We start from the raw sequence: 288,358 nt of genomic DNA on the forward strand, positions 1-288,358 counted from the left end.
GAATTTGGTGTGAAGACCAAGCAAGCTATCCTGCATTTAACCAGTAGCACAAGCAGTGTAACCTGCTTACAGTTGTACGCATGTAAAGATGGGGGAAGAGAATGTGACTAAACAGAAAAGAATCGTAATAGAAACAATTTGGGGTCACTGAGAGAACTACAGTAGTCGACAGGGTACTCGCGGCGGTATTATTGTCTGACTACGTCACCCGGAAAACTGAACACGCCGGAAAGCTAAAACCGTTCGAACAACGTGCTGAATTGTCCGGCTACGTCACCCGGAAAACTGAACACGCCGGAAAATCTGAAACCGCCACACCGGGATTGGGATGGCGAGAACGGTTGCTGGGATGCACGCATGCTGGTGGGGTTAGAAACTCCCAGGATTTTCACGGGAGTTTGTTTCCAGGGAAATTGCTCTGTAGTGTTGAAGAGGGCTATAGTTATATAGTCTGGTTGATTCAATGGTGCGAAACTTCTCACTTGTTCATGCGTTACTTTTATTGACTGTATTGTGGGTGGAAGCCCATAAAAAAACCCGTTTATTTCACAATTGAAGTTCTTTACAAAAGTTGCTGGTTCGTGGAAGTTCACAAAGCATTGAACGTTGTCTCATAAAAATACCAAAGCGTAAACAAATAAATTGTACATGTATTTGTTCAATGGTATTCAAACAAATTGGCCTTCAATTTATTCCTTTTTGAAATTTTAAGACCGTTTAGTTATTCAAAATCCAATTACGTCATGTTTAAAATGTCACTCTGAAAAGGTCAGCAATGAACCAAAACAGAGTCAGCACAATAGTGATCAGACTCATTTTTTTCAGAATGTTGTCATCGGATGTTGTGGATGCAGACACACTTACTCCTACTTCCGGAAGGGTATTTGAATATACAATAAAAAAAAGCTTTTTTTAGGTACGGCGGACATGACTATAGGAGTGTATTACTGTCTGGTTTGGTTGTATACACACACACACATTGTGTCCTTTAAACCTCAAAAAGGCTTATGACAATTTACACCACTTGATTGCGAGGTTTACAGACTTGTAATAACTCACATTATAGCTATATCAAAATGTCAAAACGTTATAGAAGCACCAACTTGTTATAACAGATTTTTTTGACAGAGGACTGTCAATCTGTGAGTGGATTATCAGCCGTTATAGACCTGTATCACGCTGTCACCATCTTGATCGTGTTCCCTGTTTCCATATAAGTAATTAATGCAAACATTCATCGCACAAACATGACACCAGACTATTATTTTGTCTAGCCTCAGTTTGGTTACAATGAGTTGGAATGGCGTCAAATCAAGATGGCCACACCTTGATAAAGGTATATATAGTGACCTGTGTATCCGTAATAACCGATTGTCAAACCCAAACAGACTGCTAATCCGTTACAGACTGCTAATCCGTTACAGTGGATTGCAACCCGTTACAACGGCTTGTGATTCATGTAACTAGAAGGGGGGGGGGGGAAATGGACTCGATATAATTTTTCGTTTGCATTAATGGGCCCTTGTATTATATAACTGTACTGATTCAAGGTAAATTTCCGAATGGTGACCCCTGACCCCTTGCACATGACATCACACAAAGCGCCCGGATGTCAACAATAACCTACGACCGGTATGGGCATGTCAACGCATTCAAACCGAGGACGTGGAGAGGGTTTTAACAAAAGGGATCCGAGAAAAAGTCATACCGAGGACGTCCTCGATTCGATTTCGTGTACAAAACCCAAGGGGACGTCTAAAAAATAAAACTATGTCCAAACAATGGGAGAACAAAGACAAGTGCTGATCGGTTGACACCAAAAACATAGCCGTGTGTGTTGGCGGGTGGGGTTTTGGGGGCAGGGACCGTTCCCTTTTGTAAGGGACACATAGATCGTACCTAGGTTTCTGTATTATGAAAATATTGTGGCGGGAAATTATTGTGGAGGTTATTCTGGATGGTGTGTTTCTTGAGAACGAGAAAACCTAATGATTGCATAGGTCGTGGGATCGAATCCCACCCGAGTAAATATGCCTGTGATACTTGATTCAAATGACTCGGGAAAGTACTGAGTATATGCAGTGCTAACGCACCAGTGTATGGGTAAAAACCAAAATTAATACAATGAACACACTTTCAATATGGAAAGGTTTGCGGTAACACCATGTTAATTACTATCTCTAATTGAGTTGGGGTGGTTCTGAACAGAACCGTTGGTTTAAACTCGACGTTTCGACCAGTATGCTCTGATCGTCTTCTTCTCGTTATATAGGTCCATCATAATACACTGACTGATACAACCAAGGACAGCCTGTACTTTTTATAGATTAACCACAATCCACGGCATTGACCACAACATGAAGGCTGGCTGGCCTACTATAAAATAGATTTAAAAAACCCTGTTTCAATGACTTAAAATACCAGATTATGCGGGCTCGCCAAGGGCGACCCGTTACCCATCTCTGTGACCAAAGACGGAGAGGCGGAGTAAAGCCCCTAAGAGTTTCCGGTGAAGATAGAGAGAGTAGTCCGAACCTCAAATTAAAGCAGCTTTTGTTTCTTGTCACGGAGACCCTTGTTGTCCTGTATGGATAAGGGAACGCACGTGATGTTCTGTCCGTGAGTTTTGATTGCCGAAAGTTTTAACCTTGGAAAGTGATTTAAATTTTGAAAGGATATTTGGCTGAGATTATCAGATTTGTGGGTTTGTGAGACAAGAAGTTGACGAGGGATTTCGAACGAGCTTACAAAATCTCACATGCAACTATATGGATCACAAAAGTAGCAACAAACTAAACAACCAACCCCAAACCCTTGATGCACAAATATGTGTGTTTTCAGATGCATAATAAAATGCCTCAGGTCTGAAGTCTTGTCTCAGATTCAAACATTTTTAGTAAAAAAATGTCCTCTATCTCAAAAAACTTCGTTTCTTCAGAGGGAGCTGCTTCTCACAATGTTTGACACCATTAATAACAGTCTCCAATGTTCGTTACAAAGTAAGTTTTTTATGCTAATAACTGTTGTGAGTAATTAGTTCCCAAAAGTGTCCAGTGTGTGTTATCTGAAAACCTGCTTCTTCTAATATTTTACGCTACTTCAAAATATTTTCTTAGAATTGTTTTGCTCTGAAGATATTATAGTATGGTAGTTCCCGTTAACGCATTACCACGCAAAGCGTCACCTCACATTGCATAAAAATGTGTGTAATTGATTGGTTTGAATATCCCGTTAGCACGCTCACCACTAATCGTTTCTGCCGAGAGCAACACACTCTTGTCAACTTTGAACCCCACCGGCCAGATGAACAAACCAAATTCTACACAAACAGCACTACATCACACTGAAGCTTCCCGAGGGTCCAAACCAGTAGAGTTTGTATAATAAAATCGTTGAACATGAACAACTACTTCGACCCATTGAAATGTGTTGAGGATCGTTGAACACACAAGTAAAATTTTTTGAAGTGACAGCAAAAAGTACTACACTGCGTGACGCAGCTGACATTTCGTTCAAGTTCAGTGAAGGTTTTTTATACTATTTCATATCATAAATAGATTTTTTGTTATGAAAGTCAAATTTGTGTGGGAACTGTGTGTGACTTTCCAGCAGCTGGCTACATCGCTAATGCAAATATTAAAAGCAAACATTGTGTCAATGTTGACTGAATCAATTCTGTGGAATCGATGAGCCAAATCGTTTCTCTAAGCCTCCTGCAAATTGACACCAATTTGTAAAAGTGAGCAGTTCAAACTTGTCTGACAAGTTGACTGTTGACTGTTTTATACTTGACTGTTGTCATGGCTAACGTGTTATGTACACTCTAATCTACCATACTCATTCTATACGAAGATTTGATTGATCTTGCGGGTTGATCAAGTCTAAGAACGGATAGAAAAGGAACTCGAAAGACCTTTTCAAGTGGGGAAACAAAATCAAATAATACAAATTAACCAAATAAAAAAATGGAACATACTGATTTACCACTTACAAATTTTAAACGACACTGGACACTATTGGTAATTGTCAAAGACAAGTCTTCTCACTTGTTGTATCTCAACATATATGCATAAAATAACAAACCTGTGAAAATTTAAGCTCAATTGTCGTCGAAGTTGCGAGATAATAATGAAAGAAAAAAATCACCCTTGTCACACGAAGTTGTGTGCGTTTAGATGGTTGATTTCGAGACCTCAAATTCTAAATCTGAGGCCTCAAAATCATATTCGTGGAAAATTAATTCTTTCTCGAAAACTAAATCACTTCAGAGGGAGCCGTTTCTCACAATGTTTTATACCATCAACCTCTCCCCATTACTCCTCACCAAGTAAGGTTTTATGCTAATAATTATTTTGACACAATAGTGTCCACTGCCTTTAAAGGTGCAGAATCAAAGACAATAATTTTAAGGTAGCTGTTAAGAAAACAATAATAAATTAGGCCTATACATCATGTTATAAACCGCCATGGGAACTGACTGAGTAAGTTTGAATTGAATTGGGTTTGAAGAAAGACAAAACTGCTGGAGCGGGACTTAAACCAACGACATCCGAGTACCAAGAGCGCCGGTAAGTTAAAGGAAACGTTGCCTTGGATCGGACGAGTTGGTCAAAACAAAAGCGTTTGTAACCGTTTTGTATATAATGCATATGGTTGGAAAGATGTTTAAAAAGTAGAATACAATGATCCACACAAGTTTGCCTCGAAATTGCGTGGTTTTCCTTCTACTGTGAGAACTAACACGGTCGGCCATTTATGGGAGTCAAAATTTTGACCCCCATAAATGGCCGACGTGTTAGTCGACAGGGTAAAAGGAAAACCACGCAATTTCGAGGCATGTTTGTGTATGGCGTGTCAAACGTTGCATTATTCGATAATGTACAATATATGTGCGATGTTTCTCATATATATGCGATAATTGTCACATATGTGCGATATTCATTTGATGTATGCAATAAATGTAATATATATGCAATAAATGTAATATATATGCAATAAATGTAATATATATGCAATAAATATAATATATATGCAATAAATTGTAATATATGTGCGATAAATTGTAATATATGTGCGATAAATTGTAATATATGTGCGATAAATTGTAATATATGTGCGATAAATTGTAATATATGTGCGATAAATTGTAATATATGTGCGATAAATTGTAATATATGTGCGATAAATTGTAATATATGTGCGATAAATTGTAATATATGTGCGATAAATTGTAATATATGTGCAATAATTTGCAATATATGTGCGATAATTTGCAATAGATATGTGATATTTTTTAATATCTGTTTGATAATTTTGTAGTATATTATATGCGATCATTTGTATGCGATGTTTTGTGACGGTATACATATGCGATAATTTAATATACATGTGCGATGTTCGTTCTTATATATGTGCGAAAACGGAATTGTGGGTTATAGTATGGCTTCCTGTCCACTTGATCCCCGTATCCGTAATGTTTTAGATCGGGCCAGACTATACTCTGGACGGTATAGTATGGTTCCTATGGTTCAATGAGATTGGCGTAGGGTTTATAGTGATGGTCAGGGTACGAGACTCGAGCAGCGTATTTCCGAAACAGCCAGCCAGCCGCGTATTCGGATAATATAACACATACAGTACAGGGAGGTGACAAAATGTTGCATTTTGCTCAAATCTGAAGGTGAAGATCTGTTTTACTCGAACGAATTCTGCAATATTAGCATAATTTAGAATTTTTAATTGATAATATGTCAATTTCATAGCTTCACATGATTAAAAAATAATTTATAAAAAGTGAAAAACATTAACAAAACGTCAAAAAATGACCCGCAAGCGAAAAGGCAAACATTTTTATTTTGTATTTTTTGCATTTTTTAATATGTCAAAAAAACATCACTGTGAAATACAAAACCATAACTTGAAAAGAATTTATACCCTTCGTTAAAACAAAACATTTAATTTGTAATCCAGAACTTTCAAGACTAATATAGTGGGCGTATCAAATTTTGGAGCTGGGTAAATTTGGTTCACTATCTAGTGGTTAATTAACCACAGTTATTCTGACGCCATTGTCAATGTAACATTCCGCCCAATTACATAGACGGTGCACTTAAACACAATTTGAAAAGAATTTGAACCCTTCGTTAAGACAAAAAGTTGCTTTCTTGTTCCAGAACCTTGAAGGAAGATAGACTGGACGTATCAAATTTTGAGCTGGCTAAATTGGTCAACTATTATTGATTCTGCAATAAAAAGAAAATGTTTAAAGAAATTGTTTGTCTTATCGAAGGGTGTCACCACCTTTTGCTCGCGGCTGACATAACTATAAATGTGGTGACTAAGATTCAAAAAATTTGAAAAATGATTTTGCAAACAAGACACAGTTGAATTTTTATAGCACAAGAACTTTTAAATTTTATTGACAACAATTAAAAATAATCAATCATGAGTGTTTCAGATATAGCTCGGTAATTTACTAACTTTAACTGTTCTATGATTTAAAGTCACCTGGAAATAGAAGTGTTTTTCTTTCAAACATAAGAGTATATGCTTACGAACAATAAAACAATTTATTTAGTAATTGATAAGACAAACATTTAGTGGTTGACAATGATCGCTGATTGAACCTGCCCCAGGCTAAATAGTCTAAATGGGTATAGTTGGTTAACTATTCTAACTAACCATTTTGGTCGACTTCTAAAATATCAATTTACTTGGTTTATAGTTGATGAAATGATCGGCTATAAACCTGCACTTTTGATACAAAAATTTACTTTTTACATTACCTGCAGTCGATTTCACAAAAATCTTCATAACTTACAATGAAACTCAGGACTTAGGACGAGTTAAGTTCTGTATCTATGGACGTTGGACGCATTGAACCCATCCTAAGTTAGGACGGGTTACTCGTCCTAACTCGTGATAGGATTAGTTCTAGCGTTTCGTGAAATTGGTTGCAAGAAGTGTATAATCAAAATAATAACAACAGTTTTGAAGCATGGATAATGATTGTTTAAACATCACCTTTTAGTTGATGTAATGATCGGCTATGAACCTGCACTTTCGATACAATATTAATTTGGGTTTTTACCAATACACCGATGAGTGTTAGCAATGTTTACTGAGTTAATAGTTTAGATACCTAACGGTTTACATCCCACGACTTAAAATCTGGTTGGTTGGTTGGTTATAGCTGCTCCTAGATATTGCCTGTGTAGCTGACTTATTGAATTGCTATTTCGACGGACTGTTGGTTGTTAGTTTGAATTTAAACAGATCAATTCACTTCTAATCCTCGCCTCAAAAGCTTTCTTTGGCAATCCCCTCAGCTGGCTATAATCAAAATGTGATTTTGAGCGCTGCAGCTCTCTCTGTGAATGTGACATTTTCCAGTCGAAACAGAAACTCGATTTGCAAAATAATATTATCTTTTCATGACTACCGTGGAACGTGCGTGACAAAGGCCAGCTGCTAGGGGAGAATGTTGCAAACATAAACGCCGTGATTGCCCCCTTCTATACTCATCGGGGAGTTAACATGGGTACCTCAGCTCGAGTAGAAGGGAGTGTCGTGGGGGTCGTCGAGGTACGCTCATCTTCCTTTTACCGGGAGCCAGTCGAGCGAGTCCATGGGTATATTGATCTTGGTCGCTAGGGGGGCATGCTCTATTACTGAGCCATTGATCTAGGGGACATGCCTTAAGCAGGCAGGTGTGGTTGCTTCAATCCAACACAAAGGCGCCGTCACACCAGGCCGGCTACGGCAATGGAAGGCGGAAATCACCTCCAGAATAACGGCAGCTGCTTTTTGTTCCGCGTATCATGGATGTGAATGTTTCAACAGAAAGGGCGCTAATAAATTGTCAAAAATAGCACAAACCCCTTGAAGAGAGGGGGAACAAAACCCGTCGAAAACAGAAAAGGGCTAAATTGAGAAACAACATGTAAAAGCAGAGTATCGCGTGCAAAGTGGATATAAAGCAAATGCACCATCATTGTTTCTTGTTATTTTGTGAACGACAACATTTATTTAACGCAGTTTATACACTCCACATCACAGAGCGGACTAAAAATGGGAAACCGATTTCCCCTCCATTTTCAGCGAGTTTTTACGTGCACTTTCGTCTACTTCAGGTCAAGATACTCCACGAGTCACTGTTTAAACGGCGAGAAAGTGTGCTGACATTTTGATGTATCATTCATCAGTCACTTGACAGACGAACTAAAAAAAAAACCTTTGATAAGGCGAGTGGCACATGTATAACTATATCCTTTTTTAAAACCATTTGAGATTAATGTTCGGTTTGAAGTGCATCTCTGAAAGCACACAACTAATTATATCGAAACTTCGAAGACCAATTCAGTTCCAATGTTCACAGTTTTGTTATTTTATTCCTTTGTTGAGATACACCAAGTAAGACATCTGGTTTTTGACAATTATCAAAGTTGTCAAGTGTGTTTAAAATGAAATGTTCACAGGTATGTTTTATTGTATATCTACGTTTGTATGTGATTAAACCAATCGAACGGATCCAAAATAAAAAAGTGAACAAACAAAACGAGTGTTGGGTTAAACAAACACAGGAAGTAACTTCTGCATTGTCTCAAAAATTTGACGTGTACATCTTTTTAATGTCTACGTAAATTAATATCCGTTAAATGACGAGTACCATCTCTCTAATACTCAATAGTAAAATAAATCCATTGCAACTCAATAAATCAACTGGTATGGAATGACTTAAATGTACACAATGATATAAAGCACTGGAACATAAATTATCATCGCAGTTTTCTGCATTCTTTCAAACAGTATCTTTGATCAAGGGCCATGTGTGATATTCATGGCATCATGATTTATGCTTTACGTCTTGTCAATGGAGTGGAATTTTGTATCCATTCAAGCTCCGGTGCTAAGTCACCAGAGTGTGAGTTCGAATCCCGGTGTCGTGACACTTGTGTCCTTGAGCAAGATACTTTACTTAATTGCTTCTCTACACCCAGGGGTATAAATGGTTACCTGCGAGGGTAGAGGTTGATATTGTGAATGAAAAGGGCTTTGGAGCAATATAAACGGTTGTCCAGGTTGTATACTCCCAAGGGAGCTGAGAAACATTTAAAGTCACCTGGAAATATAATTTTTGTTCTTTCTTTCAAACATAAGAGTATATGCTTACGAACAATAAACAATTTTTTTAGTAATTGTTTGTCACGATTTATATGTTTAAAACATATATAAAATTGTTTTGGGGCTGACTCCGCCTACCCCTTTTGTGACGTCAATCGAGGCAGAATTTGCCTGCAATGCGTATAGTAAATACATGTGCAAAGTACATGTACGTCCAAGTCGTGAGTTGGTACATTTCAAAAAGTGTTTTTCTGCATTCAGCAGCAATACACCTGGTCGGCATTGCCGAAAAAAACACAATTTTTGTTGTTGTTGAAACGTACAAACTCACGACTTGGTCCGTACATGTACTTTGCAAGTGTGTTTACTCTACGCATTACAGGCAAAGTCTGCCTCGATTGACGTCACGAACAGCGCCCTCTCGGGTCGGGGTCTACTCTTAAATTTGTAAATAACATAAGAACTGATTTTTTTAAAACCTTAGTTAACTGTTTATTCACATTCCACTCATCAAAACACATATATTAGTGACAAAAGCTTTATTTTGAAAAAATACCACTTCCAGGTGACTTTAAAGGGATGTTATTGGCCCTATGACCAGGGCCCAATTTCATAGAGCTGCTTAAGCACTATATTTTGCTTAAGCCAAAAAATCCTTGCCTAGTAAAATCAGATTACCGGCCAAGACTCCACTCAATTGTTATGGTAAGTAAACAACAGCTAAATACCAGTCACAAGCAATGAATATGGCATGAAATTTTTGCCAGTAACATGTGTAAAATCAGCAAGCTATTTTCATGCTTAAGCAAATTTTGTGCTTAAGCAGCTCTATGAAATTGGCCCCAGGGCACTAATGTAAAGCGCATTGATACGGTTATTGTGAAATGCGCTATATAATAATTTTTTATTTTTATTTTGTGTCCATGAAAGCTTGTGCGGACGGATCCAAAAGTCAGAGTTAAAAACTTAGCAGCACTTGAGATGAAAAACAAGGTGGGAACATATTTTACGATTTCAATGGCTTCCGATTAACGAGTCTGTCAAAGTCTCCGTTGTTAAACTGGGAGACTCGTTTACATTCACTTACTGTATTGATTAAAACAAAAACAAAAACACTGTTATATATCTCAAAAAATTAATTGCAAACATAGTTTTCAAAGTCCGTTAAAAACGCTCCACGAGCCCATATATTGCAAAGAATTGACTTTTGATTATCTCGAATGCTCGTTATAGCGAGACAAAAAATGTCTTCATCATCTCTAATTCTCAGAATTTTTGTTAAAGATTGTCGCAAAAACAACAAAAAACTCACAAAAGTATATCTTACAAAATTGCAATTTCCTAATCTTCCATCTTTTTCAAAGATCCTCCAAAGAAACGGAGTGAGACAGTCGCGTCCGCCAGGACCTAGTCTCGCAGAAGAACAGTCGCCTAGTATTGTATCTCAGTCTTACTACCCTGGCTAAAGACGGGTTCAAACACTCGCAAGACGTGCTCATGAGCAAAGTCTCCCTCCCCAGCCCCCCTGGTGCACGCAATCGGTGACCAACGCCAAGCAATCGTTATTCGACTCCCCCATCACGCACTAATGTAACTCTGTCCCAACCGATCAACAGAATGTAATGGGCCAATCAAATTGACTCAGGCTGAGATGGCGCTATTTTGTTGGGCATCAACCAAGCACGACCAACCTGACTACACGGTAAACAGACTACCCATGTGCAGTCCTGCACACGGGAGGTATAACATTGCCAGTTGTATAAAAGTGATCTAATGCAATATTTCTTTTTCAAAGTATCGTGTGTGTTCATCCACAAAGCAGTGTATTTTACAAATTTGTGAATGTTCATCTATGGTTGACCTCACCCAGAGCGAGTTATACGTTTTACAGCAAACGAACCTATTTGAGCTGCTGCTGACTTAATGTGTTTGAAGCGACTTAACTGTGCAAAGCTTGACTTTATTAGTCTTGTCTTCAAAACATGTTTATAATGAACTCATGGACCTCTGGATGGTAACGCTACTGGCATATATACGATTGTTTTGAAGAGACTTCTGTTTGCTCAGCACTGCTCGAAACAACTCTAGTGTATTTTCTCGGGAAGACCCTTTTTTGGCCGAATGGATATTTCCGTCTGATACCGCTGGGGTTCTTGGCTTCACAAAGGCGTTCTCTATTCTTGGATAGCAGCGACTGAGCTAACCACTTGGGTAAGTCATTCAACTGACACAAACTGACAGATTGAATCTGCCACAACATGACAAACATGTTTTGTATATACCCTAAAAATCAAATTAAAGTGCTCTGGACACTATTGGTAATTTTACTAAAAAACAATTTGCTTACATACAAGCTTACTTGGACACGAGTAATGTAGAAAAACCTCTGAGGTAACATAGTTTTCGAGAAGAGGGAATTTCTCACTCAAATAATCAAATACTTCAGGCCCGAAGCCTCTTATTAAGCATCTGAAAGAACACAAAATTGTGCAACAAGGGTGTTGTTCTGTCATTAGTCTCTTGCAATTCGATGGTTTTCACAGATCTGTTGTTTTATGCATGTTGGCATACACCAAGTGGGAAGACTGTTATGTGACAATTATTACCAAAGTGTCCAGTGCCGTTAAGTAAAGGAACACGTTGCGTTGGATCGGTCGAGTTGGTCTTTGAAAAGCGTTTGTTATGATATGCATATGGGTAGAAAGATGCTGTAAAAGTAGAATACAATGATCCACACAAACATGCCTCGAAATTGCACGGTTTTCCTTTTACCTCATCGGCTAACACGGTCGGCCATTTATGGGAGTCAAATTTTTGACTCCCATAAATGGCCGACCGTGTTAGTTCGCACAGTAAAAGGAAAACCACGCAATTTCGAGGCAAAGTTGTGTGGATCATTGTATTCTACTTTTAAATTATTTTTCCAACCATATGCATTTTATAACAAACGGTTACAAACGCTTTTTTTAGACCAACTCGTCCGATCCAAGGCAACGTGTTCCTTTAAGTAAAACCACAACGAAATCGTGTGAGTTTAACACAACCAGAGCATTGACTATGATCGTTTTTTTATTTGAGAGAGAAACTTATGATCTACGTCTAGACATCAATTTAGAGAATATTTGTTTTATAGACATTAATGTTGAACATTAACTTGCTCATATTATGGTTTGTTCGTAAATGTCTATCTTTGCTCTTTGAGTATGGACAATGTACATTCATTAGAGGTTTGTACTGCGAATGTGAGTTCTAATTGTAATATCCAATATCGGAAAAAGTGGACATTCACTGTACAAACCCCTGCAAATCCGCACTGTCGAAATAGCAAAAAAAGACATTCACTGTACAAACATATGTGAATGTTCAATGTCCAATATTGAAAAAAATATAAGCAGAAATTCACCGTGCAAACCAACGTGAATGTCCAACTAACTTTATACTGTCATTATTTAGACCTCTTTAAATAATACCAAATAGAACACAAACTTGCAGGTTTAAAAAAAAAAAAAAAAAAAATCGTGGCCCCCATAGCAAAAAGTTGAAAACTTACTTTTGTGCTTAAATGTTCGTTTAAAAGGAACTCTATGTAAGCCTTGCTTTTGCATCTCTCCTACACCAGAAGTGTCCTTTTAAAGACAGACATGGTGCATTGTAAACGATCACCAATATTCATTAAAGTTTAAATTGAAGTTTAAGTGCGAACGTCACTCAGTTTTGCGTGTAATAGAACAAACAAGTTAAGCTCAATTCTCCCCCGGGCTAAACGTTGAGTACCTTCACATGTCTGAAAAATTACCCAAATCAAGTAAGGACTTAGTAGTAGTTATGCCAATACATTTTTTTGACATTTATTTAATAATGTCAGTTGGCAAAAATAAAATGTTGCCATGGCGACATTTAGCAATAATTGGATCATGGTTTCTCAAGATTTCTCCTACCTCTTTAGACAGTTGTTATAGTCACTTGTGACGTTCCATTTTTTGTCCAATCTAGTGTTAAAACCTTTACCCGTGCCGCGGGGAAAAATATGGTACGATGGTAAAGTAATTTTCACAAGCAATTGGAATCTAGACATCAATTAGTATGGGGGAGTTTGGCTTGTCAGTCAACATGAGTTTTGAACAACATGCATCACCCGCAACGCTATCATAATACATGGATTAAAGAACGTCAAGGTATGGTTATGAAGGACGACGCACAATATTGCGGGGGAAAAACCGTTATCAGGATATTTGTTTTTGGTATGAGAGAAAATGTACGTCGGCGCCTACCACGCACGAAGGTGGAGCAATTAGAATACCAACAATTGAAAATAAAATAAAATAATAAAAACAATTGCCCAATTCAAGCCAGATGGTTAAGTTGTGCGTTTTTTGTTATTATAATTTTTTAACTTTTTTTTATTGAGCAAATATGCTGACACTTTTGGTGGACTTCAAAACGGCTGCTTCAGGCATGCTTATACATTCTTTGCATCAACGTAAGGTATATTATTTGGTTGTGTTACAAAACGTGTTTGACTAATAGTATCACAGTACTCAAGACAGGATTCAAGGGTGGGTTCTGGCAAAATTAGTTGTTTGCAGAACGCTATTAATGGGTATATTATGTGCTTTAATAATTGCATAAAGACAAAGTACAGCAAAATAGGAAGATGGTGTAGAACTGTTCCTGGTAGAATCGCGTAATTTCTTTGATTCGAGATAATCATAGGGCATATTTGTTTTGGTTTTACCCCACTCCGAAGTGTGTTAGCAGGCATACTAGTCGGGTGGGATTCGAACCCACGACATTTGCAATGCCAGAGCAGTGTCTGACCAACTAGACCATCGAGAGTACCCGGTAGCTAGTGGGAGCTCTAATCCTTTACATAAGGCATGATGGCAAATTTGTCGTGACCCTTAAGGTGGTATCCTTTTCTTTTTAGAATACGCAAATACCCAATTCCTCGAGAAAAAAAAATTGAGGTAATTCCTGACCCTTTATTTCAACAGAGGATAAAACCTGATAAAACTGTTTGCGAAAAATGTTTGAAAAAACTTAAACAATTCATAACTGGGGAAAAGAGTTGAAAATAGTATTAAGTTAAAGGCCCAATTCCAGCAACTTTGTCAAATTTGAGGGTTGAATTTGTTTACGAAAGTCGACAAAGATAAACACTAACGCTCAATTCTTCGAATATTGGGAGGCATCTCTTCTGATTTCCAATGGTGGTTTAAACCTGATGTAAATATTTCTAAAAAAGAGCTTTAAAAGTACCTTTGAAAATCCATTACTTTGCATCAAATTCATCAAATATCCCTTGAAGTATTGGCCCAGCATAGCGTTAAGCTGTCCACCAAGTGGTAATAGAAAATCCCTAGGCTGCCATATCAAAACCCGCAGAGAATTCCTACTTGTAATTGCACGCTAAGTTTCCAGAGTTCGTGAGTTACAGCAATTACGCCCCGTCCTGACCCGATGGTTTTCAAGTTATCCAAACTCGCTATTATAATTATCCATTACTTTACATTAAATAAAAGTAATACTAATAATAATAAATACGAGGCGCCAAAATCCACCCAATAACGGTGATCAAGGCGCACGAGAGTGAATCCTCACACAGTAAAGAAAGAGAGAAAAAAACAGACAAAGAACAATTGTAGATATAAAAGCCGTACCAAACAAGTTTCATCAGAGATGTTAATTTTGCATCAGGGATAACGAATATTAATTTTGGTTTTACCCATACACCGATGTGTGTTAGCACTGTATACTCAGTACTTTCCCCGAGTCCTGTAAAACGAGCTCTTGCAAGGGTCGTGGGTTCGAATCCCACCCGAGTAACATGCCTGTGATATTTGTTCACATGACTCGGGGGAAAGTACTACAGTGCCAACACACATCGGTGTATGGGTAAAAACCAAAATTAACAAACATGTACAGGTTATAGTTAAAGTTTCAAAATCCTCCAAAACGGCCTAGCTTGTATCTTGTACATTATTTGTTCAACATTACAAGCTAACTGATATTATCTTATGCGATATAGTCTCCAGTTAAAACACTGACACCTAATTTATCATCACCGTTTTCTGCAATTTTTTCATCGGTTTTATTATATTTGTTCACGGGGCGTGTTACATATTGGCGAAATAACCATTCAAGTATATCTTTCATTTCCTGTGAAGCACTTAGTATTACTAATCCCATTGTCACTTCTCTTTGTGCGGTGCTAACAAATAACACTGGTCCATTAGGCAAAAAAGGCTTCAAATTTTTCACTTTTATCGCACTAATTTGTTGTTCTACTGAATGAATAGACACACTTGAGGTGCGCACCATTCGTGGGTAAGAATGGCGCGTTCACCGAGGGCATTATGCGACGTAACCCACGCCTTGGACGTCATGCTATTGTTAAAATCGCTCCATTATTTTGCACGAATGGCGCGTTATTGTTTAATTTTTTAGTCAATTGTTTGTATGTTTTACGTAAGCTCATTTTCACTCCAGTGAACACTACCGGTGGTGCGTGAACATGGTACATGGAAGAAGACCAACATTTAGGAAATACGTTCGTTCCTTCGACAGTACGTGTATCATGGATCGGGAGCGAAAGTGGTAAATTTAGTCAAGTGATAGAAAGTGACTATGAAATGGATGATATAAAGCCGACTTGCTCAGTCTACAAAAAACCCAAAAGGTGAAGATAAAAGAAGTGACCTACGGCGTACAAGCCTGTAGTTTAAGATGTTTTGACATGTTTTTGATGGTATTAGTAAGAGAAGTATCTTTGCAAACTTAATTTTGAGGGAGTTTACTCACTTACCATGTTTGTGTAAGATAAAAAAGAAAAAAAAATAAAACAAAAAATAAAAGTTTATAGGCTGCTCTGCATATATACCAATGTAGTGGCATTTTAAATTGATTTGTATTAATAACTAATACAAAAACAAAAATCAAGTTAGTTTTTTTTAATTAAAATAAGCAAGATGAAGTAACACGCGATGTTCGCCAGGTGAAATGAACAGCTGAGAAAACATTTTCACGTGTTCGTGGTGAAAGATTAACAGAAACATTCAGAAGCTGAAACCTTACCTGCGGGTAGTTGAATATGATATTCTTTCATAATCGCATTTTTTTTTATTAGGTTTTTGGTTATTTTGTGTATCCGTTCATATTCTCAGAAGGCATTGCCTTTAAAGAAATGAAACAAGTTGAGTAGGATTAAAACGTATTATAAGGACATGGAAGTACGCACACAGCTTTAGGGCTGGACCCTATACGTAGTGGATCTTTTGTACAGCTTACAATCCATTGTCTAAAAAACACCTTGCAAAGTTGTGACATTTTCGTCCTCACTTATCGCGCCTTCGGGTTTCTCCTAATTTCAAAAATATTTTTTTGTACGTTGTATTTAATTTTACCTGGAAATGTTTTGTTCTGTTATTTATCCCACCCCCAGGCTTATCTTCATTTTGACGGACAAAATTGTGATAATTAAGTATACATGTTAAATATATATATACAATTGACTCCTGAAGACAAGCAGAGAATACCGTTCGAAACGCTGGGATAACAGTCTCTTTACAGAGCCAGCACTCATCAAAAACATAGATTTACACTTTCAGAGTTGTACCCGAAAATTTACTTTATAGTTACCATTACTTCTTACAGTTTGACTTTGTTCCAAATCTGAATGCTCAATGTTGAAGTTCAGATCAGAACAGACAACGTATCGTTTTAAATTATGGTCAAGTCGGAGAAAAAAAGCAAAAAAAAACAAAAAAAAAAACACACAAACGAGATCGTGCTTTCTCGGTCATAGCTGATATACTTTGGAACAAGCTACCCAATCACATCCATGCGGCACTTCCATTGGACACTTTTCAATCATTACTTAAACTCAATCTGTTTTGACATTCTCGTCTGGTTATAGCGCTAAGAAACATACATAGGCGCTCTTTAAAGGATGTGGGTACTTTTTCAAAATGTCCATAGATTTACATTAAACTTACAGGGTTTGAAGATAATGATAGTGGAAAGCTTCCCTTCAAATACTACTTACATGAGAAATGAGTAAAACAATGTCATGAAGATACGTTTGCAAATGCTTAAAATAATTTTGGTCTCATGAGACCAAAATTATTTTCATGACATTGTTTTACTCATGTACCAACAATTACATCACCTCAGCACGTAATAACTTTAGGGAAGCTTTCTGCTATCATTATCTTCAAACTGTGTAAGTTAAGTGTAAATCTCTGGACAGTGTTTTTTTTTTGTCCTACCAAAAGTACATACACATGATGTAACTAGTATGAGTTTTAACCATAGAACTCGAAACTGTCAAGTAAACTTGGTCGTTGTTTTAATTCAAACTTTAAAACCTCATTTCGATGCAGTTTTTTACCTGTTGGTTTGAGGGGTGGACTAAAATATTTGACGGGAAAAAAAGATGAAAAAAAAATAAATTCTCCCTAATTGGATTCAGCACTGTTATCAATCAATACATTATATATACAAAAGATCCACGAATGTGATACGAAATGATTCCATATTCTATTGTAGCCTTCATAATGTGGTTTTCCGTTTGAAGCGGAGACACCGAGACAGCCTAGGGACTAGACAGCCTGTCAGTCCACAGTAGCACGCAATATCACAGATAAAGTTTCTCCCATCAACTGCTGCTCCCCAAACATTGGAAAATGTTTCCAGTTTATTTAAAAAAAAAAGGTCCCTATAAAGGAGTACATTGGCCGGTTATTAAATCACATGGAATTACAGATACAGGTTCCAAAGTTTCTTGGATATTACAGATACAGGTTCCAAAGTTTCTTGGATTATCAAACAAAGTGTAGACTTTTGATCGCTGTGTGGAACATTAAGACGCCTGCTCACTTTCACCCTCTTTCTTTGTGTGTGTACACATTTGCCCTGAGTTTGAATGAAATAAGATTCAAGACTTTGCGTGGTATATGTCTGAGTTTAGAGTGGAAGATTTGCGGTCACACCGTGTACATTAGACTTTTGAGGAGTAGCGTGGGTGCTGAGACAGCCGCTGGGATTTTTTTTTGGGGTTTAAATAATATTAACTTATGACAAAGTTTGCAATAACGACATCAGAAAACCTTAAATTATTTTAAGTTGTTAAAGGCAGTGGACACTATTGGTAATTGTCAAAATCTAGCCTTCAAAGACCAGTGTATCTCAACATATGCATAAAATAACTAACTTGTGAAAATTTGAGCTCAATCCGTCATTACAGTTGCGAGATAATAATGAACAAAGAAGAAAATACCCTTGTCACACGAAGTTGTGTGAGTTTAGATGGTTGATTTCGAGACCTTAAGTTCTAAATCTCAGGTTTCGAATTTAAATTCGTGGAAAATTACTTCTTTCTCGAAAACTATGGCACGACGGTTTCTCACAATGTTTTATACCATCAACCTCTCCCACTTACTCGTATACCAAGAAAGGTTTTATGCTAATGTTTTGAGTAATTACCAATAGTGTCCACTGCCTTTAAACATTTCTCTCAATTATACTTCGGCATTGACATTTGCCAGAAATATGTTTTTCATGTACACGCTTTACAAGAAAGCGGGTTAGAACTAACTCGGATTCCGGGTCAAATGGCGGTTTGATCGGATTATGTGTCAGTTTTCACTGTTTAAAATCCGTTTGGACCAGATTCCGGGTCGTACTGACCCAGAATGGGTCAGGCCTCCCTGATATAGACAACTGCCAGGAGTATGCTTTTTATGTACACTTTTAGAATACCAGGTTCAGAATTGGCCCGGATTCCGGGTCCATTGTGACCTGATCCATTTCTAGTTTAAGCCGACCCGGAACATGTTATACAAAATGAAGTGTGAATTGGATTACGTGACAGTTTGACACGGTTCAGGGTCAGTTTAAAATTGATTCTGAGTCAAAGTAACCCAAAATAGATCAGACCCGGAATCGAGTCAATTCTTAACTGTGAGTTTCCAGAGTGAAAACGCAAGACAAGTTACTTGCTAACGTGTGACAGGAATAGACTATATAGATGACTGGAGCGAGTCAGCCTTTCATAAGACAAACACCAAGTATTATAGAAAAATAAAAATGAAGACAACGATGAGCTTGTTCTGCCTGAAATTTCTTAAATTTTGCAGTAAAACTATAATCTTTCCAGATTCGGAAATTGCACTTTTTTAATGACCCTCGCGTATAGGACTGGTCTCTATAGCGTGCCACTTGATACGCTTACATTAAAGGAGATATACCACGGCTGGTAAATAACTCTTATGCGTAATCCACTAGGGTACTCTTTACCCTATATCCTTAATGTATAAAAAGAAAGTACAGTGCACAATTACGGCCATGTGTGACAGTCGTTCTGTCCCCATCACATGGGACCACACCCTGTACTTTAAACAACAAAATCTTCCTGAAACATGTTGTCATCAACGTAACATGAACTCTCATTATTTAACGGTATCAAACATTGTTTTCCCCTTGCAGGATCATGAACTCATTTTCTTTCCCTAACAAAACAAAAAATAGCTCATTAGCCAATCTGTCAATTTTTAATCAGATGAGGTGACCCCATTTGAAAGCAACCATCGGAAACACGAGATATGCTTCACGAATTTTGCGGATTATTATAATAATAATAATTTAAAATCATAAATTACAGTTATACAAATTATAAAGGGAAAATAGTTGCAGATCGACTCTGCCCCAAGGCGAAGGATATAAACAATTGAATTAAAGGAACACGTTGCCTTGGATCGGACGAGTTGGTCAAAACAAAAGCGTTTGTAACCGTTTTTTATAAAATGCATATGGTTGGAAAGATGTTTTAAAAGTAGAATACAATGATCCACACAAGTTTGCCTCGAAATTGCGTGGTTTTCCTTCTACTGTGCGAACTAACATGGTCGGCCATTTATGGGAGTCAAAATGTTGACCCCCATAAATGGCCGACGTGTTAGTCGACAAGGTAAAAGGAAAACCACGCAATTTCGAGGCATGTTTGTGTGGATCATTGTATTCTACTTTTACAACATCTTTCTACCCATGTGCATTTTATAAAAAACGGTTACAAACGCTTTTCAAAGACCAACTCGACCGATCCAAGGCAACGTGTTCCTTTAAGCTAAATTAAAATGCATCAATAATTTATATAAAGTATAAATATTACAAACATAACGTCTAAAACCAGCCATCAGTGAGCTTAAAAATGCACGAGCTAAGTCAGTTAAAAACAAATGTTATGATTACGGAGGTCTAAATCGAACAAAAGCATTATTGGAATTGTTTTGGTCTTGAAATGCTGTTTTCTGCTCGTCGGCAAATTAATCCAGATGGCAGAATTACTCTGGAGGATTGGTATATAGAGTATGAGCTTTTCTAATCAGACTGATTGCAATTAGTCGTTTTCCCTCAGATATAACTTCTACAAAACATGCACTTCGTTATTATAGGCCTGTCTTTTGACTATTCAGAAAGAAGATAAACTTGAACCCATGGGAGACTCGGCTATTCGAGATAAGTTAATCATGTCTTTGTTTGGTGTTTCTTTGTCCTTTTAATTTCTATGGCAGATTCGATCTGTTTATTAAAAATCGAGTATAAATATAGTTCTGACTTAAAGGGAAATCGGGTTGTATTTTTTTTTCCACACGGTGATAGCTAACGACAGAAGACAATCAAAGACGAGTAAAACACAAACCTGTGAACTGCTCAATGGAAACGATCTTACATCCAAATCATTATGAGAGGTATTTATTCGCCATCTGGCCAAAGGTTTCCGTCATTTCTGAAAAATTGATTGCGCGTTATGTCCTCTCTCGTTGGCGAAGACTTGTTCAAGTTTCAACTACGAAACGTGCACACATCAGCCTATAAATGCAACTATAATTGGTTTTACCTGTACACTAATGGGCGTATAAGCAAATTATACTTACTTTCCTAAATTACATAAAAATATCACGGGCATTTTACTTGGGTGGGATTCGAACCCACAACCTTTGCCTTTCTAGAGGAGATGTCTAACCAACTCGAATATAAATATAAGCTTACTAAAAGAAGCAACAAAACAAAGACTAGGCTTTTGAGAGCAAATAAATAAACAACTATACTGATAATGTTAACAAACTAAAGTTAGGTTAAAACCCGCGCCCATGAAAGAGGGGAAAATTCGGAACGTAGACGTAGACGTCACCATAGGGACTATCAAAATGGACTACGACTAATATGTGGTAAAATATAAACAATAACAATCACATACAAATAGTAATATGTTGTATTAATATCAGACCAATTTTATATAGGAACTTTTTAAATTTGGTAATACACAAAGTTGATGGGCCATTAGTTTTTTTATTTGTTAATTCACACTTAAAACAAAATTTCAATACACAGGACCTTTAAAGGAGTATTTTAGATGGGAAATTGGTCATGCGCCTAATGTCATTAGTATATTTTTTTGTCCCGAACGACAAACACAGATTGAGTAAATTAGTAAATGGTTTCTTTGTTGCTCTTACTCGTCGTTACGAGTCCGGGAGTTTTCTTGTTATACTCTAATTTCCTACTGAGTGGATAAATGTTGTTTGTTTCTATATTCTCAGAACCGGGCTATATACCAATCCCATAGGTAGCATTACAAAATACCAACAATAGATCTTTCAAGAGATTCGAATGATTTTAAATGGAGCGTGTAATTTTGCGAATTTGTAAGGGTTGCTTATTTTGTGTGCCTTCTCCGTGACACATCTATTGACTGCCAAAAGTACATGAACTGTCTTTGGCTACGGATGGTGGTTTTTGTAGTGTGCAGCGCATGTTAGCCTGCGTGTGGCTATCGATATGGCTTCATGAATGTTGTTAACGAATTATGAAGTGGGTTGGACCAGAGATATGTAATGAGAAAGTTGTGACAACTTATTACCAGCCATTTTCGGTCAAATCAAAATGCCCATGTGCGCATTTAGGGTGCCAGACTAGATTACAGATTGGGTTGTTCTCACCTTCGTTCCCAGGGGTGATCGATCTCCCCCACCCCCCCCCCCCCCCTCACACTATGCCTTGCTATTCGAGAGGTATCTAGAGGTATTAATTGTTCTTCAAAAGACACCCTGACGCATGTTGTACTTGTATACTAAAATGTGCATCTGTGGTTTTAATCTTACACACTTTTGTAACATAGCCTTTGTACCACGAATGGAATGACAAATAAATTACCATGTGATGTGCGATCGAATATCTGGATACCGGCTACATGAATGCTGAACTGTTATTTATAATGTTGGCTGTACATCACCTGTCTGTTGAATTACTTATTCATTCGTAAATTGAAGCGAATGTAGTTGATATCATGTGCGGTAAACAACATTGCAGTCAACCTCCTAAAGCAATGTTTGACAGTAGTGACAATTAATTCGTACTATAAACATGTAAAGGCAGACATGGACTATAACCAGCTCCTCAAAGCATTAACATGGTTTCTTGGTATATTGATACCGGTTATTATGAATGCTGCTCCTCAAAGCATTAACATGGTTTCCTGGTATATTGATACCGGTTATTATGAATGCTGAACTGTTATCTATAATGTTGGCTGTACATAACCTGTCTGTTGAATTACTTATTCATTCGTAGTTGATGTCATGTGCGGTAAACAACATTGCAGCCAACCTCCTAGTTTTATATTCAAAAATATGTACGTTTTATCCACCAAAGCACCAAAGTGCCCACGTGGTTGAGAGTAATGTTTGACAGTAGTGACAACGTACTATAAACATGTAAAGGCAGACATGGACTATAACAAGCTCCTCAAAGCATTAACATGGTTTCCTGGTATATTGATACCGGTTATTATGAATGTTGAACTGCTATTTACAATGTTGGGTTTACCACTCTGTGGAATTACTCATTCAATCGTAGCTTGAAGTGAACGTTGTTGATTTAATTATTGCAGCCACAAGTAGTTTTTTTTTTAAACAGGGTGTGTTACGGCGGTTAGTATACACATAATGAATGTTTATGAGTGCAATGGTGCGAATGTTCATGAGTTGAAAGATGGAATGTTCTATTCAACGAGGCGGAGCCGAGTTGAATGGAACATTCCAGCTTTCAACGAATGAACATATTCGCACCATTGCACGAATGAAAAACATTCATTATTTGTTTTATATAATATCCAAGTAGATCTTTGTCATTTTGATTGAAAGATACAACTTTCAAAACAAACAATTTCAACTGTGTAGAAGCCGAATGCTAGTAATTTTACTATGCCTTCTTGCAGAACACCTGCTGCGTTACCAAAGCCACGCGAACGCAGTGATGTTTTTACTCAGCTTTTTCGTTTCATCCGAAAAGTACCATTGCACGCTGCCAGCGTGCAATGGTAACTTTTCGGATGGAACGAAAAAGCACGGTGAGTGACTCAGCGTGCAATGGTACTTTTATTTGCTATCACGTAACATACAATCCTCCAATCAAATGGCAAGGATCTGCTTGGGTGTTATATAATGAGCAATGTTTGATAAACAATGAAAACGGCCTATACAATTCAAGTATATCATGACGGAGAGCACATAACCAGCTCCTCATAACATTATCATGTTTTACTGGACATCTTGATACCGGCTATTATGAATGTTGAACTGTTGTTTACAATAATGGCTGTACATAGTCTGTGGAATTACTTATTCATTCATAGGATGAAGCCAACGTCATGTTCAGTCAAAACAAAAAAGTGCAACTATACAGGCTTATTAGTTTTGTTTTCTAAAATCAGGGTACGTTTTTACGATTTGACAGCACAATAGAACAACATGGGTATACAATTAGTGATACAGGCCAATGTAGATACAGTCAAAGTTTGATGGAGAGTAAGCCTACCTGGTTATCTTCTATCAAACATCACCATGCTTTTCTGATATAATGGTGTATCCATAAGCATTGGCAATAACGAGGAAAGCACTTCTCCAATCGACCTCAGGAATATCAACCTTTCATTTCTGAAAGTGCATGAACTAGTCACATTTTATGTTTCCTGGTTTACTTTAACCTACACATACTGGTCCCCTTGTGGTGCACCCCAACACCACTCCCCAGTCGATCCCCCAGACTTAAAAAGGTAACATGAACTTTGGTAAAATGTTGAGTTTTGACTCCACTTTGGTCTTTATTCGGATTTGATCTCGATCACTGGGGATATTATTTCTCTGGCTTTTAAAGGAACACGTTCCTTGGATCGGGCGAGTTAGACCATAAAAAGGATTTGGAACTGTTTGAAATGAAATGCATGTCCTATACAATGCTCTTATACTACTGTGGAGACAATGACTCACTTCCTGCTTGACAATTCAACATTGAAGTTCAATACAAAGCCCCTCCTCCCACTACTCTACATGCAGCTAGTCGTAGTAGTAAAAAAACACAGCCAGAACACCAAGTCAACCTCCAACCTTTCTCTATGCTCCAACTCACTCCACCATCGTATATTAAAAAGTAGAATATAATGATCCACAAAACATCTTTCTAACCATTATACATTTCATAACAAACGGTTTCAAACGCTTTTTTTAGGGACCAACTCGACCGATTTAAGGCACTGTGATCATTTAAATGGAAAACAAAGGTCTACGTGACCTTTACGTTATAATTAACTCTACATGTTTTTTTATGAAGGGATCTGAATCTAATTTAAATGTTGATTGATTTTTCATGGAAGGAACAAAACGGAGCATATCAATTATAATAAAGGCAGGCTACACTTTTGGTATTATCAGTTACCATTCGAGTGTAAAACATTTTGAGAAACGACTCCCTCTAAATTAGCAGTTTTTGACTAAGAGATAATCTCTCATTAAAATAATTGAATTGAATCTGAACAAATTGCCGGCCTGGAGCCTTTCTCGGGCATCTAAAAGCACATAAATATGTGCAACAGTATTGTTTTTCCCCCAATATTTTCTTGCAACTTCGATGACCAATTGAGACCAAATGTTAACTGGTTTGTTAATGTATGCATGTGTTTTGATACACCAAATGAGAATACTGTCTTTGACAACAACCAAAGGTGTACAGTGGCTTTAAGAAACACAAAACTAGGGTTGGTTCTTTAGTCTACAAGTATTGAGGAATGTTTTGGATTGAAGCTTCATCTCTACTTTATCCGATGAGAATATATCAGTAGTTTAAATTTACTTAGGCTTCATCAATGCTGCTTAACAGAGTTCGAATATTCATCAATTATACCACCAAAAGCCATGCACGCTTTACGATATTCATTCGTGCAGTAATCAGTATAAAATAAGCAAAATCAAGCTATGCATATTATTTACAAGTAATTCCACGTACAAGTGATAATACAACCTAAGTCAAGAGAGAATTATATCATCATTTGAATGTCAAACAGAATCGCCCTAGGGTGACAGTAGAAAGTTACACAAATTAGATACAGTACGGTCTTAACGGAAACTCTCACGCACAGTCAAATACACACTTACCATATAGACTAGCTATTAGCTAATCAATATGATAATTTTGTATTGGTATTGTGATATGTTATACTGTAGGTTAACTACTGACATATTCTTCATCATTTATGGGTTCGTTCGTTTAGCTTCCCTGGGTCGACCCCGGTGTGTGGCGGGGTTTTTTTCAGGACGAACGTGGGTAATTATCTGCACACGTTCGTCCTAGAGAAAAAAAAAACACGCACCGGGGTCGACCCGGGGAAGCTAAACGAACGCAAAAAGGTTTCAAGGTAATCGGTATTTAAAGAGGTATAGTTCTACTATATTGTTATTGCTCATTGAGGTAATTTTCATTTTTCATAAAACTGCTAAATACTGCTTAAAATAAAGTCTGCTCAGTAGAAATGAGCAGGATACCAGTCACAAAATGTACTTCTGCAAGAGAGTTTGGCTTGTAACTTAATTTTTTTTTGCTTATAGCTTTACTTGTTGTGCGTATTGACAGTGTATACTTTAATTTGCTAATTAAAACTCAACAAGTTAATGACATTAGTTTTGTTTTTTACCCATACACCGATATGTGTTGGCACTGTATTTTCTTTCGTTATTTTCGTGCAGCTTCGATTTACAATTTAAGCAGGTTCGTTATGTTATAAATATGTATAAGTGGGAATACTGGTCTTTGACGATTACCAAATGTGTCAAGTGCTATATGAAAGTTGGCCCTGGAATTTCGCCGGGGTGTTAGTTTTATCCTTCGCTGTTCCCAGGTTCTCAAAAGTGCATTATGCTATTGTGATTGGATATAAAGAGCCGTAAAACATTATGGGACCGGGCCGTAAAGTCTATTTACGTGTATAAATACTTCATTGTCCATAAAATAACTGGATAGAACAAGATTTTATTTCAATTTGATGGAATGATGCTGGTAGTACAGCGTTCTAAAGTCACAATTTTTTTTTTTTTACGAGGAAACAATTGCTTCGGTTATTGTAGTAATGCTGGTAGGTTGTTTGTAAATGATTAAAATAAGAACACCTTGTTATTTTTGCGCAAGGCAACGAAACTAAAAGGCAGTGGACACTATTGGTAAGTGTCAACGACTAGCCTTCACAGTTGGTATATCTCAACATATGCATAAAATAACAAACCTGTGAAATTTTGAGCTCAATCGGTCATCAAAGTTGCGAGATAAAATGAAAGAAGAAAACACCCTTGTCACACGAAGTTGTGTGCGTTTAGATGGTTGATTTCGAGACCTCAAGTTCTAAACATGAGGTCTCGAAATCAAATTCGTGGAAAATTACTTCTTTCTCCAAAACTATGGCACTTCAGAGGGAGCTGTTTCTCACAATGTTTTATACCACCAACCTCTCCCCATTACTTGTCACCAAGAAAGGTTTTATGCTAATAATTATTTTGAGTAATTACCAATAGTGTCCACTGCCTTCAACCAGATAAAACAACCCAAGGCGAATAATTTGCTAAAAGGGTAGTGCATTCATTGGTTGTTGAACAAGCAAATAAATTAGTTTTCCTTTAATTTTCTATAGAAATAAAACAAACAAAAAAACCAAACCTTTAAACATGTCATGGAGTTGGTGGTCACGTAACAGTACTTTATCTTGAAGGGAGAATGTACGTTTGGTGATCCCTCTTCAAATTAATGGCAACACTTTGTTCATGAGTATGTCTTTAGTCATCACCAAAATATTGAGGGCATTAGTTAGGTTGAGGGAATAGTTTGTCTTGCGGTAAAATTTTGCTGGGTAGATTATGTTCTTTTGAAAACTTGTCTTGTTCTACATTCTACTACCGCAGAGTACATTTTCGGAATTTGTGATAAAGCTCTCCATTGGTTTGATCGAGTTTAAATATATTTCCACCCTTTTTTCTTTCTCAAGGACGACCTTTTGTGAATTTTGCTATCGAAATAAATGTGTGGTGGTTTATGCCCGCATAGTACGCAGTTAGATAGTGGCGGTTGTATATTGACACATATAGTGATAGTGTATAAAAATCGGTCACGCCAATTGCAGAGTTAAATTAATTCTTTTTCAAAATGTCCACAGATTTACATTTTAACTTTACAGGGTTTGAAGGTAATGATAGTTGAAGGCTTCCCTTTAAATAATATTTACTTAGGTTCTGTAGTTTTTGAGAAATGAGCCAAACAAGTCACTGAAGAATGTTCGTTTCACATGAGACGAACATTGATTTTAGCATGCAAAATCCCATTAACCAGTTATGGTATCATACCATAATCATAGCGTAACTGGTTAATACGTTCTTACATGCTAAAACTGAGACGAAAATCATTTGTTTTACTCTCAAAAACTGCAGCACATTATTCCCTTTAAAGTATATTTCATTCTGGCCTGTATCGTAGAAAGAAAAAAAATAAGCTAAAACTTGTAGCTTAGTACTTCAATTGTTTTTAAATAACAAACATTAACAAAAACATTGACGGTGGAAAGTACTAGAAGGAACTGAAAGCTAGCAAAACAAATATTGAAAAGTGGAACATTTAATTTTGAAATGATGAAATGGCATTTTAACTTTTGACAATAAAGTATAAATTGATAATCACACCAAGTAAAGATAGTTTTATCTCCCTGATGATAGAAACACTTCCGACCTCAACACCAAAATAATAAAACGAATTATAATAACCGCATGCCTGCACGAACAACAAATTAAATTATTCAACTATTTAACCGATGCGTAAAGATGCATCTACAAACCGGCATTCTGCTCGCGAGAAAACCTTGAAACCTAGCTCATATGTCTATTTAAAATAATTATTAAACTATTTCACTGATATTATGGCATAAAGATACATCTATATACGGCATGTGAGAAAACTTTGAAACCTACTCTCTTAATTCAAAAGAGTGAAAAGGCACTCTTTGAAGAGCCATATGAGGGACAACTCTTGCTCGATGGAAGTTTGCATTTGTCCTGGAGTGAAACCCTTCTAAAAGAGTGAAATAACCACCACTCTTTTTAAAGAGCCATATGAGGGACAACTCGAAATATAAAGAGTGGTGTTTTTCACTCTTTTACATTTAGAGAGTAGCCCATGATCTATTCAAAAACAGCTCGGTGTAGAAAAGGGCAGTGCCCTTGATACTGTGGAGCTATTTACCCTTTGGATTTGATTATCTCCGAATAGTGTGCAAGTGTTTTCTGGACTTGATTATATCATCAACTCCTAACCTTCGCTGTTGCTGTAAGCCTGGGCAAAGACCTTGATTGACAGTCATCAATGCCGAAACAGAGAGAGAGAGAGAGAGAGAGAGAGAGAGAAAGAGAGAAAGAAATTACTTATTATAAAAAGTTACACCGTGTTTAATTACTACTGTCGTGTGGGACCAATTTACTGTCCTGGGTAATTATTGCTTGACAGTGCTGTAAACGCAGCTGTTCACATTTACTTTTTTGTGTGAAATGCTGATAGAATTATAGCACGGGGTAAAGAGTTTCCTCGGCAATAATTAACACATTGGGTTACAATTGGCGCTAAAGCTGGGGGCTGAGAAAATCTGATATGGCCATTGTGTTAAATAAATTATCATCCTAATTGTATGTTATTTGTTAGATACACAGCTGCACAGTTAGTAGACTGGTTGCTTATTGTCAGAGTAGTATAACACATTATGAGAAACGGCTCTCTATGTAATTTTTCACTTACATATTAGTTTGAGTTGAATTCGAGACCTCAGCCGAGGTCTCAAATTCTAGGAATCTGAGAGCAAACAATCTGAGCGACCGAGGTGTTTTTCCTTCCATTATTCTGTCGTATCTTCGACGCCAATTAGAGTCAAAATTTTACAGGTTTGTTATTTGATGCATGTTATGTTGAGATACACTCTACCTACATGGATACCAAGCGACAAAATCTGGTCTTTTCACAATTACCATTACAGACAGGGTAATGATAAGGACAGGTGTTGTCTGTAAACATGTACGTCGAATTTAACTGCGAACCTCCATAATCATGAGAGCCATCTGAAATGGTGCGAGGTCAAAGGTGGTTATGTACCTGTTCTCAACAGCAGATCTTTGGAGTAGTACACGAGCCCCGAAGTGTGAAGACAGAAATTGAGGCTCTACATTAGCACCAATGACAGAATGAAGATGAAACGAGCAGAATCGCTAAGCTTTTAGATGTCGGAGAAAAAATATGTAGGGAAAACAACACAAAACTGCAAAACCCAGTCCGCATTCAAGGCCCTTGTCTGAGGTGGGATTCAAACCGGGGTCCGCAGAAGTGAATTGCAGGCAAAGAAATCATCTATAAGCCAACCTCATCTAAGAAGCCAATAACATTGTGGAACTTTGATTTCCCTGACGGCGCGCACCGGGCAAGCACAAATTTTGTGAATGGAAAACATGCTTCTGAGTTTCGTTTTTTTAAAGTGTGTTTGTTTCTGTTGAAATCATCAAGGTTAACGCCGCTTTACAGTCATTGAAATGAAAAAAAGAGGAAAAAAGAATAGACGATGATACACGCTCAATCCGTTGACGTTTAAAACTGGTTTGATTGAAAGGAACCTAGGCAATTCTGTTGTAACTGTACAAATAAACATGACAACAACAATCATGTTGTTGACCTCCTGATATAAACTATAGGCTGTATATTTAATAGTAACAGTTCTAGAAATAATACCCGATACATTGTTTCTGCCAATTAAAACTTTAAGTATAAGAGAGTGTGGTAGTCGCACGTAATTCTCAAAACCGAGCTATGTCTTTCTGCACTAGCGTGCCGACAAAAAACCTTCGCTGTGGACATCCATTTAACTACAGACTGTTATCATGCTGCCTCCATCTTGTCACGTACCTCGTATCGAATAACAATAATGAACTTTATAACACCCCTTACCAATATTCTGCCTTTTCATTGGTTTAGAGCGCGTCACATGATATGTCTTAGTTTTACTAGACGACGGCCGTGTGATAGTGCATCGGTTTGCCATGCGCTAGTCCGAAGACTATCACACGGCGTGCAGTACCCAGACGTCTGTTGCGTGTACCAGGAAGATAAATTAATAGTCTGGAACGATTTCGGATTACATGACACTACATGCAGCACAGTAAAAGTTTTCGCAATCTGTATTCGCGTCGTCCTTGGATTGTTGCATTCAGGTCTGTAACTTAATAGTACAGTATTTAGAAATGTTTGGGGTGTTATAAAAAACAAATAATGACTGCTTTTACTCGTGCAATGGTTAAAACTATGACTACCTCGGTGATCCCCGGAGCGTTCTATTTTCCCTCGGCTTCGCCTCGGGAAAATATAACGCTCCGGGGATCACCTCGAGAGTCGTATGTTTTAACCATTATTTGTATAATATGACCATTTTGCCAATATGAACCAGACTATTTTTCCCCTCCCGCCTCGGTAAGGTAACATTGATATCAATGGGAGAAATTCAAGATGGCTGCACCATGATAACGGTCTATATAGTGTCAAAAGTACGGCAGGTTATCTGAGGCGATGGAAGGTAATAATTGGCACTCTGGAAATCGACTTAACATCTATGGATTCAAGTGCTCAATCCTGCTGACTTTTTGTCTCCCGCAATGTTCCACAATGTTATTCTTCGTGTGGGAGGGAGGGAGGAAGAGGGGGTATATGATATTACCTCCAGTTGATTCGGGGAAATATTGACACTCTACGGTCGCGGGGTAAAACCAGGAGTTCAGTCAACTTCAACACACCACAGGGCAGTAATATCATACAGTCGAGCTCTAAATAACATTTGGTTGATACCAGTGTACAAACACTTGGTGCTTTTGAGTTGGCATCCACGCGTGGGCGGATGTGCTACTCTCCTTATAGTCTAAAACAACGTACTTGAAGACAACATTAGCCGCTGGTTTTGTTGACAGAAGCAAACTACGTGTACTTACACGATCAGTTCGAATCAAGATCAACATTTTACGGCCCATCTGAGAATGTCTCACTTTAGTTTATTAGAAACAGCCTGAAATGATTTGCCTGATGTTGTTCATGGCGTTTAATATTATCATCTTTTAACACGTCTTGGCCCTTGTGCAGCCTTGTCTCCACAACACAACACAAAGTCTGCTCTTCATCAGACTGTTTATTTCCAAAGGCAGAGACGGCAAGTTAATCTACAGGAGAATGAGTCTTAGTGTTGAGCTGTCTTCCCCCATCCCCTCAGTTGCGAAAGATGCACTTTCAAATCAACGCTAAAAACTCTCATTTGTTTTGCCATTGAATGATGTGGACTAATATTAAAGGGTTTGCTGAAATGTTGATACCGGACACTTCGGCAGCTGGCAAACCCGGCACCCTGCAAACTCGTCACCCTGCAAACTCGACACCTTGTAAACTCGGAACCATGATTGTCGGCATCATACAAACTCGGCCTATTTTTGACTAACAAACTCAGCACAAGCAAGCAACGCTTATTCAAGAGTGAAGTTGCCCAATAAAGCGCACGTATTCGTGCACAATAAAAACCGGGAACCTTTTTGGTTGTAAACGCTGTTAATGGCAACAATCACTATTAGTTCTTTAAAACTATTAATTTGTTTAAGCATTGAGCAGTTTCGGGTCTACCAAGCTCCATGAGATCACGATCAAGAATGTTTTAACCTCGCCAATTAAACTAAACTGACACTCAAAAGTTGACATGCCGGCATAAAATTAAAAATTCAGGACAAGTTACTGAAACTACGAAGGCGAAAACATTTTTTAGTTATGTTTCGTGCACCGAGTCAAAATCATTTCGTGCTCGTTACATCAAATTTGCGGTACACCATACATTTGTTTACTATCTACTGTGTATATCCTTTTTGGGGAACTTGTCTTAAATGTACAGCCGTGGACAAGGTTTCGGAATTCGGGAGACTATTATGATAGGAATAGTGGGTAAAGTAACCAGAATGTCAAGGGTCTATGGTGAGTGACTGATTGCCAAAACGTAGCCGTATTATGCCGATGAGATCCATCTAACAATACCCAGGCCCATGTTGAAGGTACTGGACACTATTGGTAATTACTCAAAATAATTATTACCATAAAACCTAACTTGGTAACGAGTAATGGGGAGAGGTTGACAGTAAACAAAACATTGTGAGAAGCGGCTCCCTCTGAAGTAACGGTTTTCGGGAAAGAAGACATTTTCCACGAGTTTGATTTCAAAACCTTAGATTAATTAGAATTTAAGGTCTCGAAATCAAGCACTTGAATGCACACAACTTCGGTTGACAAGGGTGTTTTCTTCTTTCATTATTATCTCGCAACTTCGACGACCAATTGAGTAAAAACTTTCACAAATTTGTTTCGTTATGCATAATGTAGGGATACACCAAGTGTGAGTGTACTGGGCTTTGAAAATAACCAAAGTTGGTCCAATGCCTTTAAAGTGAAGAAGTTCAATATTCACGTATAGTAGACGAAGCTATAATCCAGTCAAAATGTTGCCCGGAGTTTCACCCCTTGGAGGCGTGAGAGGGTTTGCTACAACGTCAGCGGTATAATTAATGCGTTACGCACCACGTAACGCAACAAAGTGGCGAGACGGCGGGTTTACATTCTAGCATTGAGTTGTTGACCTCGATCTACACAAGTATATTTGTGCACGTCATGTTGTGTATATCAGCCTTCAAAACACGACCTAGTTCAGGAAGAGCGCAGTATTTTGTCTGGAAAACTGTCGGTTAAACAAACCCAGTTATAAAAACAAGTAAACGCTGTTCTCTCCGATATACTATCACATTCAAAAATTGAATCTCTCAATTGAATCTCTCTGATTTAAACTGTCATGACTTTTTGCAAACATTGTATCAAATTCTTGAATAGATCCAAAGTTACTAAATAAAGACAAGACTGGTGCTTATGACCGGAGCCTATAGGGCCTATGGAGAGGACTGGGACAGGTGCCCATCGGACTGGAGCCTATTGGGCTTAGGGATGACTGGTGCAAATGGTCGGAACATATTATATCATAGAGAAGACTGGTGCCGATAGGGCCGTAACCTAAAGGACATTTATAGGGGACGGGTTACTAGGGCCGGATCCCCAAGCAAGATACTTCATCATTGCTTCGTCCTTCGGATGGGACGTAAAGCCGTTGGTCCCATGTGTTGTGTAACGCATGTAAATTAACCCAGTGCACTTTATTGAACAGAGAAGGGGTTCGCCCCGATGTTCCTGGCTGTGGCTGCTGTATGCGCCCTAGAACCCTGTAAACCCATTCTACGGTGCTACATCATTGGGTCTCAGAATTCATCACTGCAATAACCCATCTTTCTGAAAGTTTGTGTATCTCAGCGCCTTCGCCTTGTTTGGTAGATACGTGCGCTATATTAGACTTCAATGTTTATTTATATTATTATAGGGCCTAGAGAAGACTGTTGACTAGGGGTGGATACTATTGGATATAGATAAGACTGGCCTAAAGAGGTCTGGTGCTTGGGCCGGAATCTATGGGATATAGAGAAAATGGCACACACATAACAAGTTCCAAGTGCCTACGGGAAACCCTAGGGCCTATACAGCAAACAACTTAATCTAAAGTTTGAATATATAGTTTCTTGGTTTACAAATATTAAATAGAATTTGATAATTAAGACTAGTTCCTTGATACTCCTATATACTATAATGCATGCCTTTTCTGTCTTTCATGCCGTCATAATCAACACTATGAGTTGAGGATTTCCCTCACCATCAGTGTTTCGCATATTGGCTTTAGTCGTATAACTCTGTCGGCCAAAAGCTTTTAGTATCACTCTGAGACAAGTGCTCTCTGAAAACAAACTCAAGTGTTTTTGTTAAAGCTTATCGAGAATCCCGCCAGTCATAGGCGTTAATGCACCCACCCTTTAAACGATTGCAATATTATATTGAAAGGGATCACCGGGTAGAGTACATCCGAAATATGAAACCGAGAAAGGGAAAAACAATCACGACAAAACACAGACATGAAATTATTGTTGACGTTTTTTTAACTGAGACGTTGAGTCAGACTCAGAGCCAAATATTTGCTTTTACAAAATGAGTCGCAGTCCCATTGATCCTTTCCGGACATAAAAATATCTGCTATCCCGAAATTAGAACCGTCTCTGTATACATAATCTATTCCTTACATTATTTTGTTCTCAATAAAACAAAAAGATAGCAAAAGAACACCCAACCGAGTAGCTGGTCTCAAGGGGGGTTTGATATAATACATTCGTACTTCTTGCCATTATCTGAACTTTTTTTCGAAACTTGGTATTCTCTGGCCCGACTATTCGATTGACTTGAAAGTAAATGCCAACAGTTAAGTAAGCAAAACATACAACTCAGAGTACATTTTTCGATTATCTTTTAAACAATGCTGATGTTGCAGTCGTCGCAACTCATGTAGATTTATTCAAATACTTTTGTAAACCGTACGACTGTAATGTTTTAGTTTGGCATATTTGACACCGTTTTTTGTTGCCTTTGTCAGCGTAGGCCACTGTTTACAAGGCACTGGGCACGTTTAGGTACCTGTCAAAGACCAGTATTATCACTAATTACCCAACACATACATAACATAAGATAAAAACTGTGAAAAACTGGGCTAAAGTGGTCATCGGGGTTGCATGTTAGTAAACATTACAAGAAAAATACCCTTTCACAACCTTGTTTGCTTTCAGAAGCTTAGAAAGGCTGCAAGTTTGAAGTCCTTTTCAGATTCAAATATTTTTGTAAGAAATTACCTATTTCTATATTTCTATTAAGTTACTTCAGATGGAGCTGTTTCTCTCAATGTGTATTCCATCAACAGCTCTCCGTTGATCGCTACCACTTAAGGTTTTTACAGTTTGAGCAAATACGAACCTGCCCAAAACAGGGGTCGATTTCACAAAGAGTTAGAGACTATAGTCTAATCTCGAGTTAGGACGAGTTACTCGTCCTAACTTATAGGACAAACGGCGGCCTTAAGTTTGAAATATCTCACAGGGCTTGTCCTAAGTTAGGACTAGTCCTTACTCTTTGTAAAATCGACCCCAGATCCTCTAAACACCACATCTCCACTTGTATTTGTGTCCGCTTCCCCTCTGCACGTATAGCCTTTCCACTAAGTAGTGATCAACTCAACAGTAACTCAACAGTTAATTTATAAAATTGCATCAACATTACTCATAATGTTGCTATGTGCTTGTGGCTAAACATTTCCGACAGCAGCAAAGCACTCGCTGTTTCCATCTATACCAGACGATACTGTGCGTTTAAGCACTTAAAAATCGTCAAGGCGAAACGTTTAATTGGAATAACTGTTTTTAATTGCTACCTCTGAGCCTGGCAATAACCAAAGGCAATTGCACCTTTTGGTACAGAGTATCCATCTGCCGTCGATTTAAAGTGGAAATACTAACTTAAATAATTATTAAAAACCAACAATGGATGCATTGACGTTGTTATGTTCTATACAGATGTCTTTATTCTTCTTTTCATTTTTTTTATTTTAAGTTTCTACACCTTTTGTATATCAAGTTTTAGACATCACATAACTCCCTACTCACTGTGAATGAAATTGTAGAATTTCCTGTAGAAGTTTGAGTTTCATTCGTCGTCAAGTTTTTGAGAACAAAAAACCAAGTGGAAATCACAGAGCAATGTTTTGAGGAAATTTGTTGGTCTCAAATACCGAGTCCGTAGTTCCCTTGTTTAAATAACCACCGCTGGAATTTATTCAGAGTTGAACTCTTACTATCTGTTACGAACTGTTTAATCTGCCAAAGAAAAAGGGGGCCGTGGTTTTAATATTATTTTATTAAGAGAAGCATTTTGTTCTCGTTAACTCCCCCATCCTTCTGTATTTCCCGTTCTTGTTCAATTCCAGTAAAAATACCACTTAATGAACAGTATTACATGAAATTATGTGATGTTTATTTATGAGTTCATTCAATTATTAATGCTCTTGCTCCCATGGGTTTCTCAAAATCCACTCGGCCAATCTGTGTCAATGCAAACATTTGGCACCTTGTCCTGCCTAAGTGTGATTCCCGCTGGTTAATGAATTTAGTTTTGCGCATTGCGTGAAAAAATCGCCAGAGGCCTCGTCATGTATAAAGCAAGACTACACCTAACATGGGAACACGTAAATTATTATGATGAAAGTCTATACAACATAAGTGGATTGGATTAACCCATATACCTTGTGGTTATAGTTTCCTGTGATGACATTGGAATCCAACATTTGTTTACTTGTTATGTTTCTCTAAGTCACTTGTCCTAAGTACAGGAGCGCCACAAGGATGTATTTTATCTCCAATGCTGTACTCATTGTTTACGCATGATTGTGAAGTAAACTCTGTTAATAATTTTATGGTAAAATATGCTGACGACACTACATTACACTATTGTGCGCATACTGTTTATTTGTTCGTTATTGTATGCCTATGTGGTTTTAGGGTTTTCTGTATTTTTTGTAATTTTTGATTGTTAATATTTTAAGACTCGCAAGCCGAAGTGAATTTCATTGTATATGTATTTATATGTGTGACAATAAACAATTGAATTGAATTGAATTGAATGTATACCCTTTTTTAACCGTTCGATTGGTCTAACATTCATACATACATACTAAATATTTATAAAGCGCCTTTTAGGAACTAAGTGAGTTTTGAGAGATTCTTTTAACAAAGGCAAAATGTTACGATTCCTGATGCGTACTGGGAGGTTGTTCCATATTCGCGGAGCAATAAAGGAGAAAGTCCGGTTGTGGGCAGATGAGAGTGTTCTGATGGTCGGGTGTTCGGTTAAGCGTGTGTTGTCAGAAGCTGATCGCAAGCTTGAGCGTGGCGGTTGGTAGAGGGCAAGGCAAGATGATAAGTAGCCTGGTGCTATTTCATAGGAGACATTTAAACACAGTAACTAAAACTTTGAAAGTTACTCTCTCTTTGACCGGATGTAACTGCTGAAGGCAGGGTGTCTAATCATTTAAATGTAATAATTTTGTTTGTTTACACATACACCGATGTGTGTAAGCACTGCATACTCGGTGCTTGTTGAGTCCTGTGAACAGGCATATTACTTGGGTGGGATTCCAACCCACCACCCTTGTTATCCTAGAGCAGTGTCTTACCAAGACTACCGAGGTTGCCCGGTAGCTAGAGGTAGTTCGAATCCTATGTTTTTGCAGCGGGTACCGCAACGATATAAGAGATGTAAAATTTGCATTGGGGATAGAGAATAACTTTGGTTTTTACCCATACACCGATGTGTGTAAGCACTATATACTCAGTACTTTCCCTGTCTTACCAACTAGACAACCGAACTAGACTACATTTAAATGTAGTTGTGTTCAATTAAGTTAACCTGTGGAAATTACATTTCAATGTGCAGAAGTGTTTGCTTTGTTATTAAATTATTTGTTTTCTTCACCTCTTGCAGGCAATATGGAGGAAAATGTAAACCAAACGACAGATATATGGGAGGAGATAGAGTGTTCGTCTGAAAACTTCATGGCATCTTTAAACGCATCATTAGTGGAGTTAGTCTGCAGTCAGAACACTTACGATAAACTGTATTCTCCCATGAACATATTCGTGTACATCGTAGTTCTAATAGGCGTGGTAGGCAATGTGGCGCTACTGGGAGTCATCCTGAAAAACCGCCCCCTCAGAACGACCCCCAACATTTTGGTGATCAACGTCACCGTGGGGGATTTGATGTATCTTATTGTGGCGGTTCCAAGTCATCTCGAAGGAGAAGTCAACGTGTGTTTCACTCAAGGCGAGGCTGCCTGCAAGCTGATCAACGCCTGGAACATAGTTGCACAGGGTGTGTGTATTTACTCAATCGTAGCGGTGAGCGCGGAGCGCTACGGGGCAATCACGCAGCACCTCGGCCGGAGCCTGTTCCGAGGTTCCGCTAAGAAAACCCTATTTATCGTATGTATCATATGGCTATTATCCTTACTCCTGGCAAGTCCTGTGTATTTCACAGCAAAAGTACACCACGGTTACCTGTGTACCTATTTGTCACACGCCTCACAGGTTGCTAAGGCCTACGTCATGATGCAACTATGGTGTCATTACATTATACCCCTTTTGATCATCACTGTTCTGTACTCGAGAATGGCCCACACGCTTATACGGAGCGCTGACAGTTTCCGTGGCGAGAATCAGCCTGGTGCAAAGCAGTTTAGAGCCCGTAGGCGCCTGGCTATCATAGTCCTCTTCATAGCTGTATTCTTCGGAGTATTCTGGTTGCCATACTATGCGTACAATGTGTACTACCACTATGTGTTCAGTGTATGCGCTAAAGATATACCGGATATTAGCACCTGGAGGACCTTTCACTATTTCATGTCTCTCATTAACTCGTGTTTTAACCCCTGGATTGTGTTCATCATGAGTACCACACATCAAAGGATGCTTCGCCATTGCATCTTATGCAAGAAGCCTTCCTTGGGACATGGGAAACCACACAAAACCACGAACACAATGCGTTCAAACAGCTTTATGAACAGTTCCAAGGGGAACTACACTGAAATCACATCTACCATGTAATATTAGTACCCGACTAAAACAGAACTGGCACTTCGGGAACGCAAGGCGCCCAGACAAGCAAACAGAATTAGTATCGTGTGATTACGCTCATGTTGTTGTGAGGTAAAACTGCTACCACTTACTGTCCCCGAATGTATCATAGTGACCCAGGTCACCTGACGTCATCAACCAAGACTAGATCCTTGCATACCGTCGCTAAGGTCAAACGATGGAAACATGCTCGAGCGTTAAACGCGCCATGCACAACCTTCCAACCAATGGCAGGTCAACCCTAAGGCTGAACTACTGACGTCAAACTTCCAGAAACGTCAATTACGCCAGAGATTAGTCTTGTACCTTATCCCTTATCACCTTTGACCTCGCATCCATTTACATAGCCTTCATGGTCTAGTAGATTCGCAGTGTACTAGTTAAACCAAAACCTGTCTTGCGGATAAAAACAGGGGACCAGCCTAATAAACTCTTCGACCTGAGTGAGGGCGCAATTTGAGCTTGTGACGTCATATGTAAAGGCAGACCACTGGGGCACATGTAATCTAATTAGATGACGTTAGTAAAAAGGGGGTATTTGCATAACATTGGTGTGTTAGGTCATTGATTTATTTAAGCAGGTAAAATAACGCTGTTTTACGTATTTTTGTTCACGTGCTCTAGTGCGATTCTCGTCAGCAAAGTGCAACGGTCGTTATAGTACAATGAACCGTTTGTATAAAAGTTATTATCTTCATTTTGTTTAGTGGTTTTTTATTCGACGAAACCCCCGTGGTAAAAACATATTATTAGTGTCTGAGGAAAGAATGATCAAAACCCAACCTAAAGTATTGATTAGAAACAATTAGATTTGTGTGGCTTCAAAACAACGCAGATTTTAACTCCGTGTAAAGTCATGTGTCAATGTTACATCTTTGAAGACACAACTCAATAGTTCCTTAAAGGCGCTGGTAGTATGAAACATTGTGATGTCGGTTTGTTTGTACACCATCGCTAACAATCACAATATGATTCTTGGAATCAATATTTAACGTGAAATATGAACATTATAATGATATCAGTCACACTAGTTATTTAACAATTTGTTGAGGCTGATTTCGTGTGTCTGCTAAGCAAGTTCTGTAGTTCTGTGCTAAGCAATCGTTTGTACTGACCAGCTTCATGAAATAATGAGCCATGGACGCCATTTTAGATTAATTTCTAGTGGAGATGCACGTATAACGTGTATTACTGAAATGTACTGCAACATAGATTATGGGAATTCCCCCCTGAGCAGTCTGGGTCTGGTACTTGACTCTGCTAATCTGGCTCACGCTATATAATGTGTCTGAATTTTAAACAGCACGAGGCTTGACACCTTAAGCCTCAGAAACCACGCCCCAACTTTAATTTCATCTCTCGCGAGCAGGCAATTCTTTCTCGCGAGGCTTGCAACCGTGAAGCTAAGGGCCTAGTCACACGAGGCAACTTTATTAGGAAACTTAGAGGTAAACAACTGCCATGCATGCTGCAGGACCACTCTGGCAGCACAAGAGAAATTATTCACACAACGTCTTATGATCCCTGAGGACAAATATGTGGGCATTCAAATGTGAATGCCTTTTCTTCTTGGAGATTGTCTAGAACTGGTTGCCTGCAAATTACCTGGAGTGACCTGGGCATAGTTAACTGATTCGACCGTACAGACACAGTGCTTACAACTGAGACCTAGTGTCCGTGAAAATATGGCAATGATGGGCTGCTTTCATCGGCAATGTATTGTGTTATTAGGTTATGACCCCAATAGGCGCACTAAGTGCTTTACTGATATCGTTTAACTTGATATGTGCACCGGGAAATAATGCTCTCTGACGCCAAACCATAAACAAAAAATGCTCCTGAAAAAAATATCAAAATACAATAAGGCTGGTTTTGTTTCCAAATCACATACAATGAAAACGCTAGACAACTTTTCCTTGCCTATTTTCGGTTTGTACAAAGATCTGGGACCCAATTCATTAAGCTTGTGAGTGAATTTGTTTAGTTAGCACAAATAACACAATGCTTAGCTGGAAACGATTACCAGCCGGTGTCCCAGTAAAAACAATAAAGTAAGCGAATTTGTTTAATGATTTTCGGTCCGTTTTTAATAGAACTGCTTACCGGAATAAGGTGACCAGCAACACTACTATCACGTGTGCAATTAGTGACCGGTATCATGCTCATTATACTAAGCAAATCTTTGTTATGCATTTGTTATATGTTCGATCAGCTCTATAATATGAAACTGGGTTCTGAATAATTAAAAGGATCCTTCAAGCTTCTCATTGTAAGTGAGAAAAGACTATGACTATGAAGCTTTGCTTACCAGTATAAGGTTACCAATCAAACTAATGTGTCACCTTTACAATTTTGGACTGGTGTCCTGCTCATTTCTGCTCAGCAGAAACCTGTTTATAGACAATTTTTCTGATTAAGCAGCTCTGTGAAACTGGGTTCTGGTTAAGATCCGTCTGTGCGGCACCATAATGTAGCCCGAGTCCTAAATGTAGCCTGACCTAAATGTAGCCCTTGGGGCTACATTTAGGTTCGGGCTACATTTAGGTACATGTTTGGGGCTACATTTAGGTCAGGCTACATTTAGGGCTCGGGCTACGTTATGGTGCCGCACATCCGTCAAAACCTTGGAGGCGATACATCATTTCAACTGATAAGCACCAATGTGAACAGTCACGTAGTGGTGGCATTGATGCCTGTGGTGTTTTCCAATGTAACTGTGACCAGAACCTTTCACACAAATAATGGCTTCTGTTTTTGACTGAAACTTCGGCTGTGGCTCATGTCCGAGTTGCTGATAAGGGGCTTTGAAACCTTTTGTAGATCAAGTTTTGTGCCCACGACATGTAAATGAAGATGTAGTCTTACCTGCAGAAGTTTCAGCCTCATTAGTCGTCACGTTTTTGAGAAAAAGGGAAAATCACAGAGCAATGTTCCAAGAGAGCAATTGTAAACCTATTTCTCTAAAACTACAACACCTCACTCAGAAAGTAATATTTTAAAAAGGTTTTTGCTATCGTGATTTTAAACCATGTAAGTTAAATGAAAATCTGTGTTTGTGTCGTACCCAAAACCACACGAAATTTTGGGACGGAAATAACATGGCTTTACAGGTAATATGTCTGTCTAGATGCAATCTAAAAACGAGACAAAATGATAATGGTTAATACCCTTCATCTGTGGTGTGCATTACATATTTTGAGAGTTCGATAGTTTGTTACAGCTCGAGCCGTTGTCACAGATTTCCAAAATCATTTCTCAGATCATGTTTCATAATGGACAAAAGTGGCAGCTGAGAGCCAATATGTGTTTCAAATAGAACACCACTCTCCGCCGTAAATATTTGCGATTGTCCCGGTATTCTGAAACAGCGTGTCTCATGTTACAAACTAAACGGGACTCATTATTATAAGTTAAGAAGAACTCTCATGACTGGTTGTCGGAATACCTGAAGAATACATTATTTTGATCAACTTGATACAATAAACAGCGTGTCTCATTTTACAAAATTAATGGGAACAAAATAATTAAAATTAGAACGACGATAACCGATCGGGAACCCCTAAAGAAGCGATTATGGTCGCCCTGGTATTTAAAACAGCATGTCTCGTGTTACAAAATAAAGGGTGACCATATACAGTAAGAAACTCTCATGACTGGTTTTCGGAACACCCGAATGACTCGATCGAAAGTCACTCATTGACTATGCGATGACAAGTCAATTCGTCAACTATGACTAGAGGCGATAAGGGAATAGTATTGGAACGCTTCGGGGGTATAGTCCGGCACTCAGCGCCCCGAACACCGCGGACGTCCCAGGCCCGCAGGGGCCCAAAGTCTGACATCATTCTTCACGAGTGGAAATGCTACCCTAGATACACAACGAAACCTGCTTTCATTGGCAGCTCATGTCCGGCTACTTCTCTTCCTTTTTTGTTGGGTTTTGTTGTGACAGATTCTGGAAAGAGGCGTATATCGTTTAGAGTGAGAAGAAACCGTTTTGTAATCGACAAAATCCATCGGGTGTCTTTTGTGTGAGAAATGGGGAGGAAAACTTGTCTCACTTCGTGGTGTTGCTTTCACATGGACTTTCATGACTTTGGCCAAGACGGGTTGTTATGGGTGAGGAAATAAACTACTTGCTGTGCGTGAAGTCATTGATAGAAGACTAGTCCAATTGTGGCAAAAAGAATGAACACTTTTTTTTTTTATACATGAGATGAGACGGATAACCAATAATATACCACAATATGTGGTAGCTTTTTTTTAGTGCTTTTTATGTCCACGCAGGGTATTTGGCATTCACAATTCTTACAAAAGTATCTAACAGTAACGTTTCTCATATTCAATTATTTGGGGGTCGAATATAATCTTTAACCAAAATCACATTTTTTCAAAGTGAGTGTCTCTTAAAATGTTCTTTACTTATATCAAAAGTTGCTGTACCTCCAACCAAGTAATATTATAATTGCCATTAATTTCAAGATAGATTACCAAACGTATATGTTCCCTTAAACAATACGACAACATTGTGGAGTTATACCGATTGTCGCGCCGAAATCCAAAAACAACAATACAAAACATGCAGTACTTAACCGCAACTTCTGCATATCAAAACATATTTATTAACCGCGGGCAATGACATAGCCATAATTAGTTTTAGTTAACAGAAGAAATTTGTTGGGAGAAAAGATCGCTACTAAGACCGCCCTTAAGGTAGCAACTTAATGTGTAGGCTCAATCGAAGTCGTATTAAAAAGTCAACAAGTAGAATTAAAACAAATGTTCATAACCAACCTTTTTTTCTCATATCGATCTAGTTTTCTTTATTCATAAGAAAACAATCCACATATATGTAGAGACTCTATAATGGTCAACAAATCTATACTTACGCAACACGCAAGTTATCTCAGATTGTGTATCTTATAGGCTTTTATTTAACGCCTGAGGTGTGTGCGGTGTTGTAACAATACTGATAAAAACATGTTTTAGTCCTTTATAAAAACAGTGGTTTAAACAAGCTTCGTCATGGTTTGTTTTCATTACATGTTCATTTCCTTAAGTTGTCACATCAGCTATATTCCCGGACGGACTTTTAATTTGACAAAAGCAGTCGTCAAAATATTTACGTCAACCAATAATATTTTATGGCCGATTCAGAAAGGAGGAACGAGTTTGAGAATTTTGTCTTATACCTCAGGATTGTTGTTATGAGGAAAATAGGGTAACCATTGCCGCCAGAATTGCTGGTAAAAGTCGGTTAGAACACTTGTCTCCTTACGCTTGAGCGCAGTATATTTCTGGCACTTACACCCAAAGTGAAGTCCCTTCTTGTTGAATTTGACGGGAGCATCGAAAGCTTCCTGCGCAAGCCGCAAGCTGCGAACGTTTTGAAGATTGTCTTTTGACGCTGCAGGGGGACTTTAAAGAGGATAACAATGTCTCAAAAAGTGTGTCAATAATGTTAAACCCAGATATCTATAGTATAGTAGTAGGCTACTGCTTTAAATAACTATACAGCAATTATTTATATAAAGAGTGTCTGTGCATACTGGCAGAAACTTCTACCTGAAGTTGTATTAGTTGAAAAAAAACCCCAAAACCCAGAGGAATCTCCCGAAATCCGAATAAACATATACTCCTCGCTTGTTAAATGGATAGCAAGACAGTTCTTAAAAGAACTAAACCTACGTTGCAATTAAAAACAAACACGGTTACCGCAAGTGTGTCAATAATGTTAAACCCAGATATCTATAGTATAGTAGTAGGCTACTGCTTTAAATAACTATACAGCAATTATTTATATTAAGAGTGTCTTTGCATACTGGCAGAAACTTCTACCTGAAGTTGTATTAGTTGAAAAAACCCACAAAAACAGAGGAATCTCCCGAAATCCGAATAAACATATACTCCTCGCTTGTTAAATGGATAGCAAGACAGTTCTTAAAAGAACTAAACCTACGTTGCAATTAAAAACAAACACGGTTACCGCAAACCAGTTATTACCGCAACATGCAAAATCCCATAAAAAGGCAACACATATAATCCCCTGTTAGTTCTTGAGTTTCTCCTCAAGTTGGGGGTCCTAACTGCTCCTTCTATACTACACACTCTTTCCTGTTTTGACATTATTTCCGCTACACCATTTAAACATCCAGGTGTTTTTTAGCGGGTATTCGGTAAAAAGTGTCAACTTTCATCTTTTACCAGATGCGCTGTTTTTATCGAGGGAAATGGGACATAATCGCAAGGAAAAAAACACGCTGTTATAAAATCGTTATTTGGTGTGGTGTGAAGTACATGACGGTTCGGTTAAAGGCCAGTTGTATTCTTTATTTTAAATTATTTTTTGAACGCAAGGTTTGTTTTACAAGGGAACATTCTCTTTCCCCTGAATTTATATTTATTTGCAGGAAATCAAAATCAAGAGAGTGGTGCAATCTATGGACAAGTCTGTATGGCCCACATTAATAATTTTGTAAAATTTGCGATCTGGTTTTGGTAATACAGCACTCTTATTGCATGCAACTGGTAGATTGCATGCAACCTTGGTAACTGGATACCATGTATTTCAACATGAGTGTGCGTTCTATTAATTATCAGGGGATTTGCAGCTTATTTTCAAATGTTTGTTTTGAAATATATTTGGTATGTAATGGTAGTATTTGTTTTTATGAATGACAGTCAACGTACAATACATTGATGTATTTTTGCACAGTCTAAAAGCTCCCGGGTCAGATTTGACCCGAATTCTGACTCCAAGGGGACTTCACTCAAATCTGGGAAAGGTTGATACGGAAACTGGTTAAACAGGGAAGGCATTGACTAGGAATTTGCATCAGTTTAACCCCGCTCTGGGTATTGTTTGACAAAAATTCGGGGTCACATTAACCCAAAGTGGGTCAGGCCTCACAATTATACAAGTTGGGATCTGCGAGGTAAATTGTCGTCGTTACAATCGTGCAGTGTGTTTAACTATATGTGAACATGTCGAGTGGTGTGTTAGAGTGTGGTTCTGTGCCTTACCGTGGAGAACTGTGGCGTAAATGTGTTGATGGAGCGTGATATTAATCGGTGCGTGCATTATTGTGTACAAAGTGGTGATACTGTGGCGTGGTGTGGTAAGAAGTATGAGTTATAAACTTGATCTAACCTGATGTTGGGTTGTGTTCGTGGTTTGGTGCGAAGGGTTAGATAATGAATAGATACAAGATAAATTGACAGTATTACCAAAGTGATTTGTATTGTAATATCACATTTTACTAAGTAAATGCGATTGATTCGCCGTTATACCAAATACTTATCCAAATTCAAGATGCAAATACTTGTACCACAAAGAAAACACAGTAATATCACTCCTAAACTTTGCAAATACTTGTACCACAAAGCAAACACAGTAATATCACTCCTAAACTTTGCAAATACTTGTACCACAAAGCAAACACAGTAATATCACTCCTAAACTTCGCAAATACTTGTACCACAAAGCAAACACAGTAATATCACTCCTAAACTTTGCAAATACTTGTACCACAAAGCAAACACAGTAATATCACTCCTAAACTTTGCAAATACTTGTACCACAAAGCAAACACAGTAATATCACCCCTAAACTTTGCAAATACTTGTACCACAAAGAAAACACAGTAATATCACACCTAAACTTTGCAAGTACATGCTACTTTCAATTTGTATTCAACTACATTCTCGTTGTATCAATAGTCCTACGAGAATTTGTCCCCAAAACTTCAATATTCACGGGCAACAAAAACATGAGATAGACCAAAATTGTAACCTAAACATAACAGGGATTAAGGGAATAACAACAAACACTAAGTGAACAAACAAACGAGTAACCCCGACGGAAATTGAGATAGAATATCAACTACACGTAATTTAAAGTGAAATTCGAATAATGTAGGCATCCGTTGGGTTTCGTTATTTACATCCGGTTCAGGAAGGAAGTCAAGATTACTGTCCCAAGACAAATATTTTTTTTTATTTGCTCAAGTCTACTGGTTTTCGTTATTCTGTTATGATACGATGCCTATACACAATTATGGTGACACGTTTATTGTGGAAGCAAACACGAAACTGGCATGATGTTAGACAGGTCGGTGTAAGAAATGTGTGAGACATTTTGTGAGAATGATTTATGAATGAGTTGGAAGTACGCGGAGGGAATGTAAAAGGCACTAGGCACCAGTATTCTCACTTGGTGTATTCCAACATTATGCATAAAATAGCAAATCTGTAAAAAGTTTGACTCAGTTGGTAATCGAAATTGCAAGAAAATAATGATGATAGAAAAACACTCTTGTTGCACAAATCTGTGTGCTTTTATATTCCAAATAGGATGCATCGGGTCTGAAGTATTTTAATATTCGAGTGAGAAATTACTTCTTTGCACTAGTTTACTTCAGAGGGAACCGTCTCCCACAATGTTTAATACTATAAACAGCTCATCATTGCTCAGTCACAAGTCAGTTTTTATACTAACAGTTATTTTGAGTAATTACCAATAGTGTCCAGTGCCTTTAAAGGGTTGACAGAATGAAATGGATGACGAAAAGTGTTAAGTGGAACAGCGATAGAGAAACAGAAACAGAGAGATGGGGAGAGAGGAGATTTAGCACGGCAGAAGCATCGGGGAGAGATTGAGTGAAAATCGGTTGGAATGCTTCATCAACTCCCAGGTGTAAATTGATGCAGATTTTAAGGTGACAGTCTAAAGCCTGCAACTCCGTTTCTCGTTCAGTTCGACTCAAAATCTAGAAAAACTTGAATCGATGTCAACCTCGGATGCAGTTGAAGTTAAGTCAATATCAACAATTCAAACACGACTCGGTTTAAAGGCTCTGGACACGTTTGGTTATAGCATAAATACTTCATTGGAAATACGCAACGGAGAGGTCACCCTGTTTCAGTGTGATAAAAGGACTTTCTCTGAAGTAACGAAGAAAGAGTTAATTCTTCACAACATTATTTGAATCTGAGACAGACTTCTGCATCTGAAAAGCACGCAAATTCGATGACCAAATGAATCTTTCCACAGATTGTTATTTTTATGCATACGTTTGGTGTACACAAAGTGAGAGTATTAGCCTTTGACAATAGTTATTACCAAACGTGTCCAGTGCCTTCAAAAGACTTTACTTTTGACACTGCTTTCGGTCAGATAGATCCGGGTCTAATGAGAACCAGTATATTTAGAGGGGTGTGTCCAAAACAGTTCTGCATATTATTCGTCTTGCGTTTCAAATGGGGTTTTTCTGACAAATGGAGTTTATCAGAAAAAACAGAAAATGATCTATGATTTCCGAGGTGTATGCCAAAGTTGTTGGAGTGGTTGTATTTATTTCATGCCGTCTTTTTTTAATCACAGTTGTCCATGGTTTGTGAAAGTGACATTTCTTATCGGGCGGTCTTTTTGGACACTTTGTGTTTTCTAAATATTTAAAACCCCAATAGGTATCATGTAGTTAGTCTGTCTAATAGGGTACAAAGCCAAGACTTCACCCAGTCCTAAGTTTTGCCATTTTTATAACTGTCACTATTAGAACCAGGAAACATCAATTATGTCTTGTATCATACTGTTAGGGCTTTTACGAAATAAATATTATTTGATTTGAATTGAATTGAATATAGCGTCAAGATTGGGATGATTGTGTTTAATGTAACCTTTGCACCTGAAAACTTGTATACTATTGTAAATATGTTGTGCAAATTATAATGTTTTAGAGATTTATGTAGGGGAGTGCATGTTGACGGGCTGTGTGGCAAAATATATAATAATAATAATAATAATAATAATAATAATAATAATAATAATAATAATAATAATAATAATAATAATAATTTAAGATAATATTTATCTTATGTAAAAAATAATCCAGTAGTGGTGAAAATGAATATAATATTGTACATTTGTTTACTGTCCATTAAAAATATTTAAATTGATGTTATGAACATTCGGTGTGATATGCAATTATAGAAAACTAATTTAATTTTATTGACTCGTTGAAAATATTTACTCAATAGTTTATTTCAAGACTTATATATCAAGATATACAATTATTTTTTAAATAAATTGTATATTATTTAAGTTGATTGATCCTATCCCGTGTGACTTGTATAATACCAGAAAATCTTGACTTCGTAATGGTGTACCGTGTTAGTTCACAAAGATAAATAAAACCAACTGTTCGATAGCTAGTTGTTTATTATAGTTGTGTTTTTTTAGCCCAAAAGCTGCCAATCCAAAGCCATTGTGTCCATTGGAATGAAGCTTTCCATTTTGCATTACTGGGGCCGATTACATAAAGTCGACCAGTACAGATATCGCGAACATTATGCTTAGCAAACTAAAAGAAACCAGCCAGAGTTTCATTTTGTCAGGTAACCCTTTGTGGAGGGTCAAGCTTTGTATCTATGATAAGCAAATGTTTGTGTCCCCCATAGGATCTGTAGAATGGGAGACTCTTGAACTCTAGGTGGCAGCAGACTTACCAGGTATACTTCCATTGTTTACGTAGTTCTGAGCGTGCGCACATGACCGAGAACAATGGATTTTATTTACCTGGTAAGTCTGCTGCCACCAAGCGTCCCAAAAGTATCCCATTGGTCCCAAATTTACTTGGAACTCTCAAGAAAAGATACTGTATTTGTGAAAGCATTGTATGTTTACCCTACTGTGGAGAAGGGTGTGTAAACAAAGTAGTTTATTTTCTAATGATTTAATTTAACACCGGATGTTAATTTTTGATATTCCGTTTATCATGATTTTCACATAATGTTAATAAATTAACCACACTGTAATAGTCGACGAAGTTGAAGTTGTCAGTTTTTTTTCTTCTTGATGAATTGTGACCAAATGATTATTTGATTATAAAAATCATTTTCACATACAGTAAGCTGAATTACATCATTTCTACAAGTTTACGAAACATTCAAATGCATTTTCAAACACCGCTTGACAATTTAAGTGAAACAAGCATCTCCAAAAGCAAAAGCACATAAATTCACATTGATTCTTCTAACATAGGCCTACATCTATACTTGTTTGTTAAACAGACGGGAAATTTTGCATGAAAACTGCAGCTAATATTGTAAAAACCACGTCCACCTAATTGCGATTTTTTTACTTCAGAAACTGTTTTTAACACGCTTGGGTGTGCGTATAGTGTTATCATTCCTTGCCTTCCATGTCTAGCACCCCGGTTCGGATCACGCCGAGGGTACCATTTGGACTGGGTTTTCGGTCCCAACCTGACTGCGTGGGTTTTCCATGGAAACATTCTCTGTGCAGGGGTTTTAGATCCACATGTAAAGACTGATACTTCCTGGGCCCAATTTCATAGAGCTGATAAGCACAAAAATTTGCTTAGCATGAAACTTTTTCCTTGATAAAAACAGGATTACCAACCGAATTTTCATTTGTTGCATATTGCTTGTTACTGGTATTCAGCGGTTGTTTGCTCTAAACCTGAAAATCATGTGGAATTTGGTTGGTTATCTTGTTTTTATCAAGGAAGAAATGTTCTGCTAAGCGAGTTTTTGTGCTTAGCAGCTCTATGAAATTGGGCCCAGGTCATCTCTCCACTCGCCTTCTATAGATATGGTAGACACTATAGGAGTGCACTGTTTGGTTTGGCTGAAACCAGACAAGTTTATTCAAACCTGACAGTGCCATAGTATTGTGTCCACCACACCTAAAAATAGCTTCTTGGGGTTTTGGCTAGTACAGTGGATGATCAAGTTTTTTTCTCTCTCTTTTTCTAAGAAAAACCAGAATAAATAAAAAGAAAATAAATAAATTAAATGAAACACAGATACATCATAATAATTTCTGTTCCGGACGACAGGGATTCTGAAAAGAATATCCAGGGATCGTGCCAAACATTGATTTGAAAATTTGTTTCCATTAAAGTGGATGTTCACACTTGATTCATCCGTTCTCTCGTGTTTCCAATCTGAAAGTGTACTGCGTGAGATCGAATGAGCAACAAGCCCCACAGCATTCATCGTACAGTACTTGTCTCGCACTATTATTCCTCTACAAGCCCGAGGTGCAACTTAGGAGTGGCGAGGTTCAGCACCCTGTATAATTGGTGAGTGGTACCCCCTGGAGGGGCGTATCAGTAAACACGAAACAACTTGGTAGACACGTTCTTCTGTGTGCTTTTCACCATGTTTTAAACGCTCATTATTTGATCGCGGAACTGACCTAAATTGCGTTAAAAATGCATTTCCACACGAAGTGGGTGGGATCGAGGTGAAAGCGCTACTGGGCTTTGTACTTTCAATGTTATCCTGAACCTTCTATGACGTCACCATTACGTCAGTGTGGACACCTAATCAGATTATTTTGCGCTTTGGGAGAGGAAGGTGTGGGTAGTTTTTATTTTGTGTGGGTGTTTTTCCTTTAGTTCTTTTCAAATCATATATACATCAATTTCAATTCAAAATGTGGTAGCTGTTTTGTGATATTGCCGAAAATGTCAAGCAAGAAGAATAATCCCGTATTTGGAATACACAATCCGAGAAACGTTCCTGACGCTTCTCAGATTTTCTTCATAAAAAACTATTATCTTTTTGACAAGACGTCAAAATGGTTTACACTGTCGAAAGCTGCTATACATTCAACCAAGTTTGTATTAGCATTGTTTTTTGAAGTGAAAACATTCCTTAAAATGTATGAGAGCCCCATCTGATTTTGTGAACACCACATGATAATACTGGTTATATTAGTTCATTAGTCGCAAAAAGAAAAACGAGGAAAACAAAAACCCAACACATTATCTAGTTACAAAACGTCGTCACTCGGTTAAAATTTCGGTTATATTCGGGAAATATAGTAATTCAACATGCAGTATAGACTGGTTCCCTTTAAAGACACTGGACACTATTGGTAATTGTCAAAGGCCAGTCTTCTCACTTGGTGTATCTCAACATATGCATAAAAAACAACCTGTGAAAATTTCAGCTCAATCGGTCGTCGAAGTTGCGAGATAACTATGGAAGAAAAAAGCACCCTTGTCACACGAAGTTGTGTGCTTTCAGATGCTTGATTTCGAGACCTCAAGCTCTAAATCTGAGGTCTCGAAATCAAATTCGTGGAAAATTACTTCTTTCTCAAAAACCAAGTCACTTCAGAGGGAGCCGTTTCTCACAATGTTTTATACTATCAACCTCTCCCAGTAATACTCTTTACCAAGTAAGGTTTTATGCTAATAATTATTTTGAGAAATTACCATTAGTGTCCACTGCCTTTAACATTCGGTTAATATAGTAATTCAACATGAAGTATAGACTGGTTCCCTTTAAGTGTGACGTCAGACGATCAGGCTACGAATGCCACACGGATCACGTTTGATCCAGCAGATTTACGGGTCTGTCAAAGAACCCTTCTGATTGTCTTCTTCTCATATATAAAAGAAAGCTCAGCTAAATAATAATAAATGACTTTTCTTAATATTTATGATTTCAGCGATGTATGTCAAAATATTGGCAGAGCGATTGGAATTCTTCCCTGCTGTGTATTGAACGACACCCGGTCAAGAATTATGAACACGACCTGGTCTTTCACACAAAAGCCCTTAAAGTCACCTGGAAGTGGTATTTTTTCAAAATAAAGTTTTTGTCACTAATTTATGTGTTTTGATGAGTGGAATGTGAATAAACAGTTAACTAAGGTTTTAAAAAATCAGTTCTTATGTTATTTACAAATTTAAGAGTAGACCCCGACCCGAGAGGGCGCTGTTCGTGACGTAAATCGAGGCAGACTTTGCCTGTATGCGTAGAGTAAACACAATTGCAAAGTACATGTACGGACCAAGTCGTGAGTTTGTACGTTTAAAAACAAAAAAAAATGTTTTTTTTCCGACAATGCCGACCAGGTGTATTGCTGCTGAATGCAGAAAAACACTTTTTGAAATGTACCAACTCACGACTTGGACGTACATGTACTTTGCATATGTGTTTACTATACGCATTGCAGGCAAAGTCTGCCTCGATTGACGTCACAAAAGGGGTAGGCGGAGTCAGCCCCCCAAACAACTTTATGTTTTTTAAACATATAAATCGTGACAAACAATTACTAAAAAAATTGTTTTATTGTTCGTAAGCATATACTCTTATGTTTGAAAGAAAAAAAATCTATTTCCAGGTGACTTTAAGTTCTAGAGTGTGGGCTCACACGAAAGGCCTTCACCATAAAGTAATGACAATAATGAAAGTTTGCAAATTCAATTTTCGCAGTAGAAACGTCCACAAAGTCATATATAATTTGTTTGAAGTAATAAAAAAAGAGAGAGCTGTGGCCATTGACTCGTTCAAATGTAATGTTCAAGTTTGTCAACTTGGTTCCTCATACAGAATTTACTATGTTAGAACCCTTATTAGCCAATTTTATGCGGACAGTAAATTTGTAATGCATGAACACAACGTTAAATACTTTCACTTACAAACAAACATCTCCTAAGTCAGAATTGACCCGTATTCCGGTTCCGAGGGGGCCTGACACGATCCTGGGTCAGGCTGACCCGTAAAGTGGTTTCTAAATGGGGTTTTAATTTGAATTCTGCGCCAGTTTGACCCATTTCATGTGCCATTTGGACACAGATTTCGAGTCATACTGACACCAAAGTTAATTTAAGTGTAAAGCGCACTCGATACAATTGGTATAGTAGAGTGTGTCATGACCAAGTCTTCTGTAGGTCACCAAACTTGAGCTCTGGGGTGTGGGTTCGATACCCGGCCATGACACTTGTGCCCTTGAGCAAGGCACTTAATTATAGTTGCTTCGTAAAAATTAGGGAAGGTAGCGAATTCTGCTCTACCAGCCAGGCTCTTAGTGCCTAAACATTCCTACGGATTGTTAAATTGGTCCCTGTTTCAGCACAAGGAGTAGGTGGCAACTTGCACCTAGTGAAAGTTTATTAAGTCGATAGCCCGAATCAGTTAAGTGACTAGGAGTGGCCGTCCGGCCTTGTGTTAATATAGGCGATCTCTTATAACAACATTAAAAAAATATACATACAACTTGAAGCCAACAGGATTTTTTAGCATATGAAATAATAACGATTATTTTCAGGAGCGTGTCCACATCAGGCCTTTAAAGTGGTTTAACGTTTTGTAAGCTCAGGACCGCATGTGTGTGACCTCTAATACCCCTGCGTTAAAGGGAAGGTACACGTTTGGTAATTACTCAAAACAAATATTAACTTAAAACTGACTAGGTAACAAGCATTGGAGAGCTGTTGATAGTATAAAACATTGTGAGAGATGGCTCCCTGTGAAGTAGCATAGATTTTTGAGAAAAAGGTTATTTCTCACTAGTATAAAAGACTTCTAGCCAGAAGTTCTTTATTCCTATCTGAAAGCACACTAATTCATCCAACAAGGGTGTTTTTTTCTCTCATCGTTTTCTCGCAACTCCGATGACCAATTGACCGCAAATTTTCACAGGCTTGTTATTTCATCCTTATGTTGGGAGACACCAAGTGAAAAGACTTGTCTTCGACAATTACCAAAGGTTGACCTTCCCTTTAATTGACAAAAGCTTTTAGAAGAGATACTGTCTACATATACTTTGCCTCAGCTGCCTCCTCGACGTGGAACAGTCTTTCATTACCACACACCTCAAAATCACTGCCTATTTTCTAGAAAGCACTACAGAAAAACTGCTTCAATTTTCTTTTCTCATTTGAATTGCTTGTTGTTCGTTTGTTGCATTTTGCATTGATGGTGTCTGTCTGCTATTATGCACTACAAAGTTTGTTTAGGAAGAGTGCCTATACATTTCGTATCATTAAGTTGCGCCCGTCAATGTGGAACAAACTTCCTACCACCACACAATAATCAAATTCGCTGCATATTTTCAAGAAAACACTAAAAAAAAATAACCTTTTCCATAGTTGCTTTTCTTTTAAATTTCTTGTTGTCCGTTTGTTGTATTTATCTATAGAACGCCTTTGTCTGTTTGCTAGTGTGCTATATGATTTAGTGCTGGAAGAGAGACTTGAGTGGAAACAAACCCTTTGCTTGATAGCTGCCTCAGTGACTGTGGAACAACCTTCCAATCATCACGCACCTCAAATGTACTGACTTTGTTCAAGAAAGCACCCTTTCCATAGTTGTTTTCTTTTTAAATTGCGTTGTGGTCGCTTGTTATATTATTTGCAATGGAAGTATTGTCTGTTTGCTAATGTCGTGTGGTCCGCATGGATTGGCGATAATAAAATGTGACCCACTCTGTGAAAATGAGTCACATGTCGCCCAATGCAATATTAAGTTATGGACAGTTTAATGTGGAAAATGTAAAAAAATAAAATTATAAAAAAATACTCTTTTTATTCTTTTTAAGATCTTTAGTTGCATGGTTAACCTTTAGAACACTTACTTTTAGGCAATAAAGCTATGAATGCAACAATTTTGTGATCATACTTATGTCTAACTTGCATCCTTTTGCACGCAATGGTAGTTTAAATTACCATTTTACTTATAATTCGTTTTTCAAAAAAACATTGTGTAGTGGCTTATTTCAAACGGGAGTAACTCAGCAACGCGATACACCCAAAGGTTAGACACATTTCAAATTACTGCTGCTGATATGTTCTTTCCAGCCATGTATATAACTCAGTTCCTGAAATTGCCTACATCTGACTCATTTTCACAGAGCGGGTCACAAACAAAACACAAAAAACAGGGTGTGTTAGTATGTATAAATGGTGAATTCATAAACAGAATTAAGAGACATCAACCTTCAGAAAATACACACGCGTGCAAAGTCCAAAGTTTGACAAATTGTCTTCATCAACCTCCGGATTTATAAATAAAAATAACCATCCATGGCCGCAGGGATTTTATGCTAGCTAAGAATTGTGTCCAAATAAAGATAGTTGGTTTGAGATCACAGACTGATAATTCGTTTTAATTGTCGTTATTCTAACACGCTGTGCGCGCTTTTTTTTTTTTTTTTTTATACTTCCCTCCACTTTCTTGACTGAGAAGACCTGGTGAGTTTCCTGAGCAATTTTGGTCCTGAAAACTCCGGGTGAGGTTTGTAAACATATTTATCTGGAGAGAACTAAATTATAGGGGATACAAGAGTAACCTAGCAACGTCAGGAAGCAAAAACCTCGGCTTGCACGTAATCACAGACGGTGGGAGAGAGGGGAAGGGGAAACCAACTGGATAGCTCATTTTCACGATGATAATAGAAACTCTAGGACTAAAATCATTAAAAAGAGAAATAGAGAGGTGGACAGATTTCAATTCGGCACCCGCATGGAATGGCAGCGATATTGCAACTGAATCCTAACGCGGAATTAATTGGGGCTTATTTTCAGAGGAAGTTTCCTACAGCCCCTTTTAACGAATAATACTGTCTATTGAAATGACTTTGTATTATGCACACTAAAAAGAAAAAGAGAACTTCGGAAAAGTCACAGTTAATTTAAATCTAATTGGATAGTCTTACTGGCTGACATTTCGGTATTATTTCTTTTTACTGAGTACGATTTATCAGTGTCTAGCAAATAGGTCTATGTGCTCAAACACAACATTGCTCCTTTCAAACTCTCATTTTGTGTATGATTCAATAACTGGTCCTATTTCTTTCATTATTTCTTAGGCATTATCTGTATAATTAGCCAAATTACTGGACATTTTTGCATTCTCTCCCGTCCGTTGTTCATCTTTTTGTTACTTTTCCATTGACTATTTTACTAGCTTTATTTGTTTTTTCGTCTAGGGTTGTTCCCCACAAGCGCTGGCTTATTTGAACAGCGGCCTTGTTCACAACTTATATTATTACATTTTTTTCTTAAGTATCATTATCATTTGTCATGTTCACTCTTTGCTTGCATTGTACTACTTTATTTGTGTTCAAATTAATGATTCTGTATTTTCTTTAAAGTGAGAATGGAAATAAATATTACATTGGATATAATTGAAACATACGATTAAAGATTGGTATAGGGATTGAGAAAATAAATCATAAACTTATGGTGAGTAAATCATGAGCTTCCTATTTTAAATATGATACCAGGACGACTTGACTAAATGTTCGGAGAAAAACATATATCATATGCGAAAATAATCGTGCCTATAAGTATGCGGTGGTTATAATTCGATTGGCGGGTTCAAAGCACACAAGTATGTTAATGAACTTGTGTCTGCGTGCACGAATAAGCAAACAAAATGGTTAACAGTTTAGGGGCGTCTTTCTAAACAAACGTTAACACCCGCAGTGACGGAGTTTACACAGTTGCTTGCACGCTATTATATGCGTTTTATTTAAAGATGGTAATATAGGGCCATCGTTTGTTTTTTTACAGCGTTAGTTTAATTAAAGTATAAAGCATGCAGCCGATTTCACGAATCGCTGGATTAATACTATCTCGATTTAGAACGAGTAACCCGTCCTAAAACTTAGAATGGGTTCAATGCGTACAACGTCTTCTGGCGTGTCATGGCCGAGCGGTTAAGAGCACCGGATTCAAGCTCTGCTGTTTGATCAGCAGAGTGTGGATTCGAATCCCGTTCGTGACACTTGCTACGTAAAATTGGGGAGGTAGTGCTTTCTGCTCTACCGGCCAGGCTTCGGACTGATGATACCCAAGCCTACATCCGTATGGACTGTAAAAGGGGTAACCCTGTTTCAGCCCTAGGAGTTGGTTGGAAAGGCCTCTGGACAAAAATAATTGTAGCCCACACCTTGAAGTGGCCTTCAGTCCTTGTGTGTCTGGCGACTTGCATTAAAAAAAAAAAAAAAAAAAAAAAATACGGAATCTGAACTCGTCAAGATTTATCCCAAAATATGAAGAGTTTGGTGAAATCGACGGCTGGCCAACTCTCCGCGAACATTCGCATACACATTTTTACTCTGTTGTTCACTAGATATTGAGGGGCATTTGTATGTTTAATAGGAGCTGTACTTGTTTTGTGTTTTGACATTGAGGGGGTACATTCCACAATGGTACTACCATGACAGATTAAAGAAAACGAATCAAAGACAACACTTTGGGAAAGCCTAGCCCTGGCAGCCTTACACTTTCGTATCATACTACATAGTAGCACAGAGGAAGAGTCCTAGAAAGCGCACGGGGAAAACCCACAATGTCGTCTACAAACAAAGTTTGGCTTGTATGTGTTTGTGATCAAATTTCAAAGAAAGATACAATTATGTCATCATCAATTTCAGTGTCTACTTGTTGAAAAAAAATAAAAAAAAAAAAAATAAAAAAAACAATAAAAGTACACTGTATCTATATCAAAGTTTTTATTAGAGGTGAGCTACTATCTCTTGCCATGTTGAGAGCAGCATTCAAACCGTCACCACGGAAACAGCCAAAGATCAACTGTAGGATATTTAAATTTCTCAACAAAATAATAATTGTAATCAATGAGTGCGCTTCTGACGCAATAGTTTTACGAGCTGGCTTTCGAATAAAAAAAGACATAAATTATTTTTGGGGTCATTACGAAAGCATGGCCCTTCAGTTATTTTCGCTGTATACAAAGGAAAAATGTATTATTCGCCAGCACGTTAATTCTGAGGTCATTGGTTAAAATCCCGCTTCAGTCAATGTTTCCCATTCAACACCAAACCGTTCAAAATTTACCAGTCAGTTAACATTTCCCTTGTGGTAAATAATTTGATAATTTTAAAGAAAGTTTAGTAAAATAGAAATCAACAAAGAGAATTTGTTTACCTTCTCTGACAGTTTGCAAAAAGTCTAAAGAGTGTATCAAAACACTCGTATAAATTCCACGCACTTAAAAAAATAAAATTCAAACCACACCTCGGATTATCCTCTCGCAGCTTCGATCACAAGGATGGACACCGAGATCGTCTACAAAGCAAACTCTCGCCCCCGTGCCGCTGAATAAATTAACGGCCGACGCACGGGAGATCGAACGTAATAGCAAGGGGCGTGAAGCGACTGAACAAAATTAACCTGTGTGCGAAGAGGTGTGTAAATACAGATGGAGCCCTCATCAGACAAACCAACCATACGATCACCTTTCCAAAATCACCGCATATTTTGAGGTGGGTTTTTGAAAATATTTTCACCATGCTACAAACTATAGAAAAGATTGCATTGCTTTACAACATTCGTGCCAGAAAGGCAAACACAACCAGAAACGAACAAACCGCTGTGCAAACAAGGGGCGGAATTTTGAAGCAGACAAACAAACAAACAAACGACCGGGTGTTATCGAACGGGGAAAGATCAATGGAAAGTTTGGACAAAATACGCATAAAAATTACCGTTTCTTTGGGTGCTGATATCGGTGCCTGGGAGGGCAAATCAAGGTGAACCAGTATTTACAGAGCAGAGTAACATCCGAGCTCGAACGACCCGGTACTTCTATGCTAAATTCATTTTGAAAAAATCGTAAAGTTAGCCTATACAATTTTCTTTTTTTAATATAAATACCGAAAATGGAAATGTGGCTGTTCTTGAAAACTGCTGTAAGTTTAATTTTGGTTGTTAACCCATACACCGATGTGTGTTAGCACTGTATACCAAAAACTAAAAAAATATTACAGGCCTGCTACTCGGGTGGGATTCGAACCCATGACCCTTGCAATTCTAGAGCAGTGTCTTACTAACTAGACTACCGAGGTTGCCCGGCAGCTAGAGGCAGTTCGACTGTAAGTTCGTTTTTTGTAAGTTTGGTGAAATTGTCCTTGTGCTTGAAGGCAGTGGACACTATTGGTAATTACTCAAAATAATTATTAGCATAAAACCTTTTTTGGGTAACGAGTAATGGGGAGCTGTTGATAGTATAATACACTGTGAGAAATGGCTCTCTTTGCTGCAAGTAGTTTTCGAGAAAGAAGTATTTTTCCACGAATTTGATTTCGAGACCTCAGATTTAGAATTTGAGGTCTTGAAATCAAGCATCTAAACGCACACAACTTCGTGTGACAAGGTTTTTTTTCTTTCATTATTATCTCGGAACTTCGACGACCGATTGAGCTTAAATTTTCACAGGTTTGTTATTTTATGCATATGTTGAGTTACACCAAGTGGGAAGAGTAGTCTTTGACAATTACCAATAGTGTCCAGTGTCTTAACAATGTAATTGCAAAACTTGGGGACAATGTTGATATCATGTGTAAAACCACTGATGTGCCAAAATGTACGACATTCTCCCGCATACACACTTATTTACTTGTTCAACAAATTTAGAATCATTGCAGTGCTGTATAAAAACATTTGGATTATGCCTTTAGGGAATATACACCGATCAAACATTAATTATATCTTTCATCAAGGTAGCTGTATTTATTTCACTCCCCTTTCGTCCAAAATACCTCCATCATAAAATGAAAATAATACATAAAATATTAGATCCTTTTTTCGAGCACTAAATGGACAACATCATTTTATCGCTTCTGCGATGATCCTATACTTGTTTTTATCTGACACTTAAAAGAGAGCGATGAGGGGTTTTCTAAATTCTGCAAGGGAGCCCGCATGTTTCACGGAGTAATTCGCGAATTATGTGCACGCTATTCAGGGGATTGTTGCGTGGTTACACATTAAAGCCATTGGTTCCTTTCGGTACAGACAAATATATAAGTTCACAGATTTACAAATAATTTACAGGGTTTACAGAAGGTAATGGTGAAAGACCTCTCTTGAAATATTAGTCCATGAAATGCTTTACTTTTTGAGAAAACAGTAAAACAATATAAATTCTCATTAGCGAGAATAACGGATTCATTTTAAACATATGTCATGACACGGCAAAACGCGCGGAAACAAGGGTGGGGTTTCCCGTTTTTTTCTCCCGACTCCGATGACCGATTGAGCCTAAGTTTCCACAGGTTCGTTGTTTTATATATCAGTTGTGATACACGAAGTGTGGGACTTGGACAATACTGTTTACCGAAGGTGTATAATGGCTTTAAGGCGGAGGCTTGTAGTTAAAGGCAAGGACGCTATTTGTAAACACTCAAAATAATAATTAGCCCCCAAAACTTGTTGGGAAATACTTGGCAATGAGCACCGGAGAGCTGTTGATAGTATACAACATTGTGGAGAGAAGGCTCCCTCTGAAGTATCGTAGTTTTGGGGGAAAGGGGTAACTTTTCACTTCGATAACCATTTTACGCCCCAATTTCAAAAGATATTGTATTTTATGCATACTGGATAACAAGAGAGTGGTAATAACATGCTGGTCTTTGACATTTACCAAAGGTGTCGTCCAGTGCCTTTAAGAAAAGGCAATAAATGCACAAACTCCCACCATGCACCTGCTCTCATCCTTAATGGGGTGCTTTCATTTTTATGAAATATTAAATTATTATGTTTTAATTGGGGGGAAGGGGGGGCCTCCTTACTTTTCAAACGAGATGAAATAAAAGAGTGTGTGTTTAAACGTTTCCGCACTTGACTGGATGCCTTGATCATAAATGAGCAGGCCAATCATCATTAGGTGATCGATGAGGCTCGGTGTAGCTATAGTGTATTATTAATAGCTAACCATTGTCATTAGTGGGACTACATTGTATGATTTCAAGGCATTGGACAGTGGAATCCTTTGGTAATTGTCATTGACCAGTATTCTCACTTGATGTATCCCAACAAAAGCATGGAATAACAAACCGGTGGAAACTTTTACTACATTGGTCAAAAAAGTTGCAAGAGAATAATGAAAAAAAAAAAAAAAAACCTTGTTATTGCACATAATTTGTGTGCTTTAAGATGCCTATAGAACGGCTTCAGCGCTGAAGTCTCTAAGTAATTGAGTGACAAATTCGCTTCTTCTTCGCAAAAATTTGTGTTTTTTTTCCAACGTTTTTCACAATGACACAATGATTTAACTAGCAACAGCTCTGCATTGCTTGCTACCAAGTAAGGGTTTTTTGCTTACAACTATTTTGAGTAGCATCAATAGTGTCCAGTTCCTTTAATGCTCTTCTCCCAAGCCCAAGGTCACCGAAACCAGGCCGTCAAACAAAGGTATACATGCATCAGTATCACCAGACATTTTAATGGGTGCGTTCGTTTAGCTTCCCTGGGATGACTGTGGGTATTTATCTGCACACGTTTGTCCTGGGAAAAAAACGCCACACACCGGGATCGACCCGGGGAAGCTAAACGAACGCACCCGATATAAGGGACAAGAGGGGGCAAGTTTAAACTTAAGGAGAGCCAACACTACTTATCAAAGTAACTTTTGTACTGCTGAATAAGCGCTGGCTTTACCATAATGTTGTCGGCCTTCATACACCAGCGTTATTCTCGAGCTGGAGTGCAATATTGGTTCGGGATCGAATTCAATTTCGGCCATCGGGAAAAATAAGGCAGGTAGGGGGCTAAGGCAAAGTAAGTAACTGGACACCCCCTCTCCCCTACACTGAAAGCAGCAGGTGTGGACCATTTATATAAAGGACAAACGTAGGAGAGTAATTTATCAGGGGCGAGTTTAAATACAAAATTACAAGTAAACTTCCATAGCCCAGAGAGTTGTTTCTAAGTGCCATCAATTTCGGAAAACCCTCAACAACAAAAATATAACATGCCATATCTTCGTGTTGATGACGTTCCCAGGGAGTGAATACAAAACACTTGCATTTCGATCATTTCAAAATGATTTCATACTTGATTTCAGTACTTTAGATTGTGACTAATACGAGATGGGGGTAAATTGATCGTGAGGGACGATGCAGGAATGAATGGAAGTTGCATTGCCATGGTCCGCAGACAAGGATAACAGTTTACTGTAGATGAAAGGAACTCCTCGCGGAAGAACCTTTTTATTGAACAAATTCCAGTCTGTAATATTTCTCTCGGTATAAAAGACAATAAAATTATTAAATATTGATATGATGCTTGGTACAATATTTTGTAGAGTGTCCAGTATGAGTATGAGTACAAACCTTAATTCTTCCAACAAAATTGTGATAATTGAAAAACTATGTTATCTTGAATGGGAGACCTTTGGGACGCTTGGTGGCAGCAGACTTACCAGGTAAAATCCGTTGTTATCGTTCATGTGCGCACGCTCAGAACTACGTAAACACTGTAAATTTACCTGGTTAGTCTGCTACCACCTAGCGTCCCAAAGTCTCCCATTGTTTTAATTATTCTATGAGAGATCGCTGAAATCACAAAACCAGACGGCCACTTCAATGCGAAATGACTGATTTGGGCTATCGACCTAAAACAACTGACACGAAGGACACGTTGCCTTGGGCTGAAACAGGGTTACTCCCTTTACAGTCCGTATAAGGATGTAGGCATGTGTATCAGCTGGGAGCCTGGTTGGTAGTGCAGAATGCAAAACAATTCAAACTGTAGTCGAAATATACTATTCAATAAGAAGTATATTAGCTTCTTAGCTTGGCTTGAGTATAGTTAGTTATAATTGTTGCAACTGGATGCTTTTGAACTAAAATATTGCAAAGCTTCTGTTCAGAAACGTATTTCTTTTTATAGTTGACTGCATTATAGGGTGTTGCCTATGTTTCCATGATAGAGTCTGCGATATATTCGGGTGACAATGTTCAGACAAAATCCTTAGATATTCATTAATGAGGTTATGATCGATAAGTCATTGAATCTTGATTTCTGTTTCCACTGACTGACCCACTTTTTATTGAAATCACTCAAATAAAAACCCAAATTACAGGTTTCCGTTGCAAGAGCTGAGTTCGCTCGAGGGGTTTAGGGGGGAAGACTGTCCTTATAATGGTGTGTTCCAAATAAGACAATTAGAGGGTACCACGAGTGGCTAGGCGTCTGGTCGCGAAGCCTCCGGTAGTTGTAGGCCTATTCCACGGGGAACTATTTAAAACTGCCGCGCTACTGCTAAAGACTCTCGGACTCTCGTATGGATTGGTGCTTTGGGAAATAAACGGGTTCTAATTGCTTGGGGTCGCCTATTTAATAATTAGCATACTCACTGCGCTAGATGGTCTGAAGAGATGATCGAATTTATAGATTTTCATTTCATCTTTGAACATTAAACATTCAGGAGGAAATGTTTTACAACAACGACGGTGGTTTAAGTGGTACTTGCTGGCTTCTTTATACCGGTTTACCTTCGCTGTCTTCCGGATGATTTTTGTGAAAAATTATGCAAAGTACTTTTTATAGGATTTCTAATCATAATGCGTAGACGTCTGGGGAACCAGCTTTTTCATTGCGCCCTGATTTTTTGAAAGAACTGAGACGCCTACAAGTCTACAAATATAACGGTGACCAAATTTCAGACGAAAAGCAGTGCCCGTAAGTCAAAAGTTCCTGAACGAATTCGAACTTTCCCGAAACATCCAACATTTGAATTTGATTTTTCGGCATCTGGAAGCACACAACCTGCAAGCACACAACCTGCAACAAGGGTACCGTTTCTTCTTTCATTAATTTCTTGCAGCTTCGATGACCAACATTGAGCCAGAATTTGCACATGTTTGTTATTCATTTATTTTGTTTAATTGTGCTTAATTGTGTTTAATTGTAAGGATACTGGTCTATGACATTAACAAAAGTATACCTTGCCCTTAAAGCCATTATACACTTTCGGCACAGAAAAAAAAAAAAAAAAAAGTTCACAGATTTACAAATCACTTACAGGGTTTACAGAAGGTACTGGTGAAAGACTTCTATTTAAATATTATTTCATGAAATGCTTTACTTTTTGAGTAAACATTATTATCAATTCTCGATAGCGAGAATTACGAATTCGTTTAAAACACATGTCATAACACGGCGAAACGTGCGGAAACAGCAAGGATGTGTTTTTCCCGTTATTTTCTCTCGACTCCGATGACCGGTTGAGCCTTAAATTTTCACAGGTTTGTTATTTGATATAGAAGTTGTGATACAAGAAGTGTGGGCCTTTGGACACTACCTGTTTACCGAAAGGACCAATATTGTCGTCAACCCGAACTGTATTGCACAGTGTGTACCACTGCCACGTTTTCACAGTGAATGTTCATAGGCTGTAACAGTATCAAGTCATTAGCAATGTGGTTCATATACGTGCCTCTGTACGCTAAACCCACTGATACGAGATAGTGCGTCCCCCTTCCAGGCGAAGACATTGCGTGACTTAGCGGCAGGTGTGTACGCTGTCCAACATTAATGAAAAAGGTGCTTTCTTCAATTACTTTTTGTCAAGAACGCTAGGAGGTATATATATGTCAATGGTAAAGTGGCCGTCTAGGGTCTGGAGCACATAGCACACCTCAAGGTAGTGGGAACTCGGCCAAAAGTAGCCATGGGGTGTGTGGGGGGGGGGGGGGGGGAGAGTAAGCACCAGTTTGGGTCCACGATCTGCACTAGACCAGGAACTATCCGCTCTGAGTGTGCGATGTGTTGTACGGACCCTTGGGTGAGCAAACAGCTCGAGTATAAATGGAGCGAAATGGGGTGTAAAATAGTGGGCACTTTTATCAACCAAACAACTTCTATAATATCGAGTTTAATCGTTAGAAGAGTCTATGACCAGCACAGTCATGATACACTAGACCAAGAACTACATGATTTGCTCCGAGTGCGCGTTGTGTTGTACAAACAAACAGATCATGAGGCTTCTTATAATTGGAGGGAAATGGGGTGTAAAATAGCAGGCACTTTTTGTCAACCAAACAATTCATATAATATCGAGTTATATAGTACCGTTGGAAGAGTCTATGACCAGCACAGTCATGATACACTAGACCAAGAACTACATGAGTTTGCTCCGAGTGCGCGTTGTGTTTGAGGAACCTTAGGGTGAACAAACAGCTCAAGCGGCTTCTTACAAAATAATGAGCGAAATGGGGTGTAAAATAATATTGCAGGCACTTTTGTCAACCAAACAAATCACTTTACGTCAAGTTATAGTATAGGTGGAATGTGTCTATCGCCCAGCACAGTCATGTGTCCACGATGCGCTAGCCCAAGAACTACATTGGTTTGCTCTGAGTGTGCGTTGCGTTGGACGGACCCTTGGGTGAACAAACAGCTCAGGCGGCTTGTTATAAATGGAGCAAAATGGGGTGTAAATTTGTTGGCACTTTTGTCAACCAAACAATACACATTACGTCGAGTTAGTAATGTGGGTGGGAAGTTTGTTCTGCCACATAGGGTGCGTTCGTTTAGCTCCCCTGGGTCGACCCCGGTGCGTGGCGGTTTTTTTTTACCACGACGAACGTGGGTAATTATCTGCACACACTTGTCCTGGGAAAAAAAAACGCCACACACCGGGGTCGACCCAGGGAAGCTAAACGAACGCACCCTTCGTGTACCATAGTCCGTGGGTATAGCATAGAGGCGGTAGTGATATCATGTCACGCCGAATAACATGTATAACACAGTAACTCGTAATAGGGATACGAAGCCAGTCCAGGAGACCGATCGGGGCAATAATCGAAAGTATGGGTTACAGTTAGGTGGCATTTTGAACATGCTTTGCCGCACAGCTTGTGCTGTCCGCATTTACACCCAGCCATCGTCGAATCCTAGAGAGAATACGGGTACGACCGACAGCCAGACAGATAGACTGGGTCCCTGTCTTTATGCACAAGGATAAGGACAGGTACCTGCTACTCAGTTTCAGTGATTCTCTATTGGATACAATGATATCATTGGATAAACGACATGAGCTTCCCAATGCCCAAATATTACACTCCTATCACGTCCGCCGCATAGAATTTGATTGCGTATCTCTACGGGAAATGAATGTAGATCAAAGGTGAAAGTACAGGCCGGCTGGACGGCCGATCGCTGACGTTATTCACGAGCTTCGAAGTGTCAGATGTTCAGGCTACCAGACTGACAGACAGATGTTGTCGTTCACCGCGAGTGACATAATCGGAGAGTTTTGACGGTAGGTGGCAGCAGACTTACCAATATAGACCTAAAATCTATAATAGCAAGACAGGTTAACATAAGTGTTTAATCTACCCAGCGTGGATATACACATGGTGTTATACCGCAAGCCAAATATACATATATACCTGACATGCAACGCCTCTAATCCAATTTAGCTATAAAACAATATGTATTGTAACTCTCTTTTTTTGGAAAATATCAAGTAATGCAAAAGAAATAATAAAAGGCTGGTCCTTATCCCACTTATTTACGCTTACTTTATAACCCCAAAACGATTTGTATTTTTTTTTGTTTTTTGTTTTTTGTATTTTTTTAAATAAAATTATCAAAAAGCATCGGTAAACATGCCTCTTTAAAGTTGCATCACAACCCAACGAGAGCATTTACTGTGAAGCCGTGAAAACTAAAATAGCCGAGGGGCCCAAAGCGTCTTCGACTCCAGTATCCTCTTACGATAAGTGGCTCTCTTGGGATGGTCTCCGTGAAACACAATCGGGCTGGGCACACCGCATTATTAAAGTCAAGTATTCGCTAACATCATCATTCAAAATAATAATCACATAACGAAACGGTAAACTCTGCCAAGTCACTGATAAAAAAAAAAATTGAAAACAAAGAGAGAGATATTTCTGACAGTGTTGTGTAAACATTCAAACAAAACCACGATATGAGATCCACTACCCGCTGGGCGTTTCGTCCGGGAGGAAGCCTTTTGATCAATTGAAAAACACGTAATCTTTTGGGGAGATACATAATAATTATACACCACACTGCGAGGACATAAAAATAACTGCTGAATAAATCACGGCAGAGTAAAAGGTGCGCCATTGCTTTGAGGAAGAAGGACTAGTTCCCGACCCGTATGCGTTTCCATAAAAACACACACGCATCAAGACCAACGTGTCAAATTTGACATAGTTAATGATGTTGTCACGTTTTCACAAAATTTGTAAAATTGATCCGAGTTGAAGTCCAATTTATGAAGTTGATTTCAAGGTCAGCCTGACCGAGAAATTGCTCAGCCCCCCCCCCCCTGGATCCGAGTCAGTGGTAAGCCCCCCCCCCCCCCCCGCACAATCCGTATCAGTTCTGAGTTTGAAAAGAGATTTACACATGGTGCTACTGCACACCTCACCTGTTAGCCTAGAAAAGTCCCGACAACGCATAGATTTTTCTTGGAAAGTTATGATTAAGAAATTAAAAGACACTTCAGGTACAGGTATCATCTTTGTGTTGGTGTATGTCTTTCTTAAAACATCCACGGGCAGGTGTGATATTCGGTCATCATCTAAGCAAAGTCCTTGCACTAAGGGCCGAATCAGTTACACCATGGGAGTGGTACTCAAAGACTAAAAGATGGATTGAAATGCTTTTGTAAGTGACCGACCCACATTAACAACTACACAGCTACCTCGCATTGACCCAATTAAAGTCAATTGAACTAACCCGAGGTGGGCGGGAACAATTTAGTCAGGCCACACGGATTTTTTGTTGGTATGTTTGCTTGTTGTTGTTTTTTTAGACGATTTTCCCGTCAATGGAACTCTGCAAACTCCCAAAAGAGGATAAAAATTCACGCCAAGCTGGCAACAGAGCTGTTTCTCCCACAAACAATGGTTTAACGTATATGATATGAACTGCAAAGGTCATCAAGAAAGTGTTATTCAGTAATAGACGACGTGAATTACGTGGTTATAGTTCGAACCCAAAACCTTGCAAGTCATACAGTCTAATCACTAGACAACGGTGTAAATTAATAACATGACAATAGGCCTACATTTGTAAATATCAACAAAGAAAAATGACAAGCAGACTGAGCGGCACCAGGTAAGGAAGTCCAGTTCACAACCACCCCTTTAAGTCCCCCAAACCCTCCCATTTCAGCCTGATGAAGGTAGTACATACTGACAGGGGTCATCCGAAAATGGTTCATTTTGCCTATCGTTACGGATGCACATTCTTAAATCGATACATTCCCACCGGCAATCTATTGATCCATCACAAACTACCATTGGAGAGTATTACTTTTATAAACAAATTGATAACTGATGGCTTCAAATTTAATGAAATATGATACTTCATGAAATAAAAATGAGTTTGGAACTTTAGGCCCCCATCGGTTAAAAAAATATCCGTCTTCTAGCAAATTGGCTAGATCAATAATACAAGTTTGAGAAGTATTCTGTTTTAGCTCTTTGGTGCTTCTGGAAAAAAGGGGGCGGTTGTAAAAAATAAAAGATGGGTAAAACGAGAAGGTAGAGCAATCTTTTTGGCACGGCAGATGTCCCGATTGTGTCTAGGTTCCTAAGGCATGCTTCTGCCGAGAAGTTCCATGTACTTGGTGAAAAAAAACCTGCTCGACTTGGAATAACTGGTTACATCAGGTTAAACAGTCCTTTCAGAGTTTAAGTCTTCACAATCTGGACGATTTCTTATTTCAATTTGGAACGGAACATAATGCCTCGGGGAAAGTACTTTTAAGCATGTTTGGTGTATTTGGGTTTCGGAAACCCCCGGGGATGTGCACCGTGTGAATCCCGGAAACAAACCTACTTCGCTTGATAATAGGCTGGTTCTATTACGCCGTGATCCACTTCGTTGTGATTCGGGATATATCAGCTTCAGGGCATACGACCACGATTGCTTTTACACGGCCTATTGAAAATCCCGAGCTGTTCAGGTTTACTTTTATCAGTGAGGCCGCTGTAATACTAGGTTGTGTTTGTTGGGAAAATACATTAACCAAAGGTCGACCGCAAAATAAAATAATTCTGAGAATGTAGTGAATAGGCCTTGCAACCATAGATGATAGATGAGATTGCATCAGGTGTCCTTAAGGGGGCCCAAACTATAATACGACACTGTAGCTTCGTACACACAACTCAAATGAGCTTCACGGTTGTTGAAACGTCAACACTTTTTACAGATAAACAAATTGGTATCTTTTGGCGGCGATTTCGAATTTTTAAGTGGGTTATTATTCTATTAAGAAAATAATGACGGCCATCTTAGAACCGGCAGCCGTATTTGATGTTTTCCTTCAAGGAAAAAGATGCAGCCATCTTGGAATTGGCGGCCATATTGGATGTTTGATGGCTAATGGGTGTTTTCTCATTTACTGACGCCATCAGAAGAGCATCCATTGAATTATTGTGTAACAAAGTGAACAATTGCACTTCTGCCTATACTTGCGGCCATGTTAGTATACCAAAATACTTCTAATGTAAACTTAACCGCATAGGTACAGAGGAGTGCGTCTCAATAACCATACATTAATTCTCAGCATAATAGAGAACTTCTTTTCAAGAATTAAGAAACCGTATAATTGTTTATGACCATATTAAAAGAGTGACGTCAAGCACGAATGACCTGGCTTAAACCTATAGCCATATCTTATTTTCAAGTTGTAACACTGGCCTTACAAATTTGATCAATCACCACACATTCTCGAATGAAAAACTCTTACTAAACTATAAATGTCACATTTGCACGCGAGAACAAAATAATGTATTCGCAGATTGACAAATGATAACATAAGGCCAGGTGTAATACAAACAAACACCACAGCGGTTGACACATTCTGGCCACGGGCTATATAACTCTCAAAATTATCATTGGGGAAATAGCTGATAATTGCCCCGGTGACGTGGGGGTTATACGTGCCGGGTACAATGCCCGCGGTGACTCGCCCCCACCCACCGGGCAGGACACCATGGTGAAGATTTCAAGGTACCAGGGTCTGATTAGTAATTATAGTGCTAACAACTTCAATTAAGGTATACATCAAAGGCACTGGACACCAAATTGGAAATTGCTCAAAAAAAGGCACGACATTTTATTTGGTAATGAGCAATGGAGAGCTGTTGAACTTTGTGAGAAACGGCTCCCTCTGAAGTAACACAGTTTTTGAGAAAGAGGTTTTTCACTCAAATATAAAATACTTCAGCTGCAGCCTTTAGGGATTATTCTCCGTGCAAATTTGATGGCCAATTGAGCACAATTAATTTTCACAGGTTTGTTATTTTATGCATATAATGTTGGGATACGCCATGAGAATACTGATCTTTGGAAATTACCAAACATATCCAGTGCCTTTAAATGAATGTTAAGCCGGCCACAGCGTCGGAGAAGTATTCATTTTCTCTCCTTTTTCTGAAGAGTTCGAAATTTGTTCGTCACTTTAGATCGCCTTGGGGACAGCACATAGCCGCGTAGTTTAACACCGCTACGGAGCAGCGCCGTAATGATGATATATTGAGGTGACAACAACATCAGGATTTCTCATCATGTGTGAATTAAAGAGAAGGAACTTTTTGCAATCAAGTTTCAGAGATACATATTGGGCTAAGAGTCACCTCTGACCAAAAGTTATTTAACTGATGGGATCCAGATTTTAGGAGGAATAATTGAAATAATAAGTATTGTTTGAAGCTTTGCATGGTGTGGAGAAATAAGAAAATAAAGTGAACTTGCGGCTACAACCATGTGTAAATCTCCGAGGGTGAGTGTTGGCTCCCCAAAGAGCCGGCTTGGTCTCGACGTTTCGAACAGTATACTCTGCTCGTCTGCAGGAGAGGAGCAGAGTATACTGTTCGAAACGTCGAGACAAACACCGGCTCTTTTCAGAGCCAACACCGGCTCTTTCCAGAGCCAACACTCACGTCCTAAGAGATTTGCACATGGTTGTACACACAAGTATACAATTAATTTATTGTTTCTTCTTATTGAAATAATATATTAGCATTTCCACGTGTTGATAACCCTTAACCCATGGTGGTTTTCACAAAGAGAAGAGACTGATCTTATCTCGAATTAGGACGAATTACTCGTCCTAACCTAGTACTAGCTTAAAGGTTTAATCTCCTAAAGAGTCATGTAGTTAGCACTTCTTTTTGAAGTCAACCCCTTGAGTGGTAGATTACAAGAAGCTTTTTTGATAGTTTAAGTAGACCATTTTATGAAGATAATTATTTTGTTGTCAGGTAAAAAAAATTAAAGTGTAAATTCAGAAATACTTCTCGTCCCTGAATACAAAAAACTCGCCGCTGAACTTAGATGTGGAATGAAATCATCGGGTGTGCGCATATAAGAATTCCAGTTCCATGACAAAGGCTAGTTGAAAATAAAAAAAATAAAAAAATCAAATCACACCGATTACTTTTGTCTCCTTTTTTAAAGAGTTCAAAATTGTTCGTCACTTCAGATTGCCTTGGGACAGCACATATACCCGCTTGGTTCAACACCGCTTCGGAACAGCATCGTATCGCATAATGATGTTATACGAAGGTGTGTTCTCATCATTGGCGAGTTAAAGACAAGGGACATTGCCAATACAGTTACTCTTTATTTTCACAGAAAGGGAGAGAATCACTGCTGACAACAAAAGTTTGAAACTGGAATCCAGATCTTTGGAGGTACACAGAAGTGATGGCATATCGAGCTTTGGCAAGCCATTATGATTTCACAAAGAGTTAAAAAGGTTGCCGTATGTTCGTTAAGAAGATCTTCCAGTCAAGGAAACTCCCACAAGGGGATATACAAAACACCCAAACTTGCAACAGCCAATCTCTCTCATATACAAACATTGGTTAAACTTCTATGATTATGAATTGCACAAATTAAGAAACTGTGATTCACTAACTATTTATTGTACAGAGGACAATTACGTCATTGTGAAATCAGCGGTTAGCTTTGGGATTCGAACCAAAGTAACTTAAAGTCCTGCAGTCTAACCACTGGACCGCTATGAGCAAGTTCGAGTTTGTGCCATGGTTAACTTTGACCAATTGACTCGAACCCAGGCTGGTCGACCATTGGTTGACCTTGGTCGACCCTTTTGAACCACCCTCTTTCCGTCTTCACTGGTCCCAACCGCATGTTTCATTCGAACATTATTGTGTAAAGCGCATAGAGGGGAACCAGTGGCACTATAGCCAAAACGCGGAAGGTTGACTAGACTTCCAAACGGACGTTCGAGTGAGTGCATGCGTCACTGCGCATGAATGTTGAACTTGCTCTATGTTGTAGAGTTCAACGAAGTTCGCCACAAACAAAACCATTCTTTGTATGGAGTTCGATGAAGAAATTAACATTTGTTAATATAAACAATTTCTTAGTGGAGCCCAAGGTATGAATTGATATTCCTCTTAAAACAGTCCAGATTGTAAGAACAGAGGAGTTCCAAAATAAAATGCAGTAGGCCTTTGTGAAATAAAGCTGTTGGAATGAATCCTTGTTCTAGATATACACATCTCAGTCAGCAAATCAAGAGTATAAAACCGGTTTCACGCTCAAACATTGACAGGAGGAACTACGTCGGACACACTGGCGGCACAATTACAATGTAAAACAGAGAGAGAGACTGGCTAGACATACATACCGTGGGAAAGAGTTCGTAACACTCTTCACAAACAGGGAAAGTGCAATTAAAAAGAACACACAAATTGCCCCTAGTCCGAGTCCTAGTCCGATAATGTTATTAAAAGATTTAGGGCGTCAAATATTCTTACATTTCCTATACAAGAACAAAAAGGGGAAATGAAAAAATGGGGGAGGGGTAAGATAACAAATCAACCATCGTGAACAATTATCAAAGTTTAATTTCCCAAACGTTCGGTTGTACCTTGTAGGTCAAATTTTATTAAATTTGTTTGAACTATAAATAACACAACCATTTAAATATATGAACAGTAAAAAACACTGCAATGTTTTCACAGAAAACGCTGGTATATACACCTTTCTCACATAAAAATAAATAAATTATTGAATAAATAGGTCTATAGAATTGGAAATTAATTCTATAAGAAACAACGCAGATGATGTTTAACAGAGAAAAATACTACATAAATATCACACACAAGTTCCAAATTGCACTCGAGAGAGTTTTCTTTTTCTTTTCAAAAACTATATTTCAACATATAAAGTGAATAGACTGCTTTAGCAATGGTATATACAGTGCAGGCCAAGAATTTCATCGTCAGGAGATCGAGGGCAAGGTCATTTTCATTTTGCATAAGACACTTCCAGTGGTAAATCTGAAAGGCTATAATGGGGATATTTTAAGGGTAACCAAGGATAAGGGATACTTAGGCCATGGCCTCTCGGTGTATTCCATGCATGCAGTGACATACAGAACCTATGCCCTACCGCCTAAATGAGACCAAAATCAAATGCACATTATGGTTAATGGTTCACTACCGACCCCCCCCCCCACCCCCAATTTTGTCCTTTGCCCCGGCTTCTATCACCACAGCCCCCCCCCCCCCCCCTCCCCGAATGAAAACGTCCAGTTACGCTACAGGATTGATATCTAACGAAAACAAGATATTTCCATTGACACGTTTACCGGTTACAAAATACCACACGACACTGATTTCCTAGGGGAATTACCTGCCTCTGGAATACCATTAGTGAACAAAACATACTCAATGTCGTTTCTTGAATCACTGTTGCTCGTTCCGATCGCAGGCAACAGTCTGTATATTATGAACAAATTCACTGACAATAGACCGACATAAAAGAAAAAAAAACGCAAATCCGTCGTTTTCAGAATTTGACGAACTAACAAGGGGATGGAATTAACATACTCGACTTGAAAACATCTACGATTAAAGATGCTATGTCGGATTTTTGGCCTCAAACATTAAAAAATATACTTTTTTGGAGTGAATGGTATTTCAAAGAGTATCACCCGCTCTAACGAAAAAAAGTTTAACTTTTACTTTTAATGGTCAGGGACCATGACAACAATTTAAATCGTTTCTTATAAAACACTTACGAATTGGTCACGTGATATATTGTCGGGATTCCGACAAAAACTAATTTTAAGCACTTTATTTCACTGCTACTATAAATACTTGGCGGACTTTTTCGAGCAATAGCTCAAATGAAAGCTTGTAACTTTCTCGACCCCCATCGAAATACCCATTGAATTTTAAATCAAAATGTTTGGGTCAAATCGGCCTAAAATCGGACATAGCATCTTAAATTGTCATTTTGAGGACAGTATCTCTAGATCCGGCCGTCCATATGCCATTCTCAGATGGATGACAGTGCTACAATTCCAAGGGTCCAACTGTCTTGCCACAGTAAGAGACATGTTGCTAGTATGTACATTTACAAATATAATGCAGAATACCCCCCCATTCAATCCAACAGTTGAAGCAGCAGACATTACTCTGTGCATTACACGGTGGCCTCATGCCGAAAAGAACATTGCTTGAACAAAGACAAATTGACACAGAGTGGGATTTGAACCAACGTCATCCGGATTCATGTACCGGTGCTCTATCAAGTCAGCTTTTGTTTCCGGTGTGTCAGTATAATGAAGCCATACAATACCCGTTAACTGTCGTGTAGCCAGGGATCACACCCAAGTTCATGACACAGCCTGGGAAGCAGAACCCAGGGGATTACCTTAAGTGGATGCAAAAAATTCTGCTTAACAATTTAGCAAATTAAACGTGACCTATGTAGTACGGTATCTAGCTTGCAACTTTAATCTAGTTAGCATAATTTTGTTATCCCCAGAAGTGCGAATACTCGCGTAACTTGTCGCCTTACATGAACAGTTTGTGCATTGTATTTCTGATACAGGATACAATACTCCCTTCCTACTTCGATTTGTGTTTGTAACTCCCACCCACTCCATCAAACAACCACAACCTTAAAATCGAACATAAACCATTGCGCTGTTCATGAGATTCACGAGCCAGCGTTGGGTTGGTTCAATCACGGATGGTGAAGTGTTACTCCATGGTCTAAATATGGGTTCAATCATTTAACTATTTGAGGAACACGCGCAAAGAGCTGACGGTGATCAGAAGATGGAGTATATACGTACATGTATACAGAAACCTATTGTTGACATCCATTAACCAGCTATCACTGCACACTTCAGCATCAGACACGCTCCAGACGAACCAAATCTATATCCATTAGACTTCAAGTCTACAGACTATGCAACATTACTGCCGTATCCATCACCCACAGACCGCCCCGTGGTCCCCGACCCATACCCGCAAGGAAAAGGGCAGGTATACGTTTATATGTATACATATGTACGTCGGTTTTAACTTCGGAGCTCCAAAACCATGTATTGTGTGAAACTATTCCGAGGTCAAAGGGAAATTATGGACGTGGACTCAACGGCAGATCTCGATCTCATGTGTAATTCATGAACCGCAAAGTGTGACGTCAGATTTTCAGGCTTCACCTAAAGTTGCTTTAAAGAACACAAATGACAGTTCCCGACCTTTTTCAAAACAACTGACCGTGAATGACTTTTATCACGTGTGATTCTTTGATCAAATCCACAGCCGAAGCTTGAGTATTTAGACGGTGTGACCTGTGTTAACATTCAAACCGCCCTCTGCTGAATAAACACTGTACAAAAAGACAAGTAGACATGGTAAGATTGCATACACTTTCTAGCTGGCTGCCAAAACACAAAGGTTTTGCCCGGCGGTATGCGCGCGAATCATGTTATGGTTTTCGTGTGACGTCAGAGGTCACATCGTCTATAGGGCCTACATTTGACTTCAGGGACCGTTAGAGAATTGTAATTTCATTGTATACAGTAAAACTAACATTGTGAATTTTTCTTTTTTAAAAGGTGGAAGCGTTTTCGACACACTGCCGAAAAACTGGAGATGTTATGTCTAAGCAAAAAGAATAGACTACAATTGGAATGCACAATCTATGAAACGTTTCATAACGAAACGTTTCGAAACGTTTCTCGGATTGAAATGTTGTTGAATTACTCTCTATGCCTAAAATCAAATTACAAGGGGAAATGCTTCTCAAAATTGTATAATTAACAACAGCTACAAAGTAAGTTTCGTGGGAAATCATTTTTTGGAGTAATTGCCAAAGGGTCAAAAGAAATTATTTGATGCGCCGAACTATTCAAAAAGTGTGATGTGATCACCTTCACAAATGTACACTTGAAGATCTGTATTCAAGTCTAGCTTACCAATCCGCATCCTAGGATGTTTTTAAAGCAATTATGTGATTGTCAAACATGTTCAATTAATAAGCAACACGTATTGTGCGTGTCCCTGTGTAAAACAGTCCCCGTCATATTTAATTTACTATTGTATATATCTATACTATTAAAAGCGTAACCTGCGCCATCTTGGATTGAAAATTAGAAGGTCCAGTGGTATGGCATCCTTGTGGAATCCAACACGGTTGTTTGTGTGGAATTCAATACGTTTGTGTGGTTTCAGACGTCGGGTTGCAAGTCTGCAAAACCCGGATCCAAACTCGCACTTACAAGTCATGTGATTGGAGGAAGTTTGGGCGGCGACCGTGCGTCAACCACTGGTCGATGTTGTTACCAGACTTCCTAGAAATCTTTCTGACAGGTGACTCATTGGACAGTGTTTCGCAGATGGTGCTCCGGATTGGTTCATTCATTGCCCCTTGACCGCCCACCCGCCATTCGATCCGCCCTTTTTGGTCAGGTTACTTTCGTGTTGTACTAAGCATGGTTCTCCGGATTGGTTCATTCATTGTCGCGCAGGGTCGAAAGGGTCGAAGAGGCTGGGTGCCAGGACAAACCCGAAACAATCTCACGAATTTGACCGAATTTGCATTGAATGGATGAAGTACCGTAGATTGATGTTTCGCAGGCGACCATGTGTCAACCACTGGTCGACGTTGTTATCAGACTTCCTAGAAATCCTTCTGCGGGTGACTCATTTGTTGAAAAGATTAAATGGATAATATTTATAAAAAAGCATTCACTTCCAAACGGCGTGAGAATTATCATGATGAACAAGGTTGGGATCAAACGGAAGCTTAATAATTTGGAAACATTGGGTAGGGCCGGCTATAGGTTGGAAGGTGTCTAAGGGAACTTTACAATTAATAACATTTTGGGGTTGGAGGGGGGGGGCCTTACACAAAGAGCCATTCTGGTCAGTGTATTGTGAGTGGTGTGTTGTCTGGTTTGAGACAGGCCACCTGTTGCTTGGTGAAGAAGGTCGCCGTGGGACCACTTTAGGTTGACAGTGGGTGGCGACCTTGGACCTTTTGCCAGTAAACTCAAATGGGTACATGAATTACGTTTTAGAATACGGTCTGTTCATGGAGGTATAATGTTGCAGTTTCAGAGTTTAACCATGGAGGTAGAATTGTGAAACCATTCCTTACTCTATGGTGAAACTTATACACGTACGTCAAAGGCATGTTTTGAAGCTGTAAAAAAAGAACTTTGCTTTGCATTTGGTCAAAGTTGTTAAGCAAAACGACATTAAGTTTCCTTTTGAATAAGTCCATTCACAAAATTGGTTAGAGCAGTGTGTCGGTCAGGTCTCAGAATGTACATTTTGCCAAATCCATTTTGAAGCCTAATTTAGCCATCGGCCCGTCGGGTTGGTTACTCATGGAGATAATATTAACAAAAGAGACCTCGTGCGGCTGAATGGGGTACATTTTTAGGAGTTTGTCTATTGACCCAAACTGGACGTAACAAACCTTAAACATGACTTGACATGCTTTCTGAAAGTGAAATAAGTTAGAGAAAATGGAGTGGGGACGAGTTTATCGTTTTTATTTAGTTTGTACGATATAGGGTTCCAGAGATATGGGATGTATGGAGGTTTGTTCCTAGAGCAGCGTGAACATGAACGCGGTCAGAAATTGTGTCGTTTGTCGTTCAAATTTCGCGAGATGCAATAAGCCCAAAGTGACAATAAAAAAATAGAAAAAAACCAGACCTCCCAAGTCTCACGCATTAGGAGTGAGACTCACGCATTTGGGCTCTGTCTCACGCTCACACGCACATCAACCATTATTGGGGCGAGATCGGGGAAAAAAAATTAACGACATTTTTTGTACAAAATTTGTACAAACAGAGCGCAAATATGCAGATTGCGCATGCTTTTGCTCATCCAGTAGGTTCAGCTCAAATTCGGCAGAGCGCAAAACGCTTATTGCGCACAAGTTTGTTCCGATTCTTTTAGCAAATTCGTTGAAATGCGCTCCACTAGCGAAGACACAACAGGCAGAAGAAGTGAGCGATTGATTTTGGACATCATTTTTAGTCTATTTTTTTCAAGTTTGGAAGGATATAATCTGACACAATCGAACCTCCACATTAACCATCAACATCTCCTGTGTACCTCAAGTGAGTTTTAATTATTCTGAGGAGGTTTTTGATGCATTTTGAAACACCTTTTGTCCACATTCACATCGTTTTATTTATTGATAAAAAAAAAAAGTTGGGCGGCGATTTAAAAAGGCCTCCTTAAACTGGCAATTTTTTTTCCGGGGGGATGGGGGTTGAGCTTTGAAAAATCTCACACATAGCTGGCCTCTGGACTTGGCATCTCTGCCTGCAAAACACTTTTTTGACGTTCACGTTAAGTGCTCCCGTTATACATGCAGCCTATTGACCAGAAAGTTTACAAGACCAATTCAGTTGAGAATAAACTAAAAAGAGGCCTACGCTCTTACCGCCCCCGCCCCCCCCCCCCGAAAAAAAAAGAAAAAAAAACAGTAGATAAATTAGATTTGTGGCACACAGCATGTTCCAAAAACTCGCTTTACTTATAGTGCTGTAGCAACGCTATGTATCGTGGGACGTAAAAATGTCATTTTTGACGAAATATTTAAAAAGGAAATCAAGCATTATGAATGTATATTGAGTGTGTGGAGAAAGTTTGGTAGTGTAGTACAAAAGAAACTTTAGTTATTGCTGGCTAACGGTCAGTTTCACCTATCAACGCTGATTTGAAAAACGTCTAACGTTAGGGAGGCCCAACTTATTAGACCCCTATAAGGCTCACGGGGAGCCTTATAGTTTCTAGATGCATAAGGTACGTGACACGAGGTGGGTACAGCCACTGCAAGTAGTGGTGGACGTGCGAAATAGCTTCATTTTGGGTTAGAATTATGACGCCATGCATAAATATTGAGAGAGGCGTATAACACCCTCACCCACATTTCGAAATATTTGTGTAAAGGATTTTTATATCCTAGCGGGGTGCCGCGCGAAGCGCGGCATCCCGCTAGTAAATATTAAGGCAGCATAAACCTTGGGGAAACACCCAACACACACATATTGAAGGCACACATTCTCAAATATGCATCCATGTGGGGAAATTTTTTTTTTTCACCGTCCCTACACTGAAGATTTTCCCATACACTTTGCACACAAAACTACTTGTGGAGCACCCCGGTGTGGCGGTTTCAACTTTCCGCCGTGTTCAGTTTTCCGAATGACCAAATACGGTAACATTACGTCATGGGACGCCTGCGCACAGCCAGCGAAAGAAGTCAATTGTTATATGCTTTACCGAGTCCCGGAAAACTGAACATGGCGGAAGACTGAAACCGCCACACCGGTCTTTAGAATTTCCTATGGAGTCCTTTTATTTTCCCTTGTGTGTTTTTTCTTGTTCTCCAGAAGGTACCACAATACATGTATGAGAGCACGATGTGCAAAATACAGCAATTGAATAATTTAGAAGAGATTTCCTCACAGGTTATGCGTTGACTTTTATAAATGAATTCATGTCAGATTAGTTCTGATGTGTACATGATTGAAAGACCCCAAAGCCAACCACTGCAACAAGTACAGTAATACTTTGGCGTTTGTTAACACCTTGAGAAAAGGGAGTTAGCCAGCAGTACATGACGAACCATCACGTCAGTACCTGACAAACCCCCACTCGGAAATTCATGATGTATCAAATTTAATGAAAGACTCAAGTGAGGGTTCTTGGAATAATCAGCGAAGCTTAAGTCATGGGGAGAGAAAATAAAGCAGGTCGGTAGATCTTGATTAATCAAGATTTCCCTGCTTTATATCAAAGCTACTCTATGATGTTTTTTCCAAAGATATATATTTTCATTTTGTCTGTGGGTCTGAGCGTAACATGATCCCTCCAACAGACACAAAAAGCACTACTGGCTTTTTAGTAGTGTGAAGTCTACCTGGGTGGACTTTTCATATCAATTTACTTTAATGAAATCCAACGATCTATCTCTATCTGGGGAAGGCAATATTTTTCTATCAATAGGTGATGATATTGTAGTAGCCTGGATAACTGAAAACATAAGGGCAAGGTAGCACCTTTACCAACAATTTTTACATTGTATTTATTGTTTTTTTATGCAAGTTCGCCAAAAACAAAATGTATTGGTATGGGGCTACAAGAAGAACAATAGATTAATTTGGAAAAACTCGGGGGAGGGGGGGGGGGGGGGCTGAAGGTAGGAATTGATATTCCTCTTAAAACTTGTAGGATGGAGGGAAACATGCACCAGGCAAGGAGTTCCAAAGAAATGCAGTACAGGGAAAAAAACCTGTTGGAATGGCTTATTGTTCTACATCTCAGCAAATCAACATTTGTTTTTATCAAGATTATCAACGAATTAACAAGGGGTTTATAATATTTTTCCAGAAATAAACAAAATCCTTGGGAAAGTATCACAAAATGAACGGTAGAACTGACCTCATACACAGCAAAATAAGCTGACAAAGTAAAACTCCACTTGTCTATAAAACTGTACATCAACCATTGTGACAAGCCAATCAAAACAAGGCAATACAAACCACTGGTATTTAATACAATCCGAGGTTCTTTCCTGAACCTCCTTTTGCTGTATACACAAAAAGATCAAAACACAAGGACTCAACTCAATTAGAGTCGGATCGACTCAGCCTTTCAAAAGGTCACTCACATCCCTCAGAAACGCAAGACTTATTTGATGATCCATATGACACAATACACATCAAGATATTCTTACTTGAGGAACAATGCACACATGGTCAAGGTTTCACTCATCTCCTTAGAAGAGTGAAAGCTAAATGCAACCAGGGCATGGACATCCTATGGCACTCCAATCTTCCCGATATCCGCTATGCAGGAAACCAACTCTGTCCAGGTCTCTGCACCAGCATCTCACCTGAAAATACCGACATAGCTCATGTTCTGTCGACCCCTCTCAGCCTCTGCCACTGAATTGGGTTCCTACCGCACCAGTCGGTTTGCCGCTCTGGATGGTATGGTGAAGTAAAGGCAAGGTTGTTTGCATTGTCCCCCAGGGTCTGTGCACCAGTATCACACCCGAGGACACCGAAATAGCTCATCATCTGCCTACCTCTTAGCATCAGCCCATTGTTACCCATACCATCAGTCGGTTCGCCCACTGGATGGTATGGTGAAGTAAGGGCAAGATGGTTTGCCTTGTCCCCCAGGAGCTCCCCACCAGCATCACACCATGGACATTGGAATAGCTCATCCTCTGCCTACCTCCCAGCCTTAGCCCATTGGTACCCACACCATCAGTCGGTTTGCCGCTCTGGATGGTATGGTGAGGTAAGGACTAGATGGTTTGCTTTGTCCCCCAGGGTCTCTGCTCCAGCATCACACCCAAGGCCATTGGAATAGCTCTTCTTCTGCCTACCTCCCAGCCTTAGCCCATTGGTACCCACACCATCAGTCGGTTTGCCGCTCTGGATGGTATGGTGAGGTAAGGACTAGATGGTTTGCTTTGTCCCCCAGGGTCTCTGCTCTAGCATCACACCCGAGGACATTTGAATAGCTCTTCTTCTGCCTACCTCTTAGCCTCAGCCCATTTTTACCCACACCATCAGTCGGTTTGCCGGCAGCTCTATATGGTATGGTGAAGTAAGGGCAGAATGGTTTGCATTGTTCCCCAGGGTCTCCGCACCAGCATCACACCCGAGGACACCGAAATAGCTCTTCTTCTAGATCTGCCTACCTCTCAGCCTCAGCCCATTGTACCCACACCACCTGTCAGTTTGCTGGCAGCTCTAGATGGTATGATGGGGTAAGAGCAAGATGGTTTGTCTTGTCCCTGTCTACCAGATTCTTCCATCAGCGTAGGCAGGGTTGGCTTTAGCATACTCATGTCTTTCCTGTGAGGCTTGATAGCTGGATTCAAGCAGAGCTCGGTGCTTTGCATCCTCCTTGGCCGTTTCCTGGGCTCTAGCTGCCAAATCTCGGCTGTAAAGATTCCAATGACAAAATCCAGTTATAATCAATCAATACCTACCCAAACCATTTCACTATAATAGCAGCCATTTTAAAGAGTGCTCTTACACAGGGTACCACAACGAATTTGACGCGGGAGATGGTTCCAAAAGCATGGGGCAAATGGATTAAATGCACCAGCAGCAGACTGCACCGTCAGAACTGACAAGAGTGTACTCTCTGAACCAGAGCGAACTCCAGGTCTTCCGGGTTGGTAAACCTTGATGAGATAAGCAGGAGCGGCATTGTGAAGACATTTGTGTACAATGGTGAGGATTTAAAGATAGGTAAATGGAAAAGAAAAACTTTAATGTCAATCTATTATATGTTTAGTGGATGTTAACGTATTACCACTACCAACCAGTGTTGGAGGTCTTGAGACCTGTCTCAGTCTCAGTGAGGAGCCTTCAGGTCTTGTGTCATTCTCGGACTACTCGGTCTCAACCACATGTAAAACACTGCTACCAACCCAACCATCCACTAAATTGTTTCAATTTCAAACTTTCTTTGCATTTATTAATTCTGGTAGCAAAAGTTAATCACTGTACAAGCCAAGAACCCAATGGAGAAAAGACAAAAAAAAAAGGGAGTTTCAGTTTTAGATGTGGCAGGAAAACTCAGAAAATTGTTCCAGGGAAAACCCACCCAATCAATAGGGGCTGAAACCCACCCAATCAATTAGGGGCTGAAAACCCAATCCAAATACATATTGTGCACTGGTGGGATTTAAACATAGTTACCAATGCTTGCATCTTGCAATCACAATGATTTGACTACAATCAAAGACACTATTTAGAATTACAAACAAAATAATAGGTTACAAATTTCCAAAGTCGGTGAAAGTTTCACATTAATTTTGTTCATTAGAAAATAGAAAGTTTACAACTATATTCAGGGAACTGTCTGTACAAATTAAGGAGATTTGACAGCTCTGAGTGAAAAAAAATACAGGGTGGGAATCTCACACCACCAAGGTTCCAAAGTCAGTAAAAATTTCACATTAATTTTGTTAATTAACAAATAGAAAGTATACAACTTTTTTCCAGGGAACTGTCTGTACAAATTAAGGAGATTTGACAGCTCTGAGTGGAGAAAAAGCACAGGGTGGCAATCTCACACCACCAAGGTTCTTTGACAGGTATCGACTTGTCATAAAGATAATAACTAGTCATCATCTGGCACATTAATTAGTCTCAGATGATTTGAGTCATAAGTGAAGTGTACTTATAGGGGTTTGTCATTAAGAGACAGGCGCCTTATAGACTGGATGTGTATTCTTACAGGGGGTCTTTTGAGTACATCAATCACTCCATCTGGGTCTTATTTTTTGCATCTAATGTTTAAATTTTACATTGTTCTCATTCTGGTAAAATAGGGTGTCATTTGAAGCAATTTACGAGGTTATCAACATTGATTATGGAAAAAATTTGTTAGCCCCCTCAAATAGTGATTGAAAAACATTTATTTTAAAGTAATAAATATTATGCCCAGAGATCCATGGCAATCATTGCTGATTGTTTGCATTTTCTAGAAAAATTGTGAAATATCAACTTAAAATGGCGTGGTTTTTGTTTTAGATATGAACCAAGTCTCACCCATAGAGCTATACATATTGACTAGAGCACTAACTTGCTCTGCATTTTGAAGCCACCCTGGGTGCAGACATGCTTGATGTGTTGCAGCAGTTCGGAACGATTTTAATTTTAAGAGAACACAAATTTTTTTACATTCAGAGTGTGCGCTTGCGTACGCGACTGTCCACTTTCGTACGTCCGTGCTACAAAAAACTTTGACTTGATTGAAGTACTTTAAAAAAAGTATACGCGCCTTTTAACATGACGCACATGACGCTCGCAGTTTGAATGCTGATCAGCAGATTGTGCGTTCATATTTGCTGCATTTTTTGCTTTGATGACACATAAAAAAGAACAAACGCACTATCATGCAAATAGCCGTACAGTTGGCGTACAAAATTTAAAACTTTTGTATTGGTTTATACATAAACATGGATGCGCCCACACGGTTTCAAAACCTTAGTGCGTGTATAACAGGGTGTTAGCGCTCTAGTCAATATTCATAGCTCTATGGTCTAACCAGATATATTTTCTATTTTAATTGGGGAGAGGGGGGGGGGCAAAGACATCATTTTATGGGAGCTACTTTATGTATGGAATAGAACCATTGGTTTCTGCTTTTGTTTTATGTCCCCCCCCCCCTCCCTGTTATGCAACTGAATACTATACATGTAGGTTTTCTCGGTCAAATTCGGCAGATGAGCAGCCAATTTAATTTTAATGCATTTTAATAAAAGCTGTTTTGCCTCTCCAGTTGTTACTGCGTTTCAAATTCAGAAATCGGCCATGACACACACGCCTCAAGAAGCGTCTGCAAACTTGAATGCTGCTTTGATGAATTTTGAAATTGAATGATGATTTTGTTAAATCGAATGATGCAACATTACATTTGACTAATCATAAAATGAAATTTAATGACCCTTTTTAGTAGCATTAGATTTCGCGCGAAATAGAATAGCTTGGTGGTTAAATTGGCTGCTCATTTACCGAAATTGACAGAGAAAACCTATATTACCATGGGAAAATGTCAATACGGGACCTGACCTACGCTTTGACAATTCCGGTAGAGTGAGTGGATGTAAGTCAAACATTGTAGCTGCTTTTAGCCCTCAAAATCTCTAAAATCCCATTAAAAAGTATGAAGAGTTACTCATTGTCTGGACAACCTGACCCCCTAGTACGATGATAATTTTACCAGGTTTGCCATACACATTGAACATACCCGTCTGAACTCTAAGCCCATGTTGTTGTATACATCATAAATTTGTTGTTGACATTTTCTTCATCTGGTTTGTCATTGATGGATGGATAGTATGAAATAGATGAAATAATGTTCAGACTGTCGGATAATTCTCTGGGGAATAATCATGTCGTGCAAGAGGCAAGAACAATTTCAGTCAAGATCTTTCAAGGGTTCACATTGAATTCTGCCTCCACCTGCCTATTGACTGACAGGAGTAGATGGATGATGTCACTGATAAGCAAAGTCATCTGTGACAAATTGACAGAGAAGGTTTGAGATAAAATCCCCTTGGAGATCTGTGTTTTATGACCGCTCAGGAACTTAGTGTTAATGAAATCACAGAGTTGACTGATTTATTGGGAGATTTAAATCATAATTCGGGAGAGCTAATAATTCTTAATTGAAGAGCTGAATTGTGAAGGATGTGGCTACAGGCAGGCAATGCAAGGGTACCTTAGGCCTATATGTCACACCTGGAAGTTTACAGACAGGCAACCAGTTCCAGGCAATCTCCAATAAGAAAAGGCATCCATATTTGTCTGAACTTGTTCACCATTGTTCTCCTACTCGGACTTTACCATCATCTCAACAGTCATTGCTCATTGCAGTTAACAATAACCTTTTAAATTTTTAATGGTAAAAAATAATTCCCCATGTACTCCATTTCTTTGGATAGTCTTCCTGTTCATATTTGCCAGGGTAGTGTTTTACACTGATTCAAGTCCCTAAAAAAATTACTTGTACATATGAAGCTGCTTCTTTGTAATCTGCTTTAATATTGTAATCTATCTTTCAATCAATTTATATTTCATTATATTTCATTGTTCTCTTTGTGCGGTTAGTATAGAAGCTTTTGCATTAGGCGCTTTAAAGGATTTGGGTACCTTTTCAAAATGTCCATAGATTTTCATTAAACTTACAGGGTTTGAAGATAATGATAGTGGAAAGCTTCCCTTCAAATATTACTTATTGAGGTGCTGTAGTTTTTGAGAAATGAGTAAAACAATGTCATGCAAAAATGTTTGTAAATGCTTAAAATTATTTTTCGTCTCATTGTTTTTATGACATTGTTTTACTCATTTCCCAAAAACTACAGCACCTCAGCAAGTAATATTTTCAGGGAAGCTTTCTACTATCATTATCTTCAAACTGTGTAAGTTTAGTGTAAATCTGTGGACAATGTGTTTTTTTGTCAACCAAAAGTTACATACACCCTTTAAAATGTCTTTTTCATTATTATTATGTTTATTATTTGAATGTTCACATATTTTTCTTGGGGATCAAAAGACATTCTTCAAATAATGACCTAAGATGTACCAAAGTGGTCCGGTGGCATGCACTGTAGGCTCTTTGGCAACCACTCACATCAAACCATGACCTCATAGCACAGAGATAAAAAGTCATTGATTTTCCGGGAGGAAAACCAGACAACCTGGAGAAAAACAATTGCGGCACAACACTACTCACATACATGTATGACCCTAGCAAGAAATCGAAACCAGGACCACTTTGGTGGGAGGCAAACACCCTCTGCATGCCACTCCAGATGCCGGTCCAAAACACCAGGGAGCCCCGAGACTTTATCACCAGGTATCCCTGTGACTTTATAACCGCGATGAGGTGAAACTGAATGACACACAAGATCTGACACTGGATCACCCAGGAGATCTGAAAACTGATCCCCGCGGAAATTTGAGACCAAATATCCCGGTGAAACCAACTTGCAATCTACGGAGAGATCAAATGGTAAATCACGGAGATAACCTTAAAGCTTATTTTTTACCCACCTTGCTTTATTCTCATCTTCCAGAGTTGAGTCCTTGGCAGTGACTGACAGCTTGATACAAGATATCATGTAGGGTTGACTGAACATCAAAGCCTGCATAAAGCATAATAAAAGGAATGGTCACAGAAATTTGTAGGCCTGGAAAAAATTGTAAGTAAAAAAATTTAAAAAACACTTCCTAAGAGAAAACAACTTTGACTATTCACAAACTAAATTTCTCATCTAAATGTTAATCTGGTTGATTTATCCAACCTTAATATTATGCTAACTCCTTATTTTTTTATTGACAGTTGTATCGTTTTTGTATGTCATTTTAATTTATCAATACAACCCACAAGGGAAACTAACTGGGTAAATTTTGTAATGATTTTTGGGGTTGAACAAAGAATTAACTAGAGTGGGATTCGAACCAAGACCTCCGGATTAACGTGCCGGCGCTCTACCAACTGAGCTATCTGGCCCTATGTTGGCGGTATCCCTATTTTTGTCAATATCTTTGTTCGGGGGTGCCAGTCAGAAGCCATTTTTAATTTAATCGTACTCATTGTAAGTATTAGTGTATTCATTCTATACGTACATGTGTACATGTAGTTTTGACTTTTTATGTAATTAAAGCAAATGTAAGCCATGTAGTACAAACCAGAATACCTAAGTTTGAATTTGTAGGGTGTGCCATTTCTCTTGTTAAAGTTGAATTAAGAATTGGAGATTACAAATTAAATGAAAATTATGTCAAAATGGACATTCAACTTTTCAGGTCAATAAGATGATTCAGTAGTACAATCTGTTTATTAACATTTAGAGTAATTTGTATTGGGTTTTTTTCTGAGCTGAGTGTAATCAAAGGCAGTGGACACTATTGGTAACTACTCTAAATAAGCATAAAATATGTATTAGCATAAAACCTTCCTTGGTATTGAGTAATGGGGAGCTGTTGATAATACAAGACATTGTGAGAAACAGCTCCCTCTGAAGTAACGTAGTTTTCGAGAAAGAAGTAATTTTCCACAAATTCTATTTTGAGATCTCAGAATTAGGTTTTGAGGTCTTGAAATCAACCATCTGAAAGCACAAAACTTTTTTTGTGACAAGGGTGTTTTTTCTTTCGTTATTATCTAGCAACTTTGACAAACAATTATCTCAAATTTTCACAGGTTCATTATTTTAGGCATATGTTGAGAAACACCAAGTGAGAAGACTGGTCTTTGATAATTACGAATTGTGTCCAGTGCCTTTAAAACAAATGAACGGTTCCAAAATCCAAAGGTATACCTTGGTATCATGTACTTTGACTTTAAAAAATCCAGCAAAAAAATACAAGCGACCAACCAAGTTTAACATTTTCTCACTGAAAAAAAAAAGAACAAAAATACCAAAAACCTCCTGAATTTGCTCCAAATGTTAACATACCTTGCCTTCATAGAAGTACTTCAAAGCCTTTTGTACAGATTCATCATCAGCGAGTAACGCCCAAGCTATGCCATTGGGTTTCCGTTGAATGAAATCCTGAAAGGTAAAAGGGTATTTGCAAATTTAGATGTGACAGGTCTAAATTTCAATTCAATTCACATACCCATACGATATTCAAGGTAATAATGAACAAAATAGGCTGAGTTATTATAGGCTGGAGAAAAAAAAGACAGTATAGAGGCTGATTTGACAAGCTGACGCTTGTACCAGTCTAGTAATCAGCCTGTTGACAGACACAGACAAGACAGACAGATAACAATAGGAAGTACTGAAAAGAACAAAATAAATTTCCAACAACAACGCTTAAAGACATTGGACACTTTTGGTAATTGTCAAAGACCAGTCTTCTCACTTGGTGTATCTCAACATATGCAAAAAATAACAAACCTGTGAAAATTTGAACTCAATTGGTTGTCGAAATTGCGAGATAATAAAGGAAGAAAAAACACCCTTGTCACACGAAGTTGTGTGCTTTCAGATGCTTGATTTTAGGCCCTCAAAATCTAATTCTGAGGTCTCGAAATTAAATTCAAATATTTTATTGGAGAATTACTTCTCGAAAATTACGTTACTTCAGAGGGAGCCGTTTCTCACAATGTTTTATACTATCAACAGCTCTCCATCCCTTGTTACCAAGTAAGTTTTTATGCTAAAAATTATTTTGAGTCATAACCATTAGTGTCCAATGCATTTTGAAAAGAAAAAAAAATCATATTTTAATAAACAAACAATCAATCATGATGTACCAATCAAAGAAGTCATGGGAAAAAAAGTATATAATTTAGGGCTGAGGAACAGAGAAAACTGACTAGAGAGGGACTTGAACTGACGACCTCTGGATTAAAGTGCCAGCACTGTACCAAATGAGCTATCTAGCACTACATGTACGTATGTTGGCAGTCTCCACATTTTGTCAACATCTTTGTTCGGGGGTTTCCAATCAGAAGACATTCGACTGTTAACTGCTGTGTAGCCAGGGATCTCGCTGCCTATTAAACTTAGTTATGATCTGACCTAATAAGAAATACTGCCTATTGACTTCTTGAAATACATGACCAAACTAGTGCTCGTCCAACAGTGGTTCGCTGGCCCAAAAAATTCCATTAAAGACACTTGATGACCAGGGCCCAATTTCACAGAGCTGCTTAAGCATAAAAAGCAGCTACATGTTGTAAGCACTAAAGAATCATGCTTACCAGAATAAGGTTACCAGCCAAACTGCCATGTATTGTGTACAAGTTGTCACTGGTATCCCGCTCAATTCTACTAAACATGACATTTGTATGCAATATTTTCTGCTTAAGCAGCTCTATGAAATTGGGCCCAGTCAAAATTCATAGAGCTGGCATGTTCAGGTTGAAGTGAAAAAGCTTAAAGGGCAATTTTATAAAGCTGTTAAGCAAGAAAATACTACTTAGCAAATTTCTTTGCTAAACAAAATACGAGTTGGGCACAAGCTGGAACATAATAGAATATGCCATTTTTTTTTTTACTGGTGACCAAGTTTCTCCTTAACTCTCAACATGATTTTTCTGTGCTTAGCAATTTTTTATGCTTACAAGCTTTATGAAATTGGGCTCAGATGACAACTCTATGCTTACAAGCTTTATGAAATTGGGCTCAGATGACAACTATATGCCTACCTTCATTACGCAGACTTCCTTAACGAGGCAGTCAGCTTCGGATTCCAAGTCCCCTTCCAGCTTACCAGCTGAAACACTAGCTGGTAACCCAGTCAGGTAAATGGCACGGGAGCGAAGGGCAGACACCTGTGAGATTAATTAAAAAAAACAAAAAAAATCCAGGAACTTTCCCACAAACTTGCCTAATACAAGAGTCAAATTGAAAGACAAAGTCCTAATGTTTGTTCAGGTTCGTATATTATAGACCTGTTATAAAAATACAAAGAAATTTGGCATAGCAAAACATTTGCATAGCAAAGAATTCTACTTTAAAGGCAGTGGACACTATTGGTAATTGTCAAAGACTAGCTGTCACAGTTGGTGTATCTCAACATATGCATAAAATAACTAACCTATGAAAATTTGAGCTCAATCTGTCATCAAAATTGCGAGATAATAATGAAAGAAGAAAACACCCTAGTCACACGAAGTTGTGTGCGTTTAGATGATTGATTTCGAGACCTCAAGTTCTAAATCTGAGGTCTCGAAATCAAATTCGTTGAAAATGACTTCTTTCTCGAAAACTATGGCACTTCAGAGGGAGCCGTTTCTCACAATGTTTTATACTATCAACCTCTCCCCATTACTCGTCACCAAGAAAGGTTTTATGCTAATAATTATTTAGAGTAACTACAAATAGTGTCCACTGCCTTTAAGGCCTCACAGGGAACACTTCAAATTACTTCCCTTAGCACACATCTATCCCAGAAATGTTGACATTACCCCTGTAAGCATGACAAGATTCCCAAAAGCCCACAAGTTTGCGGAAAAGCAACACCATGAAAGTTTTTTATTGACCCAACTCACCTGACGTCTACATCAGAACAATCTTGGATGCGCCATTTTGGTGGTCAATGCCACCGTCAGTGAACCGCGCATTTTATGTTAAGCGCCATTTACACGTAAACCTATTGACCACCAAAATGGCGAGCGTGCCACAGTCGCTGCAAGTGACGTGCGTGCAAGGGGTCAATAGCATTATTTCTCATCATGATCACACACATGTCAGGCTGCTTGGGTGTAATTTTGAGGCACTTCTATGAGTGGGGCTCATAATGGGTCAATTGATTACATGTAGGTTGAGGGGTGTACAATAAAGATATTGTTCGCTTGATTTTGAACTTATTTTTATATCTTGTTGTTTTTGCTGATTATCTAAATTTTTTAATGTTTCTCTGTATTAGCGCCATGGAGCATTGTTTTCGATGGATATGGCGCTATATAAATTTTTACTACTATTATTATTATTATTACCTGTAGCCAGGATGGAACGGAAGAAGGGTCCTTAGCAAGACCAATAACATGAGACCACTCCTCTGCTGCCATGCTGCAATCCTCTGTATCTCCTGCAACCAACAAGGTCATAATGTGTTAGAATACTAGTCACTTTAACCATGCTGCAGCCATCTACGTTTTCCTTCCATTTAAAGTCAACAAACCAAAATGAGAATGGTTCCTTTTGCACTTATACTAATCATACAAAACTGCGATCAGGAAATGATGATGACTATGGCTACAGCATGTTAACAGTTTCACCGTTGCTAAACTTGACACTTACTAAATCATAACTAGGCCTTCAAACTAAAACTTTCCTAAATCAATTAAAATCCTACAAAATAAGGCATTTTCTTCCATTAAAGTCAATTTTAACAGCACTCGTAATTAAAATTGCAATCAGAGATTATGAAGATATGGCTGCAACATATTACACAACCTCATCATTGCTAAACTTGACACTAACGAAATCTTAACTAGGCCTTCATACTAGAAACCTTCACAAATCACGTGAAGTCCTACAGTATTAGCAAGAATACAATTTCACAGTTGATGACTATGTACATGTAGGCCTGGTATAAATAAAGTCAAGCATGAGTGGCTTGGTTACATGGAAAACTATATTCAAATTTGGGGAAGGACATAAAACTATGTTTGTTTATTATGAAGGGGTAAATTTGTCTTGACTTACAGGGATAAACTATATTACTACAAAGTCCTTAAAGCTCAAGGAAATCCCAGGCTTCGAAATATAACAAAACAACAATTGTCTGCTGAGCAAACATTTAATCTTAACATCAACTAAAAACTTGATTTAAAACAGTGTAGGAATTCAGAAGTGGGATAGAAAACCTGTAAAAGGAAAGTTGGGATAAAAAAAGAAAATGTCAAATACACAAAGTTAAACAGAATGATAATGATAATTTTGCAGCACAAATTCCATAAAAAAATATTAATGAGCAATGCAAATATTTCAACAAGCACAAAAAGCAATTTCAACACATCAAAACATTCACAAATGCAATTGAAACCGCACAAGAAAAAGTAGCACTTGTCAACAACAAGTACACAAGCAATACAAAATAGGGTATAACTTAAAGGTAGGATCAACATTTAGTTTTTGACAACGAAATGCAATAAAAGTCATACAATGTATGAAAGGTTCAGTGAATGCAGTGCCTTCTTCATGAGACAACAGTAAACAAATGTCACAGTAATATATGTCAAACCCTCACATTTTGTATCAAATGCATTTAAAACCACACAAGAAAGACAGTAATGGCTAGAAACAATTTCAAGCAAGTAATAAAAACACAGTTTGCAAGTATCATATATATAGTCATACAGTCATAAAAGTAGTCATTTGAACATATCAAAATATTCACATTTCATAGCAAGCACAACAAAAATTACACAAGGAAAAAAAACACATATCAACAACAATAACAAGCAATACAAGAATTAGTTTATCAGACACACTTTAAAATGTCACAAATAATAATATTATATCACTTGTATGGTAAAACTCAAATCAATCAAATTGTTATTTTGTTCAGTAGCATTTCACACAATCATGCAATCAGTTCTTACAGGCCTGGAATTTCATCTTGTTAAAAATGCCTTATTTTAAAAAGGGCACTTCCATTGGAAAATCTTAAAGTCAACCAAAAACTGTTGAAAGGGCACCAAGGCCATGACCAGGGGCACTGGAGGCCAATGCCTATGTGGCCTGGGGTGGATTTCACAAAGAGTTAGGACTAGTCCTAACTTAGGACTAGTCCTAGGAGATATACAAATTGCATGGATAGTCCTAAGTTAGGACGAGTAACTGGTTCTAACTCGAGATAAGACTAGTCCTAACTCTTTGTGAAATCCACCCCTGAGAGTATTTCCAGACCTGTTTTTATAGACCCCATGCGCCTATCATGTCCCTCATCTTGAGGGTCAAAATTGTGCTCAAACATATCAAAGGAATCGACTCCTAAAATGATGGAAATGATAGACCTGCATTGTTGGGAGGTGCGTTCTGCAATGCAAAGGGTCTACACTGACATTTTCCTACAAACCAGCCAACCAATTAGAGCGATCCTTACCTGATGTTAGTGAGCCTTTCAGCCAATCAGCAATCTCTAACACATGTTGGAGAGACAGCGATGGTGATTGGCTACGAGTGTAGTCCGTCCTCACTGTCACACTGTCAAGGTACTGTCCGTTGTCGGGAGATCCACCAAGGCCGGCTAGCCGTATCGTCAGCCCATGGGGATGGGAGGGAAGAGGGCTTCCTCCAAGCACTGTCATGCCATCATCACCCTCTTCCATCTTGTAACCTTATGAAAGAATATCAATGTTCAATTGAAAAAAATTACATTGAAAAGCAAATCTTTATGAATCTCCTATAGTGGATGATACCCATGCCTACTTCCTTGGGGACTTTGAAGGGGGTAACCCTGTTTCAGCCCCAGCCGTCGATTTCACAAAGAGTTAGGACTCCTCTTATCTCGAGTTAGGACGAGACTCGTCCTAACTTAGGATTAATCATAAGGTCTGCATGCCACAATGCAGGGTTGGGACATCGTCCTAAGTCCTTAGATTAGTCTTAAGTTAGGAAGAGTTTTGTGAAATCGACGGCAGGAGTGGGTAGCAGCCTGTTCCTGGTGGCAGTTGGTTTGGATTGATAGCCCAAATGAGTTAAGTGTAGCCTTCACCTTGAAGTGGCCGTCCGGCCTTGTGAGTTAGGCAACATCTCACAAAAAAAAACTTGGTTGAACCCCTTTTCTTTACGATAAGTCCACTAGGTACTTTTACGTACTTTACACAACAACATACATGGCTTTATACCCATCCAAAGGACTCAACAATAATGGTCAAGTGTCAAGACCGGGACTCGAACCCCTACTTTGCTAATCAGAAACACCAGAGCTTGAGTCCGATGTTCTTATCTACTCGGCCATTCAATTCAATTTGATTCAATTCATTTCAATTTTTATTGGTCCTACCATGGAGGAAATGACATGACCCACCTCTTTCAATTAACATTGCCTTTTCCTATTTTTTGGAAAACAAATAAACTGTAACCTTCAAATATAATCAACAACAAATGAAAGAAAAAGAAACAATAGACATTTAGTTGAAAATGAAAAAAACAAATTGTAAATAAAATTGCTCACCTAGTTTGACAGCCACTAAGCGGAGTAAATCAATCAAGTCAGTCTCATCCAGATGGGAGTCCTGACTTGAGACATCGAGTATCCTCAGGCTGGATGATTCTGAAGGATTCAGGGCAGTCATGATAGTGGTTAGACCCTCCCCACCGATGGAATTGTGCCCCAGGAGCAGAGAGCGAAGCCGTGGTGTTGAGACAAGCATCTTGGCAGCTGTGTCCGCACTCTCATCTGTGAGCTGAATGTCGATACAAGAAAGTAAGAGTATATGAATGAAGTCTTGAGTATTAATGTTCACATTAAATTGATGTTATAAGGATGCGCCATAGAACTGCCAAGCGAAGTAATACGGCATAAAAATCTGAGTTAGATTTTAATAACGTCTGGTATTGTTTATTATTCAGGTCATGCTGTCGCAGGATGTTCTGCTTTCCCTTCTGGAGATTTGAAGACTAGCATAAGACAGGATAGAATGGGAAAAGCTTGTGTCTGCCTGCTGTGCAACCAACTGATGATGATGATAATAGTGGCTTCTTATAGCGCACATATCAACCACTCAGTGATGCTCCAGGCGCTTCAACATTCAGTGTTTTCCTGCAAGGTATTGTGGAGCTACGTTTCTTTAAAGTATGAGACCTATAACTGCACTATAGAATGGTTTACAAGCAGCTGTGCCACAATATGCAGCCAATCAAACCAGGAACACTGGGGTAAACCCATTCTTAGGCACGGTCCAACAAGATTACACTCTTGAGAACAGGGTTGTAATGTACTTACTCTGTTATTGGACAGGTTCAATTCCACCAATGAGCAACCATCACCTCTTGATAGAAAAGACTGCATCAGACTAACTGCTCCTTTATCTGTAATTCTATTGGCCGATAACTTGAGGGAGTGAATGGCCAGCCCTTCACTAACAGCTGTTGTGATTGGTTGAAGATCAGAGTCTTGCAGGGCACAACTGGCCAATGACAGGGACTGTAAGCTACAAGTTGATCCTGCCTTGCAAAATATGCACCACATACATGTATTGAAATTAAATAATAGACCAGAAGTGAAATTTACTTGGTAACAATTTTAAATGATTTGGGGCTGACCAAAGAAAATGTTTACTAAGATATAAATTTACATGATATATGTCAACAAATATATAAATCAACAACATGCCAAAACAAATAAGTAAATAAGGTTACAAATGAGATTCGTGGGTGTGTCATCACTAGATAAACAAATATGAAAAACAAGACGAGAGTCGGAGGAAATCAGCTGATAACAAAAAAAGCTGCATACCTGAAAAATAAGAAACAAAGTTTACCAATAAACGCACACAAATAGAAAACAAAGACATATATGTTTGATAGAAAAAACACTTCGACATACACATACTACACTTGCTACAAATCATACAATGCACGTAATTAAGATATCTCTAAAATGCAAATAAATACACACATAAATGAAAAGATCATTCTTGAAAATCAATACATGTAAGAGAACTTCCCTACAACCATGCAAGATTCAACATAAAAAAATAAAAACAATTCAGCATTTTAAAATTTATATGACACTGGCTTGATAATGAACACCACTCCACTACTCAACATGTGCGCATGCTCTAAGGCGGTTGTTGCTGCTAATAAGCAAGGCAACCATAACCGATACTACATTGACTACACCGATTGGGCACAAGGCATAGTAATAATGAATGCATGTATCACCTTAAAACACAATGTAAAGAACTCAACCATGTCAACCAGGAAACAAAACCTGTCAAAAAGACCAAGTCAGTAAAGAACAAGAATGCAGTCAATCTCCTGACGATGACTAGAGAAACGTTGAGACCAATTCAGAACTGACTTCGTGGCAGTCCAGTTAATTATGATCCTAGATAAGCTAAAGTAGTAAGCCAGTTTATTTGCTATACCATCCGCCCTGGTAATAGTTAAAAAGCAGGACAGTTCGTTTCAGAGCTGAGAAGTCTCCCGAACCTCCAATTATCTACTCCGCGGCAGTAGAATAAAGCAAGACAGTTCTCCAAGAACAGACTCTACCTGGCAAGTAGATACACACATGGTGTTACCGCAAACCAAATAGTACAAGAATGCAGTTATCAAAGTACGCAGTATAGTAAAAAAGAACAAACATGAAATAAAAATTTCATTTAAAAACAGAGGAAATAGTGAACCACAAAAACTGTGTACAACGATTTTCAGCTTTCCATGGCACTAATACATTTTTAAACATTGTTTTACAAGTTTCCCCCCAGTCCTACATTGTATCGCAAAATTGGGTGTGATCCAGCATCACTTGTTAGTACATATCAGGTTGTTTTTTTCTTTATGCTTTTCAGTATTACACACTCACCTGCAGAAGCCAGCAAACCTTTCAAACCATCAGAACCGGATATTTTTAATCCCTCTAGGCACAGGTCCATCAACGCACATGGCTTCTGACACAGCGACCTGAGCCCACCGACCTCAGATGGGGTGATCTTTGACCTTTTAAGGTCAAGAGTGTGAAGCATGGCCCAGGTGCTGGAGCCTTGTAGAATGCTAGACAGACCCTTGATGCTGAGGGACCCCAGATGGAGATGTTTTAGGTTGCTGGGTTGGCTGTCTGTTGAAATAAGAAAACCTTAGTAATCATCATCATGTCACGTGTCGTGGCCGGGCGGTCTTGTTTATCGGACCCAAACTCTGGTGTTGTTAGCACCTGAGTGGGGGGTTTGAACCCTGATGATGACACTTGTGTCCTTGTTGAGCAAGGCAACTAACCATAATTTCTTTGTAAAAAAAGATAAGAAGGGTGCATCCTGCTCTACCAGCCAGGCTGCTGTCCTAGTGGTTGATACCATGCACAGATCCTTACAGACTGTGGCATTCCTCTCAAAACACTGAGATTTTAGAATTGAGGAAAACATGCACCAGATAAAATTCTGCAGTACGTGTAACAGAGCTGTTGGAACAGCTCTATCTACCTCTCACCAAAGCTATACATGTAGTGTATGGGTTATAGAACAAGCAAAAAGCATGGTTTCCTACTCAAACACCCAGAACCCAGTAGAGTGCCACACGGTTTCACATTCCAACATCCAAACTTTACCGCCAGAACTAACAGTGGCTCACATAACTAAAGCTTAAAATACAACTCTCCATTTTGATTTGCTTACCTGTGTTTAACAGAGTTGAAAGAGCTCCCAAAGCAAGCGCAGTAATTGCCGTATTTCCAGTTAGATCCAGTTCAGACAGGTTAGGCAGAGATCCAGGCACGTTATTGGCCAATGATGTTATAATGTCATCAGTTAGCGAACATTTCGCAACATTGAGTGATGTCAGCAGACTTTGTGTGTCTGTGCTACCTCCAAATAGATTGCCTGTCAAGTCATGAATAGAAGCAATTACACACAGGATATCTGAATTAATTCTTGTTTGAATAAACCAATGTAAAAAATTGCAAAAGTCCTACCCGTTACCTACATGTACACAGAAACGGCTTTGATGTCTTATACTGCTAAAGACAGTGGACACTAGTGGTAATTGTCAAAGACAAGTCTTCTCACTTGCTGTATCTCAACGTATGCATAAAACAACAAACCTGTGAAAATTTGACTTCAATCTGTATAAATCGAAGTTGCGAGATAATAATGGAAGAAAAAACACCCTTGTGACTCGAAGTTGTGTGCTTTTCAAATGCTTAATTTCAAGCAAGACCTCACTTCTAAATCTGAGGTCTCAAAATCAAATCCATGGAAAATTACTTCTTCCTCGAAAAATTACGTTTCTTAGAATATTTTATTCTATCAACCGCTCCCCATTTCTCGTTACCAAGTAAGGTTTTATGCTAATAATTATTTTGAGTAATTACCAATAGTGTCCACTGCCTTTAACCATGTTAACTGCCGAGAACGCCGGGTGGCTACAGGCAGTTTGAACCCCATGTGGGTTTTAATTATCTTATTAATGTAGATGTTAAATTTTCATTAGAAGACTATTCGGTTTTACCATTACACTGAGATTGCCTGGTAGCTGGTCTAGTTGATGTTAGAAACTGCTCGAGATTAAATCCCATCCAGTTAATATGCCTGCGATTTGTTTTTCACGCAAAACTCCGGAGAGTATACAGTGCTTACACTCATCGGTTAAAGCGAATATTATTATAAAACAAAATTGCAAGAAAGGATTGTCTGAATAAGCTTACATGTAGTTGAAGAGGTTTGTTCAGGATGTTGTGGATGTCAATAAATTAAATTGGAGTAATCATTGCTTAGCGCTTATCACAAAGGGCAGTCGGATCATAAATTGTTTGCGTAAATTTAATTATTTTCAAAGGAAATTATGATTCTGTTTTACTCATCTGTTATTGAGAGTGCTACATTACGTGGGGTTTGGTACAATGGAGCAAGAAAACAAGATACTGGTAAAATGAAACGGGTTGTGAAACAAGCATCAAAAATCCTAGGGATAGACATCGATCTTGATGAAACTTGCAAAGATAAGGTTCGATCTAAAATAGAGGCAGTCGAATGTAACACCAACCATCCATTAAACAAATTCTTCATCAAAAGAGGAAGTGGTAGGAGATGGACTTCACTTTGAAGCAAAACAAACAGGTACAGGTGTATACCGTATATGTACCTCAACTCCTTCATACCATACTCTGTCCGTCTCCTCAATGAATGCTCAGCCTCAGCCGTTTAATCACTTTGTTTACTTTCTGCTTAGATGTTGTTCAGTGGATTTCAGTATGATGCCATTGTGGAGAGGTATCTAATTAATTAATCTTATTTATTTCCAGTAGTTTATTTATGATTGTGTGTTATGAAAAATAAAATTGTCCTGTATTGCATGTATACATAATGACTTTCCTACATATAATAGTAGGACCAATAGCATAGCATTGAATTGAATTGAATTAAATGTGTCCGAACCTACCATTAATCACAAGGGTTGGTTCTTGTGCTGAGACCGTGGTGTCACTGATGTTACAGACTGTCATGGCGGGGTGCTTGATGCAAGATGCAATGAGGCTGGTCAGCTCAGATAGGTTGGCCACCTGAATTGAAATCACATGGAAAAGCAACACATAAAACAATCATCTTAAAGGTAGTGGACATTATTGGTAATTGTCAAAGACTAGCCTTCACAGTTGGTGTATCTCAACTTATGCACAAAATAACAAACCTGTGAAACTTTTAGATCAATCAGTCATCGAACTTGCGAGATAATAATGAAAGAAAAAAACGCCCTTGTCACACTAAGTTTTGGCGTTTAGATGGTTAATTTCGAGACCCCAAGTTCTAAATCTGAGGTCTCGAAATCATATTCATGGAAAATTACTTTTTTCTCGAAAACTATGGCACTTCAGAGGGAGCTGTTTCTCACAATGTGTTATACCATCAACATCTGCCCATTACTTGTCACCAGAAAAGGTGTTACATTATTTTGAGTAGTTACCAATAGTGTCCATTGCCTTTAAACAAGCAGCCACTTGGATGTTATGACTTATTCGACCACACCATCAAGAAAAAGTAGGAGCATCTGAATTGGTCACTGTAAGGGCTTTTTAGTGTAAATGAAAGAGAAGTAACGCTGAACAGAACATTACACATCAAACTCCTCTACAGGCCTGTAACTTCATCTTTGAGGGTGCAAGACCATTTTGTCACTTTGCAAAGGACACTTCCAGATCTTGAGTATATTCCAATATTAGCGAGGTTTAGCTGCACGTTATGTCAGCAAAAACGTGAACGTGAACGTCAGGTTGTGAAGAAGTCATATTTTTAGCATTCTTGAAGTTACCATTTCTCACGACAGGTACGTACGTGCAAACATCATACATGAAATAAGCCCAAAGTGCTGGCGTCACCTAAAAACGACACAATTTTCTGATGTTTAAGTTTTCGTTTTTTGCTCGCGTAACGTGCAGATAAACCTCTCTATTATTGGAAAGTTTTAAAAGGGGCACCACGCCAAGCAAAGACCAAGGGCAATAAGAGTTCACAGCCTCCCATCACAGCCGCGGTGTACTTCCAGACATGCCTCAAGGATTATTATGTCTCAAGGCATGGACCATCAGTGTATCCTTACCGTATTTCCTCCAGCATGGAGCTTTTCCAGTGATGTATTTAGACACAAAGCCTCCATCAGTAATCTCATGCCCTCATTCACAATGCCGCAATTCCTCAACTGCAGAGTCTTCAGAGAGCAGCTTGGAGACTGCAAGTTAATACACAAATAATGAATTTATTTTATTTGCCTACCAATGCAATGGAAAAATATTAAATGTCACAAGAATACAGACATTTATGTTGAATGCAATCAATAAATTTACCAATCAACAATGACAATAAAAACAAAGTGAAATACAGTATTGAAACCTGCAAAAGAGTAAAACAGATCTCAAAAATAAATTAGCCAATAATAAAAAATATAAAAAATGATATTTGTTAAGAACAACAACTTAGATAAGTTCAATACCAAATGGGAGCCTTTTGTATTGCTATGTACCAACTAAATGCCTTGCATAATCATCAAACTTCCTGTTTTTTCAATTTGCCATTTCTCTTTTAGCATCATTCTATAAGTAGTTGGTTTTACCAGTAGTTTGTGTAGCTTTGTACATTAAAGAAACTTTCCCCCTGCAGGAAAAAAGAAAAGAAAAAAAAAGGCCTATTTTGAAAAAAAAGTGGCTCGGACACAGAGCTGTGAAATTTTGGTTGATCTACGAAGACATCTGCTCAACAACCTGAATGGAGGGATAAGTTCGATCTGAATTAGACGATCCCTCTGCAAACCCATGGAGGATGGGAAAAGAGGAACACTAACCTGCAATACTTTCTTGAGTCTCTGGGCAAAGTCTTGACTGTCCGTCATGTGATTATGACTAATGTCTAGCTCCTGTAGAGTGGAGTTATGGAGGAGATTCTCCAGCAAGACGTTCAAGTTGGATATCCCACAGCTTGATGCACTATTAAAGAAATAAAAACAACATCTCAAAAATTATGCAACCGACAATAATAATAATAATAATAATAATGGAAATTTATATAGCGCCTATCCATGTAAACATGCTCCTAGGCGCTGACCAATTAAAGGAACTAGTTGCGTTGGATCGGTCGAGTTGGTCTTTGAAAAGCGTTCTGTAACCGTTTGTTAAAAAATGCAGACCTGCATGTTTCATTGATGTCGTGGAGGCAAAAAGCCATTTGGAATTTAGATCTGAATAATAAATGGTACAATGACTTACTTGGTGACAAGTTACCGCTAAAATATTGTTTCCTAAGACTAGAAAAACTTGCTACGCCACTTGTCTCGGGGCAAGCTTTTAAGTAGTTTAAGAGACATCACGCCATTATCGTACAAGCAACGTAGTATAATTGTGGTGAGATCTCTGTGATCGTAATAAAAACACAGCCCCTTGGTATTACTTTTTCAATGTTAGAAACAACAGCTTGGTCGGAATTGGTCCAGGTGTAATTGTAGTGGCCGCGAGTCAGTGAGGATTTTGACGTAGAAGCAGTACAGTTGTGATGTAGTCTTTATTTTATTTGCCAAATCGCTGGATTTTGACAGTGTCCCAGCTTGATAATTTTTTTTAAATCTGGGAGATCGGCATGGTCTTTGGGGGTATACTTTTTAAGCAAGTTCATTGTACCAGATATTCAAATGTACCTCAATGTCTTGAGGGTTTTGTTAGTTCCAAGAGCAGGTCCAACACAACGGGAGAAGAAGTCTTTTCCAAGCTGGTTGCTAGACACATTTAGGTTGATCAAAGAGGAGTTCATTGACAGCATCTTCCCAAGACATTCCTGTTGAGAAATCATAAGAATAGGCCAAAACTTAGAATCTGACAGCAGTACGTTTCTTAGTTTCAATCACTGCCATTATGAGCATACATTTTTGTAGTGAGTTAAATGCAACACATAGAAGAGTACTCATTGCCTGACTGGCATACACTTAGGGAATAACAGTGTGAGGTGCCAGTCTTCACTACAGGGTAGGTCTTGTTTGTGGCTGGCCGCTGTATAGACAGAGCTGAAAGCAAGGTCTATTAAAGGAACACGTTCCCTTGGATCAATCGAGTTGGTCTTTGAAATGCGTTTGAAGCCGTTTATAATTAAATGCAAAGGTTAGATAGATAATTTAAGAGTAGAATGATCCACACACACACGCTTCCAAATTGCACGGTTTTCCTCTTACATTTAGGTCGCGAAGAAACCTGGTCGGCCATTGGGTGGAGTCAAAACTTTGACTCCATGAAACAGTCGACCGTGTTAGTTCGCGACGTATAAGGAACACCGTGCAATTTTGAGTGATACTTGTGTGGATCATTATATTCTACTTTTAAAATATCTTTCTAACCATAAAAAAAATGCATTTCATAACAACTGGTTTCAAACGCTTTTCAAAGGCCAACTCGTCCGATCCAAGACAATGTGTTCCTTTAACATGGGCCAGCTACCAACCAAGGTGACGAGTGTCATTTCTAAACAATTAGTGGATTTGACTCAAGTACTGGTGTTGTTAGAGAGTGAGTTAGGTTCCTGGTCATGACTATTGTGTCCTTGATGAGTAAGAACACAAACCAATTGCTTACAAGTTCTTTGGATTGGATGTAAAGCAGTTCATGTAGGTCTTGTTGGCTGAGTAATGCAATCAATTAAATCCAGTATACTAATATCATCAGGATTTTACCCAATGGTAATTATTATTGAGAGACTAAAATCAGCAAACAGATTACAATCAAACAGGACTACGGTATAATTAAATGCAAGAAATAGTTAATGGCCAGACCCCAGCCATGTCCTTCTCAAAGGCTAAACAAAGAGAAAGACTCTGCTAGGGTCGAAACGGTGGGCCAGGATTAATAATAATAATATTAACAAATTCTTATAATCGCATATCACAGTAACCATATCAATGCGCTTTACATAAGTTCCCTGGTCATAGGGTCAATAACATCCCTTTTAATGTTTCTTGGCTCCCTTGCGAGTACTTAGCCCTGAGCTGCCTGTAAAGTGCTTGTGGCTTTTCATACACAATATCAACCTCTACCCTCCCAGGTAAATTTAATACCCCTGGGTGAAGAGAAGCAATTATAGTAAAGTATCTTGCTCAAGGACACAAGTGTCACGACCAGGATTCAAACCCACACTCCGATGACTGCACCAGAACTTGAATTTGATGCTCTTAATCACTCAGCCATGACACTCTATTAACTATTTTTGGGGGAGATATTATAATTAACATCTACAAGTTATTAAACAGACTTACTGAGCTATCCGTATCTGAAAAATTATTGGAGATATCCAAAGACTGGATGGTGTTGTTGTGACTCACTGCCATGGCAATCACTCTGAATGCCTGAGGGCCGAGTTGATTCCCCGACAAATTCAGTTCCTGGGACAGAACAAGAAAAAGAAAAAAAATGAATTAAAGAATGCAATTCGAAGCTGATCTCACAAACATGTTTTTACGCACAAAGAACAGCTAATAATATTCTCAAATCAATTGCCGCTTTTTGACCTCAGTGAGGTGTGTTTTCATTTTGTGACCTCACACGCAAGGGATCTAGATGCAGTTGTAGGCCCACTCCTTTCGAAAAGGCACCTCTCTTAAAGGAACACGTTGCCTTGGATTGGTCTAATTATATGCATTTTATAACAAGTGGTTACAAACGCTTTTCAAAGACCAGCTCGACCTATCCAAGGCAACTTGTTCCTTTAAAGGGTTTGGGTACTTTTAGTAACAAATTTAATGTCCACAAATTTACATTAAACACACTAATTTCTCATAAACTACAGCAACTCAGCAAGAAGGCCCCTAGCTTTTTACCACCAATTATCTTCAAACCGGGTTAGTTTAATGTAAATCTGTGAACGTTGTGTTTTGTGTCTTACAAGTTGACAAAAACTACCCAAACCCAAACCCCCAAAAAACTAAATAAAAGAGGTGCAATGACTAGAGAGGTGTGATGACTAGAGGCATAGAGGTAATGTACAAGTATCTCTAATGCATCCATATCTGTAGCCATCTGTAGCAGACCTGTTCAACTGTAAAAGTCAAATTGTGCAAAAGAAAAATGCAGAACTGAAGATTTTCTTACCGTAATTCCTGTGAGTTTCAGCAGGAACTTTTTGAAAGGAAAGTCCTGACCAGCAGGGGCTCTCTCTAGAGTCAGGGTACCGACATGAGGGTCTGCAAGTCCAAGCAACTCCTCGGATTCCACAAGCCTACAGAAGCTTCTTAAGCCTTGGTGAAAACGCTCTTGGTGGCAGACTGAATCGGGGCGTCCATTTTCCTGTTGTGCTGGGCTTTCTGATTGGCTAACACAAGGGTTATCTTGTGTCTCCTGTTCTAACAAGCTTTTTGATTGGCCTACATGTAAATTAGGATTGTTTAATCTTGCAATCTCTTCTATGGGGCTTTTTGATTGGTCAACATCTGACTGGTTGGCAGACTGGTGGCAGACTGGATCAGGGTGTCCACCTTCCTGTTGTGCTGGGCTTTTTGATTGGTTAGCACAAGGATTGTCCCGTGTCTCCTGTTCTAACAAGCTTTGTGATTGGCCTGTGTGAGGATTGTTTCTTGCCTCCTCTTCTATGGGGCTTATTGATTGGTTAACATCTGAGTGGTTGGCAGACTGGATGCAGACTGAATCGGGGTGTCTAACGTCCTGTTGTGCTGGGCTTTCCGATCGAGGTAAACAAGGCTTATCTTGTGTCTCCTGTTTTAACAAGCTTTTTGATTGGCCTGCATGAGGATTGTTTCTGGTATTCTCTTCTACATGTACAAGGCTTTTTGATTGGTCAACATCTGACCGGTTCAGCTCCTCCTGTTCTACCACACCTTGTAATTGGTTGACATTGCCAACACTGTTTGAATCTTGAACTGGCGGAGGTACCTTACTTGATGGTCTCTGATCTGTTTCACTGTGTTCCATTTCTACTTCATAAGACAACTCCACTGGCAGAACTTCAGGAACAACCTCACAAGATTTCTCCAAATCACTTTGCTGGTCAATGCTGTGTGGAATCCGTTCAAGGGTTTGAGTACCTACAATTTCCGGATGTTCTTTATTTGGCGACTCTTCACCAATGTTATAACCGCTGGAATTTTCGGAGCCAACCTTTTCGACTACATCGCTTTGACTTGACTTCTGATTTGTGGGCTCCAAGGTTAATCCACCTGGCATGTCCATCAAATGTTGTTGTGTGGGATTTGAACTCTGCTCAACTGCCTTAATGCTGTCAGCCGACATCTCCACAACTTCATTTTCGATAGCATCTTTCTTCTCTTTAGTTGAAAGTGATGATGATTTTTTATCATTGAGAGTAGAAGAAAAATTCTTACTTCCATCGGAAACGGATGCTGAACCCAACTGCTCCTCTTCCGCCAAATCAGATTTCGTGGTGCCATGTTGTTCACTGCAACCTATTTTATGCACAGGAACGGTTTTACTATTCCCATTGTTGGGATTTTCTGCATCTGTAACTGAAGGAGGTGAATTGAGTCTCGATGCGGGAGTACGTTCTTTGGTATCACCGAGGAGTTCACTTGAATGATGAACATTGTTTTTGTTTTGGGTCTCTGTATTGTCTGCAGCCTCTTTTGGTGGATCATCAACTTGTGGATCAGCTTGTTTATGTAGTGCTGATGTTGTGGATGTGTTGCAACCCATCACGTTGACTCTCTTTCACTGGTTATTCAACAGTGTTCATTTGAAAAAATGCATCTGAGGACATAAACATCAAACAAAATAAATTACATAAAATCGATTTAGTTGAAAATATTGTAAAGGCAGGGTACTTTGAGTTGAACTGTTATGGCATGCACTACACGCCACACACTCCAAATACCCCTGGAGGTCAGAAAGTTGGTCACCACAGTCACATTGAACAGTACAAGCCTTCTTACAACAGCAATGAAGAGAAAACTCCTGAAGGTGGTTTTATCACATCACCGGAGCCAAGTGAACGCTGGCAAATTTTGTCCTCCAAGGGTCTGTGGAGGGTGCTCGAAAGCGAGGACGCCCAAGGCGAATCTTGATTAATGACATCAAGGACTGGATGGCAAAAAAGACCAGGGGCTGATTTCACAAAGAGCTTAGATTGCTAAGTTGCTAAGTAAATTGTGAGGTCACAGTACAAATCATTATGGTAATACAGACATTTTGTCTTGGGTGATGAAGTTTATTGCTTTGTGAAATCAGCCCCCGAGACTCGTCAGACTGGCTGAACACTGCGAAGAGTGGAGCCAAATCTTCAAGAGTGCAGAGTGGGAGATGATGATGATACATATTGGCAATTGTCAAAGACCAGTATCCTCGTCATAGCATGCCTTAAAAACAAACCTGTACAAATTTGGGCTAAATTTTTATCAAATTTGCAAGAAAATGATGAAGAAAAAGCAAAACCCTTGTTGAATAGAATTGCTGTTTTTTTCAGTTACTTTTACATTACTTGAGCTCGGACTACAATTTGTGGATGAAAAATTATCCGAGCTTTCTCTCAAGTCAAACTGGATTATACTCTAGGAGTCTACATGTAGTCTAGTCTACACTAAAAGTGATCTATCGACTATGTACACCGTATGTAGTATCGTAGCGTCATATGTTATCGACCCTCATACGTGTACTTGTATGTTTTCAAACCCCAACTTTGATTCCTGTTTAACCGCGAGACTATGCAAGCTCCACCGGTGACAGAAGCTCTGCAGTTTACTCACTGTCTGTATTTTCATCAGGCTTAAAAGATCATGCTGAGAATAAAGTTTCCTGTCGTAGGTTAAGCTCAAACATTTATAAAAATGATTAATTTTTGGCATAAATCACTAATGCAATATTATGCCAACAACCAAATGAGAAACATCATCCAACCTCTAAATTTCAAAACAAATTATTATCTGCTCGATTGAGTTTCATTCTCCTTTAGTCACTAGATCGATCATGTGATGTGGTTGCTATTTGGGACAAAAAATTTATTTTTTAAATGAATTTTTATTTTTTTTATTAACGGCAGACTGTAAAAATTCTGATAAACGGTATAAATAATATGTCTACATTAGAGAGAAAATAATAACAGATTGGTTTCTTACTCAGGTACCCAAACATTGCTGGTCTGAAATGGGGGAAAACAATTGTTTTGAAGTGTTTGTGCTTCAAGGGGGTTGGGGTGTTTTACTGTCATGCCTAATTGTGATATCTCCGGGTTCTAGTAGCCATATGTCTTGGGACAAAAATGTAACTAAATTTGTTTTTAATAGTAAATGAATGAGATTTTTGATTTATTTTGCATGCCATACTAGCTTCTGAATATTCAATAAAATACCAACCAATGAAAGGTTTGAAAACATATAACGTCGCTCCAATGTCGTACATATGGATTAGCAACGTAAATAGTGGATCATCTCTCGCAATAGAAAAACAAAACTTTTAAGATTTCAACACACGATGAAGTGTAAGTGTCATTGTAAAAAGGTTGGATCTTCCTTGCTCTATGGTTGGATAGATGATTTAAAAAAAATGTTTTTCTGTTATCCTACTGAAAACACATACACCAGATACATGATAGCTACTCCTAACCTAGCCCTGGCAGCCTTACATTTTCGTATTGTACTACAGTGACATCCTGGATATCAGGGCCCATTTCTGGGGCGGAAAATTTTCAAAGCTTCATAACTCAAATCTTACCTGCGAGAAAGCACCAAGTTCAACAGATTCACATTCCATGGCAGCATATATTTTTCTTCGGCTGGGTTTTGATCGTCAGTTATTCTTCACAAATCCGTCATTTTCATGAAATAACGCAGCTCCCAACGTTAAGGAATTCACATTTTTGGTCGTACTCTCACAGTCTGCCCTGTGTACGCAAGACGCGCAAATATTGCGTTGCGTTTGCGTGGTAACGCTGTGCAGTCAAGATACGGTGACCAAGAATTAATGCGTCTTGCATCATGCGTCTCCCTTGCGAATGTACACGCATACGCACACACGCATATGAGGCCCAAAACCCACCACAGAAATATTTATGCTGTCATGGAATGTAAATCTGTTGAAATAAGTGGCTTGTTGCAGGTAAGATTTGAGTTATGAAGCTTTGAACTGGGCTATAAACGTGGTATAAAAGTTCTAGCACTAGCAGTAATCTAATTCTACCTCCATGACCATGGTACAACGTACATGTAAAACTATCTCCATGAATACTTACTTACTTACATACTTACGATTTATGGTAGTTGCGATAACGTAACCCTCCTACCTGCCGACGTTATCGCAACTAGATTGATGGGAGAAATTGTATGCAAGTAAGTTTTTATGGTCATTAACTTGTGGACAACTTTACCAAGTTGTACACCCTGCCTTCAATTCAAGTTCAATTCAACAATAACTCACCATCTCTCAGTCTCACATCACATAATAATAATAGTCATAATCGTCATAGTCATGATCATGATCATCATACATTCTTCTATTCTTTAATTTTTTTTTTTTTTTTATAAATTGTTTTGAATTATTCCTTTATTATTCCTTATTTATATATGCATATTATTATAAGTTACAATGGCACTGGACACAATTGCATTGGTTATTACTCAAATAGTTATTATCATTACATTATGGTGTTACCTTAAAACCTTTCTATGTTATAATTAATATTAGCATACAAACTTACTTGGTAACGAGCATGAGAGCTGTCAGTGATGGTATTAACATTGTGAGAAACGGCTACCTCGGTCTGCCCTCGTGTTTGACTTTGAGAAAGAGAAAAGAGGGTACCGTAACTAACGGGCGTAAGTTCTCACTCAAATATTAAAAGACTTCGGCCTGAAGCTTTAATTTAGGCATTAGCTGCCTCGCCGTCGGGAGGAGGGTTACGTTGTCGCAACTATTTAGGCATCTAAAATTTGTGCAACAAGAGTGTTATCAGCCAGTCATGGAATGAAACTCAACTAACTTTTAGTGTGCGACTGACTCGGCATGACAGCAGCCATCACAACACTAAACAATAACAACCAAGAGAGGGCGCTATACCGAATATAGACTACCGACTTTTGCAAACCACTAGCACTGTTATTCTTTATCATTACTCTCTTGCAACTTTGATGACCAATTAATTACGAGTCAAAATTTTCACAGATTTGTTATTTTATGCATATGTTGGGATGCAGCAAGTGAGAATACTGGTCTTTAACAACATTACCAAATGCTGATTGTAGGCCTACCCAAAAGAAGAAGACAAGATAAAAAAAGACTGAGACATTGTTAAATCAAAATCCTTTTTTGTCCATATAGTTTGCCCTGTAGGCCTATACCAAGTATTCTGATTATGTCCAGTGTCGATCACTTTCCTTGAGTACCGAAAGCTTTTTCTAATATAAAACACAATGTCCACAGATTTACATTATAAACTTACACAATTTAAAGATAACGAATAGAAGAAAGCTTAAAGTAGTTGCTGAGATGCTGTACTTTTTGAGAAATGAGTAAAAAAATGTCATGAAAATATATTTTTTACATGCTAAAATAATGGTCAACTCATGATCACCGAGACAAAAATTATTTTCATGACATTATTTTACTCATTTCTCAAAAACTACAGCACCTCAGCAAATAATATTTTCAGGTTTATATACCATCATTATCTTCAGGACTGTGTAAGTTTAATGTAAGTCCGTGTTAAACATGAATATAATTCACACAATCGAAGTGTGGCAAGCAACTCAGATCACAAGTGATATGATCATTAAGCATAACTAGTCGTTTGTCGACCCATATCGAAAAAAGAAAAAAAAAATACATTTGAAAAGAACACGTTTTAATGCTGTAAAACCCCAAGTTGATACCAATTCTTTTGTCTGAAGTTTTGAAAGTAGAAACACCAAGAGAGTACGAGATAACAAAACTGAGAAATATGAGGAAGTGTAAAGTTGAGTTGTTTATTGAACATTGCCACCTGTACATAAACTTGATATAACAAAAATATTGGAATATAATATATATAATGGAAATATAATGTCTTTATTTTTTATAAATTTCCTCTAGAATACATGCACAATGCTTATGTTATTGCTTAATGCTATTATGTTTACAACGAAGAACAGAAGAAAACCTACATTTCATAAAAAATAACATAAAAAGCACTCCATAAAATGAACCAAAAAACGCAAGTAAACTTGACAATATCCTATTGCCCAATTACACTTAATGCTAAACAAAACAGGGTCTACAGCTACAGGTAGTGACCACCAAAACATAAGATACTGCATGTAAAAGCAATAAGCAGAAAATAACAAACAGATTGTAAAACTCTGGTAATAATAAAAGATTAAAAGAGGTTTACAGTAAAATCAATGAACAAATGACCCTTAATTTCAATACAGCTCATAAAAACACTAGACACTATTGGTAATTACTCAAAATAACTGTTAGCATAAAAACTTACTTGGTAACAGGCAATGGAGAGCCGTTGATAGTATAAAACATTGAGAGAAACGGCTCCCTCTAAAGTAACGACAACATTGTTTTTGAGAAAGAAGAAATTTCTCACTAAACTAATTGAACATAAAACCTCACATAAAACCTCAGCTGAGGTCTCGAATTCAAGGGATCTGAAAGCACACAACTTGTGCGACAAGGTTTTTTTTTTCTTCCTTTATTCTCTCGCAACTTCGATGACCAATTGAGTTCAAATTTTCACAAGTTTATTTTTTATGCATATTTTGATGAGATACACCAAGAGAGAAGACTTGTCTTTTGACAATTACCAAAGGTGTCTTCTTTAAACAGAACAAAACAAAGAAAACAGGTCAAGTTAATTGGCATTCACGATTCTCAGAATTCTGCTGGCAAGTTTTTCAGGACCTCTCTCCGCGACTCACTGCATAGGATTGATGGCAGGGAGAACTTTTCCTGTGCAGGTTCCGAAGCCAACTCTATAACCATCACCCTGGCAGTAACCTGAGAGAAACAAAATATACAAATACTTAATAAAAGTAAAAACTTGGTTCTTACATATAGCGCTATATCAAACCTGATGGGCATAGTATTAAATTGCTCAGTAATTTTTTTCCTACAAAAATCTATGGAGCTAAGTTTTGAAGTATGAGGCTTATTCCTGGTAGCACCCTGTAATGGTTTACAAGGTGATGTGGCGCAATATGCAATATCGACCAGCCAGGAACACCGGGGCGAGCCCCTTCTCTTTACAATAAGTGCACTGGGTTCTTTTGTGTGCATTACACAACACAAGGGATCCACGGCTTTATGCCCCATCTGAAGGACGCAGCAACAATGGTTAATGTCTTAAACCCACACTCTACTGAACAGAAACACCAAAGCTTGAGTATGGTGCTCTTATCTGCTCGGCCAAAACACGTCACGTGATGGAACTTTCAATTCAGTTATGAGGCTGATTCCTGCCTCTTTCAAAAGTTGAAGATTTCATCCAGATTGGTTCTGGTTTCTTCCCTGCCTTTCACCCCTGTGGACCCTGGTTTAGATACCAGGGCCCAATTTCATAGAGCTGCTAAGCACAAAAGTTTGCTAAGCATGAAATTTATTCGTTGATAAAAACAGGATTACCAACCAAATTTCTATTTGTTGCATATTGCTTGTTGCTGGTATTCATGTGGAAAGTTGATTGGTAATCCTGTTTTTATCAAGGAAGAAATTTTATGCTTAGCAAATTTGTGTGCTTAGCAGCTCTATGAAATTGGGCCCAGGACCACAGCCTTGCACTGGGCATGCTCGGTGAGATTCCCTTTTTAAGGTTTTCCTCCCACATCTAAAACTTAATTTCCATTTTGGTAGGTCTCTTAGGGTTTATCACCAGAAAGCAGCGTTGTTTTAACAGAGGCTTTTTTTCTGAAGACAAGGCAAGTCGCAAGTCATCTTTGCCCAAGTCAAGTCACATCACCAGTCATTTTTGCTCAAGTCACAATGATATTTTCACAAGTCAAGTCAAGTCACAAGAACAATTTTTGCAAGTCAAGTCACAAGACAAGTCAAATCAAAAGTCAAATTTTGTAAGTCAAGCCACAAGTCACACAATGTCCAGAAATAAGCTCAATTTCTCCCAAAGTCAGGTCAAGCCACAAGTCGATGAAGATGGCGACTCAAGCCCAAGTCATTGACTCAAGTAAACACACACTGCTAGAAAGGTACATGGTTTTATTATACTAAGATTTTTTAATAATAATTTAATGAAAAGGAAATGGTGACTTCACTCCTTTATCTTACCAGTCAGTATAACTTCATCCTTGTCCTCAAGGAACTTGCGTGTAATTCCGTTACCTAGAGCCACTTCCCTGGTACCCTTCCAGCAGAGCTCAACCATTGAGCCAAGGGAGTCATCCGTCTGATGAGGAGAAACAAAAATGGCAAACACATTTAAAGGCAGTGGACACTATTGGTAATTACTCAAAATATTGATTAGCACAAAACCTTACTTGGTACTGAGTAAGTGGGAGAGGTTGATGGTATAAAACATTGTGAGAAACGACTCCCTCTGAAGTGACGGAGTTTTTGAGAAATAAGTAATTTTCCACGAATTTGATTTCGAGACCTCAGAATTAGATTTTGAGGTCTCGAAATCAAGCATCTGAAAGAGCAAAGCACACAACTTCGTGTGACAAGGGAGTTTTTTCGTTTTTTCGTTAATATCTCGCAATTTCGACGACCAATTGAGCTCAAATTACCACAGGTTTGTTATTTTATGCATATGTTGAGATACACCAAGTGAGAAGACTGGTCTTTGACAATTACCAACAATGTCCAGGTCTTTAAGCTGTGTTCCAATAGGACTTTTTCTTCCGCTGTCACGCGGAAAGTTACCGTGACTGGCTTTGGTCAATGGTATAATTCTACCGTGGGTTTTGCACATCCTTGGGGGAAAATGACAATCCAATTCAGTGTGCAACAATAGTGCACGATTGCTCCTCCATAATAAATGTGTGTGATACTTACTGGGCCACTGATGGTTCCTGACGCAAGAAGGTCCCCTGGCCTCATGTTGCATCCTGTGATAGAATGATGGGCTAATTGTTGCTTCATGGACCAGTACATGTCCTAAATAACGCAAAAGGGAAAACAAAGTTGAGGATGTTTTTATCAAGAACATACACGTTTAGCAGAGTTGACGCAGGTACCTACTGCACCTCCTGTTGCAGCATTCACAAACAAACACAATTGAAACTTGAATCTCTAAAACTCGCTGATTTCTTAACAGCGAGGGGCATTTCAGATAAAATAATTTTTGCAGGATGCATTACCAAAACAAAGCTTTCAGATAAAAAAAAAAACAAAATTATTGGTCATTCAAAAAGTATGACACTCCTTTTAAAGGCACTCCATTGCTCATTACCAAGTAAGTTTTATGCTAACAATTTTGAGTAATTACCGAGTGTCCACTGTCTAGTTCCTTTATGTGTTATAACTACACAAAACTTGGGGTCATTACAAAAGTACCTTAAAGACAAAGGACACTATTAGTTATTGTCAAAGACCAGTCTTCTCACTTGGTGTATCACTACATATACATAAAATAACCAACCTGTGAAAATTCGAGCTCAATTGGTCGTCGAAGTTGCGAGATAATAATGAAAGAAAAACACTCTTGTCACACGAAGTTGTCTCGAAATCAAATTCATGGAAAATTACTTATTTCTCGAAAACTACGTCACTTCAGAGGTCGATGTTTCTCACAATGTTTACCATCAACCTCTCCCTATTACTTGTTACCAAGTAAGGTTTACGCTAACAAATATTTTGAGTAATTACATGTACCAATAGTGTCCACTGCCTTTAAAGACAAAGTGAGAAGTTGGTTAGGAATTTACCTTGAAGTTTGTTTGGCAGATCGTCACAGGTCCATTGGTTCCATCTGCAGAGATGGCAGCTGCAAGGTTGATGTCAAAGTTGAAGTTGTCTTTGTGTTGTAGATACGGAAGAGGCTTAACGTCCTGTGCCAAAAGAATAACAAAACTAGTTATAGTTGGTTTTTATACCGCGCTTTTCACACCCCAAGGGCATCTTAAAGCGCTCCAACACATTACCCCGGGCAACTGGACCATTTCATTTACTACTTAAACCCTCTCAGCTCCCTGAGGAGTATACAGCCTGTGCTACAAATATGCGCTACTCAGCTAAAACAATCACAAGAACCCATCTCGCCCTCACAGGTACCCATTTACCCCTGGGTGGAGAGAAACAATTACAGTTAAGTGTCTTGCTCAAGAAAACAAGTGTTCACGACTGTCGAACCCACATTCTGCTGAACAGAATCACCAGAGCTTGAGTTCCGTGCTCTTATCCGCTCTGCCAGTCCACAATAATATTGCATTCTTACATAGCGCTTTATTCACGGTAGCGAGGCTGGGGTTGAGTTTAACATATTATGTTGAAACAATGGCATTTTGAGAAAAAAGCCCATCAAGCTTTAATCATGGGTGGGTCCCAATCATTACACGACAAGATGACCTTACTTGGTTGACATTTGGGACTGCGAATGAAGCAAGAGCCTCCATGGTGACGACCCAGGGTGCTATTGTGGTTCCAAGATTCTTGGCCAGGAAGGGTCCAAGAGGAACGTATTCCCACTTCTGGATGTCACGAGCTACAACAGAAAAAAAATAATGATTACACTTATTTTATACAAATATTGACTGCTTCGAGTGCTATGGTTAAAACTATGACTCCCGAGGTGATCCCCGTAGCGTTCTGTTTTCCCGAGGCGAAGCCGAGGCAAAATAGAACGCTCCGGGGATCACCGAGGGAGTCATAGTTTTTAACCATTGCACGAGTAAAAGCAGTTAATATTTGTTTTATAACACCCCAAACATTTCTAAATACTGTACTATTATTATTAAGTTACAGACCTGAATGCTACATGTACAATCCACGGACGACGCGAATACATTGCAAACACTTTTGCTGAGTGTGTTGCATGTCGTGTCGTGCAATCCGAAATGGTTACAGACTATTAATTTATCATACTCGTACACGCAACGGACGTCTGGGTACTGCAAGCCGTGTGCTAGTCTGTCGGACTAGCGCACGGCGCCATGTGCTAGTCTTCGGACTAGCGCATGGCAAACCGACGGCCGTCGTGTAGCAAAACTAAGACATGTCATGTGATGCGCTCTAAACCAATGAGCAGGCAGAATCTTTGCAAGGGGTGTTATAAAGCGCTTTATCACACCACTCATTTTTTCAAATCACTCATTATTGGTTTTTAACAGGTTGATCAGAGCTAGGATTTGACTTTTGAGAGACCCTTTTATGCAGACCTTCTAATGGTTAACATGGTGCAGCAGCACATTCAGTAGCCACTACAAGGAACTCTGGGGCAAAGTTCTTCTATTTACTTTGCGGGTAACTGGGTTCTTTAAAGTCACCTGGAAGTGGTATTTTTTCAAAATAAAGCTTTTGTCACTAATATATGTGTTTTGATGAGTGGAATGTGAATAAGTAGTTAACTAAGGTTTTAAACAATCAGTTTTTATGTTATTTACAAATTTAAGAGTAGACCCCGACCCGAGAGGGCGCTGTTTGTGACGTCAATCGAGGCAGACTTTGCCTGTAATGCGTAGAGTAAACACAATTGCAAAGTACATGTACGGACCAAGTCGTGAGTTTGTACGTTTCCAAAAAAATAAAAAATATTTTTTCTGGCAATGCCGACCAGGTGTATTGCTGCTGAATGCAGAAAAACACTTTTTGAAATGCACCAACTCACAACTTGGACGTACATGTACTTTGCACGTGTGTTAACTATATGCATTGCAGGCAAAGTCTGCCTCGATTGACGTCACAAAAGGGGTAGGTGGAGTCAGCCCCCAAACAACTTTATATATTTTTTAAACATATAAATCGTGACAAACAATTACTAAAAAAACTGTTTTATATATACTCTTATGTTTGAAAGAAAACAAATTCTATTTCCAGGTGACTTTAAAGCCATTGGACACTTTCGGTAAACAGTGTTGTCCAAAGGCCCACACTTCGTGTATCACAACTTATATATAAAATAACAAACCTGTGAAAATTTAGGCTCAATCGGTCATCGGAGTCGGGGGAGAAAATAATGGGGAAAACCCACCCTTGTTTCCGCACGTGTCGCCGTGTCATGACATGTGTTTAAAATAAATCCGTAATTGTCGACAGCGAGAATTGATAATTGTTTTAATGTTTTCATGGAACAATATTTCAAGAGAAGTCTTTCACCATGACCTTCTGTAAACTCTGTAAGTTATTTGTAAATCTGTGAATTTTAATTTTTTTTCTGTTCCGAAAGTGTCCAATGGCTTTAAAGGCAGTGGACACTATTGGTATTTACTCAAAATACTTATTAGCATAAAACCTTACTTGGTAACGAGTAATGGGGAGAGGTTGATAGTATAAAACATTGTGAGAAACGGCTCCCTCTGAAGTAATGTGGTTTTCGAAAAAGAAGTAATTTTCTTTAAGCAAGACACTTAATCATTGTTGCTTCGTTCCTTCGGATGGGACAGGAAGCCACAGGTCCTATGTGTTGTATAAAGCATGTTTAAAGACACTGGACACTATTGGTAATTGTCAAACACTAGCCTTCTTACTTGCTGTATCTCAACATATGCATAAAAAACACCTGTGAAAATTTGAGCTCAATCGGTCATCGTAGTTGCGAGGTAATAATGAAAGTAAAAACACCATTGTCGAACGAAGATGTGCGTTTCAAATCCTTGATTTTGAGACCTCAAATTCTAAATCTGAGGCCTCGAAATCACATTCATTGAAAATTACTTCTTTCTCGAAAACTATGTTACTTCAGAGGGAGCTGTTTCTCACAATGTTTTATACCATCAACAGCTCCCCATTACTCGTTACCAAGAAAGGTTTTATGCTAATAATTATTCTGAGTAATTACCAATAGTGTCCACTGCCTTTAACAGAAGAAAAGAAAACACCTAATCTTATATTTGCATCCCTGTGGAGATGTTTTTGGAGACGTATCAGGCCCATGGGGTTATCTGTAAACATTACTCACCACTCCAGTCATTCATGAGAGTCATTCCGAAGATGTGATCCTGGGCTTTAGTGACCGGTATAGGTTCTCCCAAGTCGTTACCAGGTCCAACAAAGAAAGCCTGTCCAATAATCAAAAGGTTTAAATTTGGTAATCACTCTTCAAATAAATGGCACCAAAAAGAGTCAAGCGATCATTTAAACCTACTGTAATCCAAACTTATAATTGATTTAAAGGGAAGGTACAAGTTTGGTAAATACTCAAAACAGATATTAACTTAAAAAAAACTGACTTTGGTAACAAGCAATGGGGAGCTGTTGATAGTATAAAACATTGTGATAAATGGCTCCCTCTGAAGTAGCATAGGTTTTGAAATAGAGGTAATTTCTCACTAAAATAATAAAAGACTTCTAGGTAGAAGTCTTTTATTCCTATCTGAAAGCACACAAATTCGTCCAACAAGGGTGTTTTTTCTTTCATAATTTTCTCCCAACTCCGATGACCAATTGAGCTCAAATTTTCACAGGTTTGTTATTTTATGCATATGTTGAGATACACCAAGTGAGAACACTGGTCTTTGACAATTCCCAATAGTGTACCTTCCCTTTAACTTATAAATGTATATATCCTTACTTAGTTTTCTCTGCTGATTTCATCCGTCTTTGGATCTGTTTTGTTTGTATGTCTACTGTTTTATAGTTTAATATCTGTATTAATGTAACACAAGAACACCCCCAGCAGTTCGGGCTTAACGAGTGTACCTGTTTTATGTGTTTGGGGCTCACATTTACAAGCTTTGCTTCTTAGTGAGCTCCCCATATCATAAGTGTATTTATTTCTACCTGGTTTAAAGGCAGTGGACACTATTGGTAATTACTCAAGATAATTATCAGCATAAAACCTCACTTGGTAAAGAGTAATGGGGAGAGGTTGATAATATAAAACATTGTGAGAAACGGCTCCCTCTGAAGTGGCGTAGTTTTTGAGACAGAATTAATTTTCCACGAATTTGATTTCAAGACCTCAAGTTTAGAATTTGAGGTCGTGAAATCAAGCATCTGAAAGCACACAACTTTGTGTGACAAGGGTGTTTTTTATTTCATTCATATCTCGCAACTTCAACGACCAATTGAGCTCAAATTTTCACAGGTTTATTATTTTATGCATGAGATGTTGAGATACACCAAGTGAGAAGACTGGTTTTTGACAATTACCAACTGTATTATTTGGACATGTACATATTATTGCCTGTATTACATTTTGTTACTGTGGAAACAATAAACCTTGAACATTGAACGGTAGTTTTTCCAAGTACATGAAGCATAAAGCATTTTGAGAACACTGATACCACCAAACATGTGGGTTAAGGTTTTGTGACAGTGATGTAATGACTGGGTATAGTATTCTATTTTTAGTCCTGATCCCATCCTAGAAAGTGCGTTGACATCTGTTTCATGGGCGGATTGAAATCGGTAGAAATTGTGAAAATAACTCCTTTTATATTATACATTACCATTTCCAATTCAAAGTCCATCAGTCTACAAGGGCCAAATGTTGGAGACTTGCCTAAATAGAGAGAATAAACAAAAGTAATTAAGTTTTCTTCGTACTTAACTTTTTTATTACTTCTTAACACCATTGTTTAAAGGTTTTGGGTACTTTTTGTAGGACCACAAAACACGAATGTCCATAGGTTTAAACTAAACTTACACGGTTTAACGATAATTATAGAAAGCTTCCCTTAAAATGTTACTTGCTAAGTTGCTGTAGTTTTTGAAAATGTAAAACAATTTCACAAAAATTATTTTAGCATAATAATTTGAGTACAACGGATCTACGCGACTCTCCTGAAAACATTGCTCTGTAAGTTTTGCCTTTTTCTCAAACACCTGGGGACTAATGAAGCTGTAACTTCTGCAGATAAATTAATTACATACATCTTTATACACAGTGAGTAGAGATTCAGTTCATGGCCAAAAACTTGATGTACATGTACAAAAGGTAGCAAAACCATTATAAGGATGCTTTAACAGACCTAAAGCTCATAAATCATACCACTCAAAACAGTGAATCAATACATACGAGCTAACCTTTAACCAAACCCCCCTATACTTTGAGAATACCAAGAGTACTTACTTTCATCAAAGCATGTCTGACCGTAGGGACGTCTGATTGGTGTGCCCGAGACGACCACTGATGAGGCGCGTCCATGGTAACCAGCTGGAAGATGCTTCCTACAAAACAGAGACACAGTTTTTCCTCAAAAGAAAGTTGAGAAGAAGAGGAGAGAAACTCGGCTGTTCAAAAAGTGAATCGGGAAGGGACGTGTCTGATTTACAACTAAGGATCAAGTTCATTTAGTTGCTAAGCCGACAAGCTTGGCTAAGCACAAACGGCTTAGAACCCAAACTGTTGTGATTGTCTGTAAATGATATCCTATTTTTGTAGGAAATAGAGACACCCCTTCCCCATCCCTTAAAAATAAATTTGCAAATACATCTGAAGTTTTAAAGGGAGTGCTTACCTTTGGTGATTACTCTTAAAACTGACGACCATGAACCATAGAGTTATATATATAAGAACTAGAGGGCGCACTGGCCTATATACGTGGCCCGGCATGCGCGAATGCGGTCATTTTTCCAAGTTGACAAAACAGCATTGCACACTGTGTGTTAGTGCGGCCATTTTGTAAGTTGACAAAACAGCATCCCGTAGCGTTCAATAAACACAAACTCTAACAAGTACTTCACATTCAACACGCGTACACAATGGCGCGCGTGTCTCCTTGTGGTCCCGTCGCGTTTGTGCAAGCAGCATCACCAGTGCGCCCTCTAGTTCTAAATATAACTCTATGCCATGAACATTTCACAGTAACCATCCCAAGGCGTTTTACATTAGTACCCAGGGGTGGTTTTCACAAAAGAGTTAAGACTAGTCTTATCTCGAGTTAGGATGAGTTCTCAAAAACTGCATTACTTCAGAGGGAGCCGTTTTCACAATGTTTTTAACAATCAACAGCTCTCCACTGCTCATAATAGTTACCAAGTAAATTTTTATGCTGCTAACAATTTTGAGTAATTATCAACAGTGTCCAGTGCCTTTAAAGACCTTGCCGAGTAACTTACCAGTTTGGCGCAAGTTCATTACCCTTTTCCATGAACATTTTGCCAACATTTACAGAATGATGAAGGGAAGAAGTGAAGTCAGTATAGTCTCCGATCTTAGCTGGGAGGTGCATGACAGCTTGACTCTGAGGCACAAAGGCTCTGAAATAAACAGACATACAAGCAAAATAAAAGAATCAAGAATGGTGTGTTGACAAACACAAATGCCCCACTAAGATTAATCTCATTATTTAGTTATTGCTTGGACAACTTTTCTTTTGTTTAAGCCAGGCAGGGCCAAATTTCATCTTCCGATGCTTACACGCTTACACCTTAGACATTTTTTCTGCTACAGTAAGCACGAAACTTTGGTTACCCTTAAGCAGCAAGTATGAACTGGGCTTATAGGGAAAATACACGTTTGGTAATTACTCAAAACGCATATTAACTGAAAAACTGACTTGGTAATGAGCATTGGGGAGCTGTTGATAGTGTAAAACATTGTGTGAAACGGCTCCCTCTGAAGTAGCATAGATTTTGAGAAAGAGGTAATTTCTCACTAAATAATAAAAGACTTCTAGCCAGATGTCTTTTATTCCTATGTGAAAGCACACAAGTTCGTCCAACAAGGGTGTTGTTTCTCTCAACATTTTCTCGCAACTTCGATGACCAATTTACATGTAGCTCAAATTTTCACAGGATTGTTATTTTACGCTTATGTTGGGATACACCAAGTAAGAAGACTGGTCTTTGACAATTACCAAACGTGTACCTTCCCTTTAAAGGCATTGGATACTATTGGTAATTGTCAAAGACTAGCCTTCACAGTATCTCAACACATGCATAAAATAACTAACCTGTGAAAATTTGAGCTCAATCGGTCATCAAAGTTGGGAGATAATAATGAAAAAAGAAAACACCCTGGTCACACGAAGTTGTGTCCGTTTAGATGGTTGATTTCGAGACCTCAAGTTCTAAATCTTAGGTCTCTAAATCAAATTCGTGGAAAATAACTTCTTTCTTGAAAACTATGGCACTTCAGAGGGAGCCGTTTCTCACAACGTTTTATACCATCAACCTCTCCCCATTACTCGTCGCCAAGAAAGGTTTTAAGCTAATAATTTTTTTGAGCAATTACCAGTGTCCACTGCCTTTAAGTCTACTGGCCTCACACTAAGACCACTGGCCTCGGGCCTGCAGTCCAGTGCAAACTTCAAGTGCTGTATTGTCTTTACCTTCCTCTAAGCTCAGCATTGTCTCTAAGAGTAGGATCATCAGCAGACAGAATCTTCTGCAAGGTCTGACGAGCTTCCTTCCAGACAGGTGGGCCGAGACCCATCAGGTCGTTAAGGACAGGCTAAAAGTCACATAAACATCAACATTCTGATGGTTACCAAACAAGGTTATTAAGAAAGAATTGGCAAGGAACACAATGTAGATACACAAAAAGAGCTGTCCTATGACAAGAACAGCTTTAAAGGGACTGGACAGCTTTGGTAATTGTCAAAGGCCAGTAATTCTCACTTCAAGTTGGTGTATCCCAACAAAGATACGTACATGTATGCATTAAACATAATAAATCTGTGAAAAACTGGACGCAATTGGTCATCGAAGTTGCAAGAAAACATTGAGAGATAAAACACCCTTATTGCAAATTTGTGTGCAAGGGGCATTTAATTGAAGAAGTTGTAAGTTTGTTATGGAATCTTGCAGAGGGCACCCATCAGCAAAAGCACAGGGCACCACTGCAGTGGATGTGGGTGCTGTGTGTGGATTATTTCAAGGCCTGCCATTCACCTGTGTATCACACTTCAACCACATTGAGTTTGCCACTACAGCGACGTTAGTAATGATACCTTGTCAAAGACATCTCTGCATTCAGACAGGTGGGGTCCATCGAAGAGCTCATTAACAACAGATAGATCCAACACCTGATCCCCGATGGCAACACCAATTCGATGTTGTGCCTATTTTTACATCAAGAGAAAGCAGTTATAATGACAACCATGATTTAAATGACACATTTACATGCTCTCTTTAAAAATCTATTCTTCATAAAGTCTCAAATCTTGTGGTCTGTTTGGTGGTGTACAGGATTAGCGATGGTTGTTTGACATGTCTCATGAAGATGGAAACATTTCTCTATCCTGCCACCACGTTTTCATTGGTTATTTAATAATTCACGAGTATCAATTTTATACTCAGATAAAATAATATTCTTTTTGAAAAAAAAAAAAGAGTGAATAAACGGTGGCAGGATACAGAAACTTTAAAACATCACACTATCTTTACTGAAAAAAATCGTAGTACTTCACGCATAGTTTTGTGGAAAAAACACAATTCAAATCAACTGCTATTGAAAGTGGTGGGGAATGGGATGAAAGATAGATCTTTATCTACACTGGTAGGCCTACTCAGCAAAGGTCCATTTTCTTGTAAAAGCTGAGGTGAAGACTATGTGTGCGTGAAACGTGGAAAGTTGTGCTTAGTAAATAAGTGCAAGTAAAAACAACACTAGTTGGAACTAATGTGTGACCTGAAGATGATCACTGATGGAGCGGTGATCATGACGTCTGCAGGGAGTGCATTCCAAAGTCTGATTGTATTGTGTAATTGTTGCAGTAGTCAGTTTCATTCACTGTCTTTAGTTTCAGTCAGGGTATTGTATTCTCTTTTGTTTCCACTTACGTTCTCGGCAGTTGAGAAGACTCCGTAAGGAAGATTCTGAATTGGGAAGTCACAGGTTTGATCGTATTTGATAAAAGACATTTTTGGTCATGAATCCTGAAGACAATGTCACAAAAAAATATAAAAAAATAAATACCAGCAAGAATTATTCACTGAACTGCTCGATTTACTAATTGACTTCTGATTTTTTTTTTACTACACGTTGATATGTCGTGACCAAGCAGTTAAGACTCGGAGCACCGAACTCTTCATTGTTTAATCAGCAGAGTGTGGGGTTCGATGTCCGCTACAGTCGTGACACTTGTGTCCTTAAAAGGCACTATGGGGTCGATTTCTCAAAGCACTAGTCCTAGGAGATAGTAACAATGATATATGGCTAGTCCTAAGTTAGGACGAGTAACTCGTCTGTTGTTACTTGAGATATAAGACCAGTCTTAAACTCTTTGCGAAATCCACCCCTGGACAACTTTGGAATAATAAAGACGTGTTCTAACTTGGTCACCCCAACATGTAGACCTAGTTTTACTTGGGCTCTGTCACGTCTGTACTCCTTTTTTCGAAACTTGTCAATATATCGGTCATACTGACAAATTTCGTAGGTACCCAAACATGAATAAAATAATTAAATCTGTGAACATTGTTACTCAAAAAAGTGGTCCAATGGAAGTTGCAAGAGAAAAGTGAAAAAAGAAAAAAAAAAACTTTTCTTGCACAAAAATATGTGTTCTTTCAGACGCTTAAACAAATATTAAAAGATTCACTGAAGTCTTCAGGCCTGAAGCCTTTTATTTATTTGAGTAAATTAAGAATTTACCTCTTTCTCAAAAACTATATAATTTGAATATTATCTTATTGTTACTTCAGTTAGTCCTGGACTTCTTTTCTAACTAGATTCCTAAAAGATATAATAAGAATTATTATATTTATAATAATTACTAACACTAACAGTAACACTAAACAACAACAACAACAACAACAACAACAAAGAGGGCTGTTTCTCAATTTGATTGAGCAATCATGAAGAAATGAAGAAAGAAACTAGAAAGGTATTACGCCAAGAATTATGGTAGATGCTTGTTCTCAAATACTGCAAAGGACTGGAACTAGCTCAACACTGTTATTGGTACTGGTAGGTAGGACCATGCAGGACCATGGATGGTTGGTAGGACGTCGATCGTCAGAGTCGGCCACTGTCGCAACGGAAAAGTCCAACCTGGGTGCGGCGTACACTCAATAGCGCATGTGTAGTGCCCATGTGTAACCTCCATGGTGTAACTATTAATAGAGCTCCTCGACCTGACCTCATATTGAGCGCCCAAAAGGAGCTGTTCCTACCTCCATTTATGATTTATGTCATGTCAAGATCAAGATCAAAGGCTCAAACTTTTGGAGCTCATTGCTATCTGAAGTTGTTTGTGTGTGCCGCGCCATGCCACCCCACTGCCACTAAACTGGCAGCATCAGTCCTCCGCCATCCCATCACATCATATCACACAACAAACAGTTTATTTACCACTGAGGGGGGAGTAGGGCGCCCTCGGCTGGATGGCAAAATAATGTTGTTTATCATTAAATTTTTTGCCTGATCCGCTATGCTGAGCACTTATGGGGTATGTGCATTTTGATTGTTCATTGCAATGCCACATGAGACAATTTGCAGGCAACCAATTCCATGCAATGTCCATAAAGGAAAGGCAGTCATTCATATAATTTTATCTTGGGGATTGTAATAATATTAAGTCATATCGTTTGAATTTGTTTTACTCCGGGTGCTTCCAAAGTGTTGATTTTGTTGCTGCTGCAGTTGGTTGCCTCCAAGTCCCACAAAAGTTGCCTCGTGCGACACGGGCCCCCTGGCAACGTCAATGCATGACGTACATACTCAATGCAAGAAAACCATCCCTGAGGCAACTGTCTGTTCTCCATGGAAGTCAACATCTTTTAGTCGCTTCAACTATAGAAGAATTCCTAAAGCACCGGAAATGCCCAGTATTGATTGTGTGACTGTTTACTTGGCACAAGGAGTTACACAGGCTTACCCGTTACAGTCAATTTACAGACTTTAGTGTAGGAGGCTTTGAAATGACACTGTGTGCTTACCTGCGGTGACTTGAACCAGAGATTGAAATAAGATTGTTTGATGCAAATGTTTGCTTTTAAGGGTGCCGTTTATTGGGTTTACCTTGAGTAGGCTATTTCATCATTGGCATCGAAAGGTCACCAGGTGAGCAGCATCAGACAAAGTGGAAGGTCACCGGGGCAAAACTTGTTCGGGAGTTTTAAATTGACATCTCTACAATTTTTATTTTAGCATGGAAAACTCAGCTGATCAGAAACACCAGAGTTTGAATCCAGTGCTCTTTATACCACGACATGCCACATCTTTCATTAAACTAACGAAAAAGAGGTTTCTCATGCTGGATGTACATCAATTCGTATTATTTCGGTGAGGGAAATACCAGCCCTGTTTATTGGGGAGGCGTTCTGATGCGCATTGGATGTTATGTTAAAAACATGTCTTTTATACAATATTGAACAAAACTCCATTTAGTAGGTCGATTGTGAACAAGAAGGGAATGAAACTTTATTATGCGGAAAAGGGACGTATAGGTCTAATAGAGTGTCAATTAGTGTTGTAGTCAAGACCGGTACACCAGAGACCAAGAAAGACCAAGACCAGCAAATCCAAGCCCTTGCCTCAGAACAGTTTTAACAACCCGCACTCCTTTTTTTTGGGGGGGGGGGTGGGGGCAACTCAGGTTGTTTTCGACTACTACTGGTTTAGAAATCGATAAATCAAGGATTTCATGCTCTTTTCTTGGTATTTTAGAAAGACCCTGGTTAACTAGTCATTGATTAATGGCCAAAGTGAAGGGTCAACAAGGAAAAACCCTCACCCCACAAACCAACAGTAATCTGTGTGTTAATCGATATAGTGTTCCCCTATTGGCGGGTATATTGCCCAATCTTCCAGGGATGATTTGCGGGTTTATTATAACATGGAAAGGTTTGCGGTAACCTTAAAGGCAGTGGACACTATTGGTAATTGTCAAAGACTAGCCTTCACAGTTGGTGTATCTCAACATATGCATAAAATAACAAGCCTGTGAAAATTTGAGCTCAATCGGTCATCGAACTTGCGAGATAATAATGAAAGAAAAAATACACTTGTCACACGAAGTTGTGCGCGTTTAGATTCTAAACTTGAGGTCTCGAAATCAAATTCGTGGAAAATTACTTCTTTCTCGAAAACTATGGCACTTCAGAGGAAGCCATTTCTCACAATGTTTTATACCATCAACCTCTCCCCATTACTCGTCACCAAAAAAGGTTCTACGCTAATAATTATTTTGAGTAATTACCAATAGTGTCCACTGCCTTTAACACATGACTATCTCTAATGAGTTGGAGTGGTTCTGAAAAGAACCGATGGTTTCAACTCGACGTTTCGATCAGTATGCTCTGATCGTCTTCTGGAGAAAGGTTTATTATAGCTCACTTTCCGAGAATGTTCAAAATTGGCGGTTTAACAATTTATATTATAGATACATGTGATTATACTTGCTGGGCCGGTAGAAAATGGTCTTTTGAGAACTTGTCTAGCTTTATTATTCTAGTAAACGCGGAGTAGATTTTTCGGGAAATCGGGAGGATTCTCAGTAAAAGAGCTTTAAACTACCATGCAACTGACTTAGCGTTGGGCATGGGCCAAGTCACACGAGGTAAATTTTGCTGGCGACCCGAGGCAACCAAACGCAATTGCAATGCATGCTATAAAGGACACTTAATAGTAGCACACGTGTTACTTTTCATACAATGTCTAACGATCCCAAATGTGTGAATAGTCAAAATGTGAATGACTTCTCTTCTTAAAGATTCTCTAGAATTGGTTGCCTGTATTAACTTGCCTCATGTGACATGACCCTTATATAGAGGTGAGACTTTTTTTCTCCGTTGCAAGAGTTTGTTTTGAGTGGTTAAAGCCGTGGTTGTGATGCAACACTCCCAAACCAGTTTGCATTACTGTTGCATTGGCAAATAAATATTGGTCTCTGTTCATTTAGAAGATGAAACAATGCCCATTGCATGACCACTATGGCATCGATAACTGAAGCCTCTTTATTTAAAAATTCATTCATTTAATGTGTATCTTAAAGACACTGGACACCTTTGGTAACAGTCATAGACCTGTCTTCTCACTCATGGTGTATTTCAACATATGCACAAAATAACAAACCTGTGACAATTTGAACTCAATTGGTCTTCGAAGTTGCGAGATAATAATGGAAGAAAAAACACCATTGTCACACGAAGTTGTGTGCTTTCAGATGCTTGATATTTGTTTTCCCTTGTTTCTCGAAAGCTACGTTACTTCAGAGAGACCCGTTTCTCACAATGTTTTATATTATCAACAGCTCCACATTGATAGTTAACAAGTTAATTTTTATGCTAACAGTTGTTTTTAGTAATTACCAATAATTATAAAGTACCCAATGCCTATAACAATTATTGAAATAATTTATGCTAACTGTTGCTAGGTCTCACTTCGTGGAATCGTCTCGGTGACTGCAGTGACTGCAACCTTGCGTTTTGTACAGTTTCATTATTGTCTCTCGGGGAGGAACAAACTCTCCCAGACAGCAGACCTCGTTAAGTACAAAACTTCACCCCTTCTCAATGTCATGCCGATAAAAGCAACTGTTCCGACAAGGCAACACAATTAAAAAGCCCGTGCAACTAATAGTTTTAGAGATGGGACTAATTATCTCGAAGCGGTTGAATCAGTTGCAAAACAACAACCGCCAAAACAGTATGCACTGACAAGTTGCTCTCTGTTAATATTAAGAACGGGAAACAATGCCCGTTGTATCATATGACATCGATAACTGAAGCCTCTACTTCTAAAAACTCCATACATGAAGGCCAGCAGTTGCAAGGTTCCACTTCTTGGAATCTTCCAGGGGACTGCAACCTTGTATTTTGTACAGTTTCATTCTTGTCTCTCGGAAGGAACAAACTCTCCCAACAGACAGCAGCACTCCTTAAGAATTACCACTTTATTTTTGGCAAACAGAATTATTGTTAATCAATAGTCTTTTTAACGAGGTAGCAAAGATGGTTTGAATTTACCTGGAAATGAGCCTTTACATCACCCTGTCTTCTTTGTCGTACCACCAGACTGCATTATCAATAATTAATGCCGATTCTCGGGGTGCGAGACTTGTGTTCCATTGGTCCACGTTTCTTGTCTGCATAATAATCAATATATTTAGATATCAACTTAAGTTTGATATTTTGTGATAAATTTGGAACAGACTGCTTTATTCTCAATGTGTATGTAGGCAGACAGCATGCCTTACAGACAACAGACACCAAACCTCCTCAAGAAATATTTCTTTATTTTGCAGCAATGGGCAAACAGAATTATTGTTAATCAATGGTCTTTTTAACGAGGTATCAAAGATGGTTTGGTGACAATATTTTACCTGGAAATGAGCCTTACATCACACTGTCTTGTTTGTCGTACCATCAGACTGCATTACCAATAATTAATGCCGATTCTCGAGGTTCGTTGTCCAATGGTCCTCGTTTCTTGTCTGCATAATAATCAATATTATTCAGATACCAACTTAAGTTTGACATTTTTTGATAAATTTTGAACAGACTGCTTTATTCTCAATGTGTATATAGGCAGACAGCATGCCTTACAGACAACAGACAACAAACCTCCTCAAGAAATATTTCTTTATTTTGCAGCAATGGACAAACAGAATTATTGTTAATCAATGGTCTTTTTAACGAGGTAGCAAAGATGGTTTGGTGACAATATTTTACCTGGAAATGAGCCTTTACATCACACTGTCTTGTTTGTCGTACCACCAGACTGCATATCACGAGTTATTTATTCATGAATGGGAATCAAAGTGTGTTGAATCGGTTTTCAACAAGTGGTTTAAACCCGCCGAGGCCTGGTTCTTGATATTAATTTAAAATTATCGAGAACCAGGCCTCGGCGGGTTTAAACCACTAGTTAAAACCTCTTCACCACACATTGATTCCCTAAATAAACCACAAGGGATATACTGACTCGGATAAACTAACAAGTCAGTTTCCTTTGTGGTTTATTGTTTGATATCTAAAATCAAAAGTTGCACCCCTAAAAGGCACTGGACACTATTGTAATTACTCAAAATAATTGTTAATGGAAAGCGGTTGATAATTAAACACATTTTGAGAAACGGCTCCCTCTGAAGAAACGTAATTTTTGAGAAAGAAAGTCATTTTCAACTAAAATATTTGAATTTGATTTTGCGACAATCAGAATTAGATTTTGAGGTCCCGAAATCAAGCATCGACTATGAAAGCACACAACTTCGTGTGACAAGGGTGTTTTTTGTCTTCCATTATTATCTCGCAACTTCGACGAATAATTGAGTTCAAATATTCACAGGTTTGTTATCTTATACATTATGTTGAGATAAACCAAGTGAGAAGACTGGTCTTTGACAATTACCAAAGGTGTCCAGTGTCTTTAAATAACGTGAGACCATGGGAGCCGCTTCCCTGTGGCTACATGGCAGTATTGGTTGTATGGCTTCTCACTGGCTGTTCCGAACAAAGATTTTAGCAAAATAAGGAGACCGCCTTGGCCGAGTGCGGCCACGTTGAGTCGAGATCGTAGGTTCAAACTTCGCTCCAGTGACTTTGTCTTTGTTTTATCCTAAATAACTGTTGTTGATAGTGTGGTTGTTGGGTCGTGGGACATACCATAAAATTATTTCGCCCAACTTTCAAATGAGATAGCTCGATACTGCGTCCTTGCCCTACATTGCGCACTCTGCTTTGCCATTACGTGGTATTAGAGGTTATAACAGGTCTTCATTTGACCACTTTTGAGTCGTTAAATGATAATGTATATTAAAATACAATCTCATTCAAGTTGATAAGATTTCAAATCGGTATATCAACATAATCAATCCAGCAACGCAAACTGTTTGGAAGATTGTGCTGCTGTTGACCGTGTTGTGGCTTTTAAAAATAATGTCATAAACATTCTTCGGATTTTTGTTTTTGTTGTATGAGGTGCGAACAAACTTTAAGCTTGCAGGGTCACTCATCTTCATTTCATGGCAGCTTTCATTAAATACAATTTATTTTCATATTTAAAGGATACACGTTTGGCAATTGCAAAGACCAGTCTTCTCATTGGTGTATCCCACCATAAGCATAACATAACAAGCCTGTGAAAGTTTGAGCTTATATAACTGGTCATCGAAGCTGCGAGAAAATGATGAGAGAAAAAACACCCTTGTAAGACGAATAAGTGTGCTTTCAGAAAGGAACACAATAACCTCTTTCTCAAAATCTATGCTACTTCAGAGGGAGCCGTTTCTCACAATGTTTTATACTATCAACAGCTTTCCAATGCAGTTGTCGAGAAAGAAGTAATTTTCCACGAATTTGATTTCGTGACCTCAAGTTTAGAATTTGAGCTCTCGAAATCAAGCATCTGAAAGCACACAACTTCGTGTGACAAGAGTGTTTTTTCTTTTATTATTATCTCGCAACTTCGATGACCGATTGAGCTCAAATTTTCACAGGTTTGTTATTTTACGCATATGTTGAGATACACGAACTGTGAAGACTAGTCTTTCACAATTACCAATTGTGTCCACTGTCTTTAAAGAATTCCATTGACACTTTTCGAAAGTTTACGAACGCCCGAGTATAGGCTTGTGTACCCTTTCTCTATGGTCAACAAATCTTAATCAAAGCAATGATTCACCCTATCCGATATTGCAAAGGAGCACATTTCCCACTTTACATTACTCAGTCATGGTCATATTTGTTTATATAATGTTAAATATAGCTGGCTAGTGCCTATAATACACAAAAGAAGAAGTCCTAAAATCCATCCAATGTGAGCCCGTGGCCAACGCGATGTTATTTCATAGAGCAGCAATTGTCACTATTTGAACTGCAAACAGTAACCGAATCATAGCCGCTGATGAGCCACTTTGTGTTCATTGTAAAAGGAACAAATAGCTGTTTATTAAAGTCAATAAATACAGTGTTATCCTTCTTCATGGCACTGCTCTTTTTTTGCTTAAATCGATAGAGAGACCTTTTTATGGTACCTTTTCGACAAAGCCATTGTGACGGATAGCATGCATGAGTGGGAAGTTATCAGCATCAGACGCATGAACAATTTCTCTTCGATTTAAACGAATGTGTGTATGAGAGAATGGGACAAGCAGGAGGTATGACAAACATGTATGGGTGGTACATGTATCCCTACACTAATAGAACCTTTATGTGGTGGATCCAAGTTCGAATTCTACCACGGGAGCCCCTGGGGAAAAAATATTATGTTCTAGTCTTATTTATTTATTTCCTTCATTTTTTTAATACCCCAGGTATAAGCCAAATCGGTAACCTGACATGAAGCATAAGTTGGTTATTGTTGGTGTCGTTTCCTCTGGGCTTTCACTTTTTATGTCTAGTTATACCAAACAGAGCAAGGATTTACTGGAATATCTAACCGATGGGATTCGATTCACGCCCGGTGGCTGGCACAAGGCCAATTTGAATATCATTATTTGAATTGAAGGGAAGCCGAAGGATATATAGCTGCCACGTGTATGATGAAGGACCCTGTTCCAACTAATTAATTCGTGTGTCTCATAAAAAAAAATCGCAAACTATTATATAGCTGATGTCAATTTTATAAATTTTGTTTAATTTGTTTCACCCTTGGTACACACACATCGTAAAGAGTATAATTATCTTGCTGACGACGCGTCGTGTTCTACTTTCTATGTTATGACGACGCGTCGTGTTCTACTTTCTATGTTATCCCAACTAATGACTGTTATGCATTCTATCACACATCTATAATTTAATCAGTATTTTACCTTCGCTCGTGTTTCTTATCCATTATTTCCAAAATTCCTTTCATCCCTTAACCTACGTGGTTTATTCGCCATGGTATTGTCTCTGTACAGCAACCCCTATAGCAATAAGCGCTCAGTACAACCATGCAAACATACATAGATAAACTTCCTGCAAGCAGAAGACAACGCCCTGAAATTTGAAAGAAGGAATGAATCATGTTGTCTGTAGGTGAAAGTTCAACTATGCAAGCCTGACAATTTCATAGGCAACCTTGTGTTTCTTGGGAGATTTCCGAAACGGAGAAGTATGGCAGGCATGCCGCAGCTAAATGACGAACACCTTCACAGTAACACCATGAACTTTAGAACTTTCGGCAATTCAAATAAGCGGCGGTAATTTTGGGGTATCAATAAGAGCCGTGTGGCCGGCAGAAGGTCTGAGGGCTGGATTTCCGGCCGGGCACTCAAAGTGCAACTTTTTGCTGAATTGAAAAATCCACAGCAATAAAATGGCTCATTTGAAAAAGAAAATAAGAACGTCTTCAACGCCTCCAAAATACCGCTGCCCGCATTGTGACACTGTCTGAGAAATCCTGTTCCATCACCCCCATTCTGAAACAACTATACACTGGCTCCCTATCTCTCAACGAAGCAACTTCAAGCTGATGCTCATTGTCCACAAAACACTTAAATGGCAAGGCTCCCCACTATATTTCTGAACTTATTCAAGTTTACACTCCATCAAGAAATCTTCGATCAAATTCCATGCTTCTTCTCATGTAACCCAAGTCTCGCTACTCATGGGGAGACAGGTCTTTTTCTTCAGCTGCGCCACACATCTGGAACTCTCTACCACTTAATCTTTGTACCACAACATTCAAATCTCTTCTCAAAACTTAACTTATGTCACAGGTTTTTAAAGGACTAATTTTGTCGTGTCTGTTTTCTTTGTTTTGTTTGGTTGTTGTTGGATCATTATTATTAGATCATTTTTATTCAAGTTATACAGAAATACTTCCAAGACATGTTTTTATATTCCCATGTGTTATTTAACTTTCCTGTAACGGCCTACGTGCAGGGCAGAAAATGACTCAAGTTTCACTCTTACTTTTCTTGACACGCAACACAATTTGGGACAGCCCTTGCAATTGTAATCATTTTGCTGAGCACATTTTCGTACATGGAACCTTCTTGCAGGCACACGACGAAAGGCTAAGTTTCTCATTTTGACAGTCAGATGGGAGATATGAAGATTTCACAAAGGTAGTCCTAACTTAGGACTAGTCCAAAGCAATGCTAAGAGATAGGACTGGTCCTAAGTTAGGACCAGTAACTCATCCTAACTTAGGACTGGTCCTATCTCTTAGCATTGCCTAGGACTAGTCCTAAGTTAGGACTACCTTTGTGAAATCCACCCCTGGACGGGTACTGTTAGGACCTTATAATCGATGAGATTGTATGCACACATTTTGTTTAGTCGATGCCAACCAACTTCTGTCTTCAAAGAAAGCCTCAAGACGCTGGTCTTGACCCATAAAATCATAAGAACGGACCCATAAGTTGTGTCTCATTCTGTAAGTCTTTTCTCTAGACGTAAGCAGCAATTTTTTGCTGCAGTTTAACACGTTGGCAATTATTTCACGTTACAAAAATTCGCAATATTGAACAAATCAATGGGCTGAATCCGATGTGCCGCGTCAGTGATTACCGCTGTCACATTATAATCCCAAAAATACACATCCCTTGACGTCACTGGGTTGCAAAGACAAACTTGGCCAGGAGCCAGATTCCCAACATCTTGTGGCAAATAAATACCCAGAACATTAGTGTTGTTTGCATGCCATAATGACGGGCAATTACCAAAGATAGTATTCTTCGAAATGCTGAAGCAAATAGTCAATATCTTGTCATTGAGTGATCCATTAACAATTAATGACCAGGCTCTAAAATAACCTGACCATTCGACACTCGCGTGTGACCCGGTAAGAGCTCTTTTAAACTACACTTTACACAAACCAGTTTGAACAAATAAAGAAATAATCTGTAAATTAAGCCATAGCTTCCGACTCTTACACAACGGGACAATATTGCAAATATGAAATAAACAATTGAGGTTTAAAATAAGATTTAAGATGGGCCATATTATTAAAAGAGCCTTCAAGGTTTCAAGTTGCTATTCAATGGGTGTTCCTCACACTAGACTCTTAGAGATGGTTGCAAACAGTAACAACTAAAACGAATTGTTAATAAAAAAATAATAATAATAACAACACCTTACCAACCAAACATACAAACAAACAAACAAACAAACAAACAAACAAACAAACAAACAAACAAACAAACAAACAAACAAACAAACAAACAAACAAACAAACAAACAAACAAACAAACAAACAAACAAACAAACAAACAAACAAACACCCCAACAGCCTAACAAACAAAGAAACAAAACATACAGACAAACCCAACAAAAACGATTATGAAATTTAATTCAATTTAGTAAACATATAATTTTAAACGAAACAATTTCTTCGATAATGTTGCAAGCACTTTACGCTTAACGATTTTGCAAAGAAATAGTTTTAAATGTGACCAAACGTCTTTGACAAAGTACAAAGATTGGGAAAAATAGTTTAAGTCAGAGAATTGCATGACTCTGAAGTGTAGATTCGTGAATGCAGTGCTCGCCTTCTATCAACGAATCTTTACTTTCTCGTCCATTTTCCTTAACATCATGCAATTTCCACCGAATCTTACAAAACAAAACATGGAAATCAAGTATTCGTTTCAGTTCCTTTTGGGGGATCTGTTTCAAGAAATATCACCCTTCCGCTAAGATGTAGCTTAATGAATATTCACACCGCACCGGGTCGATGAACGTACAATATCGATTGTGTTTTCCGCGTAGTTGGTACCGCTATGTCACGAGAACGGTTTTAAGTCCATGAGCAAACAGTGCTGGTTATTTCATCAGATGACTCTGTCAACTTATAGTCAGTGTTTGCGGAGCAGTGGAGCAAGTCGGTCTATATAAACCTCACTTGGTATTATCACGGTATTATCACTTGACACTGTCAGACCACGGACACATTTTATGAGAAGACATCTTGTGAAGACGTTCTCCTTATTTCTATGATTGTCGTTTTGATCGCCTGATAAAGAAACCCGTAAGTACACGAACAGTGACACTATTATTATGAGTAGTATTTTAAAGTAAAATTTTAACACCTCGAAAACCAAACTAAACTCTAAAAACTGAGTTTTAGATGGTTTTCACCCTTATATCCCTTTTACTGGAAACAAAAGTTTATTTTCGTTTCTTAAAATGAAATGTAGCATGTTTTTTTTTTTTTTTTTTTTTATCTGTTACTGAACTTGTTATTGTACAACCATCGAAATGTTTACACTCAAGCTGTGATTGTCTAACGATTTTACATAATCAATTGCTTTTTATAATATGATCAGATTCAATTATGATGTTTTATTATGCAGTTTAATATCATTTCTTATATAGTGGTGTGTTCCACCCTCTTCAAACCTGAATATCTTTATGTTGATTGAGTGTAGCACAGTACTCGTAGCATTTTTTTTTAAATTTTAGATAACAAGTTTTTTGCTTCATGGTTCGACCCTGTTTAAAAGATTTTCGCGGATAAACCTAATGGCACATCACAGCATTCTGACAATAAATAGACCCGTGACCATTTCATTGCCACAAGGCCATAATCTTTGTGCAATAAAGAGCCACAAAATAACGAGTCAATATTTAGTGTACGTCGCTAACATAAACAAAAGACACACCCTGGCACGGAATACCAACGGGTGAGCTGGGACCTTGCTCTGCCCTGTGGCTGGAGGAAAGAAAGAGCGGAGGCTGAGCCGTATACGTAGTTGTTCTTGATCTTTGTTGTCCGAATCCATTAACGGCATTACCTTCATTCATTTGGTGTTCAATAAGTGGCACGGTGTACCACCTTCCCTGTGTGTCTTCATTGTGGCCTGGGAACCTAAGAGTTTTATGAGGATTTCAGAAGCCTACATTATTTATCTTATTTTAAAGGAACACGTTGCCTTGGATCGATCGAGTTGGTCTTTAAAAAGCGTTTGAAACCGTTTTTTCTTTTTTAAATGCATATGGGTACAGATGTTGTAAAAGTGATGCACACAAACATGCTTCGAAATTGCACGGTTTTCCTTTTACCTCGTCGACTAACACGGTCGGCCAATTATGGGAGTCAAATTTTTGACTCCCATGGCCATTTATGGGAGTCAAATTTTTGACTCCCATAAATGGCCGACCGTGTTAGTTCGCACATTAAAAGGAAAACCACGCAATTGCGAGGCAAACTTGTGTGGATCATTGTATTCTACTTTAAAAACATCTCTCCAACCATATGCATTTTATAAAAACCGGTTATCAAACGCTTTTTTATAGACCAACTCGTCCGATCCGAGGCAACGTGTTTCTTTAAAATGCCAAGTAGTGCTCAAAATGCTATGTGCGAGCGCATGCGACCTGATCAGCTGACTTTGTTATTATACAATTTGTTGAGGCCATTCTTGATTCTCGGAAAACTTCGGACATCGGCTTCCACCTTGCTAACCTACATAACGGTCTTTTGAAACTTCGTCATCCACAGACAGTCAAAACAGCTTGGTCCCTTTGAATATAAGAGTATTAATCGATCGAGAACAGGCTATTTTCAGAAACATATTGATCCCAGATTCTACCGCAGCATTATCAATAAACCATGCATTATTAACTCTATTGTGGCCATACAGAATGGGTAATCATCAGTTTCATGACAAACAAGTCTGTGATTCATAGCGAACCGCTATTTGCCCCTACTTTGCAGGGGTATAGACCAACCTGTGTTTAACAAAAGGGTGACATTCATTCCATCGCCTTTCTGGCAGGCAAGATACTACACTGGCCATAATAGGAGACTTTTAAATTTGATGTCGTAATTTTCACGTAAATTCAACAGTTATGAAAGTGCCGAAGAAGATTTCAGATGTTCTTTTTCGTTCTGATATTCAATAGTTATGAAAGTGCCGAAGAAGATTTCAGATGTTCTTTTTCATTCTGATAAAAAACCAGAAAGTACCATTAGACGATTTCTTCCATCGAGATGTGTATGTACCAATCGTGCAGTCCACGCCCTGTGGCTCTATTGTCAACAATGTGATGTCATCCATGTAGATAGGAAGTTTGAAACATAAATATTGAGAAGTATAAAACAGTCATAATATGGCCTTATAGCGACAATGATGCAATGGTCACTGATATTTCTTATCTAAATTGTTCTTTCAGAACCAATGGAACGATGAATCACCACGGGACGCCGGTTGTATAAGCCAACACAAAAAACTCCATTGTGTTTCAGTAACAACCAAACAACTGAAGATAAAGCAAGATTTGTCACAGTGGTTTGCGTAACCTAAACAAAATAACCTATAAAATAAACTTATTGTGGAGACTATTAAAAACAGTTTTGCTGAGTGGAAAACGAGAGTTTTCTGTCTGTTAACCGTTAAATAACATGCCCAGCGTAATAGTGCCAAAACCAACGTCTATAATACATGTTCTGAGCGGTAAGAACAACCGTGACGTCATGATGGACCCCACAAAGAACTTACTGAGCGCAATGAGGTCCAACAGTTTCTCGCGAATCAAGTCAGCACTGACGGTTCCGGGGATAAACTTTGACGTCCGAGATCCAGAGAGTGAGTTCTACAGTCTCCTAATGAGAGTTTGCCTCTTAGATATGGCGCCAAAGAACCGGCGCGAACTGGCCAAGATACTTCTTGGTAAGAAAGACATGAACGTAAACGCCAAGGACCGGGATGGCAGGACGGCCCTGTCACACGCCTGCCTCCTGGGGGATGTTGGAATGGTGAAGGCACTGGCCGAAGACTCAGACATTGATCCAAATCTTGGGGATCGGGAAGGGGACACGCCGCTGATGCACGCCTGCAGGGGAGGCCAGTTTGATGTCGTCACGGCACTTCTGTCTAATTTCAGGAGGGTGGGACTTCTGGTGAACGAACCGAACAATCAAGGTATGTTTACGCCATTTTGTAAGAATACAAAAACAAAATGAAGTGGAAATCTTTGTCTACTTCCAGAAGGCACACAGCCAAGAGTCATGCATGTTCTCCAAAAAACGCATACATTTCGGATGTGCGGATATGGTTATGACTCAATTTTTACCACCTACAAATTTCTTATTCAATCGTTTCGGGTACAACTATATCTAATCCTCCTCAAAAACACCAGTTATTATGGTCAAATTGAGTTTGGTAAAAAAAAACTGGCATTTTGCACTGTTGTGCCGTGGTATGACTATCCTGAAATTTACGCTATTATTGAAAATTTAAAACCTCTAAGAGTTTACCATGAATGTGAATTACAAAATGATCAACTGATTTCCTTTTTTTCATCCAGGTATTACCCCACTGATTGAAGCAGCAAGAGGTGGCCATGCCGACATCTGCCGAAGCCTAGTGACGATAGGTAACGCTGACGTTAATGCCCGGGACACGAAGTCTTTCAACACCGCCCAAGACTACGCCATCGCCAGCCGTCGTCTCTCTACCCCAGACATCCTCCTACTCTCCCCAATAGCACAGAAGAAACTACAGGCACGGAAAAAGCGGGAGGCCATGGGTCGCAGCTCTCTGTCTGAGCTGATGAAACGAGCTGCCTTCTACCCGACCTCATCCTGGCAGCATAAGGAATCCGGCACCGCCATCTGCCTTGAGCACTGCGACGGTAAAGTGAAGCAAACGAACAGTACACCACATACCAAATACAACCCTCTGCAACGGGAACATCTACAACAGCTGAACAGTGCCGTCTTCCAGGTCGCCAAGTACGGACTCATTCGAGTAGCAGAGCAAACCCAAGAGGAGGAAATCGAAGATATCGAGATCCCTAAGAGACTACGGGAGCGTAGGCTCTCCCTCTCTCTACCCGACCTCCGCGATGAGGACTCGGAGGGAGACGCAAAGTCAAACAGCCGATCCTTAAGCCCTTACAGACCAGCCAACCCACCAGACAATCTCCTCAGTGTATCCCGTCGACCATCACCACGTTCATCACCACGTCCATCACCATGCTCAAGCCCCCAACCAAGGCGTAAAAGCTTAACACCAAGTGACAATCACCTCAAGACCACACCCAAACCCCAACACAAACCACACCCACCACCTCGTTTGAAACTGCCCCCAGTGGTAGATTCCTTGAACCTTAGTCCTGCAGCCGGGAGGCGCAGGGGTAGCTTCCCTAATAAGGCATTCTCAGGTGTACGACCGATACCAGTTGTAAAGACAACCAGACCGGGTATGAAACTGTCTGGCAGCCCACCAAATAACTGGGCCCCATCTGTACCAAAGCCCAGCACCAAAAGCCACAGTACGGTGCCTGTTGTACACGTCATAACAGCAAATAAGAACGTTGATACAAAGGCAAGAGTGTCATGGGAAGGAAAGCCGTCCAATTCAGTTCCCTCATACCTCTTCAGATGATAAAGTTATACTCAATGAATACTAAGAGTGGTTGGCGATATGACCGTGTGAAAATTCTTTTGAGATTGTTATGAAAAGAACCGTTCAACTCGACGTTTCGATCTGTATGTTCTGGTCGTCTTCAGGAGAATACAGAACCGACACTACTCAAATGAGATTTCACTTGGTGTTACCGCAAACCTGTCTTAGTTGACTTCCACCACGCAAAGTTTTAAAATCCTGCGCTATGATTAAATACTGCGGGTCAAAATTGGTGCACAGATTTAACAGAGAAGAGAGTTGATGTCCATTAACTTTCCTTTAAAAATGTACTCTAGATCGGATCTTTTTGGATGAAGGTTGCCGAAAAATGACAGGTCCGCATAATGTATGTACATTAAGCAGTCAACTCGACTCAAACCTTTATTTATTTGTTTAAGACAAATTGGGATTTTCATCATGCTCAATTCCAATGCAATTTATGTCCTAAAAGATTTCTTGTAAAAATAAAAACAGTGAAATATAGTTGATGGCAGTACATATTTTAATATGTAAACTGAAAGCACTGTTTATAAAACTTGTTTTGAAAACATAATTTATCTTATCACAGCAATGTGTTTATTTTTGTGTGAAAATGGCGAAAGTCTGGCCTGTAATTTGAGAGGGCTTGGTGGTCAGTTTCAATTTACAAAAGGGCAATTACACACATCAAAGGCACATACATAATACGTTTGAAAGCACACCGAGGCAAAGAACAGTGCAGTGAGGCCATGGGATTCTTGTATTTCCAACCAAAATTTAATGTTCAAAATAATATCATGTGTAAAATAAGTTGGATTTAATATTTACCTTTATCTTTAGTTTTTGCAAAATAAAGATAGCAATCCTGCATCAAAATGTATATAAATTTATTTATTGTGTATTGAGAAATAAAACTACTGCTATGAAAAGCAATGGTAATGAAGTTTGTATTTCGCATGATTCATTTAAGCCCGACCCATTATTGTATTTTAAAGTGAAATTTGAATCAGCGTGAGAATCACGAGAAAAAAAAAATGAATAGGGTGTGACCAGTCTCTCAGGGCCCAGTTGCATAGAGCTGCCTAATAAACAAAACTCATTGCTTAAAGGCAGTGGACACTATTGGTAATTACTCAAAATAATTATTAGCATCACTTTACTTGGTAATGATCAGTGGGAAGAGGTTGATAGTATAAAACATTGTGAGAAACGGCTCCCTCTGAAGTGACGTAGTTTCGAGAAAGAAGTAATTTTCCACGAATTTGATTTCGAGACCTCAGATTAGAACTTGAGGTCTTGAAATGAAGTGTCTGAAAGCACACAACTTCGTGTGACAAGGGTGTTTTTTCTTTCATTATTATCTCGCAACTTCGACGACCAATTGAGCTCACATTTTCACAGGTTTGTTATTTTTATGCACAAAAATTATGTTGAGATACACCTAGTGAGAAGACTTGTCTTTGACAATTACCAATAGTGTCCACTGCCTTTAACAAAGTTCTGATCAGCAGAAATGAGCAGGATACCAGTCGAAAATTGTACATGCGGTAACCTTACTCTTTCTGGTAAGCATAATTATTTTGTTGTGCTTAGGTGCTCAAAGCAGATCTATGAAGTTGGGCCCAAAATACTCAATATTAAAAAAGTTACTCCACAAAAGAATTATGTTAAAGTCGCTCAGCCTCCTGAAAACCAATCAGATACATTTCCGAACAGCTAAACATCAGATTTCTTTTACACTTTTGGCAGGTCAGCCATTAGGAATTCCTGACAATTACCCCAATACTGCCCCCCCCCCCAAAAAAAAGGGTTGGTTTTTCCCCCAACCGATTTGCTGCCAGTTTTCGTGACGGAATTAACCACTCCCCCAACCAAGTAGGACCAACTTTAGCATAAATTTATCAGGTCTCCTCAAAAGTTGAAACACGGAACCCAAGGTTACGGTATCTTGTCATAAAGGAAGATTTTTGGTGACAGTAGATGGCAGCAAACTTACGTCAGGTAAACCGTTTTTCTTTCAAAATATTGTGTGTGCTGGGATGGGGATGGGGGAGGGGGGGGGGGGGGAGACAACCATTCATCGGCATGGTGTACAGGAAAAAATGCAGTTTTAACCTGAGTGACGGCTACAGAGAGTCGTGTAATCGACCCGCTGTTGGAATATCTAACACTATGCCTCATTAAAGGAACACGTTGCCTTGGATCGGTCGAGTTGGTCTATAAAAAGCGTTTTGTAACCATTTGTTATAAAATGCATATGGTTGGAAAGATGTTTTAAAAGTAGAATACAATGATCCACACATATTTGCCTCGAAATTGCGTGGTTTTCCTTTAACTTTGTAAACAAACACGGTCGGCCATTTATGGGAGTCAAAAATTTGACTCCCATAAATGGCCGACCGTGTTTGTCGACGAGGTAAGAGGAAAACCACACAATTTCGAGTGATACTTGTGTGGATCATTGTATTCTACTTTTAAAATATCTTTCTAATCGTATGCATTTTATAACAAACGGTTACAACCGCTTTTCAAAGACCAACTCGACCGATCCAAGGCAACGTGTTCCTTTAAAAGGACCATTCGGAAACTGAAAACATCTAGGACAAAAGAGCTATTCTTCTTACGATCCATGTTCCAAACACCGACTGACACAAAGTTACTGAATTAGAAATCACACAAAAGTCTTCATTATGTTTAACCAGTTTCTTATGTAAGATCAATCTCAACACAAGAGGGCGCAAGTTAACTGTTACTGAAAAGGTAAGCACTATACATAATTTTCAAGCTACACAATTTTTCCCCAGATCATAATATTTGACAACAGTTTACATTATAAAATTCCTATAATATGAATATCTTGGTAGGTTTTAATATACATTGCATAGTTCATTTAATGTTTTAAATCTTAAGTACAAAAACTTAAAGACTTTATTTAATGATTTATCGCAAAAGGCCAGAGGGCCAAATTGGTAATCAGTTCCCACCTACTCCTGGGGTTGAAACAAGGCTCCCTCCTTTTGAGTCCTAGGCATGCATGGGTATCATCCACTAGGAGTCTGTCTGGTAAAGCAGAATGCACTACTACCCACAGTTTTATACAAAGCAAATATAGTTAAGTGCCTTACTCAAGTGTCACGACCGGGATTCGAACCCACTCTCTGCTGCTGACAACCACAGAGCTTGGGTCATATGAACACTCAGCCACAAGACACCACGATACATACTGCCCTCTGTTGGTGAAATTGTTCTCACTAATTTTCCACTTGAATTGGCAGACAAGGAGAGAGCAGGTTGCTGATGCCATGCCTTTAGTTAATAGTTTCGCAACTATGCATTATTTCAATGAAATCTTCTTCAAGTTAAATCATGTATGCACATTAGTCTTGAAATTATTTCAGGTGCTTTTCAAAGCGTCACTCTAATGATTGATGTTCTGGTAAATCTCAAATGTAAACTCTATGTCATTTTCTTTTTGTCTTTCACCGTTGACTGAAGGATCACTGAAAAAAAAAAAGACAGAAAAAAAGTGTATTGGCTTAATTTGTTACCTATTAATAAGGGCTCTACATTTAGTCTGGTCCCATTTCTTTGTATGCACATGTTAAGAGCTGTCATTGGCTGTGAAGTGAGAGTCCTGTGCAGGGAGTACAGCGCATACACGTGCCAATGTTTCCATTTTGTCATCGAAGATCCATCGGCTAATGCAAGGGTCTATTTGCAACCTCTCCCTGCGCAAATTTATTTAACTAGCATGGCGTGCTCACTTATACCCCTTGGAATTGGTTCATTAAAAAGTGCTAGAATCTGGCACATTATAATAATGGCCGATCCACATTAAGAGCCCTTTCAAGTATGGTAACGTTCAAAAGAGGCATCAAGTCAAAGACGATCTGGTCCCCTTGCATTCTTCTTTGATCTTGTGTTATGTTCCTTATACAGTTAAGGGTGCCCACATAAAAATTGGTTATTGTCAAAGACTATTCTTGTCACTTAGTGTATCTAAACAAATGCTTAAAATAACAAAGAGAAAATTTGAGCTCAATCGGTCGTCGAAGTTGCAAATAACAATGAAAGAAAAAAAAAAACCTGTCAACTGAAATTGTGCGCTTTCAGATTTCGCTTGATTTCGTGACCTTAAGTTCTAAATCGATCAGGTCTCAAAATCAAATTCGTGGAAAATTACTTCTTTCTAAAAAAACTACATTACTTCAGAGCGAGCCGTTTCTTACAATGTTTTATACTACCAACCTCTCCCCATTACTTGTACCAAGAAAGGTTTTATGCAAATTTTTTTTTTGGAGTAATAACCAATAGTGTCCACTGCCTTTAAGCATCCTACAAGCACTCAAAAAGATATTGACAAGCGTGTACGCAAAGTAGTCACCCTTAGGAGCAAATGAGCGATGCTTGTCAGTATATCCCTACCAGAGGTTAGTGACGATCAGTGACCTTTCTCCCAACTGCCATTAGGGAATCTAATACTCTATCTGCTTTTCATAAAGTCCTCAAACCTCATCTTTTTCCACGTTAACTTATTTCTACTGCGCTATGATCTTGATGGAATAGCACGTTATAAATTTTATTTGTTATTTTATGTTATGTTATCGATACGGTGCGCTGCTCATTTCACACACAGAGACTATGCACCCAACAAGCGCTTGAAAGTTTTTTACAGCAGTAAAATTTTGTTAGCCAATCAGCGTTGATTATAAGTGTTTCCCTTCCAGGGGTAAGTGACAAGAGGTATCAAAATGACGCACTGCTCATGGTGGCGAGGCTGTCACCCTTTAGAATGATGCTTGGTAAAGGTCTATTAAGAAATATTAATGATCAATGTTATCAGTTGAAATAAAAAGAAGACAAGACATACCTGACCAATTGAAACCTTGAAAGGTCGATCTCCGGGATGAATGTATCGCAGTCAAATGAAGAATGGATTCTTGTCAGATAAATCTTGTGACAAAGGGATGACTTCATTGCCTCCTGTTACAAACAGTCATTAATATTATTATTATTATTATTATTATTTATTCATTCAGCCATTTCAACAATACATAACCATACAAAAATACTTCCAGATGGGCTAGGACTCACTAGGAGAAACAAAAGCAAAACTAATGATGGTCCATAGACCTGCCTCCCCACATCTGATCACATGACACATAATAATTTAATCATAAGTGTTTCCGCAAGACGGCTTCCTTCTAAAGAACACCATGCTCCTCAACATCCCTTGATCTGAACACATTTTGGGAGACTGTTCTTTTCCCAGGCTTGACCGACAGGACCATGTCTTTTGAATGCTCAGACCTTAGAACCTCATACTAGTAGACACTCTCTCCAGCTTACACAAATGCACTGAGAAAATAGCCACGCCTGTTTGTAAGAGGATGCTCATAGACGACACGACTATATCTTTAGAATGCTCAGACCTTAGAACCTCATACTAGTAGACACTCTCTCCTGCCAACACAAAGGCACTGAGAAAATAGTCACACCTTTTTGTAAGAGGATGCTCATAGACGACATGACTATATCTTTAGAATGCTCAGACCTTAGAACCTCATACTAGTAGACACTCTCTCCAGCTTACACAAACGCACTGAGAAGATAGCCACGCCTGTTTGTAAGAGGATGCTCATAGACGACACGACTATATCTTTAGAATGCTCAGACCTTAGAACCTCATACTAGTAGACACTCTCTCCAGCTTACACAAATACACTGAGAAAATAGTCATGAATTGCTTTCATTGCTTTCAAATGCTGCATATTTTATACATTTGTGGAGGTTAGCATTGACAGCAATCTTTCCATTTTGGTATTCCAATGCCAGTTAAAACACCTGAGGAGAGGACCAGTCGAAATTCACTTAATTTTGACTTAATTGGTTATTGAAGTTGCAAGAGAATAATGAAATAAAAAAAAAAAATTGCTGTCCAGACTTGTGTGCTTTAGATGCCTTATTAGGGCTTCAGGCCCGAAGTTTTTACTTATTTGAGTGAAAAATTACCTCTTTTTCAATAACTATGTTTAAAGACACTGGACACTAACTGTATTGTTAAAGACCAGTCTTCTCACTTGGTGTATCTCAACGTATAATGCATATGAAAATTTGAGCTCAAACAATCGTCGAAGTTGCAAAATAATAATGAAAGAAAAAACACCCTTGTCACATGAAGTTGTTTGCTTTCAGATGCTTGATTTTGAGACCTCAAATTCTAAATCTGAGGTCTCGAAATCAAATTCGTGGAAAATTACTTCTTTCTCGAAAACTATGTTATTTCAGAGAGAGCCGTTTCTCACAATGTTTTATACTCAACAGCTCCCCATTACTCATTACCAAGTAAGGTTTTATGCTAATAATTATTTTGAGTAATTACCAATAGTGTCCACTACCTTTAATGTTTCAGAAGGAGCCATTTATCACAATGTTTTATAGTATAGCACCAGCCTCCATTGCAAGTAAGTTTTAAAGCTCACAGTTATTTTGAGTAATTACCACTGATAGCGTCCATGGCTTTAAAGCCATTGGGCACTTTCAGTCAACAGTATTGTCCAAAGGCCCACACTTCGTGTATCACAACTGATATAAAAAATAACAAACCTGTGAAAATTTAGGCTCAATCGGTCATCAAAGTCGGGAGAAAATAACGGGGAAAACCCACCCTTGTTTCCGCACGATTTGCTGTGTCATGACATGTGTTTAAAAAAAATCCATAATTCTCGACAACGAGAATTGATAATTGTTTTAATGTTTTCTCGAAAAGTAAAGCATTTCATGGAATAATATTTCAAGAGAAGTCTTTCACCCTTACCTTCTGTAAACCCTGTAAGTTATTTGTAAATCTGTGAACTTTAATTTTTGTTTCTGTTCCGAAAGTGTATAATGGCTTTAATATGAATTATGCAAAAGTTGACACACCAGTGAAACAGCAAGCTAACTGGGCCTGCTGGATTAATGTCAATGAAAAAGTTTAGGGCAAACTCTACATTGATCACCAAAGCAAAAAGAACCAAAACACAAAACAGAGCAAAAACAAAAATCCTACATTTGACTGACCTTGTATGCAGCACTGCCTCCGATTATCCACACAGCATCTATGGCGTCTTCAATGGGTCCTTCAGATAAGACGGTCATTGCATTGTCGAGACTGTCACACAAATGGTCCACTCCTTCAGGGCACTTGCTGTTAAAAGTAAAAAACAACTTTGAATCTTTAGTTTCACCTACGTTTCAAATAATGGCACCCCAAAGCAAAGGTGTACATGTACCATGTGTACTGACAAAATAGGGAGACTGCCTGACTTTTAAAGTGGCTTCTTGTATAGTTCTTGTATAGCGCACTTATCCGTCACTCAGTAGCGCTCAAGGAGCTTTTACATTCAGTACTTTCTTCAAGTATGCGGGACTACTTTTATATTACGATACTCCTTTTACGTACACCAACTGTAGTACCATGTACAAATGAAATGTTTAATAAGGTTCTGTGGTGCAATATATGCAGCCAATCAAACCAGGAACACCGGGGTGAACCCCTTCCCATTACGGTAAATACGCTGTTACGTGCATTACACAAAACATGGGACCAACGGCTGTAAGTACAATCTGAAGGACAAAGCATCATGGTTAAGTGTTTTGCTGAAACGGACACCGGTGTCACGAGTCACGACTTGGACTCGAACCCACTGTTAAGAAAAATTAGAGTTTGAACCATGTGTTCTTAACCACTAGGCCACGACATGCCACAGTACTAGATCTAGGGTTAGATAGCTCAATTGGTAGGGCACCGACCGGACATGTTAATCCAGAGGGTGTTGGTTCAAAATCCTGCTTTAGTCACTTTTTGTTTGTTCAACCCAAAATCATTTTTAACAATGATTCCAAGCCCAAATAGATGACCTAGAAATTGAACCTGGCTCTCAGGCCCAAGATGTGTTTTAAAGCCATTATACACTTTCGGTAAACAGTATTGTCCAAGTCCCACACTTCGTGTATCACAACTTATATATAAAACAACAAACCTGTGAAAATTTAGGCTCAATCGGTTATCGGAGTCGGGAGAAAATAACGGGAAAACCCACTCTTGTTTCTGCACGTTTCGCCGTGTCATGACATGACATGTGTTTAAAACAAATCCGAAATTCTCGCTAATGAGAATTTATATTGTTTTACCGTTTTCTCAAAAAGTATAGCATTTCATGGACTAATATTTCAAGAGAAGTCTTTCACCATTACCTTCTGTAAACCCTGTAAATTATTTGTAAATCTGTGAACTTTTTTTGTTTTTTCTGTACCGAAAGGGTCCAATGGCTTTAAAAAGCCGGTAAAATAATAACTGTACACGTCAGTCTTATGTTTTTCAATTGAACACCTAGAAGTGTAGCCTAGACCCTGTAACTTACTGGGGCACTGTACTCCTTTTTTTCGCAATGTTGTCATTATTGGTTATACTAGCTCGACTAATATTGAAAACATTTTGAAAAAAGGAGACTTACTAGCTAGTACAACCAATAACGACAACATTTCGAAAAAAGGGGTACAGCGCCCCAGTAACTGGGTCTAAGTTAGTTTAGCATACTCAGATCATCAGATGTGTATAATATGTAATATAGAACCAGCAAGAGGTATGTTATGATTTGAACTAAAAAAATGAAAACATAGTTTTATAAATTTGTCAAAAAAAATTACCTTAATGTTTTACTGAGCACAACATTCACTCTGTTTGGGAGAGGACGGAATTTTTTAGGGATTGACAACCAAGTTTTGCGTCCCATGATAACAGCATTCTTCCTGTTTTCCTTTGTAGTTGTTGACGTCTGGCCACTGAAGAACTTCATATCTGTCCTACATACATGATCAAGAGAACATGTTTTGTTAAAAACATTGAAAAAACTTATCACCAAAATCATAATTTCTTTCCATAATGAACAATAAACAACAAAGTAAAGCTTGATTGATGCTATGAAAAAGTAAACTGTTTTATACTTCTACTGGTTTTTTTTGCAGATATTTTACTTAGGTTGTTCATATATTTTAATTTTATTTTAGTTTGTTTGTTTGTTTGTTTGAATAGTCTTCCCATCATCCAGGGAACTCGGCAAACTACCACAAAAAACCAACGTGGGATATAAACAACAACGTGACCAAGCTGGCAACAGCCAATCTCTTCATCATACAAACATAGGTTTAACGCCTAATACTATGAATGACACAAATCAAGAAATTGTGACTCAGTAACTACTAGACGACAAAATATGTATTCTATTTGTAGTCATTGTGAAATCAGCAGTTAGCTGGGGGATTCAAACTGTTTATTTAACCCACAACCTTGTGATAGTAAGTCCTGCAGTCTAATCACTTGACCACATACGTTCGGTGTATTTCTAAAAGCCCTATAGAGAACCAGATTTAGACATTTTTTTTTCATGACGAGTCACACAAATTGCAAAAGTTTGTTTTTAATTGTTGATTCATGTTATTGGGTGGTTATTGATGCAAAATCGAACGAGAGTTTCAAGCCAGAAGTGACCTAATTTGCATATTGAAATTAGGTGGTAATTACAATTAGCAATCTTTAACTAAGGTCAATTATCTCTAAAACTATTCATTTTATGGACAAGGTTTGTGTCAGAGGTGAATAGAAACCTGATCTTGATAATCTAAAAAAACGAAAAAAAAAAAAGTATTGTATGTCGATTGACCCTTTCCAAATAACCAAAATAACTAGGTCAAAGGTCTAAACTAAATCTGGTCCTCTACTGTTACTAACTCAATAATTGAATGAATATATTTCCTATGCAGTAACTTTGGATTTCTTTTTCTTCTTCCTCTTACTTTTATTCTAATTAAAGTGCTGCTTCAATTCAATTCAATGTCGGAGTTATACGTTCGACTGCTGTAAAAAAAAAAAAGTGTAAAGAAAACATCACTAACCATGCTAACCATAACGGTAAACCGTTATGATGCTCCTTTGTTTGTAACAAAATGTCATTCATTTGAGTATTTACAGACATGACTCATGAGTGAAAGTTCATTGAAACACAAAATCCACATTACTTTTTATAATAATAATAATAGGCCTACTATTACTAAATAGTTATTGTTAATAATAATAATAATAATAATTAACCATTCTTACATATAGCGCATAACACATAGAAATCAAACATGTCCCTAAGCGCTCTTAAGAAAAACACAACAGAATACAAAGACCAGATGGTTGATTGTTGGTACAATTTGTCAATATAGAATAGTCAAATGAACACTCACACACAGCACAGTGACAGTCACGTCATACAGTAGGCCCCTATCTGTACTTCGGGTAAATAAATGGGCAAAACAAAATAGCAAATTTACCTCAATCTCCACGGGATTGTGCCATTGATTCCTATTCCCAAAGCATCGTTGCATTTACAGGCAGCAACAATCAGGTTATAACGCTTCTGCTGAAAACCCATTTCTGTAAATTTCGGCAGTTCTGAACATCGACGAGTAGAGTTTACTGAAATACAGCGGGTGAGTTGTGTTCATGTTTCGCGGGAAAATTATTTATACGACGACTGTTTTATTACCGTTAGGACCCATCAACAACCAAACACGAGTGAGAAACAATCATGCAGACAATAACGTACGTCATAAACTAACATTGACTACCAAAAAAATACCAACAACTAATTTGTCAAGTAATATGGGGGAGAATCTATGTAGGGAAGACCTAAAACACTGTTTACTTTTATTTAAAAAAATTAAACCAACAGCCGTAGACAGACAAAGAGAAAGCTCGCCCTCTTTTGCTTTCAGAAACGTTTTTTTTTATGGCTGCAAGCCCGCCCTCTGCTGCTTCAGAAACGGCAATATTGGCGGTCCTGGGGCAATTTCATAGAGCTGCTAAGCATGCAAATTTGCTTAGAAGGGAATTTCTTTCTTGATAAAGTACAGGATTACCATCTGAATTTCCATTCGTTGCATATCCTGAAAATCACGAGGAAATTCGGTTGGTAACCCTTTTTTGTAAAGGAATAAATGGCATGCAAAGCAATTTTTTGTGCTTTTATCTAGTTGCCCCTCTATTAAATTAGTCCCAAGTTAGAACAAGTGACTCATCCAAACTCGAAATAAGACCGAGTCTTAACTCTTTTTGAACGCCCCCCCCCCTTAAAAAAATAAAAATAAAAATGGAAACTGCAATATTCTGTGACAGTATGTAGCCTATAATGCCCTGTTAAATCGGCATCTGACTCATACAACCCCAGTGACCCCAGCTATAAAAACAAAACGAACATCGATGTCGGCCCCCTAACCTAAATAGCAAGTTTTGTAATTCTAACTGACTCCTGCAATTCCCATAATATGCACCCCTGATCATGGGGTTGGAGTGTGGGGCGGAGTGTGTGGGCGGGGCGTGGGGTGGGGCGCGGGGGCGGGGCGTGGGGCTGCTTATACGAGGTGGGACCATCAGGTCTGAGGTTTGGGGAGGATGGGAACTGATGGGACCGGCAAAACAGCTGCACTCGAGACCTAACCATACTGCAATCTCCATTATGTTATAGACATACTTTGTCAGAGTTGATTATTACTTAGTTTTTACCCTTGGCTCTTAGATCATTACCTGATAAACTCTTCACATAGACATTCATATCATTGGTCTATACACATAAAATGTTTATTTTTAATCAAAACTTGTACTTGTTAACAAATATTTTTCTATAAAATCAAACTGTAAGATTTTTGTGTCCTCGTTTCAGCCGACGGTAAAATTAATGCTTGTTGGAATTCCAGGCTTGGTGTCTTTTTTTGTAATAATTATGCAATGTCACATGAAACATGGTTTATAAAAGAGCAAAAAAAATATATGAAAAATAATCAATTAATAGAGACAAATACAATAGTTCTTAATAAAAGTAATGAAAACAACATAAGTTTTCTTAAAAACATTAAAATTATTGCTATTAAAAGACAGTGGACACTATTGGTAATTGTCCAAGACTAGCCTTCACAGTTGGTGTATCTCAACATATGCATAAAATAACAAACCTGTGAGAATTTGAGCTCAATCGGTCATAGCACTTGCGAGATAATAATGAAAGAAAAATACACCCTTGTCACGCGAAGTTGTGTACGTTTAGATGGTTGATTTCGAGACCTCAAGTTCTAAACCCGAGGTCTCGAAATCAAATTCGTGGAAAATTACTTCTTTCTCAAAAACTATGGCATTTCAGAGGGAGCCGTTTCTCACAATGTTTTATACCATTACTCGTCACCAAGAAAGGTTTTATGCTAATAAATATTTTGAGTAATAACCAAGTGTCCACTGCCTTTAATGGATCTAAATAAATTAGACAAACTATTATGACATCAATCTAAAGATTTATTTTTATAAAATAAATTGTTTTCTTTGAACTGCTTCCGATACAAAGCTGTAAATCTAAACTTACTTTTTTGGGATTTCGATTCATGAAAGTTCAACAAGTAGGCTCGACTGGGTTTTTGTACCATGGTCAAAGTCTGAAACCTTGTACATGTAGGTTTCAATCTAAACTACATGTTTATAGTCAGCAAAGCATCCTAATGGAAACATCACCACAAATTTTTCGAAAATGAAGAAAATTTCAGTTTTAGACGGAGGAAAACCCCTATAGGGAAAAGCCATGCAGTCCGGTAGGGACTGAAACACCCAAACCATTACATGCAAGGCTTCGATCCAGGAATGGATCCAGGCTCCGCAGAGTCGAAAGGCAGGGACAGAAACCAAAGTTAATTAACAGAAAATGAAGAAATTTCAGTTTTAGACGAGGGAGGAAACCCTACAGACCCCTTCCAATACACGCATTGTAATCAGATGTGCCTTTCCTGGGTGTCATATTGTGCGTCAAAATCTGATGTACATCTACATGCACAAAAGAGAGTTGACACCCAAAATTACGAGCATTGTTCGCAGGCACGTTCTGTATTGTGTAAGAAATCGATTGCTCCCCCTTGCATAACCCTATAGGTACGCTGATGTCACGTGCACGTTTTTACACACAGAGAACAGCTATTGTCCAATGATCTGCCTCTTTTTTGGGAGGGTCACGGCATAGGGAAAACCCCTGCAGTCAGACAGGGACTGAAAAAGCCAATCCACATGCAAGGCTCCGGTCTGGACAGAGGTGAAAGGTGGGAACAGAAAGAACTGAGCCAAAGGTCATGATGATCCTGTTAAGAAGCTAGATTCTCTCATAAGCTTCAAACTTAAATCTGATGCCATTCTCCTCGTAAACATGGCTGCCAATGTCTGGATCACTGTTTAAGAAGAAAAAAAAGAAAAATAATTTTAGCTGGTGAAAATGTGGAAAAGATTAAGAGAAAACTTTCTGAGTGAAATTACCACATTGATGATAAAATCTCTGTGTAAACATACCACCAAGCGTAAGCTTTTAGAAAAGTGAACCAACTGGCTAGTACACTGTGCATTTAATTGGCCCAAGAAATTTTTAGCAGCCAAGATTTTAATCATGTATTGTCACGAGTCCAACCCATCACCTTTTTGCACTGGTCAAAATTCTAAATAATAACCGGGAAGCTTATATCAAACCGAACAAGCCAATCGGACCACTTCTTCTGGTATTTTAACAGGCATATGGCCAGCGTACCCCTGATAAAGGTGAACACTGTCCGTTATAAATTTCAGACATAAATGGTAGCGGTCACAAGCAGTTTAGTTGTCAAATTAAATTTTAATCTTACACTCTAAAAAATTAAGTTAAGTTTTGTAAATATAAAATCATTTTGGGTTAAACAAAGAAGAAATTTCTAGAGCTTAAGACTTCTTCCACCAACTCAAAAACATATGAACTATTTTTAAAATCATTATATTATATAAGTCTGAAAATGAAGAAAAATTAGCACCTGAGACAATTAGGTTGCACAGATTTCAGTAGCCCACAGGGCAAGTTATAGACTTGTGGTCAAGTTGTTATGGTCCCACGCAGTGAGATAGTCGAGTTGTGGTGGTGTCGCGCGTACTGCTGGATGCAACTTCTACTCCCATGGGACCGTAGTTGTGACAGCAGTAGTAAAATACCGCGGGAATCGCGGGGAGAGTTGGAATGCTATCACCGCAACAGACATTTCACGACTTGTCCACAAGTCTACTGTAGTCATACAGCAGTAGTAGAATACCGCGGGAATCGCGGGGAGAGTCGGAACGCTATCACCGAGACAGACATTTTACCGACTTGTCCACAAGTCTAAGCAAGTTATGAAGTGGTGAGTACAAACCGAAAAGATAATTTAATGTATGCCCGACTAGTGTTAAGAAAGAGCCCTGAACATTTGACAATCTTCAAAAATCTCATGACCACACATATCACAAACAAATGTTATAGGAAACAAGTATTAGTAAAGTCAAGTAAAAAAAATCGTTCTTAAAATCCCATACATCGGTGCATGGGTAAAAACCAAACTTAATATTCTCTATCCCCAATGCAAATTTTAACATCTCTTATAAAATTTGTCTTTTGTCTTCAACTTCCAGACAATGTAACCGACCACCAGCATTTGGCATCACACTCTCAAAAGGCACCGTCACCAAGGCCAAAAAGCGTCCCTTACTACTGAGGCCAAAGGAGGCAAATCATTAGCATGAACATCTGATGTCACACTTCGGGGCTCATAAATTGTACCAAAGATCTACAGTTGACCCCGCGTCCATAATAACCTTTGACCTCATTTCACATGGCTGTGGTGTTTAAGCTTACTGATACAATAGACAGACTGATTTATGATTCGTTTATTATTGGTCAGACATCTTGGATTGGATAGACTAAACAACTATAGTCAATAGAGGGGGGGGGTACAGTATAACAATTCTACAATGGCCTTCATATAGACCTTTTCGCAAACACCATTGCGCAAGCGCAGACTGTTGAATGAGGTGCATTGTGGAATAGATATGGGTCAAACTTGGACACTAGCTAGACCACAATCCACCTTATTCCAAGCTTTACACGGGCGCCCCAGTATTTGCGAAAAGGTCTATAGTTCTGGAGATTTGCCAGTTCTAGAGACGTACATGTGTATTCAGTATATATCACACCAGTAACTGTCCTTATCCGCAAGCAAATCATTGGACGCAGGATGTTGTTTGAGAGAAAAATATGCAAATGATCTTAGCGACCCTGTAGCATTTCACGATATGAAAGGGGTATACATTGAGATAACCCAGCAATTGTCCATGTTTCTGTGTGCTCTTACCTTACAAGCTTGAACTTGGTTAAGTCGACATCTGGGCAGAATGCATCACACTTGAAGTCACCATAGACACGTGTGATGTAATATCTTCGGAGATGAGGAGACTCCAAGCCTGCCTATACAAATACACACACAAATAGTTATTATACAGGATTTGTAACGATAACAAACACAATTGTTTTTAAAATTTAAGTCTGATCACTTACTGATTATGAAGTACATTCTGGAACAATTTTTTGTGAAATATTTCCCTTTAAAAAGAAGTCATATTCCCTAAAACTGTATCTGATATCTGTATACAGAAAAAAACTCAACAGCTGAATTAGGTTGTTAGGAAGAAAATTAGGACATTGTGTTTACATGCTGAAAACTGTGCATGGTTGTTCATTTTTGCCTACTGACTCACAACAACGGGTAAAGCCCATATTTTCACATTGGGCCATTACCATTTCTGTAACCTTTCTTATCTCACTGGGGAGTATATAGCCCCAAGAGCATGAAGAGCTGCCATTGCGCTCCAAAGGCCATCTCAAGCGTCTACAGCGCCTTCAGAACAAAGCTGCTCGTCTTGTGTTTGCCTGTGGCAGAGAACAACATTCCTCTGACCTGCTGAGATCTCTTCACTGGCTGCCAGTACGAGAAAGAATCAAATAAAAAATCCTCCTGTATGTTTACAAATGTCTTCATGGTCAAGCACCAAAATACCTCACAGAAAACTTCATCCTCTACAATACTGGTCATTCTGAAGACCGTAGAAGGCTCCGCTCTGCTTCTGACGTCACACGCTTGGTTGTTCCTCGCTCCTATAAAAAGGCTGGAGACAATCTATTTTTCAATGCAGCTCCTAAGCTTTGGAACCAACTGCCCTGTGACGTCAGAGAAGCAGAGTCTACTTCGATCTTCAAGCGGTCTCTCAAAACGTTTTTGTTTCCCCACTGAGAGCCTCTTTTAATTTTCTTTTGTTTTGATTTCTACTTATGTTATTTTGTTTTTCTTGTGAGGCGCTGTGTTAATTGTAGAGCGCCATAGAAATGTTTATTATTATTATTATTATTAAACACAACATCAACCTCTATCCTTGCAGGTACCCATGTATACCACTGGGTGAAGAGAAGCAATAACAGTGAGTAGTTGTGCTCAAGGACACAAGCTTCATGACCAGGACTCAAACCCACACGCCGTAAAAAAAAAAAAAAAAAAAAAAAAAAACAGAACTTGAATCAGATAATGATAATAATATCGAAGTCTTATATAGGGCACATATCTACCAATCAAGGTACTCAAGGCGCTGAGTATATACAAACTTTCAGGAGGATAAGTTATTGCAGTGATGAACTCTGAGACCCAATTATTTAGCACCTTATAAGGGTTTACAAGGTGCTACAGCGCATACAGCAGCCACAGCCAGGAACACCGGGGCGAACCCCTTCTCTTTTCAATGCTGTAAACGGCACCACCATGACACCCTATAATCAGCATAGCTTCTGTCTACCTTGTACACTGCAGAGCCTCCAATTATCCACACGTTATCCACAACATTCCCAACTTCTGGACTTCCGATAATTGCCAGTGCTTCATCCAGATTTTTACAGAGGTAGTCAGCATGAGGAGGCTTTTCCCTGCAAGTAAATCAAATAATTTTATTACAGAAATCTTTACTGATATGGAAGAATATATTTTAAAAGACAGTGGACACTACTGGTAATTGTTAAAGACCAGTCTTCTCACCTGGTGTATCTCAACATATGCATAAAATAACAAACCTGTGAAAATTTGAGCTCAATTGGTCGTCGAAGTTGCGAGATAATAGTGAAAGAACAAACACCTTTGTCACACGATGTTGTGTGCGTTTAGATTGTTGATTTCAAGACCTCAAATTCTAAACCCGAGGTCTCGAAATCAAATTCGTGGAAAATTTCTCGAAAACTATGTCACTTCAGAGGGAGCCGCTTCTCACAATGTTTTATACTATCAACCTCTCCCCATTACTCGTCATAAATTAAGGTTTTATGCTAATAACTATTTTGAGTAATTACCAATAGTGTCCACTGCCTTTTAAGATAACCACGCTTCTACAATGTAGTAGTTGAAACAGGGTTTGCCCATGATTTTTTAGTGACTGGCCAAATAGCACCAGTTAGAAAGTAACTTTGCTAGTCAATATTTCAAGAGAAATGGGAAGCCTTTTTACACTGAACTAGCCATCCTTTAACCACTTTGAGTGAATTTCGACTAATTCTCCCATGTGTTGTTCCAGCCAAATTCAAAGGTACCATACAATTGGTTTGTTTTGACGTTTTGAAAAGCGCCCTCTATATAAGCTCACTAAATAAAGAAACTTAAGTAGGTTTTACTCTCTGGTGAAATCAAGACTTCTATTGTTTTCTACTTTAACATGATATGTTGGTCTTGCTTTATAAATCGAAAAACCCCTGTTATTACTTTGAGTAACAAATCTTAAGTTATGGTAATCAAATCGATATTTCGATATTTAGAGAGGTTTAAAAAAAAAAAAACTTTGTTTTCACCACTGTCTCATCACCCTGGAACTACTACGTATCTAGTGGGGACGCATTCACAAAACAGAAAAAGATGTTTGGCACCAACAAGTGTTTTAAAGGCATCGGACACTTAGCATAAAAACTTACTTGGTAACGAGCAATGGAGAGCTGTTAACAATTAAAACATTTTGAGAAACGGCTCCCTCTGAAGTAATGTAGTTTTTGAGAAAGAGGCAATTTCTTATTCAAATAATAAAAGACTTCAGGCCTGAAGCCTTGTATTGTGCATCAAGGTTGAGCAACAAGGTTGTTCTTTCTTTCATCAGGGGTCGAAATTGCCACTAGCCCGCTAGCCCGGGACTACCAGATTTACAGCCGGGCTACTCATTTTTCCAGTTAGATAGCCCGACGGGCTAGTGGAAAAATAATGCAAAAATCATCATCACAAACAATAAAGAACTATGTTATTGGTGTATTGTAAAGTTTGAGCCGTGACGCGAGACATAATGTGTCTTTCGGGCTACCAAAATCTAATCAGGGCTACTAAAAATTATTAGTCACTAGCCCTGCTGACTACCATGGAAATACACTTAATTTCGACCCCTGTTTCATTATTCTCTTGCAACTTTGATAACCAATTGAACCCAAATTTTTACATGTTTTTATGTATATGTTGGGATACACAAAGTGAGAATACTGGTCTTTGACAGTTCCCAAACGCGTCAAGTGCCATTAACTAGCATTTAGCCATTGGACCACTATTTTTTGTACAGCTTTTTTTTATGCAAGTCACCAGACACACAAGGCCTGAAGGCCACTTCAAGGTGTGGGCTACAATTTTGTTTTGCCAGGGGCCATTGCCACCTGTACACTGTACACCTGGGGCTGAAACAGGGTTACCCCCTTAACAGTCCATCAAAAGCCTGGTTGGTAGAGCAGAAAGCACTACCTCCCCAACAGTTAAGAGAGAATGCTGTGACACTTACTCTAAAGTATTACTCAGGATGAAACGCAGGACGTTTGGATTTTTTTCTCTTTGTGAAAGTGATCCTGTGAGTCGACCGCAAATCAGGGCATTCTTTTTAAGTGGGCTGACTTTGTTTGTTTTGTCCAAGTAGAACTTTCTGTCGGTTCTACAAAGAATCATACAATTAGAAAGAGTGTGAAAATAGAGTAGGCTGTTGCAAACTGGTTACAAACCAAACGGACCTGTTATAAATTCAGAAATAGTTTACGACCTGATGTTTTGAGCCTTGTAATACCTTTCTTAGAGTCTTTCTTTTTAGCCAGTAGAAAGACTCTGCTAGGGTCGAAATGTCAGGAACTATTTTTTTCAATAAAAAGACTTTTAATTACGGTCAGTTACATGTCCAGTGAATATTGCAACATATCTAAACACACAAAGTACCATAATGCTTTACATAGCATACAGTCTTTTTATGAATTTTATTTACAATGTAATTTTTTTTTTTACATATATCTGGCTTGAATTTGGGGAAAAAAAAGAGACCACAGGGCTTGATGCTCATAATGTTTACTGGACAAAAGTTCTTTTCTCGAGACCAGAACCAAATTAAGAAAACAAATTCCTGACCCAATTAACATGCATAAAATTTATTTTAACAAGCAGAGCAGATTGATGTCGTTTGTCTCTATGGGTATTAAATGTTGCGCCTTTCTAACCAAATGCATTTCATAAGAAACAGTTTCAAACACTTTTCATAGACCAACTCGCCCAATCCAAGGCAACTTGTTCCTTTACACAGGGGTATAGACCAAGTGAACTTTGTTTACAACAAGAGTGACCTTGGACATTTTGGGGGTATTTCTGGCAGGCACAATACTGCACCGGTCTTATGGGAAAGTTGACATTTGGTATCATAATTTCCACATAAATCCAAGCATAATGAAAGTAAAAGCTGGACAAGTTTTGAGATGTGCCCCCTTTTATCATATAAAGCGTTGATAAGAATTAGACATACATGTAGCAATCTCCATAAAATAGAAGATTTTATGTTTTCTTCCATTGAGCTCTGTAAAAATACAGTGCCAGGCTCGGTGGCTCTTTTGTAACCATGTGATGTCACAGGTCACATCGTCTTTAGGACAGTTCATAATGTCATTACTCAGTAGAATTGAGAGGTACTTCCATCAGACTCAAAGATCTAACACAGTGAGGTACAACATTGCTGGACTTGTCCAGTCAAAGTTTACTTGGATTGACATCAAAACTACATGCCTCGGGCCTGTGATCCAGTATCAAATTCAAAAATAGATAAAAGGAACTCACGGTAACTTCCAAGGAAGGCTCATAGCTATCCCTATCCCCATCTTATCATCTGCAGCAACAATCATGTCAAATTGTACTGAATGGTCGCCATGGTTATGTGCCATCTTTCTTTCTAGGAAGGCCTGCGTCTGAGATTTGAGAAGTAGATAAATAGATCGATTGAGAAACAAGCTTTTCATCTAATGTTTCAAGACCATCACATGATAACTGTAGAATGATTGGGGGTGAGGAGGGGGGCGGGTTAAAATTATTGCATTCTTCAAAATGAATGTGTAGGCTATACAGTGGCAGTTTCTAGGGTGTCGTTGCCAAGTAGTTTAAGGCATCATTTTACGTTCTGTTGGTTTAAAGATAGTGGACACTATTGGTAATTGTCAAAGACCAGTCTTCTCACTTGGTGTATCTCAACATATGTATAAAATAACAAACCTGTGAAAATTTGAGCTCAATCGGTTATAGAACTTGCGAGATAATAATGAAAGAAAAAAACACCATTGTCACACGAAGTTGTGAGCGTTTAGATGAGTGATTTCGAGACCTCAAGTTCTAAATCTGAGGTCTTAAAATCAAATTCGCGGAAAATTACGTCTTTGTCTAAAACTATGGCACTTCAGAGGGAGCCGTTTCTCACAATGTTTTATACCATCAACCTCTCCCCATTCCTCTCTGCCAAGTGAGGTTTTATGCCAATAATTATTTTGAGTAATTACCAATAGTATCCACTGCCTTTAAGGCAGCTGTGGTTTAGAGCATCATTTTACGTTCTGGTGGTTAAAGGCAGGCTGTGTGACTGCGGGATTGAATCCCATCATGAAACTTGGGCCCCTTCTCCTCTCTAAAATTTAGATGTTTAATTTTGAATACTGAACTGTTCAGAGCCCATTAATTTGTTTATTATTGTTACATGTACATGTAAATTTCTCTGTTTGTTCAGCGGCCTTGATCTAGTGTCTATGATTGGGCTTTATGTAATATTATTATTATTATATTTTTAGTGGTAGTTGTACATTGCATGTGTTGTGAACTCAAAGTAAAATAATCCATTTACACTTAAAGCCATTGGACCCTTTCGGTACAGAAACAAAAAAAAAGTTCACAGATTTACAAATAATTTACAGGGTTTACAGAAGGTAATGGTGAAAGACTTCTCTTGAAATATTAGTCCATGAAATGCTTTACTTTTTGAGAAAACAGTAAAACAACATAAATTCTCGTTAGCGAGAATTACGGATTTGTTATAAACACATGTCATGACACGGCGAAACGCACGAAAACAGGAGTGGGTTTTCCCGTTATTTTCTCCCAACTCCGATGTCCGATTGAGCCTAAATTTCCACAGGATTGTTATTTTATATATAAGTTGTGATACACGAAGTGTGGGACTTGGACAATACTGTTTACCGAAAGTGTATAATGGCTTTAAAGGCAGTGGACACTAGTGGTAAATACTCAAAACAATTATTAGCATAACACCTTTACCGGTGATGAGTAATGGGCAGATGTTGATTGTATAAAACATTGTGAGAAAGGGCTCCCTCTGAAGTGCCATAGTTTTCGAGTAAGAAGTCATTTTCCACAAATTTGATTTCGAGACCTCAGGTTTAGAACTTGAGGTCTCGAAAACAACCATCTAAATGCACACAACTTCGTGTGACAAGGGTGTTTTTTTCTTTCATTATTATCTCGCAAGTTTGATGATCGATTGAGCTCAAATTTTCACAGGTTGGTTATTTTTTGCATAAGTTGAGATACACCAACTGTGAAGGCTAGTCTTTGACAACTACCAATAGTGTCCACTGCCTTTAAATAAGTTATAGCACTACATGTAAGCGAAGGAGTCTCCCCAGGTAATGGTGGCAATAAGCTGTCGTAGTACTTTAAACAACCTTTTTATAAGGTCACAATGCAACATTTTAAAATTGTCTCATACCTAAAACAACTACAAAACAAAATTGGGTGGGAGATCAATGCAAAATCAGTGCTTTCACTTACCAAAGATGACAGATGCTTGTTGATTGCTTCAAAACTACGCTACTGTAAGCAGACCCACAGCTCTTGTGCCTATAGATACAGTACAAGTACGGTGTGCTCTTATAAAAACAAAGTAAATGAACCAACTTTATCATTTTTGAGCGAAGGTCAAGGTACATGTACAATACATGGCAATTCCCTAACCATACACACTACACACTTGACAGTATGCACAAATGTGTCTACCACTGTCACACCACAACCAGCTCCCATGAAAATGATGCGAAGTTCCCTCAATCTGCCAACCAGAGTGCGCAATTTGTTTTTGAACTGAGTGGTTGTCTTGGCTTTGGTGGTGCGAGTAAAAAAAAAAAACACACACAAAAAACTACAAACTTACACGATCGGTGACCTCTCTTCCAACGTTGGACTATTCTCATCATCTACTTGACACATGATCCAACGGCTTGCAAAGAAATATAATAAATTGAAGACAAGCAAGTAGAAGAAACAATATTTTGCTATAAATATTTGGTGAGCTGACCAACGAAGAACGGTGTCATGTCATGTGTGTGTTGTTTTGACACTGCTGCAGGTTGTTTGTTGTTCACCACACCGCGCACACGTAAGTGCACCAGACCAACATGTCCTAAAGATGATGGTTAAAGTGTGTCTGGCTACTACACGCCGCACACCGCACCACGCATGCTACCGCAAATCATCGACGGGGCTTTTAATACGTGATGGTTCAAAAGAGGGCGTTATCAGAAAAACAGTTTGTGGATGCGCCAAAAATAATGCCTCTTCTTCTCGATTCGGCAGCCCACAGTTTCATGGCTCTGATCCGCCGAATTCTGCGCTTACGATCACCGTTCGGTGTTTACGTGGTTAACAAATTTTAATTCCAAACTGCCGACCTGCCGAAAATTGAATAGAAATGTGAAGTTTAATGGTCTGAAAATAACAATGTTTGATAGATTCTCAAAAGGCCGAGTCAAGACGGTATTTTGCATAATATAACTCATCACACATACATGTAGAGGCGTGTTATTTTGAATTTTTCTCCACAATATTACGGACAAGCACAGGGAAATAGGTCAACCTTTAATTCATAATGTGTTGCCTTGGATAAGTCGAGTTGGTAAAGCGTTTGAAACCATTTTGTTCAAAATGCAAATAATTATTATTCAATGAAATGCTTTACTTTTTGAAAAAACATTAAAACAATATCAATTTTTTTATTATCGATTTCGAGAATTACTGATTTATTTTAAACACAAACTATGTCATGACACGGCGAAACGTGCGGAAACAAGGTTGGGTTTTCCCGTTATTATTTCAGACCTACCAAGTTACACGCATTAGGCGTGACCGGGAAAAAAAAAAAAAAATTGACGTCATGCATTGCCAAATCGCGCTCGTGTGTACAAAAAACGCAATCTACAATGTTTGCACAATCTTCGCATTGACTTGTGTATGGTTGTGTAGTTTCCCATTGACTTGTGTATGGTTGTGTAGTTTCCCATTGACTTGTGTATGGTTGTGTAGTTTCCCATTGACTTGTGTATGGTTGTGTCAATTCCCGTTGACATGTGTATGGTTGTGAAGTGTCCCATTACTTGTGTATGGTTGTGTAGTTTCCCATTGACTTGTGTATGGTTGTGTAGTTTCCCATTGACTGGTGTATGGTTGTGTCAATTCCCGTTGACTTGTGTATGATTGTGAAGTGTCCCATTGACTTGTGTATGGTTGTGAAGTGTCCCATTGACTTGTGTATGGTTGTGTAGTTTCCCATTGACTTGTGTATGGTTGTGTAGTTTCCCATTGACTGGTGTATGGTTGTGAAGTTTCCCATTGACATGTGTATGGTTGTGTAGTTTCCCATTGACTTGTGTATGGTTGTGTAGTTTCCCATGGACTTGTGTATGGTTGTGTAGTTTCCTATTGACTTGTGTATGGTTGTGCAGTTTCCAATTGACTTGTGTATGGTTGTGTAGTTTCCCGTCGGCTTGTGTATGGTTGTGTAGTTTCCCATTGACTTGTGTATGGTTGTGAAGTTTCCCATTGACATGTGTATGGTTGTGTAGTTTCCCATTGACTTGTGTATGGTTGTGTAGTTTTCCATGGACTTGTGTATGGTTGTGTAGTTTCCTATTGACTTGTGTATGGTTGTGCAGTTTCCAATTGACTTGTGTATGGTTGTGTAGTTTCCCGTCGGCTTGTGTATGGTTGTGTAGTTTCCCATTGACTTGTGTATGGTTGTGTAGTTTCCCATTGACTTGTGTATGGTTGTGTAGTTTCCCACTGACATGTGTATGCATGGTTGTGTAGTTACCCGTTAATTGTGTATGGTTGTGTAGTTTCCAATTTGTGTGTGTATGGTTGTGTAGTGTCTCATTTGAATTGCAGACCTACCAAGTCTCACGCATTAGGCGTGAGACTCACGCATTTGGGCTCTGTCTCACGCTCACACGCACAGCAACCATTTTCTCACGCATTGAGGCCAGACCGGGGATAAAAAAATTAACGTCATGCATTGCCAAATCGCGCTCGTGTGTACAAACAACGTAATCTACAATATTTTCACAATCTTCAGATTGCACACAGTTAATCAGAATCATCATCTTTTGGTACATTAACTTTGTACAAACAGAGCACAAATTTGCAGATTGCGCACGCTTTTGCTCTTCGAGCAGGTTCAACTAAAATTCGGCAGAGCGCAAAACGCTTATTGCGCACAAGTTTTTCCCGATTCGTTTTAGCAAACTCGTCAAATGCGCTCCACCAGCGAAGACACAACAGGCAGAGGGATTGAGCGGAGGATTTTGGACATCATTTTTAGTCAATTTTTTTTTTTTAGTTTGGAAGGAAATAATCCGACACAATCGTACCTCCACATTAACCATCAACATATTTTGTGTACCTCATGTTAATTTTAATTATTCTGAAGAGGTTTTTGATGCATTTTGGAACACTGTTTTGTCCACAATTAAATTTCTGATAAAAAAAAAAAAGAAGAAAAATAAATAAAAAAGAAAAGTTGGGCGGCGATTTCGAAAGGCCTTCTAAAACTGGCAATTTTTTTTTCGGGGGGGGGGGGGGTGAGCTTTGAAAAATCTCACCATATGGTCTCACGCATAGCTGGCCTCTGGACTTGGCATCTCTGTTATTTCTCCCGACTTCGATACACGATTGAGCCTAAATTTTCAGAAGTTGTGATACAGGAAATGTGGACCTTGGACAATACTGTTTACCGAAAGTGTCCAATGGCTTTAAACAAAGAGTCAGAGAACCTCATCATAGCTACATTGTTGTGATTCTACAAAACAACGGTGATTTTGATAAAAGGCCTAGGTCCAAACAATGGGAGAACAAAAACAATCACGTGATTTATTTACCAGTTCGACAAAAGTGTGAAACGATGTGTGTGTTCTCTATACTTTCCCGATGTTGCACTTCTTGGAGCTGGCTTCACCTTGTTTCAAATCACAATACTCTATAATCAGTAGCAATACGCTATAGCAAAGTCCAGCCAAAGACAATCTGATGACCACTAATTGGAAATTGAGTTGTTGTCGAATTTTCAGCTTTTCTACTATAGCCACTTAGGGATAAGTGAACTAACCAGGTTTTTAAATCACTATTAAATGGTGTTTATATACAGGTAAAATACTGAAGTTCAAGTGGGCATTACATGCACTGTACTTGATTAGATTGGTCTGCAGATTACTATCATTTCTTTTGATGGTTTGTTCTTTAAATGTAACTATACACCAGGTTCAAACATGGAGGCCTGGTTGAAGGTAACGTTTTGCTTCGGGTTGGCTTTACTGCTGCAGGTCAGTACACAAAATTGTTAACTTATCAACCTCAGCGTCGATTAAGCAAGTCACTAATTTGAGTGATTTCATTCGTAAGAGCTTCATTAATCCCTTAAACTATGTGTTATGTCGGTAGTTTGTGTCATTTTCAGATAGATGAAATTGTATATTATAGTAAAATGGCTTACCGTTGCCTAAGTTAAGAACACTGGACTCAAGCTTTGGTGTTTCTGATCAGTAGAGTGTGGGTTCGTGTCCCAGTAGTGACATTTGTGTCCTTATAAGCTAGACACTTAACCAAGATGCTTCGTTCTTCGGATGGGACGTAAAGTCGTGGGTCCCGTGAGTTGTGTAATGCACGTAAACGAACACCTGTGCACTTTTCGAAATGAGAAGGGGTTCACATTGAGTGCCACTGGGCGACGGATATGAGCGATATATCCTTCATTGAAAACATAGAAACACTTCTGCTGTTAAATGGTGTTTGAAGTACATTTTTGCGTATTATCTGCTGCATGTTGATGACGGCGTATATTTGGCCTATTGTGAATAAATGACAATAGTTTGACGTTATGTGTGGGATGTTGCTTTAATATCCATGCCTGCTCATCACTTCAACAAAGAGCCCCTCATATTGATATGGTGAGTGGTGAATTAATCGAGAATCTTTCTGAAAAGCACAGCAGAATGGTATTTATGCGAACTCAGTTTTCCGATTGGCTGAAATGTTTCTTTATTTAAATGAATTTCAATTCGATTTAACTCAAGACGTTTATTCCATAGTACATAAAAGCAATAACAAAATTTCAGCAATAGCACTTGCCGCTTTTGTTCAGGTAGATCTTGGACCCTTGTTAAGGCACTAATTATAACAGGATTTAGCACAGACTAAAGTATTTTAGTGGCGTCACTTTATACACGATCATATGGATAACTTTTACGAGACATTTACAGTCCAGTGTTACGAATATACAGTAGACTCACTGTTCTACAGTAGACTCACTGCAAATGTCAGAATAGACTGTGCAAGTCTCGCACGTAGCGAAAACGAGAACTTAATTCGAAAAAAGTATATTTTTGTACAAAACCAAATTGTATTGAAATTGTTATTTGTTAAAAAATTCTTAAAGATTATTATTTTTAACGTCCTTTTTGTATAATTATTATTTTAATTCGTGTACATAATAATTGTTTTGTTTAAATTAACGTAAAAATTATACATTTATCGGGACGAGGATCGCTGTTCGACATCGACCTGGATGGTTTTTCTAATAAACCCCGTTTGTGAATCACGTCCAATTGGTGCGATCATCACATAGGTTCAGCGATAATGGGAACGTCAATTGGGTAATATTCTTAATTGTTTAGAGTAAACCGGAAACTGGAGGTCAAGTTTTTTTCTTTAGTTTTCTTCGTTAATTTGTTGAATCGATTTTACTTTTCTGTTTTTAATCACTTATTTTTACATTCCCAAGAACATATTCACTTTTTAGAGTCATAACTTATGTTAAACTAAAATTATTGACAGAACAAAATCTCCCCAACGTAAAACTCCATTAGGTTGGGACCACAATGGTCCCGGAAGTTCAATTTCTCGCGAGACTTGCACAGTCTATAATCGTGGATCACCTGATGAGTGAGCAATTAAAGATAAGATTCACAATTTTTTTTTTTTTTTTTAAACATAGTACATTATTTCTAACGTATACAGAAAGATACAACAAAAAGTCATTTATATGCGAACATTCTATCTATAACCACTGTGCTGAGCCACAACCTGTCATGGTTATTTTACAAGAATGTTTATCGAGGTTACAGCGGGTATAGCAACCGCATGTCTTGCCGTAGCATGTGCGATTGGACATCAATCCTCAAAACATCTTACAGAGTTAGGCATGAATAGTTTGCCATTCAACTGTTTTGAGGTGAAAACTTATACCAAGGGGATCCTATTTGAAAAGTTGTCTTTACAAGGCCTATATCATCTTTATCTTCCTATCACCAAGATATGTTTTGTGTTTATTAATTTGAGTATTTACCAATATTATATGACCCTACCTTTAAAGACACTGCACACCTTTGGTAATTTTCAAAGAGCTGTGTTTTCACTTGGTGAATTCCAATAAATAACAAATCGGGGAAAATAGAAAACACTCTAATGTTTCACAACTTAATGGCAGTGGACACTATCGGTAATTGCTCAAAATAATTATTAGCAGAAAACCTTACTTTGTAGCGAGTAATGGGGAGAGGTTGGTGGTACAAAACATTGTGAGAAACAGCTCCCTCTGAAGTGGAGTAGTTTTCGAGAAAGAAATCTTTTTCCACGAAGTATCACTTTATCAAGCAGTGGTGACTTTCTAAACCTTAAAAGTCTCCCTTACCTTGATATCTCAATAAAATGGAGCTCCATTTTTAATGAATGTGTTTTGTTTTGTCGAAAGGTCTTTCAACCTGTCAGACCAGATGCCTCAGTGGAGTTTGAATTCATCAGATTCGAAATGATAAAAGCATGCTATTGTGAATCTCCTTCGTGTGGTAAATGTGACATGTATTTCGAAGTGTGCTTAGACGAGGACATCACACCCGGGTAAGTGTTCCTCATTATTTGAGATATTGGTATTGTGGATTGCACAGCCCAGCTTAACGGAACAAACAACATTAAGCCCCTTTCAACCACAAGGGAGTGATAAACTTTGTTTAAAATAGCATTTAAAATGAATAAATCAATCGGCAAAAATGTGAACAAAGTGTATGGGTTAAAATTGTTATGCTGTTTAAGAGTTTGTCTTACAAGCGTAAGTTAAAGTATACATTGTTATTTTACGTGATTTAGCGAGTAGGTTTTATCAACAGCTTGCGAACGTCGCGTAACCCATTTTTATGCATACAACTGTGGCTTGCCAAGTTTTTTACTAGCAAAGGTTACCCTGACTTGTTTTTGTCATACGGTGTACTAACTGTGTATAGCTTTACTTAATTTGGGTTGAACAAAGACAAAAGTACATTTTTGTGCGTGAAATATTTACCTGAGACCTGTGATGTTATTGAAGTCGACTGTAGTGCTAGATAGCTCAGTTGCTGAAAACGGTCGCTATTAATCCGGAGGTTCCATGTTCACAAATTCAACGGCGTCAATTATAAGTTTTATGTGCTAAAGAATTATATACCTTTTTGGTTTGCTCCAGCAAATTAACACATGGTCAAATATCTTTAACTTAAGGCCGGTCTAATGGTACTTGTAAACGAACATTGACATAATAATAATGATGCTTTTGTACAAACGAAACAACGTACAAACACTTTCGAATAATAATATTATTTCACAGACACAATATTTGTTTACCCATCTATTAAAGGCAGTGGACACTATTGGTAATTACTCAACATAATTACTATCATAAAACCTTTCCTGATTAGAGGTCGATACTAATAGTATAAAACATTGTGAGAAGCAGCTCCCTCTGAAGTGAAGTAGTTTTCGAGAAAGAAATTATTTTCCAAGCATTTGATTCGATACCTCAGATTTAGAACGATGAGGTCTCAAAATCAAGCGTCTGAAAGCACACAACTTCGTGTGATAAGGGTGCGACAATGGTGTTTTTTCTTTCATACTAATATCTCGCAACTTCTATCGACCGATTGAGCTCAAATTTTCACAGGTTTATTATTTTATGCATATGTTGAGAAACACCAAGTGAGAAGACTGGTCTTTGACAATTACCAATAGTGTCCAGTGTCTCTAAGTAAGTTACTGTTTGTCAATGGTGAGTTTTGTTTTCGCGCAGTAGGCCTACCTAATATGAAAGCTAATAAATTGTTCGAATAATGTACACAAGCTTTTTGTAGTTTAAAATTTACCATTGACTGCGTCAAATCGGCCAAAAATCGGACATATTATTTATGCATATTTTGATAGCATTATTTTCTTTTGTTATGTTTTTCAGAAACAATCATTTCGGCCGATGCAGTTTAGACAACGTTCGGACTGACGTAATCTATGAAAACACTAACCAATTTAACTTCCCGTCAACCATCCCTACCAATATAAGAAACCCTGAGGTTTTCAACAAAGTTACATGGAAGGTAAGGGTGAAAGTTCCCGTAGATCAGACGGTTGTTTGCTTTTTAAGATGAGTAGCCCCCTTTGAACTTACTGTATTTTCTACAACCTTGAGTTCTATTATTTATTATTGTATTTACTTTATTTAACATTTCTCATTTAATAATGTAGCAAACGAGTCTGTCTTGTGATTGTTATTGCAAAATTTAATGAACTTGAATTTTATGGCAACATATGGTTATACTCACCCAAATTCTGTTCAGAGAAATGCTACAGTTAGTTTCTGCGTTTCATTAAAACTCGGACAGAAATCTCTGACGCAGACTAAAGATTCCAAAAAGATCATGAAGCATTTTACGCGAAAAAGATTGGTAGTGTCCGATTTGAGCCTTTCATAATATTTATACAAAAGGCACGCAATATTCTTGAGTTAACATTATTGGTTCACTTTTAATTTGCGTTTAGGGTGGGTTTCGAGTCAAGGTACGAGCATATGATGATGACACTATCACTGATGATGAGATAAGTGAGTACTTCACAAATGTAGAACTACCTGCTTCACCATTTAAGGCCCTAGCCAAGTGGAACAGCTACGACATGCGCGACACAAAGTCAGAGTACGTATATTCATGTACAATATCATATTATAGACGTTACCCATATAAAGGGCCTGGTAAAACAAAACATAACAAAATAATGTTTCAAAAATATTCGTTCCATCAATGTCTTTTTTTCGTTTTAATTCTAAATTCTATTGCTTTACCTCAAAATTTTATTTCAAGTCAATTCTTTGTTCAACCTCAAAATCATTTACAAATTTACCCAGTCAGTTTCCCTTGTGGTTTATATTGATATCTGAAACAAAAAGTCGCATGCCCTGAAGGTGATCCCCTAGCTGCCGCTTCCCAGGTTGTATCGTAATTTGGGTGTGATCCCTGGCTACACGGCAGTTAACGGTTGTATGACTTCTGACTGGCACCCCCGAACAAAGATATTGACAAAATAGGGACACCGCCAATATAGGGCTAGATAGCTCAGTTGGTAGAGCGCCGGCACGTTTCCGGAGGTCGTTGGTTCGAATCCCACTCTAGTCAATTCTTTGTTCAACCTCAAAATCATTTACAAATTTACCCAGTCAGTTTCCCTTGTGGTTTATATTGATATCTGAAACAAAAAGTCGCATCCCCTTAAGGTGATCCCCTAGCTGCCGCTTCCCAGGTTGTATCGTAATTTGGGTGTGATCCCTGGCTACACGGCAGTTAACGGTTGCATGGCTTCTGACTGGCACCCCCGAACAAAGATATTGACAAAATAGGGACACCGCCAATATAGGGCTAGATAGCTCAGTTGGTAGAGCGCCGGCACGTTTCCGGAGGTCGTTGGTTCGTTGGTTCGAATCCCACTCTAGTCAATTCTTTGTTCAACCTCAAAATCAAAATTTTATTTCGTTACACAACAGATAATTCGTCCCCTCGAAATACTACTTCACTCCCTCTAAACACCATTTCGTTACCCCCCCCCCAAGTCAGGCAGTTATGTCGAAATATATTCCCTTGAAATAATTTCATCACATCGAAATACACCATGGATGCGAACTGTGAGCAAAATTACTATTATGAATGTAATAATAAGAGTTTAATATACCTCTGATACGATATTTGAGAGCGACTATCATTCGCCAGTTTAAACATTTGCTGTATACAGCCTACTCACGCAGCATCAATCACACAACTGCATGTAAAGCATATTGACGCTCGATGCGTAAGAAAAAAAAAAAAAAAAGTAGCCGAGAAATAGTGAAACTACAAAAGGCCATTATTGATGCATGAGAGAGAGAGAGGGAGATTTTTTGTATGACCTATTCACCTAGAAGAGTGATACTTTCTCTTGCTGTAACTTGTTGTCTTTTTCATCGGTAGGTTTGATTTTCAAGTTAAAGTATACTGCAACAAGAACTACTACACGTCAAACTGCACTGTGCATTGCGAACCACAGGACGACGACATTAAAGGGCACTACGATTGCGACAAAATTACAGGGGCCAAGATATGCCATAAAGGATGGGCAGGTAACGTGCTTACCGAATTGTCTACGTTTGATACCAAATGCTTCAGGAAAAAGGTTCATTTGTAAAATGGGAAGAAAACGAAAGTTGCTAATATAATAGTATTTTTTGCCAAGGTAATTTTTGTTGATTAACCAAAATAAATAAGCAAAATAAAAGAAATGTTGTTAATGTTTATGTTTGTTTGTTTGTTTGTTTTTGGTATTTTGAACCACATCTTAAATGTAAAGGCTATTTCACTTGTTCCCAAATTCGTAGGAATAAACTGTGACGTGGATATAGATGACTGTGCGTCGGCACCCTGTAAAAACGGAGCCACGTGTGTTGATGTCATCGGTTTCTTCGAATGCTCATGTGTACCCGACTTCGTTTACGTTGATGAGTTTTGTGAAATAGACGATTGCGCAACCCAACCTTGTCTCAGTGGAGCTACATGTCATGACCTCATCGGAGACTTCTCCTGCACATGCGCACCGGGCTTTAAGGGAAATAATTGTAGCATAGACATTGACGAATGCTTGAGCTCGCCATGTCACAACGGGGGTACCTGCTTAGAGGGAGTTGATTCTTTCAACTGTTTATGTTTGCCGGGTTTCGAGGGTGGACAATGTGAAACAGATATTGATGAATGCGATACAAATCCCTGTCATAACGATGCAACGTGTTTAGATGAAGTGGGTAGCTTCACCTGTTCTTGTGCACTCGGATATGACGGCACTTTATGCCAAAATGAGACCAACGAATGCGAACCCGATCCCTGTCTTAACAATGCTACGTGCCTTGATCTCATTGGTCACTTCCAGTGTGTGTGTTCTGAAGGCCACTATGGAGACCTATGCGAGGTAAGAATATTGCAAGGCTAGCTGTGACGTTCACTGCTTGTTATCTAATACTTTTGTTTCAAAGTCAAGTGTTTTTTAGGGAATTTGTCGAACTATATTATGTTTTCTTATTTGTATAAACACGGGTTGGAGGCCGGTGTCACATCATCCTGGTCGCGGGAGATTACGTCCCCCAAGGGGAAATTAACATGGACTGAAGGAGGATGGTTCAAAAGTAGAGCGAGATCAGTAGTAGGTTGTACATAATAAAATACTACATGTATACGCAGTATCACTAAAGATGTCTTTAAAAACTAAAAATTTAATGCGCCAATCACAAGCACATATTAATACAAATACTGAAATAGCAGTAGCAGAGAGTCACTGTTATGTAAGGGCGAAAGCTAAAAGGGGTGGCTACATGCACAGGTTAAAAATACCAATTCACCTTAGGCCTAAATAAATGATAATTCTTTGATAATCACTTCTTCTAAAATTTGCTCTCTCTTTCGCATGTGTGTTTCAGGTTGACATCGATTACTGCCTGAATCAAACTTGTGCGAATAGTGGAACTTGCGTGGATAGATTGGATGGTTTTCACTGCGTTTGCCAGGAGGGATTCGAAGGTGAAATGTGCGACGTAGAGGTCGATGAATGTGACAGTTCTCCTTGCTTCTTCAACTCAACCTGTCATGATCTCATAGCAGGATATAGGTGAGCCTGTTTTTAAGTCTAGGTGCCAGATGATTCATAAGTGTTGATTTGAAAGCAATTATATAAAGCCGCCATACAAACAACTTTGACTAGTAACATAATTTGGGAAAAACAAACCATGCAGGCTAAAAGATACATAGTCTCTAAAAGTCGTGCCCGTTGAAAGAAGTTTCATGACTGCATGAACCTAAGCCAACAACTATATCATCGAAATGAACTGACAAATAATGCTTGAATTCTTAACAAGTAAAAGTGAACGAAGTGGCGAACTTTACACCTCTGGTAGGTCTTCTTGTACCGATTTCACACAGAGCTAAGATTGATCTTTAATGAAAATCTATCTTAACTATACATTTTGATGTCTCAATACAAACTTTTTTGGTTTTACTTACAACTCATCTTCAGTTGAGTCTAATTGCTTGTGAAATCCATCCCTGGTTTTGACTGTAAATCACTAATGAGCAAGGTCACCAGTGTTGATAAGCGGGTTATTATATTACTGTTTTATGGCAAGAACTCAGAATCTGGCGGACAGGTCCGGACCCCTGTTTCACTATACGTCACACCAGCAAGTACACCAGCAACAGTCAACTACCATTAGTATCAATGCTGGTTTCAGTACTTTTCATTGTTCTTCTTCTCCTTTACATAACATCAAAAGCTGTACATGTCAACCAGGATACGAAGGTACAGACTGTCAGGACGAAACAAATGAATGTACGAGCAATCCTTGTAAACATGACGCAACCTGTGTCGATGCCATTGCTGGATTTAGCTGTCAGTGTCTTCCCGGCTTCGGAGGGAAGGTGTGTGAAGTTGACATTGATGAATGTTCTAGCTCTCCGTGCTACGGCAACGAAACGTGTGTGGACGAACTGAATGGATACAGGTAAAGTGTACGATGGTTTGAGAGTAGACAGTCGATGTTTTTAACTGTATCTGTATATGCATGTCGCATAAACCAAAAACTGGCAGAAACTCAACGGGTGAGACAGAGAAGGTGTACGTGTAGATTGTTTATGTTATGTTGACTAGTTCTTCAACTTATAATACCAATGGAAGCTCATATCGATGTCCAACGGAAGTTGTTTTGCTATAACTCATACTTCTCTCCCATTCGGCATCACTGAGCGACAATTAGTCATTTGTCAGCCATACTTTCTGGTTCAAACTTGCGGGTACCGACTAATTCTTAAACCACCATTATAGCTTTATCAAAGTTGTTATTGATTACTATACAAGTTTTACAAATATATTCTCCGTAAAATCTAAACTTCTAATGGCCTCTTCTGTTGTAAAGCCAACGGCTGTTTTGAAGGTAAAATGTTTTAAGCACCTGTATTTGCATGGAGGTTTAATCAAGGATTGTGGTGGTGCCTCAGAAATATGATGACGGGGTTGAATTACTTGTTTTTTTTATCGTTGAAATCAAGGTGCATGGATGGTATCAACTGTCAAGAGAACCCAACATCATGCAAAAACAATGCTACGTGTTTGGAGCAAGACAGAGGCTTTACATGTCTCTATGAAGCTGGCTACCATGGCGACCTATGTCAGTACAACCTAGACGAGTGTTACAGCTCGCCTTGCCATAATGGCACATGCATTGATCTAGTAAATGGATTTTCTTGCAAATGCAAACCTGGTTATACCGGCAACCTTTGTGAAATCGAAGTAGATGAATGTGCAAGCATGCCTTGTAGGTACGGGTCATGTGTTGATGAGATCAATGGATATACCTGCTTGTGCTTCCCTGGGTATGAGGGTCTACACTGTGATTATGAAATCAACGAATGCGCCAGTTCACCTTGTGTCAATGGCACCTGCTTTGAGAAACTTGACATGTTCACCTGTAATTGCATGCCAGGCTTCGAAGGACTGCTTTGTGATATAAATAAGGATGAGTGTGAAAGCTCACCTTGTGTTCATGGTACTTGCTCTGATCTTGTGGATGGATTCTCCTGTGCTTGTTCACCTGGGTACGGTGGGACTTTCTGTAATCAAGATATAGACGAGTGTGTAAGCTCACCTTGTGTTCATGGAACTTGCTCTGATCTTGTGGATGGATTCTCCTGTACTTGTTCACCTGGGTACGGAGGGCCTTTCTGTGATCAAAATATAGACGAGTGTGGAGGCTCACCGTGTGTTCATGGTAATTGCTCTGATCTTGTGGATGGATTCTTCTGTACTTGTTCACCTGGGTACGGAGGGCATTTCTGTGATCAAAATATAGACGAGTGTGGAAGCGCACCGTGTGTTAATGGTACTTGCTCTGATCTTGTGGATGGATTCTCCTGTACTTGTTCACCTGGATATGGAGGGTATTTCTGTGATCAAGATATAGACGAGTGTGGAAGCTCACCTTGTGTTAATGGTACTTGCTCTGATCTTGTGGATGGATTCTCCTGTACTTGTTCACCTGGGTACGGAGGGTATTTCTGTGATCAAGATATAGACGAGTGTGGAAGCTCACCGTGTGTTAATGGTACTTGCTCTGATCTTGTGGATGGATTCTTCTGTACTTGTTCACCTGGGTACGGAGGGCATTTCTGTGATCAGGATATAGACGAGTGTGGAAGCGCACCGTGTGTTAATGGTACTTGCTCTGATCTTGTGGATGGATTCTTCTGTACTTGTTCACCTGGGTACGGAGGGTATTTCTGTGATCAGGATATAGACGAGTGTGGAACCTCACCGTGTGTTCATGGTACTTGCTCTGATCTTGTGGATGGATTCTCCTGTACTTGTTCACCTGGGTACGGAGGGACTTTCTGTGATCAAGATATAGACGAGTGTGGAAGCTCACCGTGTGTTAATGGTACTTGCTCTGATCTTGTGGATGGATTCTTCTGTACTTGTTCACCTGGGTACGGAGGGTATTTCTGTGATCAAGATATAGACGAGTGTGGAAGCTCACCTTGTGTTAATGGTACTTGCTCTGATCTTGTGGATGGATTCTCCTGTACTTGTTCACCTGGGTACGGAGGGTATTTCTGTGATCAAGATATAGACGAGTGTGGAAGCTCACCGTGTGTTAATGGTACTTGCTCTGATCTTGTGGATGGATTCTTCTGTACTTGTTCACCTGGGTACGGAGGGCCTTTCTGTGATCAAGATATAGACGAGTGTGGAACCTCACCGTGTGTTCATGGTACTTGCTCTGATCTTGTGGATGGATTCTCCTGTACTTGTTCACCTGGGTACGGAGGGACTTTCTGTGATCAAGATATAGACGAGTGTGGAAGCTCACCTTGTGTTAATGGTACATGCTCTGATCTTGTGGATGGATTCTCCTGTACTTGTTCACCTGGGTACGGAGGGTATTTCTGTGATCAAGATATAGACGAGTGTGGAAGCTCACCGTGTGTTAATGGTACTTGCTCTGATCTTGTGGATGGATTCTCCTGTACTTGTTCACCTGGGTACGGAGGGTATATCTGTGATCAAGATATAGACGAGTGTGGAAGCTCACCGTGTGTTAATGGTACTTGCTCTGATCTTGTGGATGGATTCTCCTGTACTTGTTCACCTGGGTACGGAGGGTATTTCTGTGATCAGGATATAGACGAGTGTGGAAGCTCACCGTGTGTTAATGGTACTTGCTCTGATCTTGTGGATGGATTCTTCTGTACTTGTTCACCTGGGTACGGAGGGTATTTCTGTGATCAAGATATAGACGAGTGTGGAAGCTCACCTTGTGTTAATGGTACTTGCTCTGATCTTGTGGATGGATTCTCCTGTACTTGTTCACCTGGGTACGGAGGGTATTTCTGTGATCAAGATATAGACGAGTGTGGAAGCTCACCGTGTGTTAATGGTACTTGCTCTGATCTTGTGGATGGATTCTTCTGTACTTGTTCACCTGGGTACGGAGGGTATTTCTGTGATCAAGATATAGACGAGTGTGGAAGCTCACCGTGTGTTAATGGTACTTGCTCTGATCTTGTGGATGGATTCTCCTGTACTTGTTCACCTGGGTACGGAGGGCCTTTCTGTGATCAAGATATAGACGAGTGTGGAACCTCACCGTGTGTTCATGGTACTTGCTCTGATCTTGTGGATGGATTCTCCTGTACTTGTTCACCTGGGTACGGAGGGACTTTCTGTGATCAAGATATAGACGAGTGTGGAAGCTCACCGTGTGTTAATGGTACTTGCTCTGATCTTGTGGATGGATTCTTCTGTACTTGTTCACCTGGGTACGGAGGGTATTTCTGTGATCAAGATATAGACGAGTGTGGAAGCTCACCGTGTGTTAATGGTACTTGCTCTGATCTTGTGGATGGGTTCTTCTGTACTTGTTCACCTGGGTACGGAGGGTATTTCTGTGATCAGGATATAGACGAGTGTGCTAGCTCTCCATGTCACCAGGGATCCTGCTCTGATCTTGTTGATGGATTCCACTGTGTATGTTCACCTGGCTATGAAGGGGCTCACTGTGATCAAGATATAGACGAGTGTGCTAGCTCACCGTGTCTTCACGGGGTTTGTGAGGACTTTACTGATGGTTTCAACTGCGTCTGCGAGGTAAGTTAACGTACAGGCACTGAACACTATCGGTATTTACTCGAAGTACTTGTTAACATAAAAAAGTTACTTGGTATCGAGCAATGTCTATCTGTTTTTAGTATTCAACATAGTGAGAAACGGCTCCTCTGAATAAGCAAAGTTTTTTTCAGAAAGAGGTAACTTCTCACTCAAAATAATTCAGACCGGAATCTTCTATAAGGCATCTGTAACAAGAGTTGACCAATTGCGGCAGTTTTTCACAGACTTGTTATCTTATGCACATGTGGAGAATCACCAAGTAAGAATACTGGTTTTTGACTATTACAATGTGTCTTTAAAGTAGACCCTATTCTTATTTAAATAAAAGATGGCCCTTTCTCATCTTTAACAGTCATCAACAACTATTATGAAAAATCATACTCAAAACCATTGGCAAACACATTTTTATGAAACCACTACCGTTGTTTTACTTTTACTGAACAGTTTTTCGACTCCGATGCGACTTTTGTGAATGTATGTCTGTTCGTCTTTCTGGTTGATACCCCATAGGTGGACTGCAATAATGGTCGATGTTATGACGGACTGTGCCTTTGCGATGCGGGTTTCGAAGGTAAAGATTGCAGCGTCCAGACTGACTTCTGCCGTAGCTCCCCATGCTCCCAGGGAACGTGCGTTCCAGCGGACAATGGTTTTAGGTAAGGGTTTTAAAAGCCCGTTTCATGCTTCCCGCAAATGCGAAAACGATACGAGTTTCGACGTCATAAATCCGCATCAAATATTTGAGCTCTGCACAACTTCTGGTGAACATTTTGCTGCCAAAACAGCTCTTTGACGTCAACATTCGCTTCACATTTTGCATTCGAAGGAAGTATGAACCGGGTTTTAGTCTAGTGAACAACTATGGCGAAGTTCATAATATGTTACTTGAAGGTTTTTCTATACTGCAACGAAATATTCTTCAGGCATCTTTAAATTCAACTCTTTTGTACATCCATACCTTTCCGCTTGTAATAAATACAAGTCAGTTTCTATGGTCATTGTTTTTGTAGTTACCAAAATATGACACTGCCTTTATGAAAGTGGGATTGACCCACAGTCGTTTAACGCTAGCTGCAGCCGTAACACCTGGCTGTGTCAGCTTAAAGTAGACTTCGAGTCCCGGGGACAGCAGCTGTGGCAATCCGCATCAGATTGCATTTGTTGGGCATGATGATGATGGTGATGATGCATACAGATTTTGTATTCGTTCCACAGGTGTGAATGCGACCCTTTCCACATTGGAGACTACTGCAAAGAGCTTATCGACAAACCCTGCTCCTTAGGTCCGTGCGAGAATGGAGAATGTTCACCATTAGGTGAAGCACCAAATGGATATAGCTGTTCCTGTGCAGAAAGCTTTTTTGGAACCAAGTGTGATATCGGTAAGGTTCCCTCTTTGTAAAACTATGTTGTTTCACAGCTTAGGAGTTTCTTTACACTCAAGTAATTTCTCAAGTTATTACAAGCAATTGTCAAAATCTTTCGTTTATCCACATATATTTTCAACTAGACGATGGCCCCCATGAAGCCATCTTTCTCACCATGGTCACTCTATGGCGAATTCCCTGCTTCATAAAAAGCCCATCTGCCAAAATAGCTTCACTTTATCTGCGTCACTATTATCCCTCATACAAACGTCTTCAATGTGCGATTATTACCTTCTAGCCTACACACTTCCAGTGGGGTCTCTATACGAGACAACCTTTGTTTTTTTTGGAGACCCAGGGACTTTATCCCTCTCTATTATGCATTCATCTCTTTATTTAGTATTGATTGACTGAGTGGAACTAAGGTAAAGTCGAGTTGGGTAGACCATGTGAACTTTGTTTACAATAAGTGTGACCCTGTACATTCTTTGGGTATTCTGGCAGGCAAGATACTGCACAGGTCATCAGGAAAAGTTGACATTTTGTGTCATAATTTCCACATAAATCCTAGAATGAAAGTTAAAGCTGGATAAGTTTTGAGTTTTTTTCACCATATTAAAGTTGATAAGAATTAGGCAGTGCACCCTCCATTAAATATAGAACAATATGTTTTATTTCATTAGGCTGTGTACAAATCGTGCGTGCAGGAGGTCCAGGCTCTATGGTTCTTTTGTAAACATGTGATGTCACAGGTCACATCGTCTATAAAATGAAGTCATACCTCACCAGACTTTTGTTTTGGTACACTTTTCTTTTGAGGACAGATTTGAACTCTTTTGGCTGCGTCATTGTTCTTATTGGATCAGTAACCTATGAAGCACATATCTTCGAAAAAAAAATGACGTCACTACTAGATCTGTTGATGTCATCAAACCATCTAATGCGAGTAAAAACCAACCTCAATGTAATGGTAGTTAGCATTGAACCGTATAAAGCTTCCGGTACAAGGTAATTCGATTCAAGTTGATCGTAGGGGAATAACAGAGTCTACTCGCGAAGGTTAAACAACCGACATTTATGTAAAAAGTAAAAACTCTTTTATTCACTTTCATGGTAGTGGAAATAACTTTTTATTTAGTTGATGTCACAGCACAATGGTTAACATGTCTTCTTTCATGGTAATGTTCTGTTTTGTAATAATTATTAATTATCGTCAAACTAACTTGCACAATAGCAACTTTTACATTTAAAAATAAAACATTTGTAGATATTTGTGATTATGAATCTGATTTCGCCGATACAAAATATCTCTCATATCTTGTTTTTCCCCAGTGAGACCCTCACAAAAGTAATGTACGTAACAGCGTCATTGACTGGTTACGTTCACAAGTCTCGTATAGAGCCAATAGTCAATGCAACCTCCAACGTTACGGCAATTCATTATCTGGATTATGACATATACAGAGCTAACGATGAAGACTACTCAAAGGTATGTTTCATTATATAGCGTCTCTTTATAGGAGTCTTGTAAAGCATTTGCAAACGGTGTCCCAGGCACGACGCGACGCACGACGCAACGGGCGACGGAACAGGCGACGCTTCAGCACGACGCGACGCACATTTGTCGTCCTTGGGACACCATACCCAGGTAAATCTGTCGGCCGGAGATTCTGTCCCTCATATTGGATATCAATTAGACTGGGCCCCTGTCTTTATCCGCAAGGATAAAAACAGGTCCCGGTGTCAGATCCATTGATTCCATTGGATACAATCATCGTTCGATAAACGTGCAGGGCCAAGTAGTCACTGCTGTCACATCCGCAATTGACAGCGCATCTCTATGTGAAATGACCGAGGTCAGGGGTCAAACTACACGTCGGTTTTGCATTTTTTTTTAGGCCGGTCTCTTGCGTTATTCTCGAGTCTCGAGCCTCACAGTTCGTCGATGGGGGGGGGGGGGGATGGGGGGGATGGGGGGGGGGGCACACAGAATTTCCGGGGGGGGGGGGGAATAATCTCATGCCACACAGGCATGAGATGTTAACAACATAGATTGGTACCTGTCTTTCTCCTTTGTGGCTAAAGACAAGCAAAGGCATAGTTGATAAACATGCAGGGACTAAGCTTTCAATTTCTGCGTCATGATTGCTTTCCGGTCTTTTTTTAGGGGCGCTGTATCCATGCAGATTGTATTTGTTGCTATATACTTGACCAGCAAATTCCACCTCCAATGTCATGCACATTCTTGTTGTCTTTGCAGATTTCAGTACTGAACTACTGGTTTGTGTTTGTCATCCTTGCTATTTTTACCGTCGGAGCAGTGGGTGGCGCAATTGCTTTTTATCTGGGCCGTAAACCAAGGTAAAAATGACCGATATATAACATGTTTACTTCTAAGTGTTTACAGCGGTTCTGTATTTTGCAGCAATACACCGTCACCTACAAGTATGGTGTTAGTCAACTGCACAAGTATTGCCACACTATGCCCGCGATGGTAAGTGAGAGGCCTTTGCATGGATAATGTTCGATTTAGCTTCCCCTAGCTTCACATGAAGTAAGAACCGGGCTTTACGGAATGAGCACTGTTTGGCTTGGTACAACAAAATGTATTAGTATGACCGCATACCAGATGGTGCAATGATTTAGTGTACACAACCTCTTACAAATGATAATGAAAAGATTTCCATTTTGCTAAAGACTGTCTTATATTTGCGCAGAAATATTGGCAATGATGAAAGTTCGATCCTTGATGACGCTGTGTCGCTGCCCCATCTTGGCAAAAACGTACTATGGAACCAGCATGGACTTCTTGGCTACACAAGTCACACCTGGCCCAAGCATGGACAGGAAGATCCGGAGTGCACGAATGTGGAGAATCCAATGTACGATGAAGAGTATGCTGGGGGAACCTCTGAATATAACTTTTAGAAGAAAAACTTTATACAGTCTACTAATCATTGGAAAGGTCTTAAAAACTTAAGTTGCAAACTATGAGTCGCGACACAAATGTGAATCTGTTCGAAGCGCTAGAACTTATCATGGGTTTGTATAGGTTTTCGTGCAATAGACCTTTATCACTCTTTCACCAGGTTGGTCTTCTTCCTCGTATCGAATAACAGTAATGAATGCTAATAATCATTTTGCAAATAGGAGCCAGACTATTTTGTTCTTCTAGCCTCGGTTTGGAAACATTGATAATAATGGGAGAAATTCCAGATGGCATCACACTGATAAAGGTCTATCAGAGCACAAACTTCTATTGTGTTTTTTCTTAAGTTGTTTATGCAATATGAGCATATAATTATTGTTGATATTTTCTTTCTGCTTCTTCTTGCGACCAACTCTTTTTATGTACATTTAGACTAGGGAAAACAAGAAAGTGAAATTACGTCATCGTTTAAATTACTTTTGTTTATTCCCTTTTTTCAAGAATACAATTGGCATTAGAAATATCAGCTCGATTCTTTTGGTAAGCACATTTAGTTATTGATGCTTTAAAAACACGTTTAACATTTTCAACAACTGCTAACAAGTAGCCTTGCTCAAGGCAGTCGAATTATTCACTCCAAAAAAAGACCGCCGCTGTATAAAAACCCACCCGTATGCACTGTGCGTAACATCGCACGACACGATGCCCCCGTACACTATCCGCATGCGTCGGCCTAACGGCCTCCGCATGCGGTTAGTGGTACGAGTGCGGATGACTTGTGTGCACAGTAGTCGTACGATGTGACAGTGTGTATACGGGTGGGTCATGCGGTGTGATCGCACGCACCACGCACAGGGTATACGGGTGTGTTTACAGCGGCGTCTTTTCGGAGCGAATAATGCGACTGCCTTGAGCAAGGCTAGCTAACAAGTTGCATTTTAATGTAGTATTGGAAGTCAACAATGCAGCTATTAAAGAACATATTTAAAGTGTTTAAGCACTATACTACCGAAGTCATCCGAATAGTCTGTTTTTTCTAAGTCAACAATTGTAATTTTCTGCAATGTTCATTGGAATGGTATCGCACACGTTGTGTGATTTCAAGAGTTTCAATGGAATGCCGGATTGGATAATTAATGTACATACAATATAAGCCCTTTAATAGGAATAAAACTGCTAAAACTGCTAACAAGTGACATTTTACTGTAGTATTGGAAGTCAATGTAGCTACGAACCTTGGTATACACATATATAAAGTGTTAGTACTATACTATACTGAAGCTATCTGAATTGCCTTTTTCCAAAGTCAATAATTAGTGAGATTTTCTGCAGTGATCACTTGAATGGAACAAACATAAAGATGTGTTTTCAAGAGTTTCGATGGAATGCCAGAGTGGAGTATTATTGTAGCTAAAATAGATTACATAAGCCTCTCATATTAATACTCGTGTAAATACTTCATGAACATGTAAGTCTTAAAGGAACACGTTGCCTTGGATCGGACGAGTTGGTCTATTAAAAGCGTTTGAAACCGTTTGTTATGAAATGCATATGGTTAGAAAGATGTTTTAAAAGTAGAATATGATGATCCACACAAGTATCACTCGAAACTGCACGGTTTTCCTTTTACGTCGCTAACCATCACGGCCGGCCATTTATGGGAGTCAAAATTTTGACTCCCATAAATGGCCGACCGTGTTAGTCGACAGGGTAAAAAGAAAACCACGCATATTTTGAGGCATATTTGTGTAGATCATTGTATTCTACTTTTACAATATCTTTCTAACCATATACATTTTATAACAAACGGTTACAGAACGATTTTCAATGACCAACTCGACCGATCCAAGGCAACGTGTTCCTTTAACCCGAATAATGTAGCTTCTTATAACCGGAAGTAATTTTTGTTTGTTAAATTTGGTTGTATTTTAACAAAATCTTCTTCTACAAGAGTTTCGAATATAAATTTGTTAATGTATCTTAATTAGAGATATGACTCTTACATACAAATTAATTAAGATCAGAAGACTATAATTCAGTATGTTTTATTTCAAAGTTTACCCAGCATAAATTATTTGAACTTTCACTGAAGAAGATTAATTTCTTTAAAATATTGTATGCGAGACAATTGCTCCTAAGACGTGATTCTTATCTTCCGAGTTGAAATGGGCATAGTCACAATCTCTGAACGGACTTTCAAGACGTAACAAAATCCCTTGATTTGTTTTTAAACAATGGCACAACTATTTTGATACGAATCAACTATTTGGATACAAATGTGCCGCATTGACGCTAGGTGACTCAAGTAATCGGTATTTTTAAGAACAGATGAGTATTCAGTATTCGAAGTTCCAGCCCTACAAAGGGTAAATTAGTACCTTTTGTAGATCACGTTTTTTTGCCCCATGAATCCCTACTCATTATAATAGTTTATCTGTAGAAATTTCAGCTTCATTGATTGCCAAGTTTTTGAAAAGAAAAAAAAAATGAAAACCACAAAGTAACGCTTTCAGGAGAATCGCGTAAGTCCGTTGTTTATGCCAAAGAAAAATTTGTCTCACTGTTACCTTTTTTGTTTATGTATAAAATCTACTTTTTGAGCCCAGTCCACCACAAATACAAAATCGTTTTTTTTTTAAATGGTTTAAAAAACGAAAACTTACTTATATTACGATATGGCTTTTATATACGTCTGAATAAACTTTACTGACCTGGTGTATACTGGCATTATTTGTAAAAAAGCTTCATTTTAAGAATAGTATTTTGAAGTCAAATTATGACCGATTGGAAACACTTGCGAGAAAAATTAACCATTGACTGGTCAAGAACCTAGGTCCAGTTTCACAGAGGTTGCATCTAGTTATTTGTAACTGGTATCCTGCCAATACAGCGCACCGTATTTATTGAAACCCGCCACTTTACAGAAATCAAATTCCCTTGCTGACGAAGACACAGATTTACATTAAACTTACAGGGTTTGAAGATAATGATACTGAAAAGCTTCCCTTCAAATATTACTAACTAAGGTTGTGTAGTTTTTTCGAACTGAGTAAAACAAGTCACAAAATAATTTTCGTCTCATGAGACCAAAATGATTTTAGCATGTAAAATCCCCTTAACCAGTTATGATATTATACCAAAACCATAGCATAACTGGTTAATACGTTTTTGTACATGCTAAAACTCACGAAAATTGTTACTTTTACTCTTTTCTCAAAAACTACAGCACCTCAGGAAGTGCAATTTCAAGGGAAGCTTTCTAATATGATAATCTTCAAACTGTGTAACTTTAATGTAAATCTGTGAACATTGTGTTTTTTGTTAGGAAAAAGTACATAATACTCTTTAAATCCACGGATAAAGATATACAACTTACCTTAAAACAAACGGAAGTTTTTATAGGTTTTCTCGGCCAATTTCGGCCCATTAAGCTATTCTATTTCGCGCGAAATCGAATGCTACTGAAAAGAGTCATTCGATTTCGTTTTATGATTAGTCAAATGTAATGTTGCGTCATTCGATGTAACAAAATAAACATTCAATTTAACAATTCATCAAGCCAGCATTCAAATTCGCAGTCGCTTCTTGAGGCGTGTGTGTCTCGAAAAAGAATGACGATACGCTAAATTGAACAGAGTGCCAAATGAATTTGACTCGACTCAAAACGAAATTGAATGACCGAATTCTGAATTTGAAACGCAGTAACAACTGGAGAGGCAAAACAGCTTTAATTTGAACGCATGAAAATGAAATTGGCTGCTCATTTGCCGAATTTGACCGAGAAAACCTATATATAAGTTTACCCAAACGTCAAAGGACCGTATTGTGTCACACAGACCCTTATCATGGTGCGCCATCTTAAATTTCTCACATTGATACTAATGTAACCAAACCGAGGTTGGTCTGGTTCCTATTTGCAAAATCATTTTTAGCATGCATTATTGCTATTCGATACGAGGAACATGACCAAGATGGAGGCAGCATGAGAAAGGTATATTGTTCATTATCCCCTCTCTCTAGTACAAGCACTTGGTTGCGTACTATACTGTTACTCGCCCGTACTGAAATCAGCTCTGATTGGGTTGTTCGCACACGGTTTTTCGTTGACGTCGCACGCGGCAGGATCCCCTTTCATTGTCGCATAGCAATTCTCATAGGATGCGTCATACACGGGATTGGTGACCGAGCCGGAGTCAGACTGGTCATCAGTGTTTAGATGTTCTGGGCTGGACAAGTTTGTCTCCAAGGTGCTGTATTGACCGTCATCTTCGTTGATGTGACATTCGTCCGGTGGATTTATAGTAAGGGAGCTATTTATAGGAAAAAACACATACCAAAACAACCACATAAACAACGACTGGTAGAAAAAGCTTTTAAATGCGAAGTATACCTTTGGTGCTTGTAGCCGTTTGATTGATTCAATCTTACATGTATATTTAGTACAGTATAACATAAAACTAAGACGTAAAAACTCATTATTCGCGTTTTTGAGACATACCCTAAAGTCGGGAGCGTAAAATCTATGCAGTAAGAATAATCCCTTACATGAACAAAGAGTCTGAGAATCGTTACTGCAGTAACGCTTCGCATATTCACTTTTCGCGGCATAAAAACCGAAAGCTGATCCAGGCTTCTCAACAACAAGTTTCCATTGCTAAGTCATTAAAAGAGTGCTAACCAAATGTATAACTCCCTTAAAAAGCTCTGCAATCCTGCTTGTGACGTAGCTCACTGAAAGCCAAGCCTACCTCATTCAAACTGGCTACAAAGAATACCAGAAGAAGTCCAATGAAATCGTATTGGACAAGGGTTTTTGTCTAAGGATTTCGTATGCAAGCAATAAGCAAAACAATGCAGAATCTCAATGATAGATCTTCAGTTCCTTCAACCAATAGCACTTGTGTTTTTTTTTTTAAGACAAATCCAAAGAAGATAAACGCTTGAAGGGAATGCATGCGGGTGTGTAGCGTATTGACTTGCAAAGAGCGTGTGAAAACAGGAGCTTGTGAAAATTGTCATTCTGGAGAATACAAAGCATAACTGCCACAAAGCAAATACATCTTTGGTTTCTTTTAAGAGTTAGCTTACATTCATAGCAACGATTTCCTTCTTCAGACCACCTGTCGATTAATCAACTTAAGTTGACATGTAAAGAGTTCTCCTTTTATATTGTCAGCAGAATTAAATCCAATTCTCATCGTCGTTTAAACTTGAAATTACACCCGATTGCCAAAGACCAATGATTCAAATTTTAAGCCTAACATACCGTCTTTTACGTGTGATGAATATACCAACTGCAATGGAAGAAACTGAACCCATCGTAACAAGGAGAAAGACATACCAATGGGTAGCTGGCCAACTCTGTAACAGATAAATGTACGATTTAATAATATTGTTATGTTAATTATAATGTCGGGTCAAGTTCTAATTATGTCTCCTTCTAGTGAACATAAACACATGTCAAAAAATATGTCAAAGTTGATATATAGCAATTAAGTTCATACGGGGCATGTGACATTATTTCCAGGCCGAATCGTTGACTTTGATCTAGTTGTATTACACAAAATAATGTACAATGTGTGTAATTTTTCGGTGCTGGATGTCTGTGTGGGGAAAAACAAATAGGGGTAGGCCTACACATGCATTTTATTTGAATAAAAGACTGCAACACAGCTTAATTACATTTTTAAAGAACTTTAATGCCAAAATTGGATTTCGAACCGAGGTAGGTAAAGCAGGGCAAGATGTCAAATTCTCAGTACCTACAAATATTTTTTTTGAAACCCCAAGATTGGGGAAACCCAATAAATGAGACTGTGTGGCTTTAGGACGGGTGCCTCAAAGTAACCCACATCCAGTGCGCTTAACTTAAAGGTAAAACGATACGGATATAGACTGCATTTACATAAACGATTAAGCCCAGTTACAGTATTAGGAGCTATCCTGTTGAAGTTGCATTATGGGAATGAATATCCAAACTCCATTTCGGTTAGAAATTCGAACCGAGATTTCCACACATTCCAAATGAAATTATATACTTTTAAAGGCCGTGGACACTATTGGTAATTACTCAAAATAATTATTAGCATAAAACCTTTCTTGGTGACGAGTAATGGGGATAGGTTGATGGTATAAAACATTGTGAGAAACGGCTCCCTCTAAAGTGCCATAATTTTCGAGAAAGAAGTAACTTTCCACGAATTTCATTTCGAGATCTCAGGTTTAGAACTTGAGGTCTCGAAATTAACCATCTAAACGCACACAACTTCGTGTGACAAGGTAGTCTCCTTCTTTCATTATTATCTCGCAACTTTGATGACCGATTGAGCTCAAATTTTCACAGGTTTGTTATTTTATGGTGGCCCTGAAGGGACACAGCCAGTCGCAAAAAATATTCACGACTGGCTGTGTCCCTTCAGGGCCACCATAGTTATTTTATGCATATGTTGAGATACACCAACTGTGAAGGCTAGTCTTTGACAATTACCAATAGTGTCCACTGCCTTTAAGCAAAAACCGTTCGCACCAATCAGGCCACCTATATACAGCTTCAAAGTTGAACTAACCTGCTGTTCCCTTGTTAGTGGCCGTGGTATCGCCTTACCCTTATATACATCGTATCCAAGCTGCTCGCTCACTAAATCATTTGGAGCGTTGTTGACCCTTTGTTCCACCGTCACTTTGGGCAGATACTCAGTAGAAGACCGGGCAACGAATGTCACCTGGGAAAGAGGACCCCTTTTGTAGTATCAGAAAAGAAAATTAGTTGGTGAAAATGCTGACATTTTTTAATTAACTATTTCAGTTATTTGTTTTTATAATCTTTATACAGGATACTGAGCTTTAAGGCAGTGGACACTATTTAGAATTACTCAAAAGCATTATTAGCATAAAACCTTACTTGGTAATGAGTGATGGGGAGAGGTTGATATAAAACATTGTGGGAAACGGCTCCCTCTGAAGTGACGTAGTTTTCGAGAACGAAGTAATTTTCCGAGAATTTGATTTCGAGACATCAAGTTTAGAATGTGAGGTCTCGAAATCGAGCATCTGAAAGCACACAACTTCTTGTTACTAGGGTTTTTTCTTTTCTTCCATTATTATCTCGCAACTTCGATGACCGATTGAACTCAAATATCCACAGGTTTGTTGTTTTATGCATGTGTTGAGATACACCAAGTGAGAAGACTAGTCTTTGACAATAATACCAATAGTGTCCAGTGTCTTTAAGATTAGATCAATACACTAATACAACTCTTGTTAAAAATTCTAGCAACCATTTTGGAGTATTGTTCACAATATTAAAACAAGTGTAATGACGTCATTGACCGATGATGACGTTTGGATGACACTTGAACATCGAAACTATCTAAATAAAACAGTAAATGTAAATACACTTCGTTTTCTATTTCGATTTATCCAGAATAGCTCTTATTTCCTTCAGTCATATCTTTATCTCTCACCCATTGTCAGATCTCATGTATTCCTCTATATCGACTACTTCTACTTGAATGCTGTCCTCTGTCGACCGTGCGAATGTAGACAGCAGTGTTCCAAGAAGAGAGGCCATGTTCTTCTGGAACGCTTGAGCATCCTTGAGTATCCCATCACAGAATATAACGCAACCATATACCCCAAGCTCTATACAACAAGTAAAGTAAACTGAGTTAGTCTAAGAGAAACTCTTTAAGCAGTACGTATACTTTGCTTAAAGGTAGTGGACACTATTGGTAATAACTCAAAATAATTATCATCACACAACCTCAATTGGTATCATCACAAAACCTCAATATGGTAACGAGTAATGGGGAGAGGTTGATATTATAAAACATTGTGATAAACGGCTCCCTCGGAAGTGACCTAGTTTTCGAGAAAGAAGTAGTTTTCCACGAATTTGATTTCGAGACCTCAAGTTTAGAATTTGAGGTCTCGAAACCAAGCATCTAAAAGTACACAACTTCGTGTGACAAGGTTTTTGTTTTCATCCATAGTTATCTGGCAACTCCGACGACCAATCAAGCTCAATCTTTTAGAGGTTTGTTATTTTATGCATAATATTGAGATACACCAAGTGAGAAGACTGGTCTTTGACAATTACAAATAGTGTCCACTGTCTTTAAAGTAAGTGTATTTTTAGTTGTTGTTTTCGGAACAATAATATTTTAGAGCAGGGCCCAATTTCATAGAGCTGCTAAGCACGAAAGTTAGCATGAAATTTTCTTCCTTGATAAAAACAGGATTACCAACCTAATTTCCATTTTGTTGCATTTTCCTAGTTACTGTTATTCAGCTGTTGTATGCTTACCTTGAAAATCACGTTGACATTTGGTTGGGAAATCCTGTTTTTATCAAGGCAAACATTTCATGCTAAGCAAATTTGTGTGCTTAGCAGCTCTATGAAATTGGGCACATGTTGTGACGCATTCACATTCCATGTCTGTAGTTATACAAGACATGCTTGGCCATTTTCATTTTACAAGAGGGTACCTTTTGGAAAATATTCAAGTGATGGTACCAAGGTCGAGACTAATGCAACCACGGCCGTGGCCTTTGCCTGCAAGACAAAACTTGTCATTGCTTTCGATTTTAATGGAATCAAAAGATAGCTATCATGGTTTGTCGTTCTTACCTACGTCACAAGTGAATCCGTAGAACCCCTCTTTGCAAGTACACTGGTAACCATTAGGTTGCTCCTCTGACGTCATACATTCACCGTTAACGCAGGGGGACATTGAGCAAGGGTTGTCTATTAACGCGTCACACAGGTCGCCTTGGTGAAAAGGCCCACATTCACACCTACATAGACAAACGAAATCAACCGATGTTTAAATATCAGGCATTAAAAGACCGATATTAAATGAAGTCAAGTGGGTTTGGAGGTTTTTCTTTCTTTCTCCAAACCAAAAATATTTAGTTTTTATTAGCTTGGCAAGATAATATGACACGACACTGTATTTGAGCTGAGTTTTTTATAGTTGTGTTTTTCTCTACAACCTCTCTGATTAACATTTACTATTTTAGTTCTAGTCTGTGTTTAATTAACCGAAATGTTCTATTTACTGCTATTTGTAAAAAATATGCTAGGACATTGTTAAATTAAAACAAACAGGTACCGACACTCGTCTCACCCATGATCAAACCGGGCTGAGAGTGTTTGTTTTCTTGGATTGAATCTCTGAAATCTGAATATTTTTTTTTTTTTTAAAGATCTACTGCTATTACTGCGTGGATAGCTACTTACTTGAAACTGTTCACTAAAGTAACACATGTTCCTTCTGAGCAGGGGGAGCTACGGCAATAGTCAACCTGGACGCTACAATTATCACCCTCGTACCCAGACTCACAAATGCACTGCCCGTTGTCGCACTGACCTTTCATACACTCACCCTGCAAGTGGATACAAAAATATTAATTTATTGTATTACAGCTTTACCCTTTAAATGGCACTGAACACCTTTGGTAGTTGTCGCAGATAAGTATATTTCTCTCTTGTTGTATCAAAACATTTGCAAAAAATTAAAAATCTGCGAAATATTCGTCTCAAAATGGTTTTCGAAGTTGCAAGAGAATAATGGAAAAAACACCATTGGTGCACACGTTTGTGTGATTTTGTCACTGCTTTCAAAGGCCAAATGAAAGGCTTCAGGCCTGACGTCTTTTATTTGAGTGAGACGTTACCTCTTTCTCAAGAACTACTACTTTAGAGGGTCCCGTTTCTCAGACTGTTCTTTAATATCAATAGCTGTTCTTGCTCGTTACCAAGTAAACGTTTTAATTAAGTTTTTTATTCATTTTTTTGTTTAATTGCCAAGTGTCCATGCCTTTAACCTAGAGCAGAACTTAAAGGTGGCATCATAACAAGCAATTTCTATTGTTTGGAACACCATGATTTACACATCAATCCCTATAAAGCGTTGGCGACATGCAACTTCCAAAACTGATTTGTACACTTCTGCAATCAGTAAGGTTCAAAGGTACAAAAACTAAGATGGTTTCAAATGTCAAAACAAATTACGCTTACCACGCAAACACACACGAACCCATTGATTTGGTCGACACACGTCCCGTACGTGCAAACGGAATTCGCGCATTCATCTACGTCATGCTCACAGACAGTTCCGTCGTATCCAGGTGCGCAGTCACACTGGAAGCCATTCACAAGATCTAAGCATGTGCCGTTCAGACATGGAGAACTCTCGCATTCATTGATATCCCATTGACACAAGTTGCCGCGGTAACCTGCTTGACACCGGCAGCTGAAATCTATACCGCCGTCCATGCACGTTGCGTCGTTAAGACATGGGTTGTTGGCACATACGTCCATACCGTCATCGCACCTTAATATACAAACAACAATCCAGCAAAATTCCAAGCGTTAATTACAAAAAAACAAAACAATTGTCGATAGTTGTTCCTGGTGGGATGTTGAGGTTTTCCACAATTTATATTTTAACTTACATGTGCACCGTGTATCCCCAGCCGTGACACTGTGTCCTTGAGCAAGACACTTAACCATTGCTTCGTCCTTCGGATGGGACGTAAAGCCGTTGGTACCATGTGTTGTGTAACGCATGTAAAAGAACCCAGTGCACTTATCGAAAAGAGAAGGGGTTCGCCCGGTGTTCCTGGTTGTGGCTGCTTAATGCGCCGTAGCACATTGTAAACCCTTATAAGGTGCTAAATAATTGGGTCTCAGAATTCATCACTGCAATAACCTATCTTTCTTATATTATGTGGGTGTATAGGCTAGATGAAGATGGCACACCCGAACAATTCCTTGGCCAAAGTTTATACTCAGATCCTTTTACCGTGGGGCCTCACCCGTGACTGTTCTACCCATAATCAGTGTCAATTGCCCAACCAATGGGTCAATTTAAGCCATCAACCTGGTCAAAATTTTGTGTTTAACTAGTTTTGGGTCAGGTTCAGTGGGACCAGACTCTGGGTCAGTTTTAACCCGTAAGTTTTAAGAGTGCACCCGATGCACCTCTGAAAACAGCCTGTTGATTTATTTTCAATGGTTTCAGTAAAAACGTGTACTGTGTGTACCAGTCGTCACCAAACATTGTATTAAAGGCAGTGGACACTATTGGTAAATACTCAAAATAAGTATTAGTATAAAACCTTACTTGGTAATGAGTATGGGAGAGGTTGATAGTATAAAACATTGTGAGAAACGCTCCCTTATTTTATGCATATGATGATATACATCAAGTGAGAAGACTGGTCTTTGACAATTACCAATAGTGTCCTGTGTCTTTAATTGTATTATGTCCTAAACCATTATGTGTTACCTCTTACCTATAGCCATTGAATATGTCAATGCACGTTTCATTGTCGAAACAAGGGGAGCTCACACATTCGTCGACTTCAATTTCACACAAGATGCCTTGGTAACCAGCTTGGCACAGACAGACAAAGCCAGCAACTTGATCAACACAAGTCGACTGATTCCTGCATGGGGAGCTCACACACTCATCCGTGTCCGCCTCGCAGTTTGTTCCCTCGTACCCATCCTGACAAATGCATCTAATTCGGGAAAAATCATTTTATGAATATTCTCAAATAATAAATAAAATAAATTGCTTTCACGTTTAAGTCAAAACAGGTTCCATAACAGTACATGTATTATCCTGTCTCTAAGTTCCATGTGTTTTTGTGTTGATATCCGAAGGGTAAATATGTTGGTTGATTTTGCTAATTCATAACCACAAGAGTTGTTTAAAGTTCACAAAGTTCTTAGCTATAAGTGCTATATACAAACGCATATTATACGGGAATTGTCATTTTATGCAGTTGTGGGTTTCCCCCAAAACATGAAATCGTTTTGTTGCAATCACAACAAATACTTGACAGCTTTTAAGGGCTGCATAGGTGCAGTAATGTCCAGATCCAGAAATCATTAAAAGTACCATGGGAGCATAACAGAATTTCCTTTAAAAAAAATAGCGATGGGGATATAAGATGTGTTCATTTAACCACAACAAAACCACACCTACCTGTAATTAGCTAGCAGATCATGACACGTGGAGTTGTGCAAACATGGCCGACTCATGCACTCATCAGTCTCTACGTCACACATGACGCCTTCAAAGCCCCTCTGACACAGACAGTGAAACCCGTCTATCCGATCCACACACGTGCCGTTGTTTGCACATGTCAGGTTCGCGCAGAAGTCAATATCGACCTTAGGAATAGAAGGTAAATTGTTTGTGTGTTTGTTTGTTCGTTTGTTTTCGTTTTTTTTTTTCTTGGGGGGGGGGGGGGTTAGTTGGGATGGTGATCTGTGTGTTTGTTCGTTTGTTTTTTGTTTGATTATATAATATTCCCGTCAATGTAACTCGGCCAACTCACACAAGGAAACATAAACACCCGGCTGGCAACAGCCAATCATTCACTTACACACTGGTTTTTAAATCATTATCAATTGCACAAATCAAGACATTAATACTTTAACAGCAGTTAGCTTGGTATTCGAGCCCACAACCTTTTCATTCCTACAGTCCAACCACTGGACATTCATCCGATGTTCTCGGTTACTCTATATAAAATTGCAATTTGTTTTAATGGATTTAGGTCACAACCCACCTCGCAAAGCTCACCGAAGTACCCCACAGAACAATTACACTCGAAGTAACCAACGTGATCTAAGCATGTGGCGTTATGTTGGCACGGCCCTGAAGCACATTCGTCCACTTCTTCTCGACATAATCTCCCCGCGAAACCAAGACTGCAATGGCACACAAAGCCATTCACCACGTCCTCACAGGTCGAGTTGACACCACAGGGATCAGATAGGCATTCATCAGTGTCTGTTTCGCATAAAACTCCATCAAACCCGGCCGGACATGTACAGTTAAACATACCCAGTTGACCCTCCGTGCAGTTCCCGCCATTTTGGCACGGCCCGCTAGCACACTCGTCCTCATCGACATTGCATAAATCTCCCTCGAACCCCGGGGCACATGTACAGGAGAAGTTGCCAATGAGGTCATTGCACGTTGACCCGTTGAGACAAGGATGATGTGCGCAGTCGTCTTTCTCATCACATAAACCATCGACGTAGATGTAGTCGGGATTGCAGGTGCAGTTAAAGAACACGATAAAGTCATTACAAGTGCCGTTATTTAGGCATGGATTGACCTCGCAATAATGTAAAACGAGGTCGCACTGCTCACCTGTAACAAACACAAAACAAAAACAATGCTCAGTTAAAAAAAACTGAGTGTAATAAATATACTTGTTGATAATCCTTGTTTCAATTAGTTTGTTTCCACATGCTAACCCCATAAACGTGTATAAAACCACGTTCTTGAAATAATCTAAAGCACTAGCTTTATACTAAAACTAATATTGTCCCATTAAAAAAAGGAACATTACAGAATTGTTTTTTTTTGTTTAATTTATTTATACTTTTGAAACAGAAATCATGAATTGACAAGCACACCGTATAAATTTATTCAAAGATAAAAAACGTACCCCTCCATTTTGTTGGCTAGTTTTGTTTAAACTTGTTTCAAACGCTGACTCAATGAGCGTGTGTATAGACCACTTTCTTACCAGCAAATGGGCTTAAAATTAATCTAAAGCATTGGCTCTACTACAACTACTATTACCACATCAATATAGTGTTGACAAATTATGTTCCCTCTGGGCTTTCGGAACATAAATCATGATTGGAGATGCACAATAATATATAATAGTATTTCAAGATAGGTAAACCATACCTTGCCAGCCAGGTTTGCATAGCTTAGCCCCAGTAGTCTGATCACACGTGTAATGCCCATACGCGTCGTCCCGTGGAGAACAGTACACGCTGCAGTCCGAGTTATAATAGTTTCTGACACAGTTCACCTTCACCTGGAATGTGAATCTGTAAACAGAAAGTCAGAATAAAACGAAGGGGGATCAATTTCAAAACTGACCACAGGCCTATAGGGAACGTTAATAATATGGTTTTGAAACCGTTCGATAGTTTTAATCTTAAATCGAAACGTAGATGCAAACAATAAAACCAACCTGTGAACATTTCATTTCAAAAGGTGATTACGTTTTTGAGTTTAATATCTTCAAAAATCCGGATAATTACCAGTCATACCAGTATGCGTGATAAATAATACAAATAATTATCATAATAACTAACTAACTAACTAAATAAATACATAAAGAAAATTAATTTGGGTTTTTACCCATACATCGATGTGTGTAAGCACTGTATATCCAGCACTTTTCCGAGTCGAGTGAAAAAAAAAAACATAGACATATTACTTGTGTGGGATTTGAACCCATGACCCTTGCAATTCTAGAGCAGTGTCTTACCAACTAGACTACCGAGGTTGCCCGGCGGGAAATGTGGCTATTCGAATCTTATGTTTTGTCAGCGGGTACCGCAACGACATAATATTACGTTTGAAGAAAAAAAAAAAAAATGCAATTTTAATCTGGTGGAAAAATATAAAAGGTTACGCTCCAGTATGTCAGGCATTCAGGCGCCGGTTCAGTTAATGGCACACACTGGCCCCTCCCCATTGCCATATAGAACCCTTGTGGAGTGGCCTCCGACCCAGAGCACATCCCCCCCTGTCTCGAACCCTAGCCACTGCGCGGGCCCTGTCCCTTTAGGGGAGAAAACAAGGCAGATCCCAATCACACTGTCCCATGGGCAGCAAAAAGCCTTGAATCTATATTAGAGACAGACGGTATTCGAACCCGGACCGGGTGATCCGAGTTACTGAGCCAGTCCCAGCACGCTAGTCAACTGCACTATTGTGTTGGTGCTTTAAAGCTGATGTTTTCATGGTCATATACAATAGACCGAGTGCGCTCCGTGCCTCACGTGACCCATAGTGGGTAAAGTGTAAACAAACACGGCGTACTACATATAAACGTGCGTTAGAAGACATGATGGTTGCATTTTTTTGTTCAATAAACCCTCAATCCTCGAAATCACAGAAGACTATTCCGGAGTTTGTAACATGAGACCTTACCGGTGGCTGAAAAATGCCAGTAATGGGTAAAGACAGTTCCATCAACTATGGGAAAATCCACTGTTGACATGATGTCATTTGTTTTGTGCATGACAGTGTGTTTTTTACATTGCCTTAATTGTAATGATTTTGCAACCAATTTGTTCAAAAAAATCTCCCGAAGAAGCTGCAAATCCCAGAATTCAGCCTCAAATTGTTTGATTATAAGGGGTAGCTGTCAGCTGGTCGGAGTCGGACGACACCGCGGTCCCCTTTGGCACAGCCCGACTTCACGCCGTGCACAGCGCCAAATCCACGGCGCGTGAGCTCGCTCAACTCTCAGTAGTTTACGTAGTCTAACCACACTCTCAAAAGAAACCTCCTTTGTAGTGAAATACTGATAATATTAAACAGCAAATGTGTTTTAAATCAACGTCACAACATTTAACTTTATTAAAAAGGGTTTCGTTGTGAGTTAAAAGACAGTATTATTTATCCACTATAGGTCACGTGATCACATGTAAACAGTGGGTGCGTTCGTTTAGCTTCCCTGGGTCGACCCCGGTGTGTGGCTGTTTTTTTTTTCCCAGGACGAACGTTGGTAATTATCTGCACACGTTCGTCCTGGAAAAATAAAACGCCACACACCGGGGTCGACCCGGGGAAGCTAATCGAACGCACCAATTGGTAGCGCAATAGTGTATTTGAAAACACTATTTTCGAAACTGTTCGGACAGTACGCTTCTCAGATTCAAACTTTTGAGATGAAAACGTCGTGATACCTTTTTAAACGAACCTCAAGTTGGAAACTGCTGTACTTCTGAACCAAATTGCCATTAGTTTTAAGAGTGATTTCCAGTCCTGCATTGCCTTCCCTTTATAGCCATGCCAGTAACTTAAAGCAATCGCACAACATCGGTAAACAGTATTGTCCAAAGGCCCTCACTCCGTGTATAACAACTAATATATAAAACAACAAACCTGTAAAAAATTAGGCTCAATCGGTCATCGGAGCAGGAGAAAATAACGGGAAAACCCACCCTTGTTTCCGCACGTTTCGCCGTGTCGTGACATGTGTTTAAAATAAAGCCGTAATTCTCGATATCAAGAATTGAAATATATATATGTATATTTTTTTATTATAAAAAAGTAAATCGTTTCCCATGGAATCATATTTTACCTTTTGTTAACCCTGTTAGTTAAATCTGTGAACTTTTAATGTTTTGTTTAGTTCAGAAAGTGTCCAATGGCTTTAACTGGCCTATATGAAGCAGCTTTATTTATGTTGCGATATTTCTGTTGTCACAATTTCGTTTTAAGTATGAAATTATTCTCTATAAGCGTTTGAAAAAAAGTGAAGTCTTATGGGACAACCAGAGCAAACTTCAGAGAGCATAATTTCAAGTCTTTATGAAGAGAAGAGAATACGTTTTATATGCGCTAACTTGACCAGTTAAAGGAACACGTTGCCTTGGATCGGTCGAGTTGGTCTTTTAAAAGCGTTTGTAACCGTTTGTTATAAAATGCATATGGTGAGATCGATGTTTAAAAAGTAGAATACAATGATCCACACACATTTGCCTCGAAATTGCGTGGTTTTCCTGTTACTCTGCGAACTAACACAGTCGGCCATTTATGGCAGTCAAAAATTTGACTCCCATAAATGGCCGACCGTGTTTGTCGACGAGATAAAAGGAAAACCACGCAATTTCGAGTGATACTTGTGTGGATCATTTTATTCTACTTTTAAAATATCTTTCTAATCATATGCATTCTATAACAAACGGTTACATACACTTTTCAAAGACCAACTCGACCGATCCAAGGCAACGTGTTCCTTTAAACACTACTTACTGCGTGTGCGTTCCCATGTTGTATTCTGTCCATTGGGCACTTGACTGCGAAACGGCTGCACTTTGAACGATGTTCAAGAAGGACTCGTCAATTAAGTCATCGCCGTTTCGATCGTCATCCCAAACTTGTAATTTTACTCGCATTCCTCCCTGAATAGAGATAAGTTACGAGGAAAAAGGGTTAAAACAATACCATTTTGGAAACAAAATATTCATCTAGTAAGAGATGATATTTTCAATAAATAGTTCAGAGAAGGTAGTTTGTATAAAAACACTGTTAACCAATATTTGCTTTTCACCTGTTTTTAACAGTTTTTGTAAAAAAAGTTTGATTGTTCTTGATAAGACACTCAACAAAAGTGATTTTATTTGAACTGACAACCCAATATATTTAATTCCATCTATTTTATTTTATTGGTTTACTGCTGATGAGGACTCTCTGAAAAGTTCTGCCATCTCTTGTCGCCATATAACGAACTCGTTATGTCATGGCTTATGTTTTTCTGTCCTTTTGTCTAGTTGTCTGTGTGTCTGGTTGTCTTGTTGTCTTGTCTTACTGGCTGTTTTTTTTGTTACAAGCTGATGCTAACCAAAACGGCCCTTTACTCTATTTATTAATTTATGTTATTGTTATTTAAAAATTTGTTTTGCTTTACTCCTTAATACATGTAGCTGTCGTTATTCTTTTATGAGAGTATGGAAATAAAAGTACTCTTGAATTTAATCACAAAAACCCCTAAGGAGAAGAAACAACGATTGAAGTTTCAGTTTGAGGAAGACCCACACGAGTTGTTTCAGAGAAAACCATGGCAGTCAGATTATTAACACCCAATGCACATGTACCCGGTGGTGTTTGAACCGGGGTGTCCGAGGGACACTACGTCATTGTACATGCAAATAGGAAACATACATTATTTTGTTTTCTTTCATCCTCGGTTTGGTTTCACTGATTTGAAGTTGGAAACAACACAATCAGCTCATTCCACTGAAAAGGTATGCTCCACTAGAGTAAGATCGGGGCTAAGCACAACAGAAAACTATGCTAACCAGAACAAAGTTACCAACCCAACTACCATGTCACAATCTGTGACTGGTATCCTGCTAATTTTATCTAGCAGGATTTTTAACTACATTAATATTTCCAGTTCTCACCTGCCATCTCAAGACGCTAATGGTCAGTGGGTTTGGGATGTCGTCTGGTACTATGGCGGGAAAGTTGAACTCATCATTATTTGTGTAAACAACGTCAGTCTCGATGGTCCGTATGCCACAATCGCTGAAATCGTTCGATCTGTATGATGCAGTTGTGGAATACAATAAAGGAGAACATCAATAAGAGCATCGTTATGTATAATGCCAAATTCCTCCCAAACCGATTAAGACATCTACACAAACAAATGAAAACTGAAATATATAAGAAGAGCAACAATTTTAGTAACTAGACATGTAGTGCATTGTTTTAAAGTCTACCTGAAAATTTAGGTACACACATGGGTCCAATTTCATAGAGCTGCTTAGTGGTCGATTTTGTGCTTAGCGTGCGCACCTAGCAATTTTTTTTATTTCGTAGCCTTGGTTAAGCAATGTTTCTTGCTGAAAGCGGCAAGCAATCAAGCAAAAAGGCCACTAAAAGCCAAATTTCTGCGTAAGCACCCTGTCTAAGCGAAGGGCCCAAATTTATAGAGCTACCGTAACGGTCGATTTTGTGCTTATTGGGCGCACCTAGCAAATTTTTCGTTTCATAGCCTTGCTTAAAGGGTATATATGTACTTTTTCCTAACAAAAAAATACAATGTCCACAGATTTACATTAAACTTACACAGTTTGAAGATTATGATAGTAGTAAGCTTCCCTTAAAATTTTACTTACTGAGGTGCTATAGTTTTTGAGAAATGAGTAAAAGTAATAATTTTCGTCTCAGTTTTAGCATGTAAATACGTAATAACCAGTTATGGATTTGGTGTATTAAATATCATAACTGGTTAAGGGAATTTTACATGCTAAAATCATTTTGGTCTCATGAGACGAAAATGAGTTTGTGACTTGTTTTACTCATTTCTCAAAAACTACACAACCTTAGTTAGTAATGTTTGAAGGGAAGCTTTCCACTATCATTCTCTTCAAACCCTGTAAGTTTAATGTAAATCTGTGGACATTTTGAAAAAGTACCCGAATCCTTTAAGCAAGGTTTTCTGCTTAAAGCGGTAAGCAAACAAAAAGGGTCCTTACAGCCGCTATGTTGCTTAAGCACCATATTTACACAGCCCACATTGCAACATCAGTGCAAACGCTGCTATTGTGCAGGTATCGCATGAAATTATGTCCTCTATGCGAAACTATCCGGAGGACATTATTGCCTATGCAATAATGTCCGGCGGACGGTTTTGCATAAACAATCGTGTCAACCCAGACGCTGCTGCATAATGCAATTGTGTCCGCCCGGACAAATTTGCATATTCAGTTGTGTCCGCCCCATGCAAAACCGTCCCTGCAGTAAATGTTCGACGGAACACGTTTTGTCATTTTTTTTACAAGCTAAGTACATGTCGAGTCATTAATGACATGGGAAATGTTCGGCCGTTGGGTTCTCGCTGCAATAATAAACATTTAATCCGTGAATATGTTCAGTGGATGCACGCTCGCTTACTTACGCGCGCACCTACATGTACTGTCATGTGTATGTCCGCCGGACGGTTTTTGCATAACCCCGGACACGATTGCATATGCAAAAGTGTCCGGAGCGGATAGTATTGCATGGCGGACACAATTGCATCTGACACCGGCACAGCGGTGTGTACTGTACGTGTGTTTGTATTTGTAGCTGAGCGAAGTGAACGAGTGTCTAAAATGCTTTAGAAATGTTGCGCAGTGTATTGTCTTCTTATTTACTGTCAAGTTAGTGGGTATACCTTTCAAGGGGCGCTTTGAACCATTACAAATAGTACATTTTATAAGACAGAGAAGGCGATGATTTCTTTTATTTTCACTCTGCATTTATATCGCCCCCATTTTGTCTGTAGGGGGCCTACCTTCTTCTTTTTTGCTAAAGCAAACGATCTAAAGTCTTGCGCGCGCAGTTTGTTTACGTGCCTAGGCTCGTAAAACAGGTGTACGTTTAGCATGGATAGTAATGTTTAAGGAACTGCGTTTGCCACATTAAGCAATACAAACGTTGCTTGCCGTTAAGCAGCTCTATGACATTGGGCCATGGTCTGTATTATTATGGGTAGCAGTATATTATGTTACCTCATAATGCAATTCCCCAAATCCCGTATGCGTAGGCCTACCTTTTGCATTTGCTATTCTCACCCGACTGAAAATATCAGTTGATTTTTCTGGTAAAGCGAAGGCCGAACATTTTGATCAAATTATGTATATTTTAGTTGACTTTTCCTGTATGCCTGTTTATAACTATTTAATTGCATGCAACAACAAATTATTCTTTCAGAGCCACCACTTCATCTTAATTAAGAAGTAAGAATGATAAGTTCTATACAAAATGTCGACCATTTAAAGCGTAAAACCCTGCTTTTGAAACAAAAATATTACCCCTGGATGTCTTCATCAAGGCAGATCAGGAAGTAGTTATCACACGATCCACAGATCCAAAAGGATGGGTCACAACAACCCCCGTCCAGCTCCGAGTGGTCGGGGTTGCTGAAGCTTTTGAGTTTGAATGATATCACAGCACTTGACTTCACCACAACACATACCTATTTTAGGTCATGCAACAAAATATATAGGATTGACTAGATCAAACTGGGCCGTAGGTAGACTCGTGGACAAATATGTTAGGTCTTAAAGACAGTTTTCCCATAATTATATGAGTTCAATTCAATTTTTTTTAACGGGGAAACAACATAATCAGGTAATCACGAACAGCATAATCATCTATCTTTCAAAACTAAAAATTAAAACAATAATGAACGACACTTCGTACAGATAGCTCAGTAGCCGGTAGCAAAGTACATCATCTACCAGCTTGCATTGAAAGTAGTTTTTAAAGCAATAATTAGTATGTGACTTACGTGGATAGATATCACCAAAAATAAAACAAACTTGAATGAGTCCATAGCGATTGTAGACGAAACAACCCGATCAAAATGAAAACATGACAACGATGTATTCTGCATGAACAGGTAAGTCAGATGCAGTAACAACCAATGCTCGGAGAAACTAGTAGCAATATTGTCTCACATAAAGATCGAAACTTGCCGAAAGCCATAAATGAAGAGTACGTTTACTAAATGCTTGTGATTTGTTTCTATGCTAAGGGGCGTTACAATGTATACTTCACAATCTATTTTGAGGACGTGGTCTGTAATTTTTATTTCTTTATTGGCGTTAAGTAGCAGCGCATATTTTAGGGTCAAGTGTGTTCGTCACGAGTTTTACAAACACGTTTGCCACATTGAAACTGCGACTGCACTGGGTATAGATTCATTATTTTGGCCTTAGTTTGATTCCAACTCTTACAATGGTATGCACTAAATGGTATCAATTACAATTTCTATCAAAAGTTAAATATTATGATATTGATTTAAGTCACATTTTCTCTTTGATAAATCCAGGTCTCATTTGAGAGTATATGGGTAGACTACCTAAATTACCGAGGTTTGAGCGAACTCACGCGCCGGGGATTTTGCGTTCTGCACGGCGTGAAGTCGGACTATGCCATGGAAGACCGCGGACCATAGCTAACACAACAGCTATACCCCTTCTAAACAAATAATCTGAGGGTCAAAACAAAGGAATTTGCAGCCCCTTTATTGTAAACATTGACAGCAAAATCATTACAATGAGGGCAATTTGAAACCACACTTTCCGTGCACAACATCATAATGTGTGAATTGCCTATAGTTGGTGGAACTTGCACTTTTACACTATTTGTTTGACCTTTTTAAATTTTCTGACAAGGAAATATTAAAATGCAATTTTGTTTTAAACGAAATACTGAAGCCAAAGTTTACATGACTTCGGAAAATTAGGCTAAAACTGTCAAAACACGACATGATAAATAGCTGCTTTTTATGATAACTCAACTGTCTATAAAACTAAATTTTATTGGTATATAAACTTTATTTCATCTGCTTCAAGTAGCCATACAATATTTACGTGTCCAATTTAAAGACATTGGACACTATTGGTAATTGTGAAAGACTAGTCTTCGCAGTTGGTGTATCTCAACATATGCATAAAATAACAAACCTGTGGAAAATTGAGCTGTGAAGTTGCGAAATAATAATGAAAGAAAAACACCATTGTCACCCAAAGTTGTGCGTTTTCAGATGCTTGATTTCGAGACCTCAAATTCTAAATCTGAGGTCTCGAAATCACACTCGTGGAAAATTGCTTCTTTCTCGAAAACTACATTACTTCAGAGGGAGCCGTTTGTCACAATGCTTTACACTATCAATAGTGTCCACTGCCTTTAACCCTCTTTAAAACATGGGATTAGCTTTTTTTACACAAGCACCAGCCCGCTCTTAAATCACGTACTGCATATATACTATACCGCACGGCACAGTACTTGATACGGTGGGGGTCGAAGCATCGCTTTTCGAGGTATCAACGAGGTTACAAAACGATCGTTTTATCATGGCTTGAACTGATCTTGATCTGCAAAATTATGCAAGTTCTGAGTCAGTTAACATGTGTCGGGTTTTCTTGTTCCGATGGCTTATAACAATGAATGAAACATCAACTGACTGAAACATGTATTTCTTTGTTTCTACCAGTGTTACTTTTTCTGGGGATTGTTGTACAATTCATGTAGTTATTGTTTTTCATGCTGTTAACGTTGTGCGCTGCTAACACTGCTGTTGGTTTTGCTGCTGTGCGCTGCTGTCCGTGTGTGCTGCTGTATTGTTATTGTTTTGCATTAATTATGAACACAAAAGTACACAATTTACTCGAACGAGATATTCCCCTTTTAGCGAAATTTCGTGAACAATAAACTTATAGCAGGATATGGACAGTTTTCCAACAGAGTTTCCAAGAGTAGGCCTAATACGACAGTCTTTTGACTTTGTATGTACATCTGAATTCATGAACTCTGATTCACCTTCATGTCACTGTTGAACCCGTCCTGAGCATTCGGTACTCAATGTGCCGTGTGAATAGCCCACATTGTTGGGGGCGATGGCTCTCTGTTATCATTGGTCTAAATAGCAACTATGATAAAACCGATACTGAAATAGAGCCATTTTAACCCAACTATGGTAGTGATTGTGTCAGCAGTGTTCTGGGAATCTTCGGAATTTGTAAAGAGGATACATTTCTTGCTAAAAACCACAGGCAAACTTGGAAGTAGTTAAATTATCGGCATGTTAAAAATACATAGGCCTACCGGGCATTTAAAAGCCATTATACACTTTCGGAAGAGAAACAAAAATAAAATAAAAGTTCACAGATTTACAAATAACTTACAGGGTTTGCAGAAAGTAATGGTAAACGACTTCTCTTGAAATATTATTCCATGAAATGCTTTACTTTTGAGAAAACATTAAAACAACTATCATTTCTCGACAGCAAGAATTACGGATTTACAGTAAACACATGTCATGACACGGCGAAACGTGCGGAAACAAGGGTGGGTTTACCCGTTATTTTCTCCCGACTCCGTAGACAGATTGAGCCTAAATTTCCACAGGTTTGTCATTTTATATATAAGTTGTGATACACGAAGTGTGGGCTTTTGGACAATACTGCTTACCGAAAGTGTCCAATGTCTTTAAGTAAGTGCCTTGGCCCTCTTCTTTACGGCAGTTGCGGGTGAGACTTGGTTCTTGTTGCAAACGTCGACTCACATCGGGCGGTTGCGGGGATGCTACTATGCATACATGGTTTCTGTATGAACTTTATTTGCAGAAAGTAAGGCAATTATTATATTTGAAAAATAATTCTGCACAATTTTAAAAACATTTTGCACAAGAGTACTCTATGGTAGGGTTCAACAAGTATAAGCGGTAAACAGTCTGCTGTTATTTTGGCAAATGTCATTCGAGGTCAACTAAGTTTCGCATTTGTTGTACTGCCCGATATGTGGAACAGGGAGCCCCCAGCCCCTCGTGTACAGAGGCACGCCCTTCGTACATTTCCCAGAGAATTCCCGAGATTCAAAGACAATAATGAATACACAGTGAGAGAGGAGAGGGTTACCACGCCATCATCAAGCACCAGACGATTTGTTTTACGGGAGCATACATACATGAACAAAGCCTTAAAATCTTTTCGATGGAATGCTGAACAAACAACGGTTAAATAGTCCACTTCTCAACAGCTGTGTATCCAGTTGAAGGTCTATTGTAATAACAACGATTACAACTCATATTGTAGCATGTACTGTTCTCCACGGGTATGGCATTACACGTGTGACCAGACTACAGGGATGTTGTCTGTAAACCAGGCTGACAAGGTACGTTTTTATCTGAAAAGGCTATACCAAAAAGCAAAACGCCTTGTACTTAATTAGCATCTATACTTTCATCCAAAAAGATTGAGGATCTTGCGAAACTGACAATTTTGTTTATTTAATAACCAGACATCAATTTATGTTTTGTTATTAACTCGTTTCACGCCACACACTGAAACATTTTGTTGAACACTTTGATATTTTCCCGCATTTCGGCACCAATTCATCCGCCCTAAACAACAATCATGTGAAAGCCTATAAGTTTCTAAACTTTGACATTAAACTGGAGTCGTATTAAGCCGTTTTATTTAAAGCTTTTTTCTCCGACAGTTCTGCGCAAAAAAATCCACTCACAGGGGGGCTGTTGATAACGTATCGGAGCATGCATGCATTTACTTGTCATTTGCGCAATCAAGAAGTGTGGAAGTCGCCCTAACACTTTAAAATCATGATGCAGGTGTCATGACAAAAACTGTCCGCTGGCAATAAGTGTCCGCTGAGCATGCGCAGTAGACCCCGGACACTATTTGGCATGTATAACGTGACAAATAGTGTCCGCCCAACAAAAAGTGTCCGGGCGCCGTGCTGCACAGTGCTGATTTATATTATAAGTAAATACAAGCCAAAAAAATAGACGAACAAAACACTCAAAAGTATGTCAAGATTAGTATCTTATCATGAAAACAGTGCAGGTATAAAAAGTACGAATTGTGAAAGTGCTAAAATGTTCTTAAGAATTATTTACAATAAAATACAACGAAGAAAGCGTTCAAGTAAATACAAGACATGTATAATAAAATACAACGAAGAAAGCGTTCAAGTATAAAGACAAGACCGTCAAAAGTATGTCATGGTTAGTATTTACTATTTTACTTAATAAGTAATTAAAAAGTGCAGGTTAAAAGTACGAATCGTGAAAGTGCCAAATGATCATAAATAATACGAATATTATATTCAAACACAAGCAGGAAAGCGTTACAAAAAAATAAAATGTAAAACTAAAACTAAAAGGTTAAAAAGGCACGCTATGATGATGCACGCTAACCGCAGACACTATTTATCAAGCTTCCGTAAGCAATGTGACGTCGTGGACGCTTGACCAATCAGAACACAATAAGCTAATGAGCGGACACTTATTGCCAGCGGACAGTTTTTGTCATGACACAGGGATATGATATAATGACGCAGGTACAAACTGCGTCTCTTTAGCCATTTTAGTTCAAGAGATCGGAAACTGGTACCGATGTGCCACAATCGGCTGTATTTTCGATAACAACTCTCCTAACTAAAAACGAAGCCCTTTTTTCTAAAGTTAAATGTTGTGATATTGATTTAAATCTCAATTTGCTTTTTTATATTTTAAGAATTGTACTACAAAAAATAGTTTATTTTGATAATATTGTTAGACTGGACTTTGCGCTATGCACGGCGTAAAGCCGGGCTGGGCAAAGGGCGACCGCAAAGGTATCCCACTCTAGCTGACCGCTACCCCCTTCTATAGTCAAATAATTTGACGGTGAAAATAAAGCGAATTTGCAGCTTCTTCAGGAGATTTTAATTGAAAATAATGGCAACTAAATCATTACAGTGCGAGCATTGTAAAACCACATTTTCCGTGCTCAAACACATGACATCGTGTGAACATGGCGTGGGATTTCCTATAGTTGGTGGACTATTGGTTTTACCCATTACTTGCATTGTTCAGCCAGGTAAGGTCTCATGTTACAAACTCCAGAATACTCTCCAGTGATTTCGAGAATTGAGGGTTTATTGAACAAAAACATGAGAGTAAATAGCAAACAAAAACACAAAGCAACCGCAGCTTAATCGCCTTGTAACAGTAATCATGTCTTCTTATAGCATGTTTATATGCAGTACGCCGTGTTTGTTTACATTTTACCCACTATATGTCACGTGAGGCACGAAGCGCAATCGGTCTATTGATTATGCCCATGAAAACACCCGTTTTTAAGCACCAACACTGTAGCGCAGTGCGTAAGGTGCTGGGACTGTTTCAGCAACTCGGTTCATCCGGTCCGGGTTCGAATACCGTCTGTCTCTAATATAGATTCAAGGCTTTTTGCTGCCCCTGATGGGACAGTGTGATTGGGATCTGCCTTGCTTTCTCCCCTAAAGGGACAGGGCCCGAGAGGTGGCTAGGGTTCGAGGCAGGGGGGATGTGCTCTGGGTCGGATGCAAATCCAGAAGGGTTCTATATGGCAATGGGGAGGGGCCAGTGTGTGCCATTAACTGAACCGGCGCCTGAATGCCTGACACTTCCGGAGCGTAACCTTTTATATTTTTCCACCAGATTAAATTTGCATTTTCAAATGTTTTTATTTGTTTATTATTTTATTCAACTTTCCTATTTATCGCGGTAGTCGAGTTGGTAAGACACTGCCCTAGAATAGAAAGGGTCCCAGGTTCGAATCCCATCCGAATAATATCTTAATAAAAACAAAGAATTATGTATACATATATTTATTTAGTTAAAACATGCAATTAAAACATTTTATTCTTCAAACATCTGTTATATATCGCGGTACCCGCTGCCTTTAGTTGTCAATCGTTTGTTCATCCTCTCCATAGAGCCATGATCCTCTCAGAGCACAAAACTGCTAATGGTGGCACATTTGATTTTTGACTTTGTCTCCTTCCCATTCACGTGCCCAAGTCCAGCAAGATGCCATCATTGTACAGTTGGAATACTTTGAAAGAAAAACACTTTTTCTATGCAACATAGCACAAGAAGGTAATACATAGTAGGAAAATATGGACATGCGATGTTCTTTTTAAAGGGCCGGCATAAAACCCCAATCTATAACATCTTTTTGAAAACATTTACCAAACAGGTGACACGTTTAAGAATTCCATGTTGTTGTTATTGACAATTTTTGTTTTTTTGACTTCAGGAAATTTCTTATTCAGAGGTTTCGAAGTCAAATTCGTGGAAAATTACCTATTTCTCGAAAACTACGTTACTTCACGAGGGAGCAGTTTCTCACAGTGTGTTATACTTTCTACAGCTTTACAATGCCTGTTACCAAGTAATGTTTTATGCTGACAATTACTTTGAGTAATTACCAATATTGTCTACTGCCTGTTAGAACTTCTTTATCAGATACAAAACATCTTGCTGAAAACTGCTCGTTCTCATGAGTGTCCAGGGCCAAATTTCATAGAGCTGCTAAGCACAACAATTTGCTAAGCATGAAAGTTCTTCCCTGATAAAAACAGGATTACCAGCCAAATTTACATTTGTTACATAGTGCTTGTTACTGGTATTCAGCTTTTGTTTGCTTATCCTGAAAATCACATGGAAATTTGGTTGGTAAACTTGTTTTTATCAAGGAAGAAATTTCATGCTAAGCAAATTTTGTGTGCTTAGTAGCTCTATGAAATTGGGCCCAGATGGTTTCACAGCATTTAGAGCGACTATGGTACATAGAGAAGGGACCACTTAGCGCCAAGCCCACAATTTAATTGGTGTGTTTTTTAATGATTCAATGTTTAATAGGCCAACATTATTTTGTTAACCTTTGCATTGCATTACAACACACAACAACAATGTGTTGATGATCCGATGTGGATTCGTGTGTCTCACAACCGAAGGACATGTTTTCGTGCTGTAAGATTTGGGAACCTGTATCGACCACCATAATGGAGTTTCGTTTGACAAAAACACCTACATTCTTCTGTGACTTTAACTGTACAGTTGCATGCATCCCCTGATTATTCATAAATATGCCCAATTCGGCATTTCACCATACCTACTGACAAAAGATCGCACAAGCTCCGCAAGGAACAGCTGTAGCTCGCCTATTGTTGTAGCATGTGTACGATTGGGTACTCTATCGGCCACCAAATAGTTTGTGATATAATACAATTGTATATGAACGGTCAATGTCTGCACTGCCCCTCTTGTCTGCACTGATCTATTGGAATGTTCAATGAGTTGCCGCAATGATCTTTGCTGCTCTGACCACACCCTGGAATGCACGTATGCCTTTTGATATTGGCAAACGCCATTACAAGCCTACTACGCCATGTCCTCATGTTATCAACACATTCGCATTATAGACTTTTCCGACTGAAGAGGGACGCTGTGCATCGGATACATGTTTAGTTTTGAACAGTTTAAGGGTTCGCATTTGTGTTTATCCCTGCATTAAGAGAGATAGCCATGTTTGAAATATGCATACAGAAATCTGGATTGTTCCGAACAAGGCAAATTTTTGTTTGAGCCAACAAATCTGACGCTGATTTGGTAGAAGGACGCAATGGAAACCCGACTGATTGGTGGTGATCACGGAGATGGGGAAGACATGCACATAGTCTCACATATCTGCAGAGCAGCAAAACTCCGTCAATACCGAAGAGGAAGAGGTGTTGAACGACATAGATCGCCTTGGAATGCCAGAGACGAGATTCCCGGTATCATAGGTATGACCCTACATCATCTTCCCGATCGCAACCTTTACAGGGCAAGTCTACACACGCTATTTTGTATCCACTTTATCAGTTGCGTCATTGAGCAGGCACGCCTATAGTTGTATTGTACTGTCTACATAAGTAAAAAGGATAATTTTCCGTATAATGCCACCACCTTTTCACTCATCAAAAAAAAAGAGGATGTTCAATTGAGGTATACTTGGATACTTTATTATTCCATGTCTGATGAAAAAGTGTTGGCGCCATACGTAAACATCCCCTCTCTCCAATCAAAATTTCAAAAGAAGTTCTTTAAAAATATCCGATTTGACATGCAGGACATTTCAAAGGGTCAGCCAACATAAATACACGAACAATTTAAACAAATGATGTTTAAAGGCACACCATAATCACTAAATACTTTCGACATAATAGACCGATTACGCTGCCAATGTGATCACAGCATTTTTTGTTCCAGAGTTATTCCAGAGCGTAGCTGAAAGTTTTTAATTGTCCGGCCTATTTTTCAATGACCCCCTTAATGTTGGTTGGAACCCTGACTGCGCCGTGTCTTTGTATACGCTGTATACACGCACAGTGTACGTCAATTTCTAATGGGTGCCTGCTCGCGCCGTCGCATCTGGCCCAGCCTTAAAAATCGTCAGAGCTTTAAGTTTGGTACGAGAAGAAAGCCCTTGAACATGGCAATCCTGTGGTGGTAACATTTTGACGATTGAGCAGGATACTAGGTTTGAAATTACCGGTTGTACATTCTGTTTTTCTCTCCGACAGCTCTGTGCGCAAAACTCCCATAGTGGAGGCTGTTGAAATCGTTTCTGAGCATTCCCGCCTACTTGAGCTTTTTCCTATCAATAAGTGTGCAAGTCGCCCTAAACTTTTAAAAAATGGACGCAGGAATATGCCAGCATGACTAAGGTACAAACTGCATCGCTCTAGCATTTTTTGTTCCAGAGTTATTCCAGAGCGTAGCTGAAAGTTTTTAATTGTCCGGCCTATTTTTCATTGACCCCTTTATTGTTGGTTGAAACCCTGACTGCGCCGTGTCTTTGTATACGCTGTATACACGCACAGTGTACGTCAATTTCTAATGGGTGCCTGCTCGCGCCGTCGCATCTGGCCCCGCCTTAAAAATCGTCAGAGCTTTAAGTTTGGTACGAGAGGAAAGCCCTTGAACATGGCAATCCTGTGGTGGTAAAATTATGACGATTGAGCAGGAAACTGGGATCGAAGTTACCCGTTGTACATTTTGTTTTTCTCTCCGACAGCTCTGTGCGCAAAACTCCCATAGTGGAGGCTGTTGAAATCGTTTCTGAGCAACCCCGCCTACTTTAGCTTTTTTCTATCAAGAAGTGTGCAAGTCGCCCTAAACCTTTAAAAAACGACGCTGGAATATGCCAGCATGACTAACGTACAAACTGCATCCCCTAGCATTTTTGGTTCCAGAGTTATTCCAGAGCGTAGCTGAAGGTTTATAATTGTCCGGCCTATTTTTTGAATGACCCCCTTATTGTTGGCTGGAACCCTGACTGCGCCGTGTCTTTGTATACGCTGTATACACGCACAGTGTACGTCAGTTTCTAATGGGTGCCTGCTCGCGCCGTCGCATCTGGCTCCGCCTTTAAAATCGTCAGAGCTAAAAGTTTGGTACGAGAGGAAAGCCCTTGAACATGGCAATCCTGTGGAGGTAAAATTTTGAAGATTGAACAGGATACTGGGATCGAAATTAACCGCCGTACGTTTTGGTTTTTCTCTCCGACAGCTCTGTGCGCAAAACTCCCATAGTGGAGGCTTTTGAAATCGTTTCTGAGCAACCCCGCCTACTTGAGCTATTTCCTATCAAAAAGTGTGCAAGTCGCCCTAAACTTTCAAAAAATGGACGCAGGAACATGCCAGCATGACTCAGGTACAAACTGCATCTCCCTAGTATTTTTGGTTCCAGAGTTATTCCAGAGCGTAGCTGAACGTTTTTAAATGTCCGGCCTATTTTTTGAATGACCCCCTTATTGTCGGTTAGAACCCTGACTGCGCCGTGTCTTTGTATACGCTGTATACACGCACAGTGTACGTCAATTTCTAATGGGTGCCTGCTCGCGCCGTCGCATCTGACCCCGCCTTAAAAATCGTCAGAGCTTTAAGTTTGGTACGAGAGGAAAGCCCTTGAACATGGCAATCCTGTGGTGGTAAAATTATGAAGATTGAGCAGGAAACTGGGATCGAAATAACCAGTTGTACATCTTGTTTTTCTCTCCGACAGCTCTGTGCGCAAAACTCCCATAGTGGAGGCTGTTGAAATCGTTTCTGAGCAACCCCGCCTACTTGAGCTTTTTTCTATCAAGAAGTGTGCAAGTCGCCCTAAACCTTTAAAAAACGACGCAGGAATATGCCAGCATGACTAACGTACAAACTGCATCTCCCTAGCATTTTTGGTTCCAGAGTTATTCCAGAGCGTAGCTGAAAGTTTTTAATTGTCCGGCCTATTTTTTGAATGACCCCCTTATTGTTGGTTGGAACCCTGACTGCGCCGTGTCTTTGTATACGCTGTATACACGCACAGTGTGAGTCAGTTTCTAATTGGTGCCTGCTCGCGCCGTCGCATCTGGCTCCGCCTTAAAAATCGTCAGAGCTTTAAGTTTGGTACGAGAGGAAAGCCCTTGAACATGGCCATCCTGTGGTGGTAAAATTTTGAAGATTGAGCAGGATACTGGGATCGAAATTACCCGTTGTGCATTTTGTTTTTCTCTCCAACAGCTCTGTGAGCAAAACTCCCATAGTGAAGGCTGTTGAAATCGTTTCTGAGCAACCCCGCCTACTTGAGCTTTTTTCTATCAAGAAGTGTGCAAGTCGCTCTAAACCTTTAAAAAATGAACGCAGGAATATGCCATAATGACTAAGGTACAGACTGCATCTCCCTAGCATTTCTGGTTCCAGAGTTATTCCAGAGCGTAGCTGAAAGATTTTAATTGTCTACCCTATTTTTTCAATGACCCCCTTATTATTGGTTGGAACCCTGACTGCGCCGTGTCTTTGTATACACTGTAAACACGTACAGTGTACGTCAATTTCTAATGGGTGCAGCTCGCGCCGTCGCATCTGGCGCCGCCTTAAAAATCGTCAGAGCTTTAAGTTTGGTACGAGAGGAAAGTCCTTGAACATGGCAATCCTCTGGTGGTAAAATTTTGAAGATTGAGCAGGAAACTGGGATCGAAATTACCAGTTGTAAATTTTGTTTTTCTCTCCGACAGCTCTGTGCACAAAACTCCCATAGTGAAGGCTGTTGAAATCGTTTCTGAGCAACCCCGCCTACTTGAGCTTTTTCCTATCAATAAGTGCGCAAGTCGCCCTAAACCTTTCGAATATGGACGCAGGAATATGCCAGCATGACTAAGGTACAAACTGCATCTCCCTAGCATTTTTGGTTCCAGAGTTATTCCAGAGCGTAGCTGAAAGTTTGTAACTGTCCGGCCTATTTTTCAATGACCCCCTTAAGGTTGGTTGGAACCCTGACTGCGCCGTGTCTTTGTATACGCTGTATACACGCACAGTGTACGTCAATTTCTAATGGGTGCCTGCTCGCGCCGTCGCATCTGGCCCCGCCTTAAAAATCGTCAGAGCTTTAAGTTTGGTACGAGAGGAAAGCCCTTGAACATGGCAATCCTGTGGTGGTACAATTTTGAAGATTGAGCAGGAAACTGGGATCGAAATTACACGTGGTACATTTTGTTTTTCTCTCCGACAGACCTGTGCGCAAAACTCCCATAGTGGAGGCTGTTGAAATCGTTTCTGAGCAACCCCGCCTACTTGAGCTTTTTCCTATCAATAAGTGTGCAAGTCGCCCTAAACTTTTCAAAAATGGACGCAGGACTATGCCAGCATGACTAAGGTACAAACTGCATCTCCCTAGCATTTTTGGTTCCAGAGATATTCCAGAGCGTAGCTGAAAGTTTTTAATTGTCCGGCCTATTTTTCAATGACCCCCTTAATGTTGGTTGGAACCCTGACTGCGCCGTGTCTTTGTATACGCTGTATACACGTACAGTGTACGTCTATTTCTAATGGGTGCGTGCTCGCGACGTCGCATCTGGCCCCGCCTTAAAAATCGTCAGTGCTTTAAGTTTCTGTACGAGAGGAAAGCCCTTGAACATGGCAATCCTGTGATGGTAAAATTACGAAGATTGAGCAGGATACCGGTATCGAAAATATCCGTTGTACATTCTGTTTTTCTCTCCGACAGCTCTGTGCGCAAAACTCCCATAGTGGAGGCTGTTGAAATCGTTTCTGAGCAACCTCGCCTACTTGAGCTTTTTCCTATCAAGAAGTGTGCAAGTCGCCCTAAACCTTTAAAAAATGAACGCAGGAATATGCCAGCATGACTAAGGTACAAACTGCATCTCCCTAGCATTTTTGGTTCCAGAGTTATTCCAGAGCGTAGCTGAAAGTTTTTAATTGTCCGGCCTATTTTTCAATGACCCACTTAATGTTGGTTGGAACCCTGACTGCGCCGTGTCTTTGTATACGCTGTATACACGCACAGTGTACGTCTATTTCTAATGGGTTGCGTGCTCGCGACGTCGCATCTGGCCCCGCCTTAAAAATCGTCAGTGCTTTAAGTTTGGTACGAGAGGAAAGCCCTTGAACATGGCAATCCTGTGGTGGTAAAATTTTGAAGATTGAGCAGGATACTGGGGTCGAAATTACCCGTTGTACATTTTGTTTTTCTCTCCGACAGCTCTGTGCGCAAAACTCCCATAGTGGAGGCTGTTGAAATCGTTTTTGAGCAACCCCGCCTACTTGAGCTTTTTTCTATCAAGAAGTGTGCAAGTCGCCCTGAACTTTTAAAAAATGGACGCAGGAATATGCCAGCATGACTAAGGTACAAACTGCATCTTCCTAGCATTTTTGGTTCCAGAGTTATTCCAGAGCGTAGCTGAAAGTTTTTAATTGTCCGGCCAATTTTTTACATTGACCCCCTTATTGTTGGTTAGAACCCCGACTGCGCCGTGTCTTTGTATACGCTGTATACACGCACAGTGTGAGTCAATTTCTAATGGGTGCCTGCTCGCGCCGTCGCATCTGGCCCCGTCTTTAAAATTGTCAGAGCTTTAAGTTTGGTACGAGAGGAAAGCCTTTTAACATGGCAATCCTGTGGTGGTAAAATTATGAAGATTGAGCAGGATACTGGGATCGAAATTACCCGTTGTATATTTTGTTTTTTTCTCCGACAGCTCTGTGCGCAAAACTCCCATAGTGGAGGCTGTTGAAATCGTTTCTGAGCAGACCCCGCCTACTTGAACTTTTTTCTATCAAGAAGTGTGCCAGTCGCTCTAAACCTTTAAAAAATGGACACAGGAATATGCCAGCATGACTAAGGTACAAACTGCATCTCCCTAGCATTTTTGGTTCCAGAGTTATTCCAGAGCGTAGCTGAAAGTTTTTAATTGTCCGGCCTATTTTTCAATGACCCCCTTAATGTTGGTTGGAACCCTGACTGCGCCGTGTCTTTGTATACGCTGTATACACGCACAGTGTACGTCAATTTCTAATGGGTGCGTGCTGTCGCCGTCGCATCTGGCCCCGCCTTAAAAATAGTCAGAGCTTTAAGTTTGGTACGAGAGGAAAGCCCTTGAACATGGCAATCCTGTCGTGGTAAAATTATGAAGATTGAGCAGGAAACTGGGATCGAAATTACACGTGGTACATTTTGTTTTTCTCTCCGACAGACCTGTGCGCAAAACTCCCATAGTGGAGGCTGTTGAAATCGTTTCTAAGCAACCCCGCCTACTTGAGCTTTTTCCTATCAAGAAGTGTGCAAGTCGCCCTAAACCTTTAAAAAATGGACGCAGGAATATGCCAGCATGACTAACGTACAAACTGCATCTCCCTAGCATTTTTGGTTCCAGAGTTATTCCAGAGCGTAGCAGAAAGTTTTTAATTGTCCGGCCTATTTTGTCAATGACCCCCTTATTGTTGGTTGGAACCCTGACTGCGCCGTGTCTTTGTATACGCTGTATACACGCACAGTTTACGTCAATTTCTAAAGGGTGCCTGCTCACGCCGTCGCATCTGGCCCCGCCATAAACCGGCAGAGCTTTAAGTTTGGTACGAGAGGTAAGCCCTTGAACATGGCAATCCTCTGGTGGTAAAATTATGAAGATTGAGCAGGAAACTGGGATCGAAATTACACGTGGTACATTTTGTTTTTCTCTCCGACAGACCTGTGCGCAAAACTCCCATAGTGGAGGCTGTTGAAATCGTTTCTAAGCAACCCCGCCTACTTGAGCTTTTTCCTATCAAGAAGTGTGCAAGTCGCCCTAAACCTTTAAAAAATGGACGCAGGAATATGCCAGCATGACTAACGTACAAACTGCATCTCCCTAGCATTTTTGGTTCCAGAGTTATTCCAGAGCGTAGCTGAAAGTTTTTAATTGTCCGGCCTATTTTGTCAATGACCCCCTTATTGTTGGTTGGAACCCTGACTGCGCCGTGTCTTTGTATACGCTGTATACACGCACAGTTTACGTCATTTTCTAATGGGTGCCTGCTCACGCCGTCGCATCTGGCCCCGCCATAAACCGGCAGAGCTTTAAGTTTGGTACGAGAGGAAAGCCCTTGAACATGGCAATCCTCAGGTGGTAAAATTTTGAAGATTGAGCAGGAAACTGGGATCGAAATCACCAGTTGTACATTTTGTTTTTCTCTCCGACAGCTCTGTGCACAAAACTCCCATAGTGGAGGCTGTTGAAATCGTTTCTGAGCAAGCCCGCCTACTTGAGCTTTTTTCTATCAAGAAGTGTGCAAGTCGCCCTAAACCTTTAAAAAATGGACGCAGGAATATGCCAGCATGACTAACGTACAAACTGCATCTCCCTAGCATTTTTGGTTCCAGAGATATTCCAGAGCGTAGCTGAAAGTTTTTAATTGTCCGGCCTTTTTTTTCAATGACCCCCTTAATGTTGGTTGGAACCCTGACTGCGCCGTGTCTTTGTATACGCTGTATACACGCACAGTGTACGTCAATTTCTAATGGGTGCCTGCTCGCGCCGTCGCATCTGGCCCCGCCTTAAAAATCGTCAGAGCTTTAAGTTTGGTACGAGAGGAAAGCCCTTGAACATGGCAATCCTGTGGTGGAAAAATTATGAAGATTAAGCAGGATACTGGGGTCGAAATTACCCGTTGTATATTTTGTTTTTCTCTCCGACAGCTCTGTGCGCAAAACTCCCATAGTGGAGGCTGTTGAAATCGTTTCTGAGCAACCCCGCCTACTTGAGCTTTTTCTATCAAGAAGTGTGCAAGTCGCCCTAAACTTTTAAAAAAAGGACGCCGGAATATGCCAGCATGACTAACGTACAAACTGCATCTCCCTAGCATTTTTTTTCCAGAGTTATTCCAGAGCGTAGCTGAAAGTTTTTAATTGTCCGGCCTATTTTTCAATGACCCCCTTATTGTTGGTTGGAACCCTGACTGCGCCGTGTCTTTGTATATGCTGTATACACGCACAGTGTACGTCAATTTCTAATGGGTGCCTGCTCGCGCCGTCGCATCTGGCCCCGCCTTAAAAATCGTGAGAGCTTTAAGTTTGATACGAGAGGAAAGCCCTTGAACATGGCAATCCTGTGGTGGTAAAATTTTGAAGATTGACCATGAAAATGGGATCGAAAATACACGTGGTACATTTTGCTTTTCTCTCCGACAGACCTGTGCGCAAAACTCCCATAGTGGAGGCTGTTGAAATCGTTTCTGAGCAACCCCGCCTACTTGAGCTTTTTTCTATCAAGAAGTGTGCAAGTCGCCCTAAACTTTTAAAAAAGGGACGCCGGAATATGCCAGCATGACTAACGTACAAACTGCATCTCCCTAGCATTTTTTGTTCCAGAGTTATTCCAGAGCGTAGCTGAAAGTTTTTAATTGTCCGGCCTATTTTTCGAAGACCCCCTTAATGTTGGTTGGAACCCTGACTGCGCCGTGTCTTTGTATACGCTGTACACACGCACAGTGTACGTCAATTTCTAATGGGTGCCTGCTCGCGCCGTCGCATCTGGCCCCGCCTTAAAAATCGTCAGAGCTTTAAGTTTGATACGAGAGGAAAGCCCTTGAACATGGCAATCCTGTGGTGGTAAAATTTTGAAGATTGACCATGAAACTGGTATCGAAAATACACGTGGTACATTTTGTTTTTCTCTCCGACAGACCTGTGCGCAAAACTCCCATAGTGGAGGCTGTTGAAATCGTTTCTAAGCAACCCCGCCTACTTGAGCTTTTTTCTATCAAGAAGTGTGCAAGTCGCCCTAAACTTTTAAAAAAAGGACGCCGGAATATGCCAGCATGACTTACGTACATACTGCATCTCCCTAGCATTTTTGGTTCCAGAGTTATTCCAGAGCGTAGCTGAAAGTTTTTAATTGTCCGGCCTATTTTTCAATGACCCCCTTAATGTTGGTTGGAACCCTGACTGCGCCGTGTCTTTGTATATGCTGTATACACGCACAGTGTACGTCAATTTCTAATGGGTGCCTGCTCGCGCCGTCGCTTGTGGCCCCGCCTTAAAAATCGTCAGAGCTTTAAGTTTGGTACGAGAGGAAAGCCCTTGAACATGGCAATCCTGTGGTGGTAAAATTTTCAAGATTGAGCAGGAAACTGGGATCGAAATAACACGTGGTACATTTTGTTTTTCTCTCCGACAGACCTGTGCGCAAAACTCCCATAGTGGAGGCTTTTGAAATCGTTTCTAAGCAACCCCGCCTACTTGAGCTTTTTCCTATCAAGAAGTGTGCAAGTCGCCCTGAACCTTTAAAAAATGGACGCAGGAATATGCCAGCATGACTAAGGTACAAACTGCATCTCCCTAGCATTTTTGGTTCCAGAGTTATTCCAGAGCGTAGCTGAAAGTTTTTAATTTTCCGGCCTATTTTGTCAATGACCCCCTTATTGTTGGTTGGAACCCTGACCGCGCCGTGTCTTTGTATACGCTGTATACACGTACAGTGTACGTCAATTTCTAATGGGTGCCTGCTCGCGCCATCGGATCTGGCCCCGCCTTAAAAATCGTCAGAGCTTTAAGTTTGGTACGAGAGGAAAGCCCTTGAACATGGCAATCCTGTGGTGGTAAAATTATGAAGATTAAGCAGGATACTGGGGTCGAAATTACCCGTTGTATATTTTGTTTTTCTCTCCGACAGCTCTGTGCGCAAAACTCCCATAGTGGAGGCTGTTGAAATCGTTTCTGAGCAACCCCGCCTACTTGAGCTTTTTTCTATCAAGAAGTGTGCAAGTCGCCCTAAACTTTTAAAAAAAGGACGCCGGAATATGCCAGCATGACTAACGTACAAACTGCATCTCCCTAGCATTTTTTGTTCCAGAGTTATTCCAGAGCGTAGCTGAAAGTTTTTAATTGTCCGGCCTATTTTTCGAAGTCCCCCTTAATGTTGGTTGGAACCCTGACTGCGCCGTGTCTTTGTATACGCTGTACACACGCACAGTGTACGTCCATTTCTAATGGGTGCCTGCTCGCGCCGTCGCATCTGGCCCCGCCTTAAAAATCGTCAGATCTTTAAGTTTGATACGAGAGGAAAGCCCTTGAACATGGCAATCCTGTGGTGGTAAAATTGTGAAGATTGACCAGGAAACTGGGATCGAAAATACACGTGGTACATTTTGTTTTTCTCTCCGACAGACCTGTGCGCAAAACTCCCATAGTGGAGGCTGTTGAAATCGTTTCTAAGCAACCCCGCCTACTTGAGCTTTTTTCTATCAAGAAGTGTGCAATTCGCCCTAAACTTTTAAAAAAAGGACGCCGGAATATGCCAGCATGACTTACGTACATACTGCATCTCCCTAGCATTTTTGGTTCCAGAGTTATTCCAGAGCGTAGCTGAAAGTTTTTAATTGTCCGGCCTATTTTTCAATGACCCCCTTAATGTTGGTTGGAACCCTGACTGCGCCGTGTCTTTGTATATGCTGTATACACGCACAGTGTACGTCAATTTCTAATGGGTGCCTGCTCGCGCCGTCGCATCTGGCCCCGCCTTAAAAATCGTCAGAGCTTTAAGTTTGGTACGAGAGGAAAGCCCTTGAACATGGCAATCCTGTGGTGGTAAAATTTTCAAGATTGAGCAGGAAACTGGGATCGAAATTACCCGTTGTACATTTTGTTTTTCTCTCCGACAGACCTGTGCGCAAAACTCCCATAGTGGAGGCTGTTGAAATCGTTTCTAAGCAACCCCGCCTACTTGAGCTTTTTCCTATCAAGAAGTGTGCAAGTCGCCCTGAACCTTTAAAAAATGGACGCAGGAATATGCCAGCATGACTAAGGTACAAACTGCATCTCCCTAGCATTTTTGGTTCCAGAGTTATTCCAGAGCGTAGCTGAAAGTTTTTAATTTTCCGGCCTATTTTGTCAATGACCCCCTTATTGTTGGTTGGAACCCTGACCGCGCCGTGTCTTTGTGTACGCTGTATACACGCACAGTGTACGTCAATTTCTAATGGGTGCCTGCTCGCGCCATCGCATCTGGCCCCGCCTTAAAAATCGTCAGAGCTTTAAGTTTGGTACGAGAGGAAAGCCCTTGAACATGGAAATCCTGTGATGGTAAAATTATGAAGATTGAGCAGGATACCGGTATCGAAATTACCCGTTGTATATTTTGTTTTTCTCTCCGACAGCTCTGTGCGCAAAACTCCCATAGTGGAGGCTGTTGAAATCGTTTCTGAGCAACCCCACCTACTTGAGCTTTTTTCTATCAAGAAGTGTGCAAGTCGCCCTAAACCTTTAAAAAATGGACGCCGGAATATGCCAGCATGACTAAGGTACAAACTGCATCTCCCTAGCAGTTTTGGTTCCAGAGTTATTCCAGAGCGTAGCTGAAAGTTTGTAATTGTCCGGCCTATTTTTGAATGACCCCCTTAATGTTGGTTGGAACCCTGACTGCGCCGTGTCTTTGTATACGCTGTATACAAGCACAGTGTACGTCAATTTCTAATGGGTGCCTGCTCGCGCCGTCGCATCTGGCCCCGTCTTTAAAATTGTCAGAGCTTTAAGTTTGGTACGAGAGGAAAGCCTTTGAACATGGCAATCCTGTGGTGGTAAAATTTTGAAGATTGAGCAGGATACTGGGATCGAAATTACCCGTTGTATATTTTGTTTTTTTCTCCGACAGCTCTGTGCGTAAAACTCCCATAGTGGAGGCTGTTGAAATCGTTTCTGAGCAACCCCGCCTACTTGAGCTTTTTCCTATCAAGAAGTGTGCAAGTCGCCCTAAACCTTTACAAAATGGACGCAGGAATATGCCAGCATGACTAAGGTACAAACTGCATCTCCCTAGCATTTTTGGTTCCAGAGTTATTCCAGAGCGTAGCTGAAAGTTTTTAATTGTCCGGCCTATTTTTCAATGACCCCCTTAATGTTGGTTGGAACCCTGACTGCGCCGTGTCTTTGTATACGCTGTATACACGCACAGTGTACGTCAATTTCTAATGGGTGCCTGCTCGCGCCGTCGCATCTGACCCCGCCTTAAAAATCGTCAGAGCTTTAAGTTTGGTACGAGAGGAAAGCCCTTGAACATGGCAATCCTGTGGTGGTAAAATTATGAAGATTAAGCAGGATACTGCGATCGAAATTACCCGTTGTATATTTTGTTTTTCTCTCCGACAGCTCTGTGCGCAAAACTCCCATAATGGAGGCTGTTGAAATCGTTTCTGAGCAACCCCGCCTACTTGAGCTTTTTTCTATCAAGAAGTGTGCAAGTCGCCCTAAACCTTTAAAAAACCACGCAGGAATATGCCAGCATGACTAACGTACAAACTGCGTCTCCCTAGCAATTTTGGTTCCAGAGTTATTCCAGAGCGTAGCTGAAAGTTTTTAATTGTCCGGCCTATTTTTCAATGACCCCCTTCATGTTGGTTGGAACCCTGACTGCGCCGTGTCTTTGTATACGCTGTATACACGCACAGTGTACGTCAATTTCTAATGGGTGCCTGCTCGCGCCGTCGCATCTGGTCCCGCCTTAAAAATCGTCAGAGCTTTAAGTTTGGTACGAGAGGAAAGCCCTTGAACATGGCAATCCTGTGGTGGTAAAATTATGAAGAATGAGCAGGAAACTGGGATCGAAGTTACCCGTTGTACATTTTGTATTTCTCTCCGACATCTCTGTGCACAAAACTCCCATAGTGGAGGCTGTTGAAATCGTTTCTAAGCAACCCCGCCTACTTGAGCTTTTTCCTATCAAGAAGTGTGCAAGTCGCCCTAAACCTTTAAGAAATGGACGCAGGAATATGCCAGCATGACTAACGTACAAACTGCATCTCCCTAGCATTTTTGGTTCCAGAGTTATTCCAGAGCGTAGCTGAATGTTTTTAATTGTCCGGCCTATTTTTTGAATGACCCCCTTATTGTTGGTTGGAACCCTGACTGCGCCGTGTCTTTGTATACGCTGTATACACGCACAGTGTGAGTACATTTTTAATGGGTGCCTGCTCGCGCCGTCGCATCTGGCCCCGCCTTTAAAATTGTCAGAGCTTTAAGTTTGGTACGAGAGGAAAGCCCTTGAACATGGCAATCCTGTGGTGGTAAAATTTTGAAGATTGAGCAGGATACTGGGATCGAAATTACCCGTTGTACATTTTGTTTTTCTCTCCGACAGCTCTGTGCGCAAAACTCCCTTAGTGGAGGCTGTTGAAATCGTTTCTGAGCAACCCCGCCTACTTGAGCTTTTTTTTATCAGGAAGTGTGCAAGTCGCCCTAAACCTTTAAAAATGGACGCAGGAATATGCCAGCATGACTAAGGTACAAACTGCATCTCCCTAGCATTTTTGGTTCCAGAGTTATTCCAGAGCGTAGCTGAAGGTTTTTAATTGTCCGTCCTATTTTTTCAATGACCCCCTTATTGTTGGTTGGAACCCCGACTGCGTCGTGTCTTTGTATACGCTGTATACACGCACAGTGTACGTCTATTTCTAATGGGTGCCTGCTCGCGCCGTCGCATCTGGCCCCGCCTTAAAAATCGTCAGAGCTTTAAGTTTGGTACGAGAGGAAAGCCCTTGAACATGGCAATCCTGTGGTGGTAAAATTATGAAGAATGAGCAGGAAACTGGGATCGAAGTTACCCGTTGTACATTTTGTTTTTCTCTCCGACAGCTCTGTGCACAAAACTCCCATAGTGGAGGCTGTTGAAATCGTTTCTGAGCAACCCCGTCTACTTGAGCTTTTTGCTATCAAGAAGTGTGCAAGTCGCCCTAAACCTTTAAAAAATGGACGCAGGAATATGCCAGCATGACTAAGGTACAAACTGCATCTCCCTAGCATTTTTGGTTCCGCATTTATTCCAGAGCGTAGCTGAAAGTTTGTAATTGTCCGGCCTATTTTTGAATGACCCCCTTAATGTTGGTTGGAACCCTGACTGCGCCGTGTCTTTGTATACGCTGTATACAAGCACAGTGTACGTCAATTTCTAATGGGTGCCTGCTCGCGCCGTCGCATCTGGCCCCGTCTTTAAAATTGTCAGAGCTTAAAGTTTGGTACGAGAGGAAAGCCTTTGAACATGGCAATCCTGTGGTGGTAAAATTTTGAAGATTGAGCAGGATACTGGGATCGAAATTACCCGTTGTATATTTTGTTTTTTTCTCCGACAGCTCTGTGCGTAAAACTCCCATAGTGGAGGCTGTTGAAATCGTTTCTGAGCAACCCCGCCTACTTGAGCTTTTTTCTATCAAGAAGTGTGCAAGTCGCCCTAAACCTTTAAAAAACCACGCAGGAATATGCCAGCATGACTAACGTACAAACTGCGTCTCCCTAGCAATTTTGGTTCCAGAGTTATTCCAGAGCGTAGCTGAAAGTTTTTAATTGTCCGGCCTATTTTTCAATGACCCCCTTCATGTTGGTTGGAACCCTGACTGCGCCGTGTCTTTGTATACGCTGTATACACGCACAGTGTACGTCAATTTCTAATGGGTGCCTGCTCGCGCCGTCGCATCTGGTCCCGCCTTAAAAATCGTCAGAGCTTTAAGTTTGGTACGAGAGGAAAGCCCTTGAACATGGCAATCCTGTGGTGGTAAAATTATGAGGATTGAGCAGGAAACTGGGATCGAAATTACCCGTTGTACATTTTGTATTTCTCTCCGACATCTCTGTGCACAAAACTCCCATAGTGGAGGCTGTTGAAATCGTTTCTAAGCAACCCCGCCTACTTGAGCTTTTTCCTATCAAAAAGTGTGCAAGTTGCCCTAAACCTTTAAGAAATGGACGCAGGAATATGCCAGCATGACTAAAGTACAAACTGCATCTCCCTAGCATTTTTGGTTCCAGAGTTATTCCAGAGCGTAGCTGAATGTTTTTAATTGTCCGGCCTATTTTTTGAATGACCCCCTTATTGTTGGTTGGAACCCTGACTGCGCCGTGTCTTTGTATACGCTGTATACACGCACAGTGTGAGTACATTTTTAATGGGTGCCTGCTCGCGCCGTCGCATCTGGCCCCGCCTTTAAAATTGTCAGAGCTTTAAGTTTGGTACGAGAGGAAAGCCCTTGAACATGGCAATCCTGTGGTGGTAAAATTTTGAAGATTGAGCAGGATACTGGGATCGAAATTACCCGTTGTACATTTTGTTTTTCTCTCCGACAGCTCTGTGCGCAAAACTCCCTTAGTGGAGGCTGTTGAAATCGTTTCTGAGCAACCCCGCCTACTTGAGCTTTTTTCTATCAAGAAGTGTGCAAGTCACCCTGAACTTTTAAAAAATGGACGCAGGAATATGCCAGCATGACTAAGGTACAAACTGCATCTCCCTAGCATTTTTGGTTCCAGAGTTATTCCAGAGCGTAGCTGAAAGTTTTTAATTGTCCGGCCAATGTTTTACATTGACCCCCTTATTGTTGGTTAGAACCCTGACTGCGCCGTGTCTTTGTATACGCTGTATTTCAATTTCTAATGGGTGCCTGCTCGCGCCGTCGCATCTGGCTCCGCCTTTAAAATTGTCAGAGCTTTAAGTTTGGTACGAGAGGAAAGCCTTGGAACATGGCAATCCTGTGGTGGTAAAATTATGAAGATTGAGCAGGATACTGGGATCGAAATTACCCGTTGTATATTTTGTTTTTTTCTCCGACAGCTCTGTGCGCAAAACTCCCATACTGGAGGCTGTTGAAATCGTTTCTGAGCAGACCCCGCCTACTTGAGCTTTTTTTTATCAGGAAGTGTGCAAGTCGCCCTAAACCTTTAAAAATGGACGCAGGAATATGCCAGCATGACTAAGGTACAAACTGCATCTCCCTAGCATTTTTGGTTCCAGAGTTATTCCAGAGCGTAGCTGAAGGTTTTTAATTGTCCGTCCTATTTTTTCAATGACCCCCTTATTGTTGGTTGGAACCCCGACTGCGTCGTGTCTTTGTATACGCTGTATACACGCACAGTGTACGTCTATTTCTAATGGGTGCCTGCTCGCGTCGTCGCATCTGGCCCCGCCTTAAAAATCGTCAGAGCTTTAAGTTTGGTACGAGAGGAAAGCCCTTGAACATGGCAATCCTGTGGTGGTAAAATTATGAAGAATGAGCAGGAAACTGGGATCGAAGTTACCCGTTGTACATTTTGTTTTTCTCTCCGACAGCTCTGTGCACAAAACTCCCATAGTGGAGGCTGTTGAAATCGTTTCTGAGCAACCCCGCCTACTTGAGCTTTTTGCTATCAAGAAGTGTGCAAGTCGCCCTAAACCTTTAAAAAATGGACGCAGGAATATGCCAGCATGACTAAGGTACAAACTGCATCTCCCTAGCATTTTTGGTTCCGCATTTATTCCAGAGCGTAGCTGAAAGTTTTTAATTGTCCGGCCTATTTTTTCAATGACCCCCTTAATGTTGGTTGGAACCCTGACTGCGCCGTGTCTTTGTATACGCTGTATACACGCACAGTTTACGTCAATTTCGATCGAGTGCCTGCTCGCGCCGTCGCATCTGGCCCCGCCTTTAAAATTGTCAGAGCTTTAAGTTTGGTACGAGAGGAAAGCCTTTGAACATGGCAATCCTGTGGTGGTAAAATTATGAAGATTGAGCAAGATACTGGGATCGAAATTACACGTGGTACATTTTGTTTTTCTCTCCGACAGACCTGTGCGCAAAACTCCCATAGTGGAGGCTGTTGAAATCGTTTCTAAGCAACCCCGCCTACTTGAGCTTTTTCCTATCAAGAATTTTGCAAGTCGCCCTAAACCTTTAAAAAATGGACGCAGGAATATGCCAGCATGACTAAAGTACAAACTGCATCTCCCTAGCATTTTTGCTTCCGGATTTATTCCAGAGCGTAGCTGAAAGTTTTTAATTGTCCGGCCTATTTTGTCAATGACCCCCTTATTGTTGGTTGGAACCCTGACTGCGCCGTGTCTTTGTATACGCACAGTGTGAGTCAATTTCTAATGGGTGCCTGCTCGCGCCGTCGCATCTGGCCCCGCCTTAAAAATTGTCAGAGCTTTAAGTTTGGTACGAGAGGAAAGCCTTTGAACATGGCAATCCTGTGGTGGTAAAATTATGAAGATTGAGTAGGATACTGGGATCGAAATTACCCGTTGTATATTTTGTTTTTCTCTCCGACAGCTCTGTGCGCAAAACTCCCATAGTGGAGGCTGTTGAAATCGTTTCTGAGCAGACCCACCTACTTGAGCTTTTTTCTATCAAGAAGTGTGCAAGTCGCCCTGAACCTTTAAAAAATGGACGCAGGAATATGCAAGCATGACTAAGGTACAAACTGCATCTCCCTAGCATTTTTGGTTCCAGAGTTATTCAGAGCGTAGCTGAAATTTTTTAAATGTCCGGCCTATTTTTCAATGACCCCCTTAATGTTGGTTGGAACCCTGACTGTGCCGTGTCTTTGTATACGCTGTATACACGCACAGTGTACGTCAATTTCTAATGGGTGCCTGCTCGCGCCGTCGCATCTGGCCCCGCCTTGAAAATCGTCAGAGCTTTAAGTTTGGTACGAGAGGAAAGCCCTTGAACATGGCAATCCTGTGGTGGTAAAATATTGAAGATTGAGCAGGATACTAGGATCGAAATTACCCGTTGTACATTTTGTTTTTCTCTCCGACAGCTCTGTGCACAAAACTCCCATAGTGGAGGCTGTTGAAATCGTTTCTGAGCAACCCCGCTTACTTGAGCTTTTTCTATCAAGAAGTGTGCAAGTCGCCTTCAACTTTTAAAAAATGGACGCAGGAATATGCCAGCATGACTAAGGTACAAACTGCATCTCCCTATCATTTTTGGTTCCATAGTTATTCCAGAGCGTAGCTGAAAGTTTTTAATTGTCCGGCCTATTTTTCAATGACCCCCTTAATGTTGGTTGGAACCCTGACTGCGCCGTGTCTTTGTATACGCTGTATACACGCACAGTGTACGTCAATTTCTAATGGGTGCGTGCTTGCGCCGTCGCATCTGGCCCCGCCTTAAAAACCGTCAGAGCTTTAAGTTTGGTACGAGAGGAAAGCCCTTGAACATGGCAATCCTGTGGTGGTAAAATATTGAAGATTGAGCAGGATACTAGGATCGAAATTACCCGTTGTACATTTTGTTTTTCTCTCCGACAGCTCTGTGCACAAAACTCCCATAGTGGAGGCTGTTGAAATCGTTTCTGAGCAACCCCGCTTACTTGAGCTTTTTCTATCAAGAAGTGTGCAAGTCGCCTTCAACTTTTAAAAAATGGACGCAGGAATATGCCAGCATGACTAAGGTACAAACTGCATCTCCCTATCATTTTTGGTTCCATAGTTATTCCAGAGCGTAGCTGAAAGTTTTTAATTGTCCGGCCTATTTTTCAATGACCCCCTTAATGTTGGTTGGAACCCTGACTGCGCCGTGTCTTTGTATACGCTGTATACACGCACAGTGTACGTCAATTTCTAATGGGTGCGTGCTTGCGCCGTCGCATCTGGCCCCGCCTTAAAAACCGTCAGAGCTTTAAGTTTGGTACGAGAGGAAAGCCCTTGAATATGGCAATCCTGTGGTGGTAAAATTATGAAGATTGAGCAGGATACTGGGGTCGAAATTACCCGTTGTACATTTTGTTTTTCTCTCCGACAGCTCTGTGCGCAAAACTCCCATAGTGGAGGCTGTTGAAATCGTTTCTGAGCAACCCCGCCTACTTGAGCTTTTTCCTATCAAGAAGTGTGCAAGTCGCCCTAAACCTTTCAAAAATGGACGCAGGAATATGCCAGCATGACTAAGGTACAAACTGCATCTCCCTAGCATTTTTGCTTCCAGAGTTATTCCAGAGCGTAGCTGAAAGTTTTTAACTGTCCGGCCTATTTTTTCATTGACCCCCTTAATGTTGGTTGGAACCCTGACTGCGCCGTGTCTTTGTATACGCTGTATACACGCACAGTGTACGTCAAATTCTAATGGGTGCCTGCTCGCGCCGTCGCATCTGGCCCCGCCTTAAAAATCGTCAGAGCTTTAAGTTTGGTACGAGAGGAAAGCCCTTGAACATGGCAATCCTGTGGTGCTAAAATATTGAAGATTGAGCAGGATACTGGGATCGAAATTACCCGTTGTATATTTTGTTTTTCTCTCCGACAGCTCTGTGCGCAAAACTCCCATAGTGGAGGCTGTTGAAATCGTTTCTGAGCAACCCCGCCTATTTGAGCTTTTTCCTATCAAGAAGTGTGCAAGTCGCCCTAAACCTTTACAAAATGGACGCAGGAATATGCCAGCATGACTAAGGTACAAACTGCATCTCCCTATCATTTTTGGTTCCATAGTTATTCCAGAGCGTAGCTGAAAGTTTTTAATTGTCCGGCCTATTTTTCAATGACCCCCTTAATGTTGGTTGGAACCCTGACTGCGCCGTGTCTTTGTATACGCTGTATACACGCACAGTGTACGTCAATTTCTAATGGGTGCGTGCTTGCGCCGTCGCATCTGGCCCCGCCTTAAAAACCGTCAGAGCTTTAAGTTTGGTACGAGAGGAAAGCCCTTGAACATGGCAATCCTGTGGTGGTAAAATATTGAAGATTGAGCAGGATACTAGGATCGAAATTACCCGTTGTACATTTTGTTTTTCTCTCCGACAGCTCTGTGCACAAAACTCCCATAGTGGAGGCTGTTGAAATCGTTTCTGAGCAACCCCGCTTACTTGAGCTTTTTCTATCAAGAAGTGTGCAAGTCGCCTTCAACTTTTAAAAAATGGACGCAGGAATATGCCAGCATGACTAAGGTACAAACTGCATCTCCCTATCATTTTTGGTTCCATAGTTATTCCAGAGCGTAGCTGAAAGTTTTTAATTGTCCGGCCTATTTTTCAATGACCCCCTTAATGTTGGTTGGAACCCTGACTGCGCCGTGTCTTTGTATACGCTGTATACACGCACAGTGTACGTCAATTTCTAATGGGTGCGTGCTTGCGCCGTCGCATCTGGCCCCGCCTTAAAAACCGTCAGAGCTTTAAGTTTGGTACGAGAGGAAAGCCCTTGAATATGGCAATCCTGTGGTGGTAAAATTATGAAGATTGAGCAGGATACTGGGGTCGAAATTACCCGTTGTACATTTTGTTTTTCTCTCCGACAGCTCTGTGCGCAAAACTCCCATAGTGGAGGCTGTTGAAATCGTTTCTGAGCAACCCCGCCTACTTGAGCTTTTTCCTATCAAGAAGTGTGCAAGTCGCCCTAAACCTTTCAAAAATGGACGCAGGAATATGCCAGCATGACTAAGGTACAAACTGCATCTCCCTAGCATTTTTGCTTCCAGAGTTATTCCAGAGCGTAGCTGAAAGTTTTTAACTGTCCGGCCTATTTTTTCATTGACCCCCTTAATGTTGGTTGGAACCCTGACTGCGCCGTGTCTTTGTATACGCTGTATACACGCACAGTGTACGTCAAATTCTAATGGGTGCCTGCTCGCGCCGTCGCATCTGGCCCCGCCTTAAAAATCGTCAGAGCTTTAAGTTTGGTACGAGAGGAAAGCCCTTGAACATGGCAATCCTGTGGTGCTAAAATATTGAAGATTGAGCAGGATACTGGGATCGAAATTACCCGTTGTATATTTTGTTTTTCTCTCCGACAGCTCTGTGCGCAAAACTCCCATAGTGGAGGCTGTTGAAATCGTTTCTGAGCAACCCCGCCTATTTGAGCTTTTTCCTATCAAGAAGTGTGCAAGTCGCCCTAAACCTTTACAAAATGGACGCAGGAATATGCCAGCATGACTAAGGTACAAACTGCATCTCCCTAGCATTTTTGGTTCCAGAGTTATTCCAGAGCGTAGCTGAAAGTTTTTAATTGTCCGGCCTATTTTTCAATGACCCCCTTAATGTTGGTTGGAACCCTGACTGCGCCGTGTCTTTGTATACGCTGTATACACGCACAGTGTACGTCAATTTCTAATGGGTGCCTGCTCGCGCCGTCGCATCTGACCCCGCCTTAAAAATCGTCAGAGCTTTAAGTTTGGTACGAGAGGAAAGCCCTTGAACATGGCAATCCTGTCGTAGTTAATTTATGAAGATTGAGCAGGATACTGGGGTCGAAATTACCCGTTGTATATTTTGTTTTTCTCTCCGACAGCTCTGTGCGCAAAACTCCCATAATGGAGGCTGTTGAAATCGTTTCTGAGCAACCCCGCCTACTTGAGCTTTTTTCTATCAAGAAGTGTGCAAGTCGCCCTAAACCTTTAAAAAACCACGCAGGAATATGCCAGCATGACTAACGTACAAACTGCGTCTCCCTAGCAATTTTGGTTCCAGAGTTATTCCAGAGCGTAGCTGAAAGTTTTTAATTGTCCGGCCTATTTTTTGAATGACCCCCTTATTGTTGGTTGGAACCCTGACTGCGCCGTGTCTTTGTATACGCTGTATACACGCACAGTGTACGTCAAATTCTAATGGGTGCCTGCTTGCGCCGTCGCATCTGGCTCCGCTTTAAAAATCGTCAGTGCTTTAAGTTTGGTACGAGAGGAAAGCCCTTGAACATGGCAATCCTGTGGTGGTAAAATTATGAAGATTGAGCAGGATACTGGGGTCGAAATTACCCGTTGAACATTTTGTTTTTCTCTCCGACAGCTCTGTGCGCAAAACTCCCATAGTGGAGGCTGTTGAAATCGTTTCTGAGCAACCCCGCCTACTTGAGCTTTTTCCTATCAAGAAGTGTGCAAGTCGCCCTAAACCTTTCAAAAATGGACGCAGGAATATGCCAGCATGACTAAGGTACAAACTGCATCTCCCTAGCAATTTTGCTTCCAGAGTTATTCCAGAGCGTAGCTGAAAGTTTTTAACTGTCCGGCCTATTTTTTCATTGACCCCCTTAATGTTGGTTGGAACCCTGACTGCGCCGTGTCTTTTTATACGCTGTATACACGCACAGTGTACGTCAATTTCTAATGGGTGCCTGCTCGCGCCGTCGCATCTGGCCCCGCCTTAAACATCGTCAGAGCTTTAAGTTTGGTACGAGAGGAAATCCCTTGAACATGGCAATCCGTTGGTGGTAAAATTATGAAGATTGAGCAGGATACTGGGGTCGAAATTACCCGTTGTATATTTTATTTTTTTCTCCGACAGCTCTGTGCGCAAAACTCCCATAGTAGAGGCTGTTGAAATCGTTTCAGAGCAACCCCGCCTACTTGAGCTTTTTTCTATCAAGAAGTGTGCAAGTCGCCCTAAACCTTTTAAAAAATGGACGCAGGAATATGCCAGCATGACTAAGGTACAAACTGCATCTCCCTAGCATTTTTGGTTCCAGAGTTATTCCAGAGCGTAGCTGAAAGTTTTTAATTGTCCGGCCTATTTTTTGAATGACCCCCTTATTGTTGGTTGGAACCCTGACTGCGCCGTGTCTTTGTATACGCTGTATACACGCACAGTGTACGTCAATTTCTAATGGGTGCGTGCTCGCGCCGTCGCATCTGGCCCCGCCTTAAAAACCTTCAGAGCTTTAAGTTTGGTACGAGAGGAAAGCCCTTGAACATGGCAATCCTGTGGTGGTAAAATTATGAAGATTGAGCAGGATACTGGGATCTAAATTACCCGTTGTATATTTTGTTTTTCTCTCCGACAGCTCTGTGCGCAAAACTCCCATAGTGGAGGCTGTTGAAATCGTTTCTGAGCAACCCCGCCTACTTGAGCCTTTTCCTATCAAGAAGTGTGCAAGTCGCCCTAAACCTTTCGAAAATGGACGCATGAATATGCCAGCATGACTAAGGTACAAACTGCATCTCCCTAGCATTTTTGGTTCCAGAGTTATTCCAGCGAGGCTGAAAGTTTATAACTGTCCGGCCTATTTTTTCATTGACCCCCTTAATGTTGGTTGGAACCCTGACTGCGCCGTGACTTTGTATACGCTGTATACACGCACAGTGTACGTCACTTTCTAATGGGTGCGTGCTTGCGCCGTCGCATCTGGCCCCGCCTTAAAAACCGTCAGAGCTTTAAGTTTGGTACGAGAGGAAAGCCCTTGAACATGGCAATCCTGTGGTCGTAAAATTATGAAGATTGAGCAGGATACTGGGGTCGAAATTACCCGTTGTATATTTTGTTTTTCTCTCCGACAGCTCTGTGCGCAAAACTCCCATAGTGGAGGCTGTTGAAATCGTTTCTGAGCAACCCCGCCTACTTGAGCTTTTTCCTATCAATAAGTGTGCATGTCGCCCTAAACCTTTCAAAAATGGACGCAGGAATATGCCAGCATGACTAAGGTACAAACTGCATCTCCCTAGCATTTTTGGTTCCAGAGTTATTCCAGAGCGTAGCTGAAAATGTTTATTGTCCGGCCTATTTTTCAATGACCTCTTAATGTTGGTTGGAATCCTGACTGCGCCGTGTCTTTGTATACGCTGTATACACGCACAGTTTACGTCAATTTCGATTGGGTGCCTGGTTGCGCCATCGCATCTGGCCCCGCCTTTAAAATTGTCAGAGCTTTAAGTTTGGTACGAGAGGAAAGCCTTTGAACATGGCAATCCTGTGGTGGTAAAATTATGAAGATTGAGCAAGATACTGGGATCGAAATTACACGTGGTACATTTTGTTTTTCTCTCCGACAGACCTGTGCGCAAAACTCCCATAGTGAAGGCTGTTGAAATCGTTTCTAAGCAACCCCGTCTCCTTGAGCTTTTTCCTATCAAGAAGTGTGCAAGTCGCCCTAAACCTTTACAAAATGGACGCAGGAATATGCCAGCATGACTAAGGTACAAACTGCATCGCCCTAGCATTTTTGGTTCCGGATTTATTCCAGAGCGTAGCTGAAAGTTTTTAATTGTCCGGCCTATTTTTTCAATGACCCCCCTTAATGTTGGTTGGAACCCTGACTGCGCCGTGTCTTTGTATACGCTGTATACACGCACAGTGTACGTCAATTTCGATTGGGTGCCTGCTTGCGCCGTCGCATCTGGCCCCGCCTTTAAAATTGTCAGAGCTTTAAGTTTGGTACGAGAGGAAAGCCCTTGAACATGGCAATCCTGTGGTGGTAAAATTATGAAGATTGAGCAGGATACTGGGGTCGAAATTACCCGTTGTATTATTTGTTTTTCTCTCCGACAGCTCTGTGCGCAAAACTCCCATAATGGAGGCTGTTGAAATCGTTTCTGAGCAACCCCGCCTACTTGAGCTTTTTTCTATCAAGAAGTGTGCAAGTCGCCCTAAACCTTTAAAAAACCACGCAGGAATATGCCAGCATGACTAACGTACAAACTGCGTCTCCCTAGCAATTTTGGTTCCAGAGTTATTCCAGAGCGTAGCTGAAAGTTTTTAATTGTCCGGCCTATTTTTTGAATGACCCCCTTATTGTTGGTTGGAACCCTGACTGCGCCGTGTCTTTGTATACGCTGTATACACGCACAGTGTACGTCAAATTCTAATGGGTGCCTGCTTGCGCCGTCGCATCTGGCTCCGCTTTAAAAATCGTCAGTGCTTTAAGTTTGGTACGAGAGGAAAGCCCTTGAACATGGCAATCCTGTGGTGGTAAAATTTTGAAGATTGAGCAGGATACTGGGATCGAAATTACCCGTTGTACATTTTGTTTTTCTCTCCGACAGCTCTGTGCGCAAAACTCCCATAGTGGAGGCTGTTGAAATCGTTTCTGAGCAACCCCGCCTACTTGAGCTTTTTGCTATCAAGAAGTGTGCAAGTCGCCCTGAACTTTTAAAAAATGGACGCAGGAATATGCCAGCATGACTAAGGTACAAACTGCATCTCCCTATCATTTTTGGTTCCAGAGTTATTCCAGAGCGTAGCTGAAAGTTTTTAATTGTCCGGCAATTTTTTTACATTGACCCCCTTATTGTTGGTTAGAACCCTGACTGCGCCGTGTCTTTGTATACGCTGTATACACGCACAGTGTGAGTCAATTTCTAATGGGTGCCTGCTCGCGCCGTCGCATCTGGCCCCGCCTTTAAAATTGTCAGAGCTTTAAGTTTGGTACGAGAGGAAAGCCTTGGAACATGGCAATCCTGTGGTGGTAAAATTATGAAGATTGAGCAGGATACTGGGATCGAAATTACCCGTTGTATATTTTGTTTTTTTCTCCGACAGCTCTGTGCGCAAAACTCCCATAGTGGAGGCTGTTGAAATCGTTTCTGAGCAGACCCCGCCTACTTGAGCTTTTTTTTATCAAGAAGTGTGCAAGTCGCCCTAAACCTTTAAAAATGGCCGCAGGAATATGCCAGCATGACTAAGGTACAAACTGCATCTCCCTAGCATTTTTGGTTCCAGAGTTATTCCAGAGCGTAGCTGAAAGTTTTTAATTGTCCGGCCTATTTTTCAATGACCCCCTTCATGTTGGTTGGAACCCTGACTGCGCCGTGTCTTTGTATACGCTGTATACACGCACAGTGTACGTCAATTTCTAATGGGTGCCTGCTCGCGCCGTCGCATCTGGTCCCGCCTTAAAAATCGTCAGAGCTTTAAGTTTGGTACGAGAGGAAAGCCCTTGAACATGGCAATCCTGTGGTGGTAAAATTATGAGGATTGAGCAGGAAACTGGGATCGAAATTACCCGTTGTAAATTTTGTTTTTCTCTCCGACAGCTCTGTGCACAAAACTCCCATAGTGGAGGCTGTTGAAATCGTTTCTAAGCAACCCCGCCTACTTGAGCTTTTTCCTATCAAGAAGTGTGCAAGTCGCCCTAAACCTTTAAAAAATGGACGCAGGAATATGTCAGCATGACTAAAGTACAAACTGCATCTCCCTAGCATTTTTGGTTCCAGAGTTATTCCAGAGCGTAGCTGAAAGTTTTTAATTGTCCGGCCTATTTTTTGAATGACCCCCTTATTGTTGGTTGGAACCCTGACTGCGCCGTGTCTTTGTATACGCTGTATACACGCACAGTGTGAGTAAATTTTTAATGGGTGCCTGCTCGCGCCGTCGCATCTGGCCCCGCCTTTAAAATTGTCAGAGCTTTAAGTTTGGTACGAGAGGAAAGCCCTTGAACATGGCAATCCTGTGGTGGTAAAATTATGAAGATTGAGCAAGATTCTGGGATCGAAATTATCCGTTGTACATTTTGTTTTTCTCTACGACAGCTCTGTGCGCAAAACTCCCATAGTGGAGGCTGTTGAAATCGTGTCTGAGCAACCCCGCCTACTTGAGCTTTCTTCTATCAAGAAGTGTGCAAGTCGCCCTGAACTTTTAAAAAATGGACGCAGGAATATGCCAGCATGACTAAGGTACAAACTGCATCTCCCTAGCATTTTTGGTTCCAGAGTTATTCCAGAGCGTAGCTGAAAGTTTTTAATTGTCCGGCCAATGTTTTACATTGACCCCCTTATTGTTGGTTAGAACCCTGACTGCGCCGTGTCTTTGTATACGCTGTATACACGCACAGTGTGAGTCAATTTCTAATGGGTGCCTGCTCTCGCCGTCGCATCTGGCCCCGCCTTTAAAATTGTCAGAGCTTTAAGTTTGGTACGAGAGGAAAGCCTTGGAACATGGCAATCCTGTGGTGGTAAAATTATGAAGATTGAGCAGGATACTGGGATCGAAATTACCCGTTGTACATTTTGTTTTTCTCTCCGACAGCTCTGTGCGCAAAACTCCCATAGTGGAGGCTGTTGAAATCGTTTCTGAGCAACCCCGCCTACTTGAGCTTTTTTCTATCAAGAAGTGTGCAAGTCGCCCTGAACTTGTAAAAAATGGACGCAGGAATATGCCAGCATGACTAAGGTACAAACTGCATCTCCCTAGCATTTTTGGTTCCAGAGTTATTCCAGAGCGTAGCTGAAAGTTTTTAATTGTCCGGCAATTTTTTTACATTGACCCCCTTATTGTTGGTTAGAACCCTGACTGCGCCGTGTCTTTGTATACGCTGTATACACGCACAGTGTGAGTCAATTTGTAATGGGTGCCTGCTCGCGCCGTCGCATCTGGCTCCGCCTTAAAAATCGTCAGAGCTTTAAGTGTGGTACGAGAGGAAAGCCCTTGAACATGGCAATCCTGTGGGGGTAAAATTTTGAAGAATGAGCAGGATACTGTGATCGAAATTACCCGTTGTACATTTTGTTTTTCTCTCCGACAGCTCTGTGCGCAAAACTCCCATAGTGGAGGCTGTTGAAATCGTTTCTGAGCAACCCCGCCTCCTTGAGCTTTTTCCTATGAAGAAGTGTGCAAGTCGCCCTGAACCTTAAAAAAGTACAAGCAAGAATATGCCAGCATGACTAAGGTACAACATGCATCTCCCTAGCATTTTTGGTTCCAGAGTTATACCAGAGCGTAGCTGAAAGTTTTTAATTGTCCGGCCTATTTTTTCAATTACCCCCTTATTGTTGGTTGGAACCCTGACTGCGCCGTGTCTTTGTATACGCTGTATACACGCACAGTGTACGTCAATTTCTAATGGGTGCCTGCTCGCGCCGTCGCATCTGGCCCCGCCTTAAAAATCGTCAGAGCTTTAAGTTTGGTACGAGAGGAAAGCCCTTGAACAAGGCAATCCTGTGGTGGTAAAATTTTGAAGATTGAGCAGGAAACTTGGATCGAAATTACCCGTTGTACATTTTGTTTTTTCTCTCCGACAGCTCTGTGCGCTAAACTCCCATAGTGGAGGCTAATGAAATCGTTTCTGAGCAGCCCCGCCTACTTGAGCTTTTTCCTATCAAGAAGAGTGCAAGTCGCCCTAAACCTTTAAAAAATTGGACGCAAGAATATGCCAGCATGACTAAGGTACAAACTGCATCCCCCTAGCATTTTTGGTTCCAGAGTTATTCCAGATCGTAGCTGAAAGTTTTTAATTGTCCGTCCTATTTTTTCAATGACCCTTTTATTGTTGGTTGGAACCCTGACTGCGCCGTGTCTTTGTGTACGCTGTATACACGCACAGTGTGCGTCAATTTGTAATGGGTGCCTGCTCGCGCAGTCGCATCTGGCCCCGCGTTAAAAATCGTCAAAGCTTTAAGTTTGGTACGAGAGGAAAGCCCTCGAACATGGCAATCCTGTGGTGGTAAAATTATGAAGATTGAGCAAGATACTGGGATCGAAATTACCCGTTGTAAATTTTGTTTTTCTCTCCGACAGCTCTGTGCGCAAAACTCCCATAGTGGAGGCTGTTGAAATCGTTTATGAGCAACCCCGCCTACTTGAGCTTTTTCCTATCAAGAAGTGTGCAAGTCGCCCTAAACCTTTAAAAAATGCACGCAGGAATATGCCAGCATGACTAAGGTACAAACTGCATCTCCCTAGCATGTTTGGTTCCAGAGTTATTCCAGAGCGTAGCTAAAAGTTTTTAATTGGCCGGCCTATTTTTTCAACGACCCCCTTATTGTTGGTTGGAACCCTGACTGCGATGTGTCTTTGTATACGCTGTATACACGCACAGTGTGAGTCAATTTCTAATGGGTGCCTGCTCTCGCCGTCGCATCTGGCCCCGCCTTTAAAATTGTCAGAGCTTTAAGTTTGGTACGAGAGGAAAGCCTTGGAACATGGCAATCCTGTGGTGGTAAAATTATGAAGATTGAGCAGGATACTGGGATCGAAATTACCCGTTGTACATTTTGTTTTTCTCTCCGACAGCTCTGTGCGCAAAACTCCCATAGTGGAGGCTGTTGAAATCGTTTCTGAGCAACCCCGCCTACTTGAGCTTTTTTCTATCAAGAAGTGTGCAAGTCGCCCTGAACTTTAAAAAAATGGACGCAGGAATATGCCAGCACGACTAAGGTACAAACTGCATCTCCCTAGCATTTTTGGTTCCAGAGTTATTCCAGAGCGTAGCTGAAAGTTTTTAATTGTCCGGCCTATTTTTTCATTGACCCCCTTAATGTTGGTTGGAACCCCGACTGCGCCGTGTCTTTGTATACGCTGTATACACGCACAGTTTACGTCAATTTCGATTGAGTGCCTGCTCGCGCCGTCGCATCTGGCCCCGCCTTTAAAATTGTCAGAGCTTTAAGTTTGGTACGAGAGGAAAGCCTTTGAACATGGCAATCCTGTGGTGGTAAAATTATGAAGATTGAGCAAGATACTGGGATCGAAATTACACGTGGTACATTTTGTTTTTCTCTCCGACAGACCTGTGCGCAAAACTCCCATAGTGGAGGCTGTTGAAATCGTTTCTAAGCAACCCCGCCTACTTGAGCTTTTTCCTATCAAGAATTTTGCAAGTCGCCCTAAACCTTTAAAAAATGGACGCAGGAGTATGCCAGCATGACTAAAGTACAAACTGCATCTCCCTAGCATTTTTGGTTCCGGATTTATTCCAGAGCGTAGCTGAAAGTTTTTAATTGTCCGGCCTATTTTGTCAATGACCCCCTTATTGTTGGTTGGAACCCTGACTGCGCCGTGTCTTTGTATACGCTGTATACACGCACAGTGTGAGTCAATTTCTAATGGGTGCCTGCTCGCGCCGTCGCATCTGGCCCCGCCTTAAAAATTGTCAGAGCTTTAAGTTTGGTACGAGAGGAAAGCCTTTGAACATGGCAATCCTGTGGTGGTAAAATTATGAAGATTGAGTAGGATACTGGGATCGAAATTACCCGTTGTATATTTTGTTTTTCTCTCCGACAGCTCTGTGCGCAAAACTCCCATAGTGAAGGCTGTTGAAATCGTTTCTGAGCAGACCCCGTCTATTTGAGCTTTTTCCTATCAAGAAGTGTGCAAGACGCCCTAAACCTTTACAAAATGGACGCAGGAATATGCAAGCATGACTAAGGTACAAACTGCATCTCCCTAGCATTTTTGGTTCCGGATTTATTCCAGAGCGTAGCTGAAAGTTTTTAATTGTCCGGCCTATTTTTTCAATGACCCCCCTTAATGTTGGTTGGAACCCTGACTGCGCCGTGTCTTTGTATACGCTGTATACACGCACAGTGTACGTCAATTTCGATTGGGTGCCTGCTTGCGCCGTCGCATCTGGCCCCGCCTTTAAAATTGTCAGAGCTTTAAGTTTGGTACGAGAGGAACGCCTTTGAACATGGCAATCCTGTGGTGGTAAAATTATGAAGATTGAGCAAGACACTGGGATCGAAATTACACGTGGTACATTTTTTTTTCTTTCCGACAGACCTGTGCGCAAAACTCCCATAGTGGAGGCTGTTGAAATCGTTTCCAAGCAACCCCGCCTACTTGAGCTTTTTCCTATCAAGAAGTGTGCAAGTCGCCCTAAACCTTTAAGAAATGAACGCAGGAATATGCCAGCATGACTAAGGTACAAACTGCATCTCCCTAGCATTTTTGGTTCCAGAGTTATTCCAGAGCGTAGCTGAAAGTTTTTAATTGTCCGGCCTATTTTGTTAATGACCTCTTAATGTTGGTTGGAATCCTGACTGCGCCGTGTCTTTGTATACGCTGTATACACGCACAGTGTACGTCAATTTCTAATGGGTGCCTGCTCTCGCCGTCGCATCTGGCCCCGCCTTACAAATCGTCAGAGCTTTAAGTTTGGTACGAGAGGAAAGCCCTTGAACATGGCAATCCTGTGGTGCTAAAATATTGAAGATTGAGCAGGATACTGGGATCGAAATTACCCGTTGTATATTTTGTTTTTCTCTCCGACAGCTCTGTGCGCAAAACTCCCATAGTGGAGGCTGTTGAAATCGTTTCTGAGCAACCCCGCCTATTTGAGCTTTTTCCTTTCAAGAAGTGTGCAAGTCGCCCTAAACCTTGAAAAAATGGACGCAGGAATATGCCAGCATGACTAAGGTACAAACTGCATCTCCCTAGCATTTTTGGTTCCAGAGTTATTCCAGAGCGTAGCTGAAAGTTTTTAATTGTCCGGCCTATTTTTTGAATGACCCCCTTATTGTTGGTTGGAACCCTGACTGCGCCGTGTCGTTGTATACGCTGTATACACGCACAGTGTACGTCAATTTCTAATGGGTGCCTGCTCGCGCCGTCGCATCTGGCCCCGCCTTGAAAATCGTCAGAGCTTTAAGTTTGGTACGAGAGGAAAGCCCTTGAACATGGCAATCCTGTGGTGGTAAAATATTGAAGATTGAGCAGGATACTAGGATCGAAATTACCCGTTGTACATTTTGTTTTTCTCTCCGACAGCTCTGTGCACAAAACTCCCATAGTGGAGGCTGTTGAAATCGTTTCTGAGCAACCCCGCCTACTTGAGCTTTTTTCTATCAAGAAGTGTGCAAGTCGCCTTCAACTTTTAAAAAATGGACGCAGGAATATGCCAGCATGACTAACGTACAAACTGCATCTCCCTATCATTTTTGGTTCCATAGTTATTCCAGAGCGTAGCTGAAAGTTTTTAATTGTCCGGCCTATTTTTCAATGACCCCCTTAATGTTGGTTGGAACCCTGACTGCGCCGTGTCTTTGTATACGCTGTATACACGCACAGTGTACGTCAATTTCTAATGGGTGCGTGCTTGCGCCCTCGCATCTGGCCCCGCCTTAAAAACCGTCAGAGCTTTAAGTTTGGTACGAGAGGAAAGCCCTTGAACATGGCAATCCTGTGGTGGTAAAATTATGAAGATTGAGCAGGATACTGGGGTCGAAATTACCCGTTGTACATTTTGTTTTTCTCTCCGACAGCTCTGTGCGCAAAACTCCCATAGTGGAGGCTGTTGAAATCGTTTCTGAGCAACCCCGCCTACTTGAGCTTTTTCCTATCAAGAAGTGTGCAAGTCGCCCTAAACCTTTCAAAAATGGATGCAGGAATATGCCAGCATGACTAAGGTACAAACTGCATCTCCCTAGCATTTTTGCTTCCAGAGTTATTCCAGAGCGTAGCTGAAAGTTTTTAACTGTCCGTTCTATTTTTTCATTGACCCCCTTAATGTTGGTTGGAACCCTGACTGCGCCGTGTCTTTTTATACGCTGTATACACGCACAGTGTACGTCAATTTCTAATGGGTGCCTGCTCGCGCCGTCGCATCTGGCCCCGCCTTAAAAACCGTCAGAGCTTTAAGTTTGGTACGAGAGGAAAGCCCTTGAACATGGCAATCCTGTGGTGGTAAAATTATGAAGATTGAGCAGGATACTGGGGTCGAAATTACCCGTTGTACATTTTGTTTTTCTCTCCGACAGCTCTGTGCGCAAAACTCCCATAGTGGAGGCTGTTGAAATCGTTTCTGAGCAACCCCGCCTACTTGAGCTTTTTCCTATCAAGAAGTGTGCAAGTCGCCCTAAACCTTTCAAAAATGGATGCAGGAATATGCCAGCATGACTAAGGTACAAACTGCATCTCCCTAGCATTTTTGCTTCCAGAGTTATTCCAGAGCGTAGCTGAAAGTTTTTAACTGTCCGTTCTATTTTTTCATTGACCCCCTTAATGTTGGTTGGAACCCTGACTGCGCCGTGTCTTTTTATACGCTGTATACACGCACAGTGTACGTCAATTTCTAATGGGTGCCTGCTCGCGCCGTCGCATCTGGCCCCGCCTTAAACATCGTCAGAGCTTTAAGTTTGGTACGAGAGGAAATCCCTTGAACATGGCAATCCTGTGGTGGTAAAATTATGAAGATTGAGCAGGATACTGGGGTCGAAATTACCCGTTGTATATATTTTTTTTTTCTCCGACAGCTCTGTGCGCAAAACTCCCATAGTGGAGGCTGTTCGAATCGTTTCTGAGCAACCCAGAGAAACCCCGCCTACTTGAGCTTTTTTCTATCAAGAAGTGTGCAAGTCGCCCTAACCTTTTAAAAAATGGACGCAGGAATATGCCAGCATGACTAAGGTACAAACTGCATCTCCCTAGCATTTTTGGTTCCAGAGTTATTCCAGAGCGTAGCTGAAAGTTTGTAATTGTCCGGCCTATTTTGTCAATGACCCCCTTATTGTTGGTTGGAACCCTGACTGCGCTGTGTCTTTGTATACGCTGTATAAACGCACAGTGTACGTCAATTTCGATTGGGTGCCTGCTCGCGCCGTCGCATCTGGCCCCGCCTTAAAAATCGTCAGAGCTTTACGTTTGGTACGAGAGGAAAGCCCGTGAACATGGCAATCCTGTGGTCGTAAAATTTTGAAGATTGAGCAGGATACTGGGATCGAAATTACCCGTTGTACATTTTGTTTTTCTCTCCGACAGCTCTGTGCGCAAAACCCCCATAGTGGAGGCTGTTGAAATCGTTTCTGAGCAATCCCGCCTACTTGAGCTTTTTCCTATCAAGAAGTGTGCAAGTCGCCCTCAACCTTTAAAAAATGGACGCAGGAATATGCCAGCATGACTAAGGTACAAACTGCATCTCCCTAGCATGTTTGGTTCCAGAGTTATTCCAGAGCGTAGCTGAAAGTTTTTAATTGATCGGCCTATTTTTTCAATGACCCCCTTATTGTTGGTTGGACTGCGATGTGTCTTTGTATACGCTGTATACACGCACAGTGTACGTCAATTTCTAATGGGTGCCTGCTCGCGCCGTCGCATCTGGCCCCGCCTTAAAAATCGTCAGAGCTTTAAGTGTGGTACGAGAGGAAAGCCCTTGAACATGGCAATCCTGTGGTGGTAAAATTTTGAGGATTGACCAGGATACTGGGATCGAAATTACCCGTTGTACATTTTGTTTTTCTCTCCGACAGCTCTGTGCGCAAAACTCCCATAGTGGAGGCTGTTGAAATTGTTTATGAGCAACCCCGCCTACTTGAGCTTTTTCCTATCATGAAGTGTGCAAGTCGCCCTAAACCTTTAAAAAATGGACGCAGGAATATGGCAGCATGACTTAGGTACAAACTGCATCTCCCAAGCATTTTTTGGTTCCAGAGTTATTCCAGAGCGTAGCTGAAAAGCTTGAATTGTCCGGCTTATTTTTTTCAAAGACCCCCTTATTGTTGGTTGGAACCCTGACTGCGCCGTGTCTTTGTATACGCTCTATACACGCACGGTGTACGTCAATTTCTAATGGGTGCCTGCTCGCGACGTCGCATCTGGCCCCGTCTAAAAATCGTCAGAGCTTTAAGTTTGGTACGAGAGGAAAGCCCTCGAACATGGCAATCCTGTGGTGGTAAAGTTTTGAAGATTGAGCAGGATACTGGGATCGAAATTACCCGTTGTACATTTTGTTTTTCTCTCCGACAGCTCTGTGCGCAAAACCCCATAGTGGAGGCTGTTGAAATCGTTTCTGAGCAATCCCGCCTACTTGAGCTTTTTCCTATCAAGAAGTGTGCAAGTCGCCCTCAACCTTTAAAAAATGGACGCAGGAATATGCCAGCATGACTAAGGTACAAACTGCATCTCCCTAGCATGTTTGGTTCCAGAGTTATTCCAGAGATTAGCTGAAAGTTTTTAATTGTTCGGCCTATTTTTTCAATGACCCCCTTATTGTTGGTTGGAACCCTGACTGCGATGTGTCTTTGTATACGCTGTATACACGCACAGTGTACGTCAATTTCTAATGGGTGCCTGCTCGCGCCGTCGCATCTGGCCCCGCCTTAAAAATCGTCAGAGCTTTTAGTTTGGTACGAGAGGAAAGCCCTTGAACATGGCAATCCTGTGGTGGTAAAATTTTGAAGATTGAACAGGATACTGGGATCGAAATTACTCGTTGTACATTTTGTTTTTCTCTCCGACAGCTCTGTGCGCAAAACTCCCATAGTGGAGGCTGTTGAAATCGTTTCTGAGCAACCCCGCCTACTTGAGCTTTTTCCTATCAAGAAGTGTGCAAGTCGCCCTAAACCTTTAAAAAATGGACACAGGAATATGCCAGCATGACTAAGGTACAAACTGCATCTCCCTAGCATTTTTGGTTCCAGAGTCTTTCCAGAGCGTAGCTAAAAGTTTTTAATTGTCCGGCCTATATTTTCAATGACCCCCTTATTGTTGGTTGGAACCATGACTGCGATGTGTCTTTGTATACGCTGTATACACGCACAGTGTATGTCAATTTCTAATAGGTGCCTGCTCGCGCCGTCGCATCTGGCCCCGCCTTAAAAATCGTCTTAGCTTTAAATTTGGTACGAGAGGAAAGCCCTTGAACATGGCAATCCTGTGGTGGTAAAATTATGAAGATTGAGCAGGATAATGGGATCGAAATTACCCGTTGTACATTTTGTTTTTCTCTCCGACAGCTCTGTGCGCAAAACTCCCATAGTGGAGGCTGTTGAAATCGTTTCTGAGCAACCCCGCCTACTTGAGCTTTTTCCTATCAAGAAGTGTGCAAATTGCCCTAAACCTTTAAAAAATAGACGCCGGAATATGCCAGCAAGACTAAGGTACAAACTGCATCTCCCTAGCGATTTTGGTTCCAGAGTTATTCCAGAGCGTAGCTGAAAGTTTTTAATTGTCCGGCCTATTTTTTGAATGACCCCCTTATTGTTGGTTGGAACCCCTGACTTTGCCGTGTCTTTGTATACGCTGTATACACGCACAGTGTACGTCAATTTCTAATGGGTGCCTGCTTGCGCCGTCGCATCTGTCCCCGCCTTAAAAATCGTCAGAGCTTTAAGTTTGGTACGAGAGGAAAGCCCTTGAACATGGCAATCCTGTGATGGTAAAATTATGAAGATTGAGCAGGATACTAGGATCGAAATTACCCGTTGTATATTTTGTTTTTCTCTCCAACAGCTCTGTGCACAAAACTCCCTTAGTGGAGGCTGTTGAAATCGTTTCTGAGCAACCCCGCCTACTGGAGCTTTTTACTATCAAGAAGTTTGCAAGTCGCCCTAAACCTTTACAAAATGGACGCAGGAGTATGCCAGCATGACTAAGGTACAAACTGCATCTCCCTAGCATTTTTGGTTCCAGAGTTATTCCAGAGCGTAGCTGAAAGTTTTTAATTGTCCGGCCTCTTTTTTACATTGACCCCCTTATTGTTGGTTAGAACCCTGACTGCGCCGTGTCTTTGTATACGCTGTATACACGCACAGTGTACGTCAGTTTCTAATGGGTGCCTGCTCGCGCCATCGCATCTGTCCCCACCTTAACAATCGTCAGAGCTTTAAGTTTGGTACGAAAGGAAAGCCCTTGAACATGGCAATCCTGTGGTGGTAAAATTATGAAGATTGAGCAGGATACTAGGATCGAAATTACCCGTTGTATATTTTGTTTTTCTCTCCGACAGCTCTGTGCGCAAAACTCCCATAGTGGAGGCTGTTGAAATCGTTTCTGAGCAACCCCGCCTACTTGAGCTTTTTTCTATCAAGAAGTGTGCAAGTCGCCCTAAACCTTTAAAAAATAGACGCCGGAATATGCCAGCATGACTAACGTACAAACTGCATCTCCCTAGCATTTTTGGTTCCAGAGTTATTCCAGAGCGTAGCTGAAAGTTTCTAATTGTCCGGCCTATTTTTTGAATGACCCCCTTCACGTTGGTTGGAACCCTGACTGCGCCGTGTCTTTGTATACGCTGTATACACGCACAGTGTACGTCAATTTCTAATGGGTGCCTGCTCGCGCCGTCGCATCTGGCTCCGCTTTAAAAATCGTCAGAGCTTTAAGTTTGGTACCAGAGGAAAGCCCTTGAACATGGCAATCCTGTGGTGGTAAAATTTTGAAGATTGAACAGGATACTGGGACCGAAATTACACGTGGTACATTTTGTTTTTCTCTCCGACAGACCTGTGCGCAAAACTCCCATAGTGGAGGCTGTTGAAATCGTTTCTGAGCAACCCCGCCTACTTGAGCTTTTTCCTATCAAGAAGTGTGCAAGTCGCCCTAAACCTTTCAAAAATGGACGCAGGAATATGCCAGCATGACTAAGGTACAAACTGCATCTCCCTAGCATGTTTGGTTCCAGAGTTATTCCAGAGCGTAGCTAAAAGTTTTTAATTGTCCGGCCTATTTTTTCAATGACCCCCTTATTGTTGGTTGGAACCATGACTGCGATGTGTCTTTGTATACGCTGTTTACACGCTCAGTGTATGTAAATTTCTAATAGGTGCCTGCTCGCGCCGTCGCATCTGGCCCCGCCTTAAAAATCGTCTTAGCTTTAAATTTGGTACGAGAGGAAAGCCCTCGAACATGGCAATCCTGTGATGGTAAAATAATGAAGATTGAGCAGAATACTAGGATCGAAATTACCCGTTGTATATTTTGTTTTTCTCTCCGACAGCTCTGTGCGCAAAACTCCCATAGTGGAGGCTGTTGAAATCGTTTCTGAGCAACCCCGCCTACTTGAGCTTTTTTCTATCAAGAAGTGTGCAAGTCGCCCTAAACCTTTTAAAAATAGACGCCGGCACATGCCAGCATGACTAACGTACAAACTGCATCTCCCTAGCATTTTTGGTTCCAGAGTTATTCCAGAGCGTAGCTGAAAGTTTTTAATTGTCCGGCCTATTTTTTGAATGACCCCCTTATTGTTGGTTGGAACCCTGACTGCGCCGTGTCTTTGTATACGCTGTATACACGCACATTGACGTCAATTTCTGATGGGTGCCTGCTCGCGCCGTCGCATCTGGCTCCGCCTTAAAAATCGTCAGAGCTTTAAGTTTGGTACGAGAGGAAAGCCCTCGAACATGGCAATCCTGTGGTGGTAAAATTTTGAAGATTAAACAGGATAATGGGATCGAAATTACACGTGGTACATTTTGTTTTTCTCTCCGACAGACCTGTGCGCAAAACTCCCATAGTGGAGGCTGTTGAAATCGTTTCTGAGCAACCCCGCCTACTTGAGCTTTTTTCTATCAAGAAGTGTGCAAGTCGCCCTAAACCTTTAAAAAATGGACGCAGGAATATGCCAGCATGACTAAGGTACAAACTGCATCTCCCTAGCATTTTTGGTTCCAGAGTCTTTCCAGAGCGTAGCTAAAAGTTTTTAATTGTCCGGCCTATTTTTTCAATGACCCCCTTATTGTTGGTTGGAACCATGACTGCGATGTGTCTTTGTACAGGGCTCTGTTATTGGTCCTCTTACCTTTACCATGTACTTAAGCCCTGTGGGCGATATTATTCGCCAACACAGCATCAAATACCATACATATGCTGATGATATCCAAATTTATATGGATTTCGACCCATCCATTCCCAACGACGCAGAATGTGCTCTTTTCAGATTGTCAAACTGCATCACCGATGTTCAAAACTGGTTAATCGCAAACAAACTTCTTCTGAACAAAGACAAAACTGAATTTTTCATTGCTGCTTCTCCTCATCACCAGAAAGTTCTCAGCCACTTGACTGTGAACGTGAACAACACAACATTTAAGCCATCTCAAACAGTGCGAAATTTAGGCGTCTTTTTCGACAGCTCCATGACAATGAGCACACACGTCACACGTACATGCAAGTCCATCAACTATCACATCAGAAACATCTCCAAAATACGCAAATATATTGACACAAACACATGCCACGCTGCTGCCAGAGCCCTTGTGTTGTCTAGACTGGATTATTGTAACTCTCTCCTCAATGGTATTAAGCAAGCTGACATTGACCGGCTACAAAGGCTCCAAAACAATGCTGCTCGTATCATTTTCTTGCAACCCAAATACACACACGCATCCACTCTTCTCAAACAATTACACTGGTTACCAGTTAAACAACGCATCACCTTCAAAACATCAGTGAACATGCACAAAGCACTCTCCAACGTACTTCCACAATACCTTACAGAGTCGCTAAATTTCAACAAACCTGGCCGGAGTGGGCTCCGCTCCGGCCAGAATCTTACAATCCCTCGCACACACAAAATGGCAGGGGACCGGTCCTTTTCAGTCGCTGGTCCCCGGTGCTGGAACGCCCTACCAAGTCATATTCGGAACACCAACACACTCCAGACATTCAAGAGTAAATTAAAAACACATCTATTCTCATAATCGTCTTTTCCGTAGCACTCTTCCAGCGCATTGAATTTTGTAAAATGCGCTTTATAAGTCTCATTTATTATTATTATTATTATACGCTGTATACACGCACAGTGTATGTCAATTTCTAATAGGTGCCTGCTCGCGCCGTCGCATCTGGCCCCGCCTGCAAAATCGTCTTAGCTTTAAATTTGGTACGAGAGGAAAGCCCTTGAACATGGCAATCCTGTGGTGGTAAAATTATGAAGATTGAGCAGGATACTGGGCTCGAAATTACCCGGTGTATATTTTGTTTTTCTCTCCGACAGCTCTGTGCGCAAAACTCCCAGAGTGGAGGCTGTTGAAATCGTTTCTGAGCAACCCCGCCTACTGGAGCTTTTTACTATCAAGAAGTGTGCAAGTTGCCCTAAATCTTTAAAAAATGGACGCAGGAGTATGCCAGCATGACTAAGGTACAAACTGCATCTCCCTAGCATTTTTGGTTCCAGAGTTATTCCAGAGCGTAGCTGAAAGTTTTTAATTGTCCGGCCTCTTTTTTACATTGACCCCCTTATTGTTGGTTAGAACCCTGACTGCGCCGTGTCTTTGTATACGCTGTATACACGCACAGTGTACGTCAATTTCTAATGGGTGCCTGCTCGCGCCATCGCATCTGTCCCCGCCTTAAAAATCGTCAGAGCTTTAAGTTTGGTACGAGAGGAAAGCCCTTGAACATGGCAATCTTGTGGTTGTAAAATTTTGAAGATTGACCAGGATAATGGGATCGAAATTACCCGTTGTACAATTTGTTTTTCTCTCCGACAGCTCTGTGCGCAAAACTCCCATAGTGGAGGCTGTTGAAATCGTTTCTGAGCAACCCCGCCTACTTGAGCTTTTTTCTATCAAGAAGTGTGCAAGTCGCCCTAAACCTTTAAAAAATAGACGCAGGAATATGCCAGCATGACTAAGGTACAAACTGCATCTCCCTAGCATTTTTGGTTCCAGAGTTATTCCAGAGCGTAGCTGAAGGTTTTTAATTGTCCGGCCTATTTTTTCAATGACCCCTTAATGTTGGTTGGAACCCTGACTGTGCCGTGTCTTTGTATACGCTGTATACACGCACAGTGTACATCAATTTCTAATGGGTGCCTGCTCGCACCGTCGCATCTGGCCCCGCCTTTAAAATCGTCTTAGCTTTAAATTTGGTACGAGAGGAAAGCCCTTGAACATGGCAATCCTGTGGTGGTAAAATTATGAAGATTGAGCAGGATACTGGGGTCGAAATTACCCGGTGTATATTTTGTTTTTCTCTCCGACAGCTCTGTGCGCAAAACTCCCATAGTGGAGGCTGTTGAAATCGTTTCTGAGCAACCCCGCCTACTTGAGCTTTTTCCTATCAAGAAGTGTGCAAGTCGCCCTAATCCTTTAAAAAATTGACGCAGGGATGTGCCAGCATGACTAAGGTACATATTGCATCTCCCTAGCATTTTTGGTTCCAGAGTTATTCCAGAGCGTAGCTGAAGGTTTTTAATTGTCCGTCCAATTTTTTCAATGACCCCCTTATTGTTGGTTGGATCCCCGACTGCGCCGTGTCTTTGTATACGCTGTATACACGCACAGTGTACGTCAATTTCTAATGGGTGCCTGCTTGCGCCATCGCATCTGTCCCCGCCTTAAAACTCGTCAGAGCTTTAAGTTTGGTACGAGAGAAAAGCCCTTGAACATGGCAATCCTGTGATGGTAAAATTATGAAGATTGAGCAGGATACTGGGGTCGAAATTACCCGGTGTATATTTTGTTTTTCTCTCCGACAGCTCTGTGCGCAAAACTCCCATAGTGGAGGCTGTTGAAATCGTTTCTGAGCAACCCCGCCTACTTGAGCTTTTTTCTATCAAGAAGTGTGCAAGTCGCCCTAAACCTTTAAAAAATGGACGCAGGAGTATGCCAGCATGACTAAGGTACAAACTGCATCTCCCTAGCATTTGTGGTTCCAGAGTTATTCCAGAGCGTAGCTGAAAGTTTTTAATTGTCCGGCCTATTTTTTACATTGACCCCCTTATTGTTGGTTAGAACCCTGACTGCGCCGTGTCTTTGTATACGCTGTATACACGCACAGTGTACGTCAATTTCTAATGGGTGGCTGCTCGCGCCATCGCATCTGTCCCCACCTTAACAATCGTCAGAGCTTTAAGTTTGGTACGAGAGGAAAGCCCTCGAACATGGCAATCCTGTGATGGTAAAATTATGAAGATTGAGCAGGATACTAGGATCGAAATTACCCGTTGTATATTTTGTTTTTCTCTCCGACAGCTCTGTGCGCAAAACTCCCATAGTGGAGGCTGTTGAAATCGTTTCTGAGCAACCCCGCCTACTTGAGCTTTTTTCTATCAAGAAGTGTGCAAGTCGCCCTAAACCTTTAAAAAATAGACGCCGGAATATGCCAGCATGACTAACGTACAAACTGCATCTCCCTAGCATTTTTGGTTCCAGAGTTATTCCAGAGCGTAGCTGAAAGTTTTTAATTGTCCGGCCTATTTTTTGAATGACCCCCTTATTGTTGGTTGGAACCCCTGACTTTGCCGTGTCTTTGTATACGCTGTATACAAGCACAGTGTACGTCAATTTCTAATGGGTGCCTGCTCGCGCCGTCGCATCTGGCCCCGCCTTAAAAATCGTCTTAGCTTAAAATTTGGTACGAGAGGAAAGCCCTTGAACATGGCAATCCTGTGGTGGTAAAATTATGAAGATTGAGCAGGATACTGGGCTCGAAATTACCCGGTGTTCATTTTGTTTTTCTCTCCGACAGCTCTGTGCGCAAAACTCCCATAGTGGAGGCTGTTGAAATCGTTTCTGAGCAACCCCGCCTACTTGAGCTTTTTCCTTTCAAGAAGTGTCAAGTCGCCCTAAACCTTTAAAAAATGGACGCAGGAGTATGCCAGCATGACTAAGGTACAAACTGCATCTCCCTAGCATTTGTGGTTCCAGAGTTATTCCAGAGCGTAGCTGAAAGTTTTTAATTGTCCGGCCTATTTTTTACATTGACCCCCTTATTGTTGGTTAGAACCCTGACTGCGCCGTGTCTTTGTATACGCTGTATACACGCACAGTGTACGTCAATTTCTAATGGGTGCCTGCTCGCGCCATCGCATCTGTCCCCACCTTAACAATCGTCAGAGCTTTAAGTTTGGTACGAGAGGAAAGCCCTCGAACATGGCAATCCTGTGATGGTAAAATTATGAAGATTGAGCAGGATACTAGGATCGAAATTACCCGTTGTATATTTTGTTTTTCTCTCCGACAGCTCTGTGCGCAAAACTCCCATAGTGGAGGCTGTTGAAATCGTTTCTGAGCAACCCCGCCTACTTGAGCTTTTTTCTATCAAGAAGTGTGCAAGTCGCCCTAAACCTTTAAAAAATAGACGCCGGAATATGCCAGCATGACTAACGTACAAACTGCATCTCCCTAGCATTTTTGGTTCCAGAGTTATTCCAGAGCGGAGCTGAAAGTTTTTAATTGTCCGGCCTATTTTTTGAATGACCCCCTTTATTGTTGGTTGGAACCCTGACTGCGCCGTGTCTTTGTATACGCTGTACACACGCACAGTGTACGTCAATTTCTAATGGGTGCCTGCTCGCGCCGTCGCATCTGGCCCCGCCTTAAAAATCGTCTTAGCTTAAAATTTGGTACGAGAGGAAAGCCCTTGAACATGGCAATCCTGTGGTGGTAAAATTATGAAGATTGAGCAGGATACTGGGCTCGAAATTACCCGGTGTTCATTTTGTTTTTCTCTCCGACAGCTCTGTGCGCAAAACTCCCATAGTGGAGGCTGTTGAAATCGTTTCTGAGCAACCCCGCCTACTTGAGCTTTTTCCTTTCAAGAAGTGTCAAGTCGCCCTAAACCTTTAAAAAATGGACGCAGGAGTATGCCAGCATGACTAAGGTACAAACTGCATCTCCCTAGCATTTTTGGTTCCAGAGTTATTCCAGAGCGTAGCTGAAAGTTTTTAACTGTCCGGCCTATTTTTTCATTGACCCCCTTAATGTTGGTTGGAACCCTGACTGCGCCGTGTCTTTGTATACGCTGTATACACGCACAGTGTACGTCAATTTCTAATGGGTGCGTGCTCGCGCCGTCGCATCTGGCCCCGCCTTAAAAATTGTCAGAGCTTTAAGTTTGGTACGAGAGGAGAGCCCTTGAACATGGCAATCCTGTGGTGGTAAAATTATGAAGATTGAGCAGGATACTGGGACCGAAATTACCCGTTGTATATTTTGTTTTTCTCTCCGACAGCTCTGTGCGCAAAACTCCCATAGTGGAGGCTGTTGAAATCGTTTCTGAGCAACCCCGCCTACTTGAGCTTTTTTTCCATCAAGAAGTGTGCAAGTCGCCCTAAACTTTTAAAAAATGGACGCAGGAATATGCCAGCATGACTAAGGTACAAACTGCATCTCCCTAGCATTTTTGGTTCCAGAGTTATTCCAGAGCGTAGCTGAATGTTTTGAATTGTCCGGCCTATTTTTTCAATGACCCCCTTATTGTTGGTTGGAACCCTGACTGCGCCGTGTCTTTGTATACGCTGTATACACGCACAGTGTACGTCAATTTCTAATGGGTGCCTGCTCGCGCCGTCGCATCTGGCCCGCCTTAAAAATCGTCAGAGCTTTAAGTTTGGTACGAGAGGAAAGCCCTTGAACATGGCAATCCTGTGGTGGTAAAATTATGAAGATTGAGCAGGATACTAAGATCGAAATTACCCGTTGTACATTTTGTTTTTCTCTCCGACAGCTCTGTGCGCAAAACTCCCATAGTGGAGGCTGTTGAAATCGTTTCTGAGCAACCCCGCCTACTTGAGCCTTTTCCTATCAAGAAGTGTGCAAGTCGCCCTAAACCTTTAAAAAAACGACGCAGGAATATGCCAGCATGACTAACGTACAAACTGCATCTCCCTAGCATTTTTGGTTCCAGAGTTATTCCAGAGCGTAGCTGAATGTTTTTAATTGTCCGGCCTATTTTTTGAATGACCCCCTTATTGTTGGTTGGAACCCTGACTGCGCCGTGTCTTTGTATACGCTGTATACACGCACAGTGTACGTCAATTTCTAATGGGTGCCTGCTCGCGCCGTCGCATCTGGCCCGCCTTAAAAATCGTCAGAGCTTTAAGTTTGGTACGAGAGGAAAGCCCTTGAACATGGCAATCCTGTGGTGGTAAAATTATGAAGATTGAGCAGCATACTAGGATCGAAATTACCCGGTGTTCATTTTGTTTTTCTCTCCGACAGCTCTGTGCGCAAAACTCCCATAGTGGAGGCTGTTGAAATCGTTTCTGAGCAACCCCGCCTACTTGAGCTTTTTCCTTTCAAGAAGTGTCAAGTCGCCCTAAACCTTTAAAAAATGGACGCAGGAGTATGCCAGCATGACTAAGGTACAAACTGCATCTCCCTAGCATTTTTGGTTCCAGAGTTATTCCAGAGCGTAGCTGAAAGTTTTTAATTGTCCGGCCTATTTTTTCAATGACCCCCCTTAATGTTGGTTGGAACCCTGACTGCGCCGTGTCTTTGTATACGCTGTATACACGCACAGTGTACGTCAATTTCTAATGGGTGCGTGCTCGCGCCGTCGCATCTGGCCCCGCCTTAAAAATTGTCAGAGCTTTAAGTTTGGTACGAGAGGAGAGCCCTTGAACATGGCAATCCTGTGGTGGTAAAATTATGAAGATTGAGCAGGATACTGGGACCGAAATTACCCGTTGTATATTTTGTTTTTCTCTCCGACAGCTCTGTGCGCAAAACTCCCATAGTGGAGGCTGTTGAAATCGTTTCTGAGCAACCCCGCCTACTTGAGCTTTTTTTCCATCAAGAAGTGTGCAAGTCGCCCTAAACTTTTAAAAAATGGACGCAGGAATATGCCAGCATGACTAAGGTACAAACTGCATCTCCCTAGCATTTTTGGTTCCAGAGTTATTCCAGAGCGTAGCTGAATGTTTTGAATTGTCCGGCCTATTTTTTCAATGACCCCCTTATTGTTGGTTGGAACCCTGACTGCGCCGTGTCTTTGTATACGCTGTATACACGCACAGTGTACGTCAATTTCTAATGGGTGCCTGCTCGCGCCGTCGCATCTGGCCCGCCTTAAAAATCGTCAGAGCTTTAAGTTTGGTACGAGAGGAAAGCCCTTGAACATGGCAATCCTGTGGTGGTAAAATTATGAAGATTGAGCAGGATACTAAGATCGAAATTACCCGTTGTACATTTTGTTTTTCTCTCCGACAGCTCTGTGCGCAAAACTCCCATAGTGGAGGCTGTTGAAATCGTTTCTGAGCAACCCCGCCTACTTGAGCCTTTTCCTATCAAGAAGTGTGCAAGTCGCCCTAAACCTTTAAAAAAACGACGCAGGAATATGCCAGCATGACTAACGTACAAACTGCATCTCCCTAGCATTTTTGGTTCCAGAGTTATTCCAGAGCGTAGCTGAATGTTTTTAATTGTCCGGCCTATTTTTTGAATGACCCCCTTATTGTTGGTTGGAACCCTGACTGCGCCGTGTCTTTGTATACGCTGTATACACGCACAGTGTACGTCAATTTCTAATGGGTGCCTGCTCGCGCCGTCGCATCTGGCCCGCCTTAAAAATCGTCAGAGCTTTAAGTTTGGTACGAGAGGAAAGCCCTTGAACATGGCAATCCTGTGGTGGTAAAATTATGAAGATTGAGCAGCATACTAGGATCGAAATTACCCGGTGTTCATTTTGTTTTTCTCTCCGACAGCTCTGTGCGCAAAACTCCCATAGTGGAGGCTGTTGAAATCGTTTCTGAGCAACCCCGCCTACTTGAGCTTTTTCCTTTCAAGAAGTGTCAAGTCGCCCTAAACCTTTAAAAAATGGACGCAGGAGTATGCCAGCATGACTAAGGTACAAACTGCATCTCCCTAGCATTTTTGGTTCCAGAGTTATTCCAGAGCGTAGCTGAAAGTTTTTAACTGTCCGGCCTATTTTTTTTATTGACCCCCTTAATGTTGGTTGGAACCCTGACTGCGCCGTGTCTTTGTATACGCTGTATACACGCACAGTGTACGTCAATTTCTAATGGGTGCGTGCTCGCGCCGTCGCATCTGGCCCCGCCTTAAAAATTGTCAGAGCTTTAAGTTTGGTACGAGAGGAGAGCCCTTGAACATGGCAATCCTGTGGTGGTAAAATTATGAAGATTGAGCAGGATACTGGGACCGAAATTACCCGTTGTATAATTTGTTTTTCTCTCCGACAGCTCTGTGCGCAAAACTCCCATAGTGGAGGCTGTTGAAATCGTTTCTGAGCAACCCCGCCTACTTGAGCTTTTTTCTATCAAGAAGTGTGCAAGTCGCCCTAAACCTTTAAAAAATAGACGCTGGAATATGCCACCATGACTAACGTACAAACTGCATCTCCCTAGCATTTTTGGTTCCAGAGTTATTCCAGAGCGGAGCTGAAAGTTTTTAATTGTCCGGCCTATTTTTTGAATGACCCCCTTTATTGTTGGTTGGAACCCTGACTGCGCCGTGTCTTTGTATACGCTGTACACACGCACAGTGTACGTCAATTTCTAATGGGTGCCTGCTCGCGCCGTCGCATCTGGCCCGCCTTAAAAATCGTCAGAGCTTTAAGTTTGGTACGAGAGGAAAGCCCTTGAACATGGCAATCCTGTTGTGGTAAAGTTATGAAGATTGAGCAGGATACTTGGGTCGAAATTACCCGTTGTATATTTTGTTTTTCTCTCCGACAGCTTTGTGCGCAAAACTCCCATAGTGGAGGCTGTTGAAATCGTTTCTGAGCAACCCCGCCTACTTGAGCTTTTTTCTATCAAGAAGTGTGCAAGTCGCCCTAAACCTTTAAAAAAACGACGCAGGAATATGCCAGCATGACTAACGTACAAACTGCATCTCCCTAGCATTTTTGGTTCCAGAGTTATTCCAGAGCGTAGCTGAATGTTTTTAATTGTCCGGCCTATTCTTTGAATGACCCCCCTTATTGTTGGTTGGAACCCTGACTGCGCCGTGTCTTTGTATACGCTGTATACACGCACAGTGTACGTCAATTTCTAATGGGTGCCTGCTCGCGCCGTCGCATTTGGCCCCGCCTTAAAAATTGTCAGAGCTTTAAGTTTGGTACGAGAGGAGAGCCCTTGAACATGGCAATCCTGTGGTGGTAAAATTATGAAGATTGAGCAGGATACTGGGATCGAAATTACCCGTTGTATATTTTGTTTTTCTCTCCGACAGCTCTGTGCGCAAAACTTCCATAGTGGAGGCTGTTGAAATCGTTTCTGAGCAACCCCGCCTACTGGAGCTTTTTACTATCAAGAAGTGTGCAAGTCGCCCTAAACCTTTAAAAAATGGACGCAGGAGTATGCCAGCATGACTAAGGTACAAACTGCATCTCCCTAGCATTTTTGGTTCCAGAGTTATTCCAGAGCGTAGCTGAATGTTTTTAATTGTCCGGCCTATTTTTTCAATGACCCCCTTATTGTTGGTTGGAACCCTGACTGCGCCGTTGTAATTGTATACGCTGTATACACGCACAGTGTACGTCAATTTCTAATGGGTGCCTGCTCGCGCCGTCGCATCTGGCCCGCCTTAAAAATCGTCAGAGCTTTAAGTTTGGTACGAGAGTAAAGCCCTTGAACATGGCAATCCTGTGGTGGTAAAATTATGAAGATTGAGCAGGATACTAGGATCGAAATTACCCGTTGTACATTTTGTTTTTCTCTCCGACAGCTCTGTGCGCAAAACTCCCATAGTGGAGGCTGTTAAAATCGTTTCTGAGCAACCCCGCCTACTTGAGCTTTTTCCTATCAAGAAGTGTGCAAGTCGCCCTAAACCTTTAAAAAAACGACGCAGGAATATGCCAGCATGACTAACGTACAAACTGCATCTCCCTAGCATTTTTGGTTCCAGAGTTATTCCAGAGCGTAGCTGAATGTTTTTAATTGTCCGGCCTATTTTTTGAATGACCCCCCTTATTGTTGGTTGGAACCCTGACTGCGCCGTGTCTTTGTATACGCTGTATACACGCACAGTGTACGTCAATTTCTAATGGGTGCCTGCTCGCGCCGTCGCACTTGGCCCCGCCTTAAAAATCGTCAGAGCTTTAAGTTTGGTACGAAAGGAAAGCCCTTGAACATGGCAATCCTGTGGTGGTAAAATTATGAAGATTGAGCAGGATACTGGGATCGAAATTACCCGTTGTATATTTTGTTTTTCTCTCCGACAGCTCTGTGCGCAAAACTCCCATAGTGGAGGCTGTTGAAATCGTTTCTGAGCAACCCCGCCTACTTGAGCTTTTTCCCATCAAGAAGTGTGCAAGTCGCCCTAAACTTTTAAAAAATGGACGCAGGAATATGCCAGCATGACTAAGGTACAAACTGCATCTCCCTAGCATTTTTGGTTCCAGAGTTATTCCAGAGCGTAGCTAAATGTTTTTATTTGTCCGGCCTATTTTTTCAATGACCCCCTTATTGTTGGTTGGAACCCTGACTGCGCCGTGTCTTTGTATACGCTGTATACACGCACAGTGTACGTCAATTTCTAATGGGTGCCTGCTCGCGCCGTCGCATCTGGCCCGCCTTAAAAATCGTCAGAGCTTTAAGTTTGGTACGAGAGGAAAGCCCTTGAACATGGCAATCCTGTGGTGGTAAAATTATGAAGATTGAGCAGGATACTAGGATCGAAATTACCCGTTGTACATTTTGTTTTTCTCTCCGACAGCTCTGTGCGCAAAACTCCCATAGTGGAGGCTGTTGAAATCGTTTCTGAGCAACCCCGCCTACTTGAGCCTTTTCCTATCAAGAAGTGTGCAAGTCGCCCTAAACCTTTAAAAAAACGACGCAGGAATATGCCAGCATGACTAACGTACAAACTGCATCTCCCTAGCATTTTTGGTTCCAGAGTTATTCCAGAGCGTAGCTGAATGTTTTTAATTGTCCGGCCTATTTTTTGAATGACCCCCTTATTGTTGGTTGGAACCCTGACTGCGCCGTGTCTTTGTATACGCTGTATACACGCACAGTGTACGTCAATTTCTAATGGGTGCCTGCTCGCGCCGTCGCATCTGGCCCGCCTTAAAAATCGTCAGAGCTTTAAGTTTGGTACGAGAGGAAAGCCCTTGAACATGGCAATCCTGTGGTGGTAAAATTATGAAGATTGGGCAGGATACTGGGATCGAAATTACCCGTTGTATATTTTGTTTTTCTCTCCGACAGCTCTGTGCGCAAAACTCCCATAGTGGAGGCTGTTGAAATCGTTTCTGAGCAACCCCGCCTACTTGAGCTTTTTTTCCATCAAGAAGTGTGCAAGTCGCCCTAAACTTTTAAAAAATGGACGCAGGAATATGCCAGCATGACTAAGGTACAAACTGCATCTCCCTAGCATTTTTGGTTCCAGAGTTATTCCAGAGCGTAGCTGAATGTTTTGAATTGTCCGGCCTATTTTTTCAATGACCCCCTTATTGTTGGTTGGAACCCTGACTGCGCCGTGTCTTTGTATACGCTGTATACACGCACAGTGTACGTCAATTTCTAATGGGTGCCTGCTCGCGCCGTCGCACCTGGCCCGCCTTAAAAATCGTCAGAGCTTTAAGTTTGGTACGAGAGGAAAGCCCTTGAACATGGCAATCCTGTGGTGGTAAAATTATGAAGATTGAGCAGGATACTAAGATCGAAATTACCCGTTGTACATTTTGTTTTTCTCTCCGACGGCTCTGTGCGCAAAACTCCCATAGTGGAGGCTGTTGAAATCGTTTCTGAGCAACCCCGCCTACTTGAGCCTTTTCCTATCAAGAAGTGTGCAAGTCGCCCTAAACCTTTAAAAAAACGACGCAGGAATATGCCAGCATGACTAACGTACAAACTGCATCTCCCTAGCATTTTTGGTTCCAGAGTTATTCCAGAGCGTAGCTGAATGTTTTTAATTGTCCGGCCTATTTTTTGAATGACCCCCTTATTGTTGGTTGGAACCCTGACTGCGCCGTGTCTTTGTATACGCTGTATACACGCACAGTGTACGTCAATTTGTAATGGGTGCCTGCTCGCGCCGTCGCATCTGGCCCGCCTTAAAAATCGTCAGAGCTTTAAGTTTGGTACGAGAGGAAAGCCCTCGAACATGGCAATCCTGTGATGGTAAAATTATGAAGATTGAGCAGGATACTAGGATCGAAATTACCCGTTGTATATTTTGTTTTTCTCTCCGACAGCTCTGTGCGCAAAACTCCCATAGTGGAGGCTGTTGAAATCGTTTCTGAGCAACCCCGCCTACTTGAGCTTTTTTCTATCAAGAAGTGTGCAAGTCGCCCTAAACCTTTAAAAAATAGACGCCGGAATATGCCAGCATGACTAACGTACAAACTGCATCTCCCTAGCATTTTTGGTTCCAGAGTTATTCCAGAGCGTAGCTGAATGTTTTTAATTGTCCGGCCTATTCTTTGAATGACCCCCCTTATTGTTGGTTGGAACCCTGACTGCGCCGTGTCTTTGTATACGCTGTATACACGCACAGTGTACGTCAATTTCTAATGGGTGCCTGCTCGCGCCGTCGCATTTGGCCCCGCCTTAAAAATTGTCAGAGCTTTAAGTTTGGTACGAGAGGAGAGCCCTTGAACATGGCAATCCTGTGGTGGTAAAATTATGAAGATTGAGCAGGATACTGGGATCGAAATTACCCGTTGTATATTTTGTTTTTCTCTCCGACAGCTCTGTGCGCAAAACTCCCATAGTGGAGGCTGTTGAAATCGTTTCTGAGCAACCCCGCCTACTTGAGCTTTTTCCCATCAAGAAGTGTGCAAGTCGCCCTAAACTTTTAAAAAATGGACGCAGGAATATGCCAGCATGACTAAGGTACAAACTGCATCTCCCTAGCATTTTTGGTTCCAGAGTTATTCCAGAGCGTAGCTAAATGTTTTTATTTGTCCGGCCTATTTTTTCAATGACCCCCTTATTGTTGGTTGGAACCCTGACTGCGCCGTGTCTTTGTATACGCTGTATACACGCACAGTGTACGTCAATTTCTAATGGGTGCCTGCTCGCGCCGTCGCATCTGGCCCGCCTTAAAAATCGTCAGAGCTTTAAGTTTGGTACGAGAGGAAAGCCCTTGAACATGGCAATCCTGTGGTGGTAAAATTATGAAGATTGAGCAGGATACTAGGATCGAAATTACCCGTTGTACATTTTGTTTTTCTCTCCGACAGCTCTGTGCGCAAAACTCCCATAGTGGAGGCTGTTGAAATCGTTTCTGAGCAACCCCGCCTACTTGAGCCTTTTCCTATCAAGAAGTGTGCAAGTCGCCCTAAACCTTTAAAAAAACGACGCAGGAATATGCCAGCATGACTAACGTACAAACTGCATCTCCCTAGCATTTTTGGTTCCAGAGTTATTCCAGAGCGTAGCTGAATGTTTTTAATTGTCCGGCCTATTTTTTGAATGACCCCCTTATTGTTGGTTGGAACCCTGACTGCGCCGTGTCTTTGTATACGCTGTATACACGCACAGTGTACGTCAATTTCTAATGGGTGCCTGCTCGCGCCGTCGCATCTGGCCCGCCTTAAAAATCGTCAGAGCTTTAAGTTTGGTACGAGAGGAAAGCCCTTGAACATGGCAATCCTGTGGTGGTAAAATTATGAAGATTGGGCAGGATACTGGGATCGAAATTACCCGTTGTATATTTTGTTTTTCTCTCCGACAGCTCTGTGCGCAAAACTCCCATAGTGGAGGCTGTTGAAATCGTTTCTGAGCAACCCCGCCTACTTGAGCTTTTTTTCCATCAAGAAGTGTGCAAGTCGCCCTAAACTTTTAAAAAATGGACGCAGGAATATGCCAGCATGACTAAGGTACAAACTGCATCTCCCTAGCATTTTTGGTTCCAGAGTTATTCCAGAGCGTAGCTGAATGTTTTGAATTGTCCGGCCTATTTTTTCAATGACCCCCTTATTGTTGGTTGGAACCCTGACTGCGCCGTGTCTTTGTATACGCTGTATACACGCACAGTGTACGTCAATTTCTAATGGGTGCCTGCTCGCGCCGTCGCACCTGGCCCGCCTTAAAAATCGTCAGAGCTTTAAGTTTGGTACGAGAGGAAAGCCCTTGAACATGGAAATCCTGTGGTGGTAAAATTATGAAGATTGAGCAGGATACTAAGATCGAAATTACCCGTTGTACATTTTGTTTTTCTCTCCGACAGCTCTGTGCGCAAAACTCCCATAGTGGAGGCTGTTGAAATCGTTTCTGAGCAACCCCGCCTACTTGAGCCTTTTCCTATCAAGAAGTGTGCAAGTCGCCCTAAACCTTTAAAAAAACGACGCAGGAATATGCCAGCATGACTAACGTACAAACTGCATCTCCCTAGCATTTTTGGTTCCAGAGTTATTCCAGAGCGTAGCTGAATGTTTTTAATTGTCCGGCCTATTTTTTGAATGACCCCCTTATTGTTGGTTGGAACCCTGACTGCGCCGTGTCTTTGTATACGCTGTATACACGCACAGTGTACGTCAATTTGTAATGGGTGCCTGCTCGCGCCGTCGCATCTGGCCCGCCTTAAAAATCGTCAGAGCTTTAAGTTTGGTACGAGAGGAAAGCCCTCGAACATGGCAATCCTGTGATGGTAAAATTATGAAGATTGAGCAGGATACTAGGATCGAAATTACCCGTTGTATATTTTGTTTTTCTCTCCGACAGCTCTGTGCGCAAAACTCCCATAGTGGAGGCTGTTGAAATCGTTTCTGAGCAACCCCGCCTACTTGAGCTTTTTTCTATCAAGAAGTGTGCAAGTCGCCCTAAACCTTTAAAAAATAGACGCCGGAATATGCCAGCATGACTAACGTACAAACTGCATCTCCCTAGCATTTTTGGTTCCAGAGTTATTCCAGAGCGTAGCTGAATGTTTTTAATTGTCCGGCCTATTCTTTGAATGACCCCCCTTATTGTTGGTTGGAACCCTGACTGCGCCGTGTCTTTGTATACGCTGTATACACGCACAGTGTACGTCAATTTCTAATGGGTGCCTGCTCGCGCCGTCGCATTTGGCCCCGCCTTAAAAATTGTCAGAGCTTTAAGTTTGGTACGAGAGGAGAGCCCTTGAACATGGCAATCCTGTGGTGGTAAAATTATGAAGATTGAGCAGGATACTGGGATCGAAATTACCCGTTGTATATTTTGTTTTTCTCTCCGACAGCTCTGTGCGCAGAACTTCCATAGTGGAGGCTGTTGAAATCGTTTCTGAGCAACCCCGCCTACTGGAGCTTTTTACTATCAAGAAGTGTGCAAGTCGCCCTAAACCTTTAAAAAATGGACGCAGGAGTATGCCAGCATGACTAAGGTACAAACTGCATCTCCCTAGCATTTTTGGTTCCAGAGTTATTCCAGAGCGTAGCTGAATGTTTTTAATTGTCCGGCCTATTTTTTCAATGACCCCCTTATTGTTGGTTGGAACCCTGACTGCGCCGTTGTAATTGTATACGCTGTATACACGCACAGTGTACGTCAATTTCTAATGGGTGCCTGCTCGCGCCGTCGCATCTGGCCCGCCTTAAAAATCGTCAGAGCTTTAAGTTTGGTACGAGAGGAAAGCCCTTGAACATGGCAATCCTGTGGTGGTAAAATTATGAAGATTGAGCAGGATACTAGGATCGAAATTACCCGTTGTACATTTTGTTTTTCTCTCCGACAGCTCTGTGCGCAAAACTCCCATAGTGGAGGCTGTTGAAATCGTTTCTGAGCAACCCCGCCTACTTGAGCTTTTTCCTATCAAGAAGTGTGCAAGTCGCCCTAAACCTTTAAAAAAACGACGCAGGAATATGCCAGCATGACTAACGTACAAACTGCATCTCCCTAGCATTTTTGGTTCCAGAGTTATTCCAGAGCGTAGCTGAATGTTTTTAATTGTCCGGCCTATTTTTTGAATGACCCCCCTTATTGTTGGTTGGAACCCTGACTGCGCCGTGTCTTTGTATACGCTGTATACACGCACAGTGTACGTCAATTTCTAATGGGTGCCTGCTCGCGCCGTCGCATTTGGCCCCGCCTTAAAAATTGTCAGAGCTTTAAGTTTGGTACGAGAGGAGAGCCCTTGAACATGGCAATCCTGTGGTGGTAAAATTATGAAGATTGAGCAGGATACTGGGATCGAAATTACCCGTTGTATATTTTGTTTTTCTCTCCGACAGCTCTGTGCGCAAAACTCCCATAGTGGAGGCTGTTGAAATCGTTTCTGAGCAACCCCGCCTACTTGAGCTTTTTCCCATCAAGAAGTGTGCAAGTCGCCCTAAACTTTTAAAAAATGGACGCAGGAATATGCCAGCATGACTAAGGTACAAACTGCATCTCCCTAGCATTTTTGGTTCCAGAGTTATTCCAGAGCGTAGCTAAATGTTTTTATTTGTCCGGCCTATTTTTTCAATGACCCCCTTATTGTTGGTTGGAACCCTGACTGCGCCGTGTCTTTGTATACGCTGTATACACGCACAGTGTACGTCAATTTCTAATGGGTGCCTGCTCGCGCCGTCGCATCTGGCCCGCCTTAAAAATCGTCAGAGCTTTAAGTTTGGTACGAGAGGAAAGCCCTTGAACATGGCAATCCTGTGGTGGTAAAATTATGAAGATTGAGCAGGATACTAGGATCGAAATTACCCGTTGTACATTTTGTTTTTCTCTCCGACAGCTCTGTGCGCAAAACTCCCATAGTGGAGGCTGTTGAAATCGTTTCTGAGCAACCCCGCCTACTTGAGCCTTTTCCTATCAAGAAGTGTGCAAGTCGCCCTAAACCTTTAAAAAAACGACGCAGGAATATGCCAGCATGACTAACGTACAAACTGCATCTCCCTAGCATTTTTGGTTCCAGAGTTATTCCAGAGCGTAGCTGAATGTTTTTAATTGTCCGGCCTATTTTTTGAATGACCCCCTTATTGTTGGTTGGAACCCTGACTGCGCCGTGTCTTTGTATACGCTGTATACACGCACAGTGTACGTCAATTTCTAATGGGTGCCTGCTCGCGCCGTCGCATCTGGCCCGCCTTAAAAATCGTCAGAGCTTTAAGTTTGGTACGAGAGGAAAGCCCTTGAACATGGCAATCCTGTGGTGGTAAAATTATGAAGATTGAGCAGCATACTAGGATCGAAATTACCCGTTGTACATTTTGTTTTTCTCTCCGACAGCTCTGTGCGCAAAACTCCCATAGTGGAGGCTGTTGAAATCGTTTCTGAGCAACCCCGCCTACTTGAGCTTTTTCCTATCAAGAAGTGTGCAAGTCGCCCTAAACCTTTAAAAAAACGACGCAGGAATATGCCAGCATGACTAACGTACAAACTGCATCTCCCTAGCATTTTTGGTTCCAGAGTTATTCCAGAGCGTAGCTGAAAGTTTTTAATTGTCCGGCCTATTTTTTGAATGACCCCCTTTATTGTTGGTTGGAACCCTGACTGCGCCGTGTCTTTGTATACGCTGTACACACGCACAGTGTACGTCAATTTCTAATGGGTGCCTGCTCGCGCCGTCGCATCTGGCCCGCCTTAAAAATCGTCAGAGCTTTAAGTTTGGTACGAGAGGAGAGCCCTTGAACATGGCAATCCTGTGGTGGTAAAATTATGAAGATTGGGCAGGATACTGGGATCGAAATTACCCGTTGTATATTTTGTTTTTCTCTCCGACAGCTCTGTGCGCAAAACTCCCATAGTGGAGGCTGTTGAAATCGTTTCTGAGCAACCCCGCCTACTTGAGCTTTTTTTCCATCAAGAAGTGTGCAAGTCGCCCTAAACTTTTAAAAAATGGACGCAGGAATATGCCAGCATGACTTAGGTACAAACTGCATCTCCCTAGCATTTTTGGTTCCAGAGTTATTCCAGAGCGTAGCTGAATGTTTTGAATTGTCCGGCCTATTTTTTCAATGACCCCCTTATTGTTGGTTGGAACCCTGACTGCGCCGTGTCTTTGTATACGCTGTATACACGCACAGTGTACGTCAATTTCTAATGGGTGCCTGCTCGCGCCGTCGCACCTGGCCCGCCTTAAAAATCGTTAGAGCTTGAAGTTTTGTACGAGAGGAAAGCCCTTGAACATGGCAATCCTGTGGTGGTAAAATTATGAAGATTGAGCAGGATACTAAGATCGAAATTACCCGTTGTACATTTTGTTTTTCTCTCCGACAGCTCTGTGCGCAAAACTCCCATAGTGGAGGCTGTTGAAATCGTTTCTGAGCAACCCCGCCTACTTGAGCCTTTTCCTATCAAGAAGTGTGCAAGTCGCCCTAAACCTTTAAAAAAACGACGCAGGAATATGCCAGCATGACTAACGTACAAACTGCATCTCCCTAGCATTTTTGGTTCCAGAGTTATTCCAGAGCGTAGCTGAATGTTTTTAATTGTCCGGCCTATTTTTTGAATGACCCCCTTATTGTTGGTTGGAACCCTGACTGCGCCGTGTCTTTGTATACGCTGTATACACGCACAGTGTACGTCAATTTCTAATGGGTGCCTGCTCGCGCCGTCGCATCTGGCCCGCCTTAAAAATCGTCAGAGCTTTAAGTTTGGTACGAGAGGAAAGCCCTTGAACATGGCAATCCTGTGGTGGTAAAATTATGAAGATTGAGCAGCATACTAGGATCGAAATTACCCGTTGTACATTTTGTTTTTCTCTCCGACAGCTCTGTGCGCAAAACTCCCATAGTGGAGGCTGTTGAAATCGTTTCTGAGCAACCCCGCCTACTTGAGCTTTTTCCTATCAAGAAGTGTGCAAGTCGCCCTAAACCTTTAAAAAACGACGCAGGAATATGCCAGCATGACTAACGTACAAACTGCATCTCCCTAGCATTTTTGGTTCCAGAGTTATTCCAGAGCGTAGCTGAAAGTTTTTAATTGTCCGGCCTATTTTTTGAATGACCCCCTTTATTGTTGGTTGGAACCCTGACTGCGCCGTGTCTTTGTATACGCTGTACACACGCACAGTGTACGTCAATTTCTAATGGGTGCCTGCTCGCGCCGTCGCATCTGGCCCGCCTTAAAAATCGTCAGAGCTTTAAGTTTGGTACGAGAGGAAAGCCCTTGAACATGGCAATCCTGTGGTGGTAAAATTATGAAGATTGAGCAGGATACTTGGGTCGAAATTACCCGTTGTATATTTTGTTTTTCTCTCCGACAGCTCTGTGCGTAAAACTCCCATAGTGGAGGCTGTTGAAATCGTTTCTGAGCAACCCCGCCTACTTGAGCTTTTTTTCCATCAAGAAGTGTGCAAGTCGCCCTAAACTTTTAAAAAATGGACGCAGGAATATGCCAGCATGACTAAGGTACAAACTGCATCTCCCTAGCATTTTTGGTTCCAGAGTTATTCCAGAGCGTAGCTGAAAGTTTTTAATTGTCCGGCCTATTTTTGCAATGACCCCCTTATTGTTGGTTGGAACCCTGACTGCGCCGTGTCTTTGTATACGCTGTATACACGCACAGTGTACGTCAATTTCTAATGGGTGCCTGCTCGCGCCGTCGCATCTGGCCCGCCTTAAAAATCGTCAGAGCTTTAAGTTTGGTACGAGAGGAAAGCCCTTGAACATGGCAATCCTGTGGTGGTAAAATTATGAAGATTGAGCAGGATACTAGGATCGAAATTACCCGTTGTACATTTTGTTTTTCTCTCCGACAGCTCTGTGCGCAAAACTCCCATAGTGGAGGCTGTTGAAATCGTTTCTGAGCAACCCCGCCTACTTGAGCTTTTTCCTATCAAAAAGTGTGCAAGTCGCCCTAAACCTTTAAAAAAACGACGCAGGAATATGCCAGCATGACTAACGTACAAACTGCATCTCCCTAGCATTTTTGGTTCCAGAGTTATTCCAGAGCGTAGCTGAAAGTTTTTAACTGTCCGGCCTATTTTTTCATTGACCCCCTTAATGTTGGTTGGAACCCTGACTGCGCCGTGTCTTTGTATACGCTGTATACACGCACAGTGTACGTCAATTTCTAATGGGTGCCTGCTCGCGCCGTCGCATCTGGCCACGCCTTAAAAATCGTCTTAGCTTAAAATTTGGTACGAGAGGAAAGCCCTTGAACATGGCAATCCTGTGGTGGTAAAATTATGAAGATTGAGCAGGATACTGGGCTCGAAATTACCCGGTGTTCATTTTGTTTTTCTCTCCGACAGCTCTGTGCGCAAAACTCCCATAGTGGAGGCTGTTGAAATCGTTTCTGAGCAACCCCGCCTACTTGAGCTTTTTCCTTTCAAGAAGTGTCAAGTCGCCCTAAACCTTTAAAAAATGGACGCAGGAGTATGCCAGCATGACTAAGGTACAAACTGCATCTCCCTAGCATTTGTGGTTCCAGAGTTATTCCAGAGCGTAGCTGAAAGTTTTTAATTGTCCGGCCTATTTTTTACATTGACCCCCTTATTGTTGGTTAGAACCCTGACTGCGCCGTGTCTTTGTATACGCTGTATACACGCACAGTGTACGTCAATTTCTAATGGGTGCCTGCTCGCGCCGTCGCATTTGGCCCCGCCTTAAAAATTGTCAGAGCTTTAAGTTTGGTACGAGAGGAGAGCCCTTGAACATGGCAATCCTGTGGTGGTAAAATTATGAAGATTGAGCAGGATACTGGGATCGAAATTACCCGTTGTATATTTTGTTTTTCTCTCCGACAGCTCTGTGCGCAAAACTTCCATAGTGGAGGCTGTTGAAATCGTTTCTGAGCAACCCCGCCTACTGGAGCTTTTTACTATCAAGAAGTGTGCAAGTCGCCCTAAACCTTTAAAAAATGGACGCAGGAGTATGCCAGCATGACTAAGGTACAAACTGCATCTCCCTAGCATTTTTGGTTCCAGAGTTATTCCAGAGCGTAGCTGAATGTTTTTAATTGTCCGGCCTATTTTTTCAATGACCCCCTTATTGTTGGTTGGAACCCTGACTGCGCCGTTGTAATTGTATACGCTGTATACACGCACAGTGTACGTCAATTTCTAATGGGTGCCTGCTCGCGCCGTCGCATCTGGCCCGCCTTAAAAATCGTCAGAGCTTTAAGTTTGGTACGAGAGGAAAGCCCTTGAACATGGCAATCCTGTGGTGGTAAAATTATGAAGATTGAGCAGGATACTAGGATCGAAATTACCCGTTGTACATTTTGTTTTTCTCTCCGACAGCTCTGTGCGCAAAACTCCCATAGTGGAGGCTGTTAAAATCGTTTCTGAGCAACCCCGCCTACTTGAGCTTTTTCCTATCAAGAAGTGTGCAAGTCGCCCTAAACCTTTAAAAAAACGACGCAGGAATATGCCAGCATGACTAACGTACAAACTGCATCTCCCTAGCATTTTTGGTTCCAGAGTTATTCCAGAGCGTAGCTGAATGTTTTTAATTGTCCGGCCTATTTTTTGAATGACCCCTCTTATTGTTGGTTGGAACCCTGACTGCGCCGTGTCTTTGTATACGCTGTATACACGCACAGTGTACGTCAATTTCTAATGGGTGCCTGCTCGCGCCGTCGCATTTGGCCCCGCCTTAAAAATTGTCAGAGCTTTAAGTTTGGTACGAGAGGAGAGCCCTTGAACATGGCAATCCTGTGGTGGTAAAATTATGAAGATTGAGCAGGATACTGGGATCGAAATTACCCGTTGTATATTTTGTTTTTCTCTCCGACAGCTCTGTGCGCAAAACTCCCATAGTGGAGGCTGTTGAAATCGTTTCTGAGCAACCCCGCCTACTTGAGCTTTTTCCCATCAAGAAGTGTGCAAGTCGCCCTAAACTTTTAAAAAATGGACGCAGGAATATGCCAGCATGACTAAGGTACAAACTGCATCTCCCTAGCATTTTTGGTTCCAGAGTTATTCCAGAGCGTAGCTGAAAGTTTTTAACTGTCCGGCCTATTTTTTCATTGACCCCCTTAATGTTGGTTGGAACCCTGACTGCGCCGTGTCTTTGTATACGCTGTATACACGCACAGTGTACGTCAATTTCTAATGGGTGCCTGCTCGCGCCGTCGCATCTGGCCACGCCTTAAAAATCGTCTTAGCTTAAAATTTGGTACGAGAGGAAAGCCCTTGAACATGGCAATCCTGTGGTGGTAAAATTATGAAGATTGAGCAGGATACTGGGCTCGAAATTACCCGGTGTTCATTTTGTTTTTCTCTCCGACAGCTCTGTGCGCAAAACTCCCATAGTGGAGGCTGTTGAAATCGTTTCTGAGCAACCCCGCCTACTTGAGCTTTTTCCTTTCAAGAAGTGTCAAGTCGCCCTAAACCTTTAAAAAATGGACGCAGGAGTATGCCAGCATGACTAAGGTACAAACTGCATCTCCCTAGCATTTGTGGTTCCAGAGTTATTCCAGAGCGTAGCTGAAAGTTTTTAATTGTCCGGCCTATTTTTTACATTGACCCCCTTATTGTTGGTTAGAACCCTGACTGCGCCGTGTCTTTGTATACGCTGTATACACGCACAGTGTACGTCAATTTCTAATGGGTGCCTGCTCGCGCCGTCGCATTTGGCCCCGCCTTAAAAATTGTCAGAGCTTTAAGTTTGGTACGAGAGGAGAGCCCTTGAACATGGCAATCCTGTGGTGGTAAAATTATGAAGATTGAGCAGGATACTGGGATCGAAATTACCCGTTGTATATTTTGTTTTTCTCTCCGACAGCTCTGTGCGCAAAACTTCCATAGTGGAGGCTGTTGAAATCGTTTCTGAGCAACCCCGCCTACTGGAGCTTTTTACTATCAAGAAGTGTGCAAGTCGCCCTAAACCTTTAAAAAATGGACGCAGGAGTATGCCAGCATGACTAAGGTACAAACTGCATCTCCCTAGCATTTTTGGTTCCAGAGTTATTCCAGAGCGTAGCTGAATGTTTTTAATTGTCCGGCCTATTTTTTCAATGACCCCCTTATTGTTGGTTGGAACCCTGACTGCGCCGTTGTAATTGTATACGCTGTATACACGCACAGTGTACGTCAATTTCTAATGGGTGCCTGCTCGCGCCGTCGCATCTGGCCCGCCTTAAAAATCGTCAGAGCTTTAAGTTTGGTACGAGAGGAAAGCCCTTGAACATGGCAATCCTGTGGTGGTAAAATTATGAAGATTGAGCAGGATACTAGGATCGAAATTACCCGTTGTACATTTTGTTTTTCTCTCCGACAGCTCTGTGCGCAAAACTCCCATAGTGGAGGCTGTTAAAATCGTTTCTGAGCAACCCCGCCTACTTGAGCTTTTTCCTATCAAGAAGTGTGCAAGTCGCCCTAAACCTTTAAAAAAACGACGCAGGAATATGCCAGCATGACTAACGTACAAACTGCATCTCCCTAGCATTTTTGGTTCCAGAGTTATTCCAGAGCGTAGCTGAATGTTTTTAATTGTCCGGCCTATTTTTTGAATGACCCCCCTTATTGTTGGTTGGAACCCTGACTGCGCCGTGTCTTTGTATACGCTGTATACACGCACAGTGTACGTCAATTTCTAATGGGTGCCTGCTCGCGCCGTCGCATTTGGCCCCGCCTTAAAAATTGTCAGAGCTTTAAGTTTGGTACGAGAGGAGAGCCCTTGAACATGGCAATCCTGTGGTGGTAAAATTATGAAGATTGAGCAGGATTCTGGGATCGAAATTACCCGTTGTATATTTTGTTTTTCTCTCCGACAGCTCTGTGCGCAAAACTCCCATAGTGGAGGCTGTTGAAATCGTTTCTGAGCAACCCCGCCTACTTGAGCTTTTTCCCATCAAGAAGTGTGCAAGTCGCCCTAAACTTTTAAAAAATGGACGCAGGAATATGCCAGCATGACTAAGGTACAAACTGCATCTCCCTAGCATTTTTGGTTCCAGAGTTATTCCAGAGCGTAGCTGAAAGTTTTTAACTGTCCGGCCTATTTTTTCATTGACCCCCTTAATGTTGGTTGGAACCCTGACTGCGCCGTGTCTTTGTATACGCTGTATACACGCACAGTGTACGTCAATTTCTAATGGGTGCCTGCTCGCGCCGTCGCATCTGGCCACGCCTTAAAAATCGTCTTAGCTTAAAATTTGGTACGAGAGGAAAGCCCTTGAACATGGCAATCCTGTGGTGGTAAAATTATGAAGATTGAGCAGGATACTGGGCTCGAAATTACCCGGTGTTCATTTTGTTTTTCTCTCCGACAGCTCTGTGCGCAAAACTCCCATAGTGGAGGCTGTTGAAATCGTTTCTGAGCAACCCCGCCTACTTGAGCTTTTTCCTTTCAAGAAGTGTCAAGTCGCCCTAAACCTTTAAAAAATGGACGCAGGAGTATGCCAGCATGACTAAGGTACAAACTGCATCTCCCTAGCATTTGTGGTTCCAGAGTTATTCCAGAGCGTAGCTGAAAGTTTTTAATTGTCCGGCCTATTTTTTACATTGACCCCCTTATTGTTGGTTAGAACCCTGACTGCGCCGTGTCTTTGTATACGCTGTATACACGCACAGTGTACGTCAATTTCTAATGGGTGCCTGCTCGCGCCATCGCATCTGTCCCCACCTTAACAATCGTCAGAGCTTTAAGTTTGGTACGAGAGGAAAGCCCTCGAACATGGCAATCCTGTGATGGTAAAATTATGAAGATTGAGCAGGATACTAGGATCGAAATTACCCGTTGTATATTTTGTTTTTCTCTCCGACAGCTCTGTGCGCAAAACTCCCATAGTGGAGGCTGTTGAAATCGTTTCTGAGCAACCCCGCCTACTTGAGCTTTTTTCTATCAAGAAGTGTGCAAGTCGCCCTAAACCTTTAAAAAATAGACGCCGGAATATGCCACCATGACTAACGTACAAACTGCATCTCCCTAGCATTTTTGGTTCCAGAGTTATTCCAGAGCGGAGCTGAAAGTTTTTAATTGTCCGGCCTATTTTTTGAATGACCCCCTTTATTGTTGGTTGGAACCCTGACTGCGCCGTGTCTTTGTATACGCTGTACACACGCACAGTTTACGTCAATTTCTAATGGGTGCCTGCTCGCGCCGTCGCATCTGGCCCGCCTTAAAAATCGTCAGAGCTTTAAGTTTGGTACGAGAGGAAAGCCCTTGAACATGGCAATCCTGTGGTGGTAAAATTATGAAGATTGAGCAGCATACTAGGATCGAAATTACCCGTTGTACATTTTGTTTTTCTCTCCGACAGCTCTGTGCGCAAAACTCCCATAGTGGAGGCTGTTGAAATCGTTTCTGAGCAACCCCGCCTACTTGAGCTTTTTCCTATCAAGAAGTGTGCAAGTCGCCCTAAACTTTTAAAAAATGGACGCAGGAATATGCCAGCATGACTAAGGTACAAACTGCATCTCCCTAGCATTTTTGGTTCCAGAGTTATTCCAGAGCGTAGCTGAATGTTTTTAATTGTCCGGCCTATTTTTGCAATGACCCCCTTATTGTTGGTTGGAACCCTGACTGCGCCGTGTCTTTGTATACGCTGTATACACGCACAGTGTACGTCAATTTCTAATGGGTGCCTGCTCGCGCCGTCGCATCTGGCCCGCCTTAAAAATCGTCAGAGCTTTAAGTTTGGTACGAGAGGAAAGCCCTTGAACATGGCAATCCTGTGGTGGTAAAATTATGAAGATTGAGCAGGATACTAGGATCGAAATTACCCGTTGTACATTTTGTTTTTCTCTCCGACAGCTCTGTGCGCAAAACTCCCATAGTGGAGGCTGTTGAAATCGTTTCTGAGCAACCCCGCCTACTTGAGCTTTTTCCTATCAAGAAGTGTGCAAGTCGCCCTAAACCTTTAAAAAAACGACGCAGGAATATGCCAGCATGACTAACGTACAAACTGCATCTCCCTAGCATTTTTGGTTCCAGAGTTATTCCAGAGCGTAGCTGAAAGTTTTTAACTGTCCGGCCTATTTTTTCATTGACCCCCTTAATGTTGGTTGGAACCCTGACTGCGCCGTGTCTTTGTATACGCTGTATACACGCACAGTGTACGTCAATTTCTAATGGGTGCGTGCTCGCGCCGTCGCATCTGGCCCCGCCTTAAAAATTGTCAGAGCTTTAAGTTTGGTACGAGAGGAGAGCCCTTGAACATGGCAATCCTGTGGTGGTAAAATTATGAAGATTGAGCAGGATACTGGGACCGAAATTACCCGTTGTATATTTTGTTATTCTCTCCGACAGCTCTGTGCGCAAAACTCCCATAGTGGAGGCTGTTGAAATCGTTTCTGAGCAACCCCGCCTACTTGAGCTTTTTTTCCATCAAGAAGTGTGCAAGTCGCCCTAAACTTTTAAAAAATGGACGCAGGAATATGCCAGCATGACTAAGGTACAAACTGCATCTCCCTAGCATTTTTGGTTCCAGAGTTATTCCAGAGCGTAGCTGAATGTTTTGAATTGTCCGGCCTATTTTTTCAATGACCCCCTTATTGTTGGTTGGAGCCCTGACTGCGCCGTGTCTTTGTATACGCTGTATACACGCACAGTGTACGTCAATTTCTAATGGGTGCCTGCTCGCGCCGTCGCATCTGGCCCGCCTTAAAAATCGTCAGAGCTTTAAGTTTGGTACGAGAGGAAAGCCCTTGAACATGGCAATCCTGTGGTGGTAAAATTATGAAGATTGAGCAGGATACTAAGATCGAAATTACCCGTTGTACATTTTGTTTTTCTCTCCGACAGCTCTGTGCGCAAAACTCCCATAGTGGAGGCTGTTGAAATCGTTTCTGAGCAACCCCGCCTACTTGAGCCTTTTCCTATCAAGAAGTGTGCAAGTCGCCCTAAACCTTTAAAAAACGACGCAGGAATATGCCAGCATGACTAACGTACAAACTGCATCTCCCTAGCATTTTTGGTTCCAGAGTTATTCCAGAGCGTAGCTGAATGTTTTTAATTGTCCGGCCTATTTTTTGAATGACCCCCTTATTGTTGGTTGGAACCCTGACTGCGCCGTGTCTTTGTATACGCTGTATACACGCACAGTGTACGTCAATTTCTAATGGGTGCCTGCTCGCGCCGTCGCATCTGGCCCGCCTTAAAAATCGTCAGAGCTTTAAGTTTGGTACGAGAGGAAAGCCCTTGAACATGGCAATCCTGTGGTGGTAAAATTATGAAGATTGAGCAGCATACTAGGATCGAAATTACCCGTTGTACATTTTGTTTTTCTCTCCGACAGCTCTGTGCGCAAAACTCCCATAGTGGAGGCTGTTGAAATCGTTTCTGAGCAACCCCGCCTACTTGAGCTTTTTCCTATCAAGAAGTGTGCAAGTCGCCCTAAACCTTTAAAAAACGACGCAGGAATATGCCAGCATGACTAACGTACAAACTGCATCTCCCTAGCATTTTTGGTTCCAGAGTTATTCCAGAGCGTAGCTGAAAGTTTTTAATTGTCCGGCCTATTTTTTGAATGACCCCCTTTATTGTTGGTTGGAACCCTGACTGCGCCGTGTCTTTGTATACGCTGTACACACGCACAGTGTACGTCAATTTCTAATGGGTGCCTGCTCGCGCCGTCGCATCTGGCCCGCCTTAAAAATCGTCAGAGCTTTAAGTTTGGTACGAGAGGAAAGCCCTTGAACATGGCAATCCTGTGGTGGTAAAATTATGAAGATTGAGCAGGATACTTGGGTCGAAATTACCCGTTGTATATTTTGTTTTTCTCTCCGACAGCTCTGTGCGTAAAACTCCCATAGTGGAGGCTGTTGAGATCGTTTCTGAGCAGCCCCGCCTACTTGAGCTTTTTTCTATCAAGAAGTTTGCAAGTCGCCCTAAACCTTTAAAAAAACGACGCAGGAATAAGTCAGCATGACTAACGTACAAACTGCATCTCCCTAGCATTTTTGGTTCCAGAGTTATTCCAGAGCGTAGCTGAATGTTTTTAATTGTCCGGCCTATTTTTTGAATGACCCCCCTTATTGTTGGTTGGAACCCTGACTGCGCCGTGTGTTTGTATACGCTGTATACACGCACAGTGTACGTCAATTTCTAATGGGTGCCTGCTCGCGCCGTCGCATTTGGCCCCGCCTTAAAATTTGTCAGAGCTTTAAGTTTGGTACGAGAGGAGAGCCCTTGAACATGGCAATCCTGTGGTGGTAAAATTATGAAGATTGAGCAGGATACTGGGATCGAAATTACCCGTTGTATATTTTGTTTTTCTCTCCGACAGCTCTGTGCGCAAAACTCCCATAGTGGAGGCTGTTGAAATCGTTTCTGAGCAACCCCGCCTACTTGAGCTTTTTTTCCATCAAGAAGTGTGCAAGTCGCCCTAAACTTTTAAAAAATGGACGCAGGAATATGCCAGCATGACTAAGGTACAAACTGCATCTCCCTAGCATTTTTGGTTCCAGAGTTATTCCAGAGCGTAGCTGAATGTTTTTAATTGTCCGGCCTATTTTTGCAATGACCCCCTTATTGTTGGTTGGAACCCTGACTGCGCCGTGTCTTTGTATACGCTGTATACACGCACAGTGTACGTCAATTTCTAATGGGTGCCTGCTCGCGCCGTCGCATCTGGCCCGCCTTAAAAATCGTCAGAGCTTTAAGTTTGGTACGAGAGGAAAGCCCTTGAACATGGCAATCCTGTGGTGGTAAAATTATGAAGATTGAGCAGGATACTAGGATCGAAATTACCCGTTGTACATTTTGTTTTTCTCTCCGACAGCTCTGTGCGCAAAACTCCCATAGTGGAGGCTGTTGAAATCGTTTCTGAGCAACCCCGCCTACTTGAGCTTTTTCCTATCAAGAAGTGTGCAAGTCGCCCTAAACCTTTAAAAAAACGACGCAGGAATATGCCAGCATGACTAACGTACAAACTGCATCTCCCTAGCATTTTTGGTTCCAGAGTTATTCCAGAGCGTAGCTGAAAGTTTTTAACTGTCCGGCCTATTTTTTCATTGACCCCCTTAATGTTGGTTGGAACCCTGACTGCGCCGTGTCTTTGTATACGCTGTATACGCGCACAGTGTACGTCAATTTCTAATGGGTGCGTGCTCGCGCCGTCGCATCTGGCCCCGCCTTAAAAATTGTCAGAGCTTTAAGTTTGGTACGAGAGGAGAGCCCTTGAACATGGCAATCCTGTGGTGGTAAAATTATGAAGATTGAGCAGGATACTGGGACCGAAATTACCCGTTGTATATTTTGTTTTTCTCTCCGACAGACCTGTCCGCAAAACTCCCATAGTGGAGACTGTTGAAATCGTTTCTGAGCAACCCCGCCTACTTGAGCTTTTTTTCCTATCAAGAAGTGTGCAAGTCGCCCTAAACTTTTCAAAAATGGACGCAGGAATATGCCAGCATGACTAAGGTACAAACTGCATCTCCCTAGCATTTTTGGTTCCAGAGTTATTCCAGAGCGTAGCTGAATGTTTTGAATTGTCCGGCCTATTTTTTCAATGACCCCCTTATTGTTGGTTGGAACCCTGACTGCGCCGTGTCTTTGTATACGCTGTATACACGCACAGTGTACGTCAATTTCTAATGGGTGCCTGCTCGCGCCGTCGCATCTGGCCCGCCTTAAAAATCGTCAGAGCTTTAAGTTTGGTACGAGAGGAAAGCCCTTGAACATGGCAATCCTGTGGTGGTAAAATTATGAAGATTGAGCAGGATACTAAGATCGAAATTACCCGTTGTACATTTTGTTTTTCTCTCCGACAGCTCTGTGCGCAAAACTCCCATAGTGGAGGCTGTTGAAATCGTTTCTGAGCAACCCCGCCTACTTGAGCCTTTTCCTATCAAGAAGTGTGCAAGTCGCCCTAAACCTTTAAAAAAACGACGCAGGAATATGCCAGCATGACTAACGTACAAACTGCATCTCCCTAGCATTTTTGGTTCCAGAGTTATTCCAGAGCGTAGCTGAATGTTTTTAATTGTCCGGCCTATTTTTTGAATGACCCCCTTATTGTTGGTTGGAACCCTGACTGCGCCGTGTCTTTGTATACGCTGTATACACGCACAGTGTACGTCAATTTCTAATGGGTGCCTGCTCGCGCCGTCGCATCTGGCCCGCCTTAAAAATCGTCAGAGCTTTAAGTTTGGTACGAGAGGAAAGCCCTTGAACATGGCAATCCTGTGGTGGTAAAATTATGAAGATTGAGCAGGATACTTGGGTCGAAATTACCCGTTGTATATTTTGTTTTTCTCTCCGACAGCTCTGTGCGCAAAACTCCCATAGTGGAGGCTGTTGAAATCGTTTCTGAGCAACCCCGCCTACTTGAGCTTTTTCCTATCAAGAAGTGTGCAAGTCGCCCTAAACCTTTAAAAAAACGACGCAGGAATAAGTCAGCATGACTAACGTACAAACTGCATCTCCCTAGCATTTTTGGTTCCAGAGTTATTCCAGAGCGTAGCTGAATGTTTTTAATTGTCCGGCCTATTTTTTGAATGACCCCCCTTATTGTTGGTTGGAACCCTGACTGCGCCGTGTGTTTGTATACGCTGTATACACGCACAGTGTACGTCAATTTCTAATGGGTGCCTGCTCGCGCCGTCGCATTTGGCCCCGCCTTAAAAATTGTCAGAGCTTTAAGTTTGGTACGAGAGGAGAGCCCTTGAACATGGCAATCCTGTGGTGGTAAAATTATGAAGATTGAGCAGGATACTGGGATCGAAATTACCCGTTGTATATTTTGTTTTTCTCTCCGACAGCTCTGTGCGCAAAACTCCCATAGTGGAGGCTGTTGAAATCGTTTCTGAGCAACCCCGCCTACTTGAGCTTTTTTTCCATCAAGAAGTGTGCAAGTCGCCCTAAACTTTTAAAAAATGGACGCAGGAATATGCCAGCATGACTAAGGTACAAACTGCATCTCCCTAGCATTTTTGGTTCCAGAGTTATTCCAGAGCGTAGCTGAATGTTTTTAATTGTCCGGCCTATTTTTGCAATGACCCCCTTATTGTTGGTTGGAACCCTGACTGCGCCGTGTCTTTGTATATGCTGTATACACGCACAGTGTACGTCAATTTCTAATGGGTGCCTGCTCGCGCCGTCGCATCTGGCCCGCCTTAAAAATCGTCAGAGCTTTAAGTTTGGTACGAGAGGAAAGCCCTTGAACATGGCAATCATGTGGTGGTAAAATTATGAAGATTGAGCAGGATACTAGGATCGAAATTACCCGTTGTACATTTTGTTTTTCTCTCCGACAGCTCTGTGCGCAAAACTCCCATAGTGGAGGCTGTTGAAATCGTTTCTGAGCAACCCCGCCTACTTGAGCTTTTTCCTATCAAGAAGTGTGCAAGTCGCCCTAAACCTTTTAAAAAACGACGCAGGAATATGCCAGCATGACTAACGTACAAACTGCATCTCCCTAGCATTTTTGGTTCCAGAGTTATTCCAGAGCGTAGCTGAAAGTTTTTAACTGTCCGGCCTACTTTTTCATTGACCCCCTTAATGTTGGTTGGAACCCTGACTGCGCCGTGTCTTTGTAAACGCTGTATACACGCACAGTGTACGTCAATTTCTAATGGGTGCGTGCTCGCGCCGTCGCATCTGGCCCCGCCTTAAAAATTGTCAGAGCTTTAAGTTTGGTACGAGAGGAGAGCCCTTGAACATGGCAATCCTGTGGTGGTAAAATTATGAAGATTGAGCAGGATACTGGGACCGAAATTACCCGTTGTATATTTTGTTTTTCTCTCCGACAGACCTGTCCGCAAAACTCCCATAGTGGAGACTGTTGAAATCGTTTCTGAGCAACCCCGCCTACTTGAGCTTTTTCCTATCAAGAAGTGTGCAAGTCGCCCTAAACTTTTCAAAAATGGACGCAGGAATATGCCAGCTTGACTAAGGTCCAAACTGCATCTCCCTAGCATTTTTGGTTCCAGAGTTATTCCAGAGCGTAGCTGAAAGTTTTTAACTGTCCGGCCTATTTTTTCATTGACCCCCTTAATGTTGGTTGGAACCCTGACTGCGCCGTGTCTTTGTATACGCTGTATACACGCACAGTGTACGTCAATTTCTAATGGGTGCCTGCTCGCGCCGTCGCATCTGGCCCCGCGTTAGAAATCGTCAGAGCTTTAAGTTTGGTACGAGAGGAAAGCCCTTGAACATGGCAATCCTGTGGTGGTAAAATTTTGAAGATTGAACAGGATACTGGGATCGAAATTACCCGTTGTACATTTTGTTTTTCTTTTCGACAGCTCTGTGCGCAAAACTCCCATAGTGGAGGCTGTTGAAATCGTTTCTGAGCAACCCCGCCTACTTGAGCTTTTTCCTATCAAGAAGTATGCAAGTCGCCCTAAACCTTTAAAAAATAGACGCCGGAATATGCCAGCATGTCTAAGGTACAAACTGCATCTCCCTAGCATTTTTGGTTCCAGAGTTATTCCAGAGCGTAGCTGAAAGTTTTTAATTGTCCGGCCTATTTTTTCAATGACCCCCCTTAATGTTGGTTGGAACCCTGACTGCGCCGTATCTTTGTATACGCTGTATACACGCACAGTGTACGTCTATTTCTAAAGGGTGCCTGCTCGCGCCGTCGCATCTGGCCCGCTTTAAAAACTCGTCGGAGCTTTAACTTTGGTACGAGAGGAGAGCCCTTGAACATGGCAATCCTGTGGTGGTAAAATTATGAAGATTGAGCAGGATACTGGAACCGAAATTACCCGTTGTATATTTTGTTTTTCTCTCCGACAGACCTGTCCGCAAAACTCCCATAGTGGAGACTGTTGAAATCGTTTCTGAGCAACCCCGCCTACTTGAGCTTTTTCCTATCAAGAAGTGTGCAAGTCGCCCTAAACTTTTCAAAAATGGACGCAGGAATATGCCAGTTTGACTAAGGTACAAACTGCATCTCCCTAGCATTTTTGGTTCCAGAGTTATTCCAGAGCGTAGCTGAAAGTTTTTAACTGTCCGGCCTATTTTTTCATTGACCCCCTTAATGTTGGTTGGAACCCTGACTGCGCCGTGTCTTTGTATACGCTGTATACACGCACAGTGTACGTCAATTTCTAATGGGTGCCTGCTCGCGCCGTCGCATCTGGCCCCGCGTTAGAAATCGTCAGAGCTTTAAGTTTGGTACGAGAGGAAAGCCCTTGAACATGGCAATCCTGTGGTGGTAAAATTCTGAAGATTGAACAGGATACTGGGATCGAAATTACCCGTTGTACATTTTGTTTTTCTTTTCGACAGCTCTGTGCGCAAAACTCCCATAGTGGAGGCTGTTGAAATCGTTTCTGAGCAACCCCGCCTACTTGAGCTTTTTCCTATCAAGAAGTGTGCAAGTCGCCCTAAACCTTTAAAAAATAGACGCCGGAATATGCCAGCATGTCTAAGGTACAAACTGCATCTCCCTAGCATTTTTGGTTCCAGAGTTATTCCAGAGCGTAGCTGAAAGTTTTTAATTGTCCGGCCTATTTTTTCAATGACCCCCCTTAATGTTGGTTGGAACCCTGACTGCGCCGTATCTTTGTATACGCTGTATACACGCACAGTGTACGTCTATTTCTAAAGGGTGCCTGCTCGCGCCGTCGCATCTGGCCCCGCCTTAATAATCGTCAGAGCTTTAAGTTTGGTACGAGAGGAAAGCCCTTGAACATGGCAATCCTGTGGTGGTAAAATTATGAAGATTGAGCAGGAAACTGGGATCGAAGTTACCCGTTGTACATTTTGTTTTTCTCTCCGACAGCTCTGTGCACAAAACTCCCATAGTGGAGGCTGTTGAAATCGTTTCTGAGCAACCCCGCCTACTTGAGCTTTTTACTATCAAGAAGTGTGCAAGTCGCCCTAAACCTTTAAAAAATGGACGCAGGAGTATGCCAGCATGACTAAGGTACAAACTGCATCTCCCTAGCATTTTTGGTTCCAGAGTTATTCCAGAGCGTAGCTGAAAGTTTTTAACTGTCCGGCCTATTTTTTCATTGACCCCCTTAATGTTGGTTGGAACCCTGACTGCGCCGTGTCTTTGTATACGCTGTATACACGCACAGTGTACGTCAATTTCTAATGGGTGCGTGCTCGCGCCGTCGCATCTGGCCCCGCCTTAAAAATTGTCAGAGCTTTAACTTTGGTACGAGAGGAGAGCCCTTGAACATGGCAATCCTGTGGTGGTAAAATTATGAAGATTGAGCAGGATACTGGGACCGAAATTACCCGTTGTATATTTTGTTTGTCATTCTGACAGCTCTGTGCGCAAAACTCCCATAGTGGAGGCTGTTGAAATCGTTTCTGAGCAACCCCGCCTACTTGAGCTTTTTCCTATCAAGAAGTGTGCAAGTCGCCCTAAACTTTTCAAAAATGGACGCAGGAATATGCCAGCATGACTAACGTACAAACTGCATCTCCCTAGCATTTTTGGTTCCAGAGTTATTCCAGAGCGTAGCTAAAAAGTTTTTAATTGTCCTGCCTATTTTTTCAATGACCCCCTTATTGTTGGTTGGAACCCTGACTGCGCCGTGTCTTTGTATACGCTGTATACACGCACAGTGTACGTCAATTTCTAATGGGTGCCTGCTCGCGCCGTCGCATCTGGCCCGCTTTAAAAACTCGTCGGAGCTTTAACTTTGGTACGAGAGGAGAGCCCTTGAACATGGCAATCCTGTGGTGGTAAAATTATGAAGATTGAGCAGGATACTAGGATCGAAATTACCCGTTGTATATTTTGTTTGTCATTCTGACAGCTCTGTGCGCAAAACTCCCATAGTGGAGGCTGTTGAAATCGTTTCTGAGCAACCCCGCCTACTTGAGCTTTTTCCTATCAAGAAGTGTGCAAGTCGCCCTAAACTTTTCAAAAATGGACGCAGGAATATGCCAGCATGACTAACGTACAAACTGCATCTCCCTAGCATTTTTGGTTCCAGAGTTATTCCAGAGCGTAGCTAAAAAGTTTTTAATTGTCCTGCCTATTTTTTCAATGACCCCCTTATTGTTGGTTGGAACCCTGACTGCGCCGTGTCTTTGTATACGCTGTATACACGCACAGTGTACGTCAATTTCTAATGGGTGCCTGCTCGCGCCGTCGCATCTGGCCCGCTTTAAAAACTCGTCGGAGCTTTAACTTTGGTACGAGAGGAGAGCCCTTGAACATGGCAATCCTGTGGTGGTAAAATTATGAAGATTGAGCAGGATACTAGGATCGAAATTACCCGTTGTACATTTTGTTTTTCTCTCCGACAGCTCTGTGCGCAAAACTCCCATAGTGGAGGCTGTTGAAATCGTTTCTGAGCAACCCCGCCTACTTGAGCTTTTTTCTATCAATAAGTGTGCAAGTCGCCCTAAACCTTTCAAAAATGGACGCAGGAATATGCCAGCATGACTAAGGTACAAACTGCATCTCCCTAGCATTTTTGGTTCCAGAGTTATTCCAGAGCGTAGCTGAAAGTTTTTAAATGTCCGGCCTATTTTTCAATGACCCCCTTAATGTTGGTTGGAACCCTGACTGTGCCGTGTCTTTGTATACGCTGTCTACACGCATAGTGTACGTCAATTTCTAATGGGTGCCTGCTCGCGCCGTCGCATCTGGTCCCGCCTTAAAAATCGTCAGAGCTTTAAGTTTGGTACGAGAGGAAAGCCCTTGAACATGGCAATCCTATGGTGGTAAAATTATGAGGATTTAGCAGGAAACTGGGATCGAAATTACCCGTTGTACATTTTGCTTTTCTCTCCGACAGCTCTGTGCACAAAACTCCCATAGTGGAGGCTGTTTAAATCGTTTCTGAGCAGACCCACCTACTTGAGCTTTTTTCTATCAAGAAGTGTGCAAGTCGCCCTAAACCTTTAAAAAATGGACGCAGGAATATGCCAGCATGAATAAGGTACAAACTGCATCTCCCTAGTATTTTTGGTTCCAGAGTTATTCCAGAGCGTAGTTGAAAGTTTTTAAATGTCCGGCCTATTTTTCAATGACCCCCCTTAATGTTGGTTGGAACCCTGACTGTGCCGTGTCTTTGTATACGCTGTATACACGCACAGTGTACGTCAATTTCTAATGGGTGCCTGCTCGCGCCGTCGCATCTGGCCCCGTCTAAAAATCGTCAAAGCTTTAAGTTTGGTACGAGAGGAAAGCCCTTGAACATGGCAATCCTGTGGTGGTAAAATTTTGAAGATTGAGCAGCATACTGGGATCGAAATTACCCGTTGTACATTTTTTTTTCTCTCCGACAGCTCTGTGCGCAAAACTCCCATAGTGGAGGCTGTTGAAATCGTTTCTGAGCAACCCCGCCTACTTGAGCTTTTTCCTATCAAGAAGTGTGCAAGTCGCCCTAAACTTTTCAAAAATGGACGCAGGAATATGCCAGCATGACTAACGTACAAACTGCATCTCCCTAGCATTTTTGGTTCCAGAGTTATTCCAGAGCGTAGCTAAAAAGTTTTTAATTGTCCTGCCTATTTTTTCAATGACCCCCTTATTGTTGGTTGGAACCCTGACTGCGCCGTGTCTTTGTATACGCTGTATACACGCACAGTGTACGTCAATTTCTAATGGGTGCCTGCTCGCGCCGTCGCATCTGGCCCGCTTTAAAAACTCGTCGGAGCTTTAACTTTGGTACGAGAGGAGAGCCCTTGAACATGGCAATCCTGTGGTGGTAAAATTATGAAGATTGAGCAGGATACTAGGATCGAAATTACCCGTTGTATATTTTGTTTGTCATTCTGACAGCTCTGTGCGCAAAACTCCCATAGTGGAGGCTGTTGAAATCGTTTCTGAGCAACCCCGCCTACTTGAGCTTTTTCCTATCAAGAAGTGTGCAAGTCGCCCTAAACTTTTCAAAAATGGACGCAGGAATATGCCAGCATGACTAACGTACAAACTGCATCTCCCTAGCATTTTTGGTTCCAGAGTTATTCCAGAGCGTAGCTAAAAAGTTTTTAATTGTCCTGCCTATTTTTTCAATGACCCCCTTATTGTTGGTTGGAACCCTGACTGCGCCGTGTCTTTGTATACGCTGTATACACGCACAGTGTACGTCAATTTCTAATGGGTGCCTGCTCGCGCCGTCGCATCTGGCCCGCTTTAAAAACTCGTCGGAGCTTTAACTTTGGTACGAGAGGAGAGCCCTTGAACATGGCAATCCTGTGGTGGTAAAATTATGAAGATTGAGCAGGATACTAGGATCGAAATTACCCGTTGTACATTTTGTTTTTCTCTCCGACAGCTCTGTGCGCAAAACTCCCATAGTGGAGGCTGTTGAAATCGTTTCTGAGCAACCCCGCCTACTTGAGCTTTTTTCTATCAATAAGTGTGCAAGTCGCCCTAAACCTTTCAAAAATGGACGCAGGAATATGCCAGCATGACTAAGGTACAAACTGCATCTCCCTAGCATTTTTGGTTCCAGAGTTATTCCAGAGCGTAGCTGAAAGTTTTTAAATGTCCGGCCTATTTTTCAATGACCCCCTTAATGTTGGTTGGAACCCTGACTGTGCCGTGTCTTTGTATACGCTGTCTACACGCATAGTGTACGTCAATTTCTAATGGGTGCCTGCTCGCGCCGTCGCATCTGGTCCCGCCTTAAAAATCGTCAGAGCTTTAAGTTTGGTACGAGAGGAAAGCCCTTGAACATGGCAATCCTATGGTGGTAAAATTATGAGGATTTAGCAGGAAACTGGGATCGAAATTACCCGTTGTACATTTTGCTTTTCTCTCCGACAGCTCTGTGCACAAAACTCCCATAGTGGAGGCTGTTTAAATCGTTTCTGAGCAGACCCACCTACTTGAGCTTTTTTCTATCAAGAAGTGTGCAAGTCGCCCTAAACCTTTAAAAAATGGACGCAGGAATATGCCAGCATGAATAAGGTACAAACTGCATCTCCCTAGTATTTTTGGTTCCAGAGTTATTCCAGAGCGTAGTTGAAAGTTTTTAAATGTCCGGCCTATTTTTCAATGACCCCCCTTAATGTTGGTTGGAACCCTGACTGTGCCGTGTCTTTGTATACGCTGTATACACGCACAGTGTACGTCAATTTCTAATGGGTGCCTGCTCGCGCCGTCGCATCTGGCCCCGTCTAAAAATCGTCAAAGCTTTAAGTTTGGTACGAGAGGAAAGCCCTTGAACATGGCAATCCTGTGGTGGTAAAATTTTGAAGATTGAGCAGCATACTGGGATCGAAATTACCCGTTGTACATTTTTTTTTCTCTCCGACAGCTCTGTGCGCAAAACTCCCATAGTGGAGGCTGTTGAAATCGTTTCTGAGCAACCCCGCCTACTTGAGCTTTTTCCTATAAAGAAGTGTGCAAGTCGCCCTAAACCTTTAAAAAGTAAAAAGTGCACGCAAGAATATGCCAGCATGACTAAGGTACAAACTGCATCTCCCTAGCATTTTTGGTTCCAGAGTTATTCCAAAGCGTAGCTGAAAGTTTTTAATTGTCCGGCCTATTTTTTCAATGACCCCCTTAATGTTGGTTGGAACCCTGACTATGCTGTGTCTTTGTATACGCTGTATACACGCACAGTGTACGTCAATTTCTAATGGGTGTCTGCTCGCGCCGTCGCGTCTGGCCCCGTCTAAAAATCGTCAGAGCTTTAAGTTTGGTACGAGAGGTATGCCCTTGAACATGGCAATCCTGTGGTGGTAAAATTTTGAAGATTGAGCAGGATACTGAGATCGAAATTACCCGTTGTACATTTTGTTTTTCTCTCCGACAGCTCTGTGCACAAAACTCCCATAGTGGAGGCTGTTGAAATCGTTTCTGAGCAACCCCGCCTACTTGAGCTTTTTCCTATAAAGAAGTGTGCAAGTCGCCGTAAACCTTTAAAAAGTGCACGCACGAATATGCCAGCATGACTAAGGTACAAACTGCATCTCCCTAGCACTTTTGGTTCCAGAGTTATTCCAGAGCGTAGCTGAAAGTTTTTAATTGTCCGGCCTATTTTTTCAATGACCCCCTTATTGTTGGTTGGAACCCTGACTGCGATGTGTCTTTGTATACGCTGTATACACGCACAGTGTACGTCAATTTCTAATGGGTGCCTGCTCGCGCCGTCGCATCTGGCCCCGTCTAAAAATCGTCAAAGCTTTAAGTTTGGTACGAGAGGAAAGCCCTTGAACATGGCAATCCTGTGGTGGTAAAATTTTGAAGATTGAGCAGGATACTGGGATCGAAATTACCCGTTGTACATTTTTTTTTCTCTCCGACAGCTCTGTGCGCGAAACTCCCATAGTGGAGGCTGTTGAAATCGTTTCTGAGCAACCCCGCCTACTTGAGCTTTTTCCTATAAAGAAGTGTGCAAGTCGCCCTAAACCTTTAAAAAGTAAAAAGTGCACGCAAGAATATGCCAGCATGACTAAGGTACAAACTGCATCTCCCTAGCATTTTTGGTTCCAGAGTTATTCCAAAGCGTAGCTGAAAGTTTTTAATTGTCCGGCCTATTTTTTGAATGACCCCCTTAATGTTGGTTGGAACCCTGACTGCGCCGTGTCTTTGTATGCGCTGTATACACGCACAGTGTACGTCAATTTCTAATGGGTGCCTGCTCGCGCCGTCGCTTCTGGTCCCGCCTTAAAAATCGTCAGAGCTTTAAGTTTGGTACGAGAGGAAAGCCCTTGAACATGGCAATCCTGTGGTGGTAAAATTATGAGGATTGAGCAAGAAACTGGGATCGAAATTACCCGTTGTACATTTTGTTTTTCTCTCCGACAGCTCTGTGCACAAAACTCCCATAGTGGAGGCTGTTGAAATCGTTTCTGAGCAACCCCGCCTACTTGAGCTTTTTATTATCAAGAAGTGTGCAAGTCGCCCTAAACCTTTAAAAAATGGACGCACGAATATGCCAGCATGACTAAGGTACAAACTTCATCTCCCTAGCATTTTTGGTTTTAGAGTTATTCCAGAGCGTAGCTGAAAGTTTTTAATTGTCCGGCCTATTTTGTCAATGACCCCCTTATTGTTGGTTGGAACCCTGACTGCGCCGTGTCTTTGTATACGCTGTATACACGCACAGTGTGAGTCAATTTCTAATGGGTGCCTGCTCGCGCCGTCGCATCTGGCCCCGCCTTAAAAATAGTCAGAGCTTTAAGTTTGGTACGAGAGGAAAGCCTTTGAACATGGCAATCCTGTGGTGGTAAAACTTTAAAGATTGAGCAGGACACTGGGATCGAAATTACCCGTTGTACATT

At 40.5% G+C, this 288,358-nt stretch overlaps 8 protein-coding genes across 10 annotated transcripts; 3 read left to right on the plus strand and 5 right to left on the minus strand.

The window, feature by feature from the left end:
• The first annotated feature begins 10,934 nt into the window (after nucleotides 1-10,934).
• LOC139937664 (bombesin receptor subtype-3-like) lies at nucleotides 10,935-49,952 on the plus strand. The gene is made up of 2 exons (XM_071932913.1): nucleotides 10,935-11,334; nucleotides 37,987-49,952. Exon 2 carries the CDS (start codon nucleotides 37,992-37,994, stop codon nucleotides 39,105-39,107), a length of 1,116 nt encoding a protein of 371 aa, XP_071789014.1. The 5' UTR covers nucleotides 10,935-11,334; nucleotides 37,987-37,991; the 3' UTR covers nucleotides 39,108-49,952.
• Nucleotides 49,953-82,009: 32,057 nt separating this feature from the next.
• On the minus strand, nucleotides 82,010-110,160 carry LOC139937496 (uncharacterized). The gene is made up of 17 exons (XM_071932651.1): nucleotides 109,852-110,160; nucleotides 105,285-106,913; nucleotides 104,453-104,578; nucleotides 102,851-102,987; nucleotides 102,005-102,146; nucleotides 101,267-101,395; nucleotides 100,112-100,232; nucleotides 98,350-98,553; nucleotides 97,545-97,796; nucleotides 95,958-96,178; nucleotides 95,187-95,418; nucleotides 94,113-94,346; nucleotides 91,999-92,090; nucleotides 90,706-90,831; nucleotides 89,003-89,098; nucleotides 87,594-87,685; nucleotides 82,010-82,962 (listed from the first exon to the last, which is right to left on the minus strand). The coding sequence occupies exons 2-17, from the start codon at nucleotides 106,857-106,859 to the stop codon at nucleotides 82,818-82,820; spliced, it is 3,924 nt and encodes a 1,307-aa protein (XP_071788752.1). The 5' UTR covers nucleotides 106,860-106,913; nucleotides 109,852-110,160; the 3' UTR covers nucleotides 82,010-82,817.
• Nucleotides 110,161-111,089: 929 nt separating this feature from the next.
• On the minus strand, nucleotides 111,090-125,420 carry LOC139937874 (fumarylacetoacetase-like). Its single transcript, XM_071933247.1, has 13 exons — nucleotides 125,028-125,420; nucleotides 123,975-124,070; nucleotides 123,143-123,253; nucleotides 122,522-122,643; nucleotides 121,308-121,448; nucleotides 120,319-120,416; nucleotides 119,696-119,748; nucleotides 118,204-118,303; nucleotides 115,661-115,791; nucleotides 115,016-115,138; nucleotides 114,144-114,245; nucleotides 113,418-113,535; nucleotides 111,090-112,136 (listed from the first exon to the last, which is right to left on the minus strand). Exons 2-13 carry the CDS (start codon nucleotides 124,053-124,055, stop codon nucleotides 112,054-112,056), a joined length of 1,263 nt encoding a protein of 420 aa, XP_071789348.1. The 5' UTR covers nucleotides 124,056-124,070; nucleotides 125,028-125,420; the 3' UTR covers nucleotides 111,090-112,053.
• A 10,449-nt stretch (nucleotides 125,421-135,869) lies between these two features.
• LOC139937469 (uncharacterized) lies at nucleotides 135,870-140,527 on the plus strand. The gene is made up of 3 exons (XM_071932618.1): nucleotides 135,870-136,035; nucleotides 138,183-138,931; nucleotides 139,317-140,527. Exons 2-3 carry the CDS (start codon nucleotides 138,412-138,414, stop codon nucleotides 140,396-140,398), a joined length of 1,602 nt encoding a protein of 533 aa, XP_071788719.1. The 5' UTR covers nucleotides 135,870-136,035; nucleotides 138,183-138,411; the 3' UTR covers nucleotides 140,399-140,527.
• Nucleotides 140,528-143,086: 2,559 nt separating this feature from the next.
• On the minus strand, nucleotides 143,087-150,978 carry LOC139937787 (dihydrofolate reductase-like). The gene is made up of 5 exons (XM_071933094.1): nucleotides 150,758-150,978; nucleotides 149,090-149,245; nucleotides 147,461-147,587; nucleotides 145,269-145,381; nucleotides 143,087-143,898 (listed from the first exon to the last, which is right to left on the minus strand). Exons 1-5 carry the CDS (start codon nucleotides 150,856-150,858, stop codon nucleotides 143,817-143,819), a joined length of 579 nt encoding a protein of 192 aa, XP_071789195.1. The 5' UTR covers nucleotides 150,859-150,978; the 3' UTR covers nucleotides 143,087-143,816.
• Nucleotides 150,979-152,061: 1,083 nt separating this feature from the next.
• Nucleotides 152,062-163,101, minus strand: LOC139937573 (dihydrofolate reductase-like). Of its 3 annotated transcripts, XR_011786068.1 has the most exons (8): nucleotides 162,795-163,101; nucleotides 162,416-162,484; nucleotides 160,424-160,551; nucleotides 159,120-159,266; nucleotides 157,125-157,251; nucleotides 156,079-156,259; nucleotides 155,636-155,748; nucleotides 153,663-153,682 (listed from the first exon to the last, which is right to left on the minus strand). XR_011786068.1 is itself a non-coding variant. In XM_071932778.1 (7 exons), the coding sequence occupies exons 3-7, from the start codon at nucleotides 160,525-160,527 to the stop codon at nucleotides 153,607-153,609; spliced, it is 567 nt and encodes a 188-aa protein (XP_071788879.1). In that variant the 5' UTR covers nucleotides 160,528-160,551; nucleotides 162,416-162,484; nucleotides 162,795-163,098; the 3' UTR covers nucleotides 152,062-153,606. The 3 variants fall into 3 exon arrangements, 1 of the variants encoding a protein (XP_071788879.1); XM_071932778.1 differs by lacking the exon at nucleotides 156,079-156,259 and having other exon boundaries at nucleotides 152,062-153,682; nucleotides 162,795-163,098; XR_011786067.1 differs by having other exon boundaries at nucleotides 153,647-153,682; nucleotides 155,636-156,259.
• A 4,913-nt stretch (nucleotides 163,102-168,014) lies between these two features.
• LOC139937289 (uncharacterized) lies at nucleotides 168,015-184,218 on the plus strand. The gene is given in 17 exon segments (XM_071932392.1): nucleotides 168,015-168,140; nucleotides 168,660-168,805; nucleotides 170,163-170,301; nucleotides 170,744-170,895; nucleotides 172,198-172,444; nucleotides 172,574-173,185; nucleotides 173,691-173,878; nucleotides 174,540-174,767; nucleotides 175,312-175,643; nucleotides 177,309-177,428; nucleotides 178,308-178,405; nucleotides 178,937-179,082; nucleotides 179,642-179,808; nucleotides 180,618-180,801; nucleotides 181,126-181,282; nucleotides 182,054-182,154; nucleotides 182,511-184,218. Coding segments are annotated over 17 exon segments (3,354 nt in total). The 3' UTR covers nucleotides 182,722-184,218.
• Nucleotides 184,219-186,770: 2,552 nt separating this feature from the next.
• LOC139937293 (uncharacterized) lies at nucleotides 186,771-203,614 on the minus strand. Its single transcript, XM_071932396.1, has 15 exons — nucleotides 203,570-203,614; nucleotides 203,091-203,254; nucleotides 200,694-200,832; nucleotides 199,543-199,691; nucleotides 196,450-196,595; nucleotides 195,311-195,900; nucleotides 194,722-194,909; nucleotides 194,024-194,251; nucleotides 192,744-193,059; nucleotides 191,964-192,109; nucleotides 191,352-191,518; nucleotides 190,186-190,363; nucleotides 189,289-189,460; nucleotides 187,989-188,083; nucleotides 186,771-187,032 (listed from the first exon to the last, which is right to left on the minus strand). The coding sequence occupies exons 1-15, from the start codon at nucleotides 203,612-203,614 to the stop codon at nucleotides 186,771-186,773; spliced, it is 2,985 nt and encodes a 994-aa protein (XP_071788497.1).
• Between the last annotated feature and the right edge of the window lie 84,744 nt (nucleotides 203,615-288,358).

Source organism: Asterias amurensis, chromosome 5 (assembly GCF_032118995.1).
Source record: "Asterias amurensis chromosome 5, ASM3211899v1".
Lineage (NCBI taxonomy): Eukaryota > Metazoa > Echinodermata > Asteroidea > Forcipulatida > Asteriidae > Asterias > Asterias amurensis.

What these genes read in the sequence shown, in the direction of transcription:
- LOC139937787 (XM_071933094.1), bottom strand. Translation starts at nt 150,858, where the DNA reads ATGGGTTTTCAGCAGAAGCGTTATAACCTGATTGTTGCTGCCTGTAAA. An exon ending in GTGCTCAGTAAAACATTAAG is followed by an intron (nt 147,588 to 149,089) that starts GTAATTTTTTTT and finishes TACTTTTAACAG; the next exon opens with CAAGTGCCCTGAAGGAGTGG. An exon ending in TCAAGGTTTCAATTGGTCAG is followed by an intron (nt 143,899 to 145,268) that starts GTATGTCTTGTC and finishes TTTTTTTTTCAG; the next exon opens with TGATCCTTCAGTCAACGGTG.
- LOC139937469 (XM_071932618.1), top strand. Translation starts at nt 138,412, where the DNA reads ATGCCCAGCGTAATAGTGCCAAAACCAACGTCTATAATACATGTTCTG. An exon ending in GAACGAACCGAACAATCAAG is followed by an intron (nt 138,932 to 139,316) that starts GTATGTTTACGC and finishes TTTTTCATCCAG; the next exon opens with GTATTACCCCACTGATTGAA.
- LOC139937664 (XM_071932913.1), top strand. Translation starts at nt 37,992, where the DNA reads ATGGAGGAAAATGTAAACCAAACGACAGATATATGGGAGGAGATAGAG.
- LOC139937496 (XM_071932651.1), bottom strand. Translation starts at nt 106,859, where the DNA reads ATGGGTTGCAACACATCCACAACATCAGCACTACATAAACAAGCTGAT. An exon ending in GACTCAAGAAAGTATTGCAG is followed by an intron (nt 101,396 to 102,004) that starts GTTAGTGTTCCT and finishes ATTAACTTGCAG; the next exon opens with TCTCCAAGCTGCTCTCTGAA. An exon ending in AGGTTTGCTGGCTTCTGCAG is followed by an intron (nt 96,179 to 97,544) that starts GTGAGTGTGTAA and finishes TTTGCAAGGCAG; the next exon opens with GATCAACTTGTAGCTTACAG.
- LOC139937874 (XM_071933247.1), bottom strand. Translation starts at nt 124,055, where the DNA reads ATGTCTTTTATCAAATACGATCAAACCTGTGACTTCCCAATTCAGAAT. An exon ending in TGGACTTTGAATTGGAAATG is followed by an intron (nt 118,304 to 119,695) that starts GTAATGTATAAT and finishes ATTATTGGACAG; the next exon opens with GCTTTCTTTGTTGGACCTGG. An exon ending in GGATGAAGTTATACTGACTG is followed by an intron (nt 112,137 to 113,417) that starts GTAAGATAAAGG and finishes TGTTTCTCTCAG; the next exon opens with GTTACTGCCAGGGTGATGGT.
- LOC139937573 (XM_071932778.1), bottom strand. Translation starts at nt 160,527, where the DNA reads ATGGCACATAACCATGGCGACCATTCAGTACAATTTGACATGATTGTT. An exon ending in ATCCTGAGTAATACTTTAGA is followed by an intron (nt 157,252 to 159,119) that starts GTAAGTGTCACA and finishes ATTTACTTGCAG; the next exon opens with GGAAAAGCCTCCTCATGCTG. An exon ending in ACCAAGTTCAAGCTTGTAAG is followed by an intron (nt 153,683 to 155,635) that starts GTAAGAGCACAC and finishes CTTCTTAAACAG; the next exon opens with TGATCCAGACATTGGCAGCC.
- LOC139937293 (XM_071932396.1), bottom strand. Translation starts at nt 203,614, where the DNA reads ATGGACTCATTCAAGTTTGTTTTATTTTTGGTGATATCTATCCAC. An exon ending in TTAGCGTCTTGAGATGGCAG is followed by an intron (nt 199,692 to 200,693) that starts GTGAGAACTGGA and finishes ATCTCTATTCAG; the next exon opens with GGAGGAATGCGAGTAAAATT. An exon ending in CACTAACAAGGGAACAGCAG is followed by an intron (nt 188,084 to 189,288) that starts GTTAGTTCAACT and finishes TATCTGTTACAG; the next exon opens with AGTTGGCCAGCTACCCATTG.